Consider the following 266,767-nt stretch of genomic DNA (forward strand, 5'->3'; position numbering starts at 1 on the left):
GTGTTGGTCCCAGAGAGTCTCAAATGTTAGAAAAGCTGAAGCAGAAGGCAAGACTCTCGATTTACCGGTCGAGTTATGTTCCAACCCTCAACTATGGCCTCGAGCTGTGGGTAGTGACCGGAAGAACAAGATTCTGTATAACAAGCAGCTGAAATGAGCTTTCTCTACAGGGTATCTAGGCTCAGCCTTACAGCCTGAGTTCAGCGCTCACACATCTGGAAGAGGCTCAGAGTAGAGTCGCTGCTCTTTCACATCAAGAGGAGCCAGATGAGGTGGTTTAGGTATCTTGTGGGGATGCCTTCTGGACCCCTCCCTGGGGAGGTATTCCGGGCATGCCTATCTGGGAGGAGAAATTGGGGTAGACCCAAAACACCATAGAGGAGTTATATCTCTCAGCTGGCCCAGGAACCCCTTAGAGTCTCCCCAGAGGAGCTGGAAGTGGTTGGGGAGGTCTGATGACATTGCTGCCCCTGTGACGTGGACCTGGATAAGCGGTGGAAGATGGATGGATGGATGGATGGATGGATGGATGGATGGATGGATGGATGGATAGCCTAGAAAACCTTGCCTTTCTCATAGCTCACATATCTTTTGTGAACTATCTTTCCATGACCAGCTCCCCCTGCAGGCCTGGAGGATTTCCTTTGAGATGACTGGGTTTAAAGGTATAGTCAGCGTCTGGGAGAAAATGAGTGGAGAGGTTGTTGATAAACAAATTTAGACCTGTCTCTCCCTTCATACCCCACCCCTGGCTCCATGCCCGATAGATGGTGGACGTGCATTGTCATGGAAACGGTCTTGCTTACCTGTACGGCAGAAAGACGGCGACATTTGCATCCGTTTTCAGCTCTGTTAAATCACAGAGTTCCTTCCACCGTCGGAAAGCCACACCAATGTTGACCCGGGTCTTCCCTCTATTATGGTCATAGACCTTCTTTTTAATTTTATGCTCTTCTGTCCTTTTTCTTTTGGGCTGTTTTCGAGCATTGCTACTGTTGGTATCGCACTGTTTTCTTACGCTCACTGCGCACTCTACGTAACATACTATCCAACCAATCAGCCTAAAGGATAAATAACAAAGACCTTTGGACCCAAAATAACTTAAAAACAAAAGAAATAACAAATATAATGTATAATATAATAAAAGATAACAACTTAAGTATTTCTGATTATAACTGGAAACTATGTATAACATATTTGATTTCACAGAACTGGCTGTTCATCATTCTTAGCTGGCTTTGTTAATTATCTGGTATCACTAGGGAAAAAACAGTTTGGGATCAAGAGGTCAAGCAGAAAACTGATGCTGATTCACATTTTAATTGAAACTTGAGGACTTTTAGCTCTGACCTTAGCCCAGCAGGATACTTTCAGACAATTCTGAAGAGCTTTCTGTTTCTTACACTGTACGTGCTTGTGGTGAGATCACCACAGTGAACACCAGTTTTTGTGGCTTTAATTTTTAACAATCAGGTTTCCCCTCCAGGGAAATGACCCGTTTGTTGTCCCTTAGCTGGAATTGGTGGCATGGCTCTATCATGGCCTCCTGAGTCATCTACAAGAGAACCTCTTCCAAGCTGAGTGGTGGGTGTGTTACCTGGAAATCAGAGCTGACTCCTACATGAATGCTGGGTCTCTTCACATCACACAGCCGCACAGTTGTGTCAGGGAAATATGACCCGGGTGGAGATTCAGAGGAACCGGCGGTGAGCGTGGGTGTGTTTGTGCGCAAAAACTTAACCACAGGCTAGTTTATCATTGTTGCTCTTCCTCGGTGCAGCCCTGCAGTCCAGAACATGTTATTCCCCTCAATATAGACACAGTGGCGGCTGAGAGTCCTTGAAACAAGTGACCTCTTTCACTCCCTCCCTCTTGCTCTCTTTCTCTTTCTCTCTCATTCTTTCGCAGGATGAGGCTGGCACCGAGCCTGTGCGCTCAGCCGCTCTGTTGGCCTTGATAGAATTACAGTAACAAAGTGCACGGCAGCTGGCACCCAGGATGTGGGTGAGAAAATCAGGGACTCTCCAAGACTCCCTGGTGAGCGGGAAAGGGCAAGATGAGGAGAAGAGATAACCAGCATTTCCCCCTGGACCTTGGTTCTTGCTCCATTTCACTTTCACATTACACACAGTGAGTGTTTTTCCTAAAGTTTGACACATTCAGCTTCAGAAACAGGTGGTCATCTACGTTTCCCGTCTTAAACACTAATTTCTCCATTCACCCACTGTAGGATGGTGAATTTTTTTCTAACTCAGTTCTTTGGAAGATATTACATTCACAAGTTTGCCCAATCAGAGGCACAGCACAGCTCATGTCACTGACTGACAAACAGCCCTATAGCAGGTCACTCAAAGCCTGCCCCACTTCCAATATGGCCGTGCCAGCCAATATGCTTCAAATTCTGTTTCCGAAAGACACGGGTGACGTTGAGGATACTACATCCATTTATCTTACAGTCTATGATCCTGCTATGACCTGAAGGTAACAGGTTATTGGTACTGACTCCTTGTGAGACGGTATAAGAGTTTCTGCTCGTTGAGCTCAAAGCATTTTGAAAGACACCCACATGACCTCTGTTGATCATAAGATAACTCTTTGGGAAGTTCCAAAGCTACAAAAGAGCAGTAAAGATTTTTTTGAAAATGTGGTTTTATAGGCTTCTTGTCAGCTCCAGGTGAAGATAACAGCTAACAGAGTTCCTGTTTGGAAAAGCCGGACAGAATTTTGATGGAAGCCCAACTTCTTAAAACTGAGTTAAACGTATGCTTAATGTTTTCACACTTTTATAAAGACAGTTTTGTTTGGTAGCAGATGTATTTTTTTGCATAGACTAAATTAGAGTTAGTATTTCTCATGTTTTCAAATTACAAAACAAAGTTATTGTATGGAGCAGAGGTCTTCAACAGAGGGTCTGCAGCCCCTAGGGGGTCCCTGGAGGTGCTAAAGGGGGTCCGTGACATTTTTTGGTTGACTGGGCAATTTTTCGTCTTTTCAAGTAATCATTCCCAAATATTTCAATTTTTATTCATGTTATTGTCTTTAAACTCACATCAATGGATAAACAGAGGCCAAAGATCTTGAAGTCAGAAATGAACACAATCAGCAACACAGCAGCTCTCTCAAACTGCACACAGGTGCACTCAGCATTCATTTCTAGCTCCTCAAAACAGGGGAAGACCTGCCTCTATTGCTGCTCTGCCAATCATATGGCTGCATGTTTCATACCAGCTTGAATGGCTTAATACCAATGCACACTAACGAGCTATGATTATATGTAGTACTAGGCCTGGTTCAATAGACATATATATATATATATATATATATATATATATATATATATATATATATATATATATATATATATATATATATATATATATATATAAAAAATATCCCTGTTCCATCTCTCCATCAGTTGGGGGTCCTTGGTCTTAAAAACGTCTAAGAGGTCTAGAGTCTAGAGGAAGATATTGATCATCTGATCCAGCACCGCGCTTAAAAATAAAGCATGCCAATTAGATTTCCTTTACAAATGAAAGTTTATTCTCAAACTGGATTGGGTTGTCATTGCATTTCCAGGAAAGTTTGGCTGATAGAATATGTTTGGATTTCATTCTATAACTTCCAGAACATGTACCTTCAAAACAGCAGCGGATGTGAATTGCTGAGTTTACTCAATGATTGTATCAGTTCCTTAAAGAATGAGTCATTTGCAGGAATTGTTGGAATTCACTTGATATAATCAAGAGCCATGGTGCAGTAAAACCAAAAACACAGGTCATTGTGGCCTATGAGCATCTGCTATGTGCTGACAGTCATGACGGTGGTTGTGAACCATGTGTTTGTGCGTGCATGCTTTCGACCACAAGGCTACTGATGGTCAATGTAAATGTCAGCATCGACATGGTAAGAACCACGGGGTTTCCTCGGTCATGTCTGATGTTTTCCAAAATTCAAGCTCATGCAATCAGTCCAAGCAAAGACCACAAAGAAATTGTTTGACCCTGTTTGTTTCAACTCTGAGATATACGTCTCAAGGATACATTTCCACTAAACAAAGCTGTTGTTTAGATGCAGAGCTTTTAGTGCTCAGTTTGTTTTTAACCTTTGGGAAAGAGAGTTGTAGGAGGAAGTTGGTGAAATGGCATCAACATTTTCGCAGCAGTAAGCTTTGGGGTTTATGGGTACTGTGGTATTTATAGGGAAATACAATGTGAAAGCAGTACTACTGGTTTGAGAAGATGGGGTTGTTTCAGTCATGATGAAGTTTATTTGTCTCTAAAACTACGTGTTTTTAGCTACCAGAGCTGCTGCTTTTTCAGGGGATATAAGCTGCTTTCAAGAGTGAATATGCATCTGCTCAAGACTTAACACTCAGGAAGTACTGAGGTCTAACCACTTTCAGTTTCAGCTTGGTTCAGTTTGGTTAACAAAGGGCTAGGAGGGTGTTTTTGCCAGGAAAGTTATTTCAAAGGGAAAAATAAATATAAAAAAAAGTTTAAGAAGAGATCAATCAATTCAAGTTGTAATTTCGGGGCCTTTGCACTTTTATTTGGAGGGGATGGGAAAGTGGATAGAGCTGAAAACTGGAAGAGAGTCAGGCAATCACATGCGATAAAGGGGTCTCAGGTTGGGAGCAAACCTGGGCCGCCAACTATACGGGTGGGAAACTTAGCCATTGGACCAAGCCTACACCGGGAGCTTGAATTCTTTAGTAAAAACATTTAGAAAGAGTGGTCAGTGTTGGTGGAAACAATCCTGGACTGTTTATGAAGTAAAAAATAGAGAGTTATGAAGGCAACAGGTAGGAAGGCAATGAAGACGACTGAAAAAAAAATGTCTAATTTGGCCTCGTGCAGTAAACAAGCTACTTCACTGTATGTGCAGTGTGTGTGAAGCTAATATTAGCTGGTGCTGGCTAGCAGCTGCTAGCTTGACAAAGCAGGTGACTGTGTAATGAGATATATGACAGACACGTACATTTTGTAGTAGCTGTAAATTGTAAGAACTACTGTTAGAAGTAGAAGTGGTACTGGTACCAGTTAAAAGTGAATTTGAAGTGAATTTTGATATTTACCTTATAATCAGTTTGTCTCGTTTTTTCAGAAGCAAAAGTAATATTTAAGGTTGTTTCTCAGAAATCTTCAGCCTCCCCTTTACTCCCTAAACCAGTTTCCAGACTCTGCTTTCAAGCTGCTAAGGCCAAGAAATGTTAACAATTTCTCACCCCAACATTCAGAAGTGAATGTAAGCAGCTGCATTTAATGTTCAGTGTAAAACCACTGTAGAAATGTAGGTCAACAAATCATTCTGAGCTGTTACCATCCTCATTAATGTTTTTTCTGCATACTCATTGCTCTGCACTGCAGGTCAACAAATACATTATTCATGAGGAACAGATGCACATTTATCTTATGTGAAGTCAACAGAGATTGCAGCTACAAAACTTTCTTTTTTCACAAGGAGCTACAGAATATAATCACAGTTTAACATCTAGCTGAGAGTTTTATATCTGCACTGTGAGGGCTGCTGGAAGGTTAAAACTGATTAAATAAAGCCAGTAACTCACAGCAGCTACAAAAAAAGGAAGCCCAAGTCTTTGGTTAGTCATCTTTGTTTCATTTTGCAACCTTTTGTCAAAGAATTCTAGCTTTAGTATCAAATGTGCTCCAAGTCTCCAAAGTGCCACGGGAGTCAGAAAACTTGGAGGGACAGACAAACCTTATTTTGGATGTGGTTACAGAAAATTACTATTTATCCCACTGTGACATCAAAAATGACCTTAGAACTTGAGCTGGCCTCCAAAACGTCAGAAACACTCAGCGCATTAAAAAGCTAAACAAACATTCATCCTCTTCTGTAAATATGCAGCGTAACACACTCTGCTCTTACATTTTGGGTGGAAGACGGATCAAAAACCAATCAGCAGCACCTCACTTCACATTCTAGTTGTCAAGTGATAGGGCTGTACGTCACCTAACAACATACAGATTGTTCTGTGTGGCATTCAAAAATAGTGAAGTGGTCACAATTCAGACACGAGGACTCAGGCCAAACAACGTGACTGTCTATTCAAACAACTGTCTCACTATCAACTCAATAGTTTTCACTTCTATGTTGAGTTTCCATGGAGGAGACACTTGGACTGAACACGTAGAAGCACAAAAATACTCCGCTGTTCCTCTTTGCTATTTTTGCACTTCCACATAGTTATTATTAAGTGAATCTGTGTGTGTGTGTGTGTGTGTGTGTGTGTGTGTGTGTGTGTGTGTGTGTGTGTGTGTGTGTGTGTGTGTGTGTGTGAGGAGAAATTTAAATCTCAGTGACCTCATTGCATGGAAATTTAAGGTTTGGTTTGAAAACAAGACGTCAATGTGTTAGTTAATGTCAACTTAACATGAAGTTTGTGCAGGTGTTGTGATAATCACCTGATGGGGGAAATTCATACCACTCAATGTCAGATGTTAGCATATAGAACAAGGAAGGGGGATTTAGACCAATCTTTTTATAATTTAACAACAAAATGCTCTCTATCAACAAAGATCATATTCAGTAACCTGTCACTATTAACTTTATTCTCGTCTTCAGGAAAAAAAAAACCCTACAGCGGGCGCTGCCCTACTAAAACAGGGCTTGGAAGGTCCCATATTATGCAAAAATCACTTTATTAAGTCTTTTCCTGAAATTTGTGGGTCTTTGGCCAGGGCCACAAAATGTGATATTTAATGACAAAACCTGTACTTAGTAGTGCTTGTGAATGTAAAATCCTGACCTAAAACGAGCTGTTTGGAATTTGGGGATTTGCTGACATCAGTGATTCCCTTTTTTGACCAATCAGGAGCAAGTCTGACCTAATTGGTCCACCGGAGCAGATACCCCGAACCCACTCCCCTCCCTGCTGCTGGAGAGATTTCTCTCCAGCAGCGGAAAGGAGACTGCCAAAGTTGAAGAGCCATCACTGCTTTATTTTTGGCTGTAAACAGTCACATAGTTCCATGCACAAGCTTCCCATCTTAGAAGAAGATAAGTCAAAGTGGCTCGAGTTCATTTATCACGGAAATGTGCCAGCTACACTCGGTAAAACTGCATGTGTGTGCTAGTCACGTCACAGCCGACTGCTTTTCCAACTTTGGACAGTACAACAGAGGGCTAGTGAAGAGACCGGTCCTGAATCATTACCAACCATCCGTCAACAAACCTCGGACCCTGGAAATGTGAGTGTTTTAAATGCTGTGTGCTGTGGAGCAGATGTAAGAGCTTTTCCTCAGTGTCCCCCCTGTCTCTGTGTTAGCTTCAGGATGCTAACTTTAGCTGTGGTTAGCCTGTTGTTTTAGCCTGTAATGTTACGGTGAATAAGCTTGGCTGTTTTCTAAACATTGTGCGCTCAAGAAGAAGGTCACGCCCACTAAATCAGACCATTCTGAACAGAGGGGCTATGAGAGCCTGGAAACAATGCTGCTGTGCTTGATTTATTGGCTTTTTGGACTAAAACATGTTACTACCATTTCATGAAGACATCAATGATCCATATTAAACTGCAGAAAAGGAGCATAATATGGGACCTTTAAAGATTGTAAAATCAGGTTGTATCACTCACATAAGGAGAATCTTCACGTATCATCTTCTCCTAAATTTTAAACACACACAACACAAGTTTTGAAAACAATGACCAGCACACACCACAGGATGTCATCAAGGTTATGGGACCAGAGAGGGCGTCACACCACATGATCCTGCGTCATTTCACAAGGAAGCAAATGTGAACAAGAGCACAAAACCTGGAGATGCTGCTGGCTGTAGGCGTTATTTGCAGTGAGGAAATGAAAAAGAAAACTAAACACATCTAAGTGACGTGGATAACTTGGGTTGTCCATACACTCTGCTCCTTTGTGGTTGACATTTTCCTATCTGATAACATCCAATGAGTCTGGATCCCTTGTAGGCAGCCCTCTCTCTGATTGGCTACTGTTATCCTCAGTGAAAATGAGTGGTCTAATCATCCTTATACGTATCAAACACATCTGGAGATTGTTGGGGCAGCTCTGACAAGTGTGGGGCTTAAGATTGATCTGTCAACTGCTCACACAGATTTCTCCCTTCATCATGAGGAGAGCTAAATAGGCTTAAGAATGCTGTAGTGTGTAGCCAGGCTAAAGACACACATTTACCAACCCTGGTTGTACTGCTTCAGTCTCAGGACTATACAGTCCATCCATCCATCCATTATTTATACTGCTTTTTACCATTTGGGGTCATGGGGGGGATTGAAGTACACCCTACACAGGTCACCAGCCTGGCTTACACAGAGCTGACACATGGACACCAAAGCCCCGTTTCCACCAAGCAGTCCGATTTAGTTCATAACAGTTTAGTATGAGTTGGATTGGTAAAGTCTGATCCCATTCGTGTTTCCACAGCCAACCGGCCAACCGTGCCCCCTCTTGGTAGGCAGCGTGTAAGCTGGATGCCAATATCTACATTAGTTACATAATAGTGTGACGCTGTAGCAGCAAAGAGCACCAATGGGGGACATGCAGCATTTCTTTGTGTTTGGCATATAAAAAATGCAATAAAGCTTTTTTCATAGAAGGCTGTGTGCTGCGAGGAAAACTACTGCAAGGAAATTTGGGGTTGGATCGGGATGTCTTGCACCCCAACAGAAGGGTACCAAAAATGGGTCAGTACGGGTTGGGCATTTGGGGACCTGTCCCAATTTCAGTCTATGGAAACGCCACAAAATTTGTGCACTGAACCACTTGGTGGAAACAAGGCTTAATGGCCATTTCCACTCACACACCCACACATTGGCAATCAAAAGAGAGACAATCAACCTGACAGTTGTGTCTTTGGACCATAGGATGCCACCTACCCCATGCATGCATAAGCTAAAGCTAGTTAACTCCTAACCCTCACCTTTTTAAATGTTTGCTTCAGTTGTTTATCCTTTACTCTGCTCACCATGTGTAAAAAAAAAAAAAAAAAAAAAAAGAATAATGGAATCATACCCCCTTTAAGAAGCATCTCAGAGCTTATAAAATCATATTTGAGGGTTATTTATTTGATTTTAAAATTTGGCCCAAGTCCCATCTGTTAATATTAAGGAAGCTTTGGGGGAGCTCCAAATGTTAATCATCTATTTATATAGACCATGTCTGCCAAATGACACCAACGCTGACATTTAGACTCACATGGAAAAAGTTTTCACATCCCAAATTTTCCCAAATCTTTTTCCTCTGAGTCACTTTTTTCTTCAGAGGCAGAGTGAGTGAAAGCCCATTTACCTCTGAGTCACCACTGACCCCTGTTTTGTGTCACATACACCCAGGTAAAGGATGGTTGGAGAGAATATGGGAGGTACTCCTGAGAAGAAACCTGTCAGGTAAGTTCATTTTCAATGGGACTGAAACAAAAGAGACAGTGGCAGGTGTTTGAGGGGGAGTGGACTTGAACTCATTTATTGTGTTTGTGGTTGTGGTTGAAGAGTGATGAGACCAGACCAGCGTGATGGAAAGCCCAGCCGACTGCTAACACAAACACACAGAGAGAGGAGATGGGGGAGGGCAGGGGGTGGAAAGGTGGGGGAGGAATAACAGAAAAGAAGTAGTATGTTTTACATCAGCTGGAGGACTTTGACAGCTGTCATGAAGACGCTGATAGTTAGCAGTATTGACAGGTTGAGGGATTGTTTATGATAGGTCCCTCAGAGGGTATAGCATAAACACCCCCAATGACAGATTCATATTTCTCCGTGGAGAGGAACCTACAAGTGGAGTAATCTGGAGACATTTCACACACTCAGAAAAGAGCGTGGTGTGTGTTTGCATCATTAACATAATTAAGAGTGACTGCTGAGAGTGCACAGACGCAGTTGGGTTGGCACTCCCCCTCTGAGAAACTCCCGTCTGACAAATTATGTGAATGAAAAGAGAGGAGAGGCGCTGGCTCAACAGATGGGGTCAAACAGAATAGATAAGGGACCTGTGTGTGTGTGTGAGTGAGTGTTTTCAGGACTGCTGGCGCTCTTACAATCGCTGTTTTTATGGCAGCGTTCCAATAAAAACATGTCCACTTTTTCTCCAGGGTAGGATCATGCCAAAGACGGTGGACTATTGTTTCTTTTGTCCGTGCGCGTTTCTTTTTTTCCCCTTCAGCTTAAAATGTTGAGTTGTTCAGTAAGTCTTTGGCTCCTGCACAGCAGAGCAGAGCAGCCGGCGAGGCGAGGTTACTCCATGTCATTGGAATCTGCGCACAATGGACGCAAATCCCCCTCTTCCTCCCCAGCACCAGCTTGCGGACCCCCCTCTAGAAAATCTGGTGACCCCCTACTAATTTCTCCCCTTTTCTCCTTCTTCCTCCTTCTCTCCTCCTTCATCACAACATACATCCTGGCAGAGCTGGGTCTCGTGTACGCACAGGAGCCGTTAGAGCTGCTGAATGGCTCCCAGAAGAAGAAATAATAACATGAGTGTTCAATTCATGGTTCACATGGAATGCACTTTACCTCTCTCCTCCTCTCGCTCCTTATTTGTCTCCCCGCCTCCCTCTCGCTCTCGCCCTCTCGCTCCTCTTCTCCCTCTGTCTCACCCTCTCTCTCTCTCTCTTTCTCTCCGATAAAGCGTCGTTGCCATGGCACCCCCCTTACCTTAGCCTGACTCAGTACAACGGTTAAAACACGGTCACTCTCTTGCTTTTGGTGATGTTCGCTCAGCGTGTTGGCGCGCACCGGCTGAACGCAGCCCAGCTTTGTTGCGTGTCCCTGCTGCGTGTAACTCAACTCGCGCTCTGTCCCGGGATGAGACCTCACCTTCATCATCATCATCAACTGCTGTGAGTGAGACGAAAAGGTCCATGGTGGAAGCACGCGGGGCGGGCGCACGTCGTCTCATACACCTGCTGGATGGAAATAGATGGAGCAACTTGCGCCGCAGTCGAGCGATTGCTTCACCTCCTCTCGTGGTCCACGGGGGAGCGCGCTTGTAAGCTGATTTAACCCGGGGGATGTGAATACCTCTCCGGGATTAGAAGGTTATTGGGTGACTGACGACAATGCCCCGCGGCTCGGCCCGGCACTCCCGGCTTTTGTTCGCGCAGCGGCTGACGCACGGTGCCCGGTCTCGTCTCCTCTAGCTGTACCTCGCCTCCCCGGTGTGAAGGATAATATGACTTCCTGGCTCCGCACATGCGGCAGCGTCCTTCTGTGTCTTGTGCTGGTGTCTCTCTGCGCAGTGGAAGCCTCTGGTGCCGGTGAGTGGAGCCTCATTAGGGGCCAATTACATAATATCCCATCAATTAGCCCGCATCTTGTATCATATGAAGTTCTCTTCACACCCATCTGTGCGCTCTGCAGGATTCCTAAATGCTCCATGTCGGGGATTTTTGGATTAAATCCCCTCACAGCTGTCATTCCTACATCATTTACAAGGATTTGAAGTATTCAGTGTTGAAGATCTGGGTTTCTAGGGAGCTTTCTAAAAGCCCCATCATCATCATCATGTTCCAACATGTGTTGATCAGTACAAATCAAAAGTTAAATGCTTTCTCTATTCAGGGTTTTGCCAGGAGCAGGGATTGCTAATTGGGTCAGAGCTGCTTGTTAGTGGGCTGTTAGTGATGCTGGGACCTGCAGCTCTCCTCTGTCCCACATTCCAGCACTGAAACTGCTCTGGAAAATAGGATCCCATGGGCTGAATCACACCAATGAATCATTAATCCCACAACTTGTAAGCCTCAGGTCCATTTTTATGCCTTTTTTACCTTGTACCATCTTTGGATCCCCCCTTGTTATACTTTTGCCAGCGCTGCATAAAAGTACACCTCATCTGGGGATTTGTTACTCTGCCACTCCATTAATGCATTTGTGCCGTTTAGCACTCACTGATTGACTCATAATTACCCTGCATCCCCCCCGTGATTGTGTGGGTGTGTGGTAAATGATCCATTGCGGCACTCTTGCGACTCCAGCACCTGTTTCCACTCTCTAAAGCTGTTTTTGTCTGTCCCTGATACCCACTCAATAGCCTCACATGAGCTGCTAAGTGGTGCTTTCATCATCAAAAGTGAGCATGAGATCTTTAAATGTCCACAGGGCCTTGGCTGCATCGCTAACGAGTGTTGACACACATTCTTTCATATGTTAATCACAGATTCCTCATTTCTCTTCATCTTTGGCTATCTTCCTCCTTTTTCCCTTCTCGACCTCTTTCCTTCTTCTTCTCTCTTTGTGCAGGTGACAGTGTGTGTTGGTCCCCTACCATCACTTCTTGTGCAGAGTGTCTCAGACGAGGCCCACACTGTGCCTGGTGCTACAAGGAGGTAGGAATGTGTGTGTGTGTGTGTGTAAAAGTGTGTGAGAAAGAGAGAAAGAGGACGAGGCGGACATTCAGCAGCATTCCTTGGATGACACACACACTCTCAAAGCTTTGATGCCATCCGCAGATGTGAATATAATGTGTATGTTCGGGCTTAGCGGCCTGCCCTGTGACCTGCATGAGTGCGCCAGTGTGTGTGTGAATGTCTCCATGTCTGCTTTCTCATGAGACAGAGCCACTTTCTATCCGTGTGTTTAGTCTGGGCACTCACACATATCACTGCGTTTCTCAAACTGTGCATCTGCCGCGCCTGTCGCTGTTTGTCTGTATCTGTCTTTGCTTTCCTGGTGTCAGTCTGTCCCATAAAAAAGCCCACCCCAGAATCAGGCTTTGGGAAGCTGTAAATCCTCCACAGCCGCCTCACAAGACACAACACACACACACCCACTAGACCAGACCAGACAGGGCAGTTGACACGTGTGTGTTTACAGACTTCAGGTGCTTTCCCATCCTTTTAACCCTCACCTTATCTGACATCATTAAGTGGAAGCTGGGTTCAGTGGTGCGTGTGTGAAAGCGCTTAAACACCACCTCTGTAACTTCCCACACACACACACAAACACACACAGTCACAAAGCCATGCTTGAACAAGCACAGAAAATTAAGCAGGTACAGCGCCTCAATAATATGTTTGTTCAATTATTTCCACTGACCTTTAGTTCAGTCGAATTACCCCATGAGGAAAGTCCGGGGAAGCTGCTGCTAAACTCTTTCAAGACATTACTAGATGAATTACACCCACAGAAAAACCCATAAGTCAAAGTCAACTCAGTTTAGCTCTTAGTTTTTGCCCATAGAGCTACACCTTTTCTTTCTGGCTGTTTTTTCTCTCATGCTATCCCTGCTTTTAAAACTACCTAGTGCTGTTTATCCTCAGGCTAAGTAACCCTGTTGGCCGTGATGCATTCAGACTCTGTTAAAAAATACAGAAGCTCTGTGAGAACAGTTTGGTATCCCTGGAAGTCAAACATCCCTGAGCCCATGAGGTCAGTCAGTGATGATGTAAACTATAATTAAAGTCTTTAAACAGATATCTGATGGAGTTAGTGTGGGGCAGAATAAGCTCCACCTGTATGCTACATTAACTCCATCTTGTTCCACATAGACCTGTGTAAGCGAGCTGAAGCTGGACTGTCACAGTTAATTAACACACAAAAGACAGCTTGTCCATCATCTTCCAGTTCAGCCAGCCTCCACCTCCACAGGGTCCAGGACTGAGCTTCTTCAGTCATGATCCATCTCTGTCTCCTGGATCCTGTCTGCTCACAGCAGGTGAAGCTCTTCCAACATGGCGTCGGTGTCTGATGTTAGCTCCGTTAGCCATGTCTGTGAATAGCATGATGCTACTCTGCCCTCTTGTGTTCCCTCTGTTGCTGGGTTAGCACAGCTAGCTCGTCCATCTTATTGGAGATAGATCTTACGTTCCCAATAACGATAGATGGAAGGACAGGTCCATGTCGTCACTTCTTAGCTCACACCTGAGAACCAGCACGTCGTCCTCACCTCCTTCTCCTCACCTTGTGAGAAGACATCAGGCCTTACACCAGTTAGCATTGACATGCTACAGGCTGCTAACAGCTGAGTTCACATGTAAACAATGCAGCCATGGTTACATGTAGGATCTCCAGACAAACACAGGAGAAAAAGTAGTAAAAATATCACTGAAGCCACAAAAAGTTTGGTGTCCATGACCAACAAATGAGCCATACGAAGTAATGATTCACTCCAAATACAAAGATTAAGACAAAGAGACGAAAAAATTACAAGAAACGGACAAAGAAGAGAGAGCTGCTGCAAAAGGCAGCCATAGCCAACAGGGCGGCGCCTAGCCAATAACAGCCATAGTCAGCCATTCCTGATAATCCCTGAGCCTCAGCGTATAAATTTGGTGTGACAGTATTTTTGAGCTGTCCGATCAGAAAGGTGTCATGGGAAGAAATCACAACTGCATCAGCGGTGGGATGCACTCACCGGCTCTGTTGCTTCTGTCTGGATCCCAGCACAGAATCTGTCGTATATCTCCCCAGAAGGAGGCAGTTGAGGCCTTGTTGCACCCAGAAGCCTTCATTGTTTACCAGCTCTCAAAACCAGCCTGGGATGGAAACTAGCACTTTTGCCACAGTGTCAACAGGCAGAGATGTGCAGATTAGTTTGATATGATGTTTGATCAGGTTGTCCCTGGGTTTTGACCAATCATAAGTAAGAATTTCACAAAACACAAAGCCTATAAATACAACAACATAAAAAAGATATTTCAAACTGAAATAGAGAAGGAAGACAGGGAGTTAGATTGCGCTTTATTTTGTCGATCATTTACTTTGACTTCAGCAGTTTTATTCCCAAATAGCTGAACTTTTAGACCTGGGTAATGGAACTATCCATGTCCTCACTATTGTAGTTCAGTCAAGTCTTAATCCTTCCAGTGCAGGTCACTGTGTTTGTGAGGGTGTTTTTCTCACACACTGCAGTACCAAAGGTCACTAATCCACTACAATAAAGCTGCAAGGCATGACGCTGTTACAAAAGGAATCACTCACTGATTAAATTACTCCCTCCTTTTCAGGAAAAATTGAAACTATTAAACATATTCTATTTGCCTCTGAGCTACTGCTGTCATTTAACTTTCCTCTGTCACTGATTAGAGCTTAAGACTTAAGAATGACTAAACGAAAAGTGGACACTTCCTTCTTCAATTAAAATGATGAGTAATTGTTGTATCATGTAACCAAAATAGAAACGGGCCCAACGTGAGTGAAACTACATATACTTTGATTCAAACATTGTGAAAAGGAAGCCAAAGTGTGTATTTGTGAAACTGATGTCAGTGTTGTATGATTCCTTGAATGAAGTGTGTGTGTTTGTGTGTTTTTTGATTTGACACTGTGCCTCAGCAAAAGACAGGCTGAGACATCAACCCCAGAGGATGTTGTTATTTTGAAGAATGAAAGTTTTCAGCTGCTCAGACCAAACAAACAGATGCCATTCATCATTGTTATATTTGTAGAAGCATCAGAACATCAGAGACGGTGATGTGGCATTCAAGTTGACCCTCTTGTTTGTGTCACTTTGCTCTTGTCCTTGAAATGGGATTAAAATGATAACATCTTGAAAACGGCTTTGCTGCGTTATCACACCAACCGTCTGGTAGACTTTCCTGCTCCATCTTGTTTAGTTTTTGAGTTATTTTTCTGCGCTTTACTGGAGCAAAATTTCAAAACCTGCAAATAAAATAAATATAAAGAAAAACACAAAATGGTATTTTCTAAGGGGACTTTTTTGACCTTCTTGATCTTGTGTGACTTCTTACCCAGGACTTTCTGGATGGGGCGGGCCCAGGCCAGCGCTGTGACCTGCCGGAGAAACTGCTGAATAGAGGCTGTGAACCAGAGTTTTTGGAGCAGTCAGAGGTCAAAGTGGAGGTCAACACTACCATCAGCAGCACACAAGTGTCACCACAAGACATCAGCGTCACCCTCAGACCAGGTAGAGGACAGACAGCTGATATGTCAGAGAGTCAAGAGCGGCTTAAGTGACTTGGTATTGACAAAACCTCTGTAACCTCTGTATGAGCTGTATTCTGCAAGTTTGAGTTTGAATGGATGTGTTGTTGGTTTTTCTTAAACGTGATGTTTGTCCGTTGTGTTTTAAGGTTCAGTGGCCAGTATAGTAGTGGCTGTGAAGCAGCTGGAGCGTTATCCTGTGGATCTTTACTACCTGGTTGATGTATCAGCGTCTATGCAGGAAAACCTTGACCATGTAGGTATTCTTATGCTCACATGTTCAATGTTTTTTTTAGATCGCACCTCTTGGGTTCAGGCTTTATCGTGAATAATCACTGATGATAAATGATAAATCAAGCTCCTTTGGGGATTTTTGTACTTGTAATAGAGACCTAACTTGACATCACTAAATATTCATGAGTTATACAAGCAAACAGGACCATCAGGAACAAGACTGAATGTTTCTGAAGAGTTATTCTTAATGTCTTTAAATATCACTGGTGGCTAAGTGTCAGTGAAGCCTCCTCTTTACAGCAAATACATACAGCTGACCTTTTAAAGAAACAGGGTTGTGATTTTCTTGTCGAATCAAATAGTACTTATACTCAGGCCACAAAATGTAAGATGTAAGAGTAAGTGCTTTGTCCACAGGGGGCGCCAAAGCTAACATTAACTAAAAAGTTTCTCAAAGGAGCTTTAAACAAAGAGTGATTGAAAGCTATTAACAAATCTTTTGCTTTATTATTTCACTGACAGTATTTCTTTTGTGTCCCCCAGTTGAAGACTGTGGGTGTGGCGTTGTCACTCCGGATGACAGAGCACTCCTCAGACCTCTGGTTAGGTTTCGGCTCATTTGTGGACAAACCTGTCTCTCCGTACATCAACGTCCACCCCTCCAAGATCAGCAACCCCTGCAGGTAAGACAGGGAAACTGGTGGATGTTTTGTGAATTGTCTAGAACAGGGGTTCCCAAACTTGACCATGCCAAGGTCCCCCCAAACAGCATTTGCTTTAGCCGGGGACCCCCTTTTGGAAACCAACAGACTTCTGAATATGTCAAGAAATATCAGCTTTAAGAATGTATTTTCTAACTTTTATTCGCTTTTTTAAGGATTATTACATTTGTTAAGAATAGGAAATTATTGACAAACAAAAGCCAGACAAGTAGTTGGTTGCAAAAGGGAGGATGCATTTCAGGGCTCTGTTAGCCAAGGTGGAAACCCCTTTCTTACATGTAGCCAGTGGTTAGACAGGGAAGAGCCTCAAAGTTCAGTTCAGTTTTTTAGATAGCTTAATAGTAGACGCAAACTGTTGGGCTGACAAGGACCATGACATCATCATGCCGAAGTTTCAGCTGTCACACAAAGTGCGGATAAGCATAATCAGAAACGTGAACCTGATGGTTACTGCACTTTATGTGTTGGATGTTCAGGACAAATGGTTATTAAAAAACTATGTATGACTATATAAATAAATACATAATTAGGTTATATTTTTTTCCTTCCCTCCGATTTTCTGAGGCCCCCCTTGTGTTCCCTAGCGGGCCCCCAAGGGGCCATGGCCCCCACTTTGAAAACCACTGGTTTATGATACCCCCCACAAAGCTCATTAGCTCAAGAAAAGCTGTGTTTGATTTCTGTTACCTGCTGAGCAACAACTTTAAAATGATGATATTCACCTGGAGACGATAAAGACTGTTTTCATAGACCTAAGTCAGTCAAATTTACAATCAGAAATATATCTCTTTGCATTATCTCTCTCTCTTACCAGTGACTATGAGATCCGCTGTCGTCCAGCTCACGGCTACCACCACGTCCTCAGCATGACGGGAAATATGAGCGAGTTTACACGAGTGATCAAACGTCAGCGAATCTCTGGAAACATGGACACACCCGAGGGAGGACTGGATGCCATGCTTCAGGCTGCGGTCTGCAAGGTGTGTAGATCTGGACATGTGTTCAACAAATAGAAAAAAGGTTTCAAATTTTCCTGTGATTTGCTAGAATAAGTTCTGAACAACGAGGGAAAGCCCCATATTTGGTAGCAAGCTTCACTGCTGGTGAAAGAGGCTTTTATTGTGGCAGTGTGCTGGCTCTCTGACTCAGCATTCAGTATTACCCCAAGAATCTCAGTAAGTAATGACACAACTACTTGGGTATGACACACTCACATTAACACACAGACATGCACAGATTTGCTTATATGGCTGCAGGAGGGCTGTGAATCACACCATGCAGGGGGCCCTGAGTAACCAGGCTGTAGGGAAACACCACAGTGGCCGAGAATCCAGAAATAGACTCCCGACTATGTCAGACCTACTTTTAAACTCAGACTGGGTTTCCTCAAATACACACATGGACTCACACAGACCAGTTTCCTCATACTGTCACTGACGAGTCACAGACTCAGTGACTGGGGGAGGATTTTTTTTTGCTGCTCTTCATTAAACGGAGCATTACAGAAAGAGCTGATCACCGTGAGAACTAATGTGCTTCAGATGAGTGAGATGTTTGAATTTGCGGTTTCTACCCACACGTGTAAATCTTTAGTAAAATAAAGCATCGGCATATTTTCTACATCAGTCTGTGTGAAATAGCTGACTCATGTTACCAGGGAATGAAAACAAGAGAATATATCAAACTTCTCCCCAGAAACAGAGTATGCTTTCAGGCAGTTTGCCATGTTCATTTATGTTTCTTATCAAGAATGAAGATGGGATCATGGGAAACATTTTTCACATCAAATATGTGTCTGTCTCCTTCAGAGAGCAGTGGGATGGCGACCAGAGGCAAAACATCTGCTGCTCCTGATGACTGACCAGCCGTCTCACCTCGCACTGGACAGTCGGTTGGCAGGGATTGTGATACCACACGATGGCCTGTGTCACCTGGAAAACAATGTGTACACAGGAAGTACAAGGATGGTAAGAGAATAAAGAAAGTTCACATGGTTTTACTCTCACAGGCTCATGATAATGGAAGGTAATCCACTCTAATTTCAGACTGACACATTAAAGCTCCTGTGAGAAGTTTTTATCCTGTTACGAAACAGGATGTAGTGGGTGGTATCAACTGATACGAGCTGAAAACAAGACTAACTTTACCATCAGTGACATGACTGACTGACTACTGCTACAGAGGTGTTTTCAAACATCCATAAATGCTGCTATGAGGATGTCAGACCAGCATCTTCTTTTTTTTAATTTTACAGTTCTCACAGCAGATACTCTATGAGAGTTACATTAACTGTTAAACAAAAGTGTAGGGTGACAGTCACCTAGATATGAGAAGTATGGGTTTGTCCACAGGGAGTGACAGAATCAACACAGCTCCTTAGAGGACTTTAAGATTCAAAATAAAAAAAAATGGATCCAACATTTTAGTAAATGCACCCACTTTAGTTCACACTCAAAGTCAGAAGAGCTACAAAGACTCCAGTTTCTGGCATGTAATTGTCTTTTGGTCTTTGATGCAAGATGTAGAGTTTGAGCCTCCATAGTAACAGCTATAGGGTATGGAGGTATTTCTGTGCCATCACAGCTTGAATAGGAATTTCTAACGCTTATTTTTTCAGCATCAGTATAAGACTTTGATTTTTAAAAAACATTACATTTCTAGCACATATTTTTAGTCTTTGATTTTTTTTAATGTTGAAATAAATTCAGTGTTAAAGTCTCAAAATATTCAGTTTTTCAAAAGTTCAATGTCTTGACTTTGAGAAATTCAGCCTCCAAATATTCACTCTTAAAAAATTCAGTTTAAAAAAATCAGATTGAATTTGTGGAGATTGAATTTCTCGAGACATTGAATTTTTTACTCCGATTTTTTTATGAGATGTTGCTTTTTTTAATGCTGAAAATTTTTCGAGAAGTTATCTTTTTATGTCAAGTGCCTCCGAGTGAACAAACTAATGATCTTGATATCTTCTAAGCTGCTAAGTCAGAAAAAAAATCCCCCCCTTACAATGTGTGTTTATAGCATTTTGAAAGTTTGGTCCAGGCATTTCAGACCCAAGCATGTTCTTGATGCAGTAATATACAAGTTTTTTGGCTTGGCGTGTTCAAGGTTTCTGGTCTTTCTGCAGCCAGCCTCAAGTAGATATGTGATAAACTGTGGCTTTTAGCACTTCCACAAAGGCTTCATTTTTCTTGCTGCCCCTTGGTCCTGAAATGCATTTTAAATTACATCCCCACTGTTAACCTAATTGTAGAGAAATTCCCACACTACAATTTTAAATGCAAAACTGTCTTACCTATAATATAAACTCTTCACAGGGGATGTATTTCTCTTACAGTTACACTAAAAGACTGTTTAGTTTGTTGGCATGTTTTCAGACAGTGAGGCCTTTCACAGGCACGCTGACATCATCAGATAACAGGTCTGGTCTTTACCTCATACAATTGATCAGATCCACATTAAAAATTTAATCTGCTGGTTGTTGTTTTTTTTTCAGGACCATCCCAGTATAGGCCAGTTGTCTGATAAACTGCTGGAAAACAACATCTACTCCCTTTTTGCTGTGGAGAAGCAGCAGTACCAGTGGTACGAGGTAAACCCTTCCACAAACATCATATGACCAGAATTGTGACTGAGAAAACAAATGTTACATCATCAAAGCGTTCCTGAACACCCTTTCCCTTCGCTCCTCTAGGAGTTGGTACGCCTGCTGCCTGGCTCGTATCTGGGAAAGCTGGGCCTCTTCCAGGCTCCGAACCTTATAGAGCTGGTGGTGGATGCATACAAGGTAAAGAGCACACTTCAACTTTGCCCATGATTACAATATGTTCCTGAAATGTAAACGACTTATATTTATCTCATGGCAGACTGCTGGAAAGGGAGGCCCTGTAATCTAAACTTTGATTCTGAAGTTGAGAAAACAGATGATAGGAGAAGCTTTTGGTTTCTGAAGGTCTAAAGAAACAGAAAAACAGAGATGAGAACAGAAGGTTAAGGAGGAGTTAGGTTAGGCTGTGTGTGTGTGTGTGTGTGTGTGTGTGTGTGTGTGTGTGTGTGTGTGTGTGTGTGTGTGTGTGTGTGTGTGTGTGTGTGTGTGTGTGTGTGTGTGTGTGTGTGTGTGTGTGTGGTTCGTTCAGCTGGCAGCAGTCTAGGCTGTAATCTCGCCTCAGGCACAACGCCCCATTGTTTGCTTCGAGAATCTGCCGAATCCACAGATCCGGGGGCACACACAGATACACATACACAGGCAGCAGCACAGCCTCGAACAGTAGCTTGCATTATGAAAGCTATCAGATCCCCACGGAAACCATGTGTCCTAATCACGGATGAAAACAACGATGCTATTTTTGGCCCCACCTCTTTTTTTTTCCCATAATACCCCCCTGTATTTTAGAGGGAAAGAGAGGATGACAATGAGGGCTTTCTGGGGACATGTGACAACTTAAATTTATCACAGTTCCTCCTTTCTGTACCTTATTCAGATTCTCTTTCTCACACACACACACATGCACTCTCATTTTATTCATAAAATGTTTAAACTCTTCCTGTTCCTCCTCTTTCTTGTATCACATCATACATTTCTATGCAACCAGAACAACAACAACAAACTTAGTTTCACTTTTCCTTCTGTTCACATCCAGAGATTGTTGTCGGAGGTGTCAGTGGCAGTAGCAGTGGAGGATTGGGCAGTCAGCAGGTACTGGGTGTCTGTATCTCCCATCTGTCCTGATGGATCCACGGCTAAAGACCAGAGCTGCTCTGGGGTGCAGCCCAACCAGACAGTAAGCACAAACATAAACAATCTGCGCAAAAAACGTATCCAAAGCTGAAGGATTAAGCAAAAAAAATGTGTTACACATGAAAGTAAGGCCCTGGGGATGTCACAGGAAATTTATTGGTTGTATTGGATTACTTTGACATGTACGATCACACTCAAACAGTCATCACTGAGAGCACTGCAAGGCAGGAAAGATTTGGTAAATAATCCCAGTTGAGCGGATTACAGGCTGTGTTTAACATTTCCATGTAATTCCATGATTTTACCTAGCCAAATATGAGAGACTTTACTCCCAAAAATAGGATGCTTATATTTAGAAATATGATGTTGGACAAGCTCTGCTCTTGTAGCTGATTCATATATTCACTCTGCTGTAGCCTTGAGCAGCCTGCACCTTGGTGGAAATTGCTGAAGATATTTATCCACTCTGTGCAGATTCTCCTTTTGGTATTAATTATAAAATCTTCATACATTTAAAATTGTTTTTCTGTTCACTTCCTCCTAAAACTGTGGATGAGATTCTTTTCCTCTATGACCTTTCAGGGCTCTTGAATTTGTTCAACACCAAGATGCTTAATCCCAGCCTCATAGTCACTCCATTGTGCAAAAAGATCGAAGTTCAGCTCCAGTCCTTTAAGCCGTGGGTGGATTAAAGTGAATTACTGAAAGTCCCACATTTACCAGAATGGAGATAAAATCAAGCCTGTAAATTCAAAGCTCTGGGCTGCAACCACATTAACTGAGAAATTATTCATGCTCAGTTAACTCACATTTTGAAACTAGTTATACTTCAACTTTTTAGGTCTTATCCAAGGTTGATAATTATGCTGCAAGAGTTAGCTCATCTTTTATTCTTTTTTAGTTTCACAGTAAGAGTCACAAGCAAAAAATGAATTAAGAAGCAGGAACAGAATAGGATCTCTAAATCAATGTGTGACTCCAGGGAATTAAAGAGTCTTCATGTTTTGTTATAAATTTTTATCGTGCTTGTTTTATCCCCTCAACAAGTTAAGAATATTTAAATCTCATTTTCACATCTACCAGCCATTTTGGGAACAAAAGTCAACAGCTAGCTAGCTAACAAACCTGTAAGGATGCTAACATGTCTTTAGACTTTATCTGATGCTACCATCTAGTCTGGAGCTAAATGCTAATCTATTAAAAATGCTAACATTCTCAATGCTTACGTGCTGATGATCAGCTGGTATTGCAAGGTTTGCTATCTGTCATTATAACATGATGACAGAATGTTAATATCAGCTGTTCAGCTGGCACAACTGTACCACCACTTTTAGCATGTTAGCGTACTAACATAAGACTAATCAGCGCTGGAAAAGGTGTTTGCACTGACATCATAATTTAGTTGGTTACCTGGATGTGCGGCCACGAATGTAAAGATTGGATGGACAGAGGTAGAAGTGCAGTCAAAGATGACTTATCTGCCCAAAAATGCTGAGAAACAGACACAGAAACACTAAGTCAAGAAGGACTCAACCAGTAAGAGAAAGAGAGATATTGTGTGAAACTATGGCTAATAGGCGGCATCAATTTCATGGAAACTTTACAATAAAAACAGCATATTTCAGCCCAAAATGTCTTCTGAATTGCATTGACATGTTTTTTGCAACTCTTCTCTTTCTGGCCACTTTATCAGTGGTTTCATTCAAATAAACATGACATTGATGACATCATGGAGCGCCCTAGAAGCAGGAGCTGTTGATAGATTGAATGCATGAGACAGGAAGGTTACTGAAACATTAACTTAGTCACATCAGTGTCAGCATGAGTGTCTGGAATGCTCTGAGTAACTTTTTCAGGTAGGGGAGGTAGAGACTGAGGTATTTAAAGAGGACTAATAACACTTGTTATGTTAGCAGTCCAGTGAAAAACATCACCTTCTCATTTTTTTCTATAAAGGCACTTGGTCATAAGTAGGGATGTTTGATACCACTTTTTTTTCAGATTGATGCCAGTGTGGGTACCCCTTCTTGAGCACTCACTGATACCGAGTCTGACACCACGAGTACTTTTAATACATAAAATTTCAATTAACAGTAACAGATGATTTTTGAACAGATAGCATAGTCGCTCCGCCATTACGTCCAAAATAAAACATAAACAGCTCTCTCTGAGTTAATTTTTTTAAAATAAATTAACAAAATTGCAAAATAAAACTAACAACTGTCAGAGTTTTAGTAAATTTATTCCCTGGTTCATTCATATTGTCTAAGGATCTGACTTACATTAGCTATGGTGTCAAATCATAGCAATGTAGCGCCAACTACTGGTGAGGAGTACTTACTCAGCGTAAGTTTTTTTTTCCTCGAGTATCAGCTGTTGGTAACAGCAGCCTTCACGAGTACCAATACCCTGAAATAAGGCTGGTAACGGCCAGATACCCAATACCAGTGCTTGCTCATCTCTAATCATAAGATGAGGACAAACGCTCAACATTGGAGAGCAGCTGAATATTTTCAGTTCGAAGATCGTCAGATGTTTATCTCAGTCTGACCAATTAGAGTGACAAATTTACAATTAATTTTTGTGCAAAAATAATCCTGTGAGCTCAAGTCCATTCTGTAATGTTGGTGCCTCCAACATGGCCGACTTCCGAGCTGCTGACGTAACAGGCAAACACTCTGTTCAAAGTGCAGCTGGGGATGGTGGAATAAGTGTCAGTGTGTGTTTTTGAGTTTACAATATTGTATAACATCACATTGATTAAAATGGTTCATGCTCTGGGTACTTAATAACACCTTTACGGCATTTCGCAGCAAGGAGCAGAGACGTATAAGTGTGTAACAAAATGGTGTACTCACAAACAGATCTGTTTCTAATCATGGAGCCCAGCTACTTGCATGGCTGAAAATTAAAACTCACACAGCTATTTATCAACTTTCATCTCTTCCCATGAAGGTCTACTTCAACATCTCGATCGGCCTGAACTCATGCCCTACTGGTGTTGAAGACGAAGATGTCACAGTCTGGATCCGACCTGTGGGTTATAATGAATCCACCGTGGTTAGGATCCACTCTAAATGTGGCTGCAGTTGTGGACCAGCTAAGCACTGCCACGACGACAGCCAGTCAGCATGCAGCGGCATACAAGACGGGCTCAGTAAAGAGCAGAGGATGGCCCATGGGACAAATAAGAACTTGAACAGAGATTCAAACTGGAACTGCAAAGCAGAGGGGTCTGATGTGGACTGCAGCGGTCGAGGAGAGTGTGAGTGTGGGAGGTGTGTGTGTGAGCAAAGCAGACTCGGGACAGTGTTTGGGAAATACTGCGAGCAGGATGACTTCTCCTGCCCGTATGAAGGAGGGCTGCTGTGTGGAGGTAAAGAATTCATGCTTTGACATCAATAAGTCAAAATGCAGACCCCTGAAATGTTCAGTTTTGAGTTTAGATATTAAAACCTCTTCTTCCTGTTTCTGTTTTTAATTCTCAGGTCGAGGCGTGTGTGTTTCAGGTGAGTGTTTGTGCAAGGACAGCTGGACAGGCGATAGCTGTAGCTGTCCTGTCTCCACAGCAACCTGCCAGTCAGCCAGTGGCTCGGTCTGCAGTGGGCGAGGGAGATGTGTGTGTGGCGAGTGTGTGTGTGATGACCCCCAATTCTCCGGAGACTTCTGTGAGAGACATCTCGCTCGCCAAAGCACCTGCCAATCATACTGGTACTTGTCATTCTCTGTTTCAACACAAGCACAAGGCATGATGGGAGATCTCACAGATCTATTTTTAGTAGAGGCTGACACCGTTGCTCTCTCTCCTAGGAAGTGTGTTGGCTGCCATGTGTCTCATCGTCTCACTCAAGATGAAGCAGGACTCTGCAACAGTACCTGTCCTCATTTCGTCGGCTACATAGATGATATATCAGGTATATTTATTTCAGTCAACGCATTCTGCTCCAAACACAGTTTTACCTGTGAGTTAAAAAAGAAATATGGTGGCTTTCAGTTCTATTTTATATGGCTGCCAGTGGCAGTATTAAACATGCATCCAGCACTGGTTAAATTTGGTACTGATAAGCATCCCAGTGAGTGCATGAAAAATATCAAATATATCTTCGTCTCCCAAACAGTGGCCTGCTCACTGAAAACTCAGGCTGCCATCATAGATTTCTGTCTTCAGGCAACCTCTAAACTGGTAATAACAAAGAACACCATTTAGCCAAAGCTAGCAAAGCATCTGCAGTGAGCATTTTCCAAGTACATTATTCATATTCTGATACTTAAAGCTGCTGTGAGAAGTTTTTATCCGCTTTTGGAACAGACTGAAATTCATACTGAAGACTCTTCATGGCATACAAAAACAAACCAGATAATCAGTGATAAGATTAAAAACTACTATGTTGGGATTGTTAATGCCTGTAACTGCTGTGAGCGGGGTAGGAGACGGACAGCAGAAAGAGCCTTTTTTAACATTTAAAACAGCATGTGTCTCCGATAAGTGACACATTGTAGAGCTGAGAGAAAGTGGGATGAGTTTTTAGTTGGAAAGTACTACCTTGGGATGCTCTGAACAAATCAACACAAACCTAAAGCTCCTCACAGGAGAAATTTAAACACAAAACGTAAGGCAATTTTAGTTGCCACATTAAAGATGTAATGTGCAAAGCAGAGCGTGGCGTCAGTGGCCACGGGGTTTCAGAAGAATTCAACTCAAGAGGCAGTTTTTAAAAGTTTCTATTTTTCTTCACCATGTTAGTATCTTCAATAGTAGTCAAATGGCTAAGTCTTGCACTGCTTTTTATTAGGAGTGGAAGAAAAAAACGATATACGATAAATTGGGATTTTTTCTTCGACAATAACAAAATCAGATTCTTTGTCAAAAAATCTTTTTTTTTTTAATTCAAATTCTCCATTTCAGTCTTTGTTTATAAGCTCGATTGTTAAAAAGTTATAACTTTTCTCCAGTAGGGGGTGAAATGTTTCTCTCTGATTCACGTGATGTGCATTTTTGGGGAGAATATGGCTCCTGATATAGTCTGCAGACATTATCATCATATAACTTTTCCCATGGTCTGGTGTTAAAAGCAAACTCAAAATCGCAAAAATCGTTAATATCAAAGAATCACGATTTGAATGAAATCGGCCCCCAAAAAACGTAATAGAATTGAATAGTTTTTATGTCAACTTCAGTAACACATACATCAATGCAGTAGATGAAATTGTTTGTGTAGAAGTCAGGGGACGACAGCCTTTTTCAGCACTACATGACACTTACTGCCAGCACAACTATCTAAAAGAAAAATATGTTTTGCTTTTCTTACCTTACAGAGCTTATAAAACAAACAACCCACTGTCCATCAACACATCCTCCAAGCACTAAGCAGTTGTATTTCTGGCCTGACTCCAGCCTCTCTCTTTTTAAATCTGTTCAGTGAAACACATTCGACTCTTTAACAAGCTTGTCACTTTCTTATTTGTCCTCTGTTTGGTGCTGGGCAGGTAATGCAGAGCGTTTATCTAAATTTATTTTCGGCTGCAAAGACACGGCCAACTGCTCCTGAAAATAGGTTGAATCCATCGCAGTAATGTGATCACTTGTAAGAGCCGTATAAAAATATTGACTAGAAAAGCTTTCAGGTAAGAACTTAAGACCCGTAAAACACAGCAGCTTTTCTGTAATGCTGCTCTCATTGATCTCCCTGTTTTTAGAAGCCCTGGAGGATTTTCACTGGGGCTGAGAGCTTAACATGTCTGGACTGAAATTCATCTCATTCAACTCTCTCTTTTCTTTTCTTTCCTCCTTCAGGTCAATCAAAGGAGACTGGGGTTCAGTGTATGTACATCAATAAGGACAGCTGTCACTATCGGTTTCTGACAAGCTCCCAGTCTGGTCAGACCCAGCTCTATATGGACTTAAGACCAGGTAATGTGTAAATACACAAACACTAACACACACAAGCCTTCATTTAGGGTCACATCCGTTGCTGCCATTGCTGCACTGCTGCACCCCGGTGTATTTGAGTCAGCAAGCCTGCTGTCAGTGTTACAGCTGTATTTCACATTTCCTCTCAGTTCCCAGCTCACTTTCTGGATTTTCACAGCCACACACACGCATATATAAATAATTGAAAACCCACGGGTTCACACATGGTTAAACACAAAAACACACACACGATTACACGTCCAAGTGTTACAGTTCAACCCCTCCTTCCCGACTTTTGGAACAGCAGTGCTCATTGTGCGTTCCCCCCTTCATCTCCCCCCTCTATTCCCCTCACTACCTCCATCTCCACCCCAACGGGACACTCTTCCTGCTCACGCCCACTCCTCCCGGGTGCAGCCAGAGCCAGGTCTCCATGGTAACCCTGTTACAAAATGTCAGAGCACTCTTTGGGCCCTTTGTGTTGAGCGATGAGCCCGTCATCCACACATGCTCCCCAGCAGATCCGCAGCCAGCTGACTGTTGAGTGCAGCATCACTGGCACAGCTGCCACTGGTGGGGCTGTGTTTGTGTGGAGAGTAGTCCAGCACATAAGCTTCTTTCAAAGTTTACTTCCCTGAGATTTATGGTGCACTATTCACTGATGCATTGATAGGCTTGAAAATAAAGGTAAAACAGTTTATGTGCACTTTTATTAATACTTTCATCAGTTTTTGGCATTTGAAAAACTTTTCTAAGTTCAAGTTATAAATGATCGCCCTATTTTGAAATTGAGTATTCTTGTTTAGATGTTACAGAACTTTGAATTAAATTAAAAATCTGAATACTTTCTCAACATTTATATTGTATAAACAACTGCCAAAAGCACTGGCTAACAAGTTTATCCAATGTGGAAGTGCAGTCTTGGTAATGGCCAGCAGAGGGAGACTCTAGCTGGTTCAAAAGAAGTCAGATTGCATAAAACCAGATGGGAAAAGTATCCTGCTTCTAGTTTCAAGTCATCAAACACCACCATCATGTTGATTTTATAATATATGGTTCTATTTAGAGTGAAATCAAGGAAAGTTTGCTTTAGTGTGTTGCTATCTGTCAATGACAAACTGCTCCCATTAATCAGGGAGTTAATCTTATTTGTAAAGCGCCAGATCACAAATATTATCTTTACAAAACCATCATGAGATAACATTTGTTATGTTGTTAACAAAAACCAGACACCAAGACGGGATTAGGAGCTTTAGGACCGGAGCCACCTTGTCTGGGGGAAACCAAAGATGATTATGCCAAACAGTCAAAATTACCTTTAAGAGGCTGTGAGGAGTTTCTAAGTGATTTTGAAAAAGTTTCCTTTCGAGATATATGCCTGATCGTAATCCACACTTTAAAATGAGATTATCAGTGCCAATATAGGTTATTCCTAAACTCCCTGGATGGGTCGAGCAGGATTGAGACCGAATTGACTTACAGCACGTCAGAGTCCATATGACAACATAATACCAGCTGACAAAGTTTAAGAGTGAAAAAATGGATCTGTGTTTTTTCTGCTGAAACAATTTCTGTGATTAATTTATTGATGGTGGACGCAGGAGCCTAACTTTCAGACAGAAAAAGGAAAGAAGAGCAGAAGGAAGCTAAATGGGAGAGTGATACAGCCCAAGCAAAAGCTAAAACACAGCAGTGGTCTGTTCAAACTTGAGAGTCTATCAATTAAATGAAGAGTGAGGATACAGTAGCTCTGCTTGGTAGCTGACTGGCAGGTAATAACCAGGATTCACTAACGTCACACATTACAGACATGTCTTAAAGCACCTTTGCTTGTTGTCATGTTAGCTTACAGATACATTGGAGGTACAAACAGAGTGGAAGATGATTGTGTTTACGACCAAACCTTCAGGACTTTCTTATAAAGACTAAATCCTTGAAACTGTGTGTAGGAGTGTTAAAGTGTGTATGTTCGTTTGTGTGTGTGTGTCCATAGACTGTCCCAGCAGCAGGCGGCTGGTGGGGACATTCCTGAGTGTGTGCGCTCTGACTGTGCTCTGTGGGTTGGTAGTGGTGGCGGTGTCCCGGCTGCTGCTGCAGACCAGAGGAAAGTCAGTAGAGGGCGCTTCTGAGGACGGAGGCTATCTTTGCACTGGAAAGGTGAGCTCTCAAAAGTCATTTGCATGTTAATGTTTTTGTTAATACCTTAACAAAATTTCTGTGGCCCTGCAGCTCTTTCAAATCACTGGGGGACCTCTTCTTGCGTGAGGATATTTTTGTGCATGTGTTTCGTCCCCTGAAACCAGGAGTGAGAAATTTGAGTCTGCTGTTGGAGAAACAGCTGTATTTTACATTTCCTCTCAACTCCCAGTTCAGGGTCCAAAGGGTCCAGATTTTTGAGTTTACAGTGATGTACAGCACCTTTGAGGAGAGGGGAATGATTGAAATTTCATGAAGGGTGAGGGGTAGGAGGGTTCTGCAGACATGTTTCACAAAATAAGTTTGGATTATTTTCAAGTCGGGAAACCCTTTGGTTAGTATTTATTAATGGATGCAAGCTGTCTTCATGATACTGCAGATAATATATCTGTTCAGATTTGGTGCTGCCTCTGCTTATGACCAAAATGTATCAGTTTTTCTAGAGAAACCTTAACATTTAAATTATATAAATTTTTCCATTCTACCTATTTTAATAAAACCATTTCTAGATTGGAAATTATTATTCAGGCTTATTTTCGTTTCATCTCAATAGTTAACTTTTTCATCCATTTCTGTTAATAATGACATTTTCTCCTTTAAATAAAGGTAACATAAATATTGTGTGTAAATATCACAAATCAATCAAGCTTTGGTGTTGTCTGTCCCACTGCAGGATCTTTATTCACACTGGGACACATCATCTATTATTATAATGAACTAATGAATGAATGCTTGTTTCTGTGTGTCACCGTTAATCACCAATTTCCTGTCATGCTTTAGGACTTGTCATACATCCCTACGACCAACGAGAAGACAGTTACATACAGGAGGGACCGCCCACCGGACCGACCCTTGGAGATGCACATCCAGGTTCCCAAGATGCCCCTTGGTGATCCCTGGCAGTATTAGGGCAGCAGATGGTCAGAGAAACAGAGACTGAGAAAGAGAGATGACTGCAGGCATCTTCATCATTTTTCAACCAGCTAAATGTTGAGACTGATAACAGTACTTGAGTTTGTAACCTCAATGAGATTATATTTGAAAAAAAAAAAAAAAAGAAAAGAAAAGAGAAGAAAAGAAATCTCTCATAGACTGTTCGACAAATGTTGCCAGTATCCTGGAAATCCAGATGAAACTAAGAGCACAAGTCCCCACCTCTTCTTCCTCTAGCCACATGGAGGCTGCTCCTTATTCCACATGGCAAAAGGTGATTGTTTCTTGCGTCTTCTTCTTCTTCTTTTTTCAGCCACGCAGCCATTCCTGTTCTAATTTATGGGTGTATGAGAGTGTTTGTTTTTTGTGTGTGTCTATGCAGCAAATGAGTGCACGTGTTTTCTGTTTTTGTCTTTTATTTATAAATATGTAGTAAAATCACTACATGTTCTAGGTTCACGCGGTTACCACTCCCTGTCTGCGTCTGCCCTCTTGTGGCTACAGTGAGGTACGACATGTTTCTCTGTTAACACTGTCTGCACTGACCTCAGCTGTAACTTGTTTGCTGACTCTATGAAGCCCACCAGTGGCTCAGTATGACTTTTATTTTTTACTCTGATCAGATTGTCAGTCGCCACTAGTGGGATTCTTTGTTGTCTTATGTTTTTAAATGTTGCATTTCTGCTTTTCTGATCAACTACATTTCAAGTTAGTTTTATTTTAATGTTTTTGTTTGTCATGATCAGATTGAATTTAGTTTCATATGATTGTCAGTTTGATAATCTGGCTAGAATTGCACTCGAACTTTTTGGTTCACATTATACTACTGAAAACTGTGAGGTCTATAAGAGCAGGAGGAACTGTTATGGTAGGTGTAATAGTTGCTATATGTTGGGCATTATGAGGCATTAAAAGCTAATGTAACAAATCCACAACACTGGAATAACAATGGGCCGTAAACTGGAAAGTGTATCAACAAATAACTGTACATGTGGCCTCTAACTGAACCAGAATTGTCTGCATGCAACTGCTGATCTTTCAGAGTAATTCTTATGGGGGACTTATAACATTTCTGCTAAAAAAGGTACATTATCTCTGGAATTACTCAGATCAAAGGGTTTGAATCTTATCCCATGTGCACTAGGTTCTTGTAACTCAGACTGCTTAATTCATGGCATCTTCAGAGATATTTTCTTTCCAAAACTTGTTCCTTATTTGATTTTTATTTAACAAAATGTTGTTTACAGAAATATCTGCTCTCTTTCACTGCAAGTCAGGAACACTAATTATTATTTATCTTGATTTTTTTCTGTTTATTTATGTTAATTGTTCTGTTTTATGGAATAGATATTTTGGTGACATTTAGTTGGTACTGTTTGAGCTAAATGTGCTCTCTCTATCCCTAACCCCGTGAAAGTCATTCAGCAATAAGTGAATTATCATCTCATCTCAGCAGACACAGGGTCTGGAGTAATAAAAGCACTTTTTTCTGTGTAGTTTTGGTTTTAATCAACATGAGTTGTTGTGTAGCATGTATTTTTTCATCACAATAAAAATGTGCAAGATTTTTCGTTCTTAATCATGTCAGCTCCACAGCTGTGTGTGTGTGTGTGTGTGTGTGTGTGTGTGTGTGTGTGTGTGTGTGTGTGTGTGTGTGTGTGTGTGTGTGTGTGTGTGTTTTAAGCCATGACAAAATGTGTCCTTGTGGGAAAGGTTGATGTAGTGCAAAATTTTGCAAAATTTGCGGCCATACCTGTTGAGTTTTCATTTCCTATGTCAAGATTTTTTAATCCAACAAAATGTACCAAAGTGTTCTGTGAAACAAATATGAATAGCTGCAAAAGTTTAACACTAGGGGGCGATGCACACCCCTGTATAATAGACGGGATCAGTTAAACAGGCAGGCACAAACAATTTGCCAAAAAATGATTTTTACGTAAAATAATATAGAAAATGATTAGAGATAAATAAGCATATAAAATAATGTCACCTGCTTTTTCCATGTTCAAACTAAATATATCTCCTTTTGCCTGTTGTAAACCTCAGGTACACAACAACCCAAATAAAATCCTGGGCCACCAAAGCTGAGATTTACCTGATTTACTGTTTGCAATTGTCTCAGCTTACACTAAAATTTTAACGTTGAAAATGATAAAAGTTCATTTTAGATCAAAAACTGTCTTACCAGTGTAGCAAAGCAAGACAGATGTAGATATGTGATGCACTGTTCCTTATATGAAATAAACCATACCATCTTTAACAGTACTGATGACAAAAGAAATGTGTCCAAAATTGTCCTGTTTAATTGATACCAAAAGACTTACAAACATGTATAAAAAGTTAAACAAAACGCATTTCTTCAGACAAATAGGCTACATTTCAGAAAATGACATGGTATAAATTCGAATTAAGATTTTCAAGATAATGCAGAGCAGTAACCCAAACCTGGTTTAACTCACCAGTTCACCAACTCATTTAACTTTAAAATAAAAGTCTGGAGAATAAATTAAGGCTCCTAACGTGGTCTCCAAATAACATAAATCTGATAAATTCTCAAGAGTTACAGTGAACTTTAGAATACAGAAAAAAATTAATGAGGTAAGGACACATGTTCATCCACAGCTGAGTTCGTTGTAAAGTGCCATATCATTTTTTTGAAGTCCAAGATGACACGAATGCCCACATGTAAATTTGTGGAAATTATTCCACTGCGCTCTGACCCTCTGTGTGTGGTACAGCTTCGCGCCCATGTAGTTCAGGAGAGCCGCTCGGGCTTCCGGAGAGGCTATTGTCAGTGTCGCTGCTACCTTTACCGAGCCCCGGTTCCCCGCCCTCCTCCGAACCGTCCGCGTTGTGCGTCCTCGCATGCTTGCTGAGGTGATCTGAGCGCATGAAGCGTTTGTGGCACACGGAGCACTCGAACCGCTTCTCCCCGGTGTGCGTGCGCAGATGCCGCTGGAGCTCATCAGAGCGCGTGAAGCGCTTACCGCAGAAGAGCCAGTTACAGACAAACGGCCTCTCCCCGGTGTGCCAGCGCAGGTGAGCCTTCAGGTGGGATGTCTTGCCATAAACTTTACCGCAACCGGGGATATGGCAGCTGTGTAAGCCTCTTCGCCGTGGGCTCGTGCCGCCCTGTCCGAGGCTCTCTGCTTCCTGACAGTTTGGACAGTCACACGTGGCTCTGCCGGAGTACCGGCGTGATGAGGAGCGCGAAGATGCGGGGAGTGAAACGGCAGAGTTTCCCGACAGTGCAGGTGCCCCTGTCGTCGTGGACTCTGTGTATGCTGGGGCAGGTGGTCTAAAGCCGTCAAACAGATGCTGTGTGGCAGGGAGCAGGTGCTGGGGGGCTCCCGGGCTGAAGGCGGAGCTGTAGTCAGAGCTGTAGCCGCTCAATGGAGAGGGTATACCGGCTGAGCTCTGAGAGTCCACCCAACCGGTCCCCATGTCCCACCACGCAGAGGTCCCATTACTGATATCCCCCACAGGCTTGAACCAGGACTCATAAGGGTGCGCGTGCATCCTCGGGTATATCCCAGCTATGCCTTCCACTGTGGAGGGAAACTTGCTCAGAAACATAGACCGCTGCGCGTGCATGGGATCATGTATACCGTTGCTGTCTGCACTTTGGTACATCGAATAATCATTACCAAAAGGGGAGTTAGCAGCGGTCATCGAGAAAGCGCTGGAGGTCTCCGGCAGTCCGGTCCCGTTACTCCTGGAGGCTCCAGCAGAAACTCCGAGTGTGCTGAGGCAGGCTCCTAGATTGCTGGTGCCCGGTGCGCTCCTTTTCCACGGGTGAAATCCCTTTACGAGTCCCGGAGCTCCATCGGAGAGGGCAGGGGAGCACGAGGGACTGGGGTCACCGATTCTGCTGCAGGTGGCTGCAAGCATGGCGAGAGGAGTGCTGCCCAACCGAGGCTCCTCCTGTGGGGAACACAAGTGAACATTTTAGGCTGTCACTCTCAAGCAGAGGCTTAACATGGTGTGCGTAACGACGCGCAAAGTATTGGCATGTAAGCGACGATGTTAACTGGATTCAAGGCATTTCTTTTTCTTCGGTAAGTTGAATGCTACGCACCGAGAAAACCACATGAGGTTTCTGCTCTGCCAAGCTCCTTACCCGGGTGTTTCAAAGGCACCGACCCCATTTGTGTTTTGATTTTTAAATTGCGGGTAAACTAATGTCTGGATGAAACATAATGTTTTGATGTTGGGTTCAAATTTGAAAAATCAATTGCGCACTCAGAAGTGACTTATCACCTTAAGGCTACTGTCTTATTACTCTGTAAATAAAATCATAACCTGAGAAAACCTGTCTGTGGTCACAAGTATTTTATTTTAACATGAGGTTTATCGTGTAACATGAGCAGAACAACGACACTACAGGAAACTGAATACTTCAAAGTACACTGTTCAATGGATGCAACAGGCACACTTCACTTTAAGAATTATTAAAAAAAAAAAAAAAAAAAAAGTCATTTTCACTGGATTTTAGCATCTTGTTATGAGAAGAAGTAGATAAATATTCTTACCCCGAGCAGTGTCGCGGCCATTGTCCGAGCAGTGCTCTCCTGAGAGTGTGTCACGCTGTGAGGATGTGTTGCGTCTGTGTTTCTCCTCGGAACTGCCGTAGGAGTTGTATCTGCTCCATAGCTTTGAGGTGCCGCTCAGAGCCAGTGGACCAATCACAGACCAGCTCGGCATGCTTCAAAACATTTTGGCTCGAGGTCGTTGTAAATTTTAAAAGTGAAGCTCTCGCGAGTGTGGGGCGCTTTGAAATGCAACAAGTGGGAGACATAGAAAGAAAAAAAATAACTGAAAAATATCGAAATTTGAGTTTGTCTTGGACGGAGCAGGTGGAGGTTAAACAGAGCTGTCGATTAACTGGTCATACAAGTCCTACCAGGCCTAATCTCAATCAACTCAAAACATTAGCAAATTGCTTTTCCTTCCTCTGTGACAACGGGCACGTGCATGCTGTGGTTTTGGCTAGTAGCAGGCTAATTAGCTGAGTTTTCTCTATTAATAAATGCAAGCTGGATATTTTTTCATTCAACTATAGAGTGACCTTGAGTGTTCAGAAAGGTGGTTTTAAGGCCTTATTTAAAAACTGTTAACACCAACCTTGCCCAAAACTCAGATCTATGATGTATTCAGTACATAAAGTAACTGTATAGGTTAATTGTACAGAAAAGATAATGGACAAAGCAAAGGATAACACTGTAGGGCACTGGGATTTGGATATGTTAATACTTTGTGTGTGTGTGTGTGTGTGTGTGTGTGTGTGTGTGTGTGTGTGTGTGTGTGTGTGTGTGTGTGTGTGGGTGTTTTTTTTTTTTTTAAACATCAGGGGTCTATAAAACCTAGATGTTACAGAAACCTAGACCTGTCCTGAAAGTTTTTATTTCCTGGTCCTGATGCATCAAACAGAAATGTTTGTTTCAGCAGTACTAATGTTATGAAGCTGTGAAAAAAGGAGAGAGGCCAGTGAATGAGAGGCTGCCCCGTCCCTCCCATCCTTTCCCTGGGGCGTTTCCAGCCAGCCCTGGGGGAGGGAGGGGAGGACACCACTGCCCCCACAATTTCATCTCTTTCAACACTAAACAAATGTTGGCTTTCAAAAAAAAAACCTCTTCCTGTGTTTATCTAAGTTTTATAGATCATTGAAACAGACATTTAAAGCTCAGACTAAAACTGAAGTAAACTTTATCATTTGAAGAAAAACAGATAAATAGTTTATCCTATATCACTGATGGGTCACCATGTGTTGGTGCTAAAGGAGAGTAATCTTAATATATCAACAAGCCAAAATGGGAGCATTTCATTTGAATTTTAAATTTAATAAAACAGCAGGATTTAATCCATTTTCTTATTTGCTCGGTATTAACTGCATCCCTGCCCTCTGAATCACTCAGGCTGCCTGAATGAAGTCAGCTGGACACACACAGACCTGAGAAAGTTAATAAAATTCATCATCCACTCAACACAGCTTACCTCACCCACCCACCATCTATAACCCTGATTATAGGATGAATTTTGGTGATGCAATGCAAAGACAAGCAGCTGACTGCAAACATTTAGACTCCTTATTTAAGAATATATATCCCCAAAGAAGAGGGCATGAGTGAAGGGGGGTTATAATTGCCAGGGGACTGGTCTTCCCCTCTTTATTTCAATAATAAGGTGGGATATGATTATATTTGATGAGCAATAGGATATGAATCTTTGGTGATGATAAGCTACAGGGCTCCACACAAGCTGCAACTACTAGACAGCTACACCTTTAGAGAGTTTAAGAGTTGTATTTGAGCCTAGTCTGCTAAAGATAAGAGCAAAAGAAAATGAATTGACCTATACATTTCTATACAGTCACATCTTGCCTATATATTGGAGCCATACAAATGAAGCAGAGGTTTGATAAAGTCATGAACTTGCACTACTCTTGCTAAAGCTAAAAAAATAAATAAATAAAAAAAGCTCAAAGAAGAACATTTTTGATCTCTTTGGAAAAAATACATGCATTGTCATAATTAGCTATAACTTGCTTTTAACTTTTAAATCACTGCTTTTGCTTAGGGGTTTTGTTTGTTTGTTTGTTTTTCAATTCAATCATTACTGCAAATTTTTCTGTATTGTCCAAAAACAGAGTGGCTTATTGAAATCAATGTTGTTTGTATCAGTCAGAGAGATAGCAAAAAAAACCAGCTGAAAACCCTAAAATCCTTTCAGGGACAGTTCATTTTGATGCCCTTAGTGGTTGCAGGACAAATCTGTCTGCACCTCCTATTCTAGCCGTCAGTCTAAGTTTAAAAAGCACATTTTAAAGTCAGTTTTGGAAATTTCTGATACCAAGACTGTTTTAATCTAGAAGACCAACCAAATACACACTGCCCCTGTCAACACACACACACACACACACACACCCTCACACAGCCTAAGGCCTGGCCGTGTGCACAGGTGGAGTTTACAGTAGGCCATCTTGCTATCCTTACGAACCACCCAAACAGCTGTCCCTCTTTTAGAAGCATTCTTTTCCCACACTGAAAGTGTGTGTTGTGAGTGTGTGTATATGTGTGTGTGTGTTTGTGAGTGTGTACTTTAAAAGCCTCCAGTGAAACCCTGTCTGAGCCCCAACCTGTTCCTTTAGCGATGATAATGACCAAATTATCACGCGCCATCGGACGTCAACAAAACAAGATTGTCGTGTGCTTTCCCCTCACTTTGTGCGCACTGAGTCAGAAAAAGCAGAGAGAAAAGAGTGAAATAAAGATCTGGCACTCCTCTGGGAGAGTAATGGGCGAGGTATTTTATTTCTCCTTGGTGTTTTCCTCAACTCCTCTTTTGTCACTAGAGTAATAGTCAGAGTGATCCAGAGGGCAGGGCGGCCATCTTGGTCAGCTGCCCTGCTGAGACAATTAGCCAGAGAATCAGGGAGTCAAAAGGCAAGCTGCTAAACATGACACAAAAATATTCATCACAAGCAGGGGGTAAGAGTCAAGTTGTGTAAAGAAGAAAATGAAGCCATTGGTTGCAGGATATACAAAGTCATGAGGTCCATTTGTATAAGTTGTTTTGGGATTTTTTTTGTTGTTGCTTAAAAATTTGCTGAAATAAAAACTCAAAGGGACTCTGTGTATGTATTGAGTGGATGGATTTGAGTTTATAATCCACTTTAGGCATGTTCTGTGTTTGTTTATAAAATCTGCATGAAGTTCCTGCATACTATATTAAAAAAAAGAAAAAGAAAAAAAAGTTGGGTTTGGAAATGATCATCTGAAGTCACATGTTTATTCTTGTGTAAATGCAGCACAAGTCTACTTTTCAAGGGATATCTTGAGTATGACAAGATAGATAGCAAACCACATGTATTAATCTCAGTAAAACTACATTATCACAGAGATGTATCTCTGATTGACTAACCTGAATTATTTTTTATTAATGCCCTTTAAGCTCAGCCCTTTAAACAAATTGAGAGAGGAAAAAGTCATCCAGGTGAGCTGTGTGCCAGGATGTGCCTGGAGCAGCTCCTCCTCGGCTTCCTGTAATTACAGCCAGGAGAGGGCACGTCCGCAGTCTGTCAGCACACAGCTGATGGACGACTGTGGCAGGTGAGCAGGAAGACGTGCTCTCATCACCGCCATGAAAAGTTTACCGCAAGTGATTTCTTGAGGTTCGCCCCTCACCACCACATACTTAAGATCAATATGCTCTAGTCTACACATTTTATTTCTGTGCCAACACACATAAACTCCTTGATGCATCCCTGCAGGAAAGTTTTTTTTGTGCACACATGAAACCACAATAGTTGAATAAATCAACAAGTATTTTTGCCTCAAAGACAAACATCTTAAACGCATGGATAATAAAAGTTATCAGATCCTTTCCACAGAAAAACCAAACTGGAACATATCTTTGTCAGGGTGAAATCCTCACACTGGAATGTTACTGAAGTACAAACAAAAATTCAGACCATAAACATTTAACAGCTGATTTTTGTTTTATATCAATCAATTAATACTTTTAATTCACATAAAACAATGATGTTACTGTTACAGCCGGTCAAGGTTGTAAGTAGAAGTAAAAAAAAAAAAAAAAAAAAAAAGACTACGCTGCATGCCATTGAAAAGACTGCAGCTATAATGTCTTTATCAACAATATGCTGTGAATTTACCATAGATTAAAAATAATTTTAGTGCATTTAAAAAAAAACTGAGTTGTAAGCCTTTAGTACGGTAAGCGGGAATCATATCTGTCATTTAGTGCTCTGCAAGACAATATGAGAACTATCTACAGTTATCTACATTAATTTAAAGTCATCAAAGCTCTATCAAAATATAATGTATTGGCAGGTTAACATGAATACAAAGAAAAAACTGAGCTAGCTTAAATTAACTCTTTCATTTTATGATCTTGACTTCTGTTGAAGATATTATGTGAGTTACAGTTCAAGCGCTAAGTGCATTTGATTTATTTTGGTACTGAAGTTATAGATATTCAATTACATGTTTTATGTCAATGGTTTTACAGTTATATCCTCTATGGCATAATAATAATAATAATAATAATAATAATAATAATAATAATAATAATAATAATAATAATAATAATAATAATAATAATAAAATAAAGAAGTATATAGTGAATGTAATGGGAAAGACCTTACAGAGTATTCATTTCAGTATTAGTACTTAGCTTTGTTACACAACAAAATATAACAACCCTGGTTTCAGTTCAGTTGAGGATTTTTTCAGTATGGAATCAAACCCTTCTGTTGTGGAGTAGAAATATATTCTATTCCTCATTCCCCTAGTCTCCTGCTATTTCCTCAATCCCGTCTTCCTGAGTTCAGGCATGAAAAGCTTGTCACTATGAAAACTAAGATCTAACAGAGGGTGAAAACAAGTATAACAGCTTTGAGGATAAATGCAGTTTTGGAATGGAAAAAAATATTATTCAGCTTTACAAGATGCTTTAACCTACATCTCTCAAATCCTTCAGGAATTAACTGTGTGTGTATCTCTGTTGTTCTTACACTAACACACACGCAAACACACACAAGCAAGGGGTCACCTCTCATCACTCTAGATATGCTCCAGACTGAGGGAATCCTGGCTAAAGTAATCAGGCTGCTGAAGCTCTTCATTCACATTCATGTATACTTCCCATCTGCATATAGCAGCATACATACTCATTCATGAAATGAGTGCATGGATTCATGGGTGAGAGACAGAGATGTTTGGAGGAGGGGGGAGGGGCTCTGCCTGGTGTTTTTTGAGGCACAAGTTTGGGCTGAAGGTGAATTAAAATTGCAGTTCTAGAGCAGCATCTCTCTTTGTTCCACACACACACACACACACACACACACACACACACACACACACACACACACACACACACACACACACACACACACACACACACACACACACACACAGTTAGGATAGGGTTGATGGATGCCTGGGTTTTCTTAAGTCATACATCACAGAGGTCATTTAACCTGCCAACACATCTGCTGTCTCTGCCCTCAGAAAGAGAGGAAGAGGAGGGAAGAGAAGACAGATTTATAAAGGCGAGGGGGAGAATTATGCAGGGGGAAAAAGAATGAGACTGTGATTAGTAACTGGAGTGGATGAAAGGCTCTAATTCTGCCTCTCCCTCACACACACACACACACACACACACACACACACACGCACGCACGCACGCACGCACGCACGCACGCAAGTAAGCACGCACGCACGCACGCACGCACGCACACACACACACACACACACACACACACACACACACACACACACACACACACACACACACACACACACACACAAGCCTGTGCTGCAGAGTGTTTTTTTTTTTTAACAAGCTGAAGATGCTTGCGTTATGAGTTTCTCTGCTCTTCCACTAACTTTCATCCTATCTGTTAACTCCTCACAATAAAGTGGTAGATTTATGCCAAGCAGCCTTTCAGCACGCCATCATATTAATGAGATGCATCCAGGAGAGGAGTCCTCATTGATTTCTTTCAATATTGTTGACGTTTGTGAGTTGGCTTTATCTCAGATGTGTGTGTGCTGATTGCAGATCGATAGCTTTTATCCACTCAAACTGCGCCCTGTTGACTTACCATGGCTGCCTCTAAGCTGGAGCGGTACCTCCTATTATATACCCTTTGAAGCAGTAATTGTTTACACTACGAGGATGAATGAAAAGTTTGGGGTTAGGTTGTGTATTTGATTAGATAGCACAACTATTTGTGGTGGGTATAACGACACCAACTTTGACTTTTGTCTTTCATCATGGATCTCTTATAGTGTGCTTTTTTTAACTCCTGTCACTGTTTGGTCCTTTATTCAAAACTGAAGAAGGTTTATTGTCATACTGGCACACATTTACACATGGATAGCATGGATCTCTATGACACACCAGTCAATATCCCCTCAGTGACACGTTCACCCCTTTTTCCTCCTTGTATCACCGTAAGTTGGCCTTCTTTAACACCCGCTATGTGTGACACCATCATCACTCTCATGGCTTTACATCTGCTCTGAAACATAAACACATGTCACAGTCAGATACCTGAGCGGACATTGAAGCCTTGTTTCCACCAAGCTACGCCATTGCAGCATGGCACAGTGTACCCTGCCAATAAGACCAATAAAGAAAAAAATTGTAACACACCAAACAAAGATCAAGATGGAAAACTTCCAGCAATTCACCTTCTTTGTGATTGGCATGTGGATCTCAATCAAGCGAGCTGCTGTTGCACTGTAAGTGACGATCTTTTCGACCAATTAAGACCCGGTTTAAGTCGAAGGAAATGCCACAAAATGTGTGTGGTACCAAGACACACCGAACTGAACCGCTTGGTGCTATGACTTTAATACCAAGTCATAGCACAATGATTTTTTTTCCACCCAAGTTTTGAACATACAGTGTCTATATTTTAATTCAGAAACATTGACATGAAATAAAAATTGAAAACCTAATCCCAGTTTCTCCTTAAAAAAGAAGGGAAATCAGTGTCACATGACCAATAACCTATTGGTTTTTGAAAGACTAATGACTGCAGGCTCCACATATGAGATACTGACTTTGTTTAACTTTGTATTAAAGTCTTATTAGTTTGCTATCTGAGGTTATGGTGAGAAAAGGGACAATTATATAAACTGAATTATACCGTTACTGATGATATTTCTCTTTGTGATACACGAGGCCCCTTGTACTACAGAGCAGAGAAAGGAGTATCACTTTTTTGCAGTGGATGGCAGCAATTGTAGGAGTTCACATGATAAATGGGAGCGGATGTGGCAGTAAAAGTCTGTTATTATGGTGTTTGTCACAGCTGGCTCTGACACACTAATTCAGACACATCAGATCAGCACACACATCCCCATTTCCGATTACACATGCTCCAATAGCACCATGTTTCGCACTCCAGGGAGGACGGGTGATGAGGGAAGAAGATGAAGACTTGGAGAGGGGGATGAAGATACGGAGAGAGGAAGGGTCGTGAATCCATACGTCAGACATGTTTTCATTTTTATAATCTTTTTTAAATCCACAGAGGGATTTTTTTTTTACTCAACTGAAGCTGAAGATGTTCTTCAGCATCATCCACAGGACAGCAGTCAGATGCACCAAACTACACCCACAGAAACTTTTCTCACTCTTTCCTTGATTAAATCCTGCTCTGACCGTGATCTCTGTTCTCTTCTCCACCAATAACACTACTCATCCCTCTTTCTGCTCCTACCCCAACACACATACATGCGCACATAGCACGCAGACACACACTTTTCAGACAAGGAGATTAATTCAGCCGTGTTCATTTTTCAACCTCGTTGTCCTCTCCGTGTTTAATGTGTGCTTGAATGTGTGTTTGTCAGCTGATTGATGTATGGAAGCCCAGGAGCATAATCATACACTTCCAGGTGTCATTTTTCACTTTCAACCCTGATGGATGGACTCCATGCATCTGATCACTGCTACCTCAGTGTGGGAGGTCTAGGTCATCTTTGAGGTGTGTGTGTCTGTTTTTGTGTGTCTCTCATTGGCAAGCAGTCTATCAGTCCGTCTGAGGGAAGCAGTGATTGAGTGGACTCTCTCTTCCTCATCAGAGGGCCTGTTGATGGGGTTTCCTCTTCCTTATTTGCTAGCCATGGTGCTCAACATAGTCTGTATTACTTCGGTGTTTACAGTTATATCAAAATTTAACCACTAAAAATGCTCACACAAAAGCCTAATCCATTCACAATCACTTTTACCTCCGTTTCTGCTAAAATGAATCGTTAACTGAAATTTCAACTGACATTTCCTGCAATACTTAAAACCTTTTAACGAAAACTGTTTTTCATACTTTGCCAAGCTGTACCATACTATACCATATCGTATCACATTGTATCTTTTATGTGGTATACTATAGATAATAGCCAGGGTTGGGAATATAACTACAAGTAACGAACGTTACTATCTATCTATCTATCTATCTATCTATCTATCTATCTATCTATCTATCTATCTATCTATCTATCTATCTATCTATCTATCTATGAGCACACGAGTGATTGAGAGTAGCACATGCAGAGAAGAGAAAATGAAACTTAAGCATCAATCTCATCACCCAAGTATTGATTAAGGGGCAACATCCGGTAAGTAAAAATGAAGCTTATGCGAAAGTGCTAAAAGTTGCTGTTCGTCGAGAGGCTGGCTGCAGAAAGACCGGAAGTCACACACACACACCCAGCCATAAAAACAGAGTTTTTCAGCATTAAAAAGTGTATTTACAGCCTGGATCAAAAAACTGACTTGGGTCTAAAACCCTGATTTCAATATCAGCACACACTGTACAGTGAGTGAATATTTTTCTATGTCTGCGGTTTAGAAGTTATTAGGATTGTTTGATTTTCCAATCAGAGGCACTGCTCAAGTCACATGTCCGCTGGGCGTCCTGTAGCTGCTTGAAGAAAAACTCACCGCCAGCGTCATAGCAAATGTGGCTGCATCCACGGATTGGCGTCATTTCACGTCACTGAGGCTACGTCCATGTTTTATACAGTCTATGGTATTGATCAATACTGATCCCAATGTTGGCACCTTTATTTATATATATATATATATATATATATATATATATATATATATATATATATATATATATATATATATATATATATATATATATATATATATATATATATATATATATATATTAGATTGATTGTCACACCACTACTTATAAATATATATAAACATATTCTTATGAGTGGATTGAAGAATCGCGCATCGAAAGGCAAAGAGCCACTTGTGGCTCGCAAGCCACCAGTTGGCCACCCCTGCCGTATCGCATCACATCAAATCAAATCATGTTGTGTTGAATGGTTATATCAGAACAATTTCAAGTATGAAGATTTGGTCTTCTAAATTTTTGGAAGAATCTTGATCTCTAAGGTATTAACATTTTTGAAGTCCACAAAAATTCTTCAGAAACCACAGAAATGTCTACTGAGCTATGCACAGAGCTATGACTGAAAATACGTGGACTAAACTACTTAACTGAACAAATTCTTTCAGTAACAGTCACTATTGCTCACATGTATTAATGCTGAGTGATCCCTATAACCACACTTTTAGACAGACTCACACCATTCATGCTATGCTACTAGTTAACTAGTGCTCCTCCCACTCATTGCGCTTCACCTCGCCACAATGGCTGCCATAAAATCGGGGGACAGAGAGAGAAGAGGAGGAAGGGGGAGGTTTAAGAAAAGCATTGAGAGATGGCTTGATGTTAAATTGACTGGAAAAAAGCTGCTCGCTTTTTCATGCTAATTGCCGTGCAACAAATTGTTAATTTATTCCACAAAGAGAGGCAAAATATCCCCAGATTCAACTGAAGTGTGCAGACTTTAAAGACCGCTTTGAATCTAACTTGGTTATCTGTGAGTGTGACTTTCGCATGTTCATACCCTTAGCATTACAAGCAGTCAGACACATTTGAGTCCTGCTTGACATGGTCCTCAAACCATGCAGGGTAAGTGGAGACCAGGAACAAATTAGAGAAAATGCAGCAGCTCAATACACATCCTCCAGTCTCCTCCAGTCACACACTTTCTCACACACATTCTTACACACTTTCTTGCACCAGGTTCAGGTGGTTTTGAGGTGATTTCATGGTTGCTGTTTTATTGATGGTTCCCGTCAAACATGAAACGCGTCTTTTTCCCAACCTAACCACACACACACACACAAACACACACACACACTTGCCTCTGGGCTGTCATTCAGAACATAGACAGACAGCCAGAAACAAGTGGTTGGCGTCAGCTCCACCGGGCCCACAAGTCAAGTCAGGTCCTGCTCTGAACTACACACACATTAACACACTTATCTGGGATCTTTATGGTGTGCTGCACCCTCCACTTAGCTCTGCTGTAAAGGTCTTCCTGAGCTTGTACAAGAGGAGCATCTTCAAAGAGATACACACACACACACAGGAGAGTCACACAGACTTCTGAGCAGACTTAATCATTTCACATTTAGCTTCAAAGAGACTGTTAAAACGCACGCTTGCTCACTGTCTGAAAGCACAGCATGGGGTCCTGTCCTCTTGAATAGTCTCTTCATTCGGCTTAATTCTGCATCTTTGAGCTGCATTTAGCAGGCGAAATTTTAACGGTGAAACAACTGAGATAATGGGTAGCACATTTCCTTCTCAGTGCATCTCTCAATCACCTGTGTGCACACCCCAACCTCGTAAACAAAGCAGGAAGCTTTAAAAGTCATACACAATGAAGAAAATCTGATTAGTCATGCAATTACTCTAACTGGTGGAATTTGTGTTGCAACTTCCAGCTTGATAATTAAAAAGTGTAACCAATAATTTTCTGTGTCGCTTGTTTACAGCAGAACCAATCATTATTCATGTTTTGACTCAATCTAAAAATGCCTGATTAATGAGGTCATGGGTCAACCCAGAGTTCAGTCTTAGTTCAAGGTTTTGCTTCAATCTGTCCTCTAATGATGCCACATCTTTAAAGCATCTCATCTCCTGTCCTCAGGAGCTCTTTGTGCTGACCTGTGACCTCATGGAAGCTGACCGCAGGTTGACTTCTCCCCTCTCTTGGTGCATGTGTTTTGTCTGACATGTCACCTGAGCATGTGAATGTGTCATGGTGAGGAGAAGAAGCAGCAAATACCTCACCTGCTGTAAGAAAATACAGATCAGTAAGATGTATAGTGCGCGCACAGCGGCAAACATGAATGCACACAATAAATACCTGCAGTTGTCGCCAGTGTGTGCATTCTGCACATTCTGGCCATTCAGACTCGGGGCTTTGAAGGCACCTTCTGAGAGACACACGTCTTGTAATTATGCTGCTGGAACAAAGTGAGGCAAACAGAGCAGCAAACAGTTTGTTAGTAGTTGGTGTCGTCTGAGGGGTGTTTGCATGTGGACAAGATAAAAGTACAGACAAGAGGCTTTACCATGCAGGGAGTCAGCATTTCACAGTCCTTCATAAGTATCTAACACAGCAGATAGCTGTCCACCAAGGAACAACTCTGGAAGATAACAAAGCACTAAAATAAATTCACTGAGGGGGTTCGGAAATAAGCAATATGGTCACTACCCATGCTACCCAATGGGCTCTATGTTTGCATCACTGAAAGAAACATTAGAAAGTGACAATAGACAGTGTCTGTCAATGATACACAGAGAATTGTCCGGCAATCTAATCCAGAGAGATGAAGCTGTTTTTGAGGAATATTTTTCAAACAAGCAAAGTTTAGGTGGTAGATTCATTCTGAGTGAAATCTATGATGTGACTACTTCGGGCTAACATGGCATTGTTAGAGCCAATGTTTTTTCTCCACATGGACCCTGCACTAACCAACACCAACCAAGACTCTGTAGTGGTTGATATTACTCAAGCCTTTTTTTTATAACTCACTCATAAAAGTCCTTTATTACAAGTTAAATTTAGTTAAAAAGACACCATATGAAAAAAATCCTCTTTTCTAATTAAAACCGCTGCCCCCTGCAGAGAGGCCTGATTCACTCATTATATATTTCACAGAAGGAAATATAATCTGAATACAAGTTACACTTCACACAGCTCACAAAGACAGACTGAAAGCTCACACAGTATCAGATGGATCTTGGTATTTGTCAGAGGGACACTGCAATGATATAATCCGCTGAACAGGATCTGGAGAGAGCTTGAATTAAACAAGAATCATTGAAACTGTTGAACAACAAGATCACAATGAGTCTTCTCTTGGGTTACATATTATTTCATATCAAGAGTTAGATTTCCATTTTTTAGATCTTATTTGACAAATATAAAAGAGTGTGTCAGCAGGATACAAATTTGGTACTGATAGTATCTATCAAATTTGTATCTAGCTGACACACTCTTACAAATACAGATGCGCGCGCACACACACACACACACACACACACACACACACACACACACACACACACACACACACACACACACACACACACACACACACACACACACACACACATGCGTGCACACACACTGACCAGCTCACTGAAAGTATCAGTGTTTACTTTAACAAGCACACAGCTGCTGTAAGCCTCGTGACTGAGTCTTGTCACACTTCCAGCTCAGACAAGCAGTCTGTTATTTCACAAAAAGAGGTTGTCAGGAGGACAGTGAATTACTTCACCTTCATGTCTGAGCTGAATGAAATTACTTTTTTATTCTTTGGGTTTGTTACTTAAAGGTGATGGTAAGATTTGCCTGCTTGAGTGAATTTCGCCTGCACAGCAAAGCAAACAACAGACTGTAAATGAGGTTTGATATCACTTTTTGAAACTATAGAGGTAAACAACAATCATAGACTGTTTTATTGTATTTGCAGCATACTTGCAGTTGGAGCAGTATTTTCACCTTTTTAATTTGTTTTTGTTGTTAGTGTTTTTTTTTTTAATTTTCATTAATTTGTTTTTGTTCTAATTTATTTATTCATTCATTTGTTTATTTATTTTTTTGGTGTTGTTGTTTATTGTTCCTTTGAATGTGTTTTTGAGTTTGTATTGCCCATGGTATGCCTCTCATTTTGTTGGTTGTTACTCAAAGAAAGAAATGAATGAATCGTTGCACTGTTACCCCTGTTAGTCATTTAAAGAAGAAGCTTTTTGGACAACTGATATGGCTTTAGGCTCTGGTATAGATTAAGTTTCATTTATTAATAAACTTGACGATGACATGGTCAACGAAACACCATACCACCCCCACCCTTGCTTCCTTACACTAGTTACTCATCTATGTTAGAGTTTATTTTAAAGTTCTCTTGATTGTTTAAAATTCCCAGTCTACTTTCTTCTGTCACCTGTTGGATGAAGAAAGAGGCTGGGGACAGGGCTTCCTCTTTAGCAGCTCCTCACCTCTGAAAACAGCCTGTTGGAGCTCATAAGATGTGCCTCAAAACCTACTTTTTAAAAAAAAATTTTTGCTTTAAACTGAGCTTAACCTGTTTGAATATGTTCCTCTTTTAGTCTTAAATTAGTTCTATGCACTGTATATGACCTCTTTATGCTGATCTGCGTAAAACTGTTGTCTGTTCTTGTGAGGGACCTTGGTGGAGAACTTGTTTTGCGTTCAAGGTGCTATAAAAAGGAAATAAACTTAAACTCATTATAAGTTTTGAGTACTTTTTGCTGCGTTCAACAGGATGCTCCTAAAGGTCATTGCTGTGATGAGCTGAGCTGCCTGTAAAAACTGACTGAAACTATAGCAGATGAATCTTCAGAACTTACAAAAGCAAATGAGACCATCTAAAGAAAGGACTTCTCCTATACTGTTGTTTGTACTGTTCAAACCATGGGCCAGCCATCATTGTTTCCATTTTATATGGCAAATATGTGAGATGAAATAAAGCAGGATGAGATTTCTCTGATTAAACTACCTATGTACATACAAAACAAATCTGATCGAACTGTAGCTCTTCAGATGACATGTCAAAACAAAAACAGAACAATAACAAAAACTCTACAAACATTCAGAGAGATACCTAACAAAAGATGTTTCTCATTGTGGGTTAGACGCACCCTTGGTCTACATTCTGACCTGGCACCATGCCTACTAAAACACACCGTCTTTTTCCATTTAATCCAGACACCAGGAAGCATCAATCTATCATTAGAGAGAGATGCTGCCAACTTTCACAGAGCTAACTGCGTCTCTGGTCTGATGTAAGAGACTCCAGCCATGTTTCAGGAAACTAGAGCAGGAGTAACCAGGTTTGATGTTTGCTCTACAGTTCATGAAACATGGTCAGATCATGTCACTGTCAATGCAAAAGTTTACCATTCATACAATTTTTGTGTGTTTGTAATGGCTGTAGGAAGCTATGATGATTAGTCATAGTAAAACAGTGACATCATCAGTCTCATTCATGGTTAGTGGCCCTAAAGCGTGAGCACAGGATGACTCTATACTGCATCTACCTGCCTCTAATCACAGCTTGTAGCTGGTTACAGGAAAGTTATGAGGGATGTGTCTGTAATCACTTGTCAACAAGTTCCCCCAGGTCTGTGCGCACACACACACACACACGCACGCACACACGCACGCACAGACGCACACAGACACACACATGCACACAGACGCACAGATGGTATGAACGACAAAGGCCTCTGCCAAAACATTAACTCATGGTAGCAGTCATAAATCTCTCTGTCTTTACAGCCTAACCTTTAGGAGACTGAGACATCCTGACGCCAGGGCAGCATGTGACAAATGCACACCTACGCATATGTGTTTATGTGAGAGCAGAAAATCGGAGAATTCAGGGATACTTTACATGACTCACACTGAACAACATGCCTAGGAGCACACTAACAGTGAGGTGGACAATACAGTCAGCGTGATGTGTGATGTAAATATTTAAGTCAGAACCATACATCTAAACTCATCTCCCAGTGATTTGGCCTGACAAGTGAATTGAATAAAACATATACATGAAAAACTCTGGTTTGATAAATCTTTATGCCTGAAGTGCAGAACATGAAAAAAAACATACCAGCTCATTTTCATGTTCATGAGCTTTCATGTTTTTCCTCCAGACGTATTTTAACTGATGCTTTATGCTCACAGTCAGATCCAAGGCCTTTGCTCACAGCTGGAGTTTACATGGAAGGAATACAAACTGTCATCTGAGACTGAACAGCTTTAAAGATAGCAAGTCAACTTAACTCCTAGCTTAAATCTAGTCACAGATGTTATATTCCAAACTCAGAACATTTAAATTTCTAATGGCTTTTCTCTTTCTTCCCTGGCTTGTTTCCAAACTGTTGAGGATTTTTGTCCACACCAAAGCTATTATTTTCTCATTTATTTCATTACTTATACAACTCAAAAACCAAACAGGACACACTGATATAAATAGATTTTTTAAATAGTATAGTCAAGCGTTTGTAAACAAGGAAGTTGCTAGTTGGGCTGATGTAGAGACAACTGGATAAAGTCTATCAATGTTGGCACATCTTCAAATGGAACAAAAACAAAGAAATTAAGTTTATCTGACCCAGAAAAAAAAGTGGGCTGTCATCATTCCAAATGTTTTTCAAAAGATTCTGAAAAGCCATCACTGTAGTGTTGCTGTAAACGTTTACACCATGCTCAATAAAGTATAATTTTTCATTTTTAAAATGTAGGCCTATTTTTCTTTCAAAGTTTTAGATACATCATCTTGTGTGAGTTGCAGAACTATTTGGAACAACTTTTACTTCTCAGAGTTCAACTTTGACTTACATACAGATCTGAATACTCCCTTAATATTTGTGCAGGTGTGAGCAGGCTTCACAGCATCTCATATCAATGGAGCCCAGACTGGTACATGGCGACATCTAGTGGCAACATCTGGGAAACTCAGAGCAATTGGACTTCTACCAGTGATCTAATGAATACGACAAAAACATGTTTTCTTTAAAGGTTTAACTTATAGAGCCCATCAAGTCCTGCTTCGGGTGAAGTCATCTAGGTTAAATTAATTTGAGTGTTACTGAATATGAATATAAAAATATGAGTAGGTATATGAATACTAAATTTTCGGACTGACTAATAAAAAAAATCTCTCTGGTGGTATGTGGCAGTGGCACTTATCTTTCTTTCTACCTCACAACGTTTCATCACAACCATCACATGCGCATAGCCACACACAACAACCTCAACCCGTCTACAGACGAGACCTCGTTGCCTAGCAACGCTCTGCTGAGTGGCCCAGGGGGCGGGAACAAGGCGCTTAGCTTCCGCGGTAATTACAGTCCGTGTGTATGTATTTGTATGTTTCTGGGCCACCCCAGGTGTGTGTGTGTGTGTGTGTGTGTGTGTGTGTGTGTGTGTGTGTGTGTGTGTGTGTGTGTGTGTGTGTGTGTGTGTGTGTGTGTGTGTGTGTGTGTGTGTGTGTGTGTGTTGGGGGGCGCTAAGAACTGTAAACACATGTTTACATACATTATCAGGACTGAAAAGAAAAATTTTTGGTAGCATCATTGTGCCATTCAGACATCTTACAAGGGAAAGTAAGGCTGTAATTTTTGTAAGTGTTGGTAAGAAATGTTTCGACCTAGTTAATGTATGCTGAATAACTTTCAGTAGGCTACTGGGTTCAGCCGATCCAGCAGATTCCCTGCCAAAGGTGAGGTTAAGGGTGGCACAGGCCCATAGACAATATACAACATGGAAAAAGTGTTTACCTATTTGTTTCTGATGAAATGGCAACCCTGGTCTAATAAACTTAGCAAGGAGAGCTAAAAGCTGCAATTGCAATGAGAATCCATTTTTTAAACCAGGCAGTAAAAATGTTAACAGCAGCTTTATAAATCTTCTTTTTGGCTTTTGCAAACAACTGCAGGTTTTTATACTTTCAACTTCACCCTTATATTTTTGGACCAGGGGTTGCTGCTTTCACTGGCAAAACCTTGATTGGCAAACATGATCTGTTTAAGACTTGAATTGGACTGGGTTGGAAAAAGCGACACGTTTTCTTTGCATTTCACTACCACCCTTTTTTATTATTATTAATATAAATGGGGTCCTGAACATGCATACATTTTAAGTTTGAATATAAATACAAGGAAATAGCATATGTACTTTACGAGAGAGGAGAATGGGAAACTGCAGTCTTGTCCAAATCAGGCTTATACAGTAACATGTTGCTCTGTTTGCTAAGATGAAATCTTTACATATAACTGCCCTGCAGGGGACTGAGAGATTCTGATGCACGAGAATAAGGCATGGCTTCTTTTTCAGACTATTGCACAAACTATCAGTATTTTAAAAATTGATCACAGACATACTAAAAATATGCATGTTGTCACTTTGGACTGTTCTAACAGGCCAAAACCACTTTATTACCTGGGGTATAAAGTAACCTGGGCCCAATATACCTGGGTACAGTTTGCATGGGGTTTAATTGGGCCTACACCAGTTAAAGCCAAGAGATTTAAAGCACCTCCTGCTGACTTGCAGCAGCATTAGTCATAAACCCAACCTGTGCTGTTATTCTAGAGGGAACACTAGTCAGACTATAAAGTTTAACAACACATAAAAAATAAGTGGTATTAGGACACAGAAATAAGCTTTTATCATGCTAATTAATGTATGTCTAAGTCCTCATTTTTAAGTTTTTAATTGGTAATCTAATTTTATTTTGAAGATCTCCATGCTTGATAGCTCTATCGACCAATGTGGGACCAAAGCATTCTGCACTGCAATGTTTTGGCATTTATGTTAAAGTAAAAACTTGTGTTGATAAATTAAAAACAAATAATTGCTAAAAAGAAGAATACATAACAGTTTGTTGCTCATTTTCTACTTTGTAATTGATCAATAGAGATAGGGATTGGTGAGTAGAAAATTTATCTAACTTCAATAAATTCAGATAATCTGCATAGATTAAACATTATTTTGTCTTTGTTTAACTTTTTACACATCAAACTACAGCCTATCCCCTACATCTAGTTGTACTGCTTTCCTTTTTTACCCTACTGTCAGGACTGTCACTCTGTGACACCACAGTGCTCACAGAGTGGAAACAGACATATACACACTCATAAACACACACTGAAAAAAAACACGCACACACGCACACAAGTACACACGCCTCCTTTTCCCGTTCGCCCAACCCCCCACAACACAGAAGTCACCGCCCTTCCCTCTCGCTCTCACACCAACATGACTACCAAACAGCGCCGCTTCAACCCGCCCGACGCGAAGGGGCATCATGGGAGTTGTGGTCCATACCGCCCAATCCTGTTCGAGAAGGCGAGGCCTCACCAAAATACAACTCCCATCTCGACCCTCGCACGCCGAGCCCTGTCGTCCAATCTGAATATGTGGGAGGAGCGCGTCCGCCCACAAAAGCCACATCTATCTCCCTGTATCTCCCTCATAAAAAAATCAATTGTACACGAAAAAAAGGGAATACGCGTTAAATACAAACAGTGGTGACGGTTTGTTTTCGGTGCACGACGGACAGCGACGAGGCGTCCCAGCGTCGTGCGGCGATAGAAACGGCGGCGACAGGCAGGAGCAGCGGAGAGGGTGTTGTCCTGATGCTTAAATGGAAGTGGGTGGGCCTCTACGGTCACACATTGCCAACTTCTCTGTGGATATCATTCTGACAAGCGCTAATTCTCTCGTTTATGGACTGGTTATCCGGTGAAAGAGAGGCACGACAGGGCTGCGAGGGGAGCGACGGGCCGGGGACGGTCGCTGGGTCGTCTGTAATTTCCGTTATTTGGGACTGCTTGATTGTGCCTCCGCTTGGCACCGCCCTTCCTGGCCGGTGGGTGGTTTCGTCAAACGGCAGATCCGCCACGGCCCAGCGCCGAACATATAGGCCGTCCTCCGCCTCTGTACCCGGCCGGCCTTCTACCGTGAACTACACCCTCTCCCTCTTGGTATATTAATGCGTTATGAGTGGTAGGTACCCTCCCCCTCTCCGTCTCCACCCCTCTTTCTCTCTCTGTCTGACAGATAGGAGGCTCCAAGCCCCTTTGATATTGATGATAAGGTTACTGCTTTTCTCCTCTGCCTTCATTGATCACCTTTGTTTTGCGATATCTGTATTTTGATCCGATTTTATTCTGGCGAGTTTGAGTCCAAATACTCGAGCCTTGTCCTGCTACTTATCAGTATTCAGAAATACTCATGTGATTGTGATATAACTGGAAATACTCTTACAGTTGACTCTCTTTTTACAGACTCGAAGAAGGAATCATCTGGAACTGAAGGAGGGAAAGCATCGAAAAAGGGGAAAAGTTCTGGATCGCAGGTAATAGAAATGAGAATGTATTAAAGTTCATTACTTTTTGCTTTGCCTAGAGGCCAAAAATGTACTCCCTCCCCTCCCAGCCAGCCAGACACCTCTGGGGGCGTTTCTCTGGTGAATTCCACTTCCTGCTTCTGTGCAGCCCTGCTGAGCGCCAGCCCAGAGCTTCTTCAATAGGCTTTGCATGGCTGTCACACTTCAGCCACTGTACTTTTGAATTGTCTGTTTCAATTAGGGTCAAAAGGGTTCAATTCTGCCTTTAGATTTCTATTTTTTTTCAATTGTACTGGACTATGGCTTTCAGACAGTGGGACTTTTATCTGTAGCTGCTTTTTTGAGGTTGTATGTGTCATGGAGATTAATTCAAGCCATGCAGTTATGTGTAAAAGCAAATTGTATTGTTTAATGTGTATGAGAAGCATTGTTGCTCTATTTTCCACACTATTGTCATAGTATCTAGGCTGGTTTAGAGGTGTACAGCATTAAAAATTTGCCTGCGACCTAGTTCCTTTGAAAGGGAGGAGAGCAAGAGAAGGCGGCATTTTCTTCCAGTGTTCTGAGAAAAGAGAAATGTGGTTCTCACACGCCCACCCACTCGCTTCCTGTAATACCGCCCACTTCCACTGACAGCTCTCTCTCTTTCTCTCAGCTTTTCGTGTTTCCTTCTTGCTGCACCATGTTTCTCTCCACCCCTCGCTCTTTTACTATATCTCCTCTTTGTTTCAAACTGTACACAGTGTGAGTGTGCATCAACATATCTACCAAGCTCTTTTCCTTCAGGCTTTTTTCTACTTACATGTCCTTGTTTTCCTATGTAAACAAGGTTTGTGTGTGTCGCCAACCCTGACGAGCTTCTCTCCTTCTTCTCTTGTCACTTGTTTTTCTCTCCTCCCCTCACTTTCACCTGTTCTCCACCCTCTCTTCCGCTGTGCTTCCTCCAGGATTCCTCTCAGCCCTCTCCATTGGCTCTGCTAGCGGCCACCTGCAGTAAGATCGGAGGGCAGGGGGGAGCTGAGGGGGCCCAGGTCCAGGCAGGGGCTCAGCAGATCCAGGTCCAGGCGGGTCAGATCCAGCTGCAGGCGGGTCAGCTCCAGGGTCAGATAGTGGTGGACACAGCTGGAGGTCAGGCCCTGGTGCCCCAGCAGCTGGAACTGGTACCAGCTCAGTTCACCGGGAACGGCTGGCAGATCATCACAGCAGCTCCTGCCATGGCCAAGGAGAACACCAATCAGCCTGTTGCTGTCACCGTGGCTACCACCTTGGCCAATGACAGCTCACCTGGGGGACGGAAGGTGAAGGAGGTGAGAAAGAAGCAGGTTTATGTGAACATTTTTTATTTGCTCTGTCAGTGTTTGTGTTCTTATCTACATCACTACCTCTTTCCTGTTAACAGGTGAAGCCAGTGGCTGGGACCAACAGTGTCACAGCCAATCAGCAACAGCAGCAGTTCCAGATTATCCAGGTTCAGAACCTGCCCAATGCTGGGGGCGGGGTCCAGTATCAGGTCATCCCTCACCTGCAGACTGCAGATGGACAGCAGATCCATATCAGTTCAGCTCCAGCAGCCTCCATTGGGGCTCTACCAGAGCAGGTCCAGCTCATCCAGACCCAAAGTCCAAGCCAGCCCCAGGCCATCCTCCAGCCAGCCAACCAGCAAGCCATCCTGACAAGTACAGCCAATCAGACGGTCCCGCTGCAGATCCGCCCTGCGCAGTCTTTCCCACTGCAGCTGCAGACCCTGCAGGGCTCCCAGACTCCTGTTATGACCACATTACCCATAAACCTTGGCGGCATGACACTTGCTCTTCCTGTGATAAATAATGTTGGAGGGGGCGGGGCTGTGCAGCTCATCCAATCAGCAGATGGCACGTTCTCCGTTGCCAATGGCAACCAGCTTGTGACAACAGCAGTGGCTGGCGCTGTTCCTGCTACAACATCAGCTGGCACAACAGTGGCAGTAGCCGAAGGTGACAGCACCTCAGATGGGACACAAGTGGTTTCTGTTTCATCAGAGAGTGGACCATCTGACACCCAAGTGCAGAGCAGTGAGGCAGACTCTCAGAGCCAAAACCAGCCTAATGGGCTGCAGAACCAAGCAGATACAGCAGGATCCATCCAGCAGGTGATCGTTGGCCAGGTGGGGCACCAGCTCGTACAGCAGATCCAGCTGCAGCCTCAGGCTCAGAGTCAGGCTCAGGCCCAAGGCCAGCCGCAACCTCAGCACATTCAGACCCTCCAGCTGGCCCCGGGACAAACCCTACAGCCCATCCAGGCCTTCCAGAACCCTGCCCAGGTCCTCATTCGTACTCCAACCTTGACCCCTTCTGGGCAGATCACCTGGCAAACACTACAGCTGCCCGGGGGAGTCTCCTTGCAAGGGGGCCTCGGTACAGCTGTGCCTCAGCCGCTCACTCTGGCCCCTGTGGCCAGTGGGACAGCAGTGGGGAGTGGGGGACTGGTCTCACTGAGTGGATCCCCACTGACGCTTAGTGCAGCCCAAATCAACCCAGGGTCGGGGGTTCAGACGGTCAGCATCGCAGGGCTAGGTACTGCAGGGGTTCAGGTGCAAGGTGTCCCCCTCACCATAACTGGTCTACAGGGTAAGTGTGCTGACTGATCTCTCTCACATTTGTTGTGTGTGTTTATTGAGTGTAGATTTGCCTTGTGGGATGACCGGCTGTGACTGGAGCCTAAGCCTTAAATGAGAGTATTTTAACATTTGATTTTCAGATGTTTTGCGACTGGTTCAACTGAACAAGGATGTGCCACAGACCATGCAACCTTTTTTGACTTGTTTGCTCATTTTGTCTTTTCAAACACCTTACAGGTCAACCACAGGGTCAGGATGGGGTCAAAGTTCAGTCGTCTCCTGTAACAGTTGCTGTCAGCAATGTGGCATCAGGCTCCTCGATGAGTCCAGACCAGCTTGGCTCGGTGCAGAGCTCTTCAGACCAGGAGGGACTGCCCAACAAAAGGCTACGTCGTGTAGCCTGCTCTTGTCCAAATTGCAGGGATGGAGAGGGGAGGTATGAACTCACCGGAAACACACTGAAAGCCATGCAGGGGTGCAGTGCCAAAAGGCTGGTGTATAACATGTAGCCTTTTTAGAGTGTTTTTTTTTTTTTTTAGGAGAGGAACTACAAAGCCAGTGGGTTTAAGTTTTAATGCATGAATATAAATACGCTTTTTTCTTATTTGCATAGAAACTCGTTTTGTGGTGAGCATGTTCACTGTGGAGCATGTGCCTTTTCACCCACTCGTACAGAGCTCACTAAAAGCCTGAAGCTACTAAAAGATTAAGTGTTTGTCTTTTAAGAATATGTCTTTCTTTACTGTAGTTTGAATTTTTATAACCTCTCACCCTAAATTAGTACTGGTTATAATGAGGTGTAGGTACCCCAAACCATTCAATGAAAATATTCAGGGACCTATCAGATCCATCAGTGAATCATATTCATGAAACCTAGATGGTTACTTTGTTTTTATTCCAGAAATGTACATAAAGAATAAATGTCTGGTAACTGGAACCAGAAGCCTCTAGGACACTTGTAACTCAAGTGTGTGTTGCAGAAATAGTGGAGACCCCTCAAAGAAGAAGCAGCACATCTGCCACATGGAGGGTTGCGGTAAGGTTTATGGCAAGACGTCTCACCTGAGGGCTCACCTGCGCTGGCACACCGGGGAGAGGCCGTTTGTCTGCAACTGGATCTTCTGTGGCAAGAGGTTTACCAGGAGTGATGAGCTGCAGAGACACCGGAGAACACACACAGGTGAGAAACATATTCAGACTGTAGACTGTGTAATATATGGACATAGTCTCAATGACATCACCCATCTGTTCCTGAACAGAGTTTCAAAGCCTTTAGTTGAAGAGTACAAATTAGAATTTCTGACCCAAGAGGGATGGGTACCAAATTAGGTGCTTTTGAAGGTACCAGCCAAATTCTGTCTGTAGTACCAGGTACCAAAAATTTGTAAATGTAAATTCAAAAGGTACTATGTTTAAGTACCTAAACACATCTTTGTGACTGTGAGGGAGTGGAAGAGTAGGCGATTTTCCATGTCGGACATGAACATAGCATTATAGGGTTAAATATTGAAGAATATATACTTCATATTGAAAAACCATAAAAGTTAGCTTTTTTTGGCTTGGTGTGTACGTGGTTTCTGGTTTTTCTGCTGCCAACCTCAAGTGGACACTTGATGGGTTGCAGCTCTTAGCACTTCCACATAGGCCTCATTTTGAATTTGGATGTTTCCCCTTGGTTTAGACTGTAAAATGTAGTGCCATCTAATGGGTCGCTGTTATAAATCCAAATTATTGATGGAGATAATACCAGCTACCAGCTAATCTTAAACTTGTTGTTTCCGGCTGTTGCTATTTCAAGTAGTCTTATTTGTGAGGCTGGTTCTACACAATTGTGGGCATCAATCAGCTGCACATCTGTAATTTCTTTTACAGAGCCAAATGGTAAAAAAAGAAAAAAAAAACACATTATGGATTTCAATACTTAAAAGGTAGGGTCTGCAGGAATTTTTGTTACTTGTCAGTAACATTCAAACAAGGCTCCTCCTCCTTGGATCAGTACAAGCAGCAGTGCACACCCACTACTCTGACTGTGACTACGTGAACACTCTCACTATCCCAGCAACCACCTGCAGCATCGCGTTTCTACATGGGAGAGACTCGAGAGCCATACACCTGACTTGGCATGTTAGAACAAGCTGATCCCAGGATAATTTGACACATACCTGGTTAGTAGAAAGCCATCTCACATCCTGAGTGAAAGTCGAGACAAGCTTCACCCTTGTTTAGTCTTTATTAATCTTTAATCTTTATTTGTTTTCGTTTTGCTTGGTTGTGTCTTCTTTCTCTATGCCATGTCTACTATCATAGTAGCTCTGAACAACTTCCACTTGAGATCATCAACACGCAAAGTCACTTGCGCACTGGGCAAGCTGTAATTGGTTGAGGTAACCACGCTTACTCTCCGCCCAGAAATGTCCCAATACAACCAAAACATCAGCATACAGGTAGAGGAGATGGCTGAGACAGTCACAGAAACTGACACACATTTAGAGGCTGATAGGAGACGACTGAGCAGGATTATTCCTGTAAAAGTTAGCATTTTAGGAAAATCCAGCAGACCCTACCTTTAAAAATTTTCCACGTTTCTATTTTTGAGGTCAAGTGTTGCTGTTCCTACTTTTGTTTCTACGCATGGTATTTAGTGAGAATAATTGAAGTTTAAAAAAGGCAAAAATCTGGAAGTTTCTTTGAAAAGTATGATTTGGAAACATTTTAGTTAAGTTGTAACGCGAACCACGCGGAACGAATAATAAATGAAAAGCTTGAAATAATTTTCTCAAATTGTTTTTTTCATCTATAGGAGAAAAGCGCTTTGAGTGTCCCGAATGCTCAAAGCGCTTCATGCGCAGCGACCACCTCTCGAAGCACATCAAGACTCACCAGAACAAGAAGGGCGGAGCAGCGGTGGCAATCATCACCACTGATGACATGGAGGAAGACACGCCTGAAGGCCTGGGCGCCATCCCTCAGATCGTTGCTGTGGCGACACTCTCACGTGACTCTGACCCCGCTACACCCACCACCTCTAATCACCTGGAGGAAGAAGAGGAGGAAGAGGAGGAGTTTGAATAAGCCATGACTCCTGTCTCATTGTTGAAGGCTGGCTTCCTGTTTTCTTGGAAGTCTTTGCAGGGACCGCAAGGGTGGAAACTTTTTCTCCTGTTTCTCTTCTTTTTTTATTTTTACTTTTAATTTAACATCATTTAAAAAATGTTGTACTCTCATAAAAGGGACTCAAAAGAGACGGGATCATGCAATGAACAGAAACCGTAAAATATAAACATTGTCTAAAAGAACTAACACATATAATATCAAAGCTTAGTCTAACCTTGAGACAGATTATTTTGGCATTTATTGAATGAATCTATGATGAATCCATTCCCTGAGGAGGAAAAGATTAAAAGTGTGTCTGGATAGCACAAAACAGGGGAACCTGCTGAATCAAAAACCATCAAACATGCAGAGACATTTTCCTAATCCTAACAGAATCTAATTCTATGCACAAAGTTGTGTTCCTGGCTCAAACCTGTCAGACAGCGCTGAGGGTCAATCAGAAATCAGGAACTGTTGCAGAGCAGTGACGGAGCAGAGGCAGTCTTGGGATTGTGTGAGTGTGAGTGCATGTGTGTGTGTGGGACATGTGTGAATGAGTGGTTTGTTCAGCCATGCTTTCATGGAGAGGATCTAACTAATGTGAGTTTTATTTATGGTTTTGGTGAAGTCCTCGGATCAGATTCAGGTGTTAAACCCTTTGGAGACCAGTCTACGGATAAACTGTTACTGAAGAAGGAGATAAGGAGGAGGGGGAGGAAAGGGGATCATTTTAGAAAAATAATAAAAAAAAAACAAATTAAAAAAAAAAAAGAGTAGAAAAAAAGCACATATGAAATGATTTATAAATAATGCATTCCTATTGAGGCGCAGTGGCCATTAGAAAAAAAGGTTTCTATAGAGAAAAAAAAAACAATCTAGCTTTCTACAACTTTGTTTGTGTAGTGAAAGCAATACTTTAAAGACAATCTTAGTGAAACCATGTTTACATTGTCAGGGGAAGTTTTCTCTGTTAATAAAACAAGCCAAGATGAGGGAGAACATCTGAGAGCAGTGCTGTCGTCTGAACAAAGCCAGTTACTCTGCAGCCACCACAGGGTGGCTTCAACATCACAGCCTCTGTCTACCCTGTGTGACTTTGTCATTTTTTAAGAGCTCATTGCTATCAGATGATACCTGGTAGGTTTAACGACAGCTTCGTCTGCAACGTCACTGATGCTCCTTTCTGCTTCCTGTGCTCCGAAGGGCACAAGTCTCTTAAAACTCTAACCCTGCCAACATGTCCCATGTACACAATTGCCTTAACACAAGCTGTGATACAGAGGGGACACCAGGGTTACACGAACAGAAGCACAGAGAGGTTAAAGGACTAAGTGATCAGTGTGTGGGAGTGGGTCGGGTATTTTGCTATGTGGATATTAAGAGATGTTTTCTGGTGATGTTGCTCTGTGTTAGTTCAGTGCGTACATTCTTTTTGAATTCAATGATAAATTTATTTTATAGAGTCTATCAATTGTTTTTAAAAAAAATCCCCTCCCCTACAACGTTAACACACAGGACCCCAGTGTGTTCAGCTAATTTATTATTTATCCTTGATTTGTACTATTTGCCTTTTGCTGGACTTGTATTTGTGTGCGTTGATTCTGAGGTTGTGTACAGCATGTTTCAGTTTTTTGCCGTAGTGCTGCTTCTTTCTTCTTTACTCTGTGCTTCGATTTTTTTTTCTACGTCTGACATTGCTGTTTTATTTCTTCTTCTCTTGCGCCATATTGTGTTTTTTTTTCTTTTTCTTTTTGAAGAAATATAAATAAAACAAGAAGAAGAGAGCAAAAAAGCTACTATTGTTTAAAGTTTAAAAAGGTTGATACCAAACAAATTTAGATGTTTTTGGTAATATTTTGTGTGACAACCAACTTTTTTTTCTTTGATATTTTGTAGTGACATCTCATTTGTAAATCTTTTTCTAAAAGATGTTTGTTCGTCTCCATGACATTTGATAATGGGTTTTTTGCCGGGTTAGCCTCAAAGGCTCCAGTTTGTTGATATTTTTAAAAACTGGTTTGTACAAATGTGTTGTCAATAAAAAAAGGAAAAAAGACGAAATCAAGCAGAAAACATTTGCCTGCATAACACTTGACAATAAAGTGATTAAAAATGACTCGAACTGTCTTCTGATGCAGTCTTTTATGTTTGTGTGTGTAAATCAATTTGTTGGCAAACATTAAAGGGGACATATCATGCTTGTTTCTCCTTTTCACTATGCCAGACTAGGATGCCTGTAAAGCATTTCTGCCCTCAGTTCAAGTCATTTAGTTCCTTCATTGCCCCACAATAGCGTTCTCAATATCCTCAGTTTAGGCCATTCTGGAGATCTCGATGAAATGCTCCGTTTTGAGAATGACCTCCAGTAACCTTGCAACGTCACAGCCCTTTGTGCTCTGATTGGTCAGTAGTTCTATCAGAGGGGCGGAGGGGGAAGAGCCAGGGGGCGGTTTTTGCAGCATGGCAGTATTTACAAAATCGCCACATTGAATGGAGCAGACAGAGCGAGTTTGCTGTTTGCCAAAACTTCACCGTAAGGCATTGATAGCACTAATAAAATGGCAGAGTGTAGGATACGTCCTTTTGTATTGGACCCCGAGTCAGACCCGGACAGTTGTGCAGCTCAGGAGGAAGAAAATCCACCTCGACACAGATCATCTCAGGACGCTTCAGTGTGGTGAGTCAAACCGGTACTGGAACATGTTTAGTTTATACGTTTATACTCGGCTCTTTGTGGGTGTATCCCTTGGTGGCGTTTGTGTGACTAACTGACATCACAGAGGAGGAGCTGCTTTATCAGATTACTCCAATAAAAAGAGAGGCTCCTCGTGTCGTCACCAAGGTCGAAATCTCGCAGCCAACTCTCGTTCTAGGATATCAGAAAAAATACAATATCTAATTTTTTGAAAATTTTGGGGGTGAAAGGTCTTGTTTTCAACTTTATTATTTTATATGTAAGAATTAAATCAGGGATCAGCATGATATGTCCCCTTTAATATAAACAACTCAATCCCCAAAACAGACCACATGTATCATAGTTATGAAATAAGGTTTTCAAAATCAACCTCAGATCATTTTAGATTCCATAGTATGGTGGCCAGTAGGTGTGAGACGATTTGCAAAAAGCCACTAGACACTTGCAAACTGAACAGCATGAATGCAAAAGAGACAAATCAATGGAAGCACGGTCATAATGTTAAAGTTGAAAGAGATTAGTTCTTCCAACAGACAAAGAAAATTTTTTCAAAGTAGGGGTGTCTTCTTGTGAAATCCTTCATAGTGCCATTGTTTCTATATATTTATCTTGTGTCATCTTATATTTAGCTTTAAGAATCAGTCATGCTAGAACGTTAGCATTACAGCTGTATTTATCACAGCTGAAAATAAAAAAGAAAACAATCTTTCACTTACTTTCACAACTTTTTTGGGTCTGTTGGGAATATTTCTTCTCTAAACTGAAAACAAAACGGTGAAACAACAGAATTAGACGTCACTTCCAAAATGAAATAAGGCCCATCTTGTTTTTATTTAATGTTAACATTATATCAAACGTTGGACAATGGTTCAAAATTCTAGTAGTCAGCTCTCAGCTGTATTGTGGTCACAGTGACAATGATGATGATGAAGAATAAACTGTTCCTGTACTTCCAAACTGCTGCTGCTCCTATTCAACCTGTGACCTGTGCAGTTATGAGACAACCTGTCCTCAGGAAGAAAAAACGACTTAACAGTGAGCTGCTACGACCAGCTGCAGTACTTAGAATTGTGTGGATGAATAATAAACCGATAAGCCTCCTGCTTCAGGGACTCGACATAAAGACCTGAGTGTAGCGCAGATCAAAGTGTGTCTTGTGAGAGTTCACCGTCAGTTCACTCTGACTGCGAGTTTACTAAAAGCATCATGTAGTAGTCGTCTCACGCACACCTTTGACATGTCAATCCTTTGAAGCGCTTCAAAAACACCTAAATTTACTGCTTTCCCGAGCACCCTGAGGGGATTTTGTGGAGTTCTGAGGGTGAAAAAAAAAGTTCAACGTGAAAGTGTAACAACGCAGACATTTTTGTTATGATTAGACTCCATCTCCCCATCACTCTGGATTCAAGATAATTTACTGGTTTAGACTTTGACTGCAAATTGCAGCATATAATTCACATGAAATGTAAACAGCTTCATTTCTGAGAGAACTCGAGAACCTGTGTGAAGATCTATATCACCCTTATAGTCAAATAAATCATAGAATTACCAGTGATGAAGTGAAATTTAAAAAAAGCTTTTCACACCTGTGGTGCCTAATGAGGACTGTGGCTCATGGTGCGACCCTTCTCTTCACCCTGCAGCAGAGGTACCTGATCATTACCTGAGGTCAGCTGACTCACTACCTGGTCATTTCATCCTGGAACTGACCCCTGACAGACTCATACTTCAAGCTTCCAAAACTCGCCTGCAGTAACCGATCAGACATCTTTTGATGTTTTTGCAAAAGACACTGCTCAAACATGCTGTAAAGTCTGCAAAAAGAAAATATAAAAACAAGACAAATCATTAAAATAATGTCATTCTTTATTAAAACGCACAGTGAACGGACAAGTGATGTAAAGTTTAACTTTAAGAAAAACTGTTGCTATAAAAACTCTATTTGCATCCGTAACACAGAAAATAACCAAACCGTATGTTGAGGAAGAGCAGATATGCTCATATGAAAATATACAACACAAGTTTGAGAACTGACTTTAAAACAATTAAACTCTGCATCTCAAAGTCAGGATATAAAAACCACAACAGAGTATGTGCCTTATGTTTAGAGGACATAAAAAACTCTTTTTTTTTCTTTTTTCTTAAGATAAAAACTTGACTAAAAACGAAAACAAAATGTGCATGAAGTTGAGTTCAACAGTACTGAGCTGAATCCACGTCTCATCTGTGTCAGTAGGTTCTCCTCTCTGGACTTTACTGCAGCTCCTTCTGAATGCTGTGATGGAGACACAGGATCTTAGCATGTTTTATGTGTCAATTACTTCTTTGACTTAAATAAAAAAAAAAATCTAAACATTACAATGATATTTAAAAATTCACATTCCAATCTCTCAGAGATTACTAAAAAAATCAGTGACAGAAAGGTTATACTTTTCTAATGTTTGATAGAATTACAATCTGAGAGGGACATTATCACACTTTTATTGTAGCGACGTACATTTCATTTTTATTTTCACGTCCCTCCGTGTCAGCAACATGAGACTGTGTGGTGAGTGTGAGGGGTCGTACCTCTCCAAATATTCGTGGACGTTGTCGTGACCGTTGTATCGTGCCAACCCAACCAGGATGCCAGTGGCACAGCGACCCTCCTTCTTTCGGCACAGACTGCAGTTACACATTTGTCGGCAGATTGGACAACACCAAGTCTGAAAATTAAAAGAAGGTTCTGACTTGAATACAAAGATTTATTATTTCTTTTTTTCATGAAATTCACGACAAACATGAAACCTATTTGAGGTTTAATGATTGTTTCCATTCTTTCTTTTCTGTGTTGCTGGAAAAAAAGATCCTGGTATTAACTTGTGAATTTATTTAAATTTGTAATTTTCTTGTTCCTTTTTTGGCAGAATCTTTGTTGATAAGTGGGCACTGATTTGTTATTCTGGACACAATGATAACTTCCTCACAGTGTCACTGGTTTCTACAAATATTCATTACATGGGTGCAAAAGGAAAAAGTCTGGGACACAATCCAAACAGTTATCTTTGAACAAGTTTGTCCAATAAAACTGTGATCGACACAACAAACAAGTGTGTTTGGTCAAGTATCTGTTCGCTTTTGTTCAGCAGCAACTACAACTATAAAAACACAGAAGAGTGTGACTGCCTACTCTCCGCTGTAATTAAATATTGATTTGATAAGGAAAATACATTTATCTAAGACAAGATTCTGACAGATTCTCTCTTTACCACTGCACCAAAATCTCTTTTTTTGAGTATTTTAATATTTTCCTTTAATTATTTATTCTGCCTGACTTATACTACCCTCTTTTACACTTCAAAGCAGGAAAAAGTTATTTTGAACGTCGAGTTAATCAAATCAAAATTGTTTATGTGTTTATTGTGTTAATGTTCACCAGTACTGACCGGGTCAAGCAGAACTTCTCGTACGTCCTCCCCGTAGCGGTTCTTGAGACAGGGCCCACAGAACTGACCTTTGACCCCCACACAGACTCCACTGCGACACACTGTCTTGGTGTCCAGAGTTTTCTGTCTGCACTGGTGACACGAGCTGCCCTAAAAGAGACCAAAACACACACACACACACACACTTTACACACATAAACAGTGAAGGACAGCACCAACACCCGACAGATTAGTTTGGTTTAAGAGAGAAATAGATCAACAAACTCACATTCTCTTTGTCCCAGATCTTGTCTTTGCTGCGGTAAGCGATGTTTTCCAGGTCTTCTTCTGTGATATCATCCACTGACCTCACCACGTACTTGCCCCTCTTGGGGCTGCTGCTCTTCCTTCTTTTCTTCCCCTCATCGATTTGTTCCTCGTCCACCTAACCAATCACAAGCACACACAATGCAAATGTAACAGTTTATTACATTTAACTGTCCCCCTGTTCTTTTTGGATAAACAGGATAAATCAAGTCGTCTTATAAAATACCTGATTTTCTTCAGTTTTCAATTCATCTTTTTAATAAAACTGCTGACTCATATAAATATATATAACTAACTATGCTGCATGTTCATTGAAGTCTTACAAAGAAAGAGTGAGTTAACAGAAGTTATACTAAATCATGTTCAAGGCTCTACAATAACTTTTTCACTGGTAGCAACTTTCTCAGTTTGTCGCACCAGCACATGATTTGGTCACACCATTTATTTCTATTCATTTATTTGTGTGTAGTAACTCTAGCTTTGATTTTGCTAAATATTTTACTGTAAATATGAAGTTTGTCTGCAACAAGCTCTGGCTGAAAAACCAGGTTATTTTTTATGTAACTTTAAAAGAAGACAATAAAAATGCTTCTTAAATAAAAGCAAATAATAACAACAGACATGCATGTGTGTACAAATCAGGGTTGTCATAGTTAAAAAAACATTTATTGTTAAGAAAATAAAATAAAAAATAAAAACAATGACTAAAATTCCTAAGTGAGTTTACAAATGGTACTCAAATAACCTCAAAAGGTACCTAAACTAACCAAAAGTGATAGAGAAAACGTTTCTAGTTTTCGTCTCTGTCAATCTGTGTCATACATGAACTCACTTTTACCCATCGAAGTGCTGGCAGGCTGCCAACACTCCTGTACATGGAGGGAGTCTCCCATAACTCTTTCTCCCGCTGTTCTCCTGGCTTGTGATTTCTCCTGATTTTCCCCCAACTTTAAGTGTGCTCCTGTGAGCTCTAAAATTTTTCTAAGTCAAATCAAGTCCCGTACTTAGGCGTTATATCGAAAACTCAAAAACCATCCACCCCTTCTCTCTTAGTTGGTATGATCCAAAGACGCTGCAGGAGACCTCAGAGATGGAGACAGATAACTGAGCAGCACTCGTTGATGAAGAGTTTATCAGAGCCTCAGCTGTTTTTTTTCTTTCTTTTTTGGTGTTGACATGATATGACGTGAGTTAAACTAACGTAGCTCTGCTCTAACGCAGCATCCTTTTCAACCAGGAGAGTTCAGAGCAGCGTGAATCTTGTAGTGAGAAGACTGACTCTAAAATAGTGAAACACATGTCGTTATTGAAAGAGTTAAGGTGGAGGAGACTGGCTGAGCCAGTGAGAGAGAGGGCGAATTTAATCCACAATGTCTTGTACAGTGTCTGTGATAGATGGAGTATTAAGACATATGCACTAGCACAAGCGCAACCAGATGAAATTTTTACTCGCACAAGCTGAAAACAAGGTTGCATGTGCAACCATTTTGGTTGCAGTCTTGAGCCCTGATGTTTTATTTGTAGATGAAGAGGTTCATTGATTCCTCAAACTTATGAAATCATTACAATCCGTCAAAACAAAAAAAATAAAATTGAAAACTTCACAACATCACCCACTGTTGTAAAAACGTGACTCGTGCCAAGCTGTGCTTTTGTTTTGAAGCATTTTGACTGGACTTCATTTCTTCTTTTGGAAACAACTTTTCTTTGTTCAGTTTTTCACATAATAAGAAATACCTGACTACCTTCTAGTCATAGATATAAATGTGGCGTGTCGTACCTCCATCAGCTTCCTGACATCTACAATCCTGCGGGCCCTGACAGTCACCGGCTCCTTCTTCTCCTCCACACCAAAGTTCTCTGGAGGACGCGCTTTACGGGACGGGTTTCTCCTTTCTGACCCCGGGTCTGACTCAAACCTGCGTTTTCGTAGTGTTGATTTCTCGGACACTCGCTTCTTCTTCTGCAAAATTACAACAAAACAGTTTGAAAATCAGAACAAGAAACAAAAAATTTCATTTAAGCCTTTAGAGTTTGAAAATTAGCCAGTAATTGTTTTCGATCCCATTAAGTATGAAATATAATTATTATATTATTATTCAGAAAAGATGATTGTGACTGAATATATTTTCATCAGTATGAATACCATTTTGCTCAAGGAAAATTGCTGTAATTGCTCTACTGCAGCCTGACTTTCACTAACTTCCTTTTTTGAGCAGCCTTGTGAATGTAAACATCAACCAACACAGATTATATTGAAATAAAAATTATCAGCATGAGTAATCAGTCAACTGGTGATCAACAATCTTTAAAGGGGACAAATCATGCTTGTTTCTCCTTTTCACTATGCCAGACTAGGATGCCTGTAAAGCATTTCTGCCCTCAGTACAAGTCATTTAGTTCCTTCATTGCTCCACAATAGAGTTCTCAATATCCTCATTTTAGGCCATTCTGAAGATCTGGTTGAAACGCTCCGTTTCGAGAATGACCTCCAGTAACCTCGCAACATCACAGTCCTTTGTGCTCTGATTGGTCAGTTCTATCAGAGGGGCGGAGGGGGTAGAGCCAGGGGGCGGTTTTTGCAGCATGGCAGTATTTACAAAATCGCCACATTGAATGGAGCAGACCGAGCGAGTTTGCTGTTTGCCAAAACTTCACCGTAAGGCATTGATAGCACTAATAAAATGGCAGAGTGTAGGATACGTCCTTTTGTATTGGACCCCGAGTCAGACCAGGATGGTTCTGCAGCTCAGGAGGAAGAAAATCCACCTCGACACAAATCATCTCAGGACGCTTCAGTGTGGTGAGTCAAACCGGTACTGTAACATGTAGAGTTTATACGTGGAAATATAGGCAGACCTCACCAATAAACTATTTCTATAACAGGTATAACTGCTCCTTCACTTTTCTGTCTGTTTTATCCATCATGCTGAAAGTGTAGTCTAAAGATCACCTCTACCGTCAGTTCGTCACTATGTTAGCACTCAGTCAAGTTAGCCAGAGATAGTAGGGAGCTTTATTTATACTCAGCTCTTGGTGGGTGTATCCCTCGGTGGCGGTTGTGTGACTAACTGACTTCACAGTGGAGGAGCTGCTTTATCAGATTACTCCAATAAAAAGAGAGGATCCTCATGTCGTCAATGAAGTCGAAATCTCGAAGCCAAATGTTAATGACCTATTTTCATCAAATCTCGTTCTAGGTTATCAGAAAAAATACAATATCTAATTTTTTGAAAATTCAGGGGGTGAAAGGTCTTGTTTTCAACTTTATTTTGTTATATGTAAGTATTGAATCATGGATCAGCATGATATGTCCCCTTTAAAGATTGGTTGGTTCTCTACCATGATATTATGAGGAGCTGCTGCTAGTGTTTGCACTCACTGGAGGGGTGGTGGGAGGAGTCAGGTCAGCCACAGTGCTCAGATCTGCAAACAGCTTTGCCAGCTGGAAGACAACATGACAACAGAATGAAACAGCAGTTTGGGACACAGTTTGTCAAAAAGTGGAGACAACTCCCAAAAAAGAAAGAGATCACTACCATGGCCTTGTTTTCCTGGATGTTCTTGTCTCGCTTCCTCAAACTTGGAGACAGGACCTCCGCTTGGTCCTCCCCCTCCTCCTTCTTCTCTTCCTCCTCCTCCTCCTCCTCCTCGTCCCTTTGCTGAGGCAGCTGCTCCTGCTTCCTCAGGTCTGTTCTGCTTCTCTGTACAGTAGGAGAGACTTTCTCTGACCTTTTGTTATTTTTCTTTCTCGTGTCTTGCTTTGGAGAGGACAATCTTTTGACTGGAAACCTGAGGAGCAAGAGTGGAGTAAGATTTGTTTAGTCACCAAAAAATCAATACAATACAATCAGGACTGAGCTGTTACATCACTGAGATACAGCACTCCACTTGTATTCTCTGTCTGTGTGAATAGAGATGTGAGTGTTCAGAAAAAGATTCAACTCTTCAATGTGTCTGAAGTGTACTTTGTTTCTAAAGAACAAACAAGAGTTTCTGATGTATTAGAAACTTTGCTCAGCTTTGTTACTGTGTTACTTTAACTTCGCGTGACTGGACCTGACAGTTGATGCTATGTAATAAAAGGCAGGTAATAATCTTGATTGTATTACTACACCTTTGTGGTCTTCTTTGTATGTGCTATTTGTTTATGAGATATTGTTCACAGAGGCAAAAATAAAATAGAGCTACAACTAAAAACATAAATAGAAAGGCAACCAATTTCCTGCTTGTACAGGTCTACACATGCATACACACACCTCAGAGCTACTAAGAGACTCCTCCTCTTCGATGGAGCAGTGTCCTCTCCATCGGAGTAAAAGCCTGTGTCCACATCACTGTCTTCCTCTGAACCAGCCATCTGGAGACACAAGAGACACGTCTCTGGGTAATTAAGATAATTACAAGATAATCCATATCTTGCAAAAGAATCATGCAACGTACATCCCAATACTTAATCATCTATCAAGAATAAAAATCCCTTTTGGCAAAATGTGTGATTCATCCATTCATTATCTTTGCTGCTTTCCCCTTTCTGGGTCGAGGGGGGCTGGAGCTATCCCAGCTGTCATTGGGGGCCACACGTTACAAGGACTGCAAAGCTGACTGGTGCAGAGTTTAGACATTTCTTGAAAAAAAAAAGTCAAACTGGAAAATAATCTATTGTGTGACTGGAACAAAGACAAAAACAGCTCGCTTTCATGCAGACTTGACAACATAAATCTTTCTTTTATTTACCTCTGTGACTGTACCACTAACAGCCACAGCCGTATTCACTGTGATGTTAGTAACAACAGTCTTTTTCAGTCTGATTCCATTCCTTCAATGCTGTATGTCTTGTGCATTGCATTTCCTTCTTTTTTTTTTTTAGATAACCACACACTAACCAAGCAGCAACCCCTAGTGTGAAAATATGACGCCCATGCAGAAGTGCTCAAACTGCAGTTCTTTAAGATTCCACATGAGAAACCTGATAGACCAATTAACTGTTTGTAAACTGTTACGGCTGCATCTTGGCAGTGCAATTGTTGGTCAAGTGGCGTGAGAGTGTTAACCACCAATAGGCCTGTCATAATCAATAAATCAATTAACCGAACGATAAATAAAAACGTCCTCGGTAAGTTTGCCAGCCTCGATACACTGAAACGTGCAGGCATGTTTGTTTTCCTCCTCTCTTTCGACCAAAGAGGCTGAATGAGAAGATGGCTCACTACGTCTATCTTTCCTAACATCGGGATGCATAGGTTCTATAGCGGATTTATAGCGGAGTGAGCACCTGTCAAAAATGCGATCTTTGGCACCTTTTGCGATGGGGCTGCTCATGCGTACACTCGGAGAGAGCTGAAGCGAGCGTCCTGAGGGGTAAGGAGGAAACACACGCTAATATGAGTGATGGCACGAAATATACGGTTTTTAAGCCGCCTACCACAGTCCCAGTGTGGGAATATTTTGTTTTTTATCAGAATGAACAAAGTATGAGCTCATGAACACCAACGAGCTGATATGTTGCATTTGTTTGAAAATAGTGGCGACGAAGAAGAAGAAGGGGAGGTGCAGCGGAGCCTTGTTCTTTGACAATACGCTCTTACTGAGGCTTTTGGTCTGCAAAGTTAATAGAAATATAAGCACCAAATGGTGGGCGCTCAAAGACAGCTACATTGCCAAAGAAATGCAGCCCTTCAATACGGTTGAAAGCCAGAAATGTTAAAAATGTTTGACAGACAGTACGGATTGACTGGGAAAAAGGACATGTTACAAACAATTCAGGAACTGTATAAACTCCCTTTTGGCTATAGTTTTTATTGTTGTGGGTTTTTTGTTTTTTTTGGAGTTTCGTTTTTTCTTTAGAGACAGGGTCTATGTTTTATTGTTTTTGATTAGTATTAATTATTTTCATTGACATGTATTTTTTTCTAAAAGAGAGTCCATTTCATTTTCATTGTATTTTTTTCTCTTTCTTGTTTGTTAAATTTATTATATTTTTTGTTTAATTTATCTTATTTAAAAGATCCTGACCTTTTAATTACAGTTAAATACTCTTAAGAAATTAAAGTCTCTTGCTTTTGATATGGTGTACTCACTTAATTATCCCATTTATCATAATTACATCTATGAAAAAATGAAAAAAAAAAAAAATCAAAATAATATTGACAACAATATCGTTTATCTGCAATAATATTTTGGAAAATTATTGTCTAGCAAAATTTGTTATCGTGACAGGCCTAACCACCAAAAAACATTTTTTTAGCCCAAATAACACCAGTTTGAGAGATAGTAAACAGTCAAAGGGTTCGTGAGGAACAAGTGAGTAGATGGAAAACATTAACATGTGGACAGACGTTTTTAGGGGAAAATGCAGCATATATCCCAGAGATGGTTTCAAACATACAGGTCACTCAATGCCTTTAACTGTATTATCCTTTGACACTTTCCAGACTGTGGATTATAAAGACATGAACTTGAGTCAATAACATAGAAAACCCCCAAACCAACTACAAGCACACTGACCGCTAAGACCTAGGTCAAGAAAACTACATCAAGATTAAGAACTGTACCAATTATAACAGAATATTAATGGTTTGTATTTCAGAATTAATAACAAGACTGGTTAATTTACTATGAACATAAAATCTGGAAATTAAAATTATTTCTTTACAGCCAAACCTGGTATACTGAGGTTTGATTTAAAAAAAAGCCACCTTTGAAAACATTCAGACGTTGCTAGTGTTTCAGTGTTAAGTGTGACCCTGTTAACAGATGGTGACTGTCAGCCACAATCACAGACATGTTCGTTGGCTGTGAGACACCAGTTAGCACGGTCACTTTTAACTCTGAAACACCAGTAGCTCTGTAAATGTCAAACTCGACTACAGTTGACTCCATGGAAAAGTATTGTTTCTGACAACTGACCACAGAATAACCAGACATTTTTATACTGATTACAGTTTTAAATAAGCCCGTCTGAATAAAAAAAGAGCTAATGCCAGCTTTGGTTGCCAAAATGCTTCCTTTGTTTTTATTTAATTTAGTTCATCTAAATTATTTATAAAGAGACCATGTACAATATTTAACATAAATGTCACCATTTGATGCACTGTAGACTTAGCTTATTTACATCTGTAGTCCCTTTGCAGGTCAAGTCCACTTTTTCTTTCCGACTATCATGCTCTCCAAAACTCGGTATCAGAAATAAATGGGTGACATAGACTACGATATGTATCAGTGAAGTCAGCCATGCCCCTACATTGGCATAACTTGTATTCTTTATAACTTAAAAAATTAAAAATTAGAAAAAAAATAATTCACTCCCTGTATAGAATGTATTGATAGAGAAATTAGACACTCAAGATAGAGATCGTCTGTTCTTAAATTGGTGTGTGTGTGGTTTCTGGTGCTTCTGCAGCCAGCCTCAAGCTCATGAACTGCAGGTTTCAGCACTTCCGCATACTCTTCAATTTTGGAGCACCAACGCTAGAAGTCATGATGCAGAGACACCGCGAGTAAAATTGTCAGGGAAATCTAGCCTGTATCTATTCAATGAAAATAAAGAAATTTAGCCCCCTCATATCAATAATTACATTACATTGGCAAGGACTATCTTTTGATATTTTCTCCCACCTCTTTTACACACACACGCACACACACACACACTGATTTTTGGGTAAATAAAACAGCTGAAAGTAATTTACTCATACCTTCCTCTTCAGCTGTTTGTCAAAACACCCTGAAGCACTTTCCTCCTCATCCTCGCTGAATCCTTCGAAATCCTCCTCACTATCCGACTGGCTGAACAGATGAGCAAGCTCGGAAGTGATGAACTTGGATTTGAAGCGCAGAGCCTGCCAGCAGACAAAAAAAAAAAAAAAAAAAGTTTTATTCAACCAGGCTGAAGAGGATTGTGTGAATTAATGCTGTGAATTATTATACAGAGATCATGACAGATCAGGTAAAGGGTAGATAATAAAGGCTATTCAAGTAGATTTTGGTTAGCTGCACACAATGTATCTGTGGAGTTTTCTATCTGAATGAAGCGTGTGATAACATTTTTCCAGAAGTTAAGGTAGTTTCTTTCTTGAAGTTGCACAAGATTTTGGTATTAAGGTGGCCTTAACCAATGGCTCACTTTACTTCCCAACATTCGGACTCTCCATGTGTATAGTGCTTTACTTTGTTTCATATGTTGGCAGATCACCAGCATGCTAAAAGTAATATTCATTACAGTTATAATGCATAAAGTTTGCTTTGACTACAAAAAACTATTTTATGTTTAAATAAATACTGAACACTTGATCCTGTTACTTCTTGTGAACAATGCCAGGTACAAATAAGTGCTTCCCGATTATAATGACACATGATGGCAGATAGAGGCATAGAAAAAGAGGCAAGTTTATTAGGGTGTGTCATCTTACCCCACTCTCCCCTACTGAGTGTTTATACTTTGATGCCACCTCTAGCAACGTGGCAATAGCCTTTTATCTTCAACAAAGGGTGATTAATTATGCACTGGCTTCATGTTTTAAGGCTTTAAGCATGTTCTGGCCTATTTTTTTCGACATGAGTCATATTTGTTTACATTTGTTAACATGAAGGGTGCTGACCTGTGACCCACGAGTAGACTGACATAAAGTTGACTGACTTACTTTGCTCCCCGACAGAAAACATACAGTTTCATTATATTTTAAGTTGTTGATCATAACCTTAACGTTAAAAAATTCACTTCAGCAGAAAATTTTACATGTAATATTCTGGTACGCTGGTTAAATCATACGACTTAAAACATATTCTTGGCAGGTTGTCTTGAATTCGCAAAATTGAAAAAATTAAAATGAATAGATATGAGATAAATGAATGCATCTTTATAGCTGGTTCAGGTCACAAAGCAACATGAGCTGTTATCACGGTGTTCATCTTGATTCATTGCGACTTCTCGTCGAAACAGACACACACAAGGAAACGATATCCAAAACAACACGACATTTTCTCGAACTTACCGTTGGAGTACGCGTCATTTTAACGGAGTTTCCTGCAACAGTTTGTCCAAAACAGAAAGCTTTCTCTTCAACTCCAGTGTGTAAAGGTGGATTTAAAAATTAACCGCCGGACAATTACGGGGTTTGAAAGCGAGGGGATTTCATCTACAGTCAGTAGGAAAAAAATCTTTCTAAAATAAAGTGGATATAAGTTTAAAAAATATCTAAGATTTACGATGAAATATATTCACTATGAGACTAAATGTGCCTTTCAATTTGGATAAAGATGTGTCTTGGTATATTTGGGAGTATCTTACATCTTGAGCCACCCCTAGTCTCACAATGGTACAGTCCGGACTTTCGCGCGAAAATGCTACGTGGGCGTGGTTTAGAGTGTAAACTGTATCTTACAGTTTTCCGCTGCCACATTGTTCTGATGGTCTTGTGACTCACTAAGTGCTTTGTCTAGCATTGTGTTTGCACACATAAACGTTTTACATTAAAGATAGTTGTTATTTTACCGCCAATTGTGCACACCAAAGGAGGGGTGACATATTAAGCTTGTATTCATTTTTATTTATCTTCCATTGTTGTTTAGCTTTCAGAAACTACTTACAGAAATATAATAGTCAAAGTGCCCCTTTTCCCCTTTTCTTATTCGATATGTTTGCGCTCTCCCTGGTCCACCCAAAAGACATTTTTGTAAAGTTGCAGTTTCAGGTCAGGTGACCCAGAGGTACCCACTTGGTCCTGCAGTCTCTTGCTGCAGCTCGGCCATACGAGCATGCACATTCACCAGTGTGACGACTGATGGTCCCAGAGCAGGCATCAAAACAGTAAGAAAATACTTGTTTCTGTTAAATTTTGCCGCCCACACATCTCGTTAATGTTGTTTGTAATAAAGGAACATGTGGAAACGGATAGTGGAGCTAGTGCAGCAGCCACTACTGATAAGCCTACTAAGATAGGCCCTTACCATCTTGTGTCTGCTAACCAAACTGAACAGAAAAAGAGCTTCACAAAATAAATTATGAAAGTAAGCTGGCTAACGCCCCCTCTCCTTCTTCAGTAATAAACGAAACTTCATTTGGTAAAAAGGCCTTTATTACTGTTGGTACAATTGTAAGTGTGATTGCTGTGGCAATTTTCTGTAGAGAGGAGAAGAGGCGTACATAGTTCAAACCTTGTAAAAAAAATAATAATAATAAACCAAGTAACAGCAACTACAGAAAGTATTAACTTTATTTATGAAGAAATTGAAATCTTGGATGGATCAAAATGAAGTTTCAGATCAACTTGTGTATGAAAACCCCTTCTTTTGATCAGCTGTTCCTGAAGCAAATCTCTTGAGAGTGTGTGGGATGTATATGAAGGTGGGGGAACATCATATTAAAGACAGTAATTTTAAAATTTATTCAGTTCTGAAATAAAATTAAAACTACTTCTCTTGGGGCCAATCTAGTAGCGTGTGTGACTGGATGTAAATTGAGTAGTCACGTTGACATTTTGGATGACTTACTCACTTTGGACACTAGATGGAGGTATGACTGTGACTTGGGGTAACTGTGATCAGGCTGGGCCAGTACACAGTGAGTTATTTGGGTGTAAATAAAGAAACAGAAGCTAATAAAAGATATCTAAAATGTGACCACCTTGTATCATCACTAGATATCTGTCTATCTTATTATTTTACAACCAAAGAGAGCATCATTCAAAGCTTTTTCCATATCTGAGCTATTTCACTCTGTACATTCACATCTGCTGGGTGACCAGACTTTGATGGACACTTAAAATTGAGCAATTTGTAAAAACTGAACATTAAACCAAAACTCACCCTCAATATAACATTGAATGTCTTTATAGATGATGTGCTGACACATAAAATGTTGTAAATATGCTGTTAATACTTCAGCATATGCTATCAACCACAATGCCATTGTTTTTTTTCTTGCATTGAGGTCATCTATGTCTTTCAAAAAATATGAGCATATGCTTAAAAAAAAACACCTTTTTGGAAGTGATGTGCTCACTAACCCTTTTGAATCCACAAAAATATTGCTGTATCATTTTGTCAATGTTACATTTTTTTTGTATCTCATATGACACATTGGGTGTTTTTTCTCATACCTGTACTTTTATGTACCTGTACTTATAAATACCTGTTCTAATTATGGTTTTAAAGGTTGTGGGGGAATTTCAATACAACCAAGTTATAACCAAAAACTAACATTCCTCAAAGGTTAAAACATAAGGAGAACGTAGGGACAAAGTTGAGAGAACCAAACTGCAGTTCTTTTAGGGTGTATTCACACCTGGATCGTTTGAGGCAGTTGTTCCAAAATAGTGGGCAGCCCCCCTGATAGTCTGGTTTGTTTGGGCATATGTGAACACAGCGATCCAGCTCGGATCCTCGGAACCATACTGGTTCTTAAAGTAGGACACTTCTGGAAAATGTGCCAACCATTAACATTTACTTTATGTTTTAAAAGAGGAGTGATAAGAAAATGTTTAGTCTGATAAGAAATGTGATGGGGAGTGATTGAGTGTTTATTAACCAGGACTGTAAAATGGTAACAAGGAAACAAAACAGAAGCAATAAATGTTCACTATTGACAGGAACCAGGCACATTCAGGTCAATAGTTAACTGTTAGGTGTCTTTGATAGTTAGATATTTACAGTATGATTATGAATCTCATGAGGAAAACAGAGAAGAAAATAGTTCACACAATGTCTCTAAAAAAGTATTATGACAGAACATCTGTTTTTTTTCAAGCAGTTACAGGAACCATTTTAATTAAATGTGTCTGTAACCCATTTGACCCGTTCAGTCTCACCATCAGAAACCAGAACAGAACCATAACAATGTTGTCAGGCTTTGTTTTTTTTTTTGTTTTTGTTTTTGTTGTTTGTTTTTTTGTGATGACATTTTTATTAGCATTTTTATTGCAAAAATCTGTTAATTGTTTTATTGAAAGCACACACTGTTTCTAATTTTTTAGATTCAAGTTTCAATTTATTTGAGGGTATCCACAGATATTGTATTTATTTATTTATGCTATGTTTTATTCATGTACATATTTGGGTCACATCAAGAAATGTGTTTTTGTGTTAAAAAGTGTTTGTCAGTATAAGAAAACTATGTCTGTTTCAAAGTCCAGTTAGGGAGTGCACTGAGACTATAAATACTCACGCTGCTGTTCACTAACTGTGATTATTTGGTGGAAATCCTGAAGAATATTATTTGTCAATTAACAGAAAATGAGCCATCTCATGTTCAGCAATTTTTTCAATCATATTTTTTTTTATATCATATTAATACGATGTTTTTGCTGTTTTCCCCTGTTCAGGTTTAGATTAATGTTTTCAACAATCTCATCCTGATTAGTTTTATCACTAAAACATATAACTCGCTGTAAACCTGTGCTGAGAAAATGTGATGTACCGTCACTTTGAAGCTCATCAGTGATGTTTTTATTCTGTTTTATATCCAGCTATTATCTAATTTTTTTTAAATCACAGGAGTTTTAACAATTGTCAATTAATTGGCCTTAGACCTGGGGTAAAAAAAAAAAGAAAAAAAAAAGGATAAATTAGCAGGGGGTGAGTGGGATCAGTAAACAAGACCCATATGAGTTTGCATGACATCAATGCTGTACGACCCATTAGGACATTATTTGCCCAGAAAATATTTGTGCTATCAACCTTTGAACTGAGATACTGGCAGCACTCCTTGACTCTACTGACTGTTCACAAATTTAAGAAATTAAAGATACATGTATTATCATAAAAGAGTTCATTGTATTCAGAAGAACATTATATTCAAACATGAGACAGCGTCTTTTACACATGTTTATTTATGTCAGTGCAGTGATTCGTTTCCTTTAAGTTTCTACATTTCTACAGGTCTCTAAATTAAAAAAAAAAAAAAGGGGGGGGGGGGGGGGGGTACAATAATTTTTTGGATGACTCGTTTGGTCAAAAGAAGCAAATACTTCAGATTCTTGGTAGACCAGGGGTTCAAAACATGAAAAGCAGTATAAAATTTTCTTCTCCTTGCTCTTTTTTGTACATGGAATGGTTGAAATTGTGAACTTTTTTCTTCTTTTCTTGCCTTTCTACATTGCTAACACTTGGAAAAAAAATTGAATAAGAAGAAATGAAAAGACATGAAGTTGAATTGCCTCTGTACTTAGTTGCATTATAACCTAGTGGGCTTACATGATTCTACATAATAGAAGAAAGAAAATCACAGAGTAGAATCACATAAGATATTTTTAGTTACTAGTGACAACCTCTGTGAGAAGCGCACACAAAAGAATATGTAATGGTACATGGGATATCATTCCATTTTTCATGAAAGTTTTTGTGTCCACAGTGTTCATTTCCTGCTGCGTTGTCTGGCTGGCCGTTTGCCCAAGAGACAAATCTGACAGCAGACCCATCAGACCACATCCACCTGCCTTCTTTGTGGCGGTCACTGAGTCCAATCCAGGTGCGTCCTTCAGCAGGGTCAAAGTTCTTAATCAGAGCTTTGACAAAATTATCTTCATCTCGACTGTGGATAGACACCAAGTTGGCTCTCTGTGAAACACAGTGGAGCTCAGCATCAGCCCAGGTCATACGTGTGGCAACGTATTTGTAGCAGCGACCGTTGAAGTTGTACCAGAACATGGGACATCCACCACGCTGAAGCCTGAAGAGACGGTCATCTGGAGGAGGAGCAGCATCTACAGTACGGACAGCATCCACAGCACTCTCAGCACCCAGAGCACCCAGAGGCAGAGCAAACATGAAGAGGAGCAGCAGCATGTTTCTGTCAGAGTCTCTCTTTGTCTCTGGAGTCCTTAATCTGTTAGAGATAATATTTAAGAGGCACAGCAAGTCTCCTTTTATATATGCTCCAGAGGGGATGTTTACAACAATGGTGTGATCCCATTGGTCAGTTTAACTCAGCACTAATGCTCAAAGGTTGATCTAGATTTGCCACACAAAATCCTGATTTATTTAACTTAATTAATGAAAATAAAAGATGTACCTGGTGACTGACTTTTCTTTTTTTTCCCCACAAAAAACATATGAGCATTTGTTTACAGATAAATACTTATGTAGCATGCATTGTGTCTGTTTTTGAGATTTCAGTTAGAATATATCATAGAGTCAGACCACAGATTACTTGGCTAATGTTATAGAGAAAAATATGATATATGTTATACTTATATATGCTATGTTTCATGGACATATTTGGGTCACATTAAGAAATGTATTTCAGTGTAAAGAAGTGTTTGTTAGTATAAGACTCTGTTTCAAAGTCCTTTGAGGAAGTGCATGCAGATTATAAATACTCATAAACTGGGACAGGAATAGGGAAATAAGGAAATCCTCCAATAGCTATCTGTCCATCAACACAAAATGGACCAGCACATGTGCAGCAAAGCTTTAGTGTCTGTTTTGGGGTTAAAATCATGTATGAGCTGAAAGGAAGAAAGACACAATGATGAATATAAAATGTTTTTTTTTTAAAGGTAAGGAAAGAAAGACAAAAAAAGAACAAAGGAATACAGAAAGAGGAAAGAGGAAAGAAAAAATATGCCAAGAAAGAAAGAAAGAAAGAAAGAAAAGTTTCATAGACAAAGGACAAGATTGCAAGCAGATTAAATTTTCTACTCCTTACTGCTTTCTGTACAGGGAATAGTGGAAGATTTGAACTGTTCTCTACCTTCCCTTTTTTCATTGTAAACAATTGAAAGAAATTGTGCTTGATTCCTGCTTGACTCCAATCAACTTGTGCCCACAAACTCTGCCAGAAATCTGGGTGTCATGATTGATGACCAGCTCACCTTTAAGGTTCATGTGGCCTCAATTTTACGGTCTTGTCAATATGCCCTCTATAACATCAAGAAGATCAGACCCTACCTGACACAACAGGCCACGCAGCTTCTGGTACAGGCCTTTGTGATACACGCATCGACTACTGCAATTCCCTCCTAGCAGGCCTTCCTGCGTGTACATTTAAACCTCTGATGATGATCCAGAATTCAGCATCACGCCTGGTCTTTATCCAGCCCAAAACAGTACGTCACCCGGCTGTTAATCTCGCTTCACTGACTTTCAGTAGCAGCTTGAATCAAATTCAAAGCTCTTCTTCTGGCTTACAAAACACTGACAAGAACGGCTCCTGCCTACCTGGGGTCCCTCATTCAGGTCTACACTCCTTCTTGCCGACTACACTCTGCTTGTGAAAGACACCTGGTGCTCCCAGCCCAGCGTGGCTCCAAATCACTAGCCAAACTCTTCACCTCTGTTGTGCCCAAATGGTGGAATGAATTACAGGATGAGTCAGTTGGTCTAAGACTCAGCTCTTATTGATTTTTCAGCACTACTACTGAATGTTGTTGAAGATTGAGGTAAACTGTTACAGCAATTAATTGTGGTTTGTTGGCTTGTTGATTATTGTACACCCCCCCTATTAAAAATACAACTTGCACTTCATGGCAGCACCTGCAGCCGAATAACTTGTAGCACTGTTATCGCACTAACTAGGTTTTCCTTCTGTCTTCGGACAAAAGCGTCTGCTAAATGAAACTGTTAACTGTAAATAAATAAAATGGTAACACTTTTACTGGGACACATTAATTCACCAAGAAAGGGCACAAGCCCTGTTAAAAACATCACAAAATATATTTCAGGGCGAACAGAAATCAAAATGAACTCTCTCTGTACTTTGTCCACCATGAGGAGCTCACCAAGACTGAAATAGGTCACTAATAATAAGGTGAGTTGATTACTTGCCATTAGGATCAGCGTGACTCAGCCAATAAAATCCTCTCTGAGGCCAAACGTCTCCTCAGTGCTGAATATGGAAAGCCATTCCATCAAATCAAAGGTCACCAGCAGCAGATGAGATCATGTAACCTCACATCTGATCTTTAAGTGGGTTATGAATCTGGACCAGAATCTGCAGGGAAACCATTAAAATATTCACCATATTATTGTCTGTTTAATTTCTGTGACGAGGTTTATGTACGAAACACAACAGTGCAATATAACATTATTATTATGATTATGATTATGATTATGATTATGATTATTATTATTATTATTATTATTATTATTATTATTATTATCATTATCAGTTGGGATGTGATATGTGACAAAATTGTTTAAATGAATATTAACAGGACTATGAAAATCAAGGATGGGTGAAAATCCTTCCATGTGTTGTCACAAAGATTTTCAATCTTTAATAATGTAGCAATAAAAAAATAAAGTGCATCTGTTTTATAGCAGCATCGCCTGTCGAGGCTGCTAAACTTACAAATTCGACAATTTTCCTGTCAACCAAAAAAAAAAACAAGAACGCTGAAGTCTCCTCTTGGTGCTTTTAAATTTAAATCTATACAGTTTAAAATCAATGATGTCGTAACTAACAGACCTGACACTGACAGAAAAATGTCTGATGGCTTATTTTTTCATAGCTTTCAACGGTTACAACGGTGTATGCAAGACTTACAGCTACTCTTCTGCTGCCCTCTAGTGGCCACAAAAATTAATACGTAGACTTATTTTACCTGCCAGCTCTACAGCAACAAAACAATGTTTTTCACTATAATGTCCAACAACCCTTTAAAACTCCAGGGCTTTAACGAAAAACACTTAAACATGTGGGAAAAAAAAATATAAAAATAAAGGGAAAGAAAAGAAAAAATAGGACAGAAAGAAAGAAAGACAGATACAATCAACTTAGAGACAAAAAAGCAAAAAAAAAAAAAAAAAAAAAAAAAAAAAAAGAAAGAAAAAGAAAAAAGAAAGAAAGAAATTAAAAAATGAAATCTACATACAAAACAAAAAAGTGATCAAAAATGTTGACTTCCCTCACAATGAACTAAAAAAATAAAATAGCACGTGGTCATCTTTTTCTTTCATCTAGCTTAAATTATTCATTTTAGGTAACAGGCCTGATACCAAGCAGAAGATAGAAAGGATAGATGCTAAACAAAAAAAAAAAACTTAAAATGGAAGGAAATTGGGATAAGCAGAAGACGGAAGAAAAAAAGAGAAGGAGAGAAAACAAAGCTTCATTCATCGTTTTACTTTTGTGTAAATGAGCTTTATCTGTTTTTTGGCAGCTCCAAGATCTTTCATGTTCTTCATTTGGAAATACCAATCTATTAAAATAAGTGTTTTTAGCCCTGACATGTTTTCATGGTTAACGTCGCAGAACATTGGCCGTAAACAAAACCACCTTCAGGCCATTTAGACAAACAGGACTCAGTCAATTAAATACAGGGCTTTATTTCTAAAAAAAAAAAAAAAAAAAAAAAAAAAAAAAGTGCTGTGATTTAACTTTTCTGAGTTTTGGGGCAGAAAAATAAAATTCAATGAAAAGCAATGAAATGTAAAAGTACAAATCTAAATGTGTTTTGAACCAGTGTTAGACATCAACACTTCATTATCTGCTACTGCCCTCATTGATGCTTAACTATGTGTAGGAGCAAGGCTTCACTCCAGAGCTGCAGGTGGAGTGATAAACTCCATTTAAACAGTCTTTTCAGTTTTAAGAGCAAATTGAAAAAAAGCAATGAAATGGGATCAAGTTGAATTAGATGGATGAACTACTTCAGTTGCTAAAAGCAGTTTTTATGTGAAGCTCAAACAGAGAAATACATTTGGAACTTGGGACATTGTTCCCTTTATGCTGTGTGCCAAGATTTGTTTGGACACAGTCCTCATTTCTTAGGTGGCTAGCTGCTGTCCAATAGAAAACCTGACAGGGCCACCTTCAGACCACATCCACATGCCTTCAGCAGGGTCAAAGTATTTCTGCTTCCGTTAAAAATAGCATCAGTTCTACAATTTCTACAAATTAGCAGACCTTTTCGTTCAGAGTGACATACAACACAAGCAAAAATTTAGGATGAAAAGAAAAACCTTAGTGAGTTTGACAGTGCTTCAAGTTTGATTTACTGCATGTGCTGCCATCTAGTGCCAAAAGAAGTGTTTTTCATCTGATCACAACTAACAACAACTAACAATTCAACGTCAAAAATACATCATTCAGAAAATTTAGTGTCCAGCATTGGCAGTGCTGAATATTTGTTAAGAGCTAGGTCTTAGAAAGCAGTATGTTGGTATCAGAGTCTCTTTGTGTTTGGAGCAAATGCAGTGAGCAATTTGAAAAAGAGAGATTGAGAAGAGACTTCCAAAAGCACAAGAACAGAAAGAACAGTATCAAGGGAATGAAGTGAAAAGGAGATGAGAAAAAGAAAGACAGGATACTAATGCTTTGTCATGTCAAATCAGATAACCTGTAATGAAACTTATTTTGCTGAATCCTGGTTGTGTCCTACCAGTGCTCATCTCCCAACTCCAACCTCACCAAGCAGAGCTAACGTAACCTCACTCTTTACTTTATTGATAGACTCTCAAGTTTGTACAGACCACTGCAGAATAACTGCTGCTTGTGGGTTGGAAAGAACATTATCACAAACAGCTTAACCCGTGTTTTAGCCTGTGCTCAATCACTCTCCTGTTGGCTTTCTTCTGCTCTGACCTCCTTTTTATGATCTCTTTTATAGATCTACCTTGGATCCCTGCTGTGAGTTTTTATGGCCCAAGCTAGCATAGAGCTGTTTCTGACAACAATTCAGATGATCATTCGACCAGAAGTGCCAGTGAGTAATGTTTGATTCTCTTTTCATGTCATATTGGTTCCTGAAAAAGTCGGACACTTTATGCCCAGAAAAAGTGCTGATCATTTATATTTACTTTTTGTTGTGGAACAGCAGTGATAAGAAAAGTTTAGTCTGATGAGAAATGTGATGGTGAGGGATTGAATGTTCATTAACCAGCACTGTAAAATGGAAACAAGGAAACAAAACAGAAGCAATAGCTAAATGTTCAATATTGACAGGAACCAGGCACATTCAGGTCAATAGTTAACAGTCAAGTGTCTTTGGCACTTAAATATTTACGGTATGATTAGCAATCTGACGAGAGAGACAGAAAAGAAAATAGTTCACAAAATAACACTAAAAACTCAATATGATAGAACAATTGTTTTATGGAGCAAAAGTTCAAGGAACCATTTTATTCAAATATGCTTTTAATCCAATAGACCTGTTAAATCTGATCAACAGAAACAAGGACAAAACCATAAAGATATTGTGGGGTTGTGATTTCTGTGATGACATATCTTATTTTTTACTGCTGTTTCAGTCTAACAAGCTTTCATGGTTTTGTGTAAAACATTTAGACATACACCTTTCCCTTACAGTAAAACTATACACTGCAAACTTTTGGAGCAAAGCGTACATGACAGTTAGTCTCAGTTTCTAAGAACAGATTATGCGAGTGGCACAAACAGACGTATACTTCGCGGAACACGAGTTATCGTTCCATTGCTTCTTTGGGCCATGATTTGTGTTGCCACAGTCTTCATTGTTGAGGTTGTTTGGTTCTCCTGCTCCCCAAATGAAAAACCTGGCAGGGCAGCCATCAGACCACATCCAATGTCCTTCCTTAGGGATGTCAATGAGTCCAATCCACGTAGGTCCCTCAGCATGGTCAAAGTTCTTAATCAGAGTTCTGACAAAATTGTTTTCATCTTGACTGTGAATAGACACCAGGTTGGCTCCCTGTGACACACAGTGGAGCTCAGCATCAGCCCAGGTCATAGCTGTGGCGACGTATTTGTAGCAGCGACCGTTGAAATTGTACCAGAACATGGGACATTCACCACGCTGAAGCCTGAAGAGACGGTCATCTGGAGGAGGAGCAGCACCTACAGTACGGACAGCATCCACAGCACCCTCAGCACCGACAGCACCTAGTGCATCCACAGCACTTTCATCATGCACAGCACTCTCGGCACCCAGAGCCAGAGGCAGAGCAAACATGAAGAGTAGCAGCTGCATGTTTCTGTCAGAGTCTCTCTTTGTCTCTGGAGCCCTTAATCTGTTAGAGATAATTTTTCTGGGGCAGAGCAAGTCACCTTTTATATATGCTCCAGAGGGGATGTTTACAACAATGGTGTGATCCCATTGGTCAGTTTAACTCTCTACTAATGCACAAAGGTTGATCAAGATATGCCACACAAAATCTTGATTTTGAAACCAAACGTAAATTAAACCAATTTTAATGAAAAAAGAAGATAAACCTGGTGACTGACTTTCCTTTTTTTTTTTTTTTTTTTTCCATAAAACACATATGAGCATTTGTTTGCAGTGAAAAAAATAAGAAGCATCCACTGTGTCTGTTTTTTAGATTTCAGTTTGAATTTATTTGAGAGTCAGATCACAGGTTACTGATCCAGGATCTACAGATATATCATACAATAATATATACTATATTTTATTCATGGACATACTGGGCACATCAAGAAGAGTATTTCAGCGTTAAGAAATGTTTGATAGAACAGAAATGCATGATCACTTTATGCAGTTTGTATTTTTGTATTTATACTTCAGTTCGTTCAGATTAAGTTCAGTTTTGTGTTAAATCTCATCCAGAGTGTGGTTTCAATTTGTGCCACAGGGAGGCGTACCTTTTGGGTGAGACAGCTCAGGGTGCTTGATAGCCCTCATCTCCAGACTGACAGAATAGAATAGAATAGAATAGAATAGAATAGAATAGAATAGAATAGAATATTCTTTGTTTATCCCCGAGGGGAAATTCAGGAGTCACAGAAGCAATTGTGAAAACAAAAGTTAAAAAGTGTATAGAAAGTGCATGTGGTATTCCCTCTGATGCTGGGTTAGCACAGCTAGCTCATCCATCTTATTGGAGATAGATCTTATATTCCCAATAACGATGGATGGAAGGACAGGTCCATGTCGTCACTTCTTAGCTCACACCTGAGAACCAGCACGTTGTCCTCACCTTGTGGGGAAATGTCAGGCCTTGCACCAGTTAGCATTGGCATACTACAGGCTGCTAACAGCTGAGTTTTTTATTTAAACAATGCGGCCATGGTTACATGTAGGATCTCCAGACAAACACAGGAGAAAAAGTAGTAAAAATATCACTGAACACAGAATAGAGGTAAGGAAACACACCGCTGTTTGCTTGTGTCATTATTTCTCTGTTATCTACAGGAAAAATCTAATCAGGCAAACGTTTCCCACAAATCACTGAGAATCACTGAGAACAGTCTTTTATGATTCATGTGGTATTTGTTGATAAAGAAAACTCCAGACAGAAATGATTGAGACTGACGTGTGTATAATCTAAAGCCACACTTCCAAAAGGCGAATAAAAATATTTAATGTCAGAGAAATATCAAATACTTCAGTGGTTGAAATTTCAGTTTAACAGGTCGACCTCATTCAGTCACACTGGAATAATCACTGATCATTTTCCCATTAGGATCCAAATCTGCTTCAGGCATTGAAATGTTAGAGACTTCAAAGTCCTCCCTTTTTTGATTTGTTAAGATGTGCAGAAGACAGCAGCGCTGACCAGCTCAGAGCTGAAACAAGGACACACATGACTGGTGACAGTGCTCCTACCGAGTTGCACTAAACTGTTGTACTCCACACCTCAGCTGTGGATGCACTCAGCCGAAATTGACAGCTGATCTACACAAATGTGAGATTCACAAGATTTGTCTCGTCTTGTCCCTGCAGTTTAGTAAATTTCATGGTAACTGAATACCTCCTGTATGATTCTCTTTACACCTCTCAGAAAGAAGAAGAGAGTGATTTGAGTTATAAACAGCTGGTTGTTATGTCAACAAGGAGAGGTCAGAAATTGAGGATCTATTTGTTTCACAGAGGATACATCTTCCAGCCAATATGTGGTTGGAGGGCATGGATGTTATGGGTGAACTGAGCACATTTTGTGGCAGAGCGCAAACACATGATTTAACTTCATGGGTAAAATGTCAGCAGTGTCAAAATATTTTAAGCTAGAAAAGAAAAAAAAAAGCCATTTGCAATATGATCATCTTGCAAGGCAGTTGTAGTGGAGCTGTGTTCAATACTGAGATGTGATACAACATCTAAAACTAAAACATGCAGCAGCAGAAAAAGGTGCTGCACCAGCAAAGATAAATCTCTGTAAGAGATCAAGAAAACCAAAATAATAAAGAGGAGAGTTGTATCCTATCGTGCAGCTTGTGAAGAAAAAACGAGTTGTGTTAAAACACCATGTGACTGCTGTCACCCATAACACACATTGAGAGCTCTGATATTTGTCCCATCATTGCTGAGCCTCACTGCACATCGGATTAATTCCTCCACTGTAGAGTTGAAGCATGGAGTACTGCAGGCCATCACAAACGTCTTTCAGTCAGATTGTTTACTGTAGTTCATTTTGTACATAAACACACAAAAAGGTGTAAACTGTACTATTTTCAAAAATATAAGAAACTGATTAAATGCATTGAAACTATAAATACTCACCCTGCTGTTCACTAACTGGGATTATTTGGTGGAAATCCTGAAGAATATTATTTGTCCATTAACAGAAAGTGAGCTATCTATTATTCAGCAATTTTTTCAATCATAATGTATTTTAATTTTATATTAATACGATGTTTTTGCTGTTTTCTCCTGTTAAATTAATGTTTTCAACAATCTCATCCTGATTAGTTTTATCATTAAAACATATAACTCGCTGTAAACCTGTGCTGAGAAAGTATGATGTACTGTCACTTTGAAGCTAATCAGTGATGTATTTATTCTGTTTCATATCCAGCTATAATCAAATTTAAAAGAAAAAAATCACAGGAGTTAAAAAAATTGTCAATTAATTGGCCTTAGACCTAGGGGGAAAAAAAAGGATAAACTAGCAGTGCGTCAGTAAATAAGACCCATATGAGTTTGCATGACATCAATGCTGTACGACCAATTAGGACATTATTTGCCCAGAAAGTATCTGTACTATCAACCTTTTAACTGAGATACTGGCAGAACTCCTTGACTCTACTGACTGTTCACAAATTTAAGAAATTAAAGGTACACGTATTATCATAAAACAGTTCATTTTATTCAGAAGAACATTATATTCAAACATGAGACAGCGTCTTTTACACATGTTTATTTATGTCAGTGCAGTGATTCGTTTTCCTTTAAGTTTCTATGTTTCTACAGGTCTATAAATTAAAAAAAAAAAAAAAGGGGGGGGGGGCTACCAAGCAAATTCTTGGTAGGCCGGGGTTACAAAACATGAAAAGCAGTATAAAGTTTTCTTCTCCTTGCTCCTTTTTGTACATGGAATGGTTGAAATTGTGAACTTCTTTCTTCTTTTCTTGCCTTTCTACATTGCTTACAGTTGGAAAAAAAATTGAATAAAAAGAAATGAAGAGACATGAAGTTGAATTGCCTCTGTACGCACATCAGCATAGTTGCATTATAACCCATGGGCTTACATGATTCTACATAATAGAAGGAAGAAAATCACAGAGTAGAATCACACAAAATATTTTTAGTTACTGCGAGAAGCGCACAAAAAAGGATATGTATTGGTACATGGGACATCATTCCATTTTACAGGATAGTTTTTGTGTCCACAGTGTTCATTTCTTCTTGCGTTGTCTGGCTGGCCGTTTGCCCAAGAGACAAATCTGACAGCAGATCCATCAGACCACATCCACCTGCCTTCTTTGTGGAGGTCACTGAGTCCAATCCAGGTGAATCCTTCAGCAGGGTCAAAGTTCTTAATCAGAGCTTTGACAAAATCATCTTCATCTTGACTGTGGATAGACACCAGGTTGGCTCCCTGTGACACACAGTGGAGCTCAGCATCAGCCCAGGTCATACGTGTGGCAACGTATTTGTAGTAGCGACCGTTGAAGTTGTACCAGAACATGGGACATTCACCACACTGAAGCCTGAAGAGACGGTCATCTGGAGGAGGAGCAGCACCCGCAGCATCCACAGCACCCGCAGCATCCACAGCACCCGCAGCATCCACAGCACCCTCGGCACCTGGAGCCAGAGGCAGAGCAAACATGAAGAGGAACAGCAGCATGTTTCTGTCAGAGCCTCTCTTTGTCTCTGTAGCCCTTAATCTGTTAGAGATAATATTTAAGAGGCAGAGCAAGTCTCCTTTTATATATGCTCCAGAGGGGATGTTTACAACAGTGGTGTGATCCCATTGGTCAGTTTAACTCTGTACGAATGCTCAAAGGTTGATCAAGATATGCCACACAAAATCCTGATTTTGAAACCAAACGTAAATTAAACCAATTTTAATGAAAATAAAAGATAAGGCTGGTGACAGACTTTCCTTTTGTTTTTCTTTTTTTTTTTCCATAAAACACATATGAGCATTTGTTTGCAGTGAAAAAAATAAGAAGCATCCACTGTGTCTGTTTTTTAGATTTCAGTTTGAATTTATTTGTGAGTCAGATCACAGGTTACTGATCCAGGGTCTACAGATATATATCATACAATAATATATACTATATTTAACGCATGGACATACTGGGCACATCAAGAAGCGTATTTCAGTGTTCAGAAATGTTTGATAGAACAGAAATGCATGATCACTTTATGCAATTTGTATTTTTTATTTTATTTTATTTTAATCAGTCTTCATGCTGATGGTCTGGTTCACTCTCAAAGCTCATCAGTGATGTTTTCGTTCTGTTTCACAACCAGCTATAAATGTAATCTCCACAGGATCTTGAACAATAAATTGTCGTTAAACTTGGGGTGAAAATTATTTTTTAGAAAGATTCAAAGACTCCAATGTCAGATAAAAATATATGGCACCAGGCGTCTGTCACAAGCAGAGCCTAATGGGTGAGAAGCAGTGTGGACCTGGAAAGGAGGGAGGAAGAGACCTCAGGCAGGCGGGAGCTGTTTTTGTCAATGCTTTGTAAGCCAGAAGAAGAGCTTTGAATTTGATAGGAGCTGCCACTTGAAGCCAGTGCAGAGAGATTACCAGCAGGGTGACATCTGCTGTTTTGGGCTGGTTAAATACCAGACGTGCTGCTGCACTGCCTGCTAGAAGAGAGTTGTAGTAGTCAATGCTTGAAATCACAAGGGCCTGTACCAGAAGCTGTGAGGCCTGTTGTGTCAGGTAGGGTCTGATCCTCCTGGTGTTATAGAGGGCATGTTGACAAGTAATCGAGGCCACATGAACCTTAAAGGTTCAATCATGACACCCAGATTTGTGGGCACAAATTAATTGGATAAGAAACCAGGTTGAATCCAACACACAGTGCAGCTCTCTGTGTGTATTGGATTTATGTGACACAAGTGCCAGCAACCTGTCTATCCAATGGATTCTGTTCTGTCAGGACTAAGGTCTTTTCTTTTGGCATTGAGTTCCTCATGAAACACTCAGTAAATATTGATACATGTGAGTTCAGTAAACATGTCTGTTTCACAATCATCAGGTCTCAAAGGTTTGGGTCTTTACTGGAAAAAGAAATAAATAATGGACAACGGGTGGGAAGTGAGTTTATCAAACAGCCTTTACAGTTTTCAGGGACAAATATTGCGAGATTCACAAACAAAAGCCAATGGTTTAGCACACGGAAGGTCATTCCATTTCAGTTCATCTTCATTATACAGGTGCACACAGTGTTCATTTCCCCCAGCATTATCTGGCTGTGGTCCGCCCCAGTATAAGAAGTTAGCTGCAGATCCATCAGACCACATCCAATGGCCCTCCTTATGGATGTCACTGAGTCCAATCCAGGTCCACGCTCCAGCAGGGTCGAAGTTCTTTATCAGGGTTTCAACAAATTTCTGCTCCTCCAGGCTGTGAATGGACACCAGGTTTGTTCCCATTGACACACAGTGCAGCTCTGCATCAGCCCAGGTCATATGTGAGGCCACATATTTGTAGCAGCTGCCGTTGAAACTGGACCAGAATTCATCACAGAAACCTCTCTGTAGCCCCGGTTGGCCATCCGTTGGAGACACAGCACCCAGAGCAAACGTGAAGAGGAGCAGCAGCATGTTGGTGTCTGGGTCTCTCTTTGTCGTTAGAGGACTTGATCTGCACTATGAAAGACGAAGAACTATTCAGAAATGTGGTCAGCTTTTTTTTTTTTTTTTTAAGAGAGAGGGTGTTTACATGGTGGTGCAGTATCATTGGTCAAACAAACTTTGCCAAGTCCCATGACACATTTACTCAGTGCAAGAAAAAAAAGGCGTGTCAGCAAGATCCACAAGCATTTGGTCTGTCATTGGTCACTCAGCAACTCATGGCAACTGGTCAGTGACTCATGCCAATCCCTCAGTCTCTCAGTGACTTGTGCCAATCAGTCAGCGACTTGTGGCAATCACTTAGTAACTTGTGCCAATCGCAGCATGAGTCGCTGAGGGATTGCTACATGTTACTGAGCAACTGCCATGAGTCACTGAGCAATTGGCACGAGTCACTGAGGAACTGCCACAAGTTGCTGAGGGATCATCTGCGCACCATAAGCTGCTTTTGGATCTTGACCCTGCTGGAGTAAAGACCACACACAGACCCAGAGATGTCACATAAAACCTATAATTTATTCATTTCAGTCAAATCTTGACATAGTAAAATGCAGCTTTAGAAAAGACATGTGGCTTCAGCTGTCAGAGGGTTTCAGGGGACACAAGAGGAGACGTATTGCTTTGTGGTGGACTATTTTCTTCATTTACAACTGATAAATAAGAACAACATACCAAACATGGGCATATATTTACACATCAACAATATTACAAGAGTACAAAGCCTTCAATGTGTCCTCATTGTGTTTTCTTTTAACATGCAAACAGGTTTTAACATTGCTTTAATTCAAAAGAAACTAACTTTACACAGTCATGACGACAGCAGAAAAAAACACTACACACACCTTCCTGCTGGTTTCCTGGTGGCATCAGAGGTGAGGAGGGAGCACTGTCACAGGGACACGCTCTTCTGCTGCCCCCAAGTGGCCACAAAACATGACAACAAGTAGTCCTACAGTACATTCCAGCGATGCTGCTTCAAACCACAAACATCTTTTCTGCTCTACTTAAACAATGCTGAACCTCTGAACATGGCACATGAAGTTTTGTCACCTCAAAAATACATAAATAAACAATATGTTACAATAAATAACTAGTATAGCACAGTTACTCTGCTCTTTGAACACCATGTTTGTGTGCATCATGGAGAGGATAGTAAACAGAGACTACCAAAGGCCTTTTCTATGAACAAACCATTTCTCCTGTGGTCAGAGAATCACTGAGAACAGTCCTTTTTGACTCATGTGGTATTTGTTGATAAAGAAAACTCCAGACAGAAATGATTGAGACTGATGTGTGTATAATCTAAAGCCACACTTCCAAAAGGCGAATAAAAATATTTAATGTCAGAGAAATATCAAATACTTCAGTGGTTGAAATTTCAGTTTAACAGGTCGACCTCATTCAGTCACACTGGAATAATCACTGATCATTTTCCCATTAGGATCCAAATCTGCTTTACGCATTGAAATGTTAGAGACTTCAAAGTCCTCCTTTTTTTGATTTGTTAAGATGTGCAGGAGACAGCAGCGCTGACCGGCTCAGAGCTGAAACAAGGACACACGACTGGTGACAGCGTTCCTACCATGTTGCACTAAACTGTTGTACTCCACACCTCAGCTGTGGATGCACTCAGCTGAAATTGACAGCTGATGTACACAAATGAGATTAAACAAGATCTGTTGAAAAGCTCAGGGTTTCTTGTCCCTGTAGTTTAGTAACTTTCATGGTAACTGAATACCTCCTGTATGATTCCCTTTACACCTCTCAGAAAGAAGAAGAGAGTGATTTGAGTTATAAACAGCTGGTTTTCATGTCAACAAGGAGAGGTCAGAAATTGAGGATCTATTTGTTTCACAGAGGATACATCTTCCAGCCAATATGTTGTTGGAGGGCATGGATGTTATGGGTGAACTGAGCACATTTTTTGGCAGAGCGCAAACACATGATTTAACTTCATGGGTAAAATGTCAGCAGTGTCAAAATATAAACTAGAAAAGTAAATATGATCATCTTGCAAGGCAATAGCAGTGGGGCTGTGTTCAAAACTGAAATGTGATACATCTAAAACTAAAACATGCCGCAGCAGAAAAAGGTGCTGCACCAGTAAAGAAAAATCTCTTCAAGAGATCAAGAAAGCCAAAAAAAATATAGAGGAGATGCTTTGGACAACCAGCTGATCTACGTTGTCTGCTGGCCTCTGTTAGTCAGACTTGTATCGTACAGCTCGTAAAAAAAAAAACAAGTTGAGTTAAAACACCATGTGACTGCTGTCACCCATAACACACATTGAGAGCTCTGATATTTGTCCCATCATTGCTGAGCCTCACTGCACATCGGATTAATCCCTCCACTGTAGAGTTGAATCATGGAGTACTGCAGGCCATCACAAGTGTCTTTTAGTCAGATTGTTTACTGTAGTTCATTTTGTACATAAACACACAAAAAGGTGTAAACTGTACTATTTCAAAAAATATAAGAAACAGATTAAAAAAAAAAAAAAAAAAAAAAAAAAAGGGAAAAGGGGCCGGAAAATCTGACCAGGACATCTCTGTGAGTAATAAATGGCATTAATGGGCGTACCAAAGCTTTCAAAAAGCCACTGAAGTCTGAACTTTTACTGGGGACACCTGTGCCCTTGTGCTTCCATAATTCTGCTCATACCTGTCGATTTTGTCAAATAATGTTATTTCTTCATAAAGTTCTTTACAGCAGTGCTTTGACTTTTAACTTCATGTAATAAAGCTTCAGGACAAAAAAATAGAAAAATGGCTCGACCATTTGGCAGAAAATCAGACCAATCAGGCTTGTGTAAGTAAAATTAAAACCTCTTGATATTAAAAACACACTGATTTCTAAACCAGGACTCAGTATGACATTTGGCACTGAAAATGTATAGGTCCATACTATATACAATATTAAATCACTATTATGTATTCACATCGGAGAGAGGAGTGCATGGAGTGTCAAAGTAAACTAGCGTGATCAGAGGAACTAAAGTGTTTTAAATGTCAGTCGGTCAAAAAGTAAAGTGTAGGCATGTTGAGTGTTGTACTGCTTCAGGACAGGCTGCTGCTTGTGTTACGTCACACGGTACCACACAAGAAACAAAAATAAAAGCTCTACAACATACACCAAAATAACTGCGGCGTGTATCCTGGATGTACATGCGTGAAAAGGCAGGGGTGTGACATGTGCATGAAATCATATGTGACCAATCAGGCAGGATATAAAGTCTGCAGCAAACTAAAGCATTTGTGACTGAAATGATGAAGAGGCTGTTGAGTCCTTGTTTGAGATAGAAATAAAGGAACATTCCACCTGCTTAAAAGGCTCATAAATAACAAAAGCTCATCACAGGAACAAAACAAGGGCATATTCAGTCCAATAGATACTGTACAAATTAAATACAACTTCCTCTTGTCTCAGTGTGGCAAATCTCCAGAATCTCTTCCTGAAGACGGTTCAAAAGCAGCTTTATAGATCTGTTTTTTTCTCCCCCCACATGTTTGGTGTCCTTCAGCCTCACAGGAACAGGCAGCTCTGTTTCTTCATGGGTTGTTGTCAGAACAAATGGCACCTTCTCATTGTCCACTTGGCACCACTGCTGGTAGAGGGATTTTGTTGCTAAGTCTACGTGAGTGTGTATGAAGTTGCTTCACAAAGCGTCCAACACGTCACATGTACGAGATGCTAACACGTGTCCTGTGTCTTTCTGTCTTTCAGTGTGTGTGGGTGTGTATGTGGGTGTGTATGTGTGTGGTTAAGCACGTGGCTCCAGTTTGTGTGACAGCTCGAAAAGCGTCTGCTGATTGTCAATGATGTGCAGGTAGTGAACGCTCGCCCTCACCTCTGCGCTGTCAACCCCGATTACCTCGTTACCTGAAAAGAAAGAAGAAAAGAGCCTTAGCAACACAGAAGAGTTCTTCGGCAAACTCACACTCACACACGTCATCACAAACACAGACTGTATTATCGTCATACAAAGAGTGTAAAGGTCTGTCTGGAAACGGTTGCTTAGAAACTGCAAGAGCAAAACTGAGTGGTACAGCTGCAGTGCACAGACTCAGCTGCAGGTGGCAGTATGAACTTTACAATGACTGGATCCAACAACTGAATTCGTGCAGATGTGAAAATGCTCACCTGGCTGGTCGCTCTGGCAGTGGCGAATCATTCTCACTGTGTCTGCAATCATGTGCTGTGGGTTTAGGAGGAGACAAACCATAAAAAAACAGTCATGGTGCAGATTTTGTCCACCAGGAAACAAAATCAATTACATCATCAAAAGAAGCTTGAATTTCTAAAACATCATCTGTCATTCTCTTGATCCCTTACAAACAGAAGTCTGGGAAGCTTTTCAGTGATTCAGTCTTCTCTAAGTCGTATTTTCAGCATATTTGAAAAGTGGTTCCCATCAGCTTTCTTTGTACTCTGTCTCATGCCATCTAAACAGGAACTCAAAGTGTCTTTGGCGTAAGCTGCTACCCAACACAGCATCAGACATCTCAGCTAACACACGCTGAGTGAGAAAACTGGATCAGTAGGCAGGAAACACTCTGTAGTGTCTAAACCCTTCTGTTTGTGGACTGAGTGATAGTGTTTCAGCAGGCTTTGTCTGTGAGAAGGGAAACAGTGTGGAGAGAGTAAAAGAAGCAGGATGCATCTGCCATGATGAAATCCTGGATCCAAAGAGTTGTCACCTGATGCTAAAAGCAGCAAATAGAAAAGGAAGTAACAGCTGGATATTAATTTTCATCAATCATCAGCTACAACAGGACAACCGTAAGTTAGCTGTGGCTTCCTGAGGCTGCAGACTGTGTCAGGAAATAACCACAATGTAGACTGTTTTTTAAGGAAAATATCTGATTTCTCTGCAGGTTGAATGAAATCTATTCTCCCCTCGGTCAACTCATTTTCTACTGGGAAAAAAAAAAGATGGACCACATGGTCGCTCTTCAAAAGTAACAAAGAAACAAAACTTGACCAGATGAAATGTGTCATGACGCTCACCTCAGTCATGCTGACAGATGAGACTTGGGTTAAACTTTACATAAACAGCTAACTAAACTAAGTGTAAACAGATGGTTTCATGGACAGAAAACAAGCGTAGACTGTTGAGTGAAAACAGACCCTGAGACATTTTCATAAGAATGTTTAAAGGTCCCATATTATGCAAAAATCACTTTATTTAGTAATATAGTGAAATTTGTGAGTCTTTGGCTTTCCTCCCAGCCCACAAAATGTGATATTTAATGACAAAACCTGTACTTAGTGGTGCTTGTAAATGTAAAATCCTGACCTGAATCGAGCTGTTTGGATTTTGGGGATTTGCCGACGTCAGCGATTCCCTTTTTTTGACCAATCAGGAGCAAGCCTGACCTGATTGGTCCATCGGAGAAGATACCCCGAACCCCCTTCCCACCCACTCCCCTCCCTGCTGCTGGAGAGAAGTGGGGAGCGGAATGCCAAAGTTGAAGAGCCATCACTGCTCTGTTTTTGGCTGTAAACAGCCACATAGTTCCATGCTCAAGCTTCCCATCTCAGAAGAAGACAAGACTAAGTGTCTAGAGTTCATTTATGAGGGAAATGTGTCAGCTACACTCAGTAAAACTGTGCATGTGTGTTCTAGTCACTTCATGGCCGACTGCTTTTCCAACTTTGGACAGTACAACAGAGGGATAGTGAAAAGACTGGTCCTGAATCCAGGCGCATTACCAACCATCCACCAACAAACCTCAGACCCTGGAAATGTGAGTATTTTAAATGCTGTGTGCTATGGAGCAGATCCTCAGTGTTCCTCCTGTCTCTGTGTTAGCTTCAGGATGCTAACTTTAGCTGTGGTTAGCTTGTTGTTTAAGCCTGTAATGTTATGGTAAAAGAGCTTTGCTGTTTTCTAAACATTGTGCACTTGGTGCTCATGGTGCCACTCTCAGTGACGCGGAAGAGCGGGGCGGTATCAGCGGTGGCTCATTTACATATGAAGGTCACGCCCACTAAATCAGAGCGTTCTGAACAGAGGGGCTATGAGAGCCTGGAAACAATGCTGCTGTGCTTGATTTATTGGCTTTTTGGACCAAAACATGTTACTACCATTTCATGAAGACATCAATGATCCATATTAAACTGCAGAAAAGGAGCATAATATGGGATCTTTAAAATGAGTTTTGGTCAGTGTAAGGGGCAGGATGCTAACACCACAGCTTCATTAGCTATTTAAAACCATCATACACAAAATTATTGTCTAAAATGTGAGTCCAGCTTGCTTGAACCCAGCAGAGCAGAGCAGGGGTTGTTTTTTTCACTCTTTTTTTACCTTTTCCAAAAATTAAAAAAGCCTCAATAATGCTATTTTTCTCTTTTGCTGCATGCTGCTTTGATGAACTGCTGTGAAAGGAAAGTCTGATGGGAGCAGCTGTGTCTCAGCAGGTAGAGCTGCTTGTCTGCTGATCTCAGGGTTGGCAGATGGATCCTTAGCACCGCACGTCCACATGTTAAAGTGTCCTCCAGCTGAATGTTAGATCAGCTCATTGCATCAAATCTGGCTTTTATCCATGGGAGTGTAGGAAGTTGAAATCGATAAGATCCAGATATTAACTTCTTAATTTATTCCACATTTAACACGTCTATGGACAATCACTCCACATCCTGTCACTGTGTTTTGTCTTGTTGTGAATTTATTTACTATAAACCTTTAAATAACTGACTGAACTCACCAGCTTTTCAAAGTTGACAAGGTTGTCATGGAAGGTCTTATTTCCCTCATGAATGAAGGTGATATCTAAAAACAGAGGAGTGCATAACTGGTTAATTCAACAACAACAAAATAGCATATCCATGTTGTGTATGAGTGCTTAGCGGTTCAAGATATTACCTTTTAGAAGAAGAGGCATAAAAGGGATCTTGGGAGGTTTCATCCTCTTGAAAGCTTCCCTGTAAGCTTTGTGGTTCAGAGAAGGATCCTGAATGTAGAACACAAACAGAGAAGAAAAAAAGAGTGACGAGAAAGATTGGGGAAGAGGAACAGACTCTTCAAATAAAATAAAAAAAAAGTGGAGTAGCATCCAAGCTCTGTGTTTATCTTGTTTCTGTTTGGGTAAACTCACCGTGATGAGCTCAAGCTCAGAGAAAAGCTTCTTGAACTTCCCCGGACATTTCTAACAGGAAAAGCACAGAGTCAGATTGAATTTAAGACACAGATCACAGACTATTAAAACACCTAATATGTCAATGCAGATTTACCTCCCAGGTTTGGTTCAGTCGGCTGACAGCTGCTGTGTTTAGACCCATAATGATGGCGAATGCAGAGTTCAGATTTCTTTGGGCTTTACAGCTAAAAAGACAAGTTTACAAAATTAATTGTTAATCACAAGAAAGTGGAAAAATTTCAGACATGCCTGTTTATGTTGAGTATATTTCAGTTTTCTTACTGAGCAGCAATCTTGATGAACTTCTTGAGCAGCTGTACTCGCTTGTTGAGCGACACACACATGAGCACCTCTGACATGACCCACTGCTGGACTTCGTTGCAGCGCTGGAGCAGGACTGAGAGCGCCGCTGTGTGGCCGCTGCCGGGAGCACGGCTGAGGGTGTAGTACACCAGCTCCTGCTGCATATGGACAGAGGGAAGAAAGGGAAGTGAAGAGATGAATTCATACCAAATTAAACCTCCTGTAAAAAATGTTTTGATCGATTAGATTTTGCGCCCCCCAATGGACAAAGCAGTATGTCCCATGTCTTTATGGGTTTTGACTTGAACAGTTGTAAAAGTCAAATTTATCTTTGGTATTGAAAGTTTAAAATAGCTGTTTTACTATTGTAGAGTCAAATACCTAATTACCTCCCCCACTGTAAATATTTCAGAAATTAAAAAGATATTAGAAAGATACAAAAATAACCAATCTGCTCACTGATAGTCTCCTTTGCGTTTACAGAGACAGCAGTATTATATTTCAGTCCTTTTTCATTTGTTACATAAACAGCTAAAAACTTGTCACAGGAGCTTATAAGCTCAGTCATGTCAGAGGTCAGCGGTGACATCCTCCTGTTGCCGGTTTCATTCAGTAAACTGTTCAAAACCCAAATAAAACAACTTTCATTAATAGAAAGAATATTACGTTATCTAACCCTTACATTATGTGGATGGAAATCAGGTGCACACTGTCTAAAAACACAATCACAGTATTTGGATGCAGACTGTTTCTTCCTCTCTGCTATTCTTTCCCTTTTCTGAAACATTCAGATCTTCTGACAGCAGCTTTGCTGCAGGAAGACTTTCTGTCGTCATGATCCAGAAAATCTTGTGGAGCATTTGCATCTTTAATGCTCATTTTTTCAGAAATCCCCATCATGAATATGAAATTATTGTAAATCAACCCCCTACACCACATGCCTTAATGTCAGGGTATATATGTGTATGTACCTCATGGATGGATTTGAAGAGGCCCCAGTCCAGGTGTGTGAGAGCAGCCGCCACATCCCAGGTGTTGATACCTAAGAGTCGTACGGGCCTCCTGCTTAGCTCAGCGCTGTCTGTTAATGGAGGCTGCACACACAAAGGAGAGTAAAGCTAGTAAATAAAAATACAACATCATCACAAAAATGGGGAACTGTTCTCCCTGTAATACAAGCATGGTTGTCCGTTTACAGGACATCGCTATAAACAGCAATAAATTCTCACCATCATAACTAACAAGGAGGCTGGGGCAGGATTTGGACACCACGGCTTTGCAAAACATTTGTGAGAAACAAAAAGGAACAGCCTCAAGGTTGCACACAAGAAGGCTTGAAAGCTGAGATGGGAGCGATGATTCCTTTGAACAATAGTTCAGTTCTTCTCCAGTTACAACAATTGTGTGTTTGTTATCCTAACAGGTTACCTTATCTCAGAGCACATTATGTACTCTTGAAACTAAATATCATCGTCACAAAGTAAATCAAACTACACACCATCTGCCCCTGGTACTTCATTTATAAAAATGCAGAGAAATTTAAAGACTCGCGCCTGAAAACCATGCCATTACAGAGCAACACCTCACTCTGATGCAGCACTTTCTCACTATCATGGTCGCACAACAACAAAGTGATTGTGACTCACACCTTTTCTCTATTATTGAGTCAGAGATAACAGTCACCTGACCTGAGTCTTCTGGGTTGCTTGCAATGCATGACTCATCATAAAACTGAAAATATTACTAAATATGAACTCTCATGCTTATGCCTGATAGGAAACCTTAGATGATGATATAGGAGCGACCAACAATATGACAGGGAGTACATGGGTGTCATGATCTTTAAGGTTCATGTGGCCTCCATTGCACGGTCTTGTCGATATGCCCTCTATAACTTTGGGTGGATCACACCCTATCTGGCACAAAAAGTCATACAGCTTCTGGTACAAGCCCCTGTGATTTCACGCATCGACTACTGCAACTCCCTCCAAGGCAGTGCACATTTAAACCTCTGCAGATGATCCAGAATGCAGCAGCACATCTGGTCTGTGACCAGCCCAACTTGATGGCAGCACCCACATCCAATTAACTTGAAGCACTTTGTCGCACTGACTAAGAATATCCCTTCTGTCTAAATTCTTGCTTGTGTTGTTTGTCACTCTGGACGAAAGTGTTTGCTAAATGAAACTGTAGAATTGTAGAATTATAGAGTATGTGTCCAAATGATCACATCATTAAGAAGGGTCTGTTTGTTTTCAGCCCGCACGCTGCACCTATTGAGATGAGAAATGAACAAACACCCCGGTGGATTTACATACCAATATGTCCGTGAGGTCCCTGCGACAGGCCATGAGCTTCCCCTGTGGGGTCAGAGACTCTGAGTACACGCAGTCACTGGGCTGTAACACCCGCCGCTCTGCAGACACACAAAACGGTGAAGGAGAGAACAAAGAGATACTGATGATGACAATAAGTCAGAGTCATTAGACTGTTTGTACAGTTATTTTACTCATGTTAGAGGCTCAGCTGATTTAAATGCTGATTTTTGTATTCTTAATTTTCAGGGAATTCTCAGGGAAAATCTAAACACTGTTGTGATTGGCTAGTTAGCCTTTAGCAGAAGTCTTATCTTAGACAGAAGAAGAAAATGGAGAAAAAATAAACCTGAAAAAATAAATGGATAGTCACTGAAATTAGTAAATGTTAGCTCTAAATATCCAGTAGATGGGCATATTTGTTAAAGTTAGTTTAAAATCATGATTAAAGAGTTTGAAAAATTATGAAAATTGCTTTTAAGTATACATGAAAGATCAACCAAATCTTAACCCAAAGTTAGCCTTAATAATGACTTCAATAAAATTAACATTCTGAGCCACAGGTCTGGATAATTAGCATTTTAACGAGGTAGTACAGCTGTGTAATGCAGTGGTCACGTGAATGCCACTGTTATATTCAGTACATGCAGCCTTGTGTATTTGCATGTGTACCTCCAGTGTGTGACACCACAGCTAGCACCATGTCTTCTTCTGCTCTGTCCATCTTCAGACCCACAATCCTTAGCAGCTCGTGGGCCTCCAGCGAGGGGTGTGTGTGCACACTCAGATAGGAGTCAGCACTTACATACACGCAACAAATAACTGCAACACACACACAAACAAACACACAGACACACAAATGTTAATAGCAGCTCACAAGCATTGGGATGTGGTGTAAAATTTTGGAAAAAAGCAGAATTTGATGGTTTACAAATCATTTTAAGTTTTTGTTCAGTAGATAATACTATGAAGACAACAAATCAAAATACTGAATCTTTAAAATGTTATTATTCCATGAAAAATGTACGATCATTTTAAATTTAAAGCCAGTAACACTTTTCAGAGAAGTCGGGACAGGTACATTTTCACCATTTTGTTGCTTCACCTGTTCTTTTAACCACACTCTGTAAACATTTGGGAAGCAAGGAGACCCGTTTCTGGAGTTCTGAAAGTTGAATGTCTCGGTTCTTCAACAGTTTAGGGTCTTCTCTGTTCTACTGGACTGCAGGCTGAACAGTTTAGCACCCTGATTCTTCTAATAAGAAGCCTTGCTGTTGCTATTCATGCATGCAAAAAGTTGTTTAGCAGGGGTGGGTGGAAAAAAAAAGATTCACAAAGGTATTGGGATTTTTTTGTTTGAAAATATTTTTTTTACATCCTTGATTTTAGTCTTTGTTTATGAGCTGGGCAGAAAAAAGTTACAGCTTGTCTCCAGCCGAGAGAAAAATGCTTTTCTTTGACTATTTAGTAATGTGATGTCAGAAAATAAATCCTAAAAGCTGAGTCACATGTGATGTGCATTTTTGGGAAATATGGATCCTGATATAGTCTGTAGATCATCATTCAACTTGTTTCACGTAGTCTTGCAAACTTAAATAAAAAAAATGGCAATTTTAACACCCAAATTTGTAACGAATTGAATCGTGAGAAAAGCATAATGTCCCAGCCCTATAATTTAGCATCTTCCTGTTTGCAAAGTCCCAGAGAAAGGCACGGTGCGGAGCTTACTTTGAATCCAAAGCTGTATATATTGTTCATGTTTATTGGTGCCCTCCTAGTTGTCTGTTTTTATCAACTTTTTAAAGGCCTTAACTCTTAGGGGGTTGTAGTTTGTTGGACAGTAAATGAAAATAAAACGGAAGAACTTAAAATCAGAGTGAAGCCGATGTAGACGAAGCTAGAGAAACAGACTTGAGTTCAGTTTTATGGATGCTCTCTGCATATGCGCACCCCCCACAAAATAACCATTCACAGACTGTGATTCTGGATGAAAGTGTTCATTCCTGCAGTGTATCCCTGTATGTGTGTGTGTGTGTGTGCGCGCCTAGTGGATAGGTTTGTGTATTTTACTCACCCTCTCTTGTCTCTGTTGGTGGGCTTCGGAGCTGTAAACAGTTTTCCTTTAAACTCAGCTGCTGATGCGTTTGCTTGCTCTGAAGAAAGACAGCAGAGTATGAAGAAATGTAGCACTGTTGTACTGTCCACTGAGAGTAAGAGTTTGACACATTACAACATTAAAAACAATTCATCCAACAAACAACACATTCACAGCAGAAACATTAGGAATTGTCGTTTTATCATCCTTTAGCAGTAGAAGTGAAGCTAAGCTGACATGGATGTAGTGAAACATCTCTTCTTCCAGACTCACCTTTTGGTTAGGAGGACAGTCGTCCACAGTGCTGTAAGACAAAAAACAAGCACAGATGTGAACACAGAGACATGGAGAAGAAGACTGTATCTAACACAGCACTGTTCATGTGCACGGACAACCACACTCACTGTCTGCGGCGCAGAAGCTTCTGGAATTCCTTCAGGTCTTTTTCAAGCGTGGGGAACTCATACAGGTCTTCTAAAACACACCTGTACAAAGTCTGAAAGAGAAAGAAGAAAGACAACGATGAGAAATGAACAGATGATAAAAGTCAACAGGAGTATTCAACCTGTGGTTCTTCTAACGAGGGGGAGTGACGTTTGCTGAATAGTACATCTTGCTAAAACATCAACCACAGGCTTCTTAAAAACACCACATCTACCACCGAGGTGCATGTCAGCCTTCATATCTGTGTAAATTTAAATATACATTTTATTATCCTCAAAAAATAAAAAAATTGTCAACCTACTGACAAAGTTCAGTGGGTGTAATGTTGGAGTTAAACAAACCTCCTGTGGTACTTCATTAGTATGCGGGCTCTATTTCTTGTTTCAACTTCAATTAAGTTATTTAAAAACTGTATTTACATAAAATAAAGGAGTTTAAAAGAAAGAAATGCAGTGTAGTCTATTCCTGATCCTAATCCACATGTCGAAATGAGATTATCAGCGCCAATATAGATTATTCCTGAATGCTACTTCTTAGCTTCCTGATCGGGTCGAGCAGGACCAACCTGATTTAGGACACCTTTAAGTTTTTATGACAACACCACACTGGCTGATGAAGTTTAGTGGAGAGAAGAGAGATCTGTGTTATTCTCTGCTGAAAATGATTTCTGTGATTATTTTTGTAGTGATGGTGGACACTGGAGCCTAACTGTCAGACAGAAAAAGGACAGAAGAGCAGGAGAGAGATAGAGCACAAGCCAAAGGCTAAAACCTAGGTTAATCAATTTGTGCTAATGTCCATTCCAACCCACAGTCAGCAGTTATTCTAGAGCTAAATATAGCCGGCTACTAAACTACGGTACAAACTGACAAAGTTTGATTGTTGTCACATTTCAAAGCGTAGCTCTACCTGACTGTTGATAAATACCTTACCCAGTGGAGTTGGATCTGGTAAAAAGTTTACTTAAACAAAGAAAATTTGTTCCAAAACAAACACATGTCTGGTTAAAGTCACATCTTCACGACAGTGTGCATGAGACTCCAGGCCAGAAGGTGGCACTGCAGCCGAATTAAAACAGATCCTCTTCACAGCATCTTTAAAAGGTAGTTCTATTTTAGAGCTGGCTTTTATTTAGTTAAAAAGAATGGGACAAGGTTAGATCAGTAGAGTCATCATGAGTGAATGAGGAAGATCTGAACCAACGTTATAACACTACTTAGCATTAATATTACAGTCTGTGCATTAAGCGTAGCTTGCTCACATTAAAGAAACATCAGGGAGAGATGTATCCTGTACTTTAAAGGCTGATGAGTCACGCACACTGGTGTGTGTAAAACAATAAAGACACATGAATGCAGAAAAACAATAACAACTTGCATGGGCATGCATACATACACACACACACACACACACACACACACCTGCTTATCCCTGACACTGACCCGCCATCGTCTCCCATCCCAATTCCCCTCTCATTTCTCTGTTACTAGGCAACTATCACCTGGGTTACGCACTCCATATGAGATTACCCATGCCAACCCTCGCACTTTGGTTTCCGTGGCAACACAGCGCAGTGCTATGCAGCCGTGGGGTTACAGAGGGACGCAAGATTCGTGTGTGTGTGTGTGTGTGTGTGTGCATGTGCATGTGTGTGTGGATGGGTTCTTTGAGTTTGTTTTTGGTGTCACAGTTGTTACATGAATTAAATTCTGTTCAGCTGCTTCAGGGAGAGATGAAACAAAAACTCAGAGGAGTGCAGAGTTTTCATGTAACCGTGACAGTAGAAACCACTATGAGCTGGTTTTAAATGCCACGTTGTTCACAGTGTACTTCATTCTGTCCATAGCCTACACAGGTGAGATCATTTGTTAGACAGGCCGCCCTCAGGTGGAACCCATGAAGTTGTGAATTCACATTTGTTTCTGAAATTTTGAGGCTCGTCATTAACGTGGGTTTTCTGTAAATGCTGAACTCAACGTTGTTCTAGTTTGGATGAGGCAAAGAGGTAAAGAGGTGAAGAGAGACGTCTAAAGGGTTCCTGCCAATCAGTCAAGTGTCTCATGCCTTTAGATGAGTATCAAAAATCCTCCCCCTGTACAGTGTGTACTGACAGGCGATGTTTACCAGGATGCAAACATATTTTTGTTTTACTGTATAAATCTGCCTTTTTGGCTTGGTGTGTATGTGGTTTCTGAAATTTCCCCTACCAGCCTCAAGCTGATTCTTGAAGAACTGCAGTTTTTCACACTTCAAAATTTTTCTGACTGGGGGTTATCACTAACATGATAACAAAATGTATTTTTTTGAGCCTGGATTCCATGGGCTACACCATTTCTAAGTACATCAACAAGCAGTTCATAATTTCTGAACTCCAAACTTTAAGAAAAAACTGACCTGGGAGGCCAGACAAACCATAAGAGGGGGGTGTTAAGGTGGTCACTTATCATGACTATGATAAAGATGATACAATTTAAAGGCACAAATACTTGTTAAAGATGCATCACATGATATTTATCATTAAGGTCATTGTGTGTTCAACTTTAACAGAAAAAGACTAGCCTTAAGTAAATTAAATTGTAGTTATTAGTGGTGGGAGAAAAAAAAAGAAAATTGATATATCAGGCTTTTTTGTTTGACAATATTAAAATCAGAACTTAGTCAAAAAAATTACTTTTTTTCAAATTCAAATTCTTCATTTCAGTCGGTCTTTGTTTAGGAACTGGGTTGGAAAAAAGTTCCCACTTTTCTCCAGCAGAGGGTGAAATGTGTCTCTCTGATTCATGTGATGTGCATTTTATGGGAAAATATGCCTCCTGATATAGTCTGTAGGCATTATCATCATTTCACTATTTCACATGGTCTGGTGTTAAAAAGCAAGCTAAAAATCAGAAAAATCATAAATATTGAAGAATTGCAATTTAAATCGAATCAGCAACCCAAAAAATGGTAATAGAATTGAATCGCAAGAATAGCATATTGTCCTAGCCCTCGTACTTATCTTTCCTTTGCATAAAAAAGGACTCAGTTTAATATTTTGAATCACTTTGGAAGGAAGCAGAGACAAAAACATAAACAGGGTTCTCTGGTGGGAGATCTCAAAAAAAAAATCAGCTCAATAAATAGATTAGGGACACACACACACACACACACACAGAGCTAAGCTTTTCTGTTTTCACAATATATTTGATGTTCTGCCTGTGTAGGACACAAAGGACAACCTCCTTCAAGAGGGAATGGGATGGCAGATGAAGATGGATGAGACATGTGAAAGGACATCAGAGAATCTAAATCGTAAAAAATTCAAATACATGACAGCAGAGTGAGCAGAGAGAGGAAGAGCCAGACATGATGGTGCAGAGACGTAGTCCTTTACCTTCATGAAGCTCCGGACATGCTCCTCTTCCTTAAGGAAGTCCTTGTAAAGTCGGCTCCAGTGGGAGACCAGTTGAAGTACCTTGCGCTTCCTGAAGAGGGCGTCTTTGCCCTCCTCCTGACCCCTACAGCGAGTGCTGCTATAGGTGAGAGCCGTTAAGGAGACAGACGGACAATAAGGAGGATAAAAAAAAAGGTGTGTGTGTGGCTATGAGTGTGGGTGTATTTCCAGTAAGGATATTGTCCCAGCAGAGCCTGACAAAGGTCATTGGTGGACATGAACACCAGGTAGGTCAACAGGAAGTCATCCAGCAGCATTTCTGAAACACAGAAAAGACATCATCAGGACTTTTAATCTTATTACTTAATCTCGTAAATAAAACTGTAAAGTATCTTGAAATTATTTTTCTGTATTCTGTTTTTTCCTACAGCATACATCTCCTTTGTGTTAGCCACTTTATATCTTTAGAAATAGAGTTAAACCATTCACTTGAAGATCTATCCTTCCATTTATGCCTTTGTTTACCTTCAAGTTGCTTTAAATTTGTTCTCGTTAATCATTTTCTGGCAAACAGGATCAAATAAAAGAAGTTATGTAAGAGTTCACACCTGTTTTGTTAAAACAGTGAATGATCAGCAGTTGCTCTCAGCTCCAAAGAGCCCTTCTTTCAGCTCGTTTTTGATCAACTGTGCACCCTTTCCTCTGTTCACCGTCATGACAGCACTTTTGTCTGAAACAAGACCCTGATTCCCAGTGAAAAAGACCATCATAATTTCTCTGCACACTACCTGCTCAGCACCATAAGCAGACAAGACAAAGTTAGTGACAAGCTAGTGAACAGAGTGGAGCACTTAGCCACTAAGGAGCAGGATGTTTCCCCCAGGAGTTGGATGGAGACCAAAGTGAAAGCGAGTATTGGGCTTACAGTCATCAGTCAGCCAGAATCACGACTCTAAACGAATTCTAAAGCTATTCTGTGTCAGCTGGACACTTAATGCATCTCTTTGCTGCCACATTAGCAATATTAGCATAAAAAGTGTTGATGTGTTTATCATAGCAGCACCAAAACATCTCTTCCTCAGAGTCTGTGGTATTAAGTCGCATTCAGTGGGACAATATTTTTGGTATCTTTGCAGACTTCATCTCTTCTAGAAGGTTATCAACTTAATGTCAGAGTTAGCAGTCAGAGGTCAAAAATCCTGAACTATGATTGGCTATTCTAATTTAAAAAACTGGGGCTAATGTTGATACGTGTATTTAAACTGTGTAGCAACTAGGGATGCACTGATACCGATCCTGGTATCGGGTATTGGTGTATCGGTGCCCTTCAAAGCTGGATTGGTATCGGTGGGAAAGGGGCTGATCAATAGTGTCGATCCAGGCAAACAGCTCCATTTCTTTTTTTAAATGGCGCTCTTGGCTTCTTTATTGAAAATGTTACCTTTGATGCACTTTTTTTTTGCTGCATTACCAGTCTACAGGGTATAAAAGGGCATGCAGGTTATTATCTAACACAGGTATCAGATCAGTATCAAGATGGACTGATACCCAAAGCCCAGGCATTGGTATCGGTATCGGAACCAGAAAAGTTGGATCAGTGCATCCTTACATACCATGTCATTACATATCCCACTCAGGTTGTTGCAACGCTATTTCATAAATGGCTTGAAATTGAGAATGTTTTTTTTTGTTTTTATGTTTTTGTCACAGTCCCTGCTCTGTGACCCCTGTGTACTTTTAAGTGTGTGTTTTTGTTTGTTTTCTGAATTTTAGTGTGAGTGAGGAGTGCCTGGTGTGTTTTTGTTTCCCCCTCCCCTTTCTGCTCTGTCTCTTTCTCTCGCTCCACACCTGAGCTGAGACTGCAATCAGCACGTCTGCTGGTTAATCATCCAATCACCACTGCCTACATAACCCGGTGCTGCCATCCAGTCCCTGCCGGATCGTTGCGCCATACGGTTTGTTTTCTTTGTGGCCAAGTCCAGTCTAAGAATTGAAGAAAACTTTTTCCTTGGATTCTTGCAAGATCTTTATCTGACTTCAACCTGCCTGACGTCTGTTCTCCCTGTCTCCAGGAATCATCTACAACCCCAGTTACCTGCCTGATCACCTCAGTCCGAACTACAAAACCAGCCTCACAGGACTCACTGAACTTTCATTAAAAACCTTTTGAAAATACCATCTTGGACTCTGTCTGCTGTTGGGTTCAGCCTAGATTTGTGACAGTTTTACTATGTTGCCTACTGTATCGGTATGGATCGGGTTTCGGCACAATTAAATTTTAATAAACCTGCCGTTCCTCGTACAGTGAAATGAAGCCAGTCGGACTTGGCCATTTCGGATATGATGTGGGCCTTGAACTTCCTTGCTAACAGCTATAGGGCATCCCTCAGTCATGTGGGCTGAGCTGTGCCTCTGACTGGACAATCAGACGATCCTAATATTCTCTAAACTGCAGAGTTAGAAAAAATCGATGTCTGATCTTTCTGCTGCCACCTCAAGCGGATCCTCCATGACCAGCAACTTTTAGCACTTCTGCATAGCCTTCATTTTTCTTAACCGTGTGTTGCCTCTTGGTAGCAAAACACTGCCAGCTTGACTCCAACTTATCAACCACCGTAAAGAGATATCTGCGTGAAAGGAGAGAAAACAGCATCATAGTGAAGCCTCAGTGTGACCTAACGTTTAAAGTGAAACTGAGACTCTCCCAGAAATGACTGTATACACGCAGACACATTAAGTGGAAAGAGGTTCCTCTGATTTTGAGCTGAACGTGAAGTTGCTGCCCAAGTTGCTAACTGGAATGTAGACAATGTAACACAAGGGAAAGAAAAATTGGCTGGTGGTTGTTTATTGCTGACAGCTGGCTAGCCTGACCACACAGTGATGTTGACCATCATTTCCAGCGGCACAAATAGATACATTATATTAGCATGTTTCATTTCCATCTATGCTCACATAAGCTCCTAATGTAGCAGATCATCTCTATTCAAATTTTAAACTCTCTTCTTTTATCAGTTTTCACAAAGAAGATACTCCCTTTTGGTGATTATTTTGTTTCATGAAACACTGAAATATATGAAACACATATTGGCTAACTATGCAAAGATTCCTATTACCACAACAGATACAGGCTCTTCTCTCTTTTGGCTCAAACACACAAAACAACAAACCCAGTTTGTAGAAGAAGAAATCCATCAAAGTAGAGCCAACTGCAACTGTGTGTGTGTGCGTGTGTGTGAGCGAGAGACTCAGCAGGTGTTCAATGGCTAAAAACTGAATATAAACAGCCCTCATGGCAGATGGGTAATGAGCCATTGTTGGTGGTGTGAGGGAGCTGTTGCATGTGTGTGTGTCTTTAAGTGTGTGTATGTGTGTGTGAGTGTGTGTGTGGTGTCAAACTATTTGCCTGGGAAAATGTGTGACCCAAATATGGATCTGTCAGGCGGAGAGCAAAGAAATCAATTATAGAAGACTGAACAGAGGCCACGACATCAATATTTGATCAACCGTCTTCTCTTTGGAAATAAAAACACAACTTCTCCAGAGAAATATTTTTAGGCAGGTCTGACTGAGCTCATCACTTTTTCAAAAACCCTGCTGACTTACTGTTATTTCTCCTATTTGAGCCTTTTTCCCCTCAATCTGTAGAGCTACTTGACCAGCTGTCATTCCCTGCCTTGTGTTTCTCTCAGACGATCTTTCCTCCATCTCTACAATCTCATATTTCATTCTCTCCCCCTCACCAGGTTCATTTCCTCTAGCGACTTCTCTCCTCCTACACTACGCAGTCCAGGATGATAAATATCCATTTTCATCTTCAACATATGCCCTCTGCGTTTGCCCGCTGGCACGCACAAAGTCAAACACACACACTCACACACACACTCACACTCACACAGCACCCTGATGAATAACTCATTCACTTCTGACCTTGGGGACTTTATCTCTTGTGGGAGAGAAAGGAAGAGAAGGGGGAAATGCGAGTGTGTGTGTGTAGGTGCTGAACTAATCGCAATAATCTGCTGCTGTATTTTGTGTTGCATGTGTGTGTGTGTCTGTGTATGTGTGTGTTTTTGTGTGTACATGAGGAGGAGGTGGTTGGGGTAATCGCTCTCTCTCTCTGTGGAAGCGTGTTTGAGCCTGTTCAACATGCTGCACGGCTAAGCCCGCTAAAACGGCACACTGATGCTCAGCAACACCCTAGAGGGCCTTCTAAGACACACACACACACGCATGCATACAGAAAACACACACACAGTTACCCTCATGCTTATTCAGCACACACAGATACAGAGACAGACGTGCACACACACACACAGAAACACACACAGACTTTTGATCTTCAGCCCTGCTTCTTTAGAAAGAAGTCTCTTCCTTTGAGTGAATAAAAAATCTGGTGGTCTTCCTTCACAAAGACCACCTCAGTCCTCTCTCCCTTCACTCATTCATCCCTCTCTTTTTCTCTCTCTGTTTCTTCATTCCCTTCCTGCAATTCAGTGAGATGGCTCCCTGTGGGCTGCTGGGAACTGGTGAAGCTGAGAAGTCGATAAAAGATGCCTTGTCTTAGGACGGTGGAAAAAGGCAGGAGCTACTTTTTTTTTTTTTTTCATTAAAATACAGAAACAAGAACCTGATGGCCAAAAGTGATAGAGAAAAATGTGTAACCATTGTTTTAATAAAAACTTAGATGCAAAATTTCTGATACTATCTGTTTCTGGCATCATTTTGTCATTTGTATGCTTTTTTCTCTGAAAGGCAAAGAAAAAGAAACCGTGGACATTTTGAGTTGCAAGTTGCTGTTAAGCCTGAACTAACGACCTGTAATTGCCCATACTTGACTAAACTAGTAGTAAACTGTTTGGGCAAAGGGTTTCTAAACAAAACAGAGTCATACTTACAAAACTAAAACAAAATTACTGTGAGGTAACTATTTACATGAAAATATTACGATAAAACTAGAAAAGCACTCAGAGAGCGCAGTCCTCCGCCAAGCATATTGCGATTGTCAAGCAGCACTTTAGTCCTACTTTAATGTTATACTCCCTTTTAGCAGACTGTCTGCTACAATTTGGTGTTAGTTGCAGGTTTGTACGATAATTCGTTTCCTGACAGTGTTGAAAATTATGATGACCCAGTACATATTTCATATTCTGGATCTTAGTATCCAGAATATTGTCAGGATCTGCATCGTACTTTTACATCTGTCAGAAATTATGGTGACCTTGTCTTGTATTGTTTTGCAAAGCAAACCTACCATTCATCATGGAGTTATAAACACATATGGTGAAAACAGCTCTATCTCACAATGCTAAAGAATCCTTAAAAAAAGTCCTGGATCCAGACAGTGATCCAGATTAGCTCCAAAATATAATCACTTTTTCCTTATCCCATTTTGAACATGTCCTGATAATTTCATTAAGATCTGTTTGTTACTTTTTGAGTTATGTTGTTTACAGACAAACAAACAGACAAACTCTCCCAAAAACATAACCTCCTTGGCTAAAGGTAAAAAAACATTAAAATTGATTTTATGTTTCCCTTCCTTTTCTATGATCACTGCAAAGCTCCAAAGAAATAAACCAAACAAAACCCAAGGTTAGACAGCATTTCTGAGTATACAGCAGCTGTAAAGTGTAACTGCTGCGATGATAAAGAAGCAAGTAGCTTGTGGGTGTTAGTGTTTTAAAAACAATCTTACATGATGGTTAACAGCGAATCAGAAAAGTGTGTCTGCAACAGCCTGAGGCAAATCGTTTGACAGACTCATTAAAGTGTTTAACCCCTCGAGTGCCCCTCATATCTACAGGCGATGACACGGCTGAGTGACTGCATACTTGCACCTGGCTGTGGTGAGAGGGCTGACTGACTCATGCAGCCAAACACACACAGGTTGGTTATAATAGAGGTGGGGAGCACACCTCCCACGTTTGGGCTCCCATTTGAGAAAAATAAGAGAGACAGAAAAAGGTCCGGGCTGAGCTGTGTTTGGACTTGTCATGTGGTGAAAAGTACATTCTTGGAATGAGAGGGTGGGGAGCTGCCAGGTTTTAAACATTCTTTAGTAAAACAGCAAAAAGTAATATCATAATTGATTTTTTTAAATCTTTTATGTCACTAGATTTTGTTTCTTTGATCTTGTCCTTGTCTGCTGTATTTCCAGCAAATTGTCTAAAAAAAGAAATTTTTATCAATCCAGATCTACTTAACTAAAAATAACTCACGATAAAACCAATTCTTGACATCTCACAAGTAATTGACAGCTAGGTTACATCAGCTAAAGCTAGCTATTATTATCTAATCCCTAACATAACTGTTAGCTTGCTAGCATGGCAGTAAGCTTACGCCTTCACTTTCAAGTCTTGTCACACTGCCAAACAGCATTGTTAGCTAGGAAGTGACTGATTGCTTGAATGATTTGTGGTCCTAAAAGTAAAAGAAGTGAAAACTTTTTGTCAGATTTTCTACTTTTACACAACCAGAAACCAAAAAGTAGCAGAATATCACCCTGTGTATGACATCAGAAACATGGCTGCCTCATGATTATGAGGACAGTTAATCAAAGTTGTACAAAACACGGTTTCCTCATGTCGGTTTGGGTGTGTGTGTGCAGACAAACTCACCACTCTCCTTGCTCTCTGGTGCCCCTCTTTGGTCATCCAACCTCAGGTCACTTAGCAGGTGCTCCAAGATCTTGAGAGGCGTCCCAGACACGACCACATACCTGTAAGACGAGGAGTCATGACAGTCTTCCTCAGGAGGGCATGGAAACCAAGCATGCCCACTAGCATTCCTCCATCTCTCCTCTCTCTGCTCTGCCTCATTCTCCACATCATCGTCATCAATGTAGCGGAAATGAGGAACATCAAATGTAATAGTGTCTGCACTGCTTTCGTCTTCATCGTGGCTGCTATCTTCATCATCTTCATCCCCATCATCTTCATCATCTACATCTTCCTCTGCTTCTGCAAGTGTAGCTAGCTTGGTGGTCATCCTCATATCCAAACACTTCCAGGAGATCAGCCCTCATCTGAGCTCTGCAGGGCCAGGAAGGGAGCTCTCGTGTGGGGGTAAGTTGCAGAGCCGTCTGCCCCTGTCAGCTCAGAGCTCCAGAGATAAAACCCTTTCTCTGACAGCTGCTCCAGTAGCACTCAAAAGGGAACTGATTGCTTAAGATGCTGAGCACTGTGTATATATACACACACATATACACACACAGACACACAGACACACACACACTCACACTTAACCTGCCTGTCACTGACACTCCCTGCATTGTGCCTCAGGTCTTGGCACAAACTAGCTTTAATACAAGCAAACACGCACACACTAACTGAGGAAAAGCAGTTGCACAAAAGAAGACACACATATCACACATATGTGCACAACACAAAGATGTGATCCTAAACCCATTCACTGATATACAGAGGGAAGTGAACCAGTCTTGGTGTCATCTTTGTTTCCCTTTCAGCTGAACAAAAAAGCCATTCTCTTCATCCCTCTCTGTGCCAGAAGCTAAGGCATACATTATCTTAGACACACACACACACACACACACACACACACACACACGCGCACACACACACACACACACACACACACACACACACACACACACACACACACACACACACACACACACACACACACACACACACACACACACACACACACACACACACACACACACTTGTATTTTGCATGCTCATGCAGGACAGTGTGGTTGCAACCTGAGCACCTAAAGTGAACACAAACTCAAAACAAGAGGGAGGAGCACCATCATTATGTTTTTGTTGCCTCTGCTGGTTTGAAAGCTCTTATTATAGAGGAAAAGGGACTAACCTCTTGTCACAGTCCTCCTCTCTGGACCCACCCCCCGACGATGTGGGCGATGGCCGGTCAGATGGTGACGTCACTGATGATGTCACTCTCCGCAACACCAACACGTCTCTTCCTCTTTCCTTCAAACAAACTCTCCCCACTGCCTCCTGAGGGAGAAAAAAAAGAGACAAAGTGTCAACTGAGTGGATACTGGATGCGTTTTTTTTAGCTTCAAAAGTCTGTGCAGAACAGTCACTGAAACCCAGTCAGCACAGACTTAAGCAAAAGATACAAAGGCTGGAAACAAAATATGACCACACTGAAAACATACAACTGTGCTTAGTACAAGATATGTTATTGTGCATGTACCATCTAACAGAGCGAATCAGCAGCATGTAAAATACATGCGTTTCAATTCAAATTCCAGCCGCGAAATGTTTCCCTCTGATCACATTTAAAGAATCATATCATTTAAAGAATATAACTGCATGTGTGAACCATTAAAGGTCCCATATTATGCAAAAATCACTTTATTAAGTCTTTTAGTGAAATTTGTGGGTCTTTGGCTTTCCTCCCAGCCCACAAAATGTGATATTTAATGACAAAATCTGTACTTAGTAGTGCTTGTGAATGTAAAATCCTGACCTTAAACGAGCTGTTTGGATTTTGGGGATTTGCCGACATCAGCGATTCCCCTATTCGACCAATCAGGAGCAAGTCTGACCTGACTGGTCCACCAGAGCAGATACCCCCGAACACCCTCCCCGCACACTCCTCTCCCCAGCTAACTTTAGCTGCGGTTAGCCTGTTGTTTTAGCCTGTAATGTTACAGTAAACGAGCTTCGCTGTCTTCTAAACATTGCGCACTCAGAGCTCGGTCGTCATGGTTACATGGTGCCGTTCTCAGTGGAGAGTGGAAGAGCGGGACGGTATCAACGGTGTCTCATTTACATATGAAGGTCACGTTCACTAAATCAGAGCGTTCTGAACCGAGGGGCTATTAGAGCCTGGAAACAATGCTGCTGTGCTTGATTTATTGGCTTTTTGGACCAAAACATGTTACTACCATTTCATGAAGACACCAATGATCCATGTTAAACTGCAGAAAAGCATTTAGGTGTGTTCCTGTGATCAACTGATAGTTGGACATTCTGTAATTGACAGCTACCGCTGAATTATCTCACACATCCATTCACAAATCCACACCTGCACAGACAGATCCTGTTGGCACATCCAGAGGATGTATTGCTCTTCCTGTCTTCAGAATAAGTGGTGCTTTGTAATTAATAACAATGAGACAAAAGAAGAATGTGAGCTTACACTTAAAGTGATCTCCCACTGTAAAAACTGAACAGCACCTTAAGACACTAACACACTCACGCACACTAACACACCTGCAGTGCCTGCAAAGGGAATAGAGCTCCAGATGGACAAAAGAGCACAACAAGAAACAGCCTGAGGAAAGAAAAAAAAGGAGGGAGATCAAAGGAGGAGGACAGGAGCAGGAGGAGAGATAAAGGAGCGACGTGTCTCATGCGGCTGCTCGCTGCAGTCTCTGTCGCAGAAAGGGGGATGAAGAAACTATTACATATATATATATTTATACACATATACCTGCAGTGTCTGAACTGTTTTCTTTTTAAAGATTAGAGTTTCAAAACTTTTCCTACTTCACCACTACAGATGCATAAATATAAGTATTAACTAATACTGTCTGATCTTATGTATAAAGATAAGAATTGGGGGAAGGCCAACGAATTTTAAAATGTGCGTTAAAACATCCCGCTAGCTTAGACTTAAACTCTTTATGCTCTCACCGCACTTTTAATGCTTTTTATGCTGCAGGACACTTACTCTTTCATCAACTCTTGTCCACTTTGTAAGAAAAATGTGCTCAAAAAAAGTTTGTAAGCAGATCTCAAGGGTCATATAAAGTGCCAACAGCACCTTCATCAATAGCTGTGATAACATTCAGAGCTATGATTCAGTTTTAGACATCATGGAGCCCCGAGCATAACTAACCCATTCAGAGATACTTCAGTAACACACAAAAGCAAGTCATTAACCAGCTGATATGAACAAGCAAACACACACTCACACATGCAAACGCAAGCACACACTCATGCTATCTGTGTATCCATGTGATGAAAGAAGTTGTCTAATCCTTTGAGACGACAGCAGCTGGGGTTCCTGACTCGGGTCAGACACAACAACATGCCCAGAGTGCTCTGTGTGTGCAGACGTGCCCTGATGACTCACACACTGGAGTATCAAACAGATGTTCAATGCACAGACTTTCAGTCACTGCTCTTAAAACTGTTATCAGCTTGAACACAATCCTGTTAAACATGTGTGGCTTTTTTGTTTTTATTATGACCTCTCTGAATTCTCCGTGCTTGTTCACTCTAATTTCTAAAAACCCACATCTATCATCCATCTTGAAATAAAGTTAAACTGAGTTAAACTACTATTGAGTTTCTTATTTGCTTTGTGCTTTTAAGTGCAAGTATATACGTTCCCAGAGGTTTGACACTTTCCCCCCATCAAAGAGATTTCTTTTAAGATGAGGTTTTTCTTATCTAGATCAAAGGTTTCAGGGTGGAGGGTTTTTGAGGCTTATTTGTGGTTTGGGGCTTTAAAAATAAACTGACTTCAAAAGTCAAGCTTCAGTTCAGCGTTTCATAACTGTCCGTGTCTACACCACAGCCAAAAGACACGGTGATATAACACTTGTGGTTGAAAAACCACATTATTGGTGTTAATTTTGACACCTTATAATGATTCATCGTAGGGGCGTTCAGGTAGTTCATAGGTTGGGTGAAAAAAGAATCAGAAAAATACTCGCCCACTCCTGCAGCTCCTCTGGTTTCATTCCTGGTAACAGAGCCTCTCTCTTGGCTGAACACTCAAAGTACAAAACTGGAGGTGTTCATGGCAGCACGATGTCTTCTTCAAGACACTAAAGCATCTTCAACTTTGGTTAGATAACCAGATCTGCTTTGGAGGCAACCCAGTGGTTATGAAACAGACTCAAGGTCATGTATGATCCATAAAAGCATACAGGACACCACCTGCATCATTCATTAGCTCCATGGAGATTGTTAATGCTTTTCACCAACCCAGTGAGGTAGGTGTCTGAAGTGGCCATTAACCACATGCAATGATAAAGGCCTTTGTTTACATGTCCTGGCAAAACGTTTTGCAATCAGCTGCTGGCTGGACGTTTAAAATAACCAGGTTTCAGTTCGACACAGACTCAGTGAGTTAGATTAGATATGACTGACAAAAACCAGATCTATTCAACTCAATTCTATGCTATGTGCATGTATTACATCATCAATGCTGGTAGGCCTGTGGATTTTTTGCTAAACATGAGCTAAAATCACATAAAGGGAAATACAGTAAATACAGTTTGAAAACAGTTCGGAGACATTTATTGTTTTGCCAGAAACTCTGACTGCTGGTTGTAAAAACACTGAGGTCTGCAGTTAAACTTTAATTCTTATTAGTGTTAGAGATGTACTCACCACACATTTAGGCATTTATAATCCTATAGTAAAATTTAAAGTTAGAAAAGTCTGAAGTTACCTAAACACAAATCTCAGCCTAATCGGAACTATCAGATCATTATCAATGTTGGTCTTACAAAGTTGAATTAGTGGTTAACTGCATACAGTATACAGTATACTGTAAATCCACAAATGGCACACAGCCATCAGATGTAGGTATCATAGGTTATGCTCATGCTGCAGGTCTTAACGTTCAATTCCAGTTTATTGCTCAGACCCAAATTTTTTGTTTGGCTGTTCAGTTACATTTTTGAAAATGTAAATGCAGCCTGTCTGGAGACTGCGATGTGGATAGCTCACACTCCTAAAGTGTGAACTGTGTTTACAGAAACTAACATGGGGGCAGCCGTTAGTCTCATTTACAGTCTTATGTTGAAAATAATGTGTGGTGGCAGCGTGTTGCGTGTCGCTCCAGAATTACGTCAAAATTGCTTTAAATGCAACCTGACTGTTCAGACCACACTTCACTTCAGAAAAAAAAAGAAAGCAAAAAACAAACAAAAAAATCCTGATATGTATTCAGCACCACATCTGAAAGTGGCCTGAGTTGAAAATGTCACATTCAATGTGAGTTGTGCTGTTCACACAGTCAGAAAAAAAGCAGATATGTGTCACATTTGAGAGAATAAATCACATTCAGTTCACTTTTAACCACAGCGTGAATAAAGCCCTAAAGTTTCTGGTGGATGCTAAATGGAGACACTCATTCTGAAGCAGAGCTTCTGTGAATACAGAAGATTAAAATTAGGGAGGTCCCGATCACGTTTTTTGCTCCCGATCCGATTACAATTTTTTTATTTTGAGTATCTGCCGATCCCGATATTTCCTGATCCGATCTTTTAGCAATGTATTGAGAAAAAAAGAAAAGAAAAAAAACTCCTACAAGTTGTCCTCTGAGTTTTTTTTATTTTATTTAAATGAAGGTATCATTCTAGCCAAAATGGATATAGCTTTTTGTCTCCACTTAGTGCAGCATTGGATCAACAAAATAAAAATAAAGCTTCTCAGTGGTGAACTACAAGATTACCTTGTATGTGTGTGACAATAAGATTGCAATTTTGTTGTACTTGTTATAATGACAAATAGGGATGGGTACCGAATCAGGTACTTTTATAGGTACCGAGTCCGACCGAATTCTGTCAAAAGAACCGGGTATCGATTCATGTAAAACCAAAAGGTACCATGTTTAGGTACCTAAAAGCATCCTTGTGACTGTGAGGGAGTGGAAGAGTAGGAGATTTTCCATGCTGGACATGAACACCGCATTGCAAGGTTATATTTTGAAGAATACATTTGTTAAATTGAATTTTTTTTATATTTAATTGTTAAACAAATTGATATTTTTTACGTCATAAACACAAAAAAGTACCAAAACTTGGTACCGTTGAGTACCTGTACCGATTACCAGGTACAGAGCATCGGTACCGTACCGTTTCAAATGTGAAAGGTACCCATCCCTAATGACAAATAAAGTTCTATTCTAAAATGAATGATGATGTGCTATTATACACATTTTAATTAAAAACAAGAACGATGGCCCCATGCTTTTTCCGATCCCCCATCCCCAAGTCATTAAAAAAAAGAAGTCATCACCCCCGATTCTGATCACGCGATCTGATCGGAACATCCCTAATTAAAATGATAATCACATAGAAAATAGAAACCAGTAAACTGAGTCCTCCTCCAAAAAAAAAAAAAGTAGATTTAGCTTTAGAATAAATAAATATGAGCACAACTGAATGGCTGCTCAACTAACCAGGGTTTATGAACTCTTTTAAAGTTAGGAATTTTTAAACAAGTTCTCAGCGGGCAGGCAGAAAGCTTTTGGATTTCTGTGACACTTAAAGAAAAGAAAAATAAATTATACACTATAGCATAAATAAAACACCATTACCAGGTGTTTTCCTCACTTCCTGTCAGAAAGTGTTTTTCAGTTAACAGATAAGCTCACTGTTTTAGACCTAGCACAGCTTAATATTTATTGAGTGAGCCGTTAGAAACAGGTGAAAGTTTTGTTTCCTTTCACAAAATGATGGCCTTTTGTTGTTTAATACTCTGAATATGAGAGTCCTCAAAGATTAGCAACACAGAGATGCTTCAAACCGATGCAAAAGCAGTGAAGCCTGATGTAAACAGAGCTGACACCGTATGCCATTAATTACACTTTGGGCTGTCACCCAGACCACACCCAGCTGCCCAGATGTGATGTCATGATAACACAGTTGGCGGCTAAGTGGTCTAACGGAGATGTGCTGGTGGACTCTCATCATCCAGGGTTTAAATATGAACCAGGAGGGTTTATTACAAGTCTCTTCTTATCCTCTACTGACCCTTGTCTTTCTCCAACATTAATTATCTAATCGAGTACTAGTGGCGCAGAAATACTGTGAAAAAAGGAGATTATGTAACCAAATCTACAGAAACTACGATAAAAACAAAAGAGAAGAAAGTGCTGTGCAGTCTGTGTTCTTGATACAGTAGCAAATTGTTGATCTTTCCGATAACACACTCAGTCTTTACTCTGATGCCAAGAAAAACAACTTGAAGCCGAGAGGAGGAAAACACACACACACACTCACACACTCTCTCACACACACACACGCACCCACAACATCAAAAGGCTTTCTGAAAACACACCAACACAAGAGTAAATCTAACAACATATCCGCTCTGCCTAAGTAACTTTACGTGCATGTCTCACATTTTCACACATAAATTATATCTTAAGAGTAAAGTGCAAACAGCAGCATCCAAGAACGACGCAGATTAAGCATGAGAAAGAATGCAAAATATGAAAAGGAAAAACATACAAAGTATGCACCAGAACACTGTGGTGACGAGGGGTCAGACAGTTATGCAACACAGAGGAAAGAGAGCAAGAAGGAGAGGACAAATAACAAGAAAAGAAAGCAAGATGAAAGACGGGAGAGCAGGACGGAGAGACATGGTGGAGTGTTGGAGGAGGAAGGGGTGAGAAAATACAAGAAGAAGTGACATTAAGAAAAGTCACTGCTTTTGATAAAACTTCTAAAATGTGCTTATTTTGTAAATTAAACCAAAAAAAGACACAAGCCAGAAATACATGTTAAGTTGTATCAGCATTAGTTTGACAGGCTTGGGTAAAAACACAAAGCAGACAGATGAAATATGCAGTTATGTAACACTTCCTGTAATCTATCATAGACAGGTCAAAGGTCAGATCTATGCTGCTGTTCATCAGGACTCAGACAGTCCTTAACACCCCCCCAAAACTGCCTCTCTGAGGTCAGTTCTCAGGACCTTCACCTAACAGGTGTGTCTGTCTTTTCCTTCCATTTCTCCCCATCCCTTCCTTCAATTCATCTGTCTGTACTGACACGTCACCTCCACCCTTCCCCTCCTCTGTGTCTCCTCTCCTCACATCTAAAAACACATTTCTCTTTCCTCCTCTCACGCGCTCCAGCAGAGTCTCTCTGTCTCTGCCTTTGAATGGTCAGACTTCATGCTCCAGAGGTCTGAGATTTTGGGAGGTGGAATAAAGACATGCACTTTCTGTGCCCCTCTCAGAAGGTCACAAACTGTGCAAGACTTCTCTAAAACACACACACAAGCACACACACTCGCACAGATTGACAGAGTTCAGTGTGTGCTCAAGAAACAAGACAAGGATGGTGGGAAAATATCTTAAAGTCTCGACAAACTCAGGACTTCATGCACAAAAAGTCTTTGCCAGTTTACATCTTTCTCCTAGGCTGTCATTCTTACTTTTTCTAAAAGACACACACACACACAGACACACACACACACACACACACACACACACACACACAGACACACACACACACGATACGACGATTTGTACAGAGGAAAGGTGGGCCTCATAGAGAGCCTAAAGGAAGCACTCTATGTTCCCTTCCCGTTCCTGTGTGTGAGTGTGTGTGCTGGTGTGTGTGAGTGTGTGTGCTGGTGTGTGTGAGTGTGTGTGCTGGTGTGTGTGTGTGTGTGTGTGTGTGTGTGTGTGTGTGTGTGTGTGTGTGTGTGTGTGTGTGTGTGTGTGTGTGTGTGTGTGTGTGTGTGTGTGTGTGTGTGTGTGTGTGTGTGTGTGAGCTGTAAGCAACAAATCCATATCAGTGTTGTGATAGCTCCAGGCCTGATTCCTGGAAATAATGGATAAGAAAATAAAAACACAAAGCTTTTAGGTCAGCATAATCTGCAATGATGATTGCAGGAACACACACACACACACATATTTGACACCCAGTCATTTTAACAAACATGTTTAAGGGTCACGTGCTGTCCTTAAAGTCTGCCCCTGAGTGTAAGTGACCTCAATCCCTGTGCAGGTAAAAGATCAGAAGTCTCACTTTCGAGAGACACAAAGACAGAGATAAAGCTGAAACACTGTACTGACAAGTGAATTATATCACCATGGAAACAGCACACACAGTTTGTCAGAGCGTGTCTGTCATTGGAAAAGAATAAAAAAAATTGCCATGACAACCCAATAAAGAATGAGCGGTGAGCCGAGCTGTTTGCCTGGTTTGGGTTTTTGCCACAGTCAAAGCCGGAGTTTCACTGTGAGACGGCAGAAATGAAAAACCTCGACAACATGTTTCACTCACACGTGATTATAGACAATGACTGATGACCTCTTACCAGTCCAAAATAAACGAGGAGTAACCCTGTGGCATGGATGGATTAATACGATTTCATTACTTTCAGAGTAAGATCAACATTTGAGTGGATACAGTCATGACCAACAACAATCCAGCGAAACGTAGCTTCTAACAGAAAAACAAATGAGACTCTTTACCATCACTTGGTCTAGTTCTGACGGACTATCTCCACCATCTTTGTGTCGATGCATCAACATTCATCTTCTTCAATTTCTTGAATAGCTCTTTGGTAAACCACACTGTCTATGAGACTATCACATCAATTCTTTTCACCTGATTGTCACAGGATTCTGAGAGGATATCATTTTTAGATTTGAACTCAAGTCCTCATGCGTGACATCCTACAGGTTTCCCTGCAAATGTTTGGATTTTAAAAATGGAGATGGAGAGGTAAAAAGGTTAGCTTGAACACAAAGGCTTTGTGCTGAAATGCAGCTGTTGTCCCTGCATGTTTTCACTGTTTGCCCTGATTGCTAAAAGCATAAACTGCATTAAGTATAGACATACTCTCCGTGATGTCAACCATTTGTGCCTGATTCAGTGAAATGAAGCAAATCTGCGGACATGAGGCGGGCTTTGAGCTTCCTTTCTAACAGCTATAGGATGCCCGTCGGTCACGTGAGCTGTGTCTCTGACTGGATGATCTTGTGATCCTAATATCTTCTAAACCGCTGAGTTGGAAAAAAATCACCCCAGTACAATGTGTGTCGATAGAGAAATTAGCACTTCAGACCCAAGCTGTTTTTTGAACTAGGCAGTGAATATTTTTTACTGCTTTAAAACTCTTTTTTTGGCTTGGTGTGTATGAGGTTTTCAATCTTTCTGCAGCCACCTCAAGTGGATTCTTGGTGAACAGCAACTTCAAGCACTTCCTCATAGGCTTTATTTTTCTAAACCTGATGTTGCCTCTTGATTAAAAGTTCTAAATGATATTTATTGTGCTGACTTTTTATGCCTTTAATAGCATCCGTGTTGTCGTGTACCTGAGGAATTTTAAATTTCAGCTTGCTCCTTTTTGTGTTTGGTAAAACAAAAGATGAAACCCATTACAATTATTGAGCATAATTAGAGATGCAGAGACACCAATCATCATTTGTCTCACGAAGAAAAATTTCACTCATTGGGTAGACAGACACTTTACAGACACATACACTGATACCTGCTTTAACAAGAAAAAAAGTTTCAATCTTTAGTTATTAATAGCTGCAATGCTGTCACATGTTCACTCAAAATGAAAGTTAAGTCTTGTGCTCTTCAGGAGGACCCGTAGTCTGAGCTGCAGGCGCACTCAACAAGCTGAAGTGATACACGTTAGACTCTCCAAACACGCGCCTGGTGATGTGAGTGTGAAATCAGACTGCCTTTTCTTCATTTCCTGCCCTCAGGTGTACTGTAGAGGATTATACAGCACAACGCTTCACTAACATCCCACTCATTATGCGCACACACTGACTCAGCCTGCCACTGCACCAACAGAGCATGAACACACACACACACACACAGAGTCATGGAATCCCACACATGATTATAAGCTGTAGCCGCCAGACTCTCACGCACAAGTGAGCATAGACACACACGCAGCACTTGACAGACTGTGAAAGGAGTGTGAGATCACATTGCACTGAGCCATTATTAACACCCACATAAGACGAGCTGGAGGACGGCTGGTTGTTTAATCTGAAGCGATCTGACTGAAGAAACACTGTGCATCTGCTAAGATAACATGTACAAAACAGAGCACGCATGCTGCTAATGTGTGTACACGTGTGTAAAAATCTGGATGGTCTCCATGAGGATTTACTCCACCAGCAACTCAGACCTGACTTGTGAGTGAGAGCTTATATGTGACGACAATACTCACCACATCATGACATCAACTCCTCTCTACTCATAACCATATAGCCACAACTCACCTTACAGATTTTAGTGAAAGCCCAAAAAGTTTAGCAGACCTCATCCTCAGTCTTGCAGAAATCTACTGGAAATACACCTCAAAGTGCCACCATCATGCTCTCTACTCACCGCCTGGTTCCTGTCAGGGAGCCTGTAGTTGTGGTTCTGCAGGATTCGACAGCCGTCCTTCGCCAGCCTCTGAACGGCCTCCAATCCAAGCCGGCTGGTCAGTTCCTCGCGCCCGCACACGGTCCCCATCCCGCCGCCGCTGCCACCGCCAACACTGCCACCGCCATCCCGCAATGCACACACTCCGCCCAGCTGCAACACAGGAGGCATGAAGACATATCTCAACCCGCAGTCCCAGGACATTATGGAAACAGTCAAAAAGTTTGAGCAGGGACAAGTTTTCAGCTGCTCTTTGTGTCCATGTGAGGAGAATGAGCCGAAAATTTAATCCTGTCTTTCTCTGATCTCTTTCTCTAATTCCTCCTCATCTCTTATTCCCTCTGTCTATTACAGTGTGTAATTCCCTCTATCTGTTGCACCTCTCTCTTTGTCTCAGTCTGACTGCTCTGTGTCAGAGGATCTGCTGGAGAAAGTGTGTGTGTCTGTGATTAGTAGAGTAAGTGGGCGGGAGTGTGAGCCTGTGTTGGATGAGTGTGTATTGTAGGGGGTGTGTGTGTCATCTGTCTGCCTCCTCCCATCTATAGTTCAGACTAAACAGCGTGTTGCCATCTTTGAAGTCCGGCTGAAGTACATAGAAAGTGAAGAAAATGGCTCTTACAACCAAAAATGTGAAAAGATGTATGGATCTTGTTTTATATACTTTGAGAAACTTTGAATGTTTTTCCCTTTCTGTGTAATGGTTTCTTTAATCTTTGTTTACATTTTTCAGATGTTCAATGACCTCAGACTTTAACATTATCTTTATTTGCTTCTATTTTTTTTTTTAATTTTATCATTTGTGCTTTTCTTTATCAAATACCACAGGCCCGACCTCCTGCACCAAGCTTTTTTTGACCGCAGATATTATAAAAACATAAACAACATGACATTGCTTGACATATTTTTGGAGCTCCCTGTTTTGACTGGCTGCAGTCATAAGGCCCGCCTCCTCCATGTTATCAGATGGGACATGAGTCAAATGGAGAAAAAAAAAGGCATGAACATTTCTCAAACATGGTTTCTGCAAAAAAGCAATCTTATCATGCTGTTTAGGTCCAAATACTAAAGGTCCCATATTATGCAAAAATCACTTTATTAAGTCTTTTAGTGAAATTTGTGGGTCTTTGGCTTTCCTCCCAGCCCACAAAATGTGATATTTGATGACAAAACCTGTACTTAGGAGTGCTTGTGGATGTAAAATCCTGACCTAAAACAAGCTGTTTGGAATTTCCGGGATTTGCTGATGTCAGCGATTCCCTTTTTTGACCAATCAGGAGCAAGTCTGACCTGATTGGTTCACCGGGGCAAGATACCCCCGAACCCCCTCCCCACCCATTCCCCTCCCCAGGAGAAGAATGCCAAAGTTGAGGAGCCATCACTGCTTTGTTTTTGGCTGTAAACAGCCACATAGTTCCATGCACAAGCTTCCCATCTAGAAGAAGACAAGACTACGTGGCTAGAGTTCATTTATCAAGGAAATGTGCCAGCTATACTCAGTAAAACTGTGCATCTGTGTGCTAGTCACTTCACGGCCGACTGCTTTTCCAACAGAGAGCTAGTGAATAGACTGGTCCTGAATCCAGGCACATTACCAACCATCTACCAACAAACCTCAGACCCTGGAAAAGTGAGTATTTTAAATGCTGTGTGCTGTGGAGCAGATGTAAGAGCTTTTCCTCAGTGTCCCCCCTGTCTCTGTGTTAGCTTCAGGATGCTAACTTTAGCTGCAGTTAGCCTGTTGTTTTAGCCTGTAATGTTACGGTAAACGAGCTTCGCTGTTTTCTAAACATTGTGCACTCGGAGCTCGTGGCGCCGCTCTCAGTGACGCGGAAGAGCGGGGTGGTATCAGTGGTGGCTCATTTACATATGAAGGTCACGCCCACTAAATCAGAGCGTTCTGAACAGAGGGGCTATGAGAGCCTGGAAACAATGCTGCTGTGCTTGACTTATTGGCTTTTTGGACCAAAGACGTCAATGATCCATATTAAACTGCAGAAAAGGAGCGTAATATGGGACCTTTAACTATCCTTAGAAGACTAAAATCTCATCAAGTGTTTATGTCTTATTTTCAGCTAAATAATGTCCTTTTTAGACATAAAATGGGTCACATTCACCTGACCAGTCCAGAAAAATACCTTATACTAAGTTATTTAAAGACACAAATGAGGTCTCAATTTTTTCTGACAAGTTAATCTATCAGTACTGTGAAATTAAAAAAAAGTTTCCTGTATTAAGATATTATCTCTAATTTCAAGAAACTCGATGAGCATGTTTTCTCGCCCCATTGGAAGATTTTTTTTACCTGTAACAAGCAATTTAGACCTAATTTTTGTCTCTTAATATCTTGAAAGAAGACATGTTTCTGGACTTTTAAGGTGACTGTGACTTATATCAAGTGTAATGAGACATTTCCTTAATAAAAACAAGATGAAACACTTGCTCAGATTTCAGCTTGTGCAGTGACAGAAAGCAAAACCTTAAGGGGCAAATAAACCAACGTGAGACCTATAGCTTCATTGAGTTAATATTCATTTAGAAAACTGGAAGAGACGAACATTAATACCAAGGCCACACCAGCAAATCCTTACTCCTTACTGCTTTCTTTCCAGCGCCAATCAAAGGGAGCATTTTGGTCTAACTTTTCCACCACATGAGCAACCCTTGATTTTATTTATCATCAAGTATGATGAGTGAGTATAAAATCTCAGCTGGCAGAAATGCAAGGAGGGGGACGAGAGCGATTTCTCACTAACAGACAGGTATGTAGTTTTTTGTTCATATAGTTCATAAAGTTTTTCATAAAGAGAAAAAAGACAGTGGTGTCTTAAAATCAGCAGCGACAAGAACAAAGGAAAAATAAAGCCTGAAGACATGAGTAGAAAGATAGAGAAGGGAGAAAAAAAAGACAAAAAGGACACAAAGCCTTTAATTAAGAGAGCTTTAGGAAACTAGAGAAACTAATGGCTTTGTCCTTGGATAGACCTGTGTGTGTGTGGGTGTGTGTGTGTGTGTGTGTGTGTGTTCAGTGTGTGTGAGCTCCCTTGGGTGCTGCAAGTATGATGGTTATCTCCAGTGATGGGCATTTGGTTGGTTTGTTTTCCTTGGAAGAGGCAGAAGGGGTATTTCATTTGGCTCACTGCTGTTTAACCCTTCCTGTGGGCTCCACTATCCCACGCTGCCATGTTGGTGTGTTAGAAGCCAACACACTAACACACACACACACACACACACACTGAGCGATGGCATACTCCCACGCTTCATTTTGTTTACTAGGAAAACTCCCCCTAATGACTTGGGCTCTTATCTGTTAGAAAAGCCACGTACACACAGAGACATTATATCACAGTCTCAGCCCTCTGCCCCTTTCTGCTTCCTGTCAACCTGTTTCTAACTTCCTGTCCCACAACACAGCTAGATAAACCTTTGTGTGCGTTTGTGTTGTGTAGCTGTCTTGGGCTATCTCTTACTACTCTTTTCCCCCACTGTGTCCTTGATTATTTCAAAGTGCGCTAGTGTTTTGAGTCTGTGATGAACTAAGACTGAAAGCAATAAAACACAGCGACTGTGGGGTTGACTCGGCTGTTTAGCTGTTCAGAAAAGTTTCACTATCTCCCTACAAAACATGTCAGACAAATAAGATGAATGTGACCACAGTGCTCTGCAGTGGATCCTGTACCCACCAAAAGATTGAAGGATGAATCCAATCAGACCTGTGCACTGAACTTTCCCTCAATCACTGCATTTACAGACCACATTCAGCCTTCTATCTCTATCATGGTCACAAAATCATGAGCAGAAAATAATGAAATGTGTATTTTGGATCAACATTAATAAGCAAAATAAAGCTGTGACATCACATCATCAATAAGCGATCACCGATGTCATATTGACCCAAGAAGTGTCTGTGACTACAACTTGATGAGCTGTATGTGTGGCTCTTGTCTAAAATGCCACAGAGATGTCACCAAAACAGCTCTAATCTGTATCCTAACTCATCATTTCCTGAACTCAACTCGGAAACCACTGATGCTGACTTAGATCGGCATTTTTCTTTATATGACTTGACAACTAACTTACAGGGCTGCACAGTGGCGCAACAGTTAGTGCTGCAGCCTCACAGCAAGAAGGTCACTGGTTGGACGGTGGGTCTTTCTGTGTGGAGTTTGCATGTTCTCCCCGTGCATACATGGGTTCTCCGGCTTCCTCCCACAGTCCAAAACCATGCTCATCAGGTAAACTAGTCACTCTAAATTGCCCATAGGTGTGAGTGTGTGTGAATGGTTGTCTGTTTCTGTGTGTCAGCCCTGAGATTGACTGGCGACCAGTCCAGGGTGTACCCCGCCTCTCGCCCAATGACAGCTGGGATAGGCTCCAGCCACCTGCGACCCTGAACAGGATAAGCGGTTCGGGAAATGAATGAAAGACTGAATCTAATGAGTGACAGGAAATGTGGGGAAGAGACTTTTGACAAAGGTCAAAGTCAGACTCAAACCTGCATCCTCTGCCTCTGTTTATAGATGATGGTACATTACCAGCAATACATGAACTGGATCATAACACTGTATGATAAACTGTATTTGAAATTTTCCTAACCCTTTTATGTGTTTACTTCAAATATTGATGTTAAATGTTCTTAAATATAGTATTAAAATTTAAGTGTGTGCGTGTGTAATGTTGATTTAGGAAGTGGGTTATCCAAACATCACTGCACAACACGTTTCTGGTTTCTGGATCCCTGTTTACAGAGCTTGGCTGGAAACCCCAGAATGTGTCCTCAAAGTCAATTCTTTCTCTCGTCTCCTGCTCTCCTATCTGGTGTAATCAGGAAATTAATAATGGATGGAAGAAGAAAAAGAAGTTTGTAAGCACACAGGCCTCCCTTTGCCTTCCTCTCTTCTGACCTTGTTTTCTAAAATCATCCTCACAAAGAAACAATTTGCACCCAGTGACCTTTCACAGAGAGTAAGGTAATCTGAATATTTATGACATTGTGATATTTACGTCCCCAGCTGATCTTTGTTAGAAACGATCAAGTCATATTTTAATGGGCCAGTTTTTGTTATAATCAGTGCTACGCTTCACGGTTCTTTGGGGCTATCTACAACAAAGCTGTGCAAAAATTTAAATGTTATGATGAAAACATCAAAATACGCTGTTACAATCAAACTATCCAGAGGCATTGGACGGCATCTAATTTGAAGACATAATCATTTTAAAGACTGTATGTGTGTTTGAAGCAGAAGTAATAAAAGCAGCTTTGCATGCTGCAACACCAGAAAAACACCATGAACGTATCACTTTACTTAAAAGCTGCAGCTGGTTTATAAAATGTCTTTGACCTTTGTTTTTGTCTCCACTAAGAAAGCTTGTCGAAATCATTATGCCCAAACAATTCAAGATTCTCTCATGTTAAACAAAACTACAAGCTCTCACATGTTTTCTTGTTTTCCTCAGAAATCAGGATCATATTGAGCATCAAGGATGCTATTATCATAAAGACCTACTCTGACCCTCACTGGGATACAAAGCTCTAAGTTCTGCTGTAAGACAGTTACAGATGTAACTGACAGGATTAAGATTATGGCTGGGACACCACAGTGAGTGTGTGCTCATTACCGGGCTGCTCTCCTCGCTGGGTGTGCGAGGCTCCTGTGGGCTTGTTTCTGTAGTCTCAGAGTCCTGCTCTGATACTGCAAAACAAACACAGAATCAAGTAATCAGTGACAGCTTTTCACAGTTTTTACGTAACACTGACTTTGTTACTCTGTACTCTCAAGATGAGTGTGGTAAAAAAAAACACACTTCAAACTTACAAGCTTTGCGAGTCTTGCGGGCCAGAGCTGCCGCCAACTCACTTTGTACCTGAAGGAGAGAAGGTGTCAAAAACCATTTCAGTCATCAACTCAGGAACATCACAATCACGTAATAATGCAGCAATTCTAGATGTAACTTGTGCACACACTGACCGTAGAGGTGAGCCTCTCCAGAGCTTTCATCTGGAGGATCTCGCTGCAGATGTCCCTGTTGCCTTCAGAGTCCTCCTCTGACCTGGGATAGGCAGAGAGAAAGAGTTAGTTACACATGCAGCTGACAAGTGCATAATTGAGATCAAACATTCTCCAGAGGAAAACTTTGTTCAAACACTTTGGTCCTCTCAACGCTGCCCCCTGGTAAACCCAGAGGAGAACTACAAGCCTTAAACACATTATTGTTCCCGCAGCTGGACCGGATGTTACAGGCAGAGGAACTTTCTTGTTTTTGTCTATTTTAATTAAGGCTTAAGTAAATATAAACCCCTTTCTGCCTGACCCTTTGTGCCAAGAAGCCTCGTAGTTACACACAGATATAAAGTGGTGCCTGTTTATTTTTGAGTTTTTTTGGAGGCAAAGGCATAAAAAAGGTGCATTTCACACCAAGCTAGAATAAGACCAGGCTGGTGTAGATGTGATATGAGTATTTAATTGTATCTTAATGGTTATATTTCACAAAATACAGTGTTTTCATGACACATCATTGCAGGAATTTCAATGCATCTTTTCATTTTAAACTCTTAACTGGAAAATCAAGAAATTTTAGGACCTTAGTTGAAATTTCAGACTCTGAGATGTTTTGGGTGGGTTTTTTTTCAGTTTTCCGGACATCATGTCAACTAAGTGACTATTTATTACCTCCGCCAAAGCGGTTATGATATTGGGGGAGTTTGTCTGTCCATCAGTTTGTTTGTGAACAACATAACCCAAAAATTAACCAACAGATCTTGATTAAATTTCCAGGAAATGTTCTTTTTTTAAATGATTCTTTATCATTGTGAGATAGGTCTGTTTTCACCATATGTGTATAGAACTCCGCCATAAATGGTCAGATGGCTTTGCAAAACAATACTAGAAAAGGCCATGGTAATTTCTGACAGAAAACATGAAATATGTACTGGGTCATCATAATTTCCAACGCTGTCAGGTCAAATTATCGGACAAACCTGCAACTAACACCAAACTGTAGCAGACAGTCTGCTGAAAGGAAGTATAACATTAAAGTAGGACTTAAGTGCTGCATCACAACAAAAATATGCTTGGAGGTCTGTGCTCTCTGAGTGTTTTTCTAGTTCTTAAATATAATCAAGTTATCAGTTGTGAATGAACCTAATGGTATTCACTGTCTTTTTCCTGCATCACTGTCTTATCTCAGTTTCAGTTTTCCTCCCATCCCACCAGTTCTTCACTGCTTGAATGTATTTGTATGGAGCCTCTCTCCTTCACTGCACCCCCCTGTGTGTCTCTTTCATGTGGTTTCAGTTTAAAAAAAACGAAGCTCCCAGACACACCCTCCTATTGATGTTAGTGGGCTGTGTGTGTATGTGTTCAGACTGCATATACACGTGTGGCTCTTGCCTCAAATGTTTCCAAGCCCTCTATGAACACATTTGTTTCTGACGTCATTTCTGCATACCTGCATGTTTGCTCTACAAACAGCTTGTTGTTTTGGGGGTAAACTCTACATAATTCCCAAAGCAATAACATGAGGTTTTACAGTTTGTCTTCCATCGAAGCTGAGTGCACCCAGTGGCCCTTCATGTAATGTGCTCTTTTTAAAAGCACAACACACTGCCTCTGCACTGCACAACACCACACACCCATTGAGACACTGGAAGACAAGTTTGCATACAATTTGGTTTTGTCCACAGATCCCAGTGGTGCTAGTAGCATGTGTATTTGCACTGTAATCTGGTATGAGAATGATAAAAGAAGAAACAGGAGGAAAGGTAATTATATGCAGCTTAACCCTTCAGCTATTGGTTTAAAGAGAAAGAGAGTGTCAGGTAAATCAATAGATATCTTAAAGCGTGTTAAATATTCTTTTTTTTCCTTTTTCTGATCAAATGTCGGGATTTTGTCATTTTTTCGTCCATTAGCATCTCATGAGATGTTTAAAGTCTATTCTAAGTCGTCATGCTAAATCTGTTCTTATCAGGGTCATTAAGTTTTTTCTGCTGGGGTTGGTTTGGTAATTTGGTGACTCACCATGAGCCTGTAATGTAGCAGGGCTGCAGCAGATGCACAGTGGGGGGTGTGTCACCGATCATTAAGCAGCACAGAGCAGTATTGATGGAGGATTAACGTGATTGGTGCTCGCTACGCCTCCCACAACAAGCACGTGCGCACATGCTCTGTGATCTAGCAGAGCAGAGATCCCACTCATAAGCCCACCAGTATATTTTCTGTATATTTTCTCTGTAAAGCATCATAAATATAACATACTGCAACATTCCCCTGCAGCATACGCCTGTGCATTTTCAGTCTAATTTCTGCGTTCAAACACGAGACTGAAAGCTTGCAGGTTTTATGGAGAAGGAGGAGGTAATCTCTGTTAAAACCTTGGTGTCTGTTCCTTCAGCATTCTGCCAGCTCTCCGCTGTTTGGCTTTTTGCCCTTTTTTGGATCAGAGCACTCTGCAAAGCAAGCAAGTGTGTTTTCTCCTTCTAAAGCAAAGGTGTCATATTTAGGCTCCTGGCAATTCTGCACCTCCTGCACACTGATAAGCAGAGAAGACTGAGAGGAAACTGTCAGCATGATTGTTAGCTACGGACGCCTCTACAGGCAACAAAGCAACAAATGTAAAGAGGTACTCTGCTGTATGCAATACTGAGTATTATAATGAACAAACAGGTTATTTTTTTAGGGAGTTCAAAGATTTGTGATTGTGTTTTGTTGCCGAAATATTTTATCCATTTCAACTCATTTATGTTGGATTATCAACAGCTATTGCAAAGAAGTTTATTATGCAGACTGAGGCATTTTTGGTTGTTCACATTTCTTTTAGCAAGGTCTTCCTTTGAGCTTTAAATGTAAAAATAAGTGTTTTATTGTGCTGAATTGCTTTTCACGTTCCAGGTGCTCATGTCACTACTTCTCTCTTAATTGTTTTGTGTCTAGATGAAAAATATGTGCAACTTGTAGACGGTAGACTGTGATAAGTTGTGTGGTTAAATTTGCTCAAAGGATATAATGATGATATCAAAACTTGACCTTCTCCCTGCCTGCTTCACATAGAGGCTAACCTTGGCTCTGAATACGTTTTAAAATGAACCCAAGCGGTGACCTCTGCTGAAAAGGCAGCGAGCAGAATCTGGTTAAACTTTAATGACTTACTCACACAGCTTTTCTAAAAAGCACTTAAAGTGCAAGATTGAAGCTTTACAGTAACAGGAGATGAAGTGGAAGAGAGAATGAGACAGACTCTCCTGCTGAGAAAGTCATTTGATGGAAACTAGTGTATTTTTTTAGTGGAAATAATAGAGGAGACCAGGTAAGACATGTTTACAGAGGGTTTTCTGTATGTTCATGATGATTCACTGTGAACCGTAAATTTTAATTCGCTGTGCCGTGTGATGAATGTCGGATTCTGGTTAAATGTACTTCACAAAGGACTGATACGCCTGATGAGCACGGTGGGGAACAATGAAAAACAATCAGCTCTGATGGCCACACTGTAGGGATGCACTGATATGAACATTTTGGCCGATACTGATATCCGATTCTAATATTGCTGTTATGGTGTCAACCGATGTTTACTGATATCAATATTGGTAAAAAAAAAAAATCTGAGATGATGTGTCGAGGTAGTTCAGAGAGAAAGAGCAGCAGGATCATGAGAAAAGACGACCATGGAGAGGATCAAAGAATGTAGTGCCCGAGATGAACGCGATCAAAAAGTACGTTTGTCTTTTTTTTTGGATCAAGAGCAGGAAGAAAAACATAAAAGAGGAGGGTCCACTCTTCTTAAGTAGTTTACATAGTCATGGAAAACAATTTTATTTGGGTCTTGAAAAATTATTCAACATGCTCTGAAAATGGCCAGGGGCTAATGAGTAAATATTGGCCCACTTTAATACATTGGCCAATACCAATATGTTAAAAAAATGACCAACATCGGCCGATACTGATATTGATACCGATATATCGTGCATCCCTACCTCTGTGGGGATTCCACTGTGCTGTTGTCCCCCCCCTACTTTGAGAATGCTACACATGAAAACACCCTTAATTTGTCACGTGTTCTTCGTCTCAACCAAGCGGCAACCTCTGGTCTAAGAATACGAGACACATGACCGACAGGCGTCCTATGGCTGTGCGCGAACGCCCTTGCCACTACCAATATGGCTGCTATAGCCGATATGCTTCATTTTCCGTTTCAGAAACAGACGGGTGACGTCGGTGACACTACGTCCATGTTTTATATGGTCTATGGTCTCAACATAATACAAATCACAGAAAGGATGTATAGCTGTCTGCTGATAGTGCCCCACCATGTATCAAGTTATTATTATCAGATGATTCTTCTCATTTACTGAAGCTCTAACAAAGAGACATAACTGGTAAAGAGTGAGCATTATTTACACCCAGCTGCATTTCTTATCTCTCTGCACTATTTTCTCATTTAGACATTTTGTCTCAACAGTACAGACTAATGCGAGCATCTTTACTTTGATGCAGATAAGCCCCTGATATGAAACTTTCTTCAAACAGATACAATGCGACATGTGTTTCAAGATAAAGAATGTATTTGACTTTTTCTACATTTTTTAACAAGTAAGTCATATCATTTGCTGCACTGTATTTACTCTCCATATTCTACATTCATTTTAAAATTTCAAAGAGAAAAACCCTCAGCTCCAAGCACCCTGAGGCAGCCATGTGTACTGCTGACTTAAACAGGTGTTTTAACAAACTTTTTAATATTTAAGCATGCTCAGACACAACTACCACACCAGGGTGTAATTTTAATTACAACACTATATTAGTCTTACCACTATGTTTTCATGAAAAAAAAAGTATCAAGATCTAAAATCAATCAATGGATTGATTTATTGTTCCTGATATGTCGGCCATCATTGACTTGGAGGCAGCCAGCTACGTTACATCAGTTGTTTCCTCTTCACAACTACAGCTACTCTCCTTTGCATCAATAAGAGTGTGAGACAAAAAGAGGGGGGGGGGCGATGTGTGAGACGGTGGGAGAGCTGAGTGTGAGTGTGAGTGTGAGAGAGATGTTGCCCGCAGAGAATGGTGTAACATCCAAAGAGAGACACAGACAGCAGCTGGGTCGAAGTGACAGACAGAACGAAGGAGCTGAATGCTAAATCCCCTCTCGTGTCTAATCTGTGACGGTGTAACAACTTTACTTTTTAGGTGCGAAATACTCTTTTTTTAAACATCATTCTGCCTCCAAAGACAACCACAGCACAAAGACCTCAGGTTTCAAGACCATGCTTTGCTTTTTTCAATGGACAGTTTTTCATAGAAATTTAGTACTTCTCACTCTGATCGATTGATTAAATGGTGAAAAAGCATAAGAATTACACTCAGACGTCTACTTAAAAAGATAACTGAACAGTGGCACAGTGAGAAAACATTGATTTGATACAAAATAACTGTATGTACTGCAACAAATTGAAAAACTGCAATGTGTTTATGTTGCAATAAGGAACTCTACTGCCATCAACACATCCTTGTACCTCCGTATTGATCCCTCCAAGGCACAATATCGCTGTCTCTGTTTATTATTTCACAATGCAGAATTATTCCACGTGAATGCAGGAGGTAAACACCAATTGGGAGCTTGACATATACACACAAGCTCCACAGCTGCACAGTGTTCCTTTCTCCTAACACCTCTGTAACTACCTCTAATGCTGAAGCATATATACCCACCCAGGTGTCTTGGATGAGTGGGAAACACTTGTGGTGCATCTTCACTCACACATTTTCCACCTGCTACCATCATACCATTTTTTAACTACACAGGTGAGAGATGTAATGACGTTAGACTGAGGTAGTCACAGGTGGATTCTGCCCTTTGTTGTTGGAAAAAGCGTATCTGTACATTTTTTATCTCACAGATTATAAAAGTGGCGTGCTTTTTTCTGAGGTGCTAATACATCTCTCGTGCAAGGAAAATATCAATGATCCACTCATCCCTCTGCAGTCTGCACTCTGACAGCTTGGTGAGACACCCTGCTGTAGACCTCCAAGTCACACATGTCATCCACTTTACATCCACTGTACATGAACTCACTGTACAGAACACAGAAGCGTGTACAGTGAGTTATACGAGTATCACATTCGATCCCCTTCTCTCTCCTCCTCTTTCCTTGGCGTCTGTGAATACGCCCTTTGAAGTCGACAGTCAAATGAATGTGTTGACGTGTGCTCTCGTTTCCTCACTCTGCATATATCCTTTTTTTTCCTCATACCCACTCTGCACTCGTCTCTCTCTTCCTCTGAGTGACAGATTGAGTTCAGTCGCAGCCTCAGCAGGAATCCCACACAGGAGCAGTAAGGCAGGGAACTCTGGCTGACACCACTCTGCATGTATGCGTCTGAGTGTGCCTGCGTGTGTGTGTGTAAGAGCCTGTGTCATGTTTATCAGTGGTCATATTGTGTGTCAGTATTTGGTGCAGGAGAGTGTTTCTCCTACGGATGTGGAGGTGTGGGCGCCTACACACAAACATGTGTCTCATAAGCAGATTGAGGATTTAAAAAAGTGAATAGAGATTAAGTTTCTAGCAGGGATTTGAGGAAGATCTTACAGTACATTTGTGTGTGCGTGTGTGCGTGTTAGCAAAACATTCATGTACTTGAAAGAGAAAGAGTGAGCACCAAAACTTCCACAAACTCAATCACTCGTCACTTTGAGTAAATCATCAGACAGACAAATGACCTCAATCTTAATCTGAACGGAAATGCTGTCACTTCTACTTTGGTGTATCAACAGAGGGATGAGCTTCCTCTTCAGGTCAATGGAGACCACCAAGTGCATCACAACTTCTACAACTATGATCTACATTCTGCAAAAGTTTCACATTCTGGTCCTAATAGCAGAGACTCTGAATATGACCTATAGCCTCCAGCAGAGTTACTCCACTAGAGCCTCAACTAAGTATGAAGGATCTTCCAATGCAATGGATCTCTGTCATTTAAGCTAAAAATGTTCAATGGTAAGAAAACACACAGGAAACAGTTGATATTGAAAAACAGTGTAGTTTGAAAAAGATATGATGAAAAGTATGATATTAAATCATTTTGTAAAATGTGGCTAAAGTTAATAGAGCTCCACCATCAGCCTTTAGTCCTCTTTGCAGCTAAACATCTGCATGCATGTGCTTGTTACATGTAGCTATGGTTATTTTCTTGATCAAAATTATACTGAACCGTATCACTCCACAAAATGCGACCTGTCATTGGTGCTTGTTTTCATCGAGGTAGTAGAGAACTGAAACGATTCACCAGTTTCCACCAACCTAGGCTACAAGTACAACCCTCATCAGACCTTGTGACAAAGCTGCATTTCATCTTTAAGAACCCACGATTCAGTCCTACAATACAGTATTTAAAATACTAATAAATTCATTCATTTATGTACAAATGGTGATTCAGACCACTATGATGTAAACATAAATATTGCAAAAAAATAAGGAACAGTAGATATACCTAAAAGCTTTTAGTGATGGTTAAGATGCTCGCTTTACTAATTGTTTGGTTATTGCATTCCTAGCTAATGTCATCTTCATAGCCAATCACAGTTTACAAATAGCTAATGGCATATTGCATCATTTTTATCTCTCTTTTTAGGCGTACAGGAAATTATCTGAACTGTAACAGGTGTAAAATTTCTCAAACACGCTGTACCCTCACCAACAGTGACACTGTTAACCCACTGGGCTTAGTCTACATTTTCCATTAAGTAAGTTAGAGGTCAAAAGGTTTACTTTTTTTTACAGTGAAAGCCAAAGAGTACAACCAATCACAGCATGACTCAAAATCAACCTTAAAGGGACACTTACGGACTATTGGATCCGCCTCCAGAGCGGAACTGGACGTATGGGGCGAGCTGTAGGAGGAGCCTGACGGCCTCCGGCCAATCAGCTTCATTGGAGCGAAACTCACAGGAGGCAGAGTCACACTCCTCAAAGCTGAACTGGTAATATGAGTTTGAGTCAGAAAACACCACTCGCTGGTCGACTGGGGAAAGAGAAGTCACAAAGTCACAGGATCATATAAAACCGTTCTCTTTAACACATTTTCCACTATGACAACTACCTAAAAACGCTCGTTATCTACTGCTTCAATAGTTTGAGGGCTCAGGTTTTACAGCATGGATGTTCAGTTCCTTATCTTGAATGACAAATAAAAACATTGGCTGATCATGCTACAGTGAAGAAAACTCCATAATTCCTTTTATAATCAGGTGAATGTGTCTCACACATGAGGCTGACAATTTGGAGCCACAGTGGCTGATTTTTAAAAAGTGACACTGTTATGTAATTGTCTGCTTTCTGGGCCAAAATGAAAAAAAGTGACAGACATTTATTATTACATAAAGGGCTTCAGATGAGTTTTTCTTTCACAGTTATAAAAACTAAGTAAGAGTTATCACTGTTTTCAATATATTTAATAAGATGAAAAGTTGTGCTACTTCTTATTTTTCATTACTGTACTGATAAAAATATATACTAGTCAAAGTTAAAGGCTTTAGCAGTATGTTACAGAAGATATTTTAAGAGATACTGATATTCTTAAGGCTGCTTAAAGATAATTTCACATTAAACATTCTATACACCAAAAATGTTTTGGGTAACTTTATTCTGAATTTATACTTTTTAATAGATAAGAAAGACTTAAAAAGTAATCCCTGTTTTACCTCGCTCTTCTCATTGTATCAGTCATAAAGATATGATGAATCTGTGAAGCTGTGATGATTTCACAAAATCTAAAAAGCCATTAAAATGGGTCAAATGTTCTTTCTAAGTCCCTAAAGATCTGAGGCTGGATAATAATTACCATCCAACAGGCGTGTATCTCAGTGCAATAAAACTGAAGAGCCTGTGCTGATGTAGTACACACTGATTTGGGAAATGGTATAAAATAGAAAGGTGGTTTAAAGCAGACACTTTTTAGCTCAGGAGGAAGACAAAGGACACAGTGGTGACAATAAAACCCGGATAAACTCTTTGTTGCAGCTATTGTGGATTAGCCAGACCAATGAACTGAATCTAAGCAAATGTCTAAAAGCAGGCGGCCTAAAGAGGATCAGGTTTGCTCGTTCTTTGAAGAAACATTAACTGCATTTGAATATTAAACCCTTTGTGCAAGGAAGTGTCATTTCCAGCATACTAATGAGTGTCGTTTCACCACAGCACAGAGAAAAGTTCTGCTTTACTGAATGCAGAGAAACAAAGCATATTTTGGTTTCATGAATCAGCTCTGTTTGAACTCAAGTTATCTGGAAACTGGTGCAGTTCAGTCTGTATTTTCATGTAACTTCCATATTTTTGAAAACTTGATGATGTTGGGGTGGTTACTGTAACTTCTAAGGCATACTATGACCTCCATGTGCTAGTGTGTGTACCTATGTGTGTGTGTGTGTGTTTGTTGGTTTACCAGACAGCAGGACTCCCAGCTCCAGCAGCACCTGCCAGACGCGCACAGCGGTGGTCCGACAGCGCACGTACACACACTGCTCGCACAGCCACTGCACCAGCTCCACCCCAACATAGCTGCGCCTGTTAAAACACACACACACACACACACACACACACACACACACACACACACACACACACACACACACACACACACACACACACACACACACACACACACACACACACACACACACACACATTCAGCCCTCAAGTACAGCCACACAGTCTCCTATTACACATGCAAAAACACACATTTCTTCCCTCGGCACCAGCTTGTGTTTTTTTTATTCAATCAATAACCATTGATTATTCATTAGTCCTCTGTAAGCCTTTTTCCCATGAAACACTGAATACTTTCCGCCTGCTTCGCCCCAGAATAAACCCCTCCTCTACGTGCATGTTTGTGTGTTTATGTGTTAGTGTGTGTAATGACAGTTAAGAGTATCTATTTATAGCTGTGTCCAGATGCTTATATGTTTCTTGCATGCAGCTGTATGTTCTCCATGTGCTGTATATTAAATGAGAGTGCATGTATTCCCAGACCGTCTGCGTCACACTTTGCCCGTCTTACTGCATAAACAACTTGATGGGCCAATCAGGAGGAGGCTCAACATTGACTGGTGGTGAGTCAGAGTTTTTGCTTCACTGGACACATCGACCCAGGGCTGCACGTAGACAGACACACTAACACAGAGGTAAGTGTACCGTATGATTCTGGCCAGGTGTATCTTGTCTTTGGCGGGGTATGGTCCGTGGGAGAGGAAGGCGTTCCTGACAGTCCGACCAGCGCATGGGAAACTCTGGGAACAAGACTGACACACATACACACACATACATAAAAGAAACCAGTTTTTCTTTTCGCATTTTAAAGAAATATGATCAATTTTGACATAAATCCCCACATTGTGCTGGGTGAGACCATTAATCTGAAGAGAGGCAGAGTGGCTACATGGCGGCTGTCATTGACCGACGCACAAGGACGGCTCGATTTCTTCCCCCCGAGGAATCAAACATTGACTTTGTCTACCCGCTCCGCCATAATCCTGCTATTGAAGCTTGGGTGTTTAAGACCATATTGCAATTACGCTGTTTACACAGGCTGGTTGTTCAGTACCATTTAAATTCATGTTTATATCCATCCAGCAAGGTCCACTTGATGACTGATGAGGCTTCACTCACATTCTAAAGCTGAGCCCAGCTCTAATTTTGGACCATCTTCATCTTTGGCCTCACTTTCTGACTATATGGGTGCAACATTTGGAAAAGACAGGAAGGAAGGCATATCATGTGTATTAAAGTCACTTCTTTCATTTTTGACCATGAGTAGACTTTGGGCTTGTTTGACTAAAAAGTGTTTGAACATGATTTCTTTTACATCTTACACATGCAAAACATAAGACACATTCATCTGCACAGCACAAAAAAAACTGTTACTGCAGACGATTTAATGTTTTCCTTGCATGCAAAATATTGCACCCTGAGGTAACAGTGAGTTGATGTAAACAGAGATAAACGCTGCAGGTAGGTCAAGTGCCTGACAAAATTAGCTTTGCAAATTTTTCCATAGAAAGTCATGCATTAGAAATGTTTGCTGGGCCTCAAGGGCAGACACAGTGTTCAGGTGAGAAACTCCGAACATGAACATAGCTGTGTTTGTTTTCAGGGAAAAAGTCAACAGCATGAACAGCAGTAAAACAGTGCATCCTATGTGCGGTTAAAGAAGAAGAAGAAAACGAAAATATGAGCATGTTTGGCATCCACAGAACTGATGTTGCTGACTTTCACAATGAGTTAGTCTCATTTCAAACAAAGAGCCTGTCAGTCTTTTACCTACAATAACCTGCGTTCGTTCAGTTATGGGTGTTCCCAGTGCACTTGAACTGTTTGGCAGGCACTCAGATCAGGTTTTGATAAACAAGGAAAAATGAAATACAACTCTCCTCTGTTGAAACACTTCTATGTTTGTGAGATGATTTAAGAGTTTTCATACATTACATGAAACTTTTATCAATCAGTTTTGAAAAAGCTGAGTGGATTAGGGGGTTCAAGAAGTTTGAAGGCAACAATATAAAACTGATAATGACACAAACTTATCTTTAAAGGTTAGCGATTAGCCAAACTTTTAGTGACCACGATGACGTTATTTCTTGGTTAATATTTCTCAGACTAAAACATCAACCACACATACCAGGACAACAGATCATCTCATACATGTTAGTGAGAGTCACTTGTGTCTCATACAGTGCATTAAATGCCCTGAATTAACAGCATATCACTGATTACCAAAATATTTCTTTTGTTTCTGTAATGGTTAATCCACCAGGATGTGCCTGCTCTTTCATCAAAATTATATCTTTAATGCTATAATCAAATCATGTTAAACATATCTGCATTGTAGTTAGGGCTGGGCGATTATGGTAAAAATAAGAATCCCGTTTATTTTAAATGATATTGAAATCATGATTAATATACACAATTACTCATTTATTAAAAATCTTCAGTACTGATTTAAACACAACTTTAAAGAACCAGCAAGTGGCACATACAGTATTATTGATACACATAAGTCACACACACTCACTGTGGCTGCACATGGAACACAAAAGAGCTATGAAGCACAGGAACTTGCATACATCTACACTGTGTGGCCATTAATTGTTTTTCTTCGATTATATTGTTTTTATGATTGACAGATGGCAAAATTGAAATCACGATTAAAATCCGATTAATTGTCCAGCCCTAATTTTAGTTTATCTATCTATTTATTCCCGTCACTTTAACTGCTGTTGTCACTTTAACTGCTGCTCCAGTGTTGAGTGTTTATCTAATAGTATTGTAGTTTATTTATAGCAATTATTCTACCTGGTTAGTGCTTATGTTAATTATCTCATTTTTATTTTTATTTTTTTTACAAACATTTTAACTTCTACTTGTGGTTTATGCTGGAAATCCCCATTGCTGCTGCTATAATTTTTATTATTATAACTATCATTATTATTATTATTATTATTATGTTCTTTCTACTCTTTTCTATTCTGCACATCTTTTTTGTACTATGCTGTTACTTGCTGCTGGAATCTGAATTTCCTGAGGGAACCCTGCCAAAGGATTGATAAAGTTCCTATCTAATCTAATCTCTTCTAATGTTGTTATCCATAAAGTTTTGAAAGCACTGTTTTATAAAACAGCAGAGAAGATGCCAAGCACATTATTTTTTCATTGCTATGTCACAGTTTTTTTACTGTCAATCCTGGACTGAAAAATGTGTTTTAGTGGTTTAATGGTATTCTGGATGAACATCTGACTTCCCAGAGAGTTTTCCAGATGAATTATGGGAATAAATATATGAATTCAGATTGAAATTCCTCTTTCCTGTTGAAAACGTTGAAGCGTCACAACTCACTGAGAAAGAGTCTGAATTTAAGTTTTTAAAGTTTCCTTTGTTTTTATGACAGGTGGTCTTATGAATTTGTTAAACACTGAATGTATGAAGAAAATTTAACAGAAGTAATGTAAAGTCTAAAATTTCAAGGTTTTGAACTAGTTTGTAAATAGATAAAGTTTCAGTTTGTTGTTTTTAATCATTATTTAAGTGAGTGAAATGGTTTTGATCATGTTTTTAGTTACATGTTAATAGCCCTGGAGTACATGACTAACAAGAGTCAAGCTTCAGATTTATTTCTTTTTTGTCTCCTTCTGATATTCTAAAAGTTCAAAGAAAAGAGACCGGCAACGTGAAATATAATCGAGCCTCAAGGCTTTTTTCAGTGTTGAAATATTTGCCAAACTGTATAATGGTGAAACATGACAAACTAAGGTTTTGAAAAATGTGACTCGTGTGTGTGTGTGTGTGTGTGTGTGTGTGTGTGTGTGTGTGTGTGTGTGTGTGTGTGTGTGTGTGTGTGTTTGTGTGTGTGTGTGTGTGTGTGTGTGTGTGTGTGTTTGATACTTTTATGAAAAAGCCCAAGATAATATCACTCATGATCTCATCTGTGTTGGGGGTAAACAAACACACTTTCCCTCCACAGCAAAACCAAAAGGATGACATCATCTGTGTGTGAGCGCGTATGTGTGTGTGTGTTTTCCTAACCTTGTTTACTGTTGGTCCAGTGCTGGGTCCAGGGATGGTGTCAGGTGATTGCTGTTGAAACAAAATGTACTCAATTGATAAGATGCAACACAAAATTGCATACACGTGCACTCTCTGTCTCTCACACACAAATACACACACATGTTAAATACACTGAACAAACATGACTCTGTGAAGGACCAGTTTTACCAGCTCAAAAAACATTAGTCAGGTTTTGTGTAAACCAATAGCAGAAACAGTTTTGGCACAAACACACTTTTTGTAGATTTTCAGAGCTCCAATGTAAAACATCAGCTGCTGCTGTGACTCAGTGAGCCTCAACTCTAAAAGACTGACACACATTCTCAATCATACCAACTAAAAGGAGTTGGTAATAAAATGTTATATCAGTTCATTCCTCAACAATAAAAAGCAACGGTAGCCACTGTGAGTCAAACTGTAACACCATGGCTCCATAAATCTCTGCATGGTTTCAGAATTAGGCCGTCATGTTGTAGCCTTTGCCCAGGGCGTTTCCACCCCACCTCTACTTCCCCTTTCAGGAAATAAACTCTTAATCTTTATGGATTATTGTGGTGCCAGAGGAGCTTGAAGACAGCTTTGCTGCTGCAGTGACACATTTGTCATAAAACAGATTAAAAATGATAGTAAGTGTTGGATCAAGTAGAGCGGAAACAGCACTACACTCAGACATCTGTTTCTGTATTCCTCTGCAGTGTAATACATCGGGGTGTAATGCACTAACATCTTGTCTTACTTGCTTTGCAGCAAAATGAAAATCTCTTTTCAAATGTTTCCATCTTTTATGTTTAATCTCAGATGATAATTCTGAAGCTTCAGTCCTGAAAAGGTTCGATGAGTCTTAGTAGTGCATAAAACTTACACAAAAGATGAAATATTCCTGAGATATAAAGTATCACGTGTGGTGACTGTATTTATTATGAAGGATTTCTTTACTGATAATGAACTTCAAATAGATTTCCTGTGCTTGGACTTGCAGCCAAACCTTTACAGTGCCAATAAAATGATTAACCTCTTTGAGTGTTTACATATTTTATTGTTTTACAGCACTGAAACACTTCATTCTGAGGAGACAAAGACTCTCAGAGGCTAATGTGATGGATCCAACTCCTATGACTGAATAACAGAAGCACAGTGAGTGTTTGCATAGATAATGACTAAAATGCTAAATTATCACCGGTGTAGTCACATTTTATAGCCGATAGGTTCATAGATCATCTTTAATTTCTCACACTGTGACAAGTGATTGAACCTGTTTCTACAAAGTCTTCAGAACAAGTCTTCATGTTGAGGACTTTTGGTTGAAGCATACATAGTTCTTACAGTATTACAATGACTGTGCTCAATACACTGCCCCAGGCGCCCTGTTTGAGCCTGTACCAACATGCATCATGGGTGATCAGATTAAAAGTGGTTAGCTCTAAGTTGATCTCACACAGCGTGTTTCATACTGTACTACTTGCTTTAAAGCTGGGTGTGCACAAACAGAAAGAAAAAACCTTGTCTCCTCTTGATTCAGTAGAGGAAAGAGGATTGTTACTGAGTATGAGACGTTACCAGCAGGTAGAAAGATTTACTAAATGAATCTAGAAATTTGGAAGCAAGATTTTGGTTTTAAGACTGTTTAAACACAAGGTTTCATGGGGGTTACCTGGTCTTTGGAGCTAGCCTCCAGTGGACTCTAAAAATACTGCAGCTTTTAGGACGCTGGTATCAAACTTCATTTTTCAACACCAGAAGTTTCTGCAGCAGATAGGAGATTGTGGTGGTTTTTAATCCAGGAGTGTTTATCTTTAGCAGCAAAGTCATTATAGTTTTATATTTTTCAAAAAATTTATATTCATTTGGTTTGTTTTCAATTTCAGTTAAGTTTGAATTAGTTTCAAAAAAGATTTGCTAGCTTAGTTTTTGTATTTAGAAAATGCTTAGATTCAGTTTATTTTTATTAGTTTAGTATTAGCCTAGTCTTTTTGTAATATAAGATGGTTGTCAGTGGTGAGATTCAAAAATGTCAGGTAAAGCAATGTGTAATAAAAACCTAAAACATCACACCATTTTCAAAAATGCATTCACCAATGACAGATTCGTGATAATAATTAATAAAAACAACAGTCCTCACTAAACCAGAAAGCTCTGCATCAGTGTTGTCTGCCCTACAGGTAGGGATGGGTACATTTCACATTTGAAACAATACGGTACCGATGCCTGGTACCCGGCAATCGGTATCGGTACTCAACGGTACCAATTTTCTGTACTTTTTATGTGTTTATGTGGTAAAATATATTAGTTTGTTTAATAATAAAGTATAGATTCTTTTCAATTTGACATATTTATCCTTCAATATATAACCTTGCAATGCTGTGTTCATATCCAGCATGGAAAATAACCTTCTCTTCCACTCCCTCACAGTCACAAGGATGCGTTTAGGTACCTAAACATGGTACCTTTTGATTTTACATGAATTGATACCCAGTACTTTTGACAGGATTCGGTCGGTACCAGTAATAGTACCTAATTCGGTACCCATCCCTACCTACAGTTGACTCATACTTGGTGGTGCTGCCTGTAGGTAATCCTAAATGGAGCTCTGCTGCAACGTTCTGCTAGCAGACAGTGTTGGAGTGGGTTTGTTTGTGCACATGCATCAACTGGCGTGAAACAGGCAGAAAACAAAAACATATCATATCTACCCAAAATACTGAGATTATGTATGGCATAGATTGACTAATGCGAAAACTGAAGACTAGACATGCACCGATCAATCAGTGCCGATTTCCTTAATTTTGGGGGATCAGTGATCAGCCCATCCTTACATATGAAACTGATCTTGAAAACCTCCTGGAAGTTCTGACAGCCAGCCATTGTTGCTTTTTGCTCGGGGACCTAAAACTCAGGACACTTTATTGGTTGCTTAAGTTCAAACATAAAGCTTTTATTGTTTCACAGGTATTGTTCAATGATTTTCAATAAAATAAGATTAGAAAATTGAAGGTATATGCTGTCAGTTATAAAAAATAAAAATAAAAATTGGTGTCCGCAGGTCAGGCTTTTTAAAGATTGGTAAACGACCAGAAAATTGTGATCGGTACATCCCTACTGAAGACTTCTAGGTCAGTTTTGTAAATTCATGACACAGTTATCCTTATTGTTTGTAAAGCCTCATTTTTTATATTGAGGTTAACGAAAATGTTTTTTCGCCTCTTATTTTCTATACTTTGTTAGTTTTTGTGAACTATAATAACCATGTTTGGTAGATCTTGGACTTCTTAATCTCGAACGGATAAGAAAAAACAGGTTAAGGTTACGACTTAACCCTGTTCATCCAGAGATTTAAAGAAAAGGGGAAAATGTCACATTCAATTATGGTTGAAGACATACCAAGATAAAAATTGGTGCCATTGATGATTAATGGTTATGTTTTCTGTTGTCTAAGACCCTAACAAGAAAGGTTTTGATGAGTGGAGACCCCTCAAACTGAAAAGTGTCAGCTCTCAGTCTCACAACATCAGCAGGTATGGAAATAACTGATGCCAATGGTATCTGTTTTAAGATTCTTTGACCAAGGCACAAATTGTATCATTTACTGTAGAAATGTCTGTGCTCATTAAAGACATAAAAATCAGAACTTCATTCACTCCGTTAAGCTCTATCATTGAAAGCCTGTGCTAGAATCCCTGCTGCACTTGGTCGCTCGCTGGCTGACATTAACAAACCACCAGATGAAGACAAATGAGGAGACACAGAGGGATCAAATGATGGTACAAATGAAAAGCACCTAAGCGACTGTGGAAGATGGATGTAGATGAAGAAACATACAGAGGGAGAGCGAAGAGTGGGAGGCTGAACCAATCACAACAGTCTATGAATATACGACGGGGGGACAGGAGCATGACAGATGGAGAGGGGGAGAGATGAGGCGGTGAGAGACACCGAGATCACTTTAATTATAATCGTCAAAGAGAGAAAAAGTGAGTGAGACAAAGACAGAGCAGGAGAGGGATCCGTGGCTGAGGCTTTGAGCAGCAAGAAAATGAAACGAGGGATGATTAGAGAGATGTGGAGCAGTGTGTGTGATCCTTATTAGAGCCATGGAGCTGCCTGGGATGTCCCAAACTCACAAGAGAGGCGGTCTGTGTGCACACACACCAACACAAATCCATCATAACAGGAGCTGTTAGATCTCTGGAGGCTGTAAATACCTTAACCTTGGTAAATACTTTGTGTGAAAGGGTTATCGGACTACTTCTGTGTCTATTTACATCCTGACCTCCATGACACCCACTAACTGTGTTTGGATTCAGCTTTGTTAGTAAGTTTGTTGCTAAATTTCAGATAATTTCAATTCAATCACTAATTTCAACAACTAGATGAATGAGAAGAATTGAGAAGCACCACTTGATAAGGAAGCAAACCAGCCATCCTGATGATGCTGCTATGGGACATTAAGCAAATTCCCAAAAAGGTTTGATGGATTAGTTCTCAGGTTTACCTTGTTTTTTACTATTCTGGATTGATTTGATCAGTTTAACGCATTATCACCTACCATACCAAGTCAGCCAAAGCAAATCTTTACATTTTTACATGCTGTAGTTAGGGATGTCCCAATCACCTTTTTTTTTGCTCCCGGTCCAATTCCGATTTTTTATTTTGAGTATCTGTCAATCCCGATATTTCCCAATCCGATCTTTCAGCAATGCATTAGGAAAAAGGAAAAGAAAAAAACTCCTACAAGTTGCCCTTTGAGTTTTTTTTTATTTTATTTAATGAAGGTATCATTCTAGCCAACATGGATATAGCTTTTTTCCTCCACTTAGTGCAGCATTGGATCAACAAAATAAAAATAAAGCTTCTCAGTGGTGCACCACAAAATTACCTTGTATGTGTGTGACAATAAGGTTGCAATTTCTTGGTTGCAATATTGTTGTACTTGTTATAATGACAAAAAATATATATTATAAAATGAATGATGATGTTCTATTATACACATTTTAATTAAAAACAAGAACTAAGGCTCCAGGCTTTTTCCGATTCTGTCTCCCCCGATCTCTGATCGTTAAAAAATGCCTGATCCCAATCCGATCCTGATCACGTGATCGGATCAGGACATCCCTAGTTGTAGTGTCATATTTTGCAAACTTTAAGAGAATGTGACTTTTGTCCAGACTAACTAAATGCATAAAAAGTGCATTAAACCATAAAAATTGACACATATTTTTTTCTAAATACATAAGTGTCATAGCTTTATTCCTCGAAAACATAAATGTAAAAATCATGATGATGTGTATTCATCGTAGGAAGCTTTGTGAACAAATTGTTTCTGATGTTTACGATTTACACTACAATTCCGTAAACACGTTACTGGAAGGAAACAGCGCTCTGGGACATGTTGAAAACACAATATGAAAGTGTAGCGCCCCAGATTTTTTATGCAAAAAGATTGAAGAATCTATCTTATCTGGTTTCAAATCTACCGCCATTGAAACTTAGTATGGAAATCGTAGCGCCGGCGCTACGCTGGGCTACATCTTTGGATTTCTGATTTTTAGTTCTAAAAACAAGTCAGTTATGTAGAAATAGCTGACAGTATCGAGTTGTATTCAGAGACCAAACAACTCATCGTCTAATTGGGAAAGTGCTTTGCAACAGATGCATCTGAAAATAGAGATCACAGAGAAAGCTGCAGGTCAGAGAAAGTCCAAAACCCACAGCTGTTCCCCTTTCACAATAAATCCTGAGGCTGGACTTTCAGATTCACCCACACTGGAAAACAATTTCCAAACAGCTCTGTCTTTGGCTTAGAAAGGTGCCAGCTCAGTGCAAACGTCCTCCGAGATATCAGTAAAGAAGAGAGTTTTTTCCTCTGTTTGTGTGTGTTTGAAGGCACGCAGTGTTTGGACTGGGGGTTAAGTAGAGCACACCAGCCAGCCAAGCACACAGACTAAATAAATTGTTTCTGACTCTCACTATCTCTGTATCTCTCTCCTTTGTCTCAGTTTTTCTATCTGATCGCTCCATCTCTTTATCTCAGGACTATCTGGTGAATACAGATCTCTTAGGATGTCTTTGTTTCTCCAGCGCCATCTCTTCTCACTAACACACTCAGGACACACCAGCGCCGGAGGTGTTTCATTCACAAGATAAGAGAAACGAGTGCAGGCCGAGCAAACTCTCCTCCGTCACGGGCTGCTCTGTCCATCCCCGTCGTAACACCGGAGGCCAGAGACGAAAGACAGAGGAGAGGAGAGGAGAGGAGAGGGGAGAATGAATGAGCAGGACGAAGAGCGATGAAGGGGGAGCACATGCTGACACACTTATCTGTGCGATGACTTCAAAGTGTGTATACACACAGAGAGGCAGAGAGCAGCAGAGAGCCAGGTCATTATCTGCAAGAAATGGATTACTCTCAGATTAGATTGCTGAGCACAGTGAAGAGCTGTAGCACGGTACGCTTGGCAGGCCTCCTCTCACACTCACACACACACACACTCTCACACACTCACACACACGCATTTCACATTCACACTAAGCCCCTGTCGACTCCTCGACAGATCCGTCATACAAGGAAGTCAAAATGGTGACATCAAGGCAGCTACAGCTCAGTGGATATGTGTGAAACACACACACTCTCACACACACACACACACACACACACAGGCAGACAAACACAGGCACACAAAGAAAGGCACCTGACACCCACACCTATCTGACCTTTGCTTTAAAAAATACTCAGAGGGTAAACTCAAATTATTGTTACATGAAAAGAAATCTCTCTGCAGATCGATGATTCACTGATGAAACTCTTTTGATCAGGACAGTGGTTGTTTATTCATATAAACCATGAAATGTATCTCATGTTTCTATTTCTTCATTTTTCACATTTATTCATCTAAAGAGGAGAAATGCAAAGCAGCACAGCATCCCTAACAAAACTGAATAACCCATGCTCTTGAGAAATACATGACTGTATCATCTAATTTATTTATCCTGACCACTAAAGAAGACCAAACAAGAACGTCATTTTTCTTCAACATTAGTCAAGCCCTAGAGTGTAAGAGGTAAAAACAAACAAACATAATATTTGATTGTATGACCTATAGAAACATACATGGAGGATGACTTTTCTCTCAGCAAACAGTCAGGACTGTTCTTCAAAGTGCCCATAATCAGGAATGGATTGACTCCATGGAAGCAACCACCTGACACGCACACCTTGTCCACATAGTCCTGATACTTGACACATTATCTCACATGGAAAAGGACTCAAACTAGAACATTTAACTCTTTCCATACCTATTTTTTTTTCTTATTTACAGTTATTAGACAGAATGCTCGATTAAAGGGGACATATCATGCTTGTTTCTCCTTTTCACTATACCAGACTAGGATGCCTGTAAAGCATTTCTGCCCTCAGTACAAGTCATTAAGTTCCTTCATTGCCCCACAATAGCGTTCTCAATATCCTCATTTTAGGCCATTCTGAAGATCTCGTTGAAACGCTCCATTTGGAGAATGACCTCCAGTAACCTCGCAACATCACAGCCCTTTGTGCTCTGATTGGTCAGTTCTATCAGAGGGGCGGAGGGGGTAGAGCCAGGGGGCGGTTTTTGCAGCATGGCAGTATTTACAAAATCGCCACATTGAATGGAGCAGACCGAGCGAGTTTGCTGTTTGCCAAAACTTCACCGTAAGGCATTGATAGCACTAATAAAATGGCAGAGTGTAGGATACGTCCTTTTGTATTGGACCCCGAGTCAGACCAGGACGGTTCTGCAGCTCAGGAAGAAGAAAATCCACCTCGACACAGATCATCTCAGGACGCTTCAGTGTGGTGAGTCAAACCGGTACTGTAACATGTATAGTTTACACGAGGAAATATAGGCAGACTTCACCAATAAACTATTTCTACAACAGGGCTCCATCCTGCTCCTTCACTTTTCTCTGTCTGTTTTATCCATCATGCTGAAAGTGTAGTCTAAAGATCGCCTCTACCGTCAGTTCGTCACTATGTTAGCACTCAGTCAAGTTAGCCAGAGCTAGTAGGGAGCTTTATTTATACTCGGCTCTTGGTGGGTGTATCCCTCGGTGGCGGTTGTGTGACTAACTGACATCACAGAGGAGGAGCTGCTTTATCAGATTACTCCACTAAAAAGAGAGGCTCCTCGTGTCGTCATGAAGGTCGAAATCTTGAAGCCAAATGTCAATGACCTATTTTCAGAGGCATCAAATCTTGTTCTAGGATATCAGAAAAAATACAATATCTCATTTTTTGAAAATTCAGGGGGTGAAAGGTCTTGTTTTCAACTTTATTATTTTATATGTAAGTATTAAATCAGGGATCAGCATGATATGTCCCATTTAAATGATGTCTTTTTAACAACATTGAGAACAACTGTGATAATCCCACACAGAAGGAGGAAATTACCATATTTGTCAAACTATAAGTCACATTTTTTTCATAGTTTGGTTAAATTCGAACATGAAGAACACTGATGAGGGAACATCTACAAGGCTCTGACGGCATTGCGTGCTGATGGGGGCTTTGCATGCCTGGCTTGGACAGCCTGACATCTATCTGTGTTTAGCACCAGACAACATGATTTAGACAAATAAAAGTTCACTGGCGTCTTCTTTGCTCTCTGTTGTAAACAGTTTTTCAAGATTTGAGTCACGAACTAGAGCCAAAACTCCTATAACTTTTCAAAGGTGAGGATATTTATCTGATGGAGCTCGTTCAAGCTCACACTGCACCGAAGTGAGTGGGAGGAGTTTTATTTAGAAAAGCTAGTGTTTTTGAGACAAAGACTCCATTTCCCATGAACACCTGCTACCAATCAAAGCCTGGTGCTCTATGCCCTATGTCCTTCCAGTGCTCATCTACCAACTCCAACCTCACCAAGCAGAGCTAACGTAACTTCACTCTTCATTTTATTGACAGACTCTCAAGTTTGAACAGACCACTGCAGAATAACTGCTGACTGTAGGTTAGCTTGTGTTTTAGCTCGTGTTTTAGCCTTTAGCCTGTGCTCTGCCATTTATCTCAGCTTACTACAAAATAAATCCAAGAAATCCTTTTCAGCAGAGAAAAACACAGACCTCTCTTCTAACAGATAAATTTTGTTGGTTTGCGTGGTGTTGTCATGGGGACCACTACATGTCATAAATCCAATCTGACCCTGGACGACACAACCACAGATACTGAGAAGTTGCATTCAGAAATAACCTATTTTGGCGCTGATGAGCGTGTTTTAAATCATGGATTACAATCTGGCATATATCTAGAAAGTCCTTGCAGGGACTTCAAAACTTCAATCACTGAATCCACTGAGCAAGAGTCAATGCCAGAATAAGCTGCAGACATTTGCAGAGAAATCTGGCAAAATTAACGTGGGTGTAACCCTTGACTCTGCTGCTCATCCCACAAATGCATGTCCCTTACAAACATGGCATAAGTTAAAAGGGAAATAAACATGCTTTCAAGGATATAAGATTTATTACCAAGAAGCACTTTGTGCTTTGTTTATATTCAAGTTTTTTTCTAAAAATTGAAGCAGTTTTTGGCATACTTATCCCATGTTCCAGCTTTGTTCAATGTTGTTTATGATAGCATGTGGAAACATTTACCCTTCACTTTTTCTCATGGCCTTTTATCTTTAAAATCTCAAAGTGTAATGCAGTTACAGATATAAAACATCATGGGCAGACAGTAACACACATTAGCTCCTGTTTTGTAGCATAATAACACAGAGGGAGATAATCTTCAGCAGAATATCATCAACCTTCCTCTAAGACAGTGATCATAAATTTTGAGAGCCTGCATTATGAGGGTGATAATCTCATTCACAGTAAGAATTATAAGCTCCGAGAAGCACACTGGGTGTTTATATAGTATTGTGGGTTTGTGCTCAAGCTTAAATCCACAAAAAGGCTCAACTCCACAACAAGTAGTGACACCAAGTGCATTTTTTTCATAATTTACATCCAAATGTCCCGTTTGAAAATATATAATCTTGTTACGGTTGGGAGCCACAATATCATTTCGACAGAGAAGAGTGCCATAAATACATCAGGCAAGGAAAGGAAGACAAAGGCACTGCAATCCCAAACTGAACACTGTAATTAAAGTGTGGATGCTCCACAATGCAGCTGTGTTCGAAGATCCTTTCTACGAGCCAGATGATTCCTTAGGTGAGTACACTTGCAATGTGTGCAGTTTTATGTATTTCACACCGAGGTCTTGCTCACCTCAATGGGTTTTAGTCTACAATAGTGCCCCAATCACTAAACATTATCTGTTACACGCAGCACAATAGGTGTAGAAAATTTCCTGCATGACACAATCTGATGCAATTCACCATTGTTCCTCTGAGGAAGTCTGTCCCAAAAGCTGCACACATCTAGTCATCTACTCCATACCTGCTGGACCTGACCATTTCCCAGTGACTCTGGAAGCAGAAAAACTGATTTGAAACAATAGCAAAGAAAACTAGAAAAGCAATTTCTGAAGAAATTGCGCTGTGAATGCAGAATGCTGAAGCAGCTTGCGCTCAACTGCTATTGCAGAATGCTGAACATGGATGACTGAAGATATGTCTGAAAATTGCCACATGAAGTCTTAACTAACTCATGCTGAAATGCTACAGCAGAAGCTAAACATGAATGACTGAAGATGTGTCTGAAAATGGTTGAATGAAGTCATGCAGGGCTTGCACTGAAATGCTAATGCAGAACGCTGAACATGAATGACTGAAGATTTGTCTTAAAATGGTTGAATGAAGTCTTTAAAAGCTTGTGCTCAACTGCTGATGCAGAATGCTGATCAAGAATGTCTGAGGATATGTCTGAAAATTGTTTAAAGAAGTCCTGTAAAAGCTTGCGCTCAACTGCTAATGCAGAATGCTGAATTAGCCTGCCATGAACTCTTGGATGAAAGGAAATGAATGGACAAATAAATGGAATGGATGAATGAATTTAAAGTTGAAATGGTTGCGTCTATTCAAAAACTAAAGGAATGAATTAAATTTTAAAGAACATTTATAGAAATAATGACCTGACTGAGGGAAAATGTAAGTCGGCTATCTTAAACCCTGTTAAAATGTAATCCTGTGTGTCCTGTGTGTGAGTTTTTTAACCATGTAAGCCTGTAGGCTGAGGCCCATCTGAAGCCAGATGTTGCCATGGTGATCATTGTTTACCAACTGCCATCAGAGAGCTGGTGGAGTCTGTTGATTCCCAACACCCCTTTTGAAATCAGGGTGTAAAGGTGCTTGCAATTCTGACAAAAAGAATGATCATGAAGCATGAATCAGTGTGATCCAAAATTGGATTTAAAAGTTTGAATGGCTGAATCAATTCAGGAATTAAGGGAAGGAATTTAAATTTAAAGGAAAAAATCTAGGAAAATAAGGAGCTGACTCAGGGAAATGGAAGTCAAATGCTGTTAAAGTGTGATACTTTTTGCCCTGTGTGTGTGTGTGTGTGTGTGTGTGTGTGTGTGTGTTTGTGTGTGTGTGTGTGTGTGTGTGTGTGTGTGTGTGTGTGTTCAATCATGGAAACCTGTCTGCTGAGGCTTATCTGAAGCCAGATTTTATATTGGTGATCAATGATAAATTAACAGACACATGCTTGTCTTTGTTCCTGGATGTTTTGATGAGTTACTATAAACAGCTGCATGAGATCAAAGGTTTCCACGGAGACCAGCTCGTTAAAGGCAGCAGGTGCAGGTGCACAACTTTGCCCTTGTTACTGTAATCTTATGAAGATTTTGTGGCAAAGCAAGAGTCTGAATCTCCTGTCACCTTGCCAAAACCGTGAGGGCTAGAATAAAAATGAACACACCGTAGGAATCCTGAGACCCAGAGGAAGCTGTCCGTCTAAATTTCATGCATGAAGGTCAAGAAACGAACCCACGAGAGCGATAGATAGATGAGGGAAAATTTACTGATATCTGAGAAAACCCCTCAGGAATTAACATGGAGGTATATGGGGATTTTTTTGAACTTCTCATGACAGTTGGCCATTTTGTGAAAAAGTGCTCCATCCTTTTGCTTTAAAAACCACTTTGTCAGAAGCAGGACAAGCCCTCCTCCATTTTGATATATAAAATGCCTATGTGGAGCGAACATTGTGACCAAAAGAGCAGTTTACCCAGAAATTTTTCAGGTCTTGTTTCCCCCTCTCCGTGCTCTGTCGTTTGAATCTCCCACTCTGAGCCAAAACATTCCGTCCAATACACACCAATGTTAAACGGCTCGAAGAGCTGAAATGCATCATGACCTTTGAAGGGTCATTGTGAAGAAACTCTGAATGCTAGGAAACATTTAAAACCAACTGAATGAAGCCAAAAGGTAGCTTAATATTTTAAAGTTTGAATGGAGTTTGTAGCTGAATGTATGACTAAATGAGGAGGGTTTGAAGCAGGCTGAAAAAATGTCCTGAAAGGAGAAAATTTTGAAAATTCCTCATTCATCTCTATGAGACCAAAAAACGCACAAATTCTGAAATATCTCGAAAAGTATTTGTGAAAAGTTTCTGAAGAGTCATAGCCCCCTTGTCCCAACTGAAACACACGTTTTGAAGTTTGAACGGTGAAAATCGGTTGAAGTTTGCCTGAGTTTTAGCGGTCCAAAAAAGCGGGCGGAAGAATGAAGAAGAAGAAGAAGAAGAAGAAGAAGAATAAATTTTTTTGTCACAGAAGAACATATACTGTGAATGCATTGCTGCATTCACAGCAATGACTGTACAACTTGACCTGTCAGCATCTGTATTTCTAGCCCAGCTAGCTGCAGTGATTGCTTTCCAAATGACACCAGCTGGAATAGAATGACAAGGTACCCCTTTTGATTGGCTGTCGTTTCCCAACTTTTGGCTGTGTAGAATGTAAGAGAAGGCTATCATCACTAGGGCTGCAGCTATCAAATATTTTAGTATTCGAGTATTTTACTGAAAATCCCATCGATTAATCGAGTAATCGGATAAAATACATTTTTGTTTAGTTAAAGAGCAGTTATTTTTCAAATGAAATTTTTTCTCTTTAAGAAACAGAATTTTCTGATACAGCATGTCAATAAGAGCACCTGCTTTGGTAGCTCAAAAAATTGTAAACACACTTTGACACATTTTTTGTGCCTTGTACATCTCATCAAATGTTGTGGACCCAAATGGCACCCGTTTTGTAGAATGACCCATGAGTCTCCAAACTCCAGAAAAGAAGCTAGATTTGTTGCCCCTCCGTGCATGCGCGGTACTCTCTGGAGAGCTGACTCCACTTTCTCCTTTTTTTGAGGGGCAATCGTAAACAAAGTCTTCGTCAGTTCAGAGGTCATTACAGCCATACAGCGCTGTCTGGAGTGACACAGACTGCAGCAGAGGACTAACCCGGAGCGGACCATGATGGAATATTGGTGAAAAACATGAGTTTTTAGACGATTACTGCAGTTTTAGGAGCGGCGCTGTCTATGCCCCGATGGATCCCATTATACAGACGTCCGCTGCACGATTTCAGATCTAAATATCTCCCGAAGCACTGCTTGGATCAGGAAAGCCTTCTGAGTGAGTATTTTGTTCTGCTTCATTCTATAAACAATGTAAAAGCTGTATAAACCGAACTTATCCTTTAAGGAGTATAACCTCCCGGGGCATTATTCAACTAAACATAGAGCAGTATGTCAAGCACCAGGGAGAAAGAGCTGTCAAGGCTACAAATATATTCCAGAGAGCAAGAAAGGGGTCCAGACTTAGTGATGATGTCCGTCTTCAACCATACTGGGGTTTCACATGGCACCAGAGTAAACGTGGCCCAGCTGTCTGAGATGAAGCACTCTCAGGTGTCTGGCTGCAAAATTAGGCAAACTAAGCAAAAAAATGACTGTATAATAATTCATGTTGAGAAGTACAGTTGTTGGAATAGGAGTAGTTTAATTTCTTTTTTCATTTTTTTGTGAAACACCTGAAGTGGCCCCCTTGAAACAGATCAGATGCTCAGCGGCCCTCAAGTAATTTGAGTTGGAGACCCCCTGGTCTAGGTAATGTGGAGTCAGATATATGGTTATTTTTCCTTATGGGCACCCTCTTATCATTTTAGCATTGAAATAAAAATGTTCCCTCCATGGAGGTTATATACATGACAGACAAATGTTTACATCTTATATCAAAGAGAAGAACACTGTGCCAGTTTCTCCTTTGTACGTGTGATAACCGTTAAAACCACCTTTAGTATTATGAAAGCTGAAAGAGGTGAAGTGTTCCTTTAAGAAAATCTATTCTCTCATGTCAAATCATTGCCAATAAAGGACAAATAATTAAATACCAGAGCAAGTCACAGCAGGGATAAGAGTAGGACAGGATTCAAAGGTGAGGCTCCAGCAGGCTTGCAAAAAAAAAAAAGGCGACACTTGGCCTTGTCCCAGTTAACAACATGAATCACTTCATAGGAGCGCATGAGAAAGGCTCATGAGGTAATTAAGAAACTCCTTTGTTGAGGTCAGCTGAAGTGTTTTCAAACATCAGCACAAGAAGACAAAATGCAAATGTGCCCATAAAGAAAAAGGTGATCGATTACAACTTAATGGTATTAATGCAATCTGCGGGACTCCCTCTGTGGCGTTGTTTTGAAGGCATGTCAAAGAGGACATGTGTGAGGCTGTTAGAGTGTGCCAGGTTAAGCAAACCCAGCTGCCAGCAGGGAGAACCACTCTGCACACAACAGCCATACCTTTACACTAGTTACCCACGCCTCATCACACTCACCCACACATGCACACAGACAGCAAGTTGGAGGAAGACAGAAGGAGGCAAAACTGTGTTTTTCTTGCTTCTGCTTGGTACTGCCTCCTTTTCCCTCCCTGCAGCTCATTCACACACAGTGGACAAAAACATTCACGGAGGCTACAGCTCAAAGACTGCGTTTGTAATAGTTGGGATGTAACATGACATACACTGTGTCCAAAGAAGCTTTACACGACAAATGTGCATATCTTTACCTCATTTGGCATTTAGTCCTGGCACTCTGTCTCAGATTCCCTCAGAGAGAACCAGGGACAAGTTTCCTCCTGGCTGTCACAGATGATGAAGATGAGTGGAGCGGACACTTTGAGCAGGAATTTGGCCTGTCAGGTGTTTTCGTTCCACATCAGGGCACACAGAGTCACACACATTTACTGCTTAGTAGACACATCATCACAAGACAGAACCAGGGGGACGCCATGAGATGATTTTTTTGAGGGTTGGGGTACAAATCTGTCCCAATAAGACAGGGAATTTTAAAGTAGCCTCCAGAGAGGTGTGATGAAGTAAAACCAAATAAAACTGGATTAATACGTCATAAACTTTGACAGAAATTAAGACCTTGACAGTGTTTGTAGCAAAAATGTCAAATGTGTGCTGCTTGCTACCTCCCTCATAAGGGTTTGGGCTGGTGAGATGAAAGGGATAAAAGGGAACTCGCCTGCAGAAACGCATCACCCATAGCTGGAATTAGCCTACCTGCAAATGGACAATTTTATGAATAGAACTAATTATATACTAAAGAAAACTATGAATATGATTTACGAGTTCGACTAGATATAAAAGTCAATATGCAAAAGTGTGTATTTCTTATCGTGTATAGCCAGGTGTTTGTGTGTGAAATGAATCCCTTGCCGTGAATCTGTTAGGTACGGTAGTGTTGCCTTGACTACCGGAGTGTGAAGGTATGATGTCTAACAGCAATTGGTTATTATGGATGTTGCACGCGCACAACATAGCCTACACACATACACGTACACACTGCCTCTGCGACAGTCATGTTGGTGTCAAAATGAAAACACCTGAGTCGTGACAGGGTTACGAAACAGGCACACGGCACAGACCGTTGTCGTTGGATAAATTTTCGGTTGACGTTTTTAACCGTCAAACCTGCATTTGATATACAAACAAGGAAGGACGGACGGACGGTGGGTCGGCGGTCTGTTTGAAGTACTCACGCTCTTCTTCCGCAGGTGCAGCCCGTGCTTGAGTAGTCCTGGCAGATCCCGGATTTTGTGTTTGAGCTGAGCCTGGTCTCGTGCGCTCCTGTTCCATCGCAGACCCGCGAGCAAGCCGTCCTCTGCGGGCTCGGAGTCCTCCATGGTGCGTTTCTCCTACTTCTCCTCCTGCCTGTCCTCGAGCTGTCCTGCGTCGGCTCGAGCTCGGGGTCTTCAGTGTATCCTCACAAAAAGGCGCACCGCCGCCCGCGCCCGTACGCCATTTCCCCCCGCCTCGCGCTCACACTCAGCGACCTGCATCTGCAACCTGCAACCAAACCGCGCAGCGTTAACGACCTACTGAATGTATTCCGCAGCACGCGACGCTGCTGCTCCACCCAATGGCTCGCGCGTCCCACTCCTCTGTACTGCCAGGTTGATATGTGTGTGTGTGGGTGTGCTGAGGGGAGGGGGGTCACAGGTGCACAGGAACATTGCATCACTTCCACCTTTCATTCTCTGGCCGGTCTAACAAAAGAAAGGAGCAAAGTGCGTTTTAACCACCACATTTTAACTCTCACTCTGCTGTAGTTGACTTCTTAGCTAAATATTTCTGGTGTGTGCATCAAACGTTGTATATTTGACAGTATTAAGATAAAAGTCGAGGGTAATGAGCAGAACAAGCAGAAGGCACTCGGAAGGGCTACGTCATCACATTACCTGGCTCAAATTTCCATAGGTAAACAAAGAGCAGCGACAGAGGTTATACCTGTATGTGTGTGGGTGTGCTACCTGGCAGAGCCTATTTTTCAAGTAGTGGAGCCATGTATAACAATGCTTTCTGGTTTAACCTGAGGGCAGAAGACAGGTGAGCTGAAACATGAGAGGGTCTCAACCTTTGGGTAGTTGAAAGCCAGTCACTGTGTCTGTCATGTGGCTCCCCAATCTGTGAAATGTCATCACACCCAGTAATAGTATTTGAAACACCTCAGCACACTTTTATGGGGTATAGTGTGGGTTTATGTCTAATTACTTTGTGTGTCCACTACTTTTTAACTACTACCAACCAATAAACAGAGGTTTTACCATAAAGGTAATGAGGAGTTTGTCAGTTAAAAGGCAACACAAAGAATGCAGCTGTAATAACATGACCTATGGCTGGACCGTTTTAAGATGTAAACCGTGTTTCTGTTTCTTACATCCTAGTCAGAAAAAGCTATCATCACCAAGTTTGTTCATCAAATGTTACATGCAGCACCAAACAACTAATGTTTGGTAGTCAGCGGGACCGATGTCATGTGTTTTTCCTTGAAATGCTCAAAAATCAGCTGCGCTTAAGTACATAACATTTTAGACACGGAGTGAAGTACAGAGGCCCAGAGGGACAAGGATGCTCTGCCTGCAAATTCAGAAATGCTGTGAAGTTGAAGATACATAAAAAGATCAAATTAGAGCTGTATCTGAACAGGAAATATCCAAATCCATCACAAAAAAAAAAACACGCTCATAACTGTTTTACTTGGATATTTCTACAGTAAAATCTTCTGTATAAAGTACAATTAATGACCATAGCACATCTATCAGCACAAACAAGGGCAACTTTGAACAGGTGCACCCTTGTATACTCAGCAGCCTGTGTGTATCCATTATTGTTTCAAATTGACATCACATTATAACAGACAATAAAACTGTCTCGTGTCTCATTACAATCTGAATCCAGCAGAAAAACGAGTGCTCTGCCCATGCTCCAAGATAAGAGATGTTATTCTTCAGCGAAATTGACTGGGTGGTTGAGAAAGAACTCAAGCCTCATGGGAAATAGTGAAAGTGCATTAAATTTGATTAAAGATGTCAAGTGAATGCGATCTGAAAGAGAATTAATTTGAATTTGGTTGATCCCAGAGAATCTGAGGCTGAGGCTCAAGAGGACATAAATCTGAGTGGGGTTCAGCTCGAGTGCACTGGGTTCAGTTGTATAACTCAGATGTCGAGTCTGCTCTTCTGATAGAACTTGTAATCTGGGATAATAGGCCCCTTTCAGGGACTCAGATTATACCAACACCATCGCTGTCAGAGGTAATGGCCCAGCTAGCTGTGGGATACATTTCATTTATTAACATGTCGAACTGAAGTGTCATGACGCTGAATCCAGATTAAGATTAGGAAAAGCAGAAGTGATGTGCTCTTTTTCAAAGAATACACACTGATACTTGAATTTCCCAACTCATTTCTTTGTTTTCACTTTGTCCCCTTTTTATTGACATACTTGAAAAGCAATCTGGGAAAGCAGGCCTATATAGAATTTAAAAGAATACTAACAAGTTCCCATTACTTACCAGTTAGCTTAAATTTAGGGTAGAGATAGTATCAAAAACTGCGTACAAGACATGAAAGTCATACTCTTCCTTGTTAAAAAAGGAAACTAACACAGTTACCTTTAAGATGCATGTTGTGTTTCAAATCAGGTACTTCCGTGACGTGAAGTACGGTGCAAAAACTCTGTACTTATTAGAACTGTGCAGAAAAAAATCTGTGTTGTCTTAAATTAAACACCACTGCTTCCACTTAGTAGACATGATGATAGAATTCACAGCTGTTTACATGTGCTCCTCTGCTATTCATTAACTGCAACCATCATCCATTGTTTGATTCGCTCCTTCCTCTATGTAGCCAAGATGGCGACTAGTAAGTGTCCAGCATTCCAGGCACAACTTTTGACCATTTTGAGTGCACCAGCTGAGAAATCAAAGTGCACTATGTTTTTCCAATCATTTATGCACACCAAATTAAAAGAAAAACATCTTGAAAGAAAAAATAAAACTGTTTTCAACACGGTTCAAAAACTGTTTTAACATGAAGAGCTCATAACTCTCATAGCACATGGTATACAGGGGATATTTTATGTATAACTACAAGAAAGTAGTTTACAAGAAATTAAAATCATGAGTTTTGCATACTTAGATGCACATCTGACGTGACTGATGGGCGGCCCTGCTATATCTGTAAGAGGTGAGGCTAAAGGTCCACCTCAACTCTGCATCTGCCAAGCTAACCAAGTTAGGTCGAGTCAGTACTTCCAAATGGCACCCACTGATGATGGGCTTCAAAGTTCAGATGGGTGACATCAGGAAGGATGTCTATTATCAGTCTATTCATGGAAATTATGTGTAAATTGTGCATATTGCTTCTTTGAAAGTAAAAAAAAATGTTTTGTTTTTTTCAGGTGATTTGTGTTTGTGTTTCTGATCTCCTCTTTTAAGCAGAAACAAAATCTCTGTTCTTGCCTCATTAGCACCATAATCTGCCAAAGTGCTGAAGGAGCGCTCAGCACTATTAATTCCATTTGTCCTTGTTATAGATCATCGTTCAAATAGCTGCCTTCTGAGATTTGGTGGCTTAGAGCTGAAGGAGACCCATGGTCAGCTGGAAGGATTGTGTGCAAAATTCTGTGAAAGATGTTGATTTTGCATGCACTGAAATAAACACGTTGGACATTTTTATTATAATTCATGCAGAGCTGCATCCTGCAGTCATGTGTACTTGTGTCACCTTAGACAGCACAGGAGTTCAGAAGCTTCTTCTTGGGAGTTAGTTTGGCACACATGACTTAACCAGTGAATTAGAAACATCTAAGTCTGAATGTATTTAGATTTTCACTAACATGTATGAAGGAAACAAGGAAAACGTGCACAGTGTGTGCTGAATTGCTGAAGAAGCAAAATAATAAGGGGACTTTGGTCTTTCTTGTGGGATGATTAAATATGCTGCTCCACTGTCCCTGGGGAACACTGAGACCAGCCGCCTGATACACAAACACATATGCACACACAGCAAAATCAAATAAGCCTCATAGTACCATGTTTGAATGAAGGAGCCCTACATAGCAGTGCACATACAGTGAAATATAAGGCTACATGATGATGCATAGGGAGAAGAATGGATTGAAGGGGGAGGGGGAGAATAGGGAGATATGGAAAGAAGAAGCAAAAAGAGCAGGAGGGATGAAGCAGGAAAAGAGAGATAGTAAACCAATTACCATAGGACTGAAAAAAGCCTTTCATCCCCAAACTGTCACCACACACGCAAATATACACACTTCTATCTTTTCTCTTCTGCCTCTCTCCTGCATACAAATACAGTATCTGCACACATACACATGGTCGGACATCTCGCTTTATCACTCACACGCACACATATTCCAAGCCTTCTTCAAACAAATGCACTCTTGATTAAATATTGAGGAGTGCCTGTGGCAAAGTGAGCGGAGATACAATTCCTCTCCTCTCTTATGGAGCTCTCCGTCTTTGGAAGAAGTGGGGAAAAGGGGAAGGGAGAGAGAAGAAGAGGCAAGGACACAGCGGTCTAAGAAAAAGGCACAAAGGGAAGGATGACGAGTGGAGAGAGTGAAATATGAGAGAAGAGAGAGGAGAGGGGTAAGAAATCAGCTGGACAGTGATGAAAAGACAGTAAAGGAGAAACTGACAGCAAGGCAAGTAGACAGAGCAAAATCAGAAGGGTAAGAAAAGCGAGGCAAGGACGGTTACATTTAAATGTATTTGAAACTTTAACACAGTGTGACGGATAAGGTCATGTTTTGAAGATCAGAAGCAAAGCTCACACCATGAAAAAGCTGATGCTGCCTCGTAAGAAAAAACTCCTTTTCCTTCATGGAAAGATGTCATTTTTCCCCATGCCAGCAGACTGGCTAGTTTGCTGGTACCTTACTTTGAAACAGAGTGATATATGTCCACTGCTGGATTAACTGTCAGGAGATTTGTCTGAACATGCATGGTCTGAAGGATGAATCATTTTGGTGATCCACTGACTTCTCCTTTATCACATGAGAATGAGAGTTTCGTTTTGTTGTATTTTCACATATATTGATGGATTTCCTTGAAGTCTAGTACACCAGTGTTACACCCAGCCTGTAATCATCTCAAGCCAGCAGGTACTGCCTCAAATTTGTCACATGACTTTGGCATCCCATCAAAAACACATATGCTAACTCTTCCCACATGACAGCATCTCATTTCTTCCAGTCATTAAATGTTGCAGGTAGAAATAGCTAAGTTAAATATTTGGTAAACAAAAACATGCAACAATGACTGTTGCCATGTTTTACATGCCCCTGAACCAAATTTGACCTTCAAATAGATGCATTTGGCACTTTTTGGCTTTTCTATTATCACAAACTTTTTTCACTAAAAAAAAAAAAAACACTTAGACTAACTTGACTTTCTACTACGTGACCAACAGCAGTGCCCCTGAGTGTGTTAGCAAGTCACAGACTATCTTTCACTAAGGCAGTTGAAAGCTTGGTAAATATCTCCCAAACACTATAAAGTACAAGGGATTTTATGAAACACCTAGTGTGGGGACAAAGTGCTGCTATTTGAGCCCTTTGGATCAATAAAAGGTTGCATGATCCTCAATCACAGCAACTCCTCGACAGCACCGTGATGCTCTGCTGTCAATACACTCTTGGACTTTTACACCGAACCCCTCAGTGGCAGAATATTGGTGTTGAAATGTGTATTTTTACACTGCCTTGCAGGTGTTGCAGGAGCTTCAAAAGGCCAAGCTGTATATAGTAAGAGTAAGCATCGCTACTAAAAATGCTAATTCAAGATGAGACATCATCAGCATCAGCTTGAGCCTTTCGAGGTGTAACAAGCTAATGTTAGCACTTGAGCTGTTGCCATTTCTTTCTTTTGATACACCCAAACATCAGCCTATTAACACCGTCTTTATCAATGCTAGCACAGCTTTGGAAGCATGATGCTAAAATAGCCACTGCGTAAAACTTCACCTTCATATAGCTGCTAGCATCAATACATACAGTCTATGATCAATACAGACTTGGTTTTCAGTATTTAAGCAGGGTAATAATAGGTAAGTTTATGAGGAATAATATTCAATATTTTAAAGTGTAAAACTTGGTTTCAAGTGTTTGTTAGAGGGTACATTTAGTCTTCAAGCACTGAAAAGGACTTTTCAAAATGCACTCAAGGCAAAAAATAAGCTGGGACCACAGACTGTATTAAAATAGACAAAGTCTCTGTGACGCCATCTGTTTCTAAAAAGGGGTTTTAAAGCAAATCATGGCAGGAGCCACATAGAAAATGGGGTGTGCTTTGAGCCTCCACACAACAGATGCAGGGTGCCCGCCTATCAGTCAGCTAAGCTGCACCTCTGATTGGGCAAATACGGGTTATATATACCTTTAAAACTGTTAGAGAGACAGAAATTAATGATTTAGACTCATGTCTTTTTTGAACCAGCCTGTAAACATGTCTATTTATCTATATTTCTGCTGTGAAAATGGCTTTTTTTTAACTTGGTATGTTTGTGGTTTCTGGTACCTCTAAAGCCAGCCTCCAGTGGACACTTGATGAACTGCAGTTTTTTGTAAGTCCACATTGCTTCATACTCTTAGAACAAAACTTGCCTCTTGGATGGGACTCAATCACTAGTCCTTACCACAGCACACTGTTACAAAAAAAACAGCTAAAGGCACTCAAGATGAGCCACTGAGTGGGTGACAATTAAAAAGTCATTAGGAAATAAGTGCTTTGAAATTGTGTGGGCACAGCAGAGAAAAATACTTTCTTTACTGTTGCATCACCATACCAACCCCTCAGAGAGGACTGAATACACTGCTTATCTCAGGTACACGACTGCCATCTAGTGGCGGTTATGAAGCACTGCAGACAGAACTGGGAGAACTCAGAGTCTTTCTGCAAACCTTTCTTCTTTTTCCTTTTAGAACTCTCTTGTGATTTCAGAGATATGTGACCAGGCATTGCACACAATATATATGTATATTTTAATTTTTTTAAGATCAGACAATGTAGAGGATAAAAGACCTGGAGGCAAGTGGTAATAGCTTGCATAGTCTTTTTAGTGAAATGTATCTCTGAACATGCAATGGAAAACGTGTGTTGGTTGGAAAGCTTATCTTTCAGAGTGAGACACATGTTGGAGAGTAGTCTATCAAATTTACACTTGATCCAACATGCCTGTTGTTGTTGTTTTTTGTCTGTTTGTTTGTTTTTCGTTTGTTTTGTTTTGTTTTGTTTTTGCTTAGTTTTATTCAATGACAGAAAAGAACAATTTCTGGTAAACAAGTGTCAAATTTGATGAGGAAGTGTTTCTGGGAGATCATTTAAGTTAGGTGTCAACATTTTTTCTTGTTAATATTTCAGTGCACTGTGCTATGTTGCATAAGAAATCAATTAAATTGCGTATAGCTGAACATATTCAAAGAAAATGGTGGTATTGAATTTATTTAAAAAAAATTCTGACAACTCTGCGAAGTGAGAAGAAGTCAGACTGTTTTTTTTTTTCATGTTAAAAGTACAAATGATATAACACATAGCTGTATTTTCATTAGCTTGAAAATGACTGCTAATGATTGAACTGAAAGAGGATCTTTTTCTAAGTGGTGACTTAAAAAGAGTTTGACCCAGAGAAAATTTGAGTAATCTGATGTTTCGCTGAGAAATTTTACAGCATTTTAAAACACAAGTGAAGACTTGTGCTAACTTCATGTACAGAATTTGCACATACCTACCCACAAACCTTGTTGGTGAGTAAGAACTGTAACATGTTGCCCCTTCCTTCTGTAGAAATTCAGTAGAAACATGAGAGGAACACAATCAGCAGAGCAAGAGGAAGCCTTGAGGACATCCTGTAGATAACAGAGCTGTACAAATACGATGATGAATGTTTCCGAGAATAAAATTGGAATAATGTTTTATCAGTGAATGTATAGCGTGAGGTATATCCCTGCATGACTCAGCAGAGACTATTAAAATTGTTTCATTTTTAACTCCCCACCCCCTCTAACCATGTATGGTTTTCCTGCCAATCTGATGAAAATGCCAACGATGACAGTCTCGTCACTTACTATGGAATTGGATAATTTCAGTCTGTGTTTCCTGAAAATGAGAGATCTATTTGTTGATGTCATGACTTGGCAGTTTTTTGGCCCTTGCTTGTGGGAAAAACAAGATGGTTCTTGGAAAATTCACAAGTTGAACCAACGCTGAACCAGCACCGGGGCCACTTTGGTGGAAAAGAGGTAACAGAGGAAGTTCCTCTGCTGCATGTCTGGCCCTGCCTTGCCAGAAAGCACCGGAACAATGTTTTAACTCAGGGGAAGACAAGGCTCCAAATCTCCTCCATAAAGAAGTCAGAATGTACAAAGGCATGTCCCAGCATACTTCATTCATATGAAGTATGTCATAGTTTAACTATCTATGGTGCCACCTAAAATTCTAAGCTCTGATTGGCTATCTGTCAGTGAGAGGTGACCTGGGAGGAATTTGAGGTGTACCTGCATGAAATTAAGCAATGAACTCCTACATGTATGACTTCTGCATGTCTGAGTTCTGCCATCTTCAGCTCTCTCACTCAGTTTACTGTATTTACAAATTATCAGTCTTCTGCATGCTGGTCCTTTGAGCTTTTTGTAAATAAAGATGATTTGAGCTTTGTGACATGGAAGTATCTCTTGGAAGATGGGTACACTGTGGTCATAAAGGGATGGACATGGTCAGCAAGAATACTCAGGTAGGCTGTGGAGTGTAAACCAGGCTCAGCTGGTACTTAAGGGGCCCAGAAGTGTGCCAAGAAAATATCCCCCACACCATTTACACCAGGAGCAGCAGCCTGAACCGTAGATTAAAGGCAGGATGGATCCATGCTTTCATGTTTTTGACACCGAACACTGAACCAATCATCTCATTGTGGAGCAGGAATCCAGACTCATCAGATCAGGCATTTTTTTCAGGCCTCTATGGTCCAGTTTTGGTGAGCCCGTGTGAATTGTAGCCTCAATTTCTTGTTCATAGCTGACAGGAGTGCTACCCAGTTCGGTTTTCTGCTGTTATCTTTTTATAATCTCCAACCAGTTTGTCCATTCTACTCTCACCTCTGGCATCAATAAGGTATTTTATCCCAGAGAACTACTGCCCACTGCATAATTCCTCTTTTTGGGACCTTTTTCTGTAAACCCTTGAGATGGCTGTGTGTTAAAATCCCAGTAGATCAATTCAGAGCAAATACTCAGACCAGTCTAACTAGCATCAACAACCATGCCACATTCAAAGTCTCTAAAACCTCTGCTCTTTTTAATTCTGATGTTTGGTTTGACCTTTGAACTTGAATTGAGTTACTGTCATTTGATTGGCTGATTCGATATTTGTGTTAAAGAGCAGCTGAACAGATTAACCTTGATGGTGCGGTCTGTGGGCATAAGAAACAACAAAAGATTACAGGATTTAGCTGGAAAACCATACTCAAACTGTCCAACACAAACTTGACACAAGGCTGAGCAGGCATGGAAGGTGGACAATACAGCCCACGAACTACGGAGTTAGCAGGATGATCTGGCAAAGGACAAGGGGGGAGACACAAACATTTATGTATGAAGTAATGGAGACATGGAAACAGCAAGCGTAGACCCCCTGTTCAAGACCTATGTTTTAAGGAAGTATCTGATTTGAGACACAGCAACTGTTTCCCTTTTTTCTCAACCAAAAACTTCCTGGTTGCTTCCAGCTTTTGCAGCAAACGTAGTACGTCAGTGTGTATTCAATATTACAGAATGAATAAATATGTTTTAAAATGGGATGGGACTCCCTCAAAATGAGATGCTACATCTCTAGGGGCTTTCCCTTAGTAAATTCAAATAAATTCAAATTCAGATGATTTCCAAAAGAGGAAAAGGTTTACACTGTGTATCATCAAGAAAACACAAACTTTGCATTTATTAAGATGCAAAGACAAAAAGGCAAAATGAAAGTCAGAGTGAAAATTTTAAGCTATAAAACTTTTTTGTCTTAACAGGCTGATTGAAGATAAAGTTTATGAATAAAACAGTAAAAAATGAAGAAAATATCCCATGAAATGGGGTTAAAAAAGGGTTAAAATTTTTAATGCCATCAGGCGGTGTTAAAACATGTCTGTCGGCGTGTCCTCTGAATTATTTTAAGTCTCTGATTGTTCTCCAAAAGAACCAGGACACCCCCGGTCAAGACCCCGTTCTTACGACATCCTCCATGTAGCAGACACAACATCAGATAGAGGGCGTATTCACTGGACCTGGTTTGAAAGCTCTGCAGTTTGATTCCCCATGAGTAATTTGAATCACCAAGGGGGAAAGTTTAATGTTAAAATAGTGGTAAGGGGAATTATACAGAAAGTTATACATGACTCCAATGAAGTTTGCTCGTGTATACTTCTTGATCAGTTTTGATGAATTCAGTTGAAGGTAAAATATCTGAGCAGGGAATTGTGACATCATAAAAACATAAAAGTTCCCTCATTGGTGCCCTATCAGAGGAAAACATAAAACACGATCCCACAGTGGTCCCCAAGTAGACAGGTTAAAACTTAATTCTTTCATTTGACAGACATTAATCAACTTCCTCTTTGTTTGTTTTTTTGCGAAGAATGCGTCTGATTTTTTTATTTTGCTTTTACATAATTGAATGTAAATTTTTGCATGAATATTTATCAGAAATGGGAGATAAAGTGTTAGATGCTCAGATTTTTCAGACAGACCCCTAACATCGATTCTGTGCACTGGTGCCACATACGATACAACAGGTCCAACACAAGGGTCATGTCCTGGTCAGGCTGGTTTGATTTTGTTGTAGTAATGAAAATCATATCCCCTCTGAATTCCAAAGAATCAGGGTGAACTGTAATAACAGAAGTTCGTCAAGTTTGGTTCTCATTTTTCTCATGCAAACCCATGATACAACAACATAGCGTGACAACACTTTCCATCCACAGTTAAACTAATTTAAGACAATTTTTAACTCTATTTCTCTTGTTTTCTGTAGCCAGCTTTAACTTAAATACAAAGTATAAACTCCTAACAAGAAGTATTTTCAGCTGCCCCTCAAATACTCACAACTGGTCCCTAAAAGAATGGAAAACATGGCTGCAGATTGACCTGCATGGACATGACAGATATTGGTTTTGAGAAAACCACTGAGGTGGACAAACTGTAGCATGAGCACATCACACATGTACAAATATATATTAGTATATATTATAGTATAGTATAGTATATTAGTATTAGTATATTATATTCATCTTTGTTTCCTCTTGACAAACATTTCACTGAATGTAAAAAATATTCCATGAGCTACAAAATATCACATGAAGAGCAAAAATAAGTTAGCTGGTAGGTAGCTGTCAGGTGTCAGACAATTTGCAAAAGCAACTGGTAAATAAAGAAATGTAAGTACTACGAAGGATAGCACAAGGTGAAACTGCTAGGAAGCTATTTTTATCACAGCCAAAGTCAGAAAAGAAAATCATTTACTTACTTTGCAACTTTTCTGTGTTCGTTGCGAAAATTGACCTCATTTGATTTGTACCATACAATAATAATTTGTCACATAATCATGGCAAACATCAACCTCTTTGTGATTTCAAATGTAAGAAAGTTTAAGCCCCGAGGCCAGCTAACATTATCATGTGTTCAGTTTACCATAAGCATGAAGAAAATAATCCAGGTTAAAAAACAAGCTGAGTGTGTGAAGGCTCTGTGTGAGAATTTGTAAATAAGGAGGTTGGGTGCTAAGACTGCCCAGCCTTTAAATACAGATTATCTTGCTTTAGGTCTAAAATCACAGTAAGCAAGAGTAGGCATTATTAACCGGGAAAATCAGTGAGATTTGAAATGTGCCTTGTGGTGTCCCAACATTAATTTTATGAAAAAATCGAATAAATTTATTATAAACTACATATCTAACTACATATGTATCTTATCAAGAACTCAACAACACTTGAAATTAGCTAAAGTTAAACTACACAAAGAAAAATCTGAGCTGACATTAAAATGAGATTGTGTTTATAATGAGCAGACTTTGGTTTCCTGCATCAGAGCACTCTTTTTTCTGTATGAGTTTCATGATACTTTTCTGTTATTGTTAGTTCTGAAGATTAAGGTTCCGGAGCAAAAAATTGAATCGTTATGATTGAATGTAAATAAGCTTAAAATAGGACATTGGAAGAATGAATCTAGACTAAATATTTGAGACACGTAAATGTTAAAATGTAAATAATGTATAACTTTAACTTTGAGGAAGGGGAAGTCATTAGACCAAAGGCTCTTCCAGAACCTCACAAGCCGCTTCTCTTGAACCAAAATAAAATCTGATTGAACAGAAATAGCAACAGGAGTGTCCCAGTCAGCAGTGGGGACACCCCTTTTATGATGGTCGAGATGGTGGGTTGGAAAATTAGTTATATCGGCAAAGAAATTACATGGTTACAGAGATGTAGAGTGTATGTAGCTGAGGGATGTAGAATCTGAAATTAGTTTCCAACCACTGAGCTGTACAGTTCAAGTTAATTCAAGTTAAATTAAGTTAAATTATGTTGTTAGGTGCCGCCCTGTTGGCTATGGCTGCCTTTTGCAGCAGCTCTCTCTTCTTTGTCTGTTTCTTGTAATTTTTTCATCTCTTTTTCATAATCTTTGTATTTGGAGTGGATCATTACTTTGTATGGCTCATTTGTTGGTCATGGACACCAAACTTTTTGTGGCTTCAGTGATATTTTTACTACTTTTTCTCCTGTGTTTGTCTTGAGATCCTACATGTAACCATGGCTGCATTGTTTACATGTGAACTCAGCTGTTAGCAGCCTGTAGCATGTCAATGCTAACTGGTGTAAGGCCTGATGTCTTCCCACAAGGTGAGGTGAAGGAGGTGAGGGCGACGTGCTGGTTCTCAGGTGTGAGCTAAGAAGTGACGACATGGACCTGTCCTTCCATCCATCATTATTGGGAACATAAGATCTATCTCCAATAAGATGGACGAGCTAGCTGTGCTTACCCAGCAACAGAGGGAATACCAGGAGGCAGAGTAGCATCATGCTATTCACAGACATGGCTAACAGAGCTAACATCAAATACCAACGCCACATTGGAAGAGCTTCACCTGCTGTGAGCAGACAGGTTACAGAAGACAGAGATGGAGCATGACTGAAGAAGCTCAGTCCTGGACCCTGTGGAGGTGGAGGCTGGCTGAACTGGAGAATGATGGACAAGCTGTCATCATCTATTTTCTTATGGACCTTTTTGCATTTTCTATACACTTTCTTACTTTTGTTTTCTTGATTGCTGCTGTGACTTCAATTTCTTTGTACTTATGACAATAAAGTTCTATTCTGTTCTATTCTATTCTATTCTATTCTATTCTATTCTCATTAGAAAAGCCTTTTAATAGCCTCAATATACAAATTATCAAGTTTTGATCAAAGTATGCTAATCAGCATGCCAATTGCTTTTGAGTTTAGTTGTCTCAATTAAAATTTAAGCTATGCTAAGTATTACCAAAAAAGATGTCTTTAGATTCTGAATCAGTGCAAGAATCATTACAGTCTGGGAACATCAATGGGATAAAAGTGTTGGGTAGGTTTCACCATAACTCATATTGTTTTGTGAGCAGGGATAGGTACCTTTCACAACTGAAACGATACAGTCCCAATGCCCGTACCTGGCAATCAACAGCAGTTCTTGACAGTACTCATTTTTGGTGCTTTTGTGTGGTAATGTGGTAATTAATTTTTTTTTTTTTTTTTTTTTTTTTTGATAATACAATCACAAAGTTTTTCAATTCAACATATTTATTTCTCAATATAAATATAAAATATCAGTTTTAATATTAACATATAAATATAAGCATAATGCAATATAAACTTGCAATGCTGTGTTCATGTCCTGCCTGGAAAATCACCAACTCTTCCACTCCCTCACAGTCACAAGGATGCATTTAGGTACTGAAACATGGCACCATTTGATTTTACATGAATCAGTACTTGATACTACAGATGGAATTTGGTCGGTACCTATAAAAGAACCTAATTTGATACTTATCCCTATATACTTGGTAATGAAACCAGCTGTAATATATCGTGGTGCATCCAAAAATTGACCTTCAAAAGCAAACAAGTACATCAGGAAGAAAATCCATCCCCTCTAAAAAATTATTCTAATTATCTCACAGCATAAGGCTTACACTGTGTGGGCCTAACACACCACAGGAACTTTATTTACAATTTCCACCAAAGATCAGTGGTGAGGATTTCTCAGAAAATATGTCTACACACAGGACAAGATGAGCAGAGAGATAAATATAGAGAAAAGCAAGCTAATAAGTATGCCTCATAAAGAAGCAAGTTCCTCTCAACAGCTTTAAGTGAGAAAAAAAGAAATTCCGTTCAGGCCTTTCTTGGGCTACAAATATAGCTAGCCTACGTAAGTGGACAGTGAGTTTTGATGTTTTAGTTTCACTTCATGAACATGTGAACATAATTTTCAGAGCATCACCTCATTCTGAAATCTGCTGACAGGCCTCCAACAGGTCAAATATCAAATATTTACTTTAATGTTACGAGTATTACTCGACAAAAAACGACCAGATTATCACAGACTGGTATTTTTTTATTCATTTAATTTTTGTAAATGCTCCAGAAAGTTGGATTGAATGAAAGGTACTCCCTCAGTTTGTTATTTGAATAAAAGAAAAATCCAGGGTTTTCTGTTTGTCTCAGTGGTTAGCTCTGAGTGGACTTTCCATTGAAGTTCTGGGATCTGGAATCAGACGACTGTGGCAGACTTTCGTAATTATGATACTGACTCTTTCTGTTTGTGATTGTGTCAAAACTTTGCCTTATTAAGAGTTCAGGTGTGAAAATAACTTTTCATGTACCAGCAAACAAAAACAGTCATTGAGCTTCATTTTTTGATTTAACCAGTCAGTAAGTATCCAGAGCACTGATTGATCCCCTGCCCTCTCATTCCTGCCCTCCACCACCTCAAACCCTTAAAGGACCGGATGTTTGATGCAATCTTTTTGGTTCTCTTTGTATACGTGTCTTTTCTGTGCGTGAGGTGTTGGGAAATCCCTGGAGGCTGCTGATTATAAAAGGATGTCCCACCACAAAGACAGAGCAAGTCCTTCCTGACAGAGAGCCTTCAGCATCATCGAAACTTGACAAGTGCTCTCTCAGTGCCGCAGCATGCCCTCCACACTCAGTAAGTGATTTGCAGCTGTGATGTACGCGCTTCCTGCCTCTCTTCCTCTTTTCAGTCATTCATACTTTCCCTCTCCTCACAGAGCTATGTCTGCTGCTCGCCGCTCTGCTGCAGGGCGTCCTAGGAGCACCAACTGAAGCTCCTCTCACTGAAAACCTGGCCGGGGATCCTTCAGGTGAAGAGGGAGAGCTGACTCCTGACCTCCTGAGTGCCTCTGGGATTTGGGATCGGATCCTCAGTGTGACCGAGGATCACCAAAAGGAGGTCAGACTTAATCTTCAAGGACTTCTGCTAGAGTGTTATTTTTTAAAGCTGGAGCTGTCTGACTGGTGTAATCTCTCAAATCATGTGCAGAAAACTACAATCCTGTCTTTTTAATTTCCTCCTCTTTTAGTTTGAAGCTGAATTTCAAAACCAGGTGAAATATCACATGCTGGAAGACTTCAACATCTCCTCGCTTCCAGAAAGCTGCTCCTATTCAAACTTAAGCAAGGTATGTGCTCTGCTCTGACAAAGGGATGTGATGGGTGATCACAATTCGTCTGATGGTCATTTTCTGCCTTCTCTGCAGGAGGCATGTCTCCAGAAGATGGTCCAGGGTCTGCTGGTTTACAAAGCTCTTCTCAAGCATGTCGAGAAGGAATATCCGAGCAACTCCAAAATCTTGGACGCCAGATTAAACTGTGGTCGGCTGATCACCGTCATCAGAGAAAACGTGAGTCTGAGATGATGCCTGCTTCTTAAACTTCATATATTTCAAGAGCCTGTGATTTTAGGGTGTCATCTGCATACTTTGGGGTCAAATGTTCACGTACTTGACTTCTATGCTACAGATGAAGCACCCAGAACGTCTCACAGAGCTGACCAGCAGCCAGGAGGAGCAGCTTTTGAAGGAGATCAACAGCCCTTACACTTTCCAAAGAAGGATGACTGCACACAGCATCTTATTCCAGTTCCGCGACTTCCTCCTCAAAGGCAAGAGAGCGATCAAGAAGAGGGAGAAGGCCAGAGGAAACGTGGTGCCCATCAGGCTGAATTACCAAGCTCAAAACTGAAAGTGTGAAGAGTGAGTTAGGATGAATACCTCAGAGAAACTGGGTCATTTGAGCACTTCTGTTTTCTTTTCTTTGAAAGGGAAAGTCATAAAAGTGCACTTAGTGTTGGTGCTGTGTCTTACAACTGTTACTGGGCTGGAGTCGCCCACTGTTGCACAACTTATTTAATATAAATATACTGAAAGTCTTATTTATTAGTCAGGAAAATCCTGAAACCTGGGTTTTCTCCTCTAGATGTGCTTTTTCTACTTAATATTTATTTGAATTTGAGGGTTGAACTTCTATTGAACTACTGTGCTAATTTTAAAAACATCACTGTTAAAGTAAAACTCAGTGGCTGTGGTAGTTTGGACATGTGTAAATTTCAGAGCAGAGAACTGTTGATTGTTTACAGTAAATTTTTATGCAAAAGTTTTGAAAACATAATTTCTTGTAAGGAAAGATTGCCTCTTTTGTGAGGCGTGAATTTTTACTAAAAGTACTGTTAGCTGCTAATTAATTTCATGTATCATTATTTAAGGGAATATGCCGTTTATTTAATGTTGATGCAATGAGCTTTTTGTAATAATCTGAACACATTGGAATAAATAAAATATCTGGTTCAATCAACTGACCTGATTCTTAACATCTTCTCTCACACACCTCATGTCACTGTATGCTGCAGCTCTGTTTTGGTTTTCTACTGACTCCCACAGATTAGTTCAGCCTCTTCACTTAATGCAGTTTCAACCACAGATGGGATTTATGACTGTCAAACTGTGAGAACTGAAAGTCATCTATGAATCATCAATTATTAATCCTCAAAGAATTTCACCAAAGCTCCCAAAAAGGAAACATTTTGTCGCTTATTTTTTTTCCTCACAAAATATCAAAGGTAGAGTGTGCAGGAGTATTAAATTTTACAGGGATAATCTTGCTCAAACATCATTTCTGGAACTCCATACATGTGTGTCAGTGTCTGTGTCTGCTTCGATCCCCTCCTCTGCTTGAATGTTGACGTTTTGCTTGTGTCGGGACGTTTCTGGGTGGAGAGTCAGTGTTATTACATCAGCCAATCACAGCGTGCCCAGTGTACAAGTGATCTGGCACGTTGATTGTGAGTGGAGGAGGCTTTTCAAAGCTGCTACGAGAGTAGCAAGAAGCAGGGTATATGCTGAATCCAGAGGTTAAATGCAATACCTTTCTAAGAATTTTTAAAAAACCTTTCACAAAGTCTTAAGACCTTATCGTGACTTTAATCTGTTGTTAGCAACCAATCTTTGACAGTTGTAGTTTGCATTTTAACATAACTTGGGTAAGCTGAGAAGGAATGAAGCTTGAAAGAATAAATGAAACTAAAGGCAGGTTAATTGACATTCCCATTACCACAGCTGTTATTCAAGGGCAAATTGCAGAAAAAAACAAGAATTTATTTCATCATTATCAAAAATTTAGGACATGCACCTGAGATTTTGGTTTTTTGCTTCCCATCAGCGCTAAACTGAGTTTGTTGTCACATTAGCCTATGGATATGTTGGGCTGCAAAATTACAGCTTTGCTTGTTGTCATATTTCAAACAACAGCGCTGCGTAACTGTATTGATAAATACCTTATCTCATCGCATTGTATCCAGTAAAAAGTTGAGTTGAACAAAGAAAATTTGTTCCAAAACCAACACGCTGGTCTGTGATGAGTGTGATGAGCAGAATAATCGTCCAATCACCAGGTGTGGTTATTTTTTAAGGTTCAGACACTGAAAACAATTTCGAAACAGATAGACTATTTCTGTGGCGGATATATGAAACTGTCTGTCTGGCGTGTCAGGTTAGTTTGTAACAGTCCCAAGGAGGAAAATCAATATTCATGGATATTTTTGGAGTCAAAGCTTGTATACCAATAAAATGTAATACCTCATAACATCATGATTAAGACTTTTTAATACTTTTTGAGGGCCTCAATTTTCCCACATATGATTTATCAACTTTTAATACTTTTTGAGACCCCGCAGACACCCTGAAGGAAAAAAAACACAACCAAAATGAAACGAAACGCCAAATAGATAAAGCTTTTTTCCCAAATGAAGGTGAAGCTTGGCTCAACTTTCACTCGCTTTTGGGCACTTGGAGAGCAACTCAAGATGAAGAGCAATACGACTTGGCTTTCTGCTAACCAGGTATGTGTCAAATACAGTGATTAGCTTGTGCTAACATGCCAAGTCAGGTGCATGGCTCTCGAGTCTCTCCCACGTAGAAACGTGATGCTGCAGGTGGTTGTAGGGCTAGTGAGTGTGTTCATGCAGTCATGGTCGGAAGCTGTGGGTGTGTGCTGCCCCTGGCACTAAACCAAGGAGGAGGAACCCAGTCTGAATGTTGTTTTTACTAACAAGTAACATAAATTCCTGCAGACCCTACCTTTAAGTTTTGATTCCATAAGACTTTTAGTGTCAAGACAGAGGTTTGTATTTTTGCATTGAATTGACAACAGTATTAAAGAAAGGATCGAGATTTATTTACTCTATGGGTTTATTTTTATAAATTTTAAATTACAAATAAAAAGAGGAAAATGTGGAATGAACAGTTTATCCCAACATTGCAGTCAAACATACAAAGAAGCCAACAACATCAACAACAAAAAAAACTAGTGAAGTCGAGACTACAAATCTGAGGATGACAACTTCCAGTTTGTGAATTTCATTTTTTTCTGTCCTTGTGGCCAAAGTTTTCCAAACGTGTCCTGTCGATGTGGCTGTAAACTTGGTAGCAGCAAAAAAAAAAAAAAAGAAAAAATTCTTGTCTGTAGTCTTGTCAGATGTTGAACAGTGGGATTTATGGAGAGGAGTGAAAATAATGTCCATGTCTGGGATGTTCAACCACCTTCGGGTCACATGGTCTTGATGAGTGGTGGACCAGATGAGTGGGGACTCGTCTCAGCCCCACAGCAAACTGAAAGAAAAGACAGGTTCAGGTTGAACAGATGACTCCACAGAGCTGATGTTTCATAACTGAAAAGTTTCGTCTAAAGCAGATTAATACGTGTCATTCCACCTGTGTTGAGATTTTACCTTGTGAAACTCCACCATTCAACCCCAAATCCTCCGAGCATCTCCAGGAGTGGGAGTGTTTCACTTAAAATTCTAGTTATTTCTGAACAAATGATTCTGTTTGCATAAACGGGATCTCACAGACTCAAAATTATTTGCAGTTAGGAGAAAGAGATTATTTGATTTGACTAGAATGAGCGCATATCAGGAACTGGCTAATGGTAACTGTATTACATGATCACTGTTGATCACTGTAGGTACGCAATAATGTATGATGTTAGGTACTCCATACAAAACACCAGTGTCTGAGAGCAGGAGCTGCACAGCCGTTAACAGTTGTATTAAAGTGAATGGGAATTTCATGTTTTGATGAAAATAGTTGTATTTAAGTGTAATGTTTAATTTTTTACTTTTGTTTTTGAAATGAATAATTTATATTTGTATTTCACATTATAAAAATGATCTGTTACCTGTGGTTTGTATTAGTGCTGTCAGGCAATTAAAAAAATTAATCTAATTAATTACAGGATTTGTAATTAATTAATCTAATTAATCGCATTTTAATCTCATATCTGCTTAAGGTCCCAAAATAAAGAATTTGAATTCCAGGACATTAAAAATGCATTAAAAGACATTAAAAAGCATTTAAAAATAAGGTGGGAATATATACAACACATTTTTAGGTACCCTGAGGCATAAGGAACATATTTGAAAAAGTTTTATGGTTCTATCTTTACAAAATCTACACAGTCCTGCACCTAAGAAAAGCTGATTTGATTTTTAGGACGGTGTTTTGCTTCTGTCAAATTTTTACTCGATGTGGACTCAATTTTCACTGCAATATGAACTTCCATACTTCTATGAGGTCAGGAGAACCAGGGCTAAAGGCTAAAAACTGTGAGGAACTATGTACAAAACACTTTATTCAAGTCTTGGATCAAAGAAGAGTGAAGTATTTTCAGTTTTACATGCTCTGAACACACAAACTGTTGCTCATTTGTGCAGAGCAGCCTCAAGCTGAAACATGACACCAAGAAGATGGAAGCAAATTTTCAAAGAATTCTTTAGATTCAAATGCTGGACATATATCGATCATTCAGGGCTTGTGTAATGCAGTAAAGAGTGTAGAATTATCTGTTTTTACAGAATTGAGCAAGAAGGACATGTGAATAAACACGATGTGGACGGCAGTCCCCCAGCAATCACGCTCGCTCCCCCCTCTTTAAAGCATGTTGCTGACAGCAGGTGTGATACATTCAGGGACCGTCGGAAATTTGAAAATCTGACGGGGACACCACTTTTCCCAAGTAGGACAAACGGTTTGTAAATGCCAGACATTTGAAAATAAGTGCGTCTTTGAATGCCCCACGGGTTTGGATCCAGATTAATCTGCGTTAATTTGAATAACGCGTTAATTTGCGGTGTAATTGATTAATCTAATTAACGCGTTAAAATGACAGCCCTAATAAATATGTTCAATATTATTAAAGCCGATGATAACATGCTAAAGTTTACTTAAAAAAGATTTACAACCTCTTTAAATGTAAATGACCCCTATGCACACTCAAAACAAGACTACATCAATGTTAAAATCCACAGGTCCTTAATCAGGTATTCAGCTCTGATTAAGTTGTGTGTAACATTGTGCTCCTTTCATATGAAAATTAGCCAGTATGTGGAACCCTGAGTCCACTTTATTTCAGTCAGCTCATTAAATAAAACTCACACCAAAACATTTATGTTGATGTAAGTATGAGCGCTATTTAGAAACTTTCCAGTGTTTTCCAATCACTCTTGCATAAAAAAGCCTATGGATGTGAGTCCTCTGTCTGCAGTGGAAGAAACAGTGTCCAACTGACGAGCCAAGAGGTTAGACTTCATTACATCAAGCAAAGACACACAAAAGGAACGACTGTGACCCCATGTAAAATAAATCAGTTACTGAACAAGAGTGAAGGAAAGGTTAAAAAAAAAAAAAAAGCAGGATGTACAAGTTTGTGTTGTATTTTTGGGCGAAGGGGAAAAAGAGTGTGTTGATGTTGCTTTGTCTTTACTTTTATGAAACTGTAAATGATAAGGTCTTATAAGAGTGGAGCATGTAGGGCAGAGCCTCAAAGCACTGTTAAATCATTTGCAAACCTGACGTGAGAAAAATGATGGAAACAAACTGATTAAAATCATCACACTGAATGTAAATAAGACACTGGAGTCAAAACCGTCCAGCACATTTTCCTCTTTGCTGTAAGTTATGAGAATAAACTGGAGGATTATCTGACAGTTAACCCAACTGTTCTGAAACTACGTCTATGTGGCGAAGAGGTGTGAAAACTTCTCTCCAGTGTCTCATTTCCCTCCATTAGATCTGCTGTGTCTTCTGCTAGAACAAAAACGATGCAATCACTCAAAACCAAATCAGTCCTTACCTTAAAACTGTGGGTTCAGGCATACCTGGATCTGCTCCTCGTTTGAAACCTGAAAAAATAAGATCATAAAGAGTTACATCACTGGTTTCTGTTTTTAAAGGCAACAATAAATCTGAGGAATCCTGACTATGTATTTATTGTAAGAATGACCTGCTGTATAAGTGGAATATTTTGGAGTAAATTGTATTTAAAAAAAAAAGTCAACTTGAGAAATTGATTGTCTCGTGTAAGTTTCAGTCAATCAGAATATTAGCTGAGTTATGAAAAAAGTGCAATGAAACCTGCAAGATTTCATCAAAAAACATCAGGCAAGTGAAAGTGCCTCAGTAATCACATCTAAAGTGAAGCCACCTGACTCACAGCTTCCACAGAGCACTATGAAGAGAAAAGACAACGCTGGTTTCCAGAGAGAATCATGCCCAACGTCCAACGGTCAAACTCAGGTCAGATTATTCATCAGAGAGGAAACAACAGATTCCTAGAAGACTAAATACATTTAACGGTCCACCCAGGAGTGAAACTGAGTGAGAACAACTTGTTAGAAAAGCTTTCAGGATGTCCACCAAATTTTGAAACCACTAAAACTTTATTTCTCCATTAGAAATCCTGTCATCAGCAAAACTTAGAGGATTGTTTCCTTTTGAATAAGACTGATCGTTATTAATAGGGCTGGGATGATATGCTTTTCACCTGATCCGCTTCTTCTATGATTTTGGGGTGCTGGTTTGATTTATACTGTGATTCTTTATTATTTGGGATTTTTGTGGTTTTAGTTTGCTTTTTTAACAGCGGGCCATGTGAAAAAGTTGAATGATAATGTCTACAGACTTTATCAAGAGCTAAATTGTCCCCAAAAATGTACGTCACATGTGAGTCCGTTTTTAGAAGTTATTCAGGGGATATGATTTCTCAACTTTTTTTCCAATCCAGATGAACAAAGAGTTATTTAAAATGTTAAACAAAAAATCCTGAAACTACAATAAATTTTTTCGATTCTCCTCCACACCTAGTTATTAAGCTGAGTTGATTTGATTCATCTTCATGGATCACAGGGACCAGACTGACATAAACCATGTAATTCAATCAAATACAAGAGCAACTATCATGTGCAATTCAAGAAAATCCTGCAAGGGAGGAAAAAAAAAAGAGTCCAAAATGAGAGAAAGTGAGAGTGGGGAAAGTATGGTATCACTGCTGGTCTTTCCAAAATGCTGAAGTCTGTGAAGATTCATCCACATTGCGACTCTGACAGCTGTGACGTGTAAGCAGAAGAACTTCCCCAATCATGAAACTGTAAAACAGTGGAGTGTTGAAGTGTCAGGGACATGCCCCAGACTTGTCTACACTAACATTTCTGAGCACACTGAACACGTTACAACGATGTTACTGCTGCTGAGCTCAGGGTTTGATCCAGGCGAATAAGTCCTCACAGACATTTTCATTCACATTCACTGTTTAAGAACTACTCATCTGTTAATTCATTTTAAATATTTTATAAACACTCATCAAAACAGATAGACTAAGTTACTCCTTAAGTTTCAAAGACGTGTTGATGAAAATGTGCTGAACCTGCTTGCGACTTAACTATTACAGGTTATGTTTATGGAGCTAAGCTAATCGTAAAAAATGCTTAATATGTTGCTCTTTCAGCTCCCAGTGACATTATAAATGGACGTTAAAGCTCAATCCTCTGAAGTCATAACTTTAGCTCACATGCTAATGCTACCGTTAAGCAGACTGGCTGACGCAGGCTCAGCGTGTCTTCTCAGCACCTCAGTCTTTCAGCACTTTCCGTTCAAATACCAACCGAGATAGAGCACTGTTGGGATGAAACCCCATCGGATGACAAACTGGCCGCACTGGAACAGCTGCTGCAGGCGCTGCTTGGTCTCTTTGCTTAGTTTAGCCATGTTTTCGCCCCGTGCGGTGAGGATGATGCTGTTTATGATCCCAAGGACAAGGAAAGAGGAAGTGACGTCAGAAACCGGCTTTCAAATAAAGTTCTATTTTTGTTTTAGATCGCCATCTTGTGGACACAGTGGTTACTACGCTACGCTACCGTAACACACTGATTCATACATACTTATTTTTTGATGAAGGTTGCCCTTTTCTACCTGGCGAAAACGGGCTTTTGAGGAAAACAATTAAATTAGAGATTAAAATCCAAAAAGGTTATGAATGAGGGTTAAAGATATAAATCAGGTTTAGGGTTAAGAATTGGGGAAGCTTTGCTTCCAACTGACTTTCTAACAAGGCCAGGCCTGCTGGCTTTTGGTATTAAACTGATTGTAGACAAGAAACTCATACAACCCATCTTCAGAAATTACAAACTATCCCTGTAATCAGGGCTTGACATTAACACCGGCCAACCGGGAAAATGCGGGTGGATTTCAGCAGTGGCTGGTAACACCGCCGCTCCCACTGGCCACTTTGGCGGGTTGAATTTTATCTCAAACATGGAGCAGAGAGACAAGCAAAAAGATGACTCTGATGATGAAAGCTCTGAGGAAATTTAATTTACCTCTCCTTCATTATCATTCTCATGAAAAAAGAAAAGATTTTCTGATTACAATTGTTAATAAATATTTAAGCAGACAGTGTCTCTTGCTGAGTTTTTATCAGTTCAATTAATCCCCTTTACCATTTTATTATAAGCAATAACAAACTACTATTTTAATTACTGTGTCTTAATAGACTGCATATTTTCATATGAAAGGAGTACAATGTTACACACAACTTTATCAGAGCTGAATACCTGATTAAGGACCTGTGGATTTTAACATTGATGTAGTCTTGTTTTGAGTGTGCATAGGGGTCATTTACATTTAAAGGGATTGTACATCTTTTTTAAGTAAACTTTAGCATGTTATCATCAGCTTTAATCATATTGAACATAATTATCCAACAACAAATTGTAGCCAGTGAAAATACTGAGTGGCTAGTAACTCAGGGATACCACTAGCCACAGTGGCAGGTGAGCAAAAAAGTTAATGTCAAGCCCTGCCTGTGTTACATTTTCCCATCAGTCAGAGTATAAAAATTCGAACACATGTGAAATATATAAACACTTTATTCCCAGAAGTTGTTGCAGTAAGTTATCTTCAGACATAGAAAGGCCAAAATAAACCAACTTCAGTACGACAGTATGATGTGGAACAAGAGTTTACCCATTCACATTCTGTAAATCCACATACAGAGACACTTTGATTGTTATCGTCCCACCAAGCTAATGTATGGACACTGGACAGGTCTAGTACACAGACAACAGGACACACTTTTTGCTTGGGGTGGGGCAGCATGAATGCTGGAGGACATCAAATGTAGCAGGTGGGCTGAGTTTCATTTAAATATTTTGGTACAAGAGCAATCACCCTGTTGTGTTGTGATGCGAACAACAATGGAGACATACTTCACATCACCAAAGTACTACAAAGAGCTGGAACAGAGCGTGCGTCAGACAAGGGGTAAAGATGCCCTGTTGCCCCATACGCTGCAGAATACACAGAGAAAGGTTCACTTTGAGTTCTTCACGCCATAATTCAGATCTATTCCATGATTTAACCTCAGTGAAGATCTGTGCAGTCTATGCGGTTTTAATGTGGAAATCGTATGAGCGACAGTGCACATACAAAATCTCACAGAAAAATATCACTGTGGAGAGTCAAACCTCTCTTGTTCATCATAAGAAAATACCAAAGTTGAAAACACAACTTGTTTGATCTCAAGTGCAAAATTCAATACTTACAAATCATTCACACACATTCTCCCCAAGATCAAAAACATCCTCCTAAATTTTAGAGGTTGGAGATTTAATTTCGCCATCAAATACACAGCAATTCAGGAAAGTGCCAGAGGAACAATAAGACAGGAAAGACAGGTAGTATTGCTTCTCCATCATGATGACCATACTGCCAAGTTGTAAACATAAAGATATTATCATGCTGCTTGGTTACGGAGTGTGTTGTTTTTTATGGTTTAAAGGGAAGAATGCAGATTTTTGAGTGTAAAAAAAAAGTTTGGGTGCTGTTCCCAAACGATGGAAAACACTGAGTAGGAGAAGTTTGTATTGCTATGGGTAGGGATCAGTTTTTCTTAAAAAAAAAAAGTAGAAGAAACGCTTGTTTCAAGTCGCAGAATCATACCTTGTTCATTGTATCATCAGCAGCCTTTGCTCAACAAAACATCACACACACAAACATCCACAAAGAACACACTCAAGCATGCTCACACACTCAACATTTGCCCTCTGACAGACCCGATGTCAGGATGGACATATGGAAAAGCCATGCAGGGCAATAAATGCCAATTAAAATATTTTTCAAATACTTTTCCACACAGTTTTTAGTAAGGAGTTTTCAGTGCACCACCTGCTCCTTTGCAGTCGAGTACAGTTTTGTCCGGGCATAACATCAGTGCACTGGTACAAACTGTTGAAGCTTGGAGTGGTCAAACCCTGACATCCAACATCCACCAGGCTAAAAAGAGACTGCTGGCAGAGAGAGGAGGAGTGGTGAGAGTTGATGGAGCTCCAGATGTGTTTACAGAGCGGGGCAGCAGCACAGACAATCAAAGACGTTCAGATGGAGTGACAGGGGAACTGGTGGGAGTGTTTGCTCGTGCGTTTGTGGTCTCTTTTGTTGGCATGGCTTGGAGTTCCAGGTCACAGGTACAGGGTCACGAGATCAAGGGTTCACAAAGGGTTCAAAGGTCGGAGCCAAGGTGCACACTGATGCTGGGAGAGCGCTGCGTGTGGTTTGGTGCTGGGCTCAAGTATCCCAACCCATCCTCCTGCAGGCTGCACGAGTAGCGGCCAACTTCGGAGGCGGTGTGGTTACTGTTGGGAGGGGCGTTTCCACTTGCCACCTGCTCGAAGGAGCGGGAGAAGACAGCGCTGGCAGTGCGCGTCAGGCTGGTGAGAGCTCCTGCCTTGGGCACCGATTGGCTGGAAGTGAGCGTGAGTCGCTTCACAGACAGCTCGGCGTTCTCACTGGCAGCCCGGCCAGTTCCTAGAAGGCTGGCTTCCTTGTCTTTGCTGGAGCGCCCACCGAGCCGACACTTCTTCATGGCCTTGGCCCCCAGGTTCAACGTGGTGACGCTGTTGCTGATAGTGATGGTAGGAGGGGTCATGTCAGGCCCCACCCCACCTGGCCACAACCCTTCATCCACCTCTGAAATATCCATCAGCTCATCCGGGGAACCCAGATCCACTGCGTCTGTGGGACAGAGAGGGAGAGAAAACGGACACAATGAGAAACAGGAGCAAGTGGTGGAGAGGAATAACTCCTCTGTCATCCAACCCACCTATTTATTCCAAAATTTAAGATTAATACCAATGAAAAATAATTTAATGCTTGGTCTTTAAACTTTGTGTTGGGTTGCATAACAGAGGAGTTCTGACACTGACCAGCAGGTGGTGTCTGTACGCCACAGCTTCAGCTGCCAGGGACACCTCACCACCTCCAGACAGTGCATAACTACATTACAGCCCAGCACACAGGTTAGATTAACCAGTCAGACAACAGTCAGTGGTTTATTGGCAGAGGAGTGCATGTTTGACCCAAAGGCAGGAAAGGACTTAAGCCTCGGAAAGACCACAAAGGGAAAGTAGAAGAAGGTAAACAAAGAGATAGAGTCAATCCTAAACACAACACACCTCTGTCTCTACAGACACACGTCTAAAAACTCTTTCCTGCTTTCTTTAAGGTCTGCATCCACCTGTGTGAGTCACCAACCACTTACACATACACACACATCTCTGATCTGATGCTACCATGGGACCAGAGCACCTGTAAGCAGCTGGTGCACAGACAGATAGGCAGGTCGCGATTGAATCTTTCATGGTTGGGTTAAATGTTGATAACAGGTCAGCAGTCATCGAAATATTAAAATAATTCAAGACCTGCATATCTTTCCTCAGCTTCTAGCTACAAGTCAGAGGGAAGTCATCTGTTCAGTGGTGCGACCCAGGAGGTAACATGTCAAGGCGTACTGAGGTGAGCTTTAAGAGATCCAGAGGCTTACTGCACCGTCCAGTAAAAACACAGGAATAAGACCCATAAATCAGAGCAGAGCATCATTGAGAGATGATATCTGAGGCGATTTCTGGTTAATGAAGTCCCCACTTTTTGCTTTTAGCCTGAAGTCTAAAAGAAACTAGGTACAGCTGTGGAAACATTTGCATCTACAGTTAATGTGTCATATTTAATGCTCTGAAACTACTCTCATACCCATTGTTTATGTGTGTGTAACCAATGTTCAGCTTTAAGAGGATTGTGTGATTCATTATTATGCATCTTTTATCAGGTTATTGGTCCGTTATCAAGTTAGATCATCAATAATTAATTAGATTTTAAGGACTCTCAGCAGGAGAACTTGGTGAGAAAGCTTCAGCCACATGGGAATGAGTGAATGAATAAATGACGTCGATAGACAGATGAGAGGAAAAGTGCAAGGTTGGTGGAGCCCAGCGCAAAAAGGTAAAAGTGGGAAGTCGTCATGCAGCTTCTCAGACTGCGCCCCTGCACATTGTTACCTAGGTTACCCCAGGACAGGGGCAGGGGGAAGGAGGGGACCTTAGTACTGGCTCCTCCCTGCGGAGGCCGACCCCTCATTCTCCACCATCCGCCTCACAGACTTCTGCCTCCTGACTTCCTGACCCCGTATGCTGGAGTCGTGAGCCCGGGGGTCCGGGCTGACCTCGGAGGCGCTGCCCATCATGTCGCTCTCAGGGCGCGGCCGCAGGGAGTCTCCGTTGGCCATTCGCTCGCCGCCCACGCCTGTCACACTGATCTCGGGGATGGCCACGCCCCCCTGTGCAGCGTCAATTTCTACACTCACTTCCTGGGACTCTGGTGGAGGGGAGTGTGGAGGCGGGGCATTGTATGTACAGACACACACAGATAGACAGACAGACGGACAGGTGTCATGCACACATACATGAAGAACAAAAAGACGGTCATGTGCACAGGCACACACGACCACGGGGACACAAGACACACAGAGGTTATCAATGTGATGGCAGAAAAATAAAAGACAAAAATCATAATTACAGAACAAAAAGCACGGTACATGGAGACAAAAACAAACACCATAGTGGGCCATCTCTCACCTGAACACTTAAAAACAATAATTCAGAATCATTTCCCCCTGCATCTGCACTTTAAGGAAGCCTTACATGCTGAACAAACAGCTCTGATAAAAGCAGCAATGAGCTGGATTCATGAGAGGAAAAAAGGCTGATAAGCTCACACTGAAAGCCACTCATTAAACAAACTGAGAGCTGTAATTGACCTGCCTCATCTGCACTCTGCAATTATGAGAGAAACCCTCTTTTCTCAGACTGCATACAGCAGCCTGTTATCATTGATGCTAAATGAAGATAAAGACTCCTCCATCCCATCTTCTCTGAATGCTTCCTTCAGCATTAATCTCAAACACACAACACAGTAAATACTTATGATTTCTAAATCTAATACTCTACCTGCTCTGTTCACTGTTTTTTTTTTCTATCAGCTTCATGTGAGCTTTGAATCGTCTGGTTTGGCATGTTTCTCACTGACTTCTCTCAAACTGACACCTGCCTCACGGAGATCATCGTGGAAATCCTGGCTGTAATAGCAGGACTCAAAAAGTAGAGGACAGCACGAGCTAGCAAACTGAGAAGGGATGACAACAACACTTACGTACACAATGGAACGATTGCTTAATGACAAGTCTTAAATTTCTGTTTTTCTCCTTTGAAATGGATTCGTTCCTTAATTTTGTATCAGCTAATACAAATGTGCTTTTGATAAAAAAAATGCAGTCACTGCACGTAGGAGTTGTTCTTGTTTTTCAGGACTCCCACACTTGTTTTCTCACATCTGAATGAGTCCCCCCCCCTTGGGTTTAAATCTCACCATTTCTCTTCCAGCGGTGTCCCCTGATAGACAGAGACGTGACAGCATTCCTGGAGATCCTGGAAGAGGTCGGTGTGATCTCCACCTGGATACTCCGTGCACCCTCTTTGTTGTTGCTCTTCAGTGCGGCGCCGTGCAGCGACGACTTGATGGCGTTACCCACCTGTGAGAGAAGAGAAGATAGCAACAAAGACAATACAGATAACTGCTGCTTTCGCAACCTCCGTTTTTTAAGTTGGAAATGAAATGTGAATAAACTAGAAATATATAAAACTATGAAACCATATTAGAGTGGGCATATTTTAAAAACAGCAGCAGTTTCCAAAGCTGTGCCATTGTGATGAGGTTTTTGAACCAAGGGAAGATTCAGCTGAGACACCTGAAATTACACACATGCAAAAAAGCCGTCCACTCTGCTTTAATCAGAGGTTTTTCAACTGGTACTTAATGTGCAATACCTGTCTTTCATGTTTATTTTCAATACTGTTCAATGTTTCATGTTCAATTTCAGTACATTGAGTGCAATCTCTGTCTGCGTTATCTTTTAGTCCCAGTACACCTTAGTGCATTACCCTGTTAAATACAGTTCATGTAAGTGCAGTATCTGGTTTATATATCTTATATCCTCTTTTGTACTGTTTGCTAAGTGCAATATCTGTTTAGTGTATCTCATTAAGTGCAATATTCTGTGTAATACCTTTCACTTAGTGCAATATCTGTTCAGAATAGTTCATCTTGCCTTGTCTACCTCTTTATGTAAAAGTTCTTATCTGGTTTAGTACTTATTGCTTTGGTACTTACTAATCCTTTATTGTTTTTTTTAATTGCATATCTGAATCTTATTTTATTGCATATCTGAATCTTATTTTATTGTATATCTGAATCTTATTTTATTGGATGTCCCTATTACATTTTATTTTTAAATGCTGTAATATGTAGAGAGCAATGGCAATACTTAATTACTCCCCTGGGATTAATAAAGCATTCCTGATTTTACAATTAACAATGTCAGCTCATCAGATGTGAAAAAGAAAAAGCCTTACTGATACAACTTTAATGCCTACACATGAATTATTGCTTCAAGACTATTTACAACACACAATACTGTTTATTTAAATGTTATAATTTCAAGCTGGCTGATGAAGGCTCTTAACTTTGATCAAATGTTTTGCATGAAAGTGTATGTTACTGTATCAAGAGTTAGGAAAAATATAAAGTGTGTTTCAGGAATAGACCGATTATCGGCCAGGCCGATTATCAGGGCTGATATTTGGCATTTTGGGGCACATTGACATCGGCCTTTTTTTAATCCGAAGGCCATTAATGCTAATGTCAATGGAAAATCCTACTGACGGGCGAACGCAATTAGCATCATGACTATCTCCCTGTCTATGAGCTTATTTTCACTTCCACAGACACAAAAATCAGTCCTCTTATCAATATCCAGAAGAATACATTTTTCTGCCCCTTAAAAAATGATAAGAAATGTTTTAAAGTGCAGACATTCAGGAGCTGCTTGTTGATGCTTCTCTGCTCTCACATAGTTTCTCCCTGTGTACACTATGGAAGCCCTAGATGGTCAAAACATGTAAAATCAGTCATGTGAAAACTAAACAAAATTCATTCAACTGCATTACACGCCTGTAAAAAGCAGCACAAACTCAATTCCGTCCAATTTTATTGCAGTTACATAGAAATTTTGGAAAAGGGTTTACTGTAGAAAACTTTAGCTATTCATTTTTTAAAGTTTTCATTTAACTTTATAAAATATGCTGCTAAACCTGGGAGCTGTTAAGTAAACATATGCTTGAAGACATTTTAATGCAGTTAAGTGTTGGAGTTTGTATTGTTCAAAATTTTTACACCAATTTTTTCACTTTGACTGCAAATTAATATCAGCTACAAATATCGGTTATCGGCCTCTTTGCCTACTAATAATCAGTATTGGTATCGCCCCAAAAAATCCATATCGGTCTATCTCTAGTGTGTTTCCAATTTGACTTAACGTGTGTGAAAACTCAGAAGAGCTGCAGAGCAAGTTTTGTTACTGTGTTCCTCTCCCACCCAATGAGGGGCAGACAAAGGCCTTACACAGAAATGATCTTTGATACTTCTCAGAAGTGCTTTTCTTCCCAAGTGAGATTGAAGTTTAAGATCATGTGACCGAACCAATAACATCCGATCATAATCCCATTTCTAGCAGATTTGTGAACAGGGATAAACCTCAAAGCTTAGCATAAACTGGCTGAGTTACACAGAATGGTGCTTTAAGACAAACAAACATGCTTTGTGTTTCGGTTTATTTCACAAGCGTTCTCATATTAATCTCCGCTCTCACTGGAAATCCTCAAGTAGCTCTTGTACTAATGATCCTGTTGAACAGTTGGGTACAAAACACGAGGTAGACGGCATCACGACCACAACACAACACAACACAACACAGCTTTTGTCTGACAGACCGCAGCTCATTGGCTCCACGTTAAACACGTCACAGAGCTATGCTAAGATAGCAGCCACCTGGTGAGTCACAGAGCAACAAGTAAACACATCCATACACAGACAGTAAGCTCCCACCTCATAGGAGTTTGGCTGTGCTCATGACATGTGTCCATGTGGCTTTTCTAAATTTTAAACAATGTTTTCAAATCCTATCACCATCCTGAGTGGTGGTATTTTGATTGTCGTGGAGCAGTACACCTTGACTTGTGTAGTAATACTCTGAGCTTAGGTCCAATCCTCCACTCCCTGGGCCTCAAGGATTATAGCTTAACTGCGCAGAGTGGAAAGCATGTAAATAATCTAGTGGGATTACACTGCTTGCAGTCGCTGACACACACAGAGCCAACACAATACAACATAGTGTGTTGTGTAAAGACCAAACTACAGGCAGGCATGTGTGTGTAAGTCACATGCTACTTCACAAGCACGTCTACAACAATAACACACACTACTACAATAAAACACACAGACATAAACACAAGAGAAAAGGGGTGGCACCCACCAACAGAGCCTCAGGGAACAGTTCAAGCTGGGCCCGATACAGGACGTCATCCAGCGCTTTAGATCCCAGGTCGACCTCCCCATTACACCTACACAAACACAAAAACAGACACAAACACACGACATACGAGTGTGAGATACGAGTCAAAGACACTATAGGGAGCGAAACATCCAAGTGCACTCAGGTGTGTGACACGGAGTGTAAACAGACTTTTGTTTGCAGCAGAAATCCACGAGGCTTCTCCAACAGCTCGCTTTATAGATCAGAGCAGCGACAGACTGCGCAGATCATAAAGATGTTGGCTAAAACAGCTGACAGGAGTCATTGCTAAAGGTTATCTTTGAATATGAACCTTTATGAAGAAATTAGATGTGGTAATAGTAAAGACCCAAAGCTGGGCATCTTAACAACCTTACAATAGAGCCCTGATGCAAACCAAACATGGTACAATCTGATTTAGAAAAATCAAAATGCCTTTCACACAGTGAAATGGGAAGAAAAGCCAGCTCTTTCTACAGTGTTTTGTTCAAACTTTAAGTCAAGCTGAAGTTGTGAACTGTAATTGTGAAAAAGGTGGTTGTCTTTTGCAAAAAGGACAGAATAAAGAGGAACTGAGAGGCTGAAATGGGATGGTATATGTTACTACAGATTATACTTGAGTCATGAGATTATCATTGACAATATTTTTAACGTTATATTAATGATTTAAATGGACATCAGCACCAGTTTAGCTAAAGGCCTCATTACTGGATGTCCAGTCTCATGAGCATCACAGAGTCACTGATACATGTGAAACTAACTTCTTCATGTTTATGAGAACTCACTAATTACTGGGTCTAATTATTTCAGAGATGAGATGAGTAGAAGATGATTCTGCTTCTGTTAAAGCTCCTGTGTTTGATTTACATTTACAAAATGAGCTACAACAGTTCTACGTAAACTCCTAAAACGGTCTGTACAATCAATTATGAACATCAATCAGCAAAAGTTACTGTACCAATCATATTTGTCAAGTTGCTTAGGAAAAAACAAAGGTTATAAAGGTGGAAAATGACCAAAACAAAAAAAATGAAAGTTAAATAATACATGAACCTATCAGTGCACTCACAAGGCGTAATGTATCCCCGTGATAAGCTGCACCAGGAACTCTGACGTGACTGTGAGCCGTGTGCTTATGCCTTTGTAGCGCCTTATCTGTTGCCGTGGGTACCCGCAGATACACACCCTGAAAGATAAACATTTGGAAACACAAAAGAGACGCTTGTTTAAGTGACAACAGGAGACATGCAATTAGAGGAAAACACTCCAGTGAGCCACTCGGTTTGTTTCCCAGTAAAGCCATTTATCTGTCCAATGCAACACTACATTATGATTCATTAATGGTTTAAAATACTGCCCACAAGATTTTAAATACTGTGTAATGTCAGAGGATGAACCGTGTTTGTAAATCATTTCCATATAAATAGGTTTCATAAATACTGAAAAATAAACACAGATTCAGCTTTAAACCGTGATGGCACCGAAGAGCTGCTATGAACTGTACACAGCAAACAGCCAGAGGTACAGGAAATGAAATCAAGGCTCATCACCTCTGTGGGTCCATGCTTATCAGAGAGCTGGCAGATCACCAAAACCTCACAGCTGCTTGTGTTCATAGCTGCTCTTTACCAAATAGTGCTATCTTGGATTTTTCTGGCAGCAAAATATTTAAGAGGATCAGAGGAGCAAGACAGATATTATGGTTGAGTGTGTGTGTGTGTGTGATGTGTGTGTTTGTGTGGAAGCAGCCTTCACAGAAACAATAACAATCAAAAAATGGCACAAAGGTCAAACGATAATACTCTGGGCTGCATGTGAGTAAAGTTTTCCAGTCCTCATGACAAAGTGACCCATGGGGTCACAGCAGTATGATATGAAGTTATTCTGATATATGTTGTGTGTGTGTGTGTGTGTGTGTGTGTGTGTGTGTGTGTATCACCTGGAGCTGAGCTGGCAGAGGGACTGGAGCGAGGTGGACGTCATGTAGCTCAGAGCGGCGTTGTAGCACAGCAACAGGAAGGTCAGAACCTCGAATCTGAACAACGAAAACACAACCTTTAAATGGCGTGTCTTTTGTCCAGCTATGCTGACATGATGCATCATCACTTCAAACTGAATTAAAACATCAAGTCTTACTCTTGTTTCACTTCCAGTTCTAAGATTTCTTGATTTGCATCACACTCTCTGTGAGCCCAAAGGTGTTGTTATTGATTTTTGGGGCTTATTGGATGTGTTTTTTTTTGTCAGTGATACTCCACTTTAAGCAGTTTCTTTTGAATAACTCCACTCTCAACACCACTTCCCAAGACCTGTAAACAGACACTGTAGTTTCTCAAAGAGAGCCAGCCTGTGTTTCACATTAAAGTTGTAAGCACTTTCAAGACAATGCCATCCAAAAACTGCTGCTTTTACTGGAAGAAGTATGAAATGATTTTGAGAAATGCCTCACGATCTGGCTGAAAAAAGAAACCAGACTTATAAAAAAAACATAAAAAACTCCTTGTTTAAGAATAAAAGGATTCCTTTCAGCCAGTGTGGGAATAGATTACAACGGAAAAGGGGACTGGAAACAGTTGAGGACATTCAGGGTTTGTAGCCTCATTACAGTAATTTAGGAAACGCTAACAGCAACAACATTGAAGTGAAGCCAACTGCCCTGGGCCTCTCTGCAGCTTGTGAAGCATGCAGAAAATGATTCACCCTGGCAGATGCTAAACTTTATATCACCGGGAAACATCTAAAGAGAGGAGACAATGTTTTTTAAGAAGATTTTAAAATTAACCTTGGGTTTTTGCTGCTTCACGAGTGCATGAATTTGCCAGACTGTCAGTCCTCCATCAGGCTGGGTTTAGTTTTAGTTTGGTCTACAGACGATGCTCTCTAACAAGAGCCATTTACTGACTGAGAAAACACTTGCATTCACCTAAAAACAGCTCAGTGCATCCTGCTTCTCACCTGTTCTGTGCTGTAAAGTTCTCTCTCTGGAGGTGTGGCCCGCTGTACACCACCCTGCTCAGACCGTGATTGGCTAGAGCGCCTTCGGTGAGAGCCATGGAGCCGATAGCTGAAGGCTGGAGGAGGACATGTCAAATCAAAGTTTTTAGATTGAACATTTCACCCACTGGAAGCTTGGTGTGAGTGTGTGTGTGTTCCTCACCTCGTGGTACACTGAGGGTTTGGAGAGGGAAGGAACGGTGAAGGATAACACTTTACTCTGTCCATCTTTGTCCACTATTTCCTGTGAGACACAAACACAGAGACAATGAGAAAACCTGTCTGTGGGCAACAAAAACAAAAGCTTATCTTTTCAAGCACACTCATCAGCAATGAGTGGGTGTTTGTGAGCCGACCTCAGGGTCTCGGTTTCCCCCACTCATCCTGCTGCTTTATGTCTCTACAGTTATTTGTGCGTAAATTGCGTGAATGCGTGCACACACAGACACACACACGCACACAGAACCCCAGGGTTTTGGTCTCCCCTCTGTGCATGTTAATGTCAAATAGATTAACTGGAGGCAGCTAGTGGGTTGAGCGACAGTTGACCTATTCTGTTATTCAAAGAGGAAGTTAAAGGACACAGCTCTCTGCTGATAAACGCCACATCAGGAGCCAAAATGGAAGGAAATAGGGGTCAATACACTAATACAAACATAAGCGCAGGGATCCCTCTGTGGGAGGCTTGATGATGTTGAAAGAAGCAACACATTCATATTTGCAAAGTCATTGTTTTTCAATTTCCCCTTTTTAATCAGTGTTTCCTGAAACAGCTGTCTAACAGGGCTGACAGTACATATGGAAGAGTTTAAAAACACGTGACGCAGACTCTAGAAATAAATAACAAGGGAATAGAGATCAGCTGTGACATAAAAATGTGGCGTAGAGAAATATATTGCGCACTTTGCACACTTATAAATGCACCACTACCTCCCACCTACCAGGTTGTAAATGCCCAGCAGCAGGGCCTCGATGCAACCGGAGGTGTGGGGGTCTCTGGCTGCGCTGACGGACAGGAGGCTCCACAGGAGCTCTGGCAAGAATTGTAGCGTGAAACGCTGCAGCTGTGGCTCGCCGCTGCGGTAAAACTCAAACAACTGGTGACAAACTGGCTCCAGCAACTGGGGAAGACAGAAAACACAGGTACGAGGTTTCACAACAAACCTGGAACACATTCTGCTACTAACATTAGATTACAGGTGTGTGGTGGGACTGGGAAAGTGTGTGTGTGACACATGGTTACATGTATTTTAACATAAAAGTGTGCAGACATACGTCGCTGTAGTTCTCTCGGATGACCTTGTAGAGCGCAGGGACCAGGGCACCTTTGTCTTTTAATGAGGCAGCATAGTTGGACACGGCACTGTCAGGAAGCGTCTGAAATACACACACACACACACAGACACACACATACATAGACAGCCGAGTCTTTAGACACAAGTGACTTAACTTAAGGCTGGCACACATTACAGGATTCTTCAACCCTTCACACATTTAGAGAGCACACACTTGATAACAGAAGACAGATCGCACAAAACCTCTCTCCTGATCTTAGAGTGTGTGGTGAGCACACCACACTTGATTGGCTTTGCTCCGGTAAACGTGACATTACACGCCGTAGCTGCTAGGCTCCTCTCAGAGCTCCCCACACACTACAGGATTTCTAATCTTTGGGGCGCCAATTCAATTTAAATTACGATTCTTCATTAGACGATTTTTGCAATTTTCAGTTTGCTTTTTTAACACCAGACCATGGGAAAAAGTTTGGTGATGATGATATTGTCTGCGAACTATATCAGGAGCCATATCTTTCCACTAAATGCACGTCACGTAAGTCAGAGAGAAACATTTCACCCTGTGCTGGAGAAAAGTGGTAACTTTTTTCCAATCCAGTTTGTTAAAGGGGACATATCATGCTAATCCCTGATTTAATACTTACATATAATATAATAAATTTGAAAACGAGACCTTACACCTCCTGAATTTTCATAAAATGAGATATTGTATTTTTTCTGATATCCTAGAACGAGATTTGATGCCTCTGAAAATAGGTCATTGACATTTGGCTGCGAGATTTCTACCTTCATGACGACACGAGGAGCCTCTCTTTTTATTGGAGTAATCTGATAAAGCAGCTCCTCCTCTGTGATGTCAGTTAGTCACACAACCACCACCGAGGGATACACCTACCAAGAGCCGAGTATAAACATATAAACTATACATGTTACAGTACCGGTTTGACTCACCGCACTGAAGCGTCCTGAGATGATCTGTGTCGAGGTGGATTTTCTTCCTCCTGAGCTGCAGAACCGTCCTGGTCTGACTCGGGGTCCAATACAAAAGGACGTATCCTACACTCTGCCATTTTATTAGTGCTGTCAATACCTCACGGTGAAGTTTTGGCAAACAGCAAACTCGCTCAGTCTGCTCCATTCAATGTAGCGATTTTGTAAATACTGCCATGGTGCAAAAACCGTCCCCTGGCTCTACCCCCTCTGCCCCTCTGAAAGAACTGACCAATCAGAGCACAAAGGGCTGTGACGTTGCGAGGTTACTGGAGGTCATTCTCGAAACAGAGCGTTTCAACGAGATCTTCAGAATGGCCTAAAATGAAGATATTGAGGACGCTATTGTGGGGCAATGAAGGAACTAAATGACTTGTACTGAGGGCAGAAATGCTTTACAGGCATCCTAGTCTGGTATAGTGAAAAGAAGAAACAAGCATGATATGTCCCCTTTGACAAAAACTGAAATGAAGAATTTATTAAAAAAATAATAGATCATTTGACAAAGAATCCTGATTTTGATATTGACAAACCAAAAATTCAAATACATCGATTTAACCCAATTTAACATATTCAATTTTTACAGTCTCTCAATTGGAGGCCTTCCTAGCGGACAAAATCACTCCTTACACACCCCACACCACAGGAAAATCACACACTATGTCATTTGCAGACATCAGATAATTAGGCCTTCACTTGCTTTGATCTTAGAGAGGAGATAGGGACAAAAATCAGCCCAGTTATCCTGCAGTGTGCGCCAGCCTTTAATTCTAAAAATAAACACACAGCATGAACAAGTATGTCAAATGTTTGTTGATGTATTCTGAATTTGATCTCTTTAATTTCGACATCACCTGCCAAGTCCATGACACACAGATTTGATTTCAGGTCAGAAACTTTCACAATATTAAGTTAAGAGGTAAGTAAGAGTGGAATTAATTCAATAAGGTGAGTGTAAGCAACAGAACTCATTTAGTTTCCCTGCGGTATGTGCAGGCAGGCTGCATTGATCTGATGGTTTTAGAAACAGGCTTCTCTGAGAGTGGACGACAGGTTGCTCCTCATGCACTCCACAGGAAAATCTAATTTCCTCCTCTAATATTACTCCTCGACAAGCCTCAGCTTCTGTAGCCGTCACCGATCGGGTGGTGGGTGCTCATGTGCAAGTAGCAATTTTCTGGCAGCAGGCACTTCAGAGAGTGCGTTCGTTTGTGTGAGAGCACCATTTTTATTTCAGTAATAAACATCAGCCCGCAGTGCACTGCATACTGATGAGAGATTCACACTTTTTGATGTACAAAAACGCACAAGCAGTACCTTAAATTCTGACAGCCATTCCTCCACCACTCCTTGGTCCATAGCCAACATGTTCCCTCATCTGCAGTGGAGTCACCTCTACCTGGAAGAAATTCAACACTCTGCGTTATTATTGACACACAGCAAATACAGAGAGCATCAAAGCAGTCACAGCTGCAACAAGGCTCCATCCATGTTTGCCAGCTTACTATTATGTGGTATCCTGCTATAAATATTCTGCTTCACACAGCAAACAATGTCACGGCAGTGGTGAACAGTGACTGTACTCACTCCAGGCATGGATTCAAAACTCCAAAGAAACATAAGTGTCTCCTACCCTCTCATTCCTCTCCAGACACACACACACGTACACACACCTCTGCAGCATGTACCTAACCTCATCTCAACTCAGGCTTGCAAATAAATAAAAAAAAAAAACACATCACCCACACAGAGAGAAAACCTCCAGCTTATTCATTTCATGGTGCTGGGTTTGAATGCTTGTTGAGCAGACAGTCTCTGATGTACAGACAGAAGAAGAGGCTCTTAGCTGCGTTCACTAACATTTACTCATCTCTGCCTCCATCACGCTTTATTTCTGATATCCCTCGCCACCCATCGAGGCACTCACACTGTTCACATCACAGCATCTCTCTTTCTCATTCGTTCTCTCCTCCTCGAGGCACTCAGCTCAGCAAAAGCAGCATTTTAATTTGGTTAACCCCTCTCTTATTACTGCTTCTTTTGCTCCACATGACTTTTTAATTCCATCTCTGTCTGTGTTTTAATAAAGAAGAAAAACGTTTTTTAGCGATCAGAAGACCAAGTCTAGCATGATGCTAAATCTGTCATAACCTGCAGAGCTGTGACTGGCATTTAAAAAAGTTAAGTTTGTATTATTCAAATTTTTGGTGCCAGTACTTTTTACTATAAATGCATATCAGCTCCAAAAATTGATTATCGACCTCCACGATTGGTCCATCTCTGGCAAGGGCAAAAAAGTAAATGAACGGAGATCAAATGTTATTTTTAACACTTAGCGTTGTCAAGTATCAGGCTATATTTTGCGCTACTATTACCCGGTGCTCTGAGATGTCAGTGAATCCTGGTGACCTACAAGTGCTTATTTACCAACTCCAACCTCACCAAGCTGAGCTAAAATAACTTCACTCTCCATGTTATTGATGAACTCTCAAGTTTTAAAAAACACAAACACAAACAGCTTAACCTGTGTCTCAGCCTTTAGCCCGTGCACTATCACTCGAACACTTAGTTTTCTTCTGATTTTCTGTCCTTTTTCTTTTAGATAGTCCAGCTCTACTGTCCACCCTCACTACAAAACAAATCGAAGAAATTGTTTTTAGCAGAGAAAAACTTGGATCTCTTTTCTGACTCCTAAACTTTGCAGATCAGCATAATTTGTGTTGGCCTGGGTCCAACTCAAGAAAAAGGTCTCAGAAATATCAGGATTGGAAAGAGAGAAAGCTGATAATCTCATTTCAAATTGTGGACAGATCAACAGACAAATATATAAACATGAGACTTTATCAGAAACAAGTTTGCATGCTAACAGGTACAGAGATCTTACCTGAGCTCATTAAAGCCACAGACAGTACAAACTTTTATAGCAGAGTCTGTGGAGTCATCCATTTGTTTCTAGTAGTTTTTTGAAGCCTATCATTATTGGGGGCCATATGGGAAATCCTGAGCTCAATCTATCTTTGTTCTAGTTTGGATGAGGTTTAGAGGCGGGACAAGTTATAAAAAATTGCACACTATACAGTGTGTGCAGATAGAGAAATGAGCTACTCAGACTGAAACTGTTCTTAGAAGCAGGCTGTAGACATGTTTACATTCACTGTAAAAATGGGACAATGTACTATTCTCCGTATTTGATTCCTTTACAATTTTGGGGTGCCAATTCAATTTAATTTGCAATTCTTCTATATTTCCGGTTTTAGTTAGTTTTGTTTTAACTAGACCATGTGGAAAAAGTTGAATGACGATGTCTTCTGGCTGTGTCAGGAGCCAAATTTTCCCAATAAATGTGAGTCAGAGAAAAACACTTCGCCCCCTGCTAGAGAAAAGCAGTAACTTATTTCAAACCCAGCCTATAAGACTGAAATTAAGAACTCCAATTTAAAAAAAAAAAAAATAAATAAAAGGTTTTTGAACAAAAAATCCCAATTTGAGTTTAAGAGAGATTTCTCTCCAGCAGCGGGGCGGGGAGGGAGCTTGGGGGGTATCTGCTCCAATCGACCAATCAGGTCAGACTGCTCCTGATTGGTCAAAAAAAGGTAATTGCTGACGTCGGAAAATCCCCAAAACCCAAACAGGTTTGTTTTCAGTCAGGATTTTACATTCACAAGCTCTACTAAGTACAGGTTTTGTCATGAAATATCACATTTTGTGGGCTGGGAGGAAAGCCAAAGACCCACAAATTTCGCTAAAAGACTTAAAGTGATTTTTGCACAATATGGGACCTTTAAAAACTGCAGTTTTTAGCACTTCTACATTGACTTCATATTTTGAGAGTGGAGGCTGCTGATTGGTTAAAAAACTTAAAAAAAAAAAAAAAAAAAAGCTAATTAAACCCGTGCCCAGCAGGGAGTCAGACATTTTTATTTGATCCAGTATGACCTTATCAGCACTCACCAGAGAACAGCTGGGGCTATCCACAAAGTTGTAAGTCTTATCTTCTGCTATAAGTACAAAACTCCATCACTTAGGAAGTAAATGTTCCACATAAATCTTTTCAGAAAAACACAGGATGATCCCAGAGGTCAGTGAATGTCTAACCTGAATTGTTTGTAGTGATCTGTCTAAAAGTTGTTGAGATCTTCCGGTTTTAGGGCAAAACGCCAGACAGATCTGTCTTCACCTCCTCATGGGAGGCGATGGTTGGTTGCCTTCAGGCTTCTGAAGCATAACAACTTCCTGTTTTATTTTTTCCTTTCTAATTAATATGTGAAAACTGAACCTGAACTCTAAGTATGAAGCATTTCTGAATACACAAATGTCTCTGGATACACAGGAGTCACCTGGATCACCTCTGCAGTCTGGAGGTGGACTGACTCTTGTTGTAACTCTGAGAGATCCGAATGTTTTCCACCATCAGCCTGCTTTCTTTGTGGAGTACTGCAGTGTCTGAGAGCTTGAAATTATCAGCACAAGGCTAAATAGGCTGTTGAATGCAGAAGCAAAGTCCATGTTTGGTAAGTCTGATCACTGAGGCTGGGAGGAAAGAAGGAGGGAGGAAGAAGTCCTTCTATGAGCACACTTGTCATGCAGAAACGTGTGTCTGGATCTGAGATGAAAGTGGCATAAGTCCACTTTTTAAAACCTATTCTACTTCTACATTATCTCCTCTTGGAAGTATAATCCTTATGGCTGTGATAAGAAAAAGTTGAAGCATATTCTAGAGGAGAGATGGATAGAAAAAAACAGATTACAGATGCTGAAGTTCACAGATGGGATTAAAAATCACAGTGGATAAAAAAAGAAATTTATAATAACAGAAAATGTGATTGAAGACTTCTGTTTCATGTGTTTTATGAAAAACAAATTAAAGATTGATTTTCATCTCTTCTGCCCCTCCACTCAACCTCATCTCTCGCTTTTCATTTCTCCTCCTCTTTAATCTGTGGTTCACACATGCAGATGCTTTATTCTGTATTACTCTGGTGTGCTTGGTCCCTCCATGGCAGCCAGGTGTCTATTTATGGACTGTACCATAGACAGGCACGACAAAGGGGGAGGGGAGCTGGTGACTCATGAAATGGGGAAGGATTATACGGCAGAATAGCCTCCATTTAGAGAAATTAGTACTTTGTGCTTCTGTTTTTTTTGTGTAATGGTTTCTGAGGAGGAGAAAGAATGTGAAGCGGTTTTAATGGAAAACTCTGATGATGAGGAGAGGTCTGTGATTAGAGTGTGGATGAGTCAGACCTGTAAGAGGATGTTTCTCCTCCCACTGAGTCACTTTTAACTTGTCAGCTCGATACACAGTGACATCTTAGGCCTAACATCTGTATCCAGAAAGAAATCAGAACAGACTCACATGGAGAAGCATCCGCGGAGATCTAACATTTAGACACAAGTGACTGTAACTGACTTTAGCACTTCAGTGAAGTAGACGAAAAGAGCTAATTTAATACATATAAGTCAAAACACATGAGGAACGTAAATATGCTCACCACATACAAGTAACAGTAGTATAGTAATGAGGAGGAGTTTCAGTTCAGCCAGTCACACTCACCTCACAAGCAAACAGTTTTTAAACTTTATCATCATGATGAACAAACTTATATTGATTCTGTTACAGTTTTTGGGGTGCTGATTCAATTTAAATTGCGATTTTTTGATGTTTACGATTTTTATATCAGACCATGTGTCTCATAAAATGCACATCACATGAGTCAGAGAGAAACATTTCACACTCTGCAAGAGAAAAATTGTAACTTTTTTTGATCCAGTTTACAAACAAAGACTGAAATGAAGAATTTGAATATGAAAAAGAAAACAATTTTTTGACCTTTTAGTTGTCAAACCTAGAATTACCTGTTTTTCTAAGCACACTTGAATGTGTCCACTACCGACTTTGTGATGAAATGATCTTAACCACAGGGATAAATCATTGTAACCCTACTTATAAATGTCCCTTTCATCTCATGAATCCCATAGGGGAACCATCAGGTTCAGAGTTTTTTTTTTCCACCAACAGTCATAAAGTTTTATACCAATACTATTCCCCAGTGAGCATGCTCATGTCTGTTTTTCTGTTAACCCTAAATTATTTAATGCAGTATGTCTGTTGTACCATTGAAATAATAACAATAACTTTCAAATCTAATAACTGGTAATGGAGAGACAGCTTTGGACAAGGCTGTAAATCTAGGCACAACACTGGTGCTACACTATACACTATACACTACACTACACTTTTGACAATAAAAATAAAAGACATCTCAATAATAAAATAGATCATGTTTCTTGCCACAATACTCATCTTGCATTCTTGAAACACTGGGATGCATCACTCATTACTAATCTTTGTAGTGATACATGTTAAAAAAAAAGGCTGTGACGGCAGCCTCAGTTGGTCTGACACTAACCACCTGTCAGTGGTTTAACGTTTTAAAAATAACTACAAAGAAAAAGTGACGAGTGCTTATGTTAGTGGGCTTGTCTTCTCATCCAGGTCTCTAGGGGGCATTAGCTTCAGTCTCAGTTTGTCTCACTATCACCACTGATAAAAAACCTCCTCAGAGCAGCTGTAATATTTTTAAACTCTTACTTTAATTTGTACATCAGAGCTACTATTTCTTTATTCTCATAAATCCTCAAATTCGATACACATCCTGTGTTTTCTACTGTTTGTGCAGCTCAAATGGAAAATTATGGTTATTTTGTTTTTCAACAAGTTGGCACTTTTTCTACAACAACCAACTGATTAATTAATAGGGGTGGAAGAGAAAATCGTAGCAAATATCAGGATTTTGTGTATGACATTATCAAAATCAAGATTCTTTGTCATTTTTTTTTTCAAATTCAAATTTTTCATTTCAGTCTTTGTTAATAAACTGGATTGGAAGTGACCACTTTTCTCCAGCAGATGGTGAAATGTTTCTTTGCGACTCACACGAATTGCGTTTTATGGGAAATTATGGGTCCTGATATAGACGTTATCATCCTTGTTTAACTTCTTCACATGGTCTGGTGTTAAAAAAGCAAAGTAAAAATCGTAGATATCGAAAGATCGCAATTGAACTTGAATCAGCACCCTAAAAACCGTAAAAGAATTGAATTGCAAGAATAGAATAGGGTCCCAGCCCTATTATTAATTGTTCTTTCAGGCTTTACAACAAGAACAAGTGAAGTTGGAAACACTCGCTCATCTGCCTGATTCTGTATTACAGGGTTAAGTTCTTGTTATTTTACAGAATAAAAAAAAAACAGTCAGGGCTAGTTTTGTTTTAGCAGTAACCACAACAACACAGTGGATGGCAGCCCTTACAGACAAAACCAGCATATTATTATTGATTAAGATAACTTACATTAACTTCAACTTTAAAAATGACATTTGAAAGTGAAACTTTGTAACTTTCATGAGCCAAGGTCAACATCTTCAGAGGTTTGTTCTGTCAAATCAATAGTTTATAGCGTCAAACTGGCCTTTTTAAAATCACTATAAAAAGAGCGTCAAGTTATCAGACTTTTAAAGCCCCTCAATAGGATGACTGACTAAAAATTGATGCATTGGGCTACTTACCTGTGCAAGCATTGATTTTTCAATCTGAAGCTGCATTCAAACCTCAAGAGACAGCAGGGTAAACAGCTACCAGCAGAAGAAAATAGAAAAGTAATTGCCCTTAGAGTACACCACAGAGCGTTATTATGTCATTAGGCTGATGTCTGTCTTCCGTCTAAGTCTGATAAACTGACTGTGGGCTATCTCGAGCTCATTATAGGCTCACAGATGATGGCTGGAATTAATATGGAACAAAGATACACTTTCAATGATGCTAGAGCTCAGAAAACTTCTCTGTGTAACTCTAGCACGATGAGCAACACACACAAGTACAAAAATGAATAAATCAGTGTTAGGAATAAGCGGCTAAGCAGGCTTGACAAGAATAAGTAACAAACCAGTGATCAGTGATGAACAAGGAGCTGCATGGTGAATGCACCCGAGGGGCTGAGGAGCGGAGGGTGAGGGGGTGAACTGAGAGCAGATCGATGGCTGAATGAATTGAGGGAGAGGTTATTGGACAGTTGGAGAGATATGGGATAAAAGGAATGCATGACAACCCAAAAATGGGATAACTAAAGAGGAGTTGGAGGGGTCAATAAAAGAGGAGAATTTGCTTGGTTTCTATCTGCTCTGTCCCCGGCATCCTCCAAGACATGGAAACACACGCCGCTTTGTGATGTAAACAGGCCCAAAAAATGGATCTAACCCATGTGATTAGCAGCCTAACTGTGGCTTACTCATTTTTTCACAAATACTAAGCTCCGACAAGGCCAAGTGCTTGCAAAAGAGCGATGGAGAATGTGTCATGCATTGCACAAGCCTGTGTGTGTGTGTGTGATTGCAAGTGTGTTTATTTGATGCCGGGTTGGGCAAAACCTGTTCCTGTGAGCGAGCTAAAGTTGACAGTTTTTTTTTTCCTCTGAATATACACCCACTCTGGTGTCTTAGTCTTCCTCCAAAACACACACACACACACACACACACACACACACACACACACACACACACACACACACACACACACACACAACAAGCAGTGCTGGCATACTAAATGAGCTTATTTTTGACTCCTCCTTCCATCTCAAACAGGTCTCCCTTCAGTTTACATTCCTAATCCTTGTAGTAAGTGTGTTCACATGTCTTGACAGAGCAACCGCAAAACGGGAGAAAGACTCACCACACACGAACACGCCTTCACACGGAGAAACAGCAGGAAAAGCGGCGCTTTCTGAACGTGAAAATGTCATTTGACACCCAACATACCTGTCTGGGAAAGCCGGTCAGGAGAGGGAATTCAACGGAGCTCATGAGAGACTGGCTGAGGAGGACACCCACTCACATTCATATCCCTGCCTGCTGATTAACACAGCTCCTACTACACTTGTGCCTTGGAACCTTTCAGGAAGTAAGCAGGCCAATGAGACTGAAGGCTTGAACAGAGGGAGGAAAGGAAGTGGAGTGAAAAAGACAAAGTGGGTGGGTTTTTAAAGCTGCCCCAGCTGCTTTTTCCTGTGGTACAGGGTGCGAAGCGAGCAGGAAAAGCTACTGGTTAGGCTGATAATAGCGAAGACACCTGAAGATGTTCTCTGGAGGGATTACAGCCACAGAAAATGAAGAGCTGTAACATGAATCAAATGTGGAAAATCAAGCACAAACTTTCTTAAGTATGCTGGGCTGACTCAACTCTGGAAGAGACACACCCAAAACCCCAAAAAACTCATGAAAAGCAACATGAAACAGAAATGACAACACACACCTCAGTCTAAAAAAGACCCTGCTGTTGACAACCTGTAGGAAGCTGTCGAGTGACTTTCAACTAGAATGGAAGAAAAAAACGGTAAAAGAACTATTCTGAGATGCTGTTTGATGTCCAAGTAAAGGTGAAGTCAGTGTTATGTAACCGTGGTAATAAAGGGCAGAGTCTCCAACAAACCAGGCACACACAGCTTGACCAGCAGGCATGCTACAAGCGATCCATTCCAGTAACCCTAGCATCTTGTTTTGACATCTCTTTTCAACTCGTACTGCATCTTCGTCGTCTTTATTTGGACTTTCTTGGCCTGCGGTTAACCCTGTTGCATCATCGCCTCCCACCTTGCTCCCCCCCAAGGTCTTCTTCTGAAGCAGGTTGCTTTAAGCATTGAGGTTCTGCTTTTCTGCTTCTGCTTTTCTCTCACATTCACACACACACACACGCACATACAGACACAAATACAACCGGGTACAGCCTGCAGCAAAGTAGACATGACTACAGAGTCTGTGGTTTGTGTGCGGTGTTTGCTGCTGCGGGAGACAGATAGAGAGATCTGACAGGGAGGAATCCTCTTATAGCAGCCTACGCTCTTTTCTCCATCGCCTCTAAGCCAGTGATGCGTCTTCGCTCCTTCTCTTCCATCCCCTCCAATTCCCTGTGCTGCTGTATCAAGAGAGCCTGAAGAGAAAAGTCACTAAGATCCATGATTGTCTAATTTAACTCTGTCTTTTATTCCTCTCACATTCATCTTCACGCCTGAGAGGAATAACTCCATAATAAACACTCAATGTTTTGCACAAGATTTCACATTCAGACACTCATTTTCTTGCAGAAAATATTCCTAAACTAATTGATTCTTTGTAGTGATAAGACTATCAGTGTCTACTAAAGCAAACTTTCAATGAAAACATCCACATCTGTACTTCACTGAACTGAATGTGTAGATTCAGAATTTGACAAAATCTAAAGACATTACTGTCGTTTTCATCCCTCAAACTGTGAGGACACATCACAGAGACCTCAGGCATGGGTGACTGGAGTTGTGATGCTGGATGACAGTGCAGCGCGCACCAACTTCTTGCTCCATGACCTGGCGGGCTTTACTGTCAAGAAGTATTAAAATGCACAGAGACACAAGCAGGAATGAATACGGCACAATCACAAGCCTGGGTATAGTTTTTACACATGAACACACACAAAATCTAACCTTAAGGACTTCACTTTAATGGAGCACAAGCACCGACCCAACAAACACAGGTTAAGCCTGTCAACACCCATGCATACACATATACACTAGGACTGCAGGTATCGAATATTTTAGTATTCGAGTATTCTACTGAAAATCCCATCGATTAATCCAGTAATCGGATAAAATACATTTTTGTTTAGTTAAAGAGCAGTTATTTTTCAAATGGAATTTTTTCTCTTAAAGAAATAGAATTTTCTCATACAGCATGTGAACAAGAGCACTTGCTTTGTTAGCTCCAAAATTTGTAAACACACTTTGACACATTATTTGTGCTTTGTACATCTCATCAAATGTTGCGGACCCAAATGGCACCCTTTTCGTAGAATGACCCATTTAGTCTCCAAACTCCAGAAAAGAAGCTAGATTTGTTGCTAGTTGCTATTTTGTATAAGAGGTAGCTAAGGGGTCTGAAAACTGTCTTAATATGGCCTCAGCTCTATTTGAAATACCACTCTTTGATCGTTAAAAAAAATTAAACGATTCCTCGAGGCGGAGAAATTTACTCGAGTAATTTTTGCAATCGAGTAGCTCGAATCATTCGTGGAATTGTTTCAGCTCTAGATGAAACCGTTCAGTAGATCTGTAGCACACAACTAGAAGAGTAGCCTTAAGGAAGGACAGAGGAAGCTGAACTGATTTTGTTCTTGTTTTGACAGCAGCACAGTAGTAAACGCTCATTTTCATACAACGGCTCTTCCAAGCTTGACACTCAGACAGGAAACCCCTGAACTGTGTCTGAGAGCTACAAAGGAAAGCTGCATCACATGACAGCTATTAGAAAAATCCTAACAACGCATTATCTAACATTGCCGTCTGTCGTGCTGGCGCCCGTACACACATGTAGGAATCACCTGAGGAATCTTAACCAGTAGTCTACCAGGATCCTGCCACACACTCTCTCTCACACACACAGGGTATGACCAAAGTCAGGTACAAAGTCTGCCCCAGCTTTAATCTACAACAGCAACAAATGATTGCTTAGTCAGCTTGACGCGTTAAAAAGCTTTCCTATTACGTCTGATGTACTATTCCATATTTTTATGCTCAGGTAACCACTGAAAACCCTTTAAGCTGCTAAACATGGGGCACTGCTAACCAGCTCGTTTGCCTCAATGACAACCCGGTTAACCCAGCCTGCTTTGCAATAACCATGTCTCACATAACTTGAGGCTCAATGGAAAACATTAGCTTTCCCTCTTATATAATGCTGTGTATTAGTTAACGAGTATCAACCAGCGCATGTAAAATAATCCCTAACCGTCACACTCTATCTCTGTCGGCTTGCTGAATGACTTCGAGCTGTCACTATCGTTGCTCACAGATTAGCTTGCTAGTTAGCTCGGTTGGCTAAGGCGCGACACCAGGTAAACAAGGGGAAGTTGGTGTTTACTTACTGGCATGCTATCAGTCAATATCCTGGTAACGCTGTCCTCTATCGTTCTGGCGAGACGACTAAACAGCTATCACTCCGCTACTCCATAAATCTCCTCAATAATTCATCAACATCAGCTCCTTCCATCTTCATTACTTTCTCCACTCAGACTACCTTTAGGCGAGCACACTCTGTTTCATTGACGTGGCAGGCGTCTGGACCAATGAGTGAGCAGTTTATAATGTAGTCGCCGCGCCCCCATATCCAGTGTCCAATCAGATTGGCCGTAGGGTGGTACATTAATAATTTCCACGATCGCGGTAGGTAGTCGCTGTCAGTCTGTGCTCTTTGACAGCAGGTTGATCTGTTACTGATGAATCACATCAATAAGTCATTTTTCTAACTGGTTAATTGAAACATTTTAAGAGCAACTGTAAGATTTATCTTTTCGTTAATGGAGTAAGTCATTTATAGTGACTCCTTTTGTTAAATTACACTCTTTTGGTATTGTGGATATGTAATTATGCTAAAAGCAATCTTGTCCCACTAGTACTTAATCTAATCGAACTAAAAGGACTCAATAATATGTTAACTGAGTACTTTTGATTTAATTTCTTAGTTTTATGCGTTTTATTCCACAAGAAAATTATGAAAATATTGAAAAATAGTGTACGGATTTTTACTCATCATACATAGCCCACTTCCTGAAAAAATTAATCTGTAAAGCTTGAGGCAAAAGAGGTTGCTAAAACTGTCCCTCTCAGATAAATAATGCATGACCACTTGATAATAACCTTTCAAACAAAGGATTTTCTGAAATTAATTATCAAGATGGCATATGGCAATGTTTGTTTTCACGGTGATGGCTCATGGAAAGCTGCACATTCAATCTGTTAATAAATGTGGAAAATGATAAAGAGCAAATGCAATCCCTCTGAATTAAAAACAACACACTGACTTAACCCTGCAGAACCATCAAGGTACATAAAACTTCATCTTGTTGAATTCCATATAAGACGCACATCATATTGCACTGTTGTACTCACAAAAATGGACATTCATACTTTTTTGATAGCTGTTTATATGATTCACAATCTTTTTTCCATCTAGTGCAACTTGACAGAACAGAATACATCTTTATGGAAAAAGAAGCAGTTACCATAGTGAGTCTGCATTGCCCCCTAGTGATAGTTAGTAAAACCACATCAATTCTGAAGGTCTCTCATATATATTTTAAGTGTTCAAACATAAAATAAATGTTTAATGGAACATTTAAAAAGCAGTTATAACACAAGTCTACATGATATTGTGGTTGCGCGAAGAGCTAAAATGACCCGCAAAGTTGAGTATTTGCTTGGTACATTTCAATATGTTTATGAAGTTTTGCATGTTGCTGTCAATATTTTGGAACATTCTAAGATAGGGTGACTTTTACTGATGTCTGTTGCATGTGCATGTGTGCTTAAAATGTTGAATTTTAAGAAAACATCTAAATGATTGATGCACTACAGATACGCCCCTGCTATCCGTGCAGCCTCTGTGAGAACTTCCCCAGCCTGTTGTTTATATCCCAGCGACAGCTCCTTCGCCCTCCTCACTTCCTTAATGTTCTCCTCCAAGTTCTCCATCAGTCTTCCCTCCTCCTGGTAGGTTCCTGAAGCTCCCTTGACTTGCTCTGCCATCTGATCCTTGCAACGGAGTAACCAACCAATCATCTCCTGAAGTGCTGTACCCTTTGAGATGGCAGCTTTGGCATTCTCAGAAGTACCCTTTACTTCATCTTGAGCCAAACGTAGATGTGGTGGCATTGGTTCTTCTTCCATCTCTCCCTTTGATCCCTTAGGAGCCACATCAAGGGAAAAGTCATAGCCCTTAATCTTTAAGAAGACCCTATGCTTGGCCTCTGGAAGTGGAGAAACATAGAGAGGAAAACAGGAATCAATTGAGGGGGTGCAAATCAGCAATACTGTCCAATACATTTCTTGCCCTGGCAGGGAACCCAGGGTGTGTCATTACCGTGCTCCACTCGGATCCTCCCCAAACACTCTGTTAAAGCCAGGCTTTCATCATGGTTGCAGCCGTAGGTCTGTCGCAGGTTTCTGATGTGTCGGATCATGGCCTCATAGCGCTGCTGCTGTTCATTGAAGGTCTCAGCCATGTCGGAAAACCTCTGGTCTAACTCTGGTACACCCACCCGCCGCATCACCAGCCTGCCAATCCGCTTCACAGTCTGTGAATCTATGGATGAAAACAAAGCATTACACAAAGAGCACAAACATACACACACACACAAACACACACACACACACACAGAGAGAGAGAGAGAGAGAGAGAGAGAGAGAGAGAGAGAGAGAGAGTTTATCCTTAGTTTGTCAGTAAAAATCTAAAGTGTATAGGTCAGAGAGACAGAGATGTAGAAATTCATATGGAGTTTGATATACCACTGTTTGCTGGCCGGGTCTGCCTTGCTGATCCTGGTCCATCCAGGTCATGTGGTCCTGGCCGAAGGAGAGGCTGCCTCTGTAGGACAAAAATTGTTTCCATTACTTATCTCTAAAGGCATAAAGCATTTATAAGGCCTACATCACTGAAGGGTGTGTTGGGTCTATATAATAAACACAAGTGTTCATGTTCCTTATTCAAAACAATATTGTCTTGTTTTTTTTCTCATTAATATTAGAAAAACTTATTGTAGCTCAAAGTTTTGCATTTTGATACACTTTCTGTGACACAAAAACTACAATGATTTGGATACTGCTTCTGTCGTGTCAGACTCCAGAAAAATACACTTCATGCTGCGATTACGGCTTAACTAGTCATCAGTCCAATGGACCAGCAGTAATGTCATGGCCAGTTATCTCACCACAGCAAAGCAGCAACATACGTTTTCGTCCTGACTGTAGCCACCCCTTCATAACTTACTTCAAATAAAACTTTACAGTGTTATCATATAAATACCTCGTCGCCGGAGATGTCATCTGAGAAGCAGCAGCAGCAGAGAAAACGGAGCATTTTCTGCAGCTTGTGTGTCCCTGGGCTTGTTTTCAGGTCAATTACTCCTGACAATGCATCTGTATGTAGTCCGCATTCCACATGACGTCAGGGTCATGAGACGACTCAGAAACTTTTCTTCCTGGTTTTCCTCTGAATCACTGCTCAGGTATGGACGAAGCAGACAGGTGCGCCTACAGGTGAGCTTCTAAGAAAAAAAATCGCTGCTGTTCTAGAGGTTGCAATTAAATATATTGGCAGTACTTTATGAACTGGTAACTGCTATCTGAATTGATAAACTACGCGGGAGCGAGTGTCGTGTAAATTACTAAGTATTATTTTGTAGACATTAACAACTATGTTACAGATAAATCGATTTTAAATACAGGTTTAAGTATAGTGCACTATTTCTATCGATAGGTGGCGAACGCGACTGTTAAAGCACGTAAAAAAAAGCGTAGAAGAAGAAGGAAAATACACAAAGCTAAGTTATTGTAGCATACAACACATTTAACGTTAGCACATTCTTCCCAGTCTTTACATTTGACAGCGTTTCTGTCTTTACTTTTCCTCCAACGACCGTATCAGAAGAAACTCTTGTTAGATAAGCGGCTTTTTAGATTCCTGGGAGCTATCAAGCAAAGTAGCTGCTGTGGTTAAATCATCACAAAGAGACATCATCTGCACACACTGCTGCCAGAAGTGCTGTAGTTTGATTTGACTGGACTGGTTACAGCATTCAGGCCGATATGACAGGAGTGGCCTCTCCAGAGAAGGCGTCAAGCTCCAAAAAGAAGAGCGAGAGGAAATGTGCCAACAAAGAGGAGTACAGACAGCTGTCGAGCATCATGGGAGTCATGAACAACCTGAGGAAACAGGTGTGTGTACATGTAGGAGGGAGACACACAACACTGGAGGATAAGGATGTGTTCTGGGACTGGGTTTGTAATGTTTCATCCTGTTCTTGTGTGTCTCTGTTAGGGTACTCTCTGTGATGTGACCCTGGTGGTTCAGGGGAAACACTTTTCTGCACACAGAGTTGTGTTGGCAGCTGCCAGCCACTTCTTCAGCCTCATGTTCACAAGTAAGTGTGCACACTGAGACATATGATCATGGACAGGACAGGCAGATGAGATTGTTTTCTCAAGAAGTTTCAGTAGAAAGAAATTTTACCCTGATTATTATGGGTGAAGAGTGACAAACTGAGTCCTTTTGTTACTTGAGAGCTCATGGATGTATGCGTCAGGGGAAAAGTAGATTCCTTTGAGCTATCAAATTGTGTAGAAATAGTTAAAGCTGGAAAGATTGAGACTGAAAATGACAAGATAAATCATTTATTTCTGTGAAAATATGCTGCATTCTCTCCCAAACATATCACCTGTAAAGCTACACGCACAAATGGAAAAGTTTGGTCACACACCAGGGTTTGATGTGATTAAATCTAATCTTAACGTTTCTAATTATTTGTTGTTAAAAATGACATACAGCCCAGACTATCGTGAAACATAACAGAACAAGTATGATACATTTTCTCAATCCAATTCTCAATTCTTTCTTTTCTTTCCTTCAGCCAGGATGATGGAGTCAGTGTCCCATGAGGTGGAGCTCAGGAGTGCTGAGCCTGAGATCATCGAGCTGCTGATTGAATTCATCTACACAGCTCGGTATGAAATCTTTTAAGAAAATAAAGGAGTTGACTTAATTAGGGACAGTTTCAACTTGAAAAGTAGCTCTCCAACTGTCACCAGATGTTGTCTCATATGTTTGTGTTGGTTTGTCTGTGATTTTTGATAGGATTTCAGTGAACAGTAGCAATGTTCAGTCATTGCTGGATGCAGCCAACCAGTATCAGATAGAGCCTGTAAAGAAAATGTGTGTGGAGTTCCTCAAAGGACAAATCGATGCAACAAACTGCCTCGGTAAGAACGTGAATCCAGAAAATGATTAGTATTGCTTCCCATGATGTTACTCATGATCTGACTTTAGTATATGTTAGGGTTGAACTACCAGTCACAGTGGAGACAAAATAATCCATGTCCTGTTTTACTGCAGGTATTTCTGCCTTGGCAGACTGTATGGACTGTCCAGAGCTAAAGGCAGCAGCAGAGGACTTCTTCCAGCTTCACTTCACTGAAGTCTACAAACTGGATGAGTTCCTACAGCTAGATGTCACACAGCTCACTCACCTGCTGCATCGGGACAAACTCACTGTCCGGGCTGAGGCCCAGGTACACATTCTTTGACAGCGATATCTCTTTAAGAAGGTTTCACAGCCATTGTCTGGATTAAAAAGACACTTTGGTTTATGGTTGTTACAAAAAGAGGGCAAATTTATGAGAATTCATCCTATTAGAAAAAAGTTGGATGAGAGCTTAATAAGACTGTCCCTATGTAGCCTGCAACCAAATGTTGCATTGTTGTGTTTTGTTTCAGATTTATGATGCAGCAGTGCGATGGCTGAAGTATGACGTGTGTAACAGGCAACAATACATGGTGGAGGTATTGGGGTGTGTTCGATTTCCACTGGTGTCAAAAACCTTCCTCTCCAAGACGGTGCAGGCTGAGCCACTAATCCAGGATAACCCACAATGCCTCAAGATGGTTATCGGTGAGTGGGAGAGAATGAAACACATACAACCAAATATTGAATCAGTTAGAAGGTGCACAAAAAACATGATAAATTAAGACACAGTTGTTAATGTGTAAAACGTTCAGAACATTTATGGTGCAGTAGCTGTTGGCTTAACTGTGTTTTAACAACAGTATTTGTTTTTGTAAGGCGTAAGATTCAATTTTGTTTTGGGCTCTTGTAAACAGGAGTCACAAATCATCTCTAACCTAATTGCTCTCTGACCCTGGTTTGTTCTCTTCAGTTATTTCACATCTGATATGTGTCATTTTATATTACAAATGATCCAGATTCATGAGAGACAGTTGATCTAAGACTGCTTTAGTGCTTAAGTCTGCTTATTTGGCATCATCACACACACGCACAGGACAAAAATAAAACGGTCTGTGCCTTTGTCCCAGGTGGGATGCGATATCATCTGCTGTCTCTGGAGGATCGTGAGGATCTGGGCGAAAGCAGCCGACCACGACGCAAGAAGCACGACTACCGTATCGCTTTGTTTGGTGGCTCCCAGCCTCAGTCATGCCGCTATTTTAACCCCAAGGTAGCAGGCTCCACATGTAGAGCTCATTTTAGTCACACAAGTGGCTTATTTTTTCCACATAAATTGTTTGAAATACACTTTTTTAGATTTCAAAATCGCTTTGTTTCACTTTGCAAAAAAATATTTGTCCTTTGCATTTATACAGACCAGATCAGTTGTAGAAACAAATACTGTACCTTAACTTTTGTATAGTTTGGTCTGTTAAACTCACTCCTTCAAGTGTTGAAGTTATTGTCTGTTTTCTCATGCAGGACTCCAGCTGGACAGACATTCGCTGCCCCTTTGAGAAGCGCCGCGATGCCACTGCCGTCTTCTGGGACAACGTGGTCTACATCCTGGGTGGCTCACAGCTCTTCCCCATCAAGCGCATGGACTGCTACAACGTCCTGAAGGACAGCTGGTACTCCAAGCTGGGCCCGCCTACACCTCGAGACAGCCTGGCAGCCTGCGCCTCACAGGGAAAGATCTATACATCCGGGGGGTCTGAAGTGGGTGAGTTCAGAAAAGTAGAGAAGGGTTAAATTGATGATGCCGTGATAGATTCAACACCTGGTAACAACATTTTGTTCTGTCTGCAGGCAGCTCCGCCCTCAACCTTTTTGAATGCTACGATACCAGGACAGAGTCATGGCAGGTGAAAGCAAGCATGCTGATGGCTCGCTGTAGCCACGGCTCAGTGGAGGCCAATGGGCTTATCTACGTCTGTGGAGGAACAGTGGGCAACAATGTGTCTGGTAGAATCCTCAACAACTGTGAGGTTTATGATCCCAGCACTTCACAGTGAGTTACACACTTAGAGCATTGAACTGTGCAGAGTGGGCTGAGCAAACTTTGCTGCTCTCTTGTTACTGTGTTACTGTTTAAAATAGTGGAAAGGAATACAGAAAAATGTAAATATGTCTGTCTGCCTTATCTCAGATGGAGGGAGCTGAATGGAATGAGAGAGGCCAGAAAGAACCATGGACTAGCGGTGGTCAACAACAGGATCTATGCAGTTGGAGGGCAGGGGGCTATAGGTACAGTAATAATAAATGCCTGCAAAAAAAACACTAAATTGACTTCAAATGGATCAGCCTGTGAAAATATAAGATTATACATTACTGAGCCTTTTTTTTCGTAGGTGGACTGGACTCGGTGGAGTACTACGACATTGCGACCAATGAGTGGCGTGCTGCTTCACCCATGCCATGGCGAGGTGTAACTGTAAAATGTGCAGCTGTTGCTGATGTCATCTACGTACTGGCAGGATTCCAAGGTGTGGGGCGACTTGGCCACGTACTGGAGTACCACACTGAGACTGACAGGTTGGTTCTAATGTCTGAAAATAAAATGAATAGACAAGTTTGACATCTCCCCTGTTGGTTGTTCACATAAATACTTGCAATTTTACCCACTTTCACTTTCATTGGATGAAGAAGCAAATAATATCTCATAATTGTTGAGAGGCTCTAAGACTATGAGATGTTAGTTTAATAAACCCCCAGTTCAGCTACCAAACAGTTTCTACACACTTTCATATCTTTTCCTGTTTATCACTGTTTATAAATAAGTCTTGTATGTGCTTCTAGGTGGGTGACTTGCAGCAAAGTGCGAGCATTCCCCGTCACCAGCTGCCTGATCTGTGTGGTCGACACATGTGGAGTGAACGAAGACGAAGATATGGATCTGATAGACTCTCAGTCGCAACCTGCACCCGCTGTCTCGCCTGCCCCTGCATCTGCCTCAACCTCCTCATCCTCATAGAACAGGCGGGAGATTTACTGGGATTTTGCTTTTGTGTATTCTGCCGTTGGTTGTGAAAGCTTCTTCATTAGGCTTCAGTGGACTTTGAACCTGATTTACACCATTTAGGGCTGAACTTGAAATACCCTTATAGCTACTTAGACAGCAAATAGGTTTGTTCCTTAAATGTTTCCTGAAGTTACATTTCTTTTCAACTTTTTCACCACAGTTGTTGGTCCTGTTGTTGAAGTGCCAGTGGAAAACTATCCTTAATTGTTGTTAAAGTTGGCTAAAAGACTTGGAGTAAAGATTGTTGTTTGGGATGAATCTTCAGAATTAAGTAATCAGGAAAAGATGGACTGATGCAGAGACTTGATTTTTTTTTTAAAATAGACTTTTGTATTTTTTTGAAGCATGTTAAATATTTACTGTTACAGACTTTGGATATATTTCTTCTATTTATTGTTGAATCTTTTTTGTTGTATGTACAGTTATTAGAAGTGTTTTTATTGTACTGTCCTGTAACTAAAGGCTTGTGAGCACTTTATCCTAAGCTTTTTGTGGTTAAAAGTCAACTCGTCAAATAAGTAGTAATAAAAAACACATTCATGATTTAGATTTTTTTTATTATAAAAAGGGTTAAGCTTGAGCACCAAATTCATTTCATTTAAAATACAATGTCAGAAGATATCATAGGTGTTTTTCTTAAGAATGACAATAGCTGCCAAACAACTTTAAGTCAACAGATGATGAAACAATTGTTGGCTGAATTAAACCATCAGGCAGAAACAGCTGCTTTTGTTACAGTCATGTTTTTGAATAAAAGCTGTATAAATCTGCTATCTGCTGGGTCAAGAGTCTGCTTGAAATACTGATGCATGTATAATGATACTTGATTCATTAAAGGTTGAAGAAGGCAAGATTAGTGCAATATATTCTCAAAAAGCTCTTTGCTACACTTAGAGAAGTGCAGTTTTTTACTTTATAACAATGGTTTAAGGCATTCCCTGAGTGTTTTCATCAAACACAGGAATGTTCTTCATTTGGACCCATAGCAAATTTATTTTTCTCTTCCTCAATCATCATCAAACTCTTCCTCACTCATCAGAAGAGCGAACCTGTTGTTGACCTCCTCAATCCCTCTTCCCACACCTGATGCCCCTCTTCCACCCCCTCGTCCTCTTCCTCTCCTTCCTCGGCCTCCACCTCTGCCTCCACCGCCACCTCCACCTCTGCCTCTACCCCGCCTCCCTCCGGACGAAGAGGGGGGATTCATTTTGGAGCCGCAGTTCCTCACAGCGTCTAGCAGGCAAGAGTAGAGTTGTCCGGATAAGAAACCACCAGTGAGGAGAGACTCAGGAGCATGGCCACCTTTTAGGAATCGGAGGAGGCCGTGCACCAAGGTACCACTGAACAACCTGTGACATAATCAAAGACAGAAAAATGCTGAAAAACAGTTTTGTTTTTTGTTTTTTTGCACCATATCACACCAAACTATTCCCTAACTTCATGTCCTTACCATGAAAGGTGAGGCTCAGGCAGCGGCAGCAGCAATAGCTGATTGAGACCCAGTGCACTCCAGAGGCAGGCCTGCCACTGGCTAAAACTGTGAGCTGCACCAACATCCAGGCCTCGTCTCTCTCCGGGCCTCACACGCAGTCGATCCAAACCCACCCACACATGGTGCTCTGCAGCCCAGTTAAGCTGTGGGACTAAGATGATCCACAAAAGCAACAGATTGTAAATTACTGAGGATATATCACTTTTTGTTTTTTAAGTAATTTATAAACTTGTCAATCCATAATATGTTACAAAACGAACCTGTATGTTGGTAGTAGGTAGCTCCAGGCTGGTTGTTCCAGGACAGCTCTCCATAAACCAAGCCCAACACAAGAGCCTGGAGCTGGGGCTTTGAGGGGGTTGGTTTCGCCTCACGTAGCCAGAAGCCTGTCACTGCTACTGCTAGCCTGAGGTGAATAGGAACAGGGGCCAGGGCAGACTCCTGTGTACCCAGGACTTCTAACAGGACAGAAAGACAAACTGCTGCTGGAGCCTGAATTGAAAGAAGAAAAAGAATGGGTGAGGTATCTAAATTAAAATGGCCTGCATATCTTAAACAAGGCAAAGTATTACCAAGTTTGACTGAAACTGTTTGCATTAATTAGTAAAACTGAGTCTACTTTGTCCAGAAGATGTTTGTACACTTTCTTTTTCAAATGGCTGCATTTCCAAATCACCACAAATTTCTTTTTAATTACGAAAAAAATGTTGTGGTCCTCTTTTAATAATTACCTGACCAAGTGTATCTACGTGTATGGAGGTCCTGGTTGGGAGTGGCTCAACTTGGTTTTTCTTCAAGTTCAGTTCAAGACGGTCATATTCCTCCACATGAGCCAGGGATCCAGAACCCTGAGCCTGTGCTACTGTTGAACTGGCTGCCAGGCTCCCACTGTGCTGACCCCTACCTCCACCTACCTGACTACCTCCCCTCACCTTTCCCCCTTGACCTCTACCACCTCCTCTACCCTGGCTGATGTGTCCCTGTACCGTCATATCTCCTGTTTGTAGTAATATCCCATACATAGCTTGGCGTATGGCTTTGGCACAGCAGTGGCTGCTTGCTAGCTTGCTGTTTTCCACTTGTGGTATGAGAAGGACCCTGTGCATCACCAGCACATCCACCACCAAGGGAGGCAACATACCTCGTGCTGCAGCCAGAGACAGGCACCCTGGCAGCCCAGAGTGCAGTCCTCCATGAGGTGCATTACTGGAGAACCAGCGAGCCAACGAGCTTTGAGGGGAGAGGGAGTACTCCTGCATCCCTTCCCACAGCTGTGAACTGAGCCCACCTCTCTTGCTGCTCCTACCCCTATCTCTGCTGTCTTCCCCCACAAGCCTGCTCACCTCCTCCAGAGCCTCTGCTGGACTCGAAAAAGTGGATAGCCATTGAAGAATGCCATCAATGCGTGAAGCAATTGCCTTGCCTTTACTGTGTCTCCCTGGTGCTCTGCTGTCTATCACAGCTAGGAGAAGGTCAGCATCTTTTGGAGTGCCATAGTCATTACCAGTCAGTACAGCACATAGGGGTAATAAATCCTTGTTTAATCCCCTATAAAAGCGACACAGTGAATTAGTGGTGTAGCGCCGAGCTGAGATGTAGCGTTGAGTGGCTTTACCATTAAGGTGGGTCCACTGGAAAGAACTGAGAGGAAGGTAACCACCTAAGTTAAAAAAGAGTAAATAACCAGTTAATGAATCTACAGCAAACTAAAGCCATATTGGGTTGGTAAGTAAAACGAAATAAATTTTATTGCTTCCCACACCTGGCAGGTCAAAGATATAAAAATCACTGTCATTGGTCAGAACAGGGCAGTTCCACTGGTGAGCCAAACACGCAATTTCCCAGTCAGCCTCTGCTGGACACTGGACCAGCGGGACTCCATTCTGAATGAGGACTTGAATAAACACATCCCTTGTCAGAATGGGGAGGACTGAGCCATTTCTGCCATGAGAGAGACTGTCTGCCTCTTTTATCTTGGACTGCAGACGCTGACGCAGAGTTGAAAACTTCTTGCCACTGGGGTCAATACCTTGTATTAAAAAAAAAAAAGAAAAAGGACAAATTAAATTAGTGTGGGAGTGCAAAAAAACTGCAAAAAAGCTTAGGCTCAGTTTCCACTGCAGGAACTTTCCCAAGAGACTCTTTGAGAAGTGCATGATTTTTCCACAGCAGTGACTAAGGTCTACATAAAGTTTCAGGGGCTCGGACTTTTTTCTTACCCTAAAATAGTCCCTTAAAGGGAAGTATTACCCTCCAAAAAAAGAGGAAATTTTGGGGTATGACTTACAGCACTGACCACTTGCAAAAATGTAGCATCTAGCTGGGACTAAAAGTCCTTTGTACTTTTGATGGATATTCAGCCGTCCACCACTGTGGACTAGAATAAACTAGATGAAAGTTGTTCATTGGTTCAGTTGCTGACTGACTACATAAAACACTATCTATACCTTCGTTTAGGGTTTTTTTTTGTTTTTTGTTTTTTTGTTTTAATGGGCCTCAGCTTACTATGTTAATTGAAAAAGGACTTCTGATGACAATAATGGTAGTTTCAGTAAATTTCAGAAGTTGACATTGTTACAGACATTATAAAGCATCCTTACCCCCATCCAGTACCACAAACGGCTGAATGTTACAGGCTGCCAGGGCTGACAGAAACTGGGAGAGGAGGCAAGCAAAGGCATCATAGTCCCCGCCATGCTGCTGGTCCAAACCGTGGTTGAAGTAGAGTCGGAAATAGAGGCTGCAGCCATCAATGACCAGGCGACTGTCCCTAAATTTCACATTTTGGAGGAAGTGTCTGTTCCCCTCCACGTAGGTGGTTAGACCCTGCACACCCATAAGATCTCGGGACCTGGGTGAAAATGGGAGTAGAGAGGTATTTGAGCTCCAGTACCGCGCGATATGGTTAACTTGCTAGTTGTTCAAAGGAGGTGTTTTCAAGATTTTGCTGTTATAAAAGAGACAGGAATCATTCCTATAATACTTTATGCACTGCTGTTGACATTAAACTAGACAAAATTAAAACTATCTTAATTATCTCTCGTAAATGTATTACTACATTACATTACATTACATTACATTACAACAAATAAACTATCGGCAAGTCATGAAAACGTATAATTTGAAAGTTCTAAACCATTCCGAAGAAAATCATATGTACCAATGTCACTTCACTTTTGTTTTCATGTGTAGTTAGTTCCTTGTTTTCTGGCCCTTCAGAATAAAATCAATATAGATTGATTTAGTCAAAAAAATATATAAAATCTCTCATAAATGAAGCAAATATTGTGAATTTGAAATGTTCGTCATTTATAGAGAATAAGTATGCGAGTTATCTTTTTAAAAAATTACACTGAAATAGCTGACAATTAAACATGAGTTCATACTAAACCCTTATGCTGAAGTATCACTACCATGCTGCGTCTCGCGAGAAAAATCGAGAACGTACAAGCTAGCGAGCGCGGCTAGCCAGTTTTGTTCTCCTGTTAGTAAATAATCCTTAAAATGTCCGGAGGAACAAACCTCGGGATTCCAGGCACAAGCCAGACTCCCTCGTTGACATCGGCAAACCGAAAAAAAGACAGCAGTCCTTCCGCCAGATTCTGGGAGAGCCTGGAGACTTTAGCCCAGCTGGAGGTGGTGCGACAGTGGATCGGGAAGCACTACAAAAAGGTAGATAGCTGGCTAACAAGCTAGCCGCCCCCTACTAGCAAGTCCCGTGTCAGACTGTAAACAAATGGTCATGCTGCATAACGTCTCTGCTCAATGTTTTCACTTTAAGATTTCATGATAAGTGAAAGATATGCAGTCTGCCTTCACTATACTAATAAGGATGTGCATGCAGCTGAGCACTAGGTTTAGAGCCAAACAAATAAAACGCTGCAGTCTGAAAGAGTGTCGAAGAAATGCACTTGCTTTATTGTACATCAAATTCCATAAGTGAAGGGTTATTCTCCCAATCATCTTTGAATTATTGTGTTATCAGTATGTGCTGGTGGACGCTCCTTCGTGTCAGGCTCTCGCTGCAGTCACCCTGCAGCTTCTCCAGTTTCAAGAGGAAGCCTTTGGTAGACAAGCTGTGAATCCCGTTCTCACCAAGCTTCCTGTAAGTTATCTTCTTGCGTGTTTTTGACAAGCCTTTTCTCATATTTTCAACCCACTGTTCCAAAACGTGATTATAACAAATATTTTGTCTGAAGGCACAATGCTTCCTGGACTTACGGCCAGGTGGTGGACTCTGCCACATCCTTGGTACTGCCCACAAGTTCAAGGCAGAGCAAGGCTGGTGAGTTGACATTTGATATTTATTGATGTTCACAATGACAAAAAAGAAACACTTATAGAAATACAAGCCAAGGTAAACAATTGTACAGAAGAGGAGAGAAGCCCAAGTGCCTTTATAAAATCCTCTCCTTGAAAACAAATTCGTTACTAGATTTGGTCTGAGTTGCACTCACTGATGCCTTTTCTGTTCACCACATTATTCCCCATAGTATCTCATTACTTTTTCTTCCTTTTACAGGCGGAGGTTTGACTTGCAGAATCCATCCAGAACTGAAAGGAATGTTGAGATGTTTGGTGCAATTGAAAGAGCACTCATCCAGGTGAGAAAGAGGAGTATTTAAATGCACAAACATGAGTCCATCAGAAATTTTCTATTAATTAACTTGGAACTTTTTTCCCCAGAACAATTGTATGTCCTTTCCTGCGGTGTATCTGGACCCTATGCTGGATCAGGAGCTGGCTAGCAGACTTTCAGATATCATCACAAAACACCAGGTGAAGTGGTGAAAGAAAAAGTTTTGAATTTAAGATGGAATAATGGTGAGGAGATTTTTAATGGTGAGAAAACATAAGCAAATTCAGATTCAGTGCCTTTGTTCTTCCACAGGGTTCACTCACTGAGGATCGAACACTTGCCAGTCACCACATCCACCCCTCACCCTCCTTAAAAGACGAAGGTCAGTTTTAGAAAGTACTAACACATGAGTGTGTAGACTTTGAAAATGTCCAATTAACCTAAAATACACTCATCATGCAAGTTTATTTGTAGATGAATGGATGCGTCCTGTCATGCGGAAAGACAAACATGTCTTGGTACACTGGGGCATGCACCCTGACAGGTATTGCTTCAGCTCTTTCTCACACACACACATTAATGCTTATGTACAAACAGAACACTAAATAAATGTGATTTTTTTATGCACTTTTTTGACAGTTATGACAGTTGGCTGTCTTCAGGTGATGTTGAAGGAGAGGTTGAAGAGCCACCTCATTCAGAGAAGCCTTGGCGGGTTAGTGCAACAATCTTCAATTATACCACTCTATTTTAAAAGCACACATCTGTTGCATTTATTATACTGAGCCACTATGATAAATTTGTGCAGAATGACACAAGTCTTTACACGTTATTTGAATATTGGATCATCTGCTGTGCCAGCCTGTTTGCTGCACAGCTGGAGTTATCTTGACTTTCAGACATGTTTAGACCAACATTTAGCATCTAACAGTATTTAGGTGATAGCTTCAAGTACAGGTGTAAGAGACATGGAGACGCATCAAAATCCCATCACTCACACTCCCTTTATCCACATTTCAAATGGTTTACAACAGTCAAGCGCTGTTTTCTCAACTGACATCTATTTAAGTAGAACACCATCAAAGCCAAAGAAGAAAATTAGCAAACTGGACTTTGTTTAGTAAAGTAAATTGCTGCTTGTGTTCAAACGATACATTTAGTTTTTGCAAATGAAAATGATTGGATTAGAACTGGGTAGGAAAATCCTTAACTTTCCCAAAGGGCAACTTGGTTTGCAACAGTTGACCAGCTTTGTTTGCTCTAGAGCCAGATCTGATGAAAGTGGTCACTTTATGTTGTGTTGAAGCTAAGGTACTTAAAGCTTTCTGTCCCAAACAGTGCACTACTAACATAATAGAGGCATTTATTTTATTTTATGTCAAAATCTCAGTAGGCAACTCCAAAAGTGATACCTATATTTTTCTCTGCTGAACTCTTTCTGAAGGAACCACATAAATCTGAATGTTTTTTTCTTTATGCTTTAGGTCCATGCTGGCTGGGTGCTGGATACAGACATTTTCAATGAATGGATGAATGAGGAGGACTATTGCGTGGACGATAGGAATGTACCTGTCAGTCTCCGCAGGCGGATTCACCTCAGAGATGAGCAGGTTTGTGTGGAGCTGTTAATAATTTGAACATAGGAACTATTTTTTAAAAGTAAATCAGATTATAGGTTCTTGTGTTTAACCTCAAGTGAATCAGGAGACCTTTGTTTTCAGCTGAGAAATTTCACTTTTTGTCCCTTTCTATCTGCAGGAATCCAAAGCCACTCCTGCCAAAAAGAGAAGACGCTCTCCATCTCCTCCCCAGACTGAGAGCAGGAAGAAAGGAAAGAAGGGGTGAGAAACAACAAATAAACATTTATTTATTCTCATGTTTCGGTCCTGGGTGATTCATGATCCCTCAAATTTTTAAATGCTAAATATCTTTTGGAACCACAGGACGTTTAGTTGAAGTCTTGAAGGTTTTTGAGATATGAAAACACATGTCTGAAAACACATTTTATGTACAAAACCATGTTCATCCATAAAAAGTGTATTTGGAAATAAAAGAAAATCGTTTTAATGAGATGGAACTTCAGAATAGAGGAATATAAATACCTTCAGATTTCACAATGAAATAACATTTATTTCAACATACAAAGTGCTGAAAATAACTGTGGTCTTGTCTATAAAGATTTTTGATATGTGTGCTTTATTGTGTATTTTTAAAAACTCATCACTGCAACAAAAAAGCACTCTGAGAGATGATGAGTGTGTTAAATGCTAGCATACCTCCCCAGATTTTATATGCAAAAAGTTTGATCGACTTATCTGCTTTCAAATCTACCCCCAATTGAAAGTGAATATATAAATCATAGTTCCTATGCTTTGCTCTGAAGGGTTAAGTGTGTAGAATCATCATTGCTCTTCTATGTGTGTCTGTGAACAGGAGAAGGCGTGGACAACAGGAAGAAGAGCCAGAAGAGGATTTGACCAAAGATATGGAGGACCCTACCCCTGTTCCCAACATGGAGGAGGTTGTTCTGCCTAAAAACGGTAAAGTCTTGGTAAAAACTTGGATTGAGAAACCATCTGTTAAAAGTATGTCTTCCCTCAACTTGTATTCTGTCATTCTCTCTTTTAGTCAACCTGAAGAAGGACAGTGAGAATACTCCTGTCAAAGGAGGGACCATGGCAGACTTGGGTATGTAAACAAATGTTAAAGCAAGTGCTGAGGCACAAGTTAGCATATGTTAACCATCCTCCTATTTCTTGTTTCCAGATGATCAGGACGACGATTTCCCAGGAAGGGTAAATTCACCTTTTTTCCCCTCACTTTTAATGCTTAACTGCATGAGAGTTCAGACGTTGTAATTTCTGTTTATTGTTTTTTTTAATCCACTTGTGTTTCTGGACTTCCAGGAAGATGAAGAGGGGAGAGAGATACCTCGCCTGTCAGAGGCAGAGGAAAGCATCCCTGAGCAGACGCATCACATCATAATACCAAGCTACACATCGTGGTTCAATAACAATAGGTAAATTTATATCTTACACTAACCAAACAGCTTTCTCCACATAACTCAGAAGTGTAGTCACTAAAAACCTCTTTGTTCATGCATTTCAGTATTCACTCAATAGAGAAACGAGCTTTGCCTGAATTCTTCAATGGAAAAAATAAGTCCAAGTCTCCAGAAATGTGAGTACAGCAGACAGTCAGACTCATCATTTGATTGAAGACAGCACTATTAAATGATCTTTCCTGTGCACTGCAGCTACCTGGCATACCGTAACTTCATGATCGACACGTACCGCCTGAACCCACAGGAATACCTCAGCTCCACATCCTGCAGGCGCAACCTCACTGGAGACATCTGCGCTCTCATAAGGTAGACTTGAGTGTGTGGGTTGTTGCCTGCTGCATTTGCTAAATAAAGTGCAGCATGTGGGTGTTGTGGAATAGGAATCAATTATTGAATTTAATCTGTAAATGCAGAGCAGGAACACATGGTAAGTAGGGTGTTTAGTGTGTCTGTGATATTCACATGTCTCCGTCTGAGGAAGCAGTTTTTCATGCTGAAACAGGCAAATAACTTTAACAATAAAAATCCTTTTTGTGTTCAGGGTTCATGCATTTTTGGAGCAGTGGGGTTTGATAAACTACCAGGTGGATGCAGAGAGCCGACCCCTCCCCATGGGACCCCCACCCACCCCTCATTTTAACGTGCTGGCAGACACGCCGGCTGGGCTGGCCCCCCTACAACACAAACCTCTGCAGGTAGAACACAGACACATCCAGAGAGTACTCAACATTCACTGTACATTTGATGTTTATGCTGATAAAGTCTCTCCTCTGTAGGTTTCAGCCTCACAACACATGTTGTATTTCCCAGAAAAGAGCAGAGAGAAGCCTTCAGACTGCCAAAACTTTGGTCTGCGCTCTGACATCTACGCCAAAAAACACCCAAAGGTGCCATTCAGTAATTTCTGTCATTGTCTGTAACTTTTTCTGTTAGTTCATTTAACTAGTCTCTCATTTCAATGATTAATGTGTTTAAAGTCTGTCCTCTTAAATCCAATGGCATGTCTCAGACTAAAGGAGCAAGTGCAGGAAGGGAATGGACAGAGCAAGAGACGCTCTTGCTATTAGAGGTAAGAAAATCTTTGATTGTATGTATGACTCACATCCGCTTCTAAAGGAGAATATTTTATGATAAATTTATGCAAATCTGTCCTAAAAGCCTTGGATTTTTAGAACTTATTCTCAGCCTTGCCCGTCGTCTTCTTCTTGTGTGTCTCCCTCAGGCCTTAGAGGTCTACAGGGACGACTGGAACAAAGTCTCCGAACACGTGGGCTCCAGAACACAGGACGAGTGTATCCTTCACTTCCTTCGGCTGCCGATTGAAGACCCTTACTTGGAAGACTCTTCGGCCTCCCTCGGCCCGCTGGCGTACCAGCCTGTGCCTTTCAGCCAATCAGAAAACCCCGTCATGAGCACTGTGGCCTTCCTTGCATCTGTGGTGGACCCACGGGTAGCATCATCTGCAGCTAAAGCTGCTCTGGGTGAGAGAACAGAGGGAATTCTGTTTGTAGTTAAACAAAAGTACAGGAGATGGTATAAATCTTGTACACTTAAATATTGTTTTTTTTTTTTAGAGGAATTTTCAAGAACGCAGGAGGAGTCAGGGGATAAGACCTCTGAAACATCCAACCAGCCTGAAAAATCAGGTGAGATTGAGACAAGATTGACATGCTTTTGACATCAGGAAACAATATTTACTTTTTTTACTCAACGCGTGCATTTTTCTTTCTCCCTCTGTCCCTCAGAATTGATGGATACAGAAAAAACGGAGTCAAACTCCACTTCCCATCAGGTGAAAAGCAGTTGTTTATCAGAGACACTTTCACCTAATCCACTGGTGGATTTTGAGTCTTAACTTTCCTGTGTCTGTGTGTTTTTATGTTTTTTTTTCAGGTCCCTCTGAGGGCAGATGGGCTGAATATAGAACCAACTGGGGCTAAAGTTGAAGGAGTCAAAAGAGAAAATGCTGACAATATACTTACAGAGGAGAGTGATGGTATGTAATCATGTATAAGGATTTATTTATAAGTACATTCTGTGTATTTGCCACCATAGTTGTTTACATTCAAGCAAACCTTTCTCCAATCCAGGAAGGGGGGATGACGAGGAAAGCGTGGGGCCACGGGAGGCAGATGGGGATGATGGGAGGGTGATGGAGCAGGATCTAGTGGAAGCCACCGTTGCCACGGCAGCAGCAGCTGCTTTGGCCTCAGCTGCCACGAAGGCCAAGGTAAGCCCACCCCTCTGCTTCAAGATGGGCCAATCACAGGAACACAAAGCAAAGAAAGGGTTTAAACAAGAGGCTTTGTCACAGGCACCATCTTAGAGATTACTGTAAGACCTGGCTCTGCACATCAAGGATGTCCATCCGTGATATCTGTCAGACTGGGGGTGGAGATTACCTGAAAAAGATCCTCTAAACAATTTTCGACAGCTGATTTTAAATTGGTCGGCTTTGTGAACTGTAAACAGGGCTGTGTTGTCAGGAAGTCATTTGTTGCTCTTGCACTGATTTTCTCTACAGGTGATCATCAGTTTTAGGGGCATGTCCTGCCATTTCTGAAATCTTAAGAAGTGCTGATAGGCAGTTAACTGTGCTGTGGTTTCCTTATTTTAGCCTATGTGCTTGTCAAAGCTACACTCACAATAAATGATGAGTTATCTGGACTGTGGACTTATGGATGTGTTGTTTGCCTCTTTGTTTGTTTTTTCATACGGCAAACAGAATTCGAAGTCTACAATTACGGCAGTGGACTCTTAGAAAAAGAAAATTCTAGCAATATTATAAAACTACAGCAGTGTGAGCACTGATTACTGTACTGCCAAAAAATCACAGTTTGATTAATATTTTCAAGCCTCTAGTTGCTGATGATTGATTTAGTTGTTTGCCTCTTTGAAGTCTTTCAATTTATTTTCTGTCTCCTTCTTTGCCACGCTTGGTTACATCCAATTTAATTTACCCTCCTCTCACCTCTTATCTTCCTCACCTCTTCCTCCCTTGTCTTTACCTTCTTCCTATCTGTCAAATGTACTTAACACACAGTTTCACTGTTCACTTGGTCTCTTTTCTTTCTGACTTTTTCTCGTTGTACGCGCAGCACTTGGCGGCTGTGGAAGAGAGGAAGATCAAGTCCCTGGTGGCTCTGCTAGTGGAGACACAGATGAAGAAGCTGGAGATCAAGCTGAGGCACTTTGAGGAGCTGGAAACCATCATGGACCGCGAGAAAGAGGCTGTGGGTGAACATAGTATAGGGCTCAAGTTTTTGTTGGATTCATTTTGAACCCCCAGTTTCTCAAAAAAGTTTAGAGGGATCATTCAAAGGGTGATAATAAATAAGTACCTAAGGACTGAAATTAGACTTTACTAATGTCTGTTCTTTGCTTTGACCTTGTAACCCTGTCATCAAGAAGCTACAGTTACATATTTAAGAAGTTAGCATGTATCATCAAGACTCTGTGTTTGTGTGTGTGTGTGTGTGTGTGTGGTGCAGCTGGAGCAGCAGCGGCAGCAGCTCCTGTCAGAGAGACAGACGTTCCACACGGAGCAGCTGAAACAAGCAGAGATGAAGGTTCGCCAGCAGAGGGAGCAGCAGGGACAGCCAGGCTACACGGTGCCGCACTCAGGTCAGATCAGAAGTGAAACATGACACACTTACAAATCAGGGAGTTAAAGACTAAATCCCCCCCCTAGTTTGATGTGTTTATATTTTAGCAGAACTTGTACTTGCCAACTGCAATTTCTTTGAAACGTTAACCTCTCTTTTTTTTTTTTAGGCCAGGCTGTGCCAAACCGAATGATCCCCAGTGGAGGAAATGCCCAAACAATGGCCCCTCGACATCCTGGAGCTCCCAATGGCATGTGTGAGTGTGAAATTGAAAGTTTGATTTGTGCTTTTGTAGTTTGACTCTGTGTATACTGTGTCTTCTTAACATCTTCTGATTCTGTTGCAGATCCATCCTCGCAGTCTGATGGGATAGCAGCAGCCCAGTCCGGTCCAAACGCATCAAGCCACAACTGAACTCACAAGACAACCACAAACACACACACATACACTCTGGCAAACATATTCAGTAGCAACTGTTAAAAAATTTGGCATGAGTAACTGTTCAGTCGTCCTTTTGTTTATAGACACGCAAGCACAGACACAGTTTATGTGTATTTGGGTTCATTAGTTCCTCAGTCTGTGAAATATTTGTGCTCTGATGTCAGAGTTGAGAAGTCTGAAGATTAAACTCGGCTCATTAAAGTTTATCTTATGTTCTTTTCTATCTGGTTTCATTCTGTGTGTATAATTGTGAATTGTTTCCCACGTGCCCTAGAGTTGTGCAATATTTAAACTTAAAACTGTTTCTTTTACTGTGACCTTCTGAAAAACTGGCTGTTTGCACACTGAAATACAAAACTGAACTCATCTCAAATACAAAGCAAACCACATATGTGTTCAGACAGTGGTGGTCTTAATATGAACAGTACACATACTGTCAGGTTTCAAAGATGAAGATAAAAGAACTCAAATGAAATAAAGATTGACAGTAGTATTCCATTTTTTGCTCCACAGCAAACATATTTTATGAATCTCTGGTGTTCAATCTTTTTCATCTTTTTGTCCTAAACTGGCTTCACTTTTTGGGCACCTCATTCATTTTGTGCATCCAGTTTTTCCTAATGAGGAGAAACGAAAAGACAAATCTATGTCCACTGTTCTCCAGGTGTTTTGGAAAAAATTGCACAACTTGAAAAGTCAGTGTATGTCTAGTTATTTTGGTGTGTTTTTAAGGTACTTTAAACAGTTTTTTTTTAAAAGTCAGACCCATCATTTGAAAACTGTACACAAAAAAGGGGAAGATATGCAACAGGTTTTCTTTTAATATAAATGCAGGTCTAATTAAAATCCAAAAGAGGATTCGAGAATGTTATAAAAGCCACGACAGGCAGTCCTCATGTTGTAGATACTGTGGATGTTTATAGTTCAAGAAGAAGTCATTTATCTAAGAATATTTTTCAAAAGTGAGCACCAAGAATATTGTTTGGTGAAATATGTATCTCAGAAAGGTTGCACAGATCTTTGAGAATAACTTTGGACAGTACTTTTAAAAGTGCACATGTGAATCATCAAATGCATGTAGGCAGAAAAGAGGAAAATGTCATCAAACAGTGCGCTGGAACAATGAATCTTATTTGATTCATTTGATGTGGACGATCAGAGCTACAAAGGAGCTGTGTCCACTAGCCAATGGCTGGATCTGCCCCTTCTTCTCCGAGTTAACATTCACATCACTGGCAGAGAAGCTCTGTGTTTACCAGCAGCCTCTCATTGCCTGCAGTGAGGCTGTGGTGTCAAACGCTGCTTACTCTGCTAAAATGAGAACATCAATAACATTCAGGTACTACGCTCAAATTAAACAGATATGAACATTTACAGCATGTACCTCATGAGGACATTACTCTGTTTGAATACTTGATATAAGCACTGCTTGCAGTTTTCACAGTTTTAATGCACACCAGCTCATTTGAAGGCTTTGATGCTGATTTTGCTCTGCCTGACCCATGTTATCATTTTATACAAACCAACTTTATTAGCATGTTGTGTCAAGAACTTTTAAAACCTTGTGTACACATGTAAATCATTTAAACTTCAAAATTGTCCAAGAAAATGCTTTTGAAACTCTTTATTTATTTGAGGTGGTTAAAATTTAAATTTCAGGAAACACTTTTACATTCATCATGAACTGTTTATGGAGAAGAGAAAAAGGCAAAATATCTTGAAAACTATTTTTTTCTCTAACTAAACCATGTGCCTTTTTATCATTCTTCTTTTTAAGCCACCACCCGGAGAGGACCAAAATCACCCACAGAGACAATCTTAAAAGTCTCTTTCATAGGAGCCCTTGGCTCTTCCATGGGCAGACATGAAGACATTAAACTTTAGTTTCAGTTCATTGTGAACCAGAAAGTACTCTATCTTGGAAGAATGTATGTGACTGCAAAACTCCTTTATGATGAAAATGAAATAAAAGGAATCTCAGCTTCTTCAAGACACAAACAAAATCTTAAACAACGCCCCCTGTGGCAAGACAAATCGCTGATCTTTGTCCACACCTAGTGGCAGAAAATGTTTCCTTCAGTAAATCTAATAGCCTCCAGGTTGGAATTCTTTCCCTGAACCAATTACCAGTCTGTGGAAGTTACTGCTTCCCCAGCTTCAACCCAGTGTCATAGCATTTAACAAGGAAGGCAGGGTGAAGGGAAGGGGAAGGGAAGAAGGGAATACATGTTTCCTTAAAATCCCTACAAGAAAAAAGGAGAGAAAGAAAAATAAAGACACAAGTTCAGTGAAGTGGCAATGATTTTACAAGTGGATTCATCACATGAAGATGAAGAAAAATATCTTGTTTCTCAGGAATATGTTGGTCATCATGTGACCCTCCCCTGAGCTGGCTTTGGTTATAAACTGTGGTAAATTATTGTTGTACATCAGCAAAATGTGAGGTACATTCTGGTTAAACTTTTGACCCAGAGAACAAGACAGTGTATCATTCATAAGTACCCACTAAATTTTGCATTTCACCTAAAATGTATGACTATTCTTCAGTGATGTGTTTGAATTTTTAAACCCAGATAACATGAAGGATACTTTTTTTCGAAGTGTAAAATAAATCAAACAGATAAACCCCAACCTTACCACACTTATCATCACTTTGTGTTGATAACAGTAATAAATCCTCAAATGCTTTTGCAGTTTATTCCAGTGAAAGTACATTGTCCATTAGACACTTTTCTTTTTCTTTAACAACAAAAAACAGTCATCATCAAAACTAGAACTGTGGACTATGCAATTGATCATTTAAATACAATATCAAAAATACGAAATTTTCAAATTTGCCGAAAGTATAGCTACAAAACTTGTACACATTGTTTAGCAGTAATAGTGCCTCATCTGATGTGTAAACCATCCATGCAATGGGCACTTGTGCATCCCCATACCATCAGACATGCTGACTTTTGAACTCTTTGCAAACATGCAAAGTGGACCCTGTCCACTTTAGGGCGGAGGATACATCGTCCATGACTTCCAAAGAATGTCAGATTTGGATTTGTCAGAGCACAGGACACTTCCCCTCAGTGCCTCAGTCCATCTTAAATAAGACATACCTAGATCACGTCTATGCAGTGTTTCCTCTTTGTATCATTCAGTTTTAACTTACTTTAATGTCTACAGCAACAGACTGAGTTCACAGTTATTAAATTATGAAACTGACTCAGAGCAGTGCCATCTAAGCAACATCCCCGCCAATCAGCACTGGTTGGTTTCAAGTCTTGTCACTTCTGAACAGAGATTTCTAAAGATTCCCAGGATGTTGCAAACATTATTCTGAGTTCACTATTTACTCGCCCAGTTTAACGCAAAGAGGTGAATCTCTTCCCATCTTTTCCCCTGAGAAACTCAGTCTTGTTTCACCTAGTCAGGCACAGCCTTATTGCAAAATAACTTGTTGGAAAATGGTCCTCCAGGTGTTTTTTTTCTTTGCATTATAGAATTCATTCTGTTTTGTTGTCACACTACAGTATGTCTTTTTTTAATCATCAGTTTGTCTACCTCGTAACTTTGCCTTATTTGTGTGTAGCTTTGCATTTTGGAATTTTGTTGTACTCAGATCCTGGACCTGCTTTTCTACCTGTTTGTTATAGCCCTTAAGAATATACCTAGTGTCTTGTGTCAAATTACCTCATGTCTGTCTCAAATGATCTAACATTGGACGGGACATCAACAGCCCAGGAGTGTGAGATGTTGCTAACAGAAAAATGTCTTTATTATGTAAGTGTGGATGCACAAGTCTGATAACAATTGCCTCCACCAATATTCTTTTTGGAATTCTTTTTTACTGTCTGTGAACAGTGTAACCAATGGACTGATATGTAATTTTCAGGAAATGTTCAAAATGGGATAAGAACTGTCTGGATCACAGATTTTTTGAAGGATTCTTTATCATTGTGAGATAGGGCCAGTTTCACCATATGTGTGTATAACTCAACGATAAATGGTTGGATTGCTTTGCAAAACAAAACAGGACAAGATCATCATAATTTCTGACAGATGTAAAAGTACGATCCAGATCCTGGCAATATTCTGGATACTAAGATCCAGAATATGAAATATTTACTGGGTTATCATCATTTTCAACACTGTCAGGTAACAAATTATGGTACAAACCTGCAGCTAACACCAAATTGTAGCAGACAGTCTGATGAAAGGGAGTATAACATTAAAGAAGGACTAAAGTGTTGGTGACAATCACAATATGCTTGGTGGAAGTCTGTGCTCCCTGAGTGCTTTTCTAGTTATGAGGGTTTTATCACTGTAGTTGCAGCTCGAAAATCAGATTCTTCACCCAGTAGATACTGCTTTAGTATCTACTGGGTAAACACACACACACAAACACAGAGGACACACTATAGGGGATTTGGACATCCTGCCTACCTCTCACTGTTCAGCACAGCGACAGGATGGAAAAAACAAAGATGCACAAACATGACATGTATAAACACACACACACACACACACACACACACACACACACACACACACACACACACACACACACACACACACACACACACACACACACACACACACACACACAAACACACACACAGGGCTTGGCGTTGATAAAGGTGTGCTATTCTTTCATTCTGGTTCTTAGTGAGTTCCATCTGTTCATCCTGCGCATTACTGACCCACCCTGCTTGTAGAAAAAGGCCAGGCACTGCAAATAAATTCAATCACTATAGGAGGAGAGGGAGTTTTAAAGGTTGGATGTTTGTGCCTATGTGTATTTATCACAGTAGATATGAACGCATGCGTGTGTGTGTGTGTGTGTGTGTGTGTGTGTGTGTGTGTGTGTGTGTGTGTGTGTGTGTGTGTGTGTGTGTGTGTTGGGGGGGGTAAGCGAGTGAGGAAGCAATTTCTTTCTGCTCTGTTTGGCAGAGCATCAGTGAACAGTTTTCTGTTGTTCCTTCTCCACCGCTCTGCAGCTCCATCTCTTCTGTTAGCCATGTTCGCTCATGTCTGTGGGTCCTCTGAGTCTCATCTCTCTGCCTCTCACACACATGCACAACCTCTTCCCCTCTTTTGTCCAATCCATTTGTCTTTCTGTCTCCCACTCTCCCGTCTCTTCCTCATATACAAACCCCCTCTCCTATTGCTGAAAGAAGGATTTGAGGTGGGGATCCAGTTGGTGGGATTTTCAGTGTAATTAAAAGTGAAATAGTGGGAGGCTGCGCACAGCAGGAGCCGGGATCAATTCACTTCTTTACCACTGAGAAGTGAGTTTATTTTCCACACTAGGGACAAAGCACTGGTCTTAATCATTGCCTGATGTATGTGATACAATCTAATTTCAGAGCAGGATGGGCAATAAGCCCTCTGTAGGCCATTTTGTTTGATGTCTGTGGCAATAAATGTGACAGAGAAGGGGAAATGGATTTTCAAAACACAGCAGCAATTACATTTTTTATTCAGAAACTACCATATGTGTTAAAGAGTAATGTGTGTAAATTGAATAGGGTGTGCCAGGTAGATGGGTGGAAGGAGGCGTCTTTGGTCAGACTTGGTCAATATAAATGTATGTGTGGTGTGTGCATGTTTTGAGGGGTTAGATCAAGTGGCAGATGCAATTGTCCTTATCACAATATGACAGTAAGACGTTTATTCATCCCGTGAAAACCATTACACACACAATTATCTGTGCTGGAGAGAGACACATGCACCCAAACAACCCACTGACACACAAACACCAAGCAGAGAGGAGGGGGCGCCTGGACATACTGGTCACACTAATCAGCTGTGGTGTAAAATGGACCATATTGACTTCTAGTGACAACAGACGCTGTTTAAATCCCTCACTCAGCCCTATTCTACAGCTGATACTGTAAGCTGTGGCTGTCCACTGATGAGCATTTACTCCACTGCGTGTCCGTGTGTACATGCGTGTGTGTGTGTGTGTGTGTGTGTGTGTGTGTGTGTTCTGGCACTTTGACACCCAAACGCGCTGCGTGCGCGCGCGCCGTGCTTTGCCGGTTTTCTCCAGTGGGGAAGGCTTAACAGACTACATGCATGAAGACAGGCAGCAATGAACCCGGCTCATTAAAATCTCGTCCGCAGAACCCTCCGCAGGTCGCGCGCATTACTACTACAGCCCCTCGCGGTGCTGCTGCTGGTGCTGCCGATCCACGGACCCCGAGAGTGCAGAGGGACACACGCGCGCGCCAAAAGGTGTGGAGGAGCTAGAGGCGACCCGCGCGGTAAAATGGAACCGAACCCGAGCTGTTGAACGGTTCGGACACACACGGGAGCTGCGAAGGAGAGTAACGAGGGCATGGAGAAAACCGGCAAGATTTGAACTTTTGGAAGATCCGCTCTGAGGATTATTGTGCACAGCTCCACAATCTTGGTACACCGAGGAACGGGATCACACAGTTTACATTAGCGTGTCAAAGGGGGAGCCCATACTATGGCGTACGCTGACAGACGTTTGGGGACCTGGCAGTTGCTATTGACCATCTCACTGGTCATCGTCCCCCTGCATGTTCACGGTAAGCCCGCTACACATACACCAGAGTCCCACCCAATGCGTGTGTGTTAGTGCGAGAAAGCGCGCACGTGCGTGAAACAAATCACACCTGCATTGGTAGATATAACATGGAAAACGTCAAATGCACTGGTCTTAATTAGCAGCTTGGATTTTTTTTCCCCCAAAATGCATTGATGATTGATTTTCATAATTTTTTTCTTTATGATCACCATGAGTCCATGTGCCCTACAGTAACCTGCTGAGCAACGATTTTACATGTATAGGGCCCATATATTTTTTAATTGAGTGATTTACTTAGGCTTACAGATAATCACATTTCGCCCACACAAGTACAGTAGAGCTCATTCTTGCAATAAAAAATACATTAAAATGACTGTCAGTCTATTACTGTGCTGTTCTATCAAAATCCGTTGTATATTTTATTTTGTCTGTCTCCTTGCTAAAAGCTAAATTGATCATTTGTGATACCTGAATATTGCTAGGATGCATTGCAATGCTTTTTCAAGCTGTGATAGGCTACAGAAAACTGCTTTATCCTGGTTTCATTCAGTGCAAATGGAGCTCTCCTATTTCAAATAGTATTAGCTAAGGAGTATATGCACTTCAGGTAGAAAGACAGGCCTGTGGGTGATCAGAGAAACAGACGACAGTTAAGTACTGCAGCTGCGTCTCGCCGCCGCGGTGCGTGGCCCAGACAAAGGCGGGATTAGGTGCATCGCGGCCAGGCAACAGGGGACCTATTCATGGCGGTGAAAGAATTGAATTCCTCCAGATATCCAAGGGGATGCCTGAGACTACCGGACCCGCTTCACCTCACCCTCCCCTCGCCTTCTCATATACTGTCCCTGTCCCTTGAGACAGGCACTGTGGAAATAATTAAGAACCTAATTCCACGTGCCCGCGCGAGCAATGACAGTTGTGGGGGAAAAAAATGAGTGAAATGTTGATTTGAGCGCTGCCGTCGCTGCCCAGCAACAGGGTGGCTCGTGCACGTAGAGGGTCGCCGGGGTTCACTTGGGCACGCGCCGACACGGTTTTTGAGAGCCCCCCACCCTTTCTAGTCGCATCTCACGCCCTCAATGTGTAACCAGGCGTTAACACAGTGACATATTGACCGGTAAATAGGCTATGAGCCTGATGTCCTGTCTGTCAGTTAAAACCCCGGGGAGCACGTGCATGGCTTCCGATTCATCAGTAGGTGAACCTTCATTCATTTCCCTGAACGTGAGGGGGGAGACAATGGAGAACAATTATTGAGTCTTTTCCTACCGCTTAGCAAAACGGACACTAATATAGTCCCAATTTTGGTTCCGTTGAGGCTGAAATGAAACCCAATGAACTACAATGACGTCATTTTTTTTTTTAAATAGCAGACTTACCTAATTGCTGCAACTCTGCAAAGTTTTTCCTTTCATTGCAGGGCCAGTCCTTTAAATAATCAGTAATGAAACAAGAGCTAAAACATTTTTCAAAACAATTTGGAAGTTTTGTTTTGGATTAATGAATTATTTTTCTTTAATTCTTGAATAATAGAGGAGAACGCCCATTATGTCTTCATTCTCTCTCTCTACCTACTTGTATATCACAGATAGAATTGTGAACAAATGAATATTATTTGCTGAATCATTTTTTGCCCTGTAGCCCATAAACCAAATCAATCAACCCATCCATACTAACGTGGTTTTTAAGGCCTTGAAAAACAACATGGATCATATCCAGACTCCAGGGTGTATAGCGTATGTGAATGTGTATTTGTGGTTCGTGTGTCCACTGTGTGAGCGAATGCATACTGTGAGGTCCATCTGCCCTGTAGCCCCAGAAATCTCATGATCTGTCAGAACTGATCAGATCATCACATCTCACCAGCCTCCTTGTATTCACACACGCACACAAACAATGATGAAGGAACAGGGCTATTTATAGTTGACTAAGATGGTGGGTGTGGCAGCTTGTCTCAGAAATAATTTAAGATTTCTTTAAAAGGGTGAAAAAAACTCTTTCTTGTGACATCATGATTTGCTTTCAAATATATTTAAGTTACTGAATGTGTATCATTGAGTCTGTGAATATTCTTCATTCCAGTCAATCCCGTTGACCTCAGGTAAAACTTGTTACCATAGTGACTATCTCAGCATGAAGCCAGAGGTGAATAGCTGAGCAGCAGTTCAAGGCACAGATCACACCATTTCTAAGAGGGGAATCAAATGGGCAGGGGCTCATGCGTCCAATTTGCTCGTCCTGCTCTTGTAATCTCTTCATGTTCCCCTTTTGCTCTTGTAATCACTATGACACTGCCAGCTGCCAACAGGATGCTGCATCTAAATCTTGTCAGGAAACAAATTGGCAGATGAACCTTTTTAAATGAAACCCGAATAACTCTCAATCAGTGTAAACTTGTTGGGGCATGTCAATCTCGCCCACAAACTGTGAAGTGTTGAAGTTCATTGCGCCACAGTTTTTTCCCAGAGATGGAGTTGGCATATCAACACCAACTGACTGGCAGGCTGATTGATTAAAAAACAAGAGAGCAAGGGAGCGAAACACTGGATTCTCTGTTTCCACTGCAACTCCCTCTCTCCATTCCTCCTTTCAACATGGCACCTCTTTACATCTCACCATGGCAACTGGAGCGTGTGTGTGTGTGTGTGCCTGTGTCTGTGTGAGTGTGTATGTTAGGTGGATCTCTTGCTTCCTCTGCCACCACTAGTCTTCGTGACTCAAGGCACGTTCAGATGGTTTTAGTATTAGCTCTGAATGGAACCGCCAGACACTGAATGCTGTGATCTCATTGGACACAGTGATTCGAGAGATGCAATGGGAGAGACACCGTTCAGCCAAGTATTCTGTCAGTGGAAAAGAGTGTTGAAATGGTTTCCTAAAGTTCAGCAAACTGTGGGAACGAAGACTCAAGTGCAAGAAAAATGTTCCCAAAACAGTACAACAGCAGCTTCTTTCTTTCTTTCTTTCTTTCTTTCTTTCTTTCTTTCTTTCTTTCTTTCTTTCTTTCTTTCTTTCTTTCTTTCTATTTCACTCCCTAACAGATACATTCTGACTTCCTCAAAAGTGCACAGGTTTACTTTCTTATAGAGTTATACTTCACATTAATAATGCATTTTTTCTTGTGCTAACTGTTATGAGTGTAGCTAAGCAAAAAGGTGCAGAAAGATTGAAAAATCTCGTTAGGAGTAAAACAACAAGTCTTTCTTGCATCCTGAAGCTTAACATTTTCTTTCAGTTTTATAGCAGGGGAATATTTTCTATGCTATTTTCCTCTGTTTTCAATCTTAGACAGCTGTTAGCTTCCTTTCAGTCATCAGTTGAGTTTTGTTTTTCTGGTTTTGTATAAATCCCCCTCTAACCAACATTCTTTAGGCCAAATATAGCCTATTTCTGTTGAGGTTTTGACAGATGTGTTTAGTTTCATTTGAATGTGACAAAATGAGCTACAGTCTTAATATTAGCTAAGCCAACTAATAAAAGTTGCATTTTCATGGACTCTTTGCTCTTAGAACAGCTCCAATCTTGTAAACCCATTGGGTACATATTTTTAGATCCAAGTCTGGCCCACCAGGTCTTGTACTTTTGGAACTTTAGGCCCAAATGAATTTTTCAAAGTGTTTTAGGTTTTAAAAATATCTGGCTTCACACAAAGTGAATTGTACGGACTACTCAATTAAATGAATACAGTTCCTATCAGTCTGTACATCTCTGCTCTCTTCCCTGCTGCTGTGCAGATTGCAAAGTACAGGAGAAGTGCCTGACCAATCAGCCTAACCTATAGCTCTAAATCCTAATCTAATCCTCACCCACTCTTGGTCACTAGAGCACATTAGTCAATCACTCAATGTGCCTAATCCTGAATCACCACGGTCTGATTACACGGCAGTCTTCAGCTCTTGTTCTGAGTTCTTTGATAATTAATCACTTAGCTTCTAACCAGGAAACACAGCGGGTGGGGGGTTTCAGCTCTTGTAGGGGAACAGTTCATTTCTCATGGCACATTTTTATCGAATTGTGTGTTTGTTGAAATCAGTTAGTGAAGGATGTGTTGACACAATAACAGTGTTCTCAGAGAAAACGGGCCTGTACAGCCTGAAGGCATCTCTGCAGAATACTACAGGGATCTGTTTAAATTATTCACGTCTCATCCATGGGCCACTGTGTTTATATAATAAAACAGAGCAAGCACACAGGGATAAGACTCACATCAGAAGCATGTTATATGTGCGTCTACAAGTCTTTGTTTATCATGCTTTAGAATCTACATTTGCACAAGATTACAGACAAAATCCTAGTGTGCCCTCTTGTTGTAGTGTTGACTATAAGATCAAAGGATCAATCGATTTTTAGGCATTGGTCTGTTTACCAGGGAGTACTCCAAAGCATGTGAACAGCTTATTGATGTCCAGAATATAACCTCAGTATTAGAGATTCCCAAATTTGTTGTGTTTTAGACGACTTTAATTGAAGTAACAATCTAAAGCCAGGCCACAAAAAGAAGCTGTTATAGAGGATATCATCACAGCTCTTGGCTACAAGCGAATGCTGAAGACAATCAGAGCGTACTAATGTATTCAGCTCATCAGCGTGACATGTGCATGTTGTTGCTTGAACACATCAACAGAGTAAAAAGTATTTAGAAACAACCAATACATGCATTGAGTTATTTAACACTTAAAATCAAAATTTCTCAACAGTTGCTTTGATGATGTGTGTGATTGATAAAGCCAGACAATGTGTGCTGTTATGTTAATGGTATCTAGAATACCGGGGGCAGAGTGACAGGTACATAAAGTGAAACGTCCAAGTGACAAAGTGTAATATGTCAGTACTCATGGAACATTGCCCAATCAAACAATTTAGTTGGAACAAATATTTATGTAAAAGTCATTTGATTTGGATTCCTCCAACTTTAGGTAAGTTTAATCCCAAACTGCTGTGTCAGATTTTTAATACCTTTTTTGTCTCTGACTGACAGGGAGGCATTCCCTCGGCAGGCATCATCATCATCACCACAATCGATCATCTCTAAACAAGCAGGCCTTGAACACCAGGATGGTCCTCAGTGATGACTCAGCAGAGAGAGACCACCTAATTGGAGCAGGGCACACGTTCGGGGCAACACTCCCACTCAGCTCCACCAAACGCCACCATAACCAAAAACACACCTACTTAGATTTCATAGAAGAGGAAACACCTGGAGGGGAGGAGCTCACAGCTGGAGGAGGGGGTCCAGACCAACCAGGAAACCCTATGACTGATGACGTCATTACAGTAGAGTTTCATAGCCCTGCGCCGGATGTTGTTGCTCCTGATGGTGCTCTAGATTGGGCTAAAGTTCCTAAACCCCAGAAGCAAAAAAGTGGAGACCCTACTGCATGGACGCTCTCTGATTTTTATGACTATCTGTCTCCTGATGATGACCTTTCTGCATTAGATGCAACCCCAGAACCTGAGCCCACACCATCACCCCCAGCTGACATGGAAGACGAGAACCCACTCCTGGCTGGTGCTCCAGCTGTTCCAGAAAATGTGAAACCTAACGGGAGTCCTAAGGTAGAGAGCAGGCCTTCCTTTCCGGCTTCTCCCAGGCCAGGGCCAGACAGCAGTGATAGGTTAGGCTCTGGTGGTGCCATTGGAGCAGACGGCTGCAGACTGGGCTTTGAGCGCTCAGAGTCTGGGGTGTGTGTGTCTCAGTGTGATCTTAAACCCAATTTCTGCTTCAATGGAGGAGTGTGCACTGTGGTAGCAGGAATGGGAGCCTTCTGCAGGTGAGAAAAACTTAAACATTTGTAAATTAACATAAAACGGGGCAGTAAGCAGCACTGCTCCCTAGTGCCCTGTCTGCATTGGGGGACAAACAGGGCAGGGTCTTCTTCCTTGTGCATTTTAAGCTGTTGCATTTTATTTTATAGCCTCAAATCCTAACAAAAGTTATCTCAGGACTCTTCACCAAAATCACAGGTCTGCCTTTTACTAGTTTTTATTTTATCTAGAGGATCACAACACTCTAAACACCAAGTCTTGATCTTCTTGGCAAGGTTAGTCCTGAACCTCACTGGCGAACTGCTTTCTTCTGCAACCCAATGAGAAATAGACATCATGGGTGTGCTCGGGAAGTTATAGGGTGCTCAAACATCCCCCCCTTTTTATTTATCTTGATGGGATGATTTCCAGTATGATCTGCCTCTAACACAAAGAACGAGATTTAGGACACTTCTGGGAGGCATACACACACTGGAAAGACACACGCACAGAGATATAGAGGGTTGGCTTAATGTGTCATGATGGTTCGTCAAGATCACAGCAGGGTCGCCAAAGGATTAGCTCAGTTTTGGAGGGGGGTGGGGGTGGGGGGTGACAGATGATGTAGGCTTACATAGATAGTACCCAGAAAATGACAATGACCTAAGGTCAGGGAGGGATTCACATGTAAATAAAAACACACTCTTGTTGTGCATGTGAACACACACCCATAGAGGTACTCACTTGTGCACATGCACCACGCCTTGATAGCACCATCTGTCCTACCCTGCAGCCGTGCTGTAAGCTAGTAGGTAAACTGTTGCTCATGCCACCATACCTGCAGAGTGAAAGCATACACAAAATCACATTTACACACACACGCTGAGTCATTCTGGCTCAGTCCAAACACACACATGTAATTTCACAGAAAAAGACAGGAATATGGGAACAACACACACATATGCTTGCACGTGTCCTGATCCTTTGATCTCATTAAGAGCTGGGCAGTGGGCCGAATCCCTGCTTTGCTGCAGACCTCAGGACACATCTCATCAGTTCCAAGTAACATTTTACACCCTTAACTCAGGCTAACATGCTGCCACTACAAATATTGTAAATATACTTGCGCAGAATTTATGCATTCTTATTAAACCTCATGGCTTTATCTTGAGTAATACCAAGCTTGTTTTCCTGACAACATGACTAAGAACTTAAAGTGTTTATCACAGAGAGACCTTTTGCCATTTTTTCAGGTGCAACGTGCAGGACTACATCTGGAACAAGGGTACCCGCTGTGATTGGATGGTGACAGAGTTCCAGGTGTTGTGTGTAGTGGTGGGCGTGTCCTCGGGGATGCTTATCCTCCTCTTCATGATCATTGTGTTCTTTGCCAAGAGGCTGCACCGCCTTAAGAATGAGAACAAGCGCCTCCGCAAACGCAGGTGTGTGTGTGTCTATGAGTGTGTGAGATGGAGATTGGAAGGTGAGAGTGTAAAAATATGTAGTGTAAATTATACTACTGTCTAGATATTGAGCAATGGGACAATATCCGTGTGAGTCTTGTTCCTGGTAGACTCTACTACTCCATGGCTGTGAGGCAAATTCAGTGGAAATGATTTGTGGAGCACAGAAATACCAGGAGAGGGAGAGAGGGGAACAACATGGGGATGTGGAAATGTGGAACAAGCAGGGAACATCTATCAAATTTAATCCTATTTGATTTATACTTGCCAACTGAAAGCTGGTCTTTAGAGATGATCTAATTCCCTTTAGTATGAACTCAATCATTCATGTGCTTAAACTGTGATGAAAAACTAATACTGTCTATCAGACCCCAGTTTTACACTGCAAGGCAATGGAGCAAAATTTGGACACATGTATGGTACAAGATAATACAATACATGGGCTAGGATAGGACATGTTATGAGATATGATATGATATGATATGATATGATATGATATGATATGATATGATATGATATGATATGATATGATATGATATGATATGATATGATAGGTTAGATACTCTAGCAAACCACAAAAACAAGACACCAAAATATAGGTTAAGTTAAGATTGGGATCTCTATAGTATATTGTATGACATTGATGCATATGACTCAGTAAGATGATTTTGGTAAGATACTCTATCAAAACAACATGACAAGGCAAGACAAATAACAACACGGTACGATAAGATACAATATGGTGTGACACAATATGACCCAATCTGATACAATACAACATGATATGACACAATAGGGCACAATGGCACATGATAAAACACGACAGGACATGATACAACACTACAGGACAGTAAACAACACAATATGACATGATGGGACACAGCACAACAACATGATATGACAAAATGTGACACGGTACAACTCGACTCAACAGCGCACAATACATAACGACGGGACACAATGCAACACTACAGGAAATTAAACGACTTAAAAACAACAGGACATGACACGACGGGACAAGGCACAGGACACAAAACAACACTATACAACAGGACATGGTATAACATGACAGGACACAATACAACATGACGGGACATTGAACAAAACGAAAAGACATGATACAACATGATTGGACACGATGGGACATGGCACAACAACATTATATTACACAAAGTGACACAATGCAACACAATACAACACTACAGGACATTAAATGACATAAAAACAACAAAAAACAACATGATATGACAAGTCTGGACATGACAGGACATGGCATGACAACATAATCTGACACAATGTCACACTATACAACACGACCAGGGCTTGACATTAACAGCGGCCAACTGGCCAATTGCTGGTGGATTTCAGCAGTGGCTGGTAACACCGCCGCTCCCACTGGCCACTTTGGCGGGTTGAATTTTATCTCAAACATGGAGCAGAGAGACAAGCAAAAAGATGACTCTGATGATGAAAGCTCTGAGGAAATTTAATTTACCTCTCCTTCATTGTCATTCTCATGAAAAAAGAAATGATTTTCTGATTACAATCGTTTATAAATATTTAAGCAGACAGTGTCTCGCTGAGTTTTTATCAGTTCAATTAATCCCCTTAACCATTGTATTATAAGCAATAACAAACTACTATTTTAATTACTATGTCTTAATAGACTGCATATTTCCATGTGAAAGGAGCACAATGTTACACACAACTTTATCAGAGCTGAATACCTGATTAAGGACCTGTGGATTTTAACATTGATGTAGTCTTGTTTTGAGTGTGCATAGGAGTCATTTACATTTAAAGAGGTTGTAAATCTTTTTTAAGTAAACTTTAGCATGTCATCATCGGCTTTAATCATATTGAACATAATTATCCAACAACAAATTGTGGCCAGTGAAAATACTAAGTGGCTAGTAACTCAGGGATACCACCAGCCACAGTGGGTGGTGAGCAAAAAAGTTAATGTCAAGCCCTGAACACGACATACCAGGACCTGGTACAACACGACAGGACATGAAACAATACGAAAAGATGTGATATGGCAGGATTGGACACTACGGGACACAGCATGACAACGTGACATGACACAATGTGACATGACGCAACAAGACATGGTACAACAGGACAGGAGATGATACAACGCAATGTGACAATATAGGACACAATACAGCACGACACAATATGACACATTATGATACAATACAATGTAACAGGACACAACATAAGACAACAAAACATGACACATTACAACACAATATGGCACAATATGGCACAATAAGACACAATATGACACAATAGAACTGGCCATGATACAACACAATACCACACAAATTACAGAATGTAGGTAGTGCTTTATTTCTCCTCTCAATGAAATTTGTCTATATTATGGATTTATAAACAGTGCAAGAGTTGCCTGAATGCTTTTGTTGTATCTGTGCAAATGTATCTTTTGTTACAAACTTACAAAGTGAATAGAATTGCACAGAATGCGTCACTAAAAACAAGAGTGAGTTATATATCTCTCTGTGTCTTTGCCCTCCTACAGTAAGTTCCGCCCACAGAGCAGTGAGCCACAGACGGACGGCCTTTCTGTTTCCACAACAGCTGACGGCTCTCAGCCAAATGTAAGGAAACTGTGTGACACCCCCCCGCCTGCTCCTCAAGCTCACACACACAACCTGGCGTACTATGACAACATTATCTGTCAGGTACGCCCCAACTCTCCCCATGTTTACTCCCCCCTTCCTCAGCCTTTGTTTGCCCTCTGCAGTTATCTCTTTCTGTCACGTCGCCTGCATGTACAGTTCCTTTACTCCTGTCTGCTTTAACCCTAACCTTCTTTCCTGTCTATACTCTCCTTTTTTAAAGTGATTAAACTGCATCTAATTGTAATTTCTGTGCACATTCCTGACAAATATAAGCCTGTACATACATACACACACATCTCACCCTGGTTCCCTGTTAAGTCCATAACCTCTCATTGAGATGTCCGCCTAAAGTTGTGAATGTAAAATATGTGAGTTTAATGCTTTTCACACACACTGATCCCCTCAGAGGCCAACAGCAGCCAGCTATACCTGGGATTATAAACCCAGAAACCCTTATAACCACTTCCAGGTAAGCAGAGTGGAAATGCCCACAGCATCTGCAGCAGTTCCCCTCCCTTTGCTTCGCTTTAAATTTACCCACTGTGCAATCACTAGACGCCAGACGTTGGGTCTCCTTTTTGCTTTGACGTCACTTTGAAGTAATCTCTCTACATCTGATTGTGTATCAGCTGTATTCCTTGTGTGCTGTATGTGAAATGATTAATTGCCTCTTGCAAGGCTTCCTGTAGCCATTCTCCCCACATGTGTTGCCTCAATTACCTGTGCCTCTTCAGCTTCTTGAAAGCTAAATAAAGAACTTGTCCTCCATTTTGTTTCAACTGCTTTTGCAATAACATCCATTTTAGGGTCCCTTTGCAGCAGATTTCCCTATCTCTGCCCTCCTGAAGGGTGTGCATGTAGTGCCTTTATGAAGTGAATTCCATTTTGTTGCAGCATGTGTGTGCTTGTGTGTCCTTGAATATAAATGTGAATGTATCTGTATCTGTATGTGTTGGGGGGATGTGTTTGCTGGGTGATTTATGTGTAGTCTTGTTTGGCATTCATCAATCATACTATCCTGCTGAGTTACTAAGCCATCATCTGATTTTACTGATGCCTGGTTTATCACCTAATCTGAGTGCATAATGGAGAATCGGGTTAAAAGGGATGTGACCAAACAGAATTTAACCACTGAAAGGAAAGAGATCAACAGCACACAGACAAATTGCTCCCGTGACTGAGTTTTTTTTTTTATTTTGTTGTCCCGTGTTTGAAAGGGCGCTTAGTGAGTTGTCTGTGAGTAGCCAGTGTTACTGATCGATGGCGCCCCACTTCCTGCCCTGCTGTGCTCATGACCTTCAATTGTCTGTGACAAGCCAATCGATCAATGGATTGGCCATTTACAAACGGCACATGCACATATTCACAGAAACAATACTTTTGTATTCACACAATCACAGCTTTCTCATTCATATCCTGGAATTAACACACACTCTGAACTCTTCAGACACTCAGATGGGCTTTTAATGTATTCATTTTCTCTCCATTGCCCATACTTGGCAGTGCTTAATCATGTGAACATATTATTCTTGTATTTTAATCGCAGAAGCTGCTCTTAGCTCTTTGCTGGCATTTCCGTGCAGTGGTTATAGATGAGTGACACTTACTGCGGGGTGCTCTAAATGTCAGGTCAAGAGGCTAAAAAGCCCCAGCAGACACATGGGTTGCAATGCAGTTTTGTAAATGTCAGAGGTCTGATTGGGATTTTTTTTTAATGCTGAGGCAAGGTGAGTTGATACGATAAAGGACTGATCATAAAGGTCCAGTATGAGTCTATATGATGACCCCATCACCCTAAATCAAAAGCTATAAAAGGAAACACTTTGAGGAGCTTCAACATGTTAACTTAATATAATGGAAGTTTTTTACTCTGCACAGACTTTCCACTATTACACACACACACACACACACACACACACACACACACACACACACACACACACACACACATATATATATATATATATATATATATATATATATATATATATATATATATATATATATATATATATATTTATTTATATGGACTGGCTGGTTACCTACAAAAATGAGTTTGTATGACTGAGGCAGGTTTAAACAGTCTCAAAATGTCCTCCCACAGGATGAGCCGCAGAAGCAAGAGGACCCCGCAAAGTCCCCACAAGCCAAGGAAGAAGGCTCCATGAACATCCTTAACTCACACTCCCCCAAACATGAGAACAACCGTCCAATCTCAGTCGCCCACACTCCTAACAACACAGAGGAGAACGCTGAGGTAAACATGCTCCAGAACAACCTGGTATAATATCACCACTCAGATAAGTGTGCAGCGGGAGACCAAAAATATACAACAACAACAACAAGACATCAAGACAGGCTAACATTTTTTTACAACATGTAAAGTGCACACAGTCTCAAACAGTCCAATCAGACCCTAAAGTAAAAAAAAATGAGCACATGATAAATGTAAAGACACAACTTGAGAAGCACAATAGTCCTGTTTACAAGGCGGCCATGCCAGCGCTGATCACATAGTGGTCCTGCTGCCTCCTTTCCTTCCTCCACCTGCCTCTAACGCTGGACTAAAACCTCTGGCTTGGACCAACTAATGACTTTCCTCTCTACTGATGCCCTGCCTTGGTCTCTGGCCAATGAACTCTTGCTCCTTCATCGTCTCCTCTCCTGTTTCCCCCTCAAATCCTCCTTCCCTCTCTTCTTTCCTCACCTCTGCCTGCCCCGCCTTACCGTTCTCTCTCTGCTCGCATGCATTGGTGTTATCAACAAAAAAGTGTCTGAAAATTTGCTAAAGACATAAGTGGAAATCAAGTGAATCTGTATTTGCGAAATATTCATGTTTGCTAATAAGTGGATATGTCTAGATTACATGAGGTCAAAGTGATTGCTTGGAGTTGATATTTGAATCTATATACATATATAACACGCTGTGTCTTGGTTTTCAATGTGATTTATAATACTTTAATGTACTTGAGGTTCTTTTGTACTTTTTTGGGTAAACATGGAGGATTATAGTTCACAGTTGTTGGAATAAATCTTTTTAATTTAATCCAGCTTGTCCCTGTGTGTTGCTGTGAGCTCTATTTCCCCCAGCCTTTAGTCTCTTTTGCTCTCTCTTGCCGTCTTTCTGGCTCTCTTGCTCACTCTTTCTCTGCATGTCTGCTCATGATGAAGCTAACTACTGCCCAGCCGCTCCCATGCTAATAATAACTGAATGCACGGCTGACCCTGCTTTTGTGCTACAGTAGGCTGCTCACAGATTACACCACACAAACAATGGAGACTGCGAGCCAATTCAGCACCACGGACAGCTCTCCAAAATGAGCTGGAGCTCCCAACAGAGTAACTGCAATTTATTTTTAACTTCACCTCATCTACCCTTGACAGAGAGAAGACATGCTGGAGTCTTTGTTACCAGCTTTAATTTTGTGTCCCTATTTGTTTGTTTTTTTCTATTGGAGAGCATTTTTTATGTCATTTTACTGTAATACACATTTTCACATGAGCATTCACTTGTGGCCAATGATCATACTCAATCAAACTCACCACTCGCTCCACCATTCATCTTCCACTTTTCATCTTTGATATTCTTGAATATTTGTTATAATGTCCTGCTTCATTTGCTCATGTTTCATATCGACTATTTGTGCATGTGTGACTGTCCTGTATTCATGGATGGACTACTGAATGGATCTAAAGGATACAAGATGAAAGTTGTCCATTTTTATTCTTCAGGAATCATAAAGTAGCCCTTTTACAAGAAAGTGAAAATATTTTAAAAGTTTCCTGTAAAAAAAAAAATAGTTCCTCCATATATGAGCATCATAATGACTTTCACCCTGTTGAGTGGATCTAATCAATAACCCTGTATTTACTTTGCTCACAGTACAACTTATGCGTGAAGTGTTTTTTTATTGTAGTAATAAATCATCAGAAATTTATTACCGAAACTTTAAAGCACCTCTCAGCTCATTCAGCCGTTTCCCCTTTTCTAATTCACTCACTTGGAGACTACCTATTCAGTATAAAAGTGGCAGACAGCCAAAAGTAGTGACTTACTGTTGATCAGAGAGGTGCACCTAGCAGCATAAGAGCCAGATATATGAGTTTTTAGACACTAAAAGGAGAGAGATACTGCACTAAAATCGCCTACATGGAAATTATAAATTGCTTGCAGCTTATAATATCTGGAAAGAAATTCAGCTAAGGTAGATTTATGGTGTGTGGAAACAAGACCAAAGTATTGATTGGAATGGAATAAAATATGTATGTTTGTTAAAGTGTTTTAACATCTAAAATTAGGGCCACTTTTTAGATTTAAAAAGTTTTATTTGAAGCGAAGACAAGATGGACAATGAACCGTTGTACAAAAATGAAGCCAAAACAGCCCCTATGACAGGGCAAGCTTAACCACTTCTTGAATTGGTTAGACCCACAGTAGTGGAAAGTTCAGTGAGTGCAGTGTCAGTGTTAAGGTTTCTCACATACAAACACCACATCATATACGTCACATACGTTATGGTAACAAAGGATAAGCAATTCTAAAAAGCTGTATTTGCAGGCAGAATTGAAAGAAAACAGTTAGGGTCAAAGATAGGGATGGGAATTGATAAGATTTTTACAATACCAATACCCTTATTGATCCAATTCTTTATCGATTCCCTTATCAATTCCTGTTGCGAATTTCCTTGGTACAAAAAGTAGCTTTTCAGGTTTTCTGTGTCAACAACATTTAATTGAGTTTATACTGTGAGTGAATAAAATGTAATTGGTCCCTGAGTCTGGATATTTCTGGGCATAATTATACAGGAACAGGTCATATTGCACACAATATGACGTTGATGTACTGCGTTGTAACATACTAATAATTTAAGTAGGCCATCTAGTGTCTCAAAGTGGTTATAGCAATGGTTGAAGTTGTTTGGAAGCTTTCCGTAGTTATGAAGTCAGCCATGAGCCTTTCAATTGCCTGTTAGCTTTTGACATTTGAAATTCTCAGTATTTTTTACAAAGAGTTGATGTGATATGTTTCTGTGATGAAAGTTGAAATTCTATTCTGGAGCTTAAGTTATACTGATGTATGCTAACTGCTAGCATATCAATGCAGTTTTCCATACACGTTAGCATCAAGCTTGCGCTATTTTTTTATTTTAGTAAATAAGGTGATTTATACAATTTTAAATGTACTGAATATGAATCTCCCGAGAGAGAGTAAGGTACATTTCTTTATGAAGTCAGTTCTTCAGTAAAACTTAAAGCTGAAAATCCTGAATCAGAGTTTTCTTGGGAAACGTTATCTCAGACTAGTCGACGAAAGGCCCGGCGGCCCCAGCACAATGTAAAGAATTGATAAGGGAACCATTAAGCACAAAGGCTAACAATATAACATTTCTTATCGATTCACAACAGGAACCGATTTTCGATTCCCATCCCTCGTCAAAGATAGATTTTCAGAAGCAGGCTGAGTTAGGTTGATGAACAGGCAAGAGCACAAAAGAGTAGTAGAGTAGTAGTAGAAAGTCCTGAGTATTGATGGCTTCATTTTCAGAGGACTGTCCCGTCTTTCAATTTTGTACAGACCATACTACCGTAAAATCTTGTGCAGGCACCAATACCATCCACTCTGCCTGTATGAGAAGAAGAGATATTAGGGTTATCAGTTGGCCATCTTATCTCTACATCACATCTGTTCCCATCACAAAGTTGTCTTGAACCTTATCCATGTTTTTTCTACTTTAATTTCACTATCATTGCATCTGTGACTGTCCCTACATCCTTGCATCCCTCTCCACTCACCATGTTTCCACATCAGGATGGCGTTACTATCGGCCTGGAAGTGCTTCTACCTAAAGATGCCAAGCTCCACCCAGAAACCAAGGGACCCCTTCAGTACGACGTCTTCCTCTACAAGGTTGGAGCCAACAATGGAGACCCCAGCGCTGACTCCTGTTCCCCTCATCCCATGCCCAGATCACCTAAAGTCTCCAAATCACCAAAAACACCCACCACGCCCAAGACGCCAAAGGTGCCTGAATCACCCAGATCCACCAAGGAACAAGCACACAGCCCTCGTGAGCCCTTGTCTGGGAGGCATTCCTCGCCTTGTTGCCCATATCCCTCACCCAATCGCCAACCGTCACCCAATCCTTGCTCTGTTCCTGGATGCTACTTCTCCCCCACCTGCCCCCCTTCCTCCCACCACTCCCCCTCACAATTCAAAGGCATGCCCACCTCTTCCTCCTCACCTCAGTTACGCAGGCCTCGAGGACGGTCAGAGGGTCCTGGGTCTGAGTATGAGGAGTCTGAGAGAGAGATTTCCCACATTCGTCCATCCCCCTCCTCTCCTCACCTCACCCAGCCTCCTCCATCACCATCCAGGGTTAAGTACAACCCAGCCAGCACCCACTCACTGCCACCACTCTCTTGACACGGGTCCCCACCCTAGGAGACACGTTCACGAATGCTCAACCATCTTTCATAATCTAATCAAATCAGTGATCATGGATCTAACTGTTATTAGTGATTTACAGATCATTTGTCCATTCATGCTCCCTACTGTTAAGCATTCAGGACGAGCATCACAACTTGTCTTAATCCATGGAGCCAGAACAGTACTTCTGGGGCCCTTTTGAATCACAGTTTCTGAAAATTCTTCCAATAAAACAAAAGAAAAACAACTTCTCAATACTCAGGTTTCACCTCAAACAAGCACACAGCAAACAGCCAGCTCATGAACACACTCGTCAGCACGGTGCCAACTTCAGCAACTGCTGAGAACACAAGTCAGACAGTTCTTTTATAGAGGTTTACCACATTAGCCTTAGTGTTATCAATGTTTGTATAAAGATTTTGCCATTGTGTGTGTACAATTCAGTCTGTTTTCAAGGCCTTTTGGTGACTTTTTTCATGTTTTTAATCCTTAATAAATAGACAAAAAAAAGAAAGTGTGTGGTGTCATTTCTGAAAATCAGACAGGAACAACCTGAGACAGACACAGCAGGGCTACGGATGAAGAGACTTTGTTTCATTATTTATGTTGCCAAACTAGTTAGATTGTTTAGAGAAAGCTCTGCTGCCCCCTTGTAGACAGAGCAGGTATAGCATCCTGAACAGCAAAACTATTAAACTTAATTCCATCCATGGTAAACTCTATCTGGCAGCTATTACATAAAAAGACAAGAAATCATTTTTTTAGCTGTTTTTTTTTTTAAATATGTTTTTCCTGCCCCAAAGAAGCAACAATATTGTTAAAATGTTATTGGATAAAGTGGGAATTTGTCAAATGTTGCTGTGGTTTAGGCTACACACCTCTGTAAAATGACACATGTGGCGTATGGTAAACATGACAAAGTCTTTAACTTCAAAATAGTTTGACAGAAACACAAATTGAGAATAGTAACAGGGTCAGGAAAGTCTAAGTTAATTACAAAAATGTGGGTTACAAGGGTTTGCTAACGTTTTCTACCTTAAGCCAGTGTAAACTAAGCTATGTAAAACATAAGCCTCAATAACGGGCAGTTTTTTCTTGTTAATTCAAATTTCAATTGTTAAGAAGAAGAATCCTCAATGTGTCTTTACAGAGTTAATAATTGTCGTATGTACACCTGAAAAACAATGAGGTGTCCACATGTTAAAAGAAAACCAATTTGACATGTCAGTCTTTAACATAACGTTTTTTATGGGTGATTAGCAGACTAAGCTAGCAGCTGAGAGCACTGAAACAAAAATGGTGAACATACGAGCAAGAAAGTGCAGTTTGCAGGGGCGCTAACGAGAAAGATGACGGCATCAAAACTGTAAATAGTACAAGTTGGTAACTTATGTTATTGTGTTTACTGTAGCTGCTTAGCTAGTTAGCTAACTGACATTAGCCGCTCGTGATTCGCTAACAGGTATGTTTGGTTTATTGTTTAAGAACCGAGAAGAAGCTCAGGGTGTTTTTCTGTTGGTAGATCTGATAAGGCTTTTGTATCCTTTAAATTCTGAAATATTGTTTAGTCAACATCCCTGGATGCAAGAAATGTAACAAAAACAAGGAACTCTGATTAAATTGTTCCTATTTGTCTCAGAAAACCCCAGCCACATCTAAAAGCAAAGTACTATGGTAGAAAAATAAGCTAGTGCAACCAGCTGTACTTGATGATGTGATACAGACTAAACAAGACATTATTAATCAATCACAATAGATTTTATTTGAAGTAATAATGAGGGTAACCTCCAAATCCTGTTGATATCTTCTGTTTTTGTATTATCTGTGGTATTCAGGATGTTAGATTGTTCATTCCTGGCAGCAGGAAACCCCCAGGTTTCTTTAGGCATTTCAGATCAAACATCTAACACATTTCCCACAATGTGACCTCCTTCAGGGTGGATTACAGCTGGAGGCAACAGTGGCTCAGCTCTTTAGTTTTCAGACTCTTTTCTAGGATGAAAGGCAACTTTTTGTTTCAGATAGATTAGCTGAAGGTGAAGTTACCCTTTCTGTTTTCACATTTTTGGAGAAATAGGCCACGTTGGCATGAAAAGAGTAATTGACAGGTTCTAAAGAGGAGTGTCTTTGTTTTTCAGTGGCTCTTACAGCCTCCAAAGGCTCTCCTGAGCTGCTTCACCATGCATTTTGTCCTCTATCTATCCTTACTTGTCAGTTGCTTTTAAAAGAAAAGAAAAATCAGTGGAGTGTAAAGGAATGCTCCACTTTTTGTTGCAAAGGATAAGAAGAAATCCAAGGTCTAAACTCAGTTTCACTTTTACCTTAATACTCCATTCATTCATTTTCTTAACTGCTTGTCCTGTTCAGGGTCACGGGTGGCTGGAGCCTATCCCAGCTGTCATTGAGCGAGAGGCAGGGTACACCCTGGACTGGTCACCAGCCAATCGCAGGGCTGACACAGAGACAGACAACCATTCATGCACACACTCACACCTAGGGACAATTTAGAGTGCTCAATTAACCTGACAAGCATGTTTTTGGACCGTGGGAGGAAGCTGGAGTACCCAGAGAGAACCCACGCATGCACGAGGAGAACATGCAAATTCCACACAGAAAGGCCCACCGGCCAAACTGTTAATCAAACTGGTGACCTTAGCCTAGCAGCGCTACCCGTTGCGCCATCATGCAGCCGCCTTAACACTTTTACACAAAAATGTAACTAAGTTCTCCTTGAAGTTAAATTTTTGTGTACATATGAGAGCTTCTATAAACATTTAATTTACACTCATTTTTGATGAAATTTAATAGTTCAATGATAATAGTTTAGCCCTTTTATACAAAAATTGGGCTGTGATATACCTTTTATTGATTTACTGCTCAATAAATGTGTTTTGTGGTTGAATTTATTGTGTTGAGCTGCTGTAGAAAAAAGGCTTAGATCTGTGGGTCTCAATAGGTGTCATGGCAACTTCTTACGAAATTAGTTTTAATGACAATAAGAATTTTACAAGTTGAGACTAAGTAATATTAAAAAGCACAAGGATCAGCAGCTGATGGTCACCCCTTAACCTAATTCAACACCAGCTGGAAATGATTTTTTTTTTTTTTTTTCTAAATCTTATGGAGTTTTGATTTTGCTGCTATTGACTAACTTTTGTTGAACAAAATGAAGGCAAGAGAAGACTAAAACAACTGTTCAAAACCCTGAATATACCATAAATCCAGTTTCACAGTCTTGCTTTCTTAGCGGGGCGTACATTTGGTTTTAAATCTTGTGATGATTTCTCAGCCTTGCAGCATAACTGAGCTATCAGAGAACCTTTTAGGTTTAGACCTTTGAAAGGTCAGCTATCACAGATCATAGCCAAGTGTAGAGTTTTCAGCAGCTTTTGTATGGTAATTAATCTGATCTTTGAGTATACCTGCAGGAGCCAATCCAGTGACGTTTTACATCATAACAAGAAGTACTTAATCAAAAAGCTCCATGAAGACGCTTTTCAAAATGGATTGACATCTCATAAAACCACATAAGATATCCTTAGCCACCTGCATTGGTACGTCATGTAATGGAGAAATATTAGACTAATAGAGACACCGCTTCCTGTCAGTGGGGCAGTGAAATTAACTGTCCTTAGGATTAGCATGTTTAAACACATGAACACTTTCACATCCACATTTTCGTAATGTATTGATAAAATTGTAAAAGAGGATGCCCAACAGTATTAATCAATCCCATTCACAGGCATTAACAAACCACTGTCTGACCAACTAGGGGCAGTTTTGGTTTCAGTATCTTGCCAACGTGCTGACTTCTGGAGCTGAGATTGAACTGACAACCTTACTACTTAAAAACATCCCACTCTACCACTGATTTCCAAATTTCATCAAATTCTTGTTACTTCATGACCTCAGATGGTGAACACTTGCAGCCACACTGTGTTATGTTTTCAGTGGTGATTTACAGAGGTTTTTTCTACTTCCCTTTCTACCTATTTAAGCCTCTGGCTGCATCACATACAGCTGTTATCTCATTGTTTGGACTCTTAAAGGTTAGCAGCAGCCAAGGTCAGAGTTGAAATAATTGAATTTTAGCGCAGCACCCAGTGGTAATTTGCTGCTGGTCATGTGTAAACATCATTTTTTTCAACAAGGCTACCTTAAAATAACCTCTTGAACACAGCCTGCATGCAAGATGGGTGAAATACCGGTCATGCAGGTGAGAATATACAGAAAAGCAGTGAGAAAATCCCTACTTTTTCTGCTCTGCACACCTGCTCCCTCTCTCATGTGTGCAGCTCCGATCTGAGCCACTGAGGGGCAGCGCTGCCCCATGGTCTGCCGTGCAGCACCACTGTAGATCCAGATAAGATCCTCTGGCACTTTGAAACCGCTGATCTGCATCTTCATTAACATTCACTGTGTGTCGACGGTGGCAGTGTGTGCTGATTCAACATGATGCTGTGATAATTGATATTGATATCATGAAGATATCAGGACAATCCTGCATGATTTGGGGAAATTTAAAGCTTTGCAGGAGAGGAGATGAGAGCTGGGATGGTGCACAGGTGTTTGTGCTCACGATGAAGAATATGCAATCTGAGAGTGCGGCTGTGCAGGGTTGATTAGGCAACATTCCTGCACACAGCACACACAGGTGTATGTGTGTGTGTGTTTGTTTCTTGGTGTGTGCAGACTGCTTGACTACAAACATTACATGTTGTCAGCCTCATCACTGCCTCTTTAAGTGAGGCACTAAAGTATTTTGCTGACCCAAAACAGATGTAATTTTCTCTCACTTGTTCCTGCAACACACACACACACATCAGCATGCACACACTCCCAGGTCTCCGGAGATGCCTTCACGGCAGATGAAGGTTTTATAATTAGTTGAATACTCCCGGTGCAGTGAGTCTGCAGCATTTTCAAACCAAACTAATTCAGATTTTTAATCATTTTCGACAAAGCTTTGATTCTTGATCCTTTTGATGTGTTTGTTGACTGTCAAAGACGAAGACTCGCCTGTCTGATACAAAGAAACATATTATGATGATCAAGTTAATCTTTCATTCAAAGTCAAATCACAAATTTTAGATCAGTTTGGAAACCTTTTTAAGTTTTAAAATGATTCTTTTCATGTGTTTCACTCTCTTCATATCTAGAAACCCCCCCTGCTCATCGCCTGCCCCCTGGCCTTTTTGTGTTGTTTCTTTTGTGTGCACTCCCCTCTGAGTAAATGGCTCTCCATTCAGGAATGAGAAATGTCATCACTTTTGGGTGGGTGGATGTGTGCGCTGTTTTAAGAAAAGGAATCTTAAAGGGTCACTGCACCCAAACAGAAGTAAGAAAGATATCTACCCCTTTACATTAGATACAGCCATGCACTTATTACTTATTTACTTATTATTATTTCTTTTAACACAGTTTGTGATATTTTGAGCAACATCAAAACATGAATCCAGCTTTGTATGGGCAATGTGACAGCTTTTACCTCTGATATCAGAAAATAAACATGTTGACAACTGATCTATCTGTGTATTCTGAGATTTAAATTCACAATAAAATGATAACTTTAGCCACTGGACATTTAGAAAAATGTTATAAAAGATTTTCTTTGGCCTAAGATTGCTTTTAAAAAGTGATAATTTAAGACATTTGTTCTAAGTCTTTGCTGTCACTAATGATTTAATGATTCTGTAACCTGGATTTATATTTAATTTTGCTGCTTTTGTGAGAAAACTTTGAAATTTATTCAGTAGAGCTCTATTGTCTTTCAGAAACTATAAGTAAAATGCCTCAATGAGCCACACTGATCCTGTGGTTGGAGACTCCTGTTATTTTTAATCCACAGAGAAAAGTAGTCCCTCGGCAGAGTGCTGTTTACACCTGCTAGCTAAATATGAAAAACAACCAGAGGTAATAAAAGTGTTGACATATAATGAAACCCACTGATGGTAATAGTTAAACTTAGAATTTACCAGTATGATGTGCACTAGCATTTGATGTAAAACAACACTCTTACAGCTTTAATATTATTTTTATTAGCTCTATTCAAATCAAGTCAGAACTAGACTCTATGAAAAAGCACCGTGTGATTATGTTGTTGTCAAATACTGATGATTGCATTAAAAAGAAGGGTCAATAAAATGTAATTTACAGACACAGTTTAGCTGATCTCTTCGGGTTTCACACAATAACTGTGTGCAACATGTTGCTCCTGAATCCCAAAGTTTTATTTTTTTAATTATTTTTTATTTTTTCACACAACTAGATTGGCACCTTGCAGTTAGAAGGTAATTAAAAACTACAATAACTACACTGATACAGTGTAAAACTACACTGATACAGTGCAAAACTACACTAATACAGTGTAAAACTACACTGATACAGTGTAAAACTACACTGCATGTGCAATATTCCTAGGCTTTCTTCCAGTTGGGGAAATGCATGCATGCTAACCCTCAAAGCAATGCTTGTTAACATAAAATATTTATCTTTACTGTGATTGCTCCCACACAGAAAACAATAAAACTGTGATTTACAGTGCAGCCCTAAGGTGAGTGTGGTTGAATGCTTGTGACTCGTGAATTTTATTGACTGCAACTAACGTGCAATAAGGACAAGAGAAGGATTTTATGCAGTGCTCTTATTGAAAAAAGAATCCTGTTTAAAAAATAAGTGAAGCACAAATTACTCAATTTTGGTAACACCAAACAAACAACAACAAACAAAGTTAATGTTATAGATTAACCTGTTCCCGAGAGTCAAAGGTCAAATTTGAAGAGTTAACTCTCACAGCCTCCCTCATCCCCTCATCTCGCCCTCCTTTTGCTGCTGTCATTTTGTTTATCACCTGCGGGAGAGTCCCTGTCCCTTTCTCTTTTCGCCCCCCCACCTGCAGCCTCCTCCCTTGGCTCCCATATTGATTCACTCGATATCCCGTTGTCACATTCTTGTGGTGAAGGTTTCCGGATGATAAAAACTCTGACATTTACCTCTCAGTTGCAACATTCAGCTTGTTGAAACCCTGCAAACTAGTGCATGCATTTACAGTACACGCTGATGCTGTGAGCTGATTGAGAACATTTAATATCTAGCTGTGAAATAAAAATCTTGTTTTGAAAATTTTTCTCTCAGCAGGAAGGAAAACATCCACAGTCAGTGCTACGATGTGTTCTGATTATCTTTTTTCCCCTCAGTCTTACCTTTCTCCTGGTTTTTAGTCTCATTCCATCTCAGCCGCTCATTCTTCTGCAGGTTGCTGTCATCATGGAGATGTTTTTGATTCATGCAGACTTCAACAAAGAAGAAGGTCTGAGAGAAAGAAGGTGGAGGGGAATAACAGTGACTGCTTTGAGAGGTCACACACACACACACACACACACACACACACACACACACAGCATATCTCAGGGCAGGATAGGACCACGTGTGGAGAGGAAGGTGGGGACCCAAAGGCTGCTCTCTGCTCTCACCGAGTGGTCGCTGGAAGGAAGGAACCCAAATTTACCAACCTGGGTGGGAGGCATCTCACACACCATACACACACAAGCATGGATACACTCTCCCATGAGGCGCAGGTGTGCACAACTGGGAGGAGCTCAACACAGCAGGAGGACCGGCAGAGGCTTAGAGGGATGAGTGGGGATTGAGGTTTAACCAGCAGAGTTTTTTTTCCTTCCACACTCACACTCTTGGTTTAAAAGCTTTCAGGGTGCTGCTCTCGCTCAGTCAGTAGAGCAGACACAAACACACGCCTGTGATGCTCTGGTCTATGTTTAAATTTTTAATTGCCATCAGCTGCCCTATACAAGACAGGCAAGGCAAAACAACACAAAAAAATATATGGCAAGGGAAATAAGGTCTTATGTTCTGGTTACATCGTGATTACTAAACAATGTGAACACCTCTAAATGCTATCTGACAACAGAAGTATGACACAGTGGCAATTCCGAACGTGCTTTAGGGCTGAAGTGTGCTTAGGCACGGCACGATTGGCCAGTGTGACCGCGCCCTCAGTTTCAGTTGCTAGGTGCCGCCCTGTTGGCTATGGCTGCCTTTTGCAGCAGCTCTCTCTTCTTTGTCTGTTTTTTTTGTAAGTTTTTGTCTCTTTTTCGTAATCTTTGTATTTGGAGTGGATCATTACTTTGTATGGCTCATTTGTTGGTCATGGACACCAAACTTTTTGTGGCCTCAGTGATATTTTTACTACTTTTTCTCCTGTGTTTGTCTGGAGATCCTACATGTAACCATGGCTCCATCGTTTACATGTGAACTCAGCTGTTAGCAGCCTGTAGCATGTCAATGCTAACTGGTGTAAGGTGAGGAGAAGGAGGTGAGGACGTGCTGGTTCTCAAGTGTGAGCTAAGAAGTGATGACATGGACCTGTCCTTCCATCCATCGTGATTGGGAACGAAAGATCTATCTCACCTTGACTTAAAGGACGCAGGACACTCTTTTAAGGATAGCAATGTACAGGTATTGGCTAGAGGGGAAAGATGGTTTGAAAGAGGAGCTAAAGAAGCCATCTTCACCAAACTTGAGTTAGTTTAGTCATTCTGAAGATTGTAGAGTTGGAAAGACATTTTGAGAGAGAGATGAGAGTCTTCTCAACTTAACACAGTCCAGTTGTCTTGTGTTTTGAATCCTCCCAGTGGTTGTTGTTTCTTCCCTAGCAGCATATATACCTGCTTCTCTCACCAGTAGTTTGGAACTGATGAAACTTTTTGGATTAGAGGTGAAACGTCTTTTTCAAACTCTACACAGTCCAGTTGCCTAATTTCAACTCTTTAGAATAGCAACCAGGATGAATAAGAATCTATATGGACATATTATTCAAAGAAGAAAAAACTCCTCTTATACCCCTTTTCCACCAAGCTGGTTCCAGGGCTGGTTCGGAGCTAGAGCCAGACTTAGCACCAGTTTTTTGGTTTTCCACAGACCAAGCACCGGTTACTGGCTCTCAAAACTAGTGCTTGGCAAATACCAAGTCTTTGCTGGGCCAGCAGAAAGAACCACATTACGTCGGGGGCTACGGGCCTACATCACGGGGTCGGGGTGGGATTATTGACCAACCAAAGCAGAGTAAAAACAAAAGACGAGTTTGGGGTAAGCGAAACAACAGGAGAAGAAGATAGGTTAATAAGCCGCACCCGTTCGTGGGAAACCAAATGGTTCTTAACCGATTCACTCTTGAACCAACTGTAAACCAGCTCTAGCACCAGCTTGGTGGAAAAGGAGTATTAGTGTCTAACTTAACTCCTTACAGACAAACTTAATTAGTTTGGTTTTAATCATCCACAGTTCCAGGTAGGTACTGATCATAAACTCATCCTTTCACTGGAAATTTGAACCCAGACAATAAGTCTCATTGTAAAGGTCGATCGTCTACTCTTTTGATTGGAAGGTTCGGAGATCAATCCAAGATCCTGCTATCCACAAACAGAAACCCCAAACTACCTTTGTGCTGTGCCATCAGCATGTGAAAGGGATGACTCAATACTGGTTGCTATACGGGCTGTATGGGCTCTTTGAACAAGCTCTAAGACAGATGCAGTACATCCAGAATGCCACTGCTCCAGTCCTGACCTGACCCAGGAAATATGACCATATCAGTCCAGTGCTGTGGTCTTTGCCCTGGCTTCCTGTCACTCTGATAAGACTTTAAAATATTTCTTCTTGTTTACAAGTCTCCTCATGGTTTAGTGCTGAAGTACATCTCTGATATGTCAGAGCCATGTGACCGACTCGGACTCTGAGAACCTCGGGGATGGGTCTCCCGCTGGTGCCTAGAGTCAGGACTAAACACGAGGAGTCTGCATTCCAGTTTTATGCTCCTAAAATCTGAAACAGTTTTCCAGAAGATGTGAGACAGGCCTTGTCTCTGAAAATGTTCAAATCCAGGCTATAAAGAGTTTTTTTAGCCTAGTATATGACTGGAAGCATTATATCTGCACCCTTTTATTTTAATTCAATCCAATTTAATGAATGATTCTTTTATGTTTCATGGAATGATTTTACTTGGCCTATTGTGGTTTTGTTTTACTTTAGCTGTAAAGTGCTTTGAACTGCCTTGTGCATGAATTGTGCTCTACAAAATAAACTTGCTTTGCCTTTTCTGTCATCAGCAGATGAATATGGTGTGAATGGGTGAATACGACTTATAAATTAAAAGTGCTGTAAGTGGTCTGAAGACTGGAGAAAACACGACCTGTATACTTAAGACTTCAACGTCTATTTCACTGTGTAGGTCCAGAGGAGGCATCAGTGTACACCAGATATTTACTGAAGCAGCATTATAAGACAGAAGTGATTTGAATGTCTGTGTGAGCTGTATCCCTCATCATCTAAAAGTTATTTTTTATGAGAAATCAATTCATTTCAAGTTTACGAGTTGTTGTTTTGAGTCACTTGTGTTGCCTGTTCTCTGAGAAATGTGTCACAGCAGAAACAAAACATTACGATGCAGCGCTGGAGCGTAGGTCAGCACATTCAACTAGCTACTGGCTCCATGATAAACTTCAAATGTCACTCAGACGCTGCTATCAAAGATAGTATTCAGAGAAATAAAATTAGCTCTTTTCCTGGTGAAGAGATTAATTCATTTAATTCCCCCTGGTAATTGCCTTTAGTGCTTGTATAAACTCCTCATATATTTATAATATCATGGTCTGCTGATAGTGGAGTCAGTGTGAAATTGCATTAACATTCATTTCCCTCCTCTGAGCTCCCGTCACTGCACACTTCTGACTGTCTCTCTGACCGAGGGGGGTTCATGTGTTTAAGAGCCAGCTGTCCCTCCAATAACACACTCAATAATTCATATTGCAAAGAGCTCTCTCTCTCATACACACACACACGTACTGATCTGTGTGTTGAGATGCAGGTCAATACAACAAATTTTCACTAAACTTGGCAAGGAAATAGTGATGGAAGTGCTGACCGGTCTAACACGCACAATCTTTGCTTGCTAAGGAGGCAATAAAAGATGTGTGTGAGTGTGTGTGTGTGTGTGTGTGTTTGAGAGTGAGCAAGACAGAGAGATAGAGATAAGGAGAAAAGAGGAAAGGCAGTGTGTGTGTGTGTGTGTGTGTGTGTGTGTGTGTGTGTGTGTGTGTGTGTGTGTGTGTGTATGTCCTCTTTACTAATGGAAATCAGATCTCTCATGTGTTGAGCCAGCAGAAGTGGAGCAGTAGATCCATCATGTCACTCTGGAGTCAGCCTGGCAGGTCGACCTTCTCTCAGATACTTAATTTCTTCAAAAGCTTTAGATTTAGCCAACTCTGCGTTCGCTCTTTCAATTTGGGGATGCAAATGCATTGATGCATGAGATATACAACAGTCTGACCGACAACAGTACGAGTGGGCGGGTT

General features: G+C 40.7%; 15 protein-coding genes across 20 annotated transcripts; 6 read left to right on the forward strand and 9 right to left on the reverse strand.

Moving 5' to 3' along the window:
• The first annotated feature begins 10,585 nt into the window (after positions 1 to 10,585).
• itgb8 (integrin, beta 8) lies at positions 10,586 to 30,736 on the forward strand. Its single transcript, XM_074687686.1, has 16 exons — positions 10,586 to 11,244; positions 12,227 to 12,312; positions 15,680 to 15,851; positions 16,018 to 16,124; positions 16,646 to 16,785; positions 17,639 to 17,804; positions 18,633 to 18,791; positions 20,321 to 20,416; positions 20,519 to 20,611; positions 21,465 to 21,605; positions 24,518 to 24,938; positions 25,051 to 25,273; positions 25,373 to 25,476; positions 27,357 to 27,473; positions 29,467 to 29,630; positions 30,450 to 30,736. The coding sequence occupies exons 1-16, from the start codon at positions 11,160 to 11,162 to the stop codon at positions 30,576 to 30,578; spliced, it is 2,403 nt and encodes an 800-aa protein (XP_074543787.1). The 5' UTR covers positions 10,586 to 11,159; the 3' UTR covers positions 30,579 to 30,736.
• Positions 30,737 to 33,118: 2,382 nt separating this feature from the next.
• On the reverse strand, positions 33,119 to 35,213 carry sp8a (sp8 transcription factor a). The gene is made up of 2 exons (XM_074687202.1): positions 35,135 to 35,213; positions 33,119 to 34,526 (listed from the first exon to the last, which is right to left on the reverse strand). Exons 1-2 carry the CDS (start codon positions 35,153 to 35,155, stop codon positions 33,303 to 33,305), a joined length of 1,245 nt encoding a protein of 414 aa, XP_074543303.1. The 5' UTR covers positions 35,156 to 35,213; the 3' UTR covers positions 33,119 to 33,302.
• An 18,260-nt stretch (positions 35,214 to 53,473) lies between these two features.
• sp4 (sp4 transcription factor) lies at positions 53,474 to 60,964 on the forward strand. The gene is made up of 7 exons (XM_074687571.1): positions 53,474 to 54,058; positions 54,340 to 54,410; positions 55,349 to 55,708; positions 55,801 to 57,007; positions 57,235 to 57,433; positions 57,978 to 58,177; positions 59,798 to 60,964. The coding sequence occupies exons 1-7, from the start codon at positions 54,052 to 54,054 to the stop codon at positions 60,067 to 60,069; spliced, it is 2,316 nt and encodes a 771-aa protein (XP_074543672.1). The 5' UTR covers positions 53,474 to 54,051; the 3' UTR covers positions 60,070 to 60,964.
• A 3,691-nt stretch (positions 60,965 to 64,655) lies between these two features.
• Positions 64,656 to 75,838, reverse strand: cdca7b (cell division cycle associated 7b). Of its 2 annotated transcripts, none has more exons than XM_074686804.1 (10): positions 75,507 to 75,838; positions 74,211 to 74,354; positions 70,776 to 70,876; positions 70,056 to 70,308; positions 69,899 to 69,961; positions 68,297 to 68,476; positions 66,479 to 66,634; positions 66,211 to 66,360; positions 65,354 to 65,490; positions 64,656 to 65,060 (listed from the first exon to the last, which is right to left on the reverse strand). In XM_074686804.1, exons 1-10 carry the CDS (start codon positions 75,522 to 75,524, stop codon positions 65,039 to 65,041), a joined length of 1,224 nt encoding a protein of 407 aa, XP_074542905.1. In that variant the 5' UTR covers positions 75,525 to 75,838; the 3' UTR covers positions 64,656 to 65,038. The 2 variants fall into 2 exon arrangements, with proteins under 2 accessions (XP_074542905.1, XP_074542904.1); XM_074686803.1 differs by having other exon boundaries at positions 68,297 to 68,479; positions 75,507 to 75,837.
• A 3,929-nt stretch (positions 75,839 to 79,767) lies between these two features.
• On the reverse strand, positions 79,768 to 80,465 carry LOC141803327 (galactose-specific lectin nattectin-like). The gene has a single exon (XM_074687292.1). The coding sequence runs from the start codon at positions 80,293 to 80,295 to the stop codon at positions 79,768 to 79,770; it is 528 nt and encodes a 175-aa protein (XP_074543393.1). The 5' UTR covers positions 80,296 to 80,465.
• An 11,454-nt stretch (positions 80,466 to 91,919) lies between these two features.
• On the reverse strand, positions 91,920 to 92,399 carry LOC141803331 (C-type lectin mannose-binding isoform-like). The gene has a single exon (XM_074687296.1). It carries the CDS (start codon positions 92,397 to 92,399, stop codon positions 91,920 to 91,922), a length of 480 nt encoding a protein of 159 aa, XP_074543397.1.
• A 534-nt stretch (positions 92,400 to 92,933) lies between these two features.
• Positions 92,934 to 162,220, reverse strand: rapgef5a (Rap guanine nucleotide exchange factor (GEF) 5a). The gene is made up of 26 exons (XM_074686548.1): positions 161,756 to 162,220; positions 145,776 to 145,826; positions 142,391 to 142,497; positions 141,642 to 141,763; positions 140,045 to 140,222; positions 132,171 to 132,252; positions 132,018 to 132,066; positions 131,821 to 131,894; positions 126,166 to 126,357; positions 115,941 to 116,086; positions 114,722 to 114,822; positions 108,342 to 108,420; positions 108,102 to 108,246; positions 104,689 to 104,780; positions 104,558 to 104,588; positions 104,264 to 104,342; positions 102,862 to 103,011; positions 102,193 to 102,290; positions 100,846 to 100,968; positions 99,854 to 100,032; positions 99,666 to 99,756; positions 99,530 to 99,580; positions 99,298 to 99,385; positions 99,140 to 99,204; positions 96,570 to 96,624; positions 92,934 to 96,308 (listed from the first exon to the last, which is right to left on the reverse strand). The coding sequence occupies exons 1-26, from the start codon at positions 161,897 to 161,899 to the stop codon at positions 96,190 to 96,192; spliced, it is 2,691 nt and encodes an 896-aa protein (XP_074542649.1). The 5' UTR covers positions 161,900 to 162,220; the 3' UTR covers positions 92,934 to 96,189.
• Positions 162,221 to 176,779: 14,559 nt separating this feature from the next.
• On the forward strand, positions 176,780 to 177,850 carry il6 (interleukin 6 (interferon, beta 2)). The gene is made up of 5 exons (XM_074687298.1): positions 176,780 to 176,795; positions 176,878 to 177,059; positions 177,190 to 177,288; positions 177,367 to 177,510; positions 177,629 to 177,850. The coding sequence occupies exons 1-5, from the start codon at positions 176,780 to 176,782 to the stop codon at positions 177,848 to 177,850; spliced, it is 663 nt and encodes a 220-aa protein (XP_074543399.1).
• A 2,483-nt stretch (positions 177,851 to 180,333) lies between these two features.
• On the reverse strand, positions 180,334 to 185,265 carry tomm7 (translocase of outer mitochondrial membrane 7 homolog (yeast)). Its single transcript, XM_074686125.1, has 3 exons — positions 185,100 to 185,265; positions 183,293 to 183,341; positions 180,334 to 180,771 (listed from the first exon to the last, which is right to left on the reverse strand). The coding sequence occupies exons 1-3, from the start codon at positions 185,200 to 185,202 to the stop codon at positions 180,756 to 180,758; spliced, it is 168 nt and encodes a 55-aa protein (XP_074542226.1). The 5' UTR covers positions 185,203 to 185,265; the 3' UTR covers positions 180,334 to 180,755.
• A 1,079-nt stretch (positions 185,266 to 186,344) lies between these two features.
• hycc1 (hyccin PI4KA lipid kinase complex subunit 1) lies at positions 186,345 to 211,631 on the reverse strand. 2 transcript variants are annotated; one of them, XM_074687071.1, is made up of 12 exons: positions 211,455 to 211,631; positions 200,827 to 200,908; positions 198,500 to 198,601; positions 198,166 to 198,345; positions 197,388 to 197,468; positions 197,186 to 197,301; positions 196,170 to 196,265; positions 195,300 to 195,416; positions 194,192 to 194,279; positions 191,191 to 191,353; positions 189,825 to 190,140; positions 188,376 to 188,505 (listed from the first exon to the last, which is right to left on the reverse strand). In XM_074687071.1, the coding sequence occupies exons 2-11, from the start codon at positions 200,875 to 200,877 to the stop codon at positions 189,866 to 189,868; spliced, it is 1,269 nt and encodes a 422-aa protein (XP_074543172.1). In that variant the 5' UTR covers positions 200,878 to 200,908; positions 211,455 to 211,631; the 3' UTR covers positions 188,376 to 188,505; positions 189,825 to 189,865. The 2 variants fall into 2 exon arrangements, with proteins under 2 accessions (XP_074543171.1, XP_074543172.1); XM_074687070.1 differs by lacking the exon at positions 189,825 to 190,140 and having other exon boundaries at positions 186,345 to 188,505.
• Positions 211,632 to 212,515: 884 nt separating this feature from the next.
• LOC141802618 (uncharacterized) lies at positions 212,516 to 214,504 on the reverse strand. The gene is made up of 4 exons (XM_074686177.1): positions 214,391 to 214,504; positions 213,874 to 213,952; positions 213,449 to 213,670; positions 212,516 to 213,335 (listed from the first exon to the last, which is right to left on the reverse strand). The coding sequence occupies exons 1-4, from the start codon at positions 214,442 to 214,444 to the stop codon at positions 212,938 to 212,940; spliced, it is 753 nt and encodes a 250-aa protein (XP_074542278.1). The 5' UTR covers positions 214,445 to 214,504; the 3' UTR covers positions 212,516 to 212,937.
• A 341-nt stretch (positions 214,505 to 214,845) lies between these two features.
• Positions 214,846 to 219,957, forward strand: klhl7 (kelch-like family member 7). Its single transcript, XM_074686176.1, has 12 exons — positions 214,846 to 215,301; positions 215,405 to 215,507; positions 215,994 to 216,087; positions 216,218 to 216,342; positions 216,476 to 216,651; positions 216,857 to 217,031; positions 217,454 to 217,596; positions 217,848 to 218,088; positions 218,175 to 218,376; positions 218,515 to 218,612; positions 218,717 to 218,900; positions 219,165 to 219,957. Exons 1-12 carry the CDS (start codon positions 215,173 to 215,175, stop codon positions 219,337 to 219,339), a joined length of 1,845 nt encoding a protein of 614 aa, XP_074542277.1. The 5' UTR covers positions 214,846 to 215,172; the 3' UTR covers positions 219,340 to 219,957.
• On the reverse strand, positions 219,924 to 224,528 carry aste1b (asteroid homolog 1b). 2 transcript variants are annotated; one of them, XM_074686175.1, is made up of 7 exons: positions 224,402 to 224,528; positions 223,480 to 223,730; positions 222,642 to 222,908; positions 221,611 to 222,539; positions 221,140 to 221,371; positions 220,838 to 221,030; positions 219,924 to 220,736 (listed from the first exon to the last, which is right to left on the reverse strand). In XM_074686175.1, the coding sequence occupies exons 2-7, from the start codon at positions 223,715 to 223,717 to the stop codon at positions 220,394 to 220,396; spliced, it is 2,202 nt and encodes a 733-aa protein (XP_074542276.1). In that variant the 5' UTR covers positions 223,718 to 223,730; positions 224,402 to 224,528; the 3' UTR covers positions 219,924 to 220,393. The 2 variants fall into 2 exon arrangements, with proteins under 2 accessions (XP_074542276.1, XP_074542275.1); XM_074686174.1 differs by lacking the exon at positions 224,402 to 224,528 and adding an exon at positions 224,040 to 224,089.
• smarcc1b (SWI/SNF related BAF chromatin remodeling complex subunit C1b) lies at positions 224,310 to 232,774 on the forward strand. Its single transcript, XM_074686173.1, has 28 exons — positions 224,310 to 224,551; positions 224,865 to 224,984; positions 225,079 to 225,164; positions 225,402 to 225,483; positions 225,566 to 225,658; positions 225,771 to 225,840; positions 225,933 to 226,002; positions 226,098 to 226,173; positions 226,943 to 227,068; positions 227,217 to 227,299; positions 227,892 to 227,998; positions 228,087 to 228,146; positions 228,225 to 228,253; positions 228,365 to 228,477; positions 228,567 to 228,638; positions 228,715 to 228,828; positions 229,064 to 229,217; positions 229,299 to 229,409; positions 229,532 to 229,591; positions 229,745 to 230,003; positions 230,097 to 230,168; positions 230,268 to 230,314; positions 230,416 to 230,518; positions 230,613 to 230,752; positions 231,621 to 231,755; positions 232,014 to 232,146; positions 232,297 to 232,383; positions 232,474 to 232,774. Exons 1-28 carry the CDS (start codon positions 224,384 to 224,386, stop codon positions 232,539 to 232,541), a joined length of 2,838 nt encoding a protein of 945 aa, XP_074542274.1. The 5' UTR covers positions 224,310 to 224,383; the 3' UTR covers positions 232,542 to 232,774.
• A 5,622-nt stretch (positions 232,775 to 238,396) lies between these two features.
• On the forward strand, positions 238,397 to 255,840 carry LOC141802874 (uncharacterized). Of its 3 annotated transcripts, XM_074686656.1 has the most exons (7): positions 238,397 to 239,116; positions 244,094 to 244,886; positions 246,114 to 246,302; positions 248,869 to 248,947; positions 249,378 to 249,440; positions 251,076 to 251,228; positions 254,781 to 255,840. In XM_074686656.1, exons 1-7 carry the CDS (start codon positions 239,035 to 239,037, stop codon positions 255,393 to 255,395), a joined length of 1,974 nt encoding a protein of 657 aa, XP_074542757.1. In that variant the 5' UTR covers positions 238,397 to 239,034; the 3' UTR covers positions 255,396 to 255,840. The 3 variants fall into 3 exon arrangements, with proteins under 3 accessions (XP_074542757.1, XP_074542758.1, XP_074542756.1); XM_074686657.1 differs by lacking the exon at positions 249,378 to 249,440 and having other exon boundaries at positions 238,401 to 239,116; positions 254,781 to 255,836; XM_074686655.1 differs by lacking the exon at positions 249,378 to 249,440 and having other exon boundaries at positions 238,407 to 239,116; positions 248,869 to 249,031; positions 254,781 to 255,830.
• The last annotated feature ends 10,927 nt before the right edge of the window (positions 255,841 to 266,767 follow it).

Source organism: Halichoeres trimaculatus, unplaced genomic scaffold (assembly GCF_033239565.1).
Source record: "Halichoeres trimaculatus isolate MK-OKI-2021-1 unplaced genomic scaffold, fHalTri1.1 fHalTri1_scaffold_14, whole genome shotgun sequence".
Taxonomy (NCBI): domain Eukaryota; kingdom Metazoa; phylum Chordata; class Actinopteri; order Labriformes; family Labridae; genus Halichoeres; species Halichoeres trimaculatus.

Coding starts and splice junctions, on each gene's coding strand:
- itgb8 (XM_074687686.1), top strand. CDS start 11,160: ATGACTTCCTGGCTCCGCACATGCGGCAGCGTCCTTCTGTGTCTTGTG. Junction 20,417..20,518: donor AGCAGTACCAGTGGTACGAG/GTAAACCCTTCC, acceptor TCGCTCCTCTAG/GAGTTGGTACGCCTGCTGCC. Junction 25,477..27,356: donor CTACATAGATGATATATCAG/GTATATTTATTT, acceptor TTCCTCCTTCAG/GTCAATCAAAGGAGACTGGG.
- sp8a (XM_074687202.1), bottom strand. CDS start 35,155: ATGGCCGCGACACTGCTCGGG. Junction 34,527..35,134: donor TGGCCGCGACACTGCTCGGG/GTAAGAATATTT, acceptor TGTTCCCCACAG/GAGGAGCCTCGGTTGGGCAG.
- sp4 (XM_074687571.1), top strand. Junction 54,411..55,348: donor GGAAAAGTTCTGGATCGCAG/GTAATAGAAATG, acceptor TGCTTCCTCCAG/GATTCCTCTCAGCCCTCTCC. Junction 57,434..57,977: donor TGCAGGGATGGAGAGGGGAG/GTATGAACTCAC, acceptor TGTGTGTTGCAG/AAATAGTGGAGACCCCTCAA.
- cdca7b (XM_074686803.1), bottom strand. Junction 70,309..70,775: donor AGTCTCTTAGTAGCTCTGAG/GTGTGTGTATGC, acceptor CTTGCTCCTCAG/GTTTCCAGTCAAAAGATTGT. Junction 66,361..66,478: donor AGATCTGGGACAAAGAGAAT/GTGAGTTTGTTG, acceptor GGTCTCTTTTAG/GGCAGCTCGTGTCACCAGTG.
- LOC141803327 (XM_074687292.1), bottom strand. CDS start 80,295: ATGCTGCTGCTCCTCTTCATGTTTGCTCTGCCTCTGGGTGCTCTGGGT.
- LOC141803331 (XM_074687296.1), bottom strand. CDS start 92,399: ATGCTGCTGCTCCTCTTCACGTTTGCTCTGGGTGCTGTGTCTCCAACG.
- rapgef5a (XM_074686548.1), bottom strand. CDS start 161,899: ATGGAGGACTCCGAGCCCGCAGAGGACGGCTTGCTCGCGGGTCTGCGA. Junction 126,358..131,820: donor CCAGCGAGGAGAGCAGCCCG/GTAATGAGCACA, acceptor CCTGTGTTGCAG/CTGGGCGGAGTGTGTGCATT. Junction 96,309..96,569: donor CTGCCAGAGCGACCAGCCAG/GTGAGCATTTTC, acceptor CTTTCTTTTCAG/GTAACGAGGTAATCGGGGTT.
- il6 (XM_074687298.1), top strand. Junction 177,060..177,189: donor CCGAGGATCACCAAAAGGAG/GTCAGACTTAAT, acceptor CTCCTCTTTTAG/TTTGAAGCTGAATTTCAAAA. Junction 177,289..177,366: donor CCTATTCAAACTTAAGCAAG/GTATGTGCTCTG, acceptor CCTTCTCTGCAG/GAGGCATGTCTCCAGAAGAT.
- tomm7 (XM_074686125.1), bottom strand. CDS start 185,202: ATGGCTAAACTAAGCAAAGAGACCAAGCAGCGCCTGCAGCAGCTGTTC. Junction 183,342..185,099: donor CCCAACAGTGCTCTATCTCG/GTTGGTATTTGA, acceptor TTATTTTTTCAG/GTTTCAAACGAGGAGCAGAT.
- hycc1 (XM_074687070.1), bottom strand. CDS start 200,877: ATGTTGGCTATGGACCAAGGAGTGGTGGAGGAATGGCTGTCAGAATTT. Junction 197,469..198,165: donor TGCTGGGCATTTACAACCTG/GTAGGTGGGAGG, acceptor TGTGTCTCACAG/GAAATAGTGGACAAAGATGG. Junction 197,302..197,387: donor AACCCTCAGTGTACCACGAG/GTGAGGAACACA, acceptor GTCCTCCTCCAG/CCTTCAGCTATCGGCTCCAT.
- LOC141802618 (XM_074686177.1), bottom strand. CDS start 214,444: ATGCTCCGTTTTCTCTGCTGCTGCTGCTTCTCAGATGACATCTCCGGC. Junction 213,671..213,873: donor GACCCGGCCAGCAAACAGTG/GTATATCAAACT, acceptor TTTCATCCATAG/ATTCACAGACTGTGAAGCGG. Junction 213,336..213,448: donor GAGGATCCGAGTGGAGCACG/GTAATGACACAC, acceptor CTCCACTTCCAG/AGGCCAAGCATAGGGTCTTC.
- klhl7 (XM_074686176.1), top strand. CDS start 215,173: ATGACAGGAGTGGCCTCTCCAGAGAAGGCGTCAAGCTCCAAAAAGAAG. Junction 216,343..216,475: donor CGATGCAACAAACTGCCTCG/GTAAGAACGTGA, acceptor GTTTTACTGCAG/GTATTTCTGCCTTGGCAGAC. Junction 217,597..217,847: donor GCCGCTATTTTAACCCCAAG/GTAGCAGGCTCC, acceptor TTTCTCATGCAG/GACTCCAGCTGGACAGACAT.
- aste1b (XM_074686175.1), bottom strand. CDS start 223,717: ATGGGTGTGCAGGGTCTAACCACCTACGTGGAGGGGAACAGACACTTC. Junction 222,540..222,641: donor TTATATCTTTGACCTGCCAG/GTGTGGGAAGCA, acceptor TTTTTAACTTAG/GTGGTTACCTTCCTCTCAGT. Junction 220,737..220,837: donor CCTGAGCCTCACCTTTCATG/GTAAGGACATGA, acceptor ATTATGTCACAG/GTTGTTCAGTGGTACCTTGG.
- smarcc1b (XM_074686173.1), top strand. CDS start 224,384: ATGTCCGGAGGAACAAACCTCGGGATTCCAGGCACAAGCCAGACTCCC. Junction 224,552..224,864: donor TCGGGAAGCACTACAAAAAG/GTAGATAGCTGG, acceptor TTGTGTTATCAG/TATGTGCTGGTGGACGCTCC. Junction 230,169..230,267: donor CAACCAGCCTGAAAAATCAG/GTGAGATTGAGA, acceptor TCTGTCCCTCAG/AATTGATGGATACAGAAAAA.
- LOC141802874 (XM_074686655.1), top strand. CDS start 239,035: ATGGCGTACGCTGACAGACGTTTGGGGACCTGGCAGTTGCTATTGACC. Junction 239,117..244,093: donor CGTCCCCCTGCATGTTCACG/GTAAGCCCGCTA, acceptor TCTGACTGACAG/GGAGGCATTCCCTCGGCAGG. Junction 244,887..246,113: donor GGAATGGGAGCCTTCTGCAG/GTGAGAAAAACT, acceptor CCATTTTTTCAG/GTGCAACGTGCAGGACTACA.